This window comes from Anomalospiza imberbis, chromosome 19, assembly GCF_031753505.1.
Source record: "Anomalospiza imberbis isolate Cuckoo-Finch-1a 21T00152 chromosome 19, ASM3175350v1, whole genome shotgun sequence".
In the NCBI taxonomy this organism is placed as follows: domain Eukaryota; kingdom Metazoa; phylum Chordata; class Aves; order Passeriformes; family Viduidae; genus Anomalospiza; species Anomalospiza imberbis.
The window spans coordinates 488015-701533 of record NC_089699.1 but is presented as its reverse complement, the minus strand read 5'-3'; the positions used below and the strand labels follow the sequence as shown (position 1 = coordinate 701533).

Here is a 213519-nt window from a genome sequence, read left to right as displayed (position 1 = left end):
GCTCCCCGAGCGGCCCCGCCGCCGTGCGCGGCTTCCGGCGCCGGGCGGGGAAAGCGCCGCCACCTGCCCCGGGCCCGGGCCCGCTGCAGCCACCGCTGGCCGTCCCCGGGCCGGGCGCCCCACGGCCGCAGGGACCCGCCGGGCAGCGGGGTCAGGGCTTCCCCGGCAGGGCCGGGCTCCACGGGCGGCGGCGGCGGCTCGGGCCGTGCCGGGGGTGGGCGCCGCCGCCCCCCCCGGCCCGGGGCACCGCGCGACGTGGCGCAGCGTGGAGCCCTCCCGAGCGCTCGTCCTCCCGCGCATCCTCCGGTCGGACCCTCTGCCCGACCGCTCTCCCCCCGGGACGCGGGTCGCGCACCTGCCCCGCGGGCTGTGCCGCCCCCCGCCAGCCCCGTGGGGCCGTGCTGAGTCACGCGTGGGGCGGGAGCCGGACTGCCCGCGCCCCCCTCCCCGCGCCGCCGTGCCCGGCCCCCGCCCGCCCCCTCCCCGCCTCGCTCCCCGGCAGGGCTGCGCCAATCCCCCGGCCCCGCCGCTGACGGGCAGCCGGGCCCGGGAGGCGCCGCCTCCCTGACGTCTCGCTCCGGGATTTGCACGGTTGCGGTGCCGCCGCTCAGTGTCTGTCGGGCCGGCGGCGGGAGCTGCCGGAGCCCGAGCCCAGCTCGGCTGCAGCGCGGCCCGGCCCGGCCCCTCCCGGCTGCGGGATGGAGCTGCCGGCGGTGGGCGAGCACGTCTTCGCGGTGGAGAGCATCGAGAAGAAGCGGATCCGAAAGGTGCGGGGGGCGGCGGCGGCGGGGGGCGGCGGGGCCCGGGGGCGCCGGGGGTGGCGGTTCCCGCTGACGCCGTGTCTTTGCCTCCCGCGCCGCTCAGGGCAGAGTCGAGTACCTGGTGAAATGGAGGGGATGGTCGCCCAAGTGAGTACCGGCACCGGGCGGCGATGGGGCCGGGGATGGGGCTCTGGGAAGGGCCCCGGCCGGGGCGGCGAGAGGCGGCGGCGGGGCCCGGCGGTGACGGCGGCGGGAGCCGAGCGGGCGGCGGCTGATGTGCACCAGAAAATGGCTCCTTCCCCCTTTCCCTCCTCGGGAGTCGGGCTCCATATTGCAGAACCGAGCGGGGAGGGGGGGCAGGAAGGGGGGAGAAAGGGGGAATAACCGCAAAAATCGTCCGCGTCGCCCCGCAGCTCCGAGAGCCGCTGCCGAGGCGGGGGCAGCACCGGCACCGGAGCGAGCGCGGCCGCTGCGGAGCGTTCGGGGTTTGCATGACAGTGCGGGCGGGGGGGCGCGGGGGGTCCGGGACGCGGCGGCCGGGTCCCTCCTCCGCCCCGCGGCCGCTTTCCTGGGTCCGGGAAAGGGGATTTGGAAAATTTCATCATGACATGCCTGGAATTCCTCCGGAATAATAACTGCGCTAAATAAACAGTACCGTCCCCGCGGCCCCCCCCGCCCATCCCCCTCCCCGGGACCCCAGCCCCACACCCTGCTCCCATCGGGCCCGGTGTTGCGGGGTAGCTCTGCCCGGGACCCCGGCCCCGCCGGCAGGGCCCCGCGGTGACGGCCGCTCTCCTCCCCTCTCCAAGATATAACACGTGGGAGCCGGAGGAGAACATCCTGGACCCCCGGCTGCTCATCGCCTTCCAGAACAGGTGAGCGGCGAAGGTTGGGGGATGCGGGAGGGGCGGCGGGACCCCGCTCCGCGCCGCTCCCGCAATTGCAGATGCGTCACGGAGCCGGGGGCCGCGGCGGGGGCGGGCGCGGGCCGGCCCCGGGCCGGGCCGGGGGGCGCGGCCCCGGCGGGGCGGGCGGTGCGGGGCCACCGGGCGACGCCTCCGGGTCAAGGTCCCCCACGCCGCGCCCCCCCCACGCCGCGCCTCGCGCTCCTTCTTCCCGGGATTCGATGCCGCGAGTCGAGGAGGCGGCGCTGCTGCTGCTGCGCTTGGACGGGCTTCGGCTTTTTTTTTTTTTTTTTGCTTTTTGCCTTTTTTTTTTTTTTAAAGCCTTTTTAATTTTTTTTTTCTCTTTCCGCGCATTTATTTCCTGGAGTGTTTTGGCGCAAAATGTGAACTTCAGCCCCTCCCCGCAGCGGGGAGGCAACAGCGGGGAAGGCGCCTGCTGCTTCCACAGGATGACCCGGCCCGCTGCCACCTGCGGGTCCCGGTCCCCTCCCGCTGCCCCCTCCCTTCGCCCACGTAGGGTCACTGCTACCACGGGCGCTGCCGTGCGGGGCAGGTGGCGCCGGGGGTCCATGTGCCGCCCTCGGGCTCACCGTGACGCTGTGTTCCCGCAGGGAGCGGCAGGAGCAGCTGATGGGATACCGCAAGCGGGGGCCCAAGCCGAAGCCGCTGGTCGTGCAGGTAACGCGCGGGCGCCCAGCCCCGCACCCCTGCGCTCTTTGCCGCGGGCCGTCCCCGGGGAGCCGCTTGCATTGGGTTTCATCATGCTGAGGAGCCTGAGTGCAGCCCAGGCGCCTCGCAAAGCCCCGGGGACCCTCAGCGCTGAGCTCAGCGGGTGCCCCAGCCCCCCTTCCCTCCCCTCTGGGCCGCGCCGCAGACGCGCTGTGCCCGTGCCCGGCTGGCATTAGCAGGCTGCTCGCGGGCTCGGCAGCGGCGGTCCCGCTCGGCCCCCGTTCCCAGACAGCTGATTGAAGGGGGCTTTTCTTCTTTTCATTGCTTCATTAATCTGGAGCAATGCACAGCCTCTAAGTTGGAGTGGGCTGGGGCCGCCTGCCTGAGGACGCGGTGCCCCAGGATGCAGCGTCCTGTAAGGAGAGCTGCCGGAGGGGCGGGGGGTCTGCCGGAGCCTTCGGCACCTGCCGCAGCTCTGGCACCTGGCTCTCCAGCCCTGTCTGACCGCAGCTCTTGCTTTTGCCCTGCAGCTTCCGTCCTTCGCCCGCCGCTCGAACATCCTGACGGGGCTGCAGGACCCGGCTGTGGACACCAGGCCCAAGCTGGACCTCAGCTCCTCTGGCAAGAGCCAGCAGCACCAGTATGAACTCAACAGCAAGAAGCACCACCAGTACCAGCCCAATGGCAAGGAGAGCAGCATGAAGCACCAGTCCCACAGCAAAGGGAAGTATTACTACCAGCTGAACAGCAAGAAGCACCACCACTACCAGCCCGACCCCAAGATGTACGAGCCCCATTACCAGCCCGGCAGCAAAGAGCCGCAGGGCCAGGCCTGCTTGGACAATAACAAGGCCCCCCTGGTCACCCACCCAGACAAGTGGGCTCACAGCCCAGCCAAAAACTTGCTGGGCCCAGTCAAGAACATCACAGCAGAGAGTAAAAATGGAGCTGAGAAGAACCTGTCCAATAGTACTGGGCCACCCCCCCGGGACAGGGTGACCAGCAATGGCCTTGGGGGAAAGATGAAGATCGTCAAGAACAAAAACAAGAATGGGCGCATTGTGATTGTGATGAGCAAGTACATGGAGAACGGCATGCAGGCGGTGAAGATCAAGTCTGGGGAGCCTCCCCGGAAGCGGGCTGCGGAGGAGAGGACTCCTAAGAAGGGTGGGGAGGAGAAGGTAGAGGCTTGGAGGAAGCCAGGGGAGGAGAGGGTGGTGGGCAGCAATGCCCTGAGTAAAGCAGAGGGCGAGAGCCGGCAGCCCCCTGCAGAGCTGGAGGAAGGTCCCCAAAAGACTCCCTTGGCCAAGGAGCTGCCCCTTCCTCCAGCAGAGCAGCCCTTGCAGCTCACTACCAAGCCGGACCTTGTGCCCTGGTCCCTGAGTCCCGTCTGCGAGCACAGCCCTTCCTCCATGGGACTGAACCTCTCCAGTGCCAGCTCGCGGAAGCGCTGCCTGTCAGAGCCGCACGCCGAGCGGGAGCCGGGCAAGAAGCGCCTGACCTCCCGCAGCATCAGTGCCCCCACCTGCCTCAGCCCCCCGGCCCCCGAGCGGCCGGAGCCGCCCGCCCAGCCGGAGGTCATCCTGCTGGACTCGGACCTGGACGAGCCCATAGACTTGCGTTGCGTGAAGCCGCGGGCGGAGGGCGAGCTGGCCCTGGCGCAGGTGAAGCCGGAGCTGCCGCCACCACCACCGGCTGAGAAACCGGCCCCGGAGCCTCCGCAGCCCCAGGAGGCCGCAGAGGAGGAGGAAGAGGAGGAGGCCGAGGCCCTGCAGGAATTCAAGCCCTTCTTTGGGAATATAATTATCACAGATGTGACCGCAAACTGCCTGACTGTGACCTTCAAGGAGTACGTGACGGTGTGAGGTGGGATGGCAGCCGCTCCCCGTGGGAGCTGCCCACCCATCCCGGGGCCGCCGGCCCCACAGCCTCCCTCCAAGGTACTGGTGCCCCTTCCCTGGAGCCCACGTGCCCCTGCCCGCGCCGCGGCGGCCAAGCCCGCCGTCTCCACCGAGGGGACGCCGGGACAGGGCCAGGCACGGTGGCCATCCCTGCCACGTGGGGTGACCTCGCCGCTGCTCCCGCCCCACAGCTGGGGGCTGCTCCAGGACCTGCAGGCAATGGGACACGCAAGGATGGGACCCGCCAGTTACTCAGAGTTATAGTATTATATTTTAACAGTGCTAACTTGTCAAGTGATTCTTGCTCCCGTTTGTACGTGGTGTTATTGAAATGTATTGTTTGAGCTGAAAGCTGGTCGCTCCCTGGCCACGCTAATATATTTATTTGTAGGTATTTATATAATGAAATATAAAGCCTAGATTTATGGAGTCCCTAGATCACCTTATAAACTATATCAAACGACTATTTTCTGTTCTCCTTTTTAACCATTGAGCATTTGTTAGTCTTGGTCCCTTGCCCTCCCCATGACCCGCAGGACCATCCCGTATATATTTTTTGATACTGTACACATGTGGTGTTTCTATGTGCAAAAAAAAAATCGTTATCTAAAGCTAAATGAGCTATTATAGAAATTGCTGCTATTAGAAATGTCTAAACTATAAGCTTCCAATTATTAATTGCTTGAATGTAAATATTAAATGGAGATGTTGAAAGTGCATTTGATGTTCTGCAGCTAGTGTAGATCGGAGTGCAAAGCCCAGCTGCTGCGAGCTGCCAGCGGCGCATCCTGGTCTGAGGGCTGTGTCACAGGGGAAGAAATGTATCATGCAATCATGGCAAAGGACTATAAACCTTTACAAAAACTACCGGGATTTGGAGTGCATTTGTTACAGCATTACGGATGGCAGGTCCCTGTGTGGGCCTGCTGCCCCAGAGCCGGTGCCTGCAGGTTAAAAAACTTGCTCTGAGGTGCAGCGTTTTGAATATAATTCAGTTTTCACCCCCAGAGTGTTGTGCCCACAGTGCTGAGGGCACCCTGTGTCGTGGGTGGGCAGCGAGGCCGCAGGAGCCCGAGGTGTGGTGCTTCCCTCCAGCAGGGCCAGGGCAGGGCTGGCCTCCTCCAGCGGGCTGGGGGGGTCTGTGATGGGAACCTGAGAAAGCTGTGGAAGCGCAGGCTGGGAAGGTGGCACAGTGGTGGGTGATGGTTGCAATCCCAGCAGTGTTGGGGAGGGTCACATATAAGAAGCTGAATGTCTCCAGAAAGGAAGATGGTCCAAATTCCACCAAGAAAGCTGCAACTGTCTCTGAACAAGATTAATAATTTGCTGGAATCTACTGGAAATACAGTGCAGGGCTAATTATTTGTGAGAGGGCTTACAGAGTGGTGGCCGAGATACAGTGCTCAGCGACCCCCTGTCACCTCCCCAAACAGAGTTGAGTGCCTGGGCAGTGCCACCCTCCCAAACCTGGTGCTGGCAAAACTGTCTCTGCTGCCAGCCCGTCTCCTCTTGGGCTTTTGGTCAAAGTCGAGGTCTCCTCCAGCAAAGGTCTTGGTTGCAATATTGTTGCTGTGTGTGGACCAGAGCCATGAGCTTGTGAGAAGCAAATTGAATTGGTGTGGGTAAGGTGGAGCCTGCAGTGATACCTGAGCCATGGGGTGAGGGACAGCCCCGTGTCCTGCTGTCACAGTGTCTCTCTGTCCAGGCATGGGGCAGTGCTGTTCCCACAGCACAAATCACCCCCCATCTTGTGTTGCCCACTTCTGGGCCACCTGGGCTTCCCAGGTGCCATTTCATTTACACAAATTCCAAACTCATCCTGGTAATTGTTCCTTTTTAAATCTGAGGGTGGTGTGGTGTCTGTGGGGAGGTGGGACAGCATCCAGCCAGGTGTGGGTCACAGTAGGAACCCCTGCGTGTGCCATTCAACCCAGGCCTTGCCTACAGCAGTTATGCCAGAGCTGGAGCACTTTACCAACGCAGTTTGGGTTGAATTGGTGGAAAAGTAACCACTGGGTGTGTGGATGCCGTTTTCCCAGCTGGAGCAGCCGAAGAGGCTTGTACCCAAGTGGGACAGTCGCCTGTAGACACATTGCTGCAGGTGCAGGCTTTGCTCTGGGGTAGCTCAGGTTGAGGTGGGAATGGCTTCATGGGAAGGGTCAGTGCTGACAGCTCGGTTCTGCCCTGGTTTTGGTTGGTGATCCAAAGCCAAAGGACACTTGGGTGATGTTCATCTGCCTGCACAGAGGCCCCAAAGCTAGTGGTTTGTGCACCCAGGGCAAGTGGAAATGGTGAACTCTGATTGAAATCAACATTTGCCTGATAGCTGTGCTGAGTGTTAAGAGGTTTTAATCAACGCTACGTGTCACCAGAGCTCTGTGGGTGACGTGCTGAGGGTGCTGGAGAAGTGGTGTCGGGGCAGGTGCTGGTGAACCCCATTCTGCGCCGGGGGTGCCCAGGGATGGGTTGGTGGGGAGTGTTTCCTTGCCATCCCAGGCTTCAGGATCAGAACATACGATCAGAAATGATGCTTTTCCCTTGATTAATTAAGCTAATGGTTATCTGAAAACAAAAATGGCATGGAAGAGGAGACGCATGCTCAGAATGCAAAATGTGATTTATGAAAGGGGAAGTGCGGCTCAACAGACAGCCACGGGAGCCAGTGCAGGAGCAGGGCTGGGCCACGGCTTCGGGGCAGGGCGGCTGCCAGGGCACAACTTGCTCTTTAGCCAGACAAAGGTGGATGAAACCAGCGGGGTTTCTCACAAACAGCAGGTTGTGTCTTTGAACGTGGGCTTGCAGGCTCCGGGCCAGAGCCTGGGCATCGCTGCCACGGCGAGCTGGCTCAGCAGCTCCCTTCCCTGGGCTGTAGGTGTGCGAGGCTCTGGGCAATTAATAACTGCTGCAGGTTTGCAGTTAGCTCAGCTCATTAGCATTTCTGAAAATGGAGGGTGTTGTGTTGCCAGTTTTTAAGGGAACACTGTCCCTCTGAGCGCGTGTTTCTGAGCTGCCTCCCTGCACCCAGCACCTCCAGGGCTGCAGAAGCCCCTGAAGCACCGTCTGTGCCGGCAGCAGCCGTGGTTGGTTTGAGGCACCATTTCCCGGAAACCACACGGCCAGATATTTCTTGCTTTAATAGTTTGATCATGTTTATCACAACTCCAGCAGCTTCCTGTGCTGTGAAAGGTGAGATAAGTAGTTACTGGTTTAAAAGCTGCGCCCTTCCCTCGCTGGGCCGGTTGGCTGGGAGAGATGAAATGTTTGGATATGAATTACTTATTCCTGCCACTCTCTTTCCCCAGTAAATGCATCAAACCTAAATGCCTGTTACTGAGCAAATTAATGTGGAGTCCACGGTGACTTGCAATGGTTATCAGAGTGATCCAGGGCGAGATGCAGCGTCACCACGCTCCATTAGGAAGACTGGTGTGCGCTACATTTAATGTGTTTCCCAGGAATGTGTTAACCTCTGCTTGGTTTGGATTCATTCCAGACAAACATTTGCTGATGTAAAAGGAGAATTTGTGTTCGTCTTTGAGCCCTTCTGAAAGGGCCTGATGGATCCACGGCCGTGCACAGGGAGGGGCTGCAGCTCTGTGCTGATCCTTTCAGGTTCTCCCCTCCCCACAGTGGTACCAGCGTCAGCAGCAGCACCAGGCTGGAATCCAGCTCCATCTCCAGCAGCTGCCGTGGCCCTGTGTGGTTTCAGGAGGTGTCAGTGGGATCCCTGCTCCACGGAAAGTGATGGAAACACCATCCCCAGGCAACGACCTGGCACAGTGGCAATGTGGGCCCCAGGGCTGGGTGGAAGGGCTCCCTCCATGGCGTGAGGATGCTGTAATGAAGAAGGATGTTCAATAAACATAAAACAGAGCTGATGTGTTTTAATCAGAGTGAGAATCAGTCTTGTGGGAACTGGGAGGTCCAGTCTGAGAATGAATCCAGACTTCAGCTCCAGACTGGGAATGGGACAGGAGCTTCTCCTCAAGAAGGGCAGAAGGTGGGGGTGGGTGTATACAGTGGGAAGTAGAAGATTTCCCTGGCATTTGGGGCACTCAGTGCTTTTGATCATGTATGGGATGGGGGCAGCTCCTCCACGCATCCATTGTGTGCATTTTGTGGGATTTTTCCTTTATTTTCCCATTCTTCTCTGGTTTTGCTGTGCAGTGTCAGGAGGTGTGGGTGTGACTTTGCTGAATGTGGTGATCTCAGCAGCCATCCCCTGTTGGAGAAGTCAGCCACAAGGTAAAACATTCATGGCCACATTTTGGGAGGTAAGGCCACTGCTTAGGTTGTGTTTTTCTCTGACTGTCCCTTTGAGCACAGCCATACACAGCTGCTAGAAACAATTTTACCTAAAACTGGATCTGTGGGGCTGATCCAGCAGCCACTGAGGGGGTTTACTGGCTTTTGCTGGGCTTGGTGTCCCTGTGTGTGGGAGAGTGGCTGTGGGAGGTGCAGCCCTCTCACCAAACTGGGACTACTGGCAAGGGGATGGAGAGGGGGATCCCCCACTTCAGCCCAGCCCTAAACTTCATCATCTCCCCCATCCCACAGAGCTGCCTCTGGTTTGAGCAGTCAAAAAAGCCTGGTAGTGGGAAATTCTCAGTCTCTCCACAGCTAAGATCATTTGGACTCAGCCCAGATTCATGTGAGATCTGTCAGAGACAGCCACAAGGACACAGCTCTGTTTACGTTTGCACCAGAAGAGGAAGGCAGCTGCACAGAGGCAGCACAGCCCAGACCATCTCCAGGTGCTTCCAGAGCCTTGTGGAGTGGCTCTTGATGATCCCCTGTGCCTGGGAAAGCTCCTGCTGCACCCTGAGCTGGGGAGGATCCCATTGCAGGCAAATTGAAGCATCTCACCCACTCAGGATGTGGCTGGGGCAGCACTGTCTGACCTAGCCAAGGTCTGTGGCATGGCCCAGCCTCAGGCAGCAGGATGGAGACCGGGGCTGAGTTCCCAGGGCGCCCTCACTGCACTCCTCAGTAGGGACCCCCTTGGTTGCTGCAGGGAGTGACAGGAGAGGGGGACAAGATGGGGGACTTGAGAGAGGGGCAGAGGTGGCTGTGGTCAGGTGTGTGCAGCCTGCCAGGGAGGGGAGAGAGGTTGGTGGTGGGTTGGAAGAGGGATCGGAAAGGGAGGAGGAAAGGGAGGTGCAGCTGCTCATGGGAGCCATCCCTGGATCTGTGCCAGCGTGCGGAGACTGGAGGAGACTGAAGGGGTGTCACTGCAGGACAGACCTTTGGGTGCAAGCGGGAGAGAAATGAGGGTCTCTGCAATGATGGAAGTTTGGGCCAGGCCCTGGCAGGGCTGAGGGTGGCCGGGGTCTCCTCCCCGCGGGCTGAGAGCCGCTGGTGCCTCCCGTGTCAGGGCGAAGTCCCAGGCTCACCCCAGAGCCATTTGCCAGCACTTCCTGAGGTCGTTTCTCAGAGGAGCCGTCAGTTCAGCTGACACCTTGATGTAGTTTAAAGCAAACTGCAAACACGAAGATTTATTTTTATCGAAGGAGCAGGCATATAAAACATGCTGTGTGACACAGCAGGAAGCACCCTGGGTCCCGGGAGCCAGGACTGGGGCAGCCGGGCTGTGCCGTCCCTGGGCCGCCCTGCTGGCAGCAGGCCCTGCTCTTCCAGGGTGGGGAGAGAGGAAATTTGATCACCAACTGCCAAACCCTCCAGGATTTCCAAACCCTCCGGGGTCCCCAAACCCTCCAAGAGCCCTGCCAAACAGCAGCACCCAAACGGCGCTGGCACCAGGTGAGGGGACAGGAACTGACCCAGCCAAGTCAGCGAGGCTGACCCAGCCAGTGCTGCAGGCTCTGTCCCAGGAAGCTCCTGAGAAGTGGGGTGCATGGCCACATTCCCGTTTTCCAGGGAGTTCATGCATTGCCGTGGCCTGCATGTGGACACAGCTTCCACAGGATAGAAGGAATAGCTGCTTCACTCAGAAGGTTTTAGTTGGAGGTGAGAAAGGGGATACCTTTCTAAACCTTTCAGAGGTGTTGCTGCTCTGCTGTAGCAGCCAGGGTGAGGACTTGGATTATTATTAGAAAATGCATTAACAGAAGCCTGGATGGAGGGTCTGAGCTGATGGAAGCTTTAACAAACATGTATTTAATTTTGATATTAAGACTATGCTGAGCAAGGAATTCTGGTCGGGAATTTTTTGTGTTTGAGAATTGGGAAGCCCCTGGGTGCTTCGTCATGGTCTTCAGCACGGAAGAATCTGGGATGTCCAGGACAAGGGATGGTGGTGTTCGGTAATGGCTGTGAAATGAGCCACGGAGGGAACAACCTGCTCCAGGAAAGGGCTCAGGGATTCCGGGTTTGCCCCCTTCCCCGATGCCCAGCAGGGGAAGGTGTCACTTCGTTTATGAAACACAAGAATAGGAAAATCAGGATGACTCAAATGTCACACGCACACCCCAGCAGCGCCGGGGCAGCTCCCAGAGCTGCGAACAGCAATTTAGGGCTCAATGTTTCCCTGGTGCCGCCGCTGGCGGTGCCGCCGCTGGCGGGGGGAGAGCGCTCAGCCCGGGGGCAGCCGGTGGGACCGGGCTGCTCCGGGGGATGTTCCGCGGAACCGTGTCACGCCAGCCCCAGGGCGGGACCTGTCCGCAGCCGCTGGAGAGAGCGAGGAAGCGGCGGGGGGCGGCGAGCGGGGCTGCAGCAGCGGCGAGGGCGAATGCGGGCTAAAATGGCCACGCCGGGCGTGGGCTGTGCCATGCGGAAAGGGCTCATCCCCGGGCGGCACGCCGGGAAAGGGGCGGCAAACCGCGCCGGGGAACGCGGGGAGCGGCAGAGGGCCGGGCAGCCCTCGGCCTCGGCGTTGGGGAGAGCGGTCCCGACCCCCTGAAAATGTCCTTTGTGATCGACTGGGCATGGTGTTTCAGAAGATGAGGGTTAGGAGGGTTCCCCCTCTGAATTTCTGGGTCCCCGACCTGGTGCCACCCCATCTCCTGCACCCCGGAGGCGGATGCCCCTTCCCACTGCCGGTGTCTCTGAGGGGATCGGGCTCCTCAAGTTCGGGGAGTTGCTTGGGAAGAAATATTTTATATTTTGTCTGAAATTAAAAAACAATGGAGCGTCACATTCTTATTAATACCAAATACAAGGTCAAGGAAGGGAAAGTTTGCTCGGTATCAAGGAGCCACCGAAGCATCTCAAAACACAAAATAAATTGCAATATTCACATATGTTGGAAACGTTAATTTCCACACGTTAGTATTTCCACACCGCTGAAAAATGAAGGCTGAAGCGTTGTCTACACCCACCCATTCACCGTGCGGTGCAAGCCAGGCTGTCATTTTAGCATCAGGAATGTGCACTGGATCCAGCCGTGACATTGTCCTCCTTCCGCCTGCGTTCTTCTGGCACATGCAGTCACCAGCAATAGACAAACCAGGGGATTCGCGGTGGGTTGTGCAGAGAAGAGGCTGCGGTGGTCGGACACCAGCGGTGCCACCCCTCTCCCCGGCGGCTGGTGGAACGATGCCTTATCTCGAGTTTAAGGGCTCAACCTGACCCTGAGCCATTTTTAACCCGAGGTGGGAAGAGCCCTCCCTGGGTGTCTCTCTCTCTGCTTTGAAAAATCTTTCACTGGCTCCACGGTAGCGATTTCCTGATGGTTTTCCTTTTGTAGCTCCGCCACCTGAAGCAGACCCACTTTCTAAGGGTTTGATGCTCTGCTGCTTGAAGATGCTTTAACTCTCCGGACTTAGAAATAACTCCTAGAGCAGAGCCCCAACAAGAAGGCGTCTAATCTGATATATTCTATTTCCATATTTTGTGCTGCAAGCAGCAATTTGTGGTTCAGCAGCAGCGGCTGAGCAGGGACGAGCATTATCACAGGAATGAATTCCTTCCATCTCATGCCTGAGTATGTGACATTGTGTCTCTGCTCTCGGGCTGTCAAATTTAACTTTGCTTTCTTTCCTCCTGCCTTTGCCCCGTGCCGCCCCCCCCTCGCCGCCCACGGTCCCCGTGACCGAGAATGGCCGCTGGTGCCACGTCCCAAGTGCTGGGACATGAGGACGCAGAGCCGGGGGCCGGCACAGGGGCCGTGAACAGCAGCACCCCCGTGGCCGTGGGCTACGAGCGGCCGGCCGGGGGCTCAGCACAGCCCGCTGAGAGCTGGACTTCCACGGGGCGGGGAACCTGCGTGGGGGTGCCTGGGACCGCGTCCTGCGAGGGGCTCGGTCACAGAAGGGGCTGCGATGAGCGGAGGTTGTTGCAGAGAACCAGCCCGGCAGCCGCTCGGTGCGGGGCTGAAGGACTCAGCCGCCTCTGGGGGGTCCCGGGACGCTCCCCCGCCGTGGCAGGGCGAGCTCTCAAAGGGCTCTCGAAGCGTCCTCGTTTCCCTGCTCCCGGAGAGGAGCCATGGCAGGAGAAGTCGAGGAGCCAGAGCTGAAGCTGCCCGGGGGACGGGGGTCCCCAGCCAGCACCCGGTTTGCGGTCAGGGGTCTCTCTGCACCCGGACGCATTCAGCACTGGCCGAGGAGTTCCCAACAAAGCTCCGCGGCGGGCACCGCCGCGTACCGCCGCTCTCTCGGTGCCAGCGGGAGCTGTGGCACTGGAGAGGGACAGGGACAGGCACAGGGGAGGGGCGGCTCCGCCGCCGGTGAAGGCACCTCGCGTGTGCAGGGGACCGAAGGCAGAGCGGGGCGGCGGTACTGCTCGGTGTGTGGCACTGGTGAGCCCGCTTTCGCGTGGAACAGCCTCCGGTAGCTGAGAAGAGACATTGAAATATTGGAGAGGAGTCGGGGAGAAACGGAGGGATGGCGGGGGCGCGGGGACCCCCAGAGTGAGCCGCGGGGATGCCCGGCCTCCCGAAGGGAAGGTTAAGGACATCTTGATCAGCCCGTGAAGTTCTCCCAGGGAAGAAATTCAGGGGCTCGGCTGAGTTTTCATCCAGTAAATGCAGACATGGCAGGATCCAGCGGCTGAGTCCGCACCAGCAGGAGCTGGAGCTGGAATGCGGTGCCATTTTCACCGCGTCAGAAAAAAAACATCCAGGTGGGAGGGCAGAACCCTGTTTGCCTGGCATGGCTGGGAGATAATTCCTGGATCCAGCCTCAAGTTGCTGCGGCAAAAGTCGAACAGAGAGGGGGGTGATCCAGAGCCTGTGGGACAGGGGTGGGCAGTGGGGGGCTGTAGTGGCCCCCCAGTCTTAAGCCCCGATATTTTATGCACCTCATGGTCCGCCGTGCCCTGCTGGGTTTGTGCCTTTATCAGTGGCTTTTACAAGCTGAATAATCCCTTCTCACCAGGGCGCTGCCCGCACATCACCACACACGGGCAGCTCGGGAAGGGGGGAGAGGCGGCTGCGGCGTGGGGCTCCCTCTCACCGGGTGCTCCCACGAGCGGCCGCGGTGCTGCGATTCCGAGGTGGGACCCCCACCCCGCGTGGGGCCCCGCAGCGCTGATTGCTGCTGGACTGAGCAGAGGGGTCAGCGGGGACAAGGAGAAGGAGACGGGGACACAGAGACCGTGGGGGGCCCGAAGGATAGGTAGGGAGGAGGGAGATTCTCCCGGGAGAAGCTGGAACGGAGCAGGGCAGAGACCAGGGATCCGCCCCGAGTAGGTGCAGCACCGCGGGCTTTGCAGGTCCCGGCGTCGAGGGGAGACGCAGAGAGAAGCCGGGGTGCTGGAGGGGGCCCCCAGGGTGGCTGCTGGCGGCGTCCGCCGGCGTTCCGCACCGGAGGCAGGATGAGGGTCCCTCCGAGCCCCCATACACAGGGCCAGCGGGCGATCCTGGGGACACAAGCCGGCTGCGTCCCGCCGCGGGAGGAAACGTCCCGCGGCCCCGGCAGGGGCAGGAGGAAAACGAAACGGGGCCGAGGAAGCGGGGGAGAGCGGCAGCCCGGCGCGTCTGGTGCAGGGTGCGGCCCGACCAGGCAGGGGATGCCCGGACCGGTTCGGCCCAGCCCGGGCGGGGCTTCCATCCGCATTGCCGCAGTGACGGGCGGCGGAGCGCGGCCGGGCCGGCGGGCTCGGCGCGGCGCTGCATTGCAGCACTGCAGGAGCCCCCTCCTTCCCCGCTCCTTCTCCGCCCTCCGCCGCCGCTCGGCTCCGGAGGCCCAGCCCGGGGCACGCACCGGCCCCGCCGCGCTCCGCTCCCAATTGCACGGGGCATCCGTCGCCGCCGCGCCGGGGTCCCCCGCGTAGTGTCACATCCGACCGCCTCCCCCGAGCCGGGAATACAGCCGTGGGAGAGGGGCGTGCACCCACCGGCGGGGTTCTGTGGTTGGTGTCAAGCCGGCGCTCATCAACCCCGCGCGGGTGGAGGGACCGGCCGCCCCCGTCGGGGCATTCGCTGTTCCGCCCGCCCGTCCCCGCGCCGCCAGTGCTGTCCCGCGGTTCGTCCCGACCACCTCCCTCTGTTCCCCTGCCACCTTCCTCGGCGGTCTGGCCATGCCGTAAGCCCCGACGGGGTGCCCGGCCTCGCGTGGACCAACCACTCTCCTCACGGTTTCCCGCGAGGGAGCCTGGGTTGGTCCCGCGGAGAGCCGGGACCGCCACCGAGACCGGGCAAGGCTGAAGGGTGCTCTGCCGGGCGGTACGGCCCCGCGACGGACCCTCCCCGATGGGACTGTCCCCTCGGCCGTCAGGGCACTTGCGCTGTCCATGGGGTGGGCGGAAGGCGGTGACCAGCCCCGCGTCCCCGGTCCATCGGAAAGGGTAGACGGGGACCGCGCTCCGGCATCCTCCTCTTGGGGCCAGCGGCCCGGGACTCGGCGCCAGCCCCGCGTGACAGGGTCCTGCACGGATCCGGGCAGTCACGACCCTCGGGTGCCGCGGGCGCGGGGCGCGAAGGGGAGCGAGGTGATCCCGGTGGGAAGGTGCCGGCGGTGGCCGCGCGTCCCGGGACCAGCCCCGCTGCCAGGTGCGGCGCGGCGGGGGTGGGAGGGAACGGGGACACGGATCGCGGGGGGCGTCCGCCCCGGCACAACGGGGGCCCGTTCCCAAGGCTCCCGCTCAGTCTCTGCTTTGGGAAAACGCCAGCACAGTAACAAAATGGCGGGGAAAGGGTGGGATTGTCACGGCGAGCCCTGCGGCGTAGCCCGGCCACCCCCGGCCCCGCCCGCCCGGGCTCGGGGCGCCCGTCCCGGCGGAGGGCAGCGGGGCGGGGGTCCCCTGGGCTGTGCCGCCGCCCGGTCCCGCCGCCCGGCTGAGCTCTGGTAGAGAAGCAGCTGCAGAAAATGGCTGCTCGGCGGAGCCCGCTGAATCCTGCCATGGTGGGGGGGACGGCGAGGAAGCGGCGCAGCCCTCCCCGTCGCCCCCCCCCCTCCCAGGGGAGCCCCGGGGCAGGCGGCGCGGGGCACGGTCGGAGGTTCCGCAGGGCGGCGGGGGCGGAGCAGAGCCCGTGGTGCCCGGTGTGTGGCCTCACCTGCGGCTCGCTGGGGGCGCGGGGCAACTTGCCCCGAGCGCGCCCGGCCCGTACCGCCGTGCACGTGCCCGCAGCCCCCGCCCGGTGCCCGCCGAAGCAGCGGCGAGTCCGAGCCCCGGGGGGCGCGGCGGAGGGGCGGCCGGTCATCTCCCGCAGCTCGACACGCCGGAGGAGCATCAGCCCCGAAGCCGCTCTCGCAGCGCCCGGTTTTGCTTTCGGTTTTAAATAAAATAAAAATAAAATATAGAAAAATAATCGGGCCGCGGGCACGCGGTACCGTGCGGCCGCGACTTGGCAACGCATCGGCTCCGCCGCGAAGCCGCAACGAAAACTCGACCCGGTGTCGCTGCACCGTGTTGCCGCCCCCCGCCTGTCACGGTAGCTTCCTCCCGGAGCCTGCCCGCAGGGCAAGAGCCCACACGCGTGGGTGCGCGGCTGTTGCCTGCGCTACTGGAGGTTCCCTCCCCGCCGGTGGTTTTCGCGGGTGTCCGTGGGGTGAGGGGATGTCCCGAGAACGGGACTGTGGGAGCCGAGATGGGGTAGTCCTTTCCCCATCGGAGAGCGGGAGAACCTTCCCCTGCGGCCGGTCCGCACCGTGGCGGCTGGACACTGAAGGCGCTTTTCCGCGCCGTGGGTGCGCGCATCACGGGTGGCGCCCGCGTGCGCGGAAGCCGCCGTCCGCGCCGTGCCCGGTGCAAAGGGCGCCGCTGCCTTCTGCGAATACCTCGCCCAGCGCTGTCCCCCCGGCCGCCCTCCTCCGTAAAGTCACCCGATCTTTGTGCTTCAGACCGGGGTCACCCCAGTCCGTGCAGCGCCGGGACCCGTTTCCCCCTTGCCTACGCAAGGTCCCGCTCCGCGGAGCGACGGGACCGCCCCGTCCCGCCGGCTGTCCTAGCCCGCGGTCCCTCCAGGTGCTCTGCCGCAAGTGGGACAGGCACGGTCGGGTTCCTCCGTGCCCCGCGTTGCGGAGACAGGGGACTGGTGGTCCCGCTGCACTTCGGGAGCGCCGTAGGCTCCCAAGTGCCGTCGGTGTCCACGGAAGACCCGTGGCGAGATGGCGGGTCGGGAGCCCGGGGTCGGGAAGGGGCAGCGAGGCGGGAGCAGCACCGGGCGGGGTGGGGGGCGCACGGTAGGCGGGGTCCCGGTGGGAGCGGGGCGTCCCCGCTCGGTGCCCGCGGGGGTCGCGGCCGGGGGCGGGGGGGCGCGGGGCCGCTCCCCCCGCCAGAGCCGTTGCTGCGATACGGGCGGGCCAATCAGCGCTCACCAGCTCACCCGGGCCCCGGCTCCGCTTCCTTATATGGTGCGCGCCGTCCGCGGGGCGCCGCGCGCATCACCATATAAGGGCATGAACCTAAATACAGCGCCTACCTTGGCCCGGTGGGCGGGGCCTCGGCGCGGGCGGGGCCGGGCCGCGCCCCCCGCCCCACCGGGCCCGGGCCCGCCGCCGCCGCCGCCGGACCCCGCCCGCCCCGCGGAAGCCGCCGCCGGTCATTAAGCGGAATGCAAATGAGCAGCGTTTTACCTCTAATTGCTTTTGTTAAAAGCGGAGTCGCGGGGCTGCGCGCGCGCGGGCGGGGACGGTGGGAACGGGCGGGGACAGGCAGGGACGGAGCCGGGACAGAAATGGACTGGGTGAAAGACGGGGTTAGCGGTAGCCCCGGGCGGCTCGAGTCGCACTTCGTCTCATTTGTCACATCCCAGCTCAGTTCCCCCCGCGATGGGGCCGTGGCCACCGGAGCCGTTGGGCCGCGCACCGCGTTCTGTCCCGCCCTGGCGGGGCCCTCGCGTGGCCATTGCCCACACGTGACACTCCCGTGGCCGCTGCAGGGACAGATCCGTCCTTCTGCCGTCCTTGCGCGATCAGCAGCCGGCAGCACGGAGGCGCCGACTAGACGGAGTGCAGGAACACCCCGAACATTCCCGTTTCCTCGCCCCATGCCGTATTCGAGCCGGTTCCTCCCTCTCCCCATCCGCAAACAGCTCGTGTTTATGTTCCTACAAATAATGAGCAAATTCAGAACCCCCGGGAACAAAAGATCTTTTGTGCGGAGCGCTCGGAGCCTGGAGCGGGCGATAAACGACGCCCCCCGGCCCGTCGCCCCCGGGAGCGGCACTTCCCCCGCCCAGGCGGTTCGAGGCGACCCGGGGAGCTGCCGCGCCGTGGGTGACGAGGGGCTCCGGGTATGTGACGGCACGCCTGGAGAACGGACGCTTTGCCGTCGGGGCGCTCCGTGGGCGCTCCCTGCAGGGAACCGCGCGGGGATTCCGCCGTTCAGTCTCGCCGGAGCGGGGGCTCAGGGCACGCCGCCCCCAAGAACCGGTGGCTGCAGGACACGCGTGGGCCTCTCCCACGAGCTAGGCCGATGCGGGAGACACGCCAGCGTTCGTGGGTCTGTGCTCCTGGAAAGAACAGCGGCTTCTCTCCGCCGTAGGGACCGCAGAGGGAAAAAGCCCCGCGCTTTGCCCCGGGGCTTGGCACAGCTCCCGGGGGCTCCTGCGGGCGCTCCGCCTCGCTGAACCGGCGGTGCGGGGGGGCGGCAGTGCCCCCCTGGGGTGGCAGGAACGCCGCCGGTTGCGCTGAGGCCGCAGCCGCCATTTCCAGGAGGACGGTGCCACCTATGGAAAGCACCTGGAATTCACCGGGCCGGCGGGGACGCGCCGGGAAGTGCAGCGTTTCCGTGCGGCACTGTCGGGACGCGGCCGGGCTGTGTCCGCCGCTTCCCGGGCGGGCCGTGGAACATCAGAGGAGCTTGGCCGCCACGGTCCTCAGTACCGACTGCCCCGGGGATGATGTGCGGCTCGGTTCCGGGGCGGCGGCGAGACCCGACCGGGACGGGCGCTGAACTGCATCTCATCGGGGCGGTCGTTTCGCTGAGTGGCCAAAGCCTCCGTAACCGGGCAATAACGATCGAAGGGCCAGAGAGTAGTTTCTCTGCCCAGGTGATCGGTGGAGTCCCCGAAGCCGGGAACCTCTCGCTCCCTCTGTGTCCATCCACGCCGAGATCCCTCCGCGGCTCCGCCAGCCCCCTTCGGTCCCGGGAGAAAGGGCAGCAACCGTAGCCGATGTCCTTCCAGACGTCGGCCGGACCTGAGCAGTGTCCAGGGGGGCACGCTGCCTGCCGTCGCCACGTCGCCTCCGGAGTCGCCGGGGAAGCCCTGCTCAGTCGTGAATTCGATGTCAAATATCTCGACACGAAAACTTACTCGCACGAGAATTTCTGGAGTCTTATAGACCGTCGGCGTCGCCGCTGCATGGGCACACCCGAGATCTCCTCTCCTCGGACCGGATACTCCCCGCGCTACACGGCAGCAACGCCGGCGGCACTGTGGGGTACCGGTGCCGCAGGTCGGAGCCGGTCGCTGTCTCCCCAGTTGTCCCCGAGCTGCTCGGAAACGAAAAGGCAGCGTCTCGGGGGCCGGGCTGAGACCCCAGTCTCGGACAGGACCGTGAACCGGCGGTGCCGGCGATGCCGAGAGGTCCCGGGTCCTCTCCCCACCGTCAGCACAGCCCGGTACCCGTCCGTGGGGCAGTGAAGTGCCGATGCTGCTCCCGGCTCCGTTCAGCTACCGGGGGAGAGAATAGTTTTCCTACATGGTTCGGGCACGGAACCGAACAGGGATAAACCCACAGCCGAACCGGGTGGCCGGGCTGACCGGGAATCCGGAGCTGGCCTCCACGAGTGTGCAGGGGAATGTCCACGCAAGCAGGGAGCTCGCGTGGAAAGTGGCTCCGGGGCGTGCTCTGCCCTGCGCGGCGGTACCCGGGCTGTAGGATGCCTCTCGCGGGACCCCAGGGTCAGCCCGGTCGGAGGATCGCTTCGAGAGCGGGCAAGCTTTGGGGTTCTGCCGGGGTCCACTTGCTCTTCCCCCGCTCCCCTCCGCGGTCCTAGAGCCGTGCTGGGATCGCCCAGGAGATGGGGACGCGCTGGGACGTGACCGTGCATAAAGGGGTCTCTGAGGAACACCGGCATCCTCGGCCACCCGGGGAACCGGGCCGAGTCGGGTTGGGAGTTGTGGTGGATCCTGTCGTCCTCGACGCGGGTGGCCGCGGGACGGAGCAGCTTCTGAAGTACGGCCACCAGAGCGCACGGGAGTCGCGGGGAACTGCCCCGCTGCGATGCGGGGATCGACGGTGCCGGCGGTTGGGTTGGAGCCAAGTCCGCCTCGCCGCCCCGTTCTCCCGGCTCAGCTGCACTCGGACACGCGCACTCGCCCCGCCGCCGCCACGCGCGACTCCGAGAAGGGCTCCAGCCCCCCGGTTTCGTTGCAGAATTCGCTGCCGTGGTATCCTTCGCACAGAGAGAACCGAGGGGGGAGCCGGGCACTCTGCTCCCCAGCAGCCCTCTGAGCCCCGAGGAGTTCATCGCACGCGTGTGGGCTGGAGGAGCGTAGACCCCGCAGCCGAGAGGATGCTTTGGAGTCAAATGGGCGGAAACAGGGTTTGCCGCGGCAGCACACGCTCTCGCCGGTCCGGAGCTGTCCCCTTGTCGGCTCCGAGTCCCGGGATCGCAGAACGGGGCCCCGGGCTTGTGTGGGTGACGGGAGCCGCAGGAATAAGCGGTCCCACCCGGCCGAGAGCCCGTGGGGCGCCCAAGCAGCTCCTGCTGTTGACCCTGGGAACGTGAAAGACTGCCCGTGCCCCGGCTCAGTTCCTGTTCCCGGTGGCCTGGTTGTGCGGGAGGGGCCCCGCAGTGCCGCCGGCTCCGGGCGCGGAGATCTCCGGACACCCTTCGGCAGCGGTAGGAACTGCCCGGGTACCGTCCTGCCCGCCGCTGCCTCGTCCCGCACGGCTGGAGCAGCTCTGTCCCACTTCTCCTTCCGGGCCAAGACCCCCACGAGTGGCCGCAGCCCCGGCCCCGGCTCACCCACGAGCGGGGGCTTCGGGCGGTTCCCCCGCGGCGGCGGTCGCTCCGCGCTGCTTTCCCCGCTCAGTTCTCGTTTGCATCCCGCCTTCTCCCTGCCCCCCCCTGCACCTCAGCCGGGGCGCAGCTCCGGCCCCGCTCGGGTTCCGCGTGGGTTCCGGCGGGAGGACGGACCTATTTCTCCGCTGATGCCCTCGTGGGAGGCAGCCGGAACCTCAGCTTCTCCCCTCTGCGCCTCTGCGCGTGGCCTTGGGGCTCTTCCGCGGCTCCGCGGAGCTCCGCGCAAGCGACGGGGCAAAGGCATTTGCACAGTCGGGAGCTACGCGGCCCCTCAGGGCTCGCGTGTGGCGTTGGTACCGGGCGGCACGGCCTCGGATCCGCGGTTTCAACGTGCACCGAGGACACCGACAGCCAGGGTGCCGGGCAGACACCGACTTGCTCGGGGCAGCGGCAGCCCCACGGCCACGGGAATGGGCGCCGCTGCGCCAGCACCGGTCGTGCCGGGGGGACACGATCAGCTTCCGACCCACAGCCTCGCGCCCCCCGCCGGGCCGTGTGCCCGGTGCCGCCGGCTCTGTCTTCTTCAAAGCACCTTCCCAGGAACGGGGTTCAGTGAGCCGCGTCCACGCCAATTCACGAGTAGCCCCGTGACCAGCCCTAATTAACAACGATTAATTCGACATTAACGAAAAACTTCCCAGGAAGCAGCTCGCCGGGGGCCGGGAGACCGCGGAGGTTGTGCTTCCCACCGGCCCGGCCACGCCACGCAGAACTCGCGTGTCGCGACCTCTCCCGTGGCCGCGGGGATTCAAGCGTGGTGTGGGAGTACACGGGAGCCGCAGAGTGGGAATCTTTCGCCTCCTCCTGGGAGCGCGATTTCATTTCGGCCGGGGGCGGCGGGAGGAGAGATCTGCCCACGGAGACCCGACACACGACCCCCGCGTCCCGCGTGGAGCCGTGCGGGTCCAGTTGTCGGCGCTCCCTGAGGGGTCCCAAGGCCCCACTCGTGTCCGCCGTTGGAGGTCCCTGCCCGCCCGGGTGGCGCGGCGGCAGGCAGGATCCCCGGGAAACAACGGAGTGGAACAACGCCGGTGACCTCCGGTGCCTGCGCCCCCCGGGCGGCTTCCCCAGCCGGGGAAAGGGAAGGGCCTCGTAGCCCCAGCCCCAGGTCGGCGCGGCTGTGGTCTCATTCACCGGAGGGCAGGCGCGGCCGGAGCCCCGCGGCAACTCCCGCCGTGGGTTTCCCACGCGTGAGCGTGGCGGCTGCCGAGGCCCGCAGCTGGTCTGCTTCGAGCTCCTTAGCGGAGGGGAAACCGAGGTGGGGACAGGAGGGGAAGATCCACGAGAGGCTTCGTCGGGTCTCGTCCGTCGTGAACGGCGCCGTAGGAGCCCGCTCAGCACCCCGCTGTGCGTCCCACTCTCGGGGCAGCGCCCAGCGGCGGCGCTGCCCACGGACACGGAAACCGCTTCACTCCGCGTGACCGGGCTGAAGGGCTGCCCGGTCCTCCCGGAGCCTCCCACCGACGGCGTGGGGGGCGGGTTCGGTCCCTGCCCACTTGCGAGAACCGGTCGCGTGGAACCTCCTGTCTCCCAGAGGCTGCACCGGTTTTCCGCGACTCGCGCGTGTCTCGTTTTTCCGTGGCCGCCTCGGGGAGAAGGTGATGTGTCCCGACGCCACGCCGCGGGGCGAGAGGCAGAGCCGGAGCGGGGATGGGGTGCGGGTACCGGCTGGCAACCTCCCCGGTACCGGCTGGCAACCTCACAGCGCAGCCACGTTCATTCGCCAGTTTGCTGACAGATAATGCAAGAGATGGATCAAATCCCGCGTGGGGCCGCCCCGCTGGCCCCGGGTCACCTCTCCCCCCCCCGGGACTGCAGCCGGGGGCTGCCGGCACAACGAAACCGGCGGCCGCGGTGCCCAATTCTGCCGGTCGTGTCCGCATCGCCGGGCAGGATTCGCGTACCCACAGCGGCGGCGCCGAGCGGCACGCGCGAACACGTCTGTCCGTGGACAGCTCCGCGGCACCGCGAGCTCCGCCGGTACGGCGACTGGCGGTTCGCGCGGGAGCGCTCCCACCCCTGACACCGCTCTCTTTGTCCGACCACCGGTAGGCGGGCCAGGCCGCGGAAACCCCATTCCGCACCGTCCGGGCGCCGCGGAACGACCCGGCCCGTCCCGGGGGCCGCGGAACCCCATCCCGCCCCTTGCCGGTTCCACAAACCCCCTTTGTGCTCCGCGCCCCCTCCCGCCCTCCCGGGGCCGTCCCCCCGAGCGGGGCGTGGCCCGGGGGGAGGGCGTGTCGCGGAGGGCGTGGCGGAGGGCGCGTCCCGAGGCCCCGCCCCGGTCCATCGGGACGCGGCGCACGTCGGCGGGCGGGGCGCGGCGGGGCCAATGCGGCGCGGGCGGAATATTCCACCCGGCTCCGGCGCGGCGCGCGCGGGGGGGGCGCGGTGACGTCAGCGGGCGGAGTATTATGGTCTGGGCTGCGCCGGGGCCGCCCCTGCGCTGCGAGCGGCCGCGTAAACATGGAGCTCTCGGCCGTCGGGGAGCGCGTCTTCGCGGCCGAGGCCCTGCTCAAGCGCCGCATCCGCAAAGTAGGTGCCCCCCGCCGCGCCCCCGGCGCCCCGCACCCCGGCCCCGGCCCGCTGGGGGCGGCTCTGCCTCCCCCCCCGCCGCGGGGCGGGCTCCGCTCCGCCGCTCCCGCCCTCCGCGCCCCGCGCCTGGGGGGGGCGGTGTTAAATCCGCGCCTGGGGTGTGTGTGTGTGTGTGTGTGTGTGTGTGTGAGTGTGAGTGTGAGTGTGAGTGAGAGTGTGAGTGTGTGAAATCCGCGTTATTTTTCATTGTTGCATATCCCCCCCACCCTCCTCGCTGCACCCCCGCCCCGTGTTCCGCTCCCTGCCCGGGGCGTTGCGGGGGCACCTTTGTTGCGGGGCGGTTTGTCGCGGTTCGGCGCGGGTTTCGCTCCACGCATATTTATTTCCCTCGCTTCCCATCCGCAGGGCCGCATGGAATATCTGGTCAAATGGAAGGGCTGGTCGCAGAAGTAAGTCGCCCGTGGGGCCGCGGGGGGCTGCAGCAGGGGCCGGGGGGATGCTGGCTGCACCCCCTGCTCTCCCTTTGTGCCACAACGAGAGCCTTTATGCCTCTGGTTTTTATTTTATTTGTCATGCTCCCTCCTGGCTCCTTATTCTGTTCCCTCTCTCCGTCCCGCCTTCCCCCCCAGGTACAGCACTTGGGAACCTGAGGAGAACATCCTGGATGCCCGGCTGCTCGCAGCCTTCGAGGAGAGGTACAAGGCCTTTACTAGCTGTAGCAGTTGCGCTTGTAAATATGTTGCTGTCTTGTAGCTATGCTGAATTGAAGCTTTGGTTCTTTTAACACCTCTAGGGAGCGAGAAATGGAGCTTTACGGGCCCAAAAAGCGAGGCCCCAAGCCCAAAACCTTCCTGCTAAAGGTAAGGAGGCCAGACCCCGCACGTGAGGGCTGCGGGCCAGAGCAGGGGTCCCGCCCCGGCCCCCTCCGAGGATGCTCCCCTCAAAGGTGGCCTCTTGTAAGTTGCAATTACACAGCCGGATGGCAGGATAATAAAGTCACCGGGTGATTTATCTTCTTTGCAGGCCCAGGCAAAAGCCAAAGCCAAAACCTATGAATTCCGCAGTGACTCTTCCAGGGGGATCCGGGTGCCGTATCCTGGCAGGTCCCCCCAGGAGCTGGGCTCCACGTCCCGGGCTAGGGAAGGACTGAGAAACATAGCCCTGGCCCCCCAGGGCAGCTCCAGCAGCAGCACCCCCAAGGCAGACGGCATCCGGGACCGGGTGATCCGCGTGGAAGAGAAACCCGGAGAGACCCCCAAAAAGAGAGGCCCAAAGCCCAGGAAGGAGCTTTACAAGGACCTTGCGGAGACTCTGGATGCCTCCAAGAGGAAACTGGGGGACCCGGGGGACAAGGTGGGGGACTACCTGAAGGCCAGGAAGATGGAGGAGGCGGCGGCGGGGGCCGCCAAGTTTGGCTCTGGACACAGCGTGATCCAGCTGGCCCGGCGGCAGGAGCCCGACCTGCCTGGCGCCCTGCCCGGCCCCAACCGCGCCGAGCCAGGGGCCGAGACCTTCCCCCCGCGCCTGGCCAAGCACCGTGCGGACTTTCTGGACCCCAAGGGGCAGGGGGGGCTGGACCCCGGCGGGCCCAAGCTCCTGCACGGCGCCGTGAGCCCGGGGGCCGTGGGCAGCCTGTACCGCGACGGCGTGGGGGGCCCGGCGGGGCGGCCCTCGCTCATCGCCAGGATCCCCGTCTCCAGGATCCTGGGGGACCCCGAGGAGGAGTCCTGGAGCCCCTCTCTCAACAACCTGGAGAAGGTGGTGGTAACTGATGTGACCTCTAACTTTTTGACCGTCACCATCAAGGAGAGCAGCACGGACCAAGGATTCTTTAAGGAGAAGCGATGAGTTTGGTGGAGGTGGTGCTGGGGTTTTCTTCAGTCAGATCCAGACAAAAGCTTGGTAGAGCTTGGTGGGCCTCTCTTTTTTTTTTTTTTTTTTTTTTTTTTTTTAAATCCTCCTTTTTTTTTTCTTTAAATTTTTTTCTTTTGTTTTTGGTCCTGGAGAGAATTTAGAAACTGTCCTAAATTCATTAACTCATTCTTTTGTTTTTGTTTTTTTTTTTCACGTCTTACATTTCGTTGGAAAGATTATCTCTAGAGTTATATTTTCTATTAGATGTAAATATGTTATTTAAGAAAAAATGCTTATATATATATCTATATATATATATTTCAACTCTGAGTTGTTTTATTTAAATGGAGACAACAGTGACTGCTCAGTTGCTCCTAGAAAGGACAATAAAACTGAGAACTAACGAGTTCATGCATCTGCCACAGGAGCCGGTGTACATAACAGTGTTCATAGCTAAGTATGTGCTGGGTTTTTTTAACTATTATTTTTCATATGATGCTATGGATGGTGGAGGGGGACATGTTGCTCCCTCGGAGGGCGAAGTGCCCGGATTTCTTGATTGTGATTTAAGGTGTTGCTTGTACAATCAAGTGTGCTGTGTCCAGGACTGTTGCCCTTGACAGTTGACGTGAGCACTTGAATTCACAGTGTTGTTGGGGATGGGGTGTTTCCAGTCTAACAAAAAAAGTCATGTTGCTACAAAGTCGGGGTGGGGAAAAGCAGAAACCCATAAAAAAGGCTAAAAGTGTTGGAGTATTAACTTGAATTCCCTTTTCTTGCAGAGGAGAGGAGTTTGTGTGTGTAAGGTTCCTGAGGGGTGATACTGAAATGCACTTTAATAGAGTTGTCGTAGCAGCTGTGGGAGATGGGACTGAGCTGAGTATATCTGTTTTCATTTTGTCTGGTCGCTTGATTCTGTTCCCCCACCCACTAAAAACAAAAAACCCCAACAAAATCCCCCTCTGTTTACATTCCTGAAATGCCAGAGAGGTTGGGGAGGGAACATCTCACTGCCCATATTTAGTTACTTTATTCTGCTACAGAAAGTGGATTATTATTATTTTTATTTCCAATCAGTTTACTTCAGACTGTTGGAAGACTCTTGATAAAATGTTTTGTAATATCCACATCCCTGACAAATCCCAGGGTCACCTTTATGCATTCAGAGACAATAAATATTTCCCTTTCCTTACGGTGGTTAAACAATAGCCAAGAGGCGAAATATTCCCGTGTGGGGCAGCCCCACCGCCTCGGGTGGATTTTATGCTGGATTTGCCCGTGGGATTCCTCCCGGGGCTGGGATCCGGAGCTGGGATTCCTCCCTGGCTGGGGTAGGGAGGGTCTCGGGGCTCTGGGCGAGCTGCAGCAGTCTGGCCGCTGGCTGGGGGGCTGGGGGTGCCCCGGCTCCGCTGCTCCCCTGGCTCGGCCACCGCCTGACAGGGGAGGGAGCCCGGGCCCGGCTGTGGCTTGGCTGAGGGGGAGCAGGTGGCCCTGTCCTCGCGCCTTGCTCTGGGCATCAGTCGGATGGGACGCACAAGCCCGGCAGTGCCTGAGGGCTGGGACTGCGCCAGGGCCCCTTGTCCCCGAGCTGCTGAAGGCCCCTGGCCCAGGGAGCTCACATGGGCTCAGGGCAGGGGCTGGGCAAGGGCCATCTCTGCTGCAGGGCCCCTCGGCAGCTTCACCTTGCCCGGTTCCCTTCCCCATCCTTCTTTTGGGACCCATGAGGTGCCTGGCAGGATGCTGGATTGGCTGTGCAAAGGGAGCCATCGTGTCTGACAGTTCCCAGTTTGTTTTTCCTTTCTTCTTTATCTTTTTTTTTTTTTTTTTTTTTTAAGACATATTTTGTAAAATTGAGATTTTTAACTTGGTTTGTACGAAGAGCTGATGCGTTGGTTCCGGTGCTGACACGGGACGCGGGTGTTGTTGGAGGATGAGGAGGGGGTTGAGCTGTTTGTTCTCCTGCTGCTACCAAGGCCGGAGGATCCTTCCCTTTACAAAGAGCCCAGAGCCGCTCCTGCCCCGCTGGGGCTTCGCTCCGGCGCCGTGTCCGTGTGTCCGACACACCTGGAGCAAACCGTACCTGTGGGCGTATCTGTGTGTCTGTACATAGCGACGTGTACCCTGCGTGTGTGCGTGTGCGGGCGTGTGCGTGTGAATTATTTAAATCTAAGACTTGTACAAAAACGATTTGGCTAAATCTCAGTCTCAGAAGTGAAGCTTAACTACGTGTCTTCTGCCAGCCGTGAATGTCCATATGAGACCTGCTTTTTATGTCAGTTTAAATATATACTTTGTAAATAGAAACGTGTGTGGCTTCCCTTTGTGGCCCTGGGGTGCCTGGGAGTACCGTGGGGTGCGCTGGGGCCCCGACGGGGAGGGTGGCCCTGCAGCCCCTTCCCTCCCGGGAGACAGCCGCGGCCGTGGGGGCTGGGGCCGGGAGCCGACGGGGCTGGGGGGCAGGCGGAGGGTCTCCGGCCGCAGATGTCGCCTGCGGGCTGGGCGCCCCCCCGGGGGTCCCGCCGTGCCCTGAGGCGGCGGTGGCGGCCGCTGTGAGCGGCTCCGGTCCGAGGAACGGCGCCGGGGCCGCCGCTACGCCACTGCCCGGTACCGGGCCGGGGCCCGCGGCGCTCCGCCCTTCCGACGGGGCGGGCGGGGGCGCGGGTCGGGCCGCGGCGGCCCCTGCCCGTCGAGCCCGGCCTTTGTGTGCGAACGCGCCCGGGGAGCCCAGGCGGGGGTGGGGGGCTTCATGGGTTTTTGAAACCGTGTCCTCATTAACCTCCTTTTTCTGCTCGGGCGGGTGGGGCGCGGACCCCGCGCCGCGGGAGCTGCCAGCGCCGGGAGGAGCGGGAGGAAGGGCCGCACAATGGCGCCTTTCTCCGCCGGCCCGGCGGGGGGGCCCGTTCACACGGGCCGCGGGGCCCCGCGGGCGGCCGGGGGTGGGGCCGGGCCGGGGGCGTTCGGCTGGCGGGGCTCAGCTCCCGCCCGACGGCCGCACCGACGGCAGCGCCCGGGGGCCGCGGCCCGCGCCCCGCCGCGGCCGCGCAGCGCCCTCCGCAGGCCAGGCCGGCGCGGCCCCCGGCCGGTCCCTGTCCCGGTCCCGCAGGTGCGGGCGGAGGCACCTGAGCTCCGCTCACGGTGCAGGGGCAGCTCCAGCCGCAGCGGAGCCCGCGGCCGGGAGGGGCTGCGTCCGGCACGCAGCTCCGCAGGGAAAGCGGTGGGGTTTTCCCCGCTCCCGTTCCCCGGCTCCGTTTGCAGCCTTTCATCCCCAGCCCGCTGCATCCCGGGCGGGGAACGCGGTGCCGCGGAGAGGGCCCGGCCCCAGGCGGTGCCGGGGGTAGGGAGGGGACGGGAGCTCTCCCGGAGCAGTGACCACACGAGGCTGAAAAGTTTAAAAAAATATTTATTGATATGCTAGAAAAGAAGTGTGGAAAAGCCATACAAAACCCCCCACCCGACGTAACCATTTCCTAGTGTTTTCCTGCAAATAAATTAAAAGCAGCCTAGAGCTGGGGGGCTACACTAGCGTTAGTGTCAGGAACACTGGAAAACTGCACAATGAACGCAGGTGAGGGGCCGGGAGGGACCGGGAGGGACCTGGGTGCTGCGTGGGGAGCTGGTCCTGCTGCCACAGCACTCATACTTTCCCAGGGCAATAACATCCCCAACTTTTGTTCTCAGAAAATAAAAGCAAACAAACAGCTGCAGTTTAAAGCAATTATAAGTGTCATACAGGACCGATTTGGCTCTGTCTTTAATTAAAACGTACAAATCAGAGCACTGACTGGCACAAGTTACAAGAACAATTGTTTGTTTTCACCTATCTCAAATTTCTGTCAGTAAAACCTTTCTCCTGGCTCTGGAGCCCATCACACACAGCTCAGAAACTCAATACAAACCAAACCCCTAAACTATCTCCATCCCTCTGTGTACTCCTGGGTTTTTTTGGTTTTTTTTGGTACAAAATATATATATATAAAAATAGACTCAGTTTCTTGGGATGATGGCTGAATCGGCCACCTCTTCCAGTCCAATGGAAAAAAACAAGGATGCTTAACCAGATTACGCCTGGGGAAAATATCCATTCACCATACAAATACCACAGGACTTTCCACATCGGAAACCCCTTAGAAAATGACAAGTGACAAACCTTTAATTGCCTGTCTGACACCCGGCTGAACATGCCAACCCATAGCAGCAAACTCAACAACAACAACAAAAAAAGGCATAAAAAAGGTAGAACTTGAATCCTAATGGCACATAACCAGGGTCTGCACCAACCAGGGGTCTTCCAACCCCTGTCCGCCAAAGATTCCAGTAAATTACTCACAGGATGTGTCTTTGGGAAGCAAACCCCAGTGGGAGCCATGTACTCAACCCCCCCAGCTGCTGGGAGAGCCAAGATCCTAGAACACCAAGTGAGAAAGGGGCTGGGGAAGAAATGTAGAGTGAGACGGCCAGAAAAAAACCCTGGATTATCATTTTCACCATCGTTACACCTTTGGAATTGAACCAGCTGGTGAGCAAAAGGCACAATAGCAAGTGGTGACAGCAGAGTCCTGTGCTGCTAGAGGGGACATGCCTGGGAAGGCTGGGGGATGGAGGGGGCTGCCCGGCGTTGGGACACGTGTCCCCCTTGCCTGAGCAGGAGGCAGGAGCCAGGCCCTGCAGGGAGAAACCCGTGGGAGCTGAGACAGCTGGCTCAGAGCTGCTGTGCAGCCAGCGCTTCACTGCTGTCACAGCTCATCTCCTGCCCCGCCCATGGGGCCTGGCCCCTCCTTGGAGCATCTTCAGACGATTTTCTCCCAGTTGGAGAAACCAATCCACACATCCTATTGCTGCAGGCAAGAGCATCCCTGCCAGGCCAGCTTCCCCTCTCGGGGCATTGCTCAGCAGGGCTCTGCATGACAGCTGGTGTCCCACTGGGGACCAGGACACCTCTCCCCACTGGTGTCACCGTGTCCCCAGGACCCTGCGACCACCCTGCTTTGCATAGGCACAAACCTGTCGTGGGACCGGTGCCACAGACAAGGCTGAGATAAGGACGGTCCGAAAGGCACATTGTTATCAGTTTGGATTCGCAAAGACCAAGTAGCAAACGTTTGGTGTGAGGGTGAGAGCTTCACCCCCATGCTCCCAGAGTCCTGGATTCTCCTCCCAGAGCACTGGCACCCCCGGAAAAGCACAGCACACACCGTGCCCAGGGCACTGCTTTCTGCTGACACAGGCCAATGCTTCCTTGGAGCTCGTTTGGCAAAGTTACAGTAGAAGGTAAACTGCACAGCCTGTGACATTTTGGCATCACCTGAGAACGACCCCACTGCCAGCCAGCCGCAGCAGCCATGACCATGGGAGGGCTGCTGCTTCAGGGGGCCACAAGTACCTGCACCCCCAGTTTGGTCCAAGCACCCACACTCCTATGCATGAAGATGCTGAGTGGCCCTGCCTGGGGCAAAGGCAAACGCCTGCCCTGGTGCCAGGTCAGTCACCTGGGGACCCCCTCAGCAGTGACCTGCTGGTCAGGTGGAGGGACGGCAGAACCACGCAGGGGAGTGGGCAGCTGCCAACTGTTCATCGCCTCCGAGAAAAAGACTCGGCATCAAAAGAACGAAAATGACCTCAAATGCTACTAAACTCTGCCTGAACTGCTGCTAATTTTGCCTTCTAGGAGCAATCTGCAGTAGGGAAAACACTGCAGCGGAAAAGCCGTTACTGGGTGCCGTTGCAAGCCAAAAGGAGCACCACCGCTGCTGGGATGGCCAGGGGAAGGTGAATGGCTGCTCAGGGGCTCTGGTTCCTTGGGCAACAGCAGCTTGAGGTACCCACTGGCCTTAGCCCTTCTCCCTCTCCTCTCCTTTCCCACCACTCCAGACCACCTATGCAGGTGGCCTTGACCAACTTCTGAGCATTCTGGAGAAAACCATGGATGATCAGCGTGACTCTAACCCAGGGAGCAGCAGTCCCGGGAATCCTGGCAGTCCCAGCACCAACCTATGTGCTGCTGGAAGGGTTCAGACGTTCTGCAAGACTTACAAAGTATTCCCCAGCTCAGTCCCTGCGAGTGCCTGGAACCTGCTGAGCAGGAGGTGGAGATGCTGGCAATGCCAGGATGAGGCAGAGGAGTGGTGTGGGGGTTCCCTGGGCTGCCCAGAAATTCACGTTCTTCTGGAAGTCAAGTCACTGCAGAGAAGCTGGTGGATCTTGCTGGCTCTCAAGGCAGGACTTTGCTCCAGCAAAAAGGAAACACCCTCCAAAAAAAGCACCTCTGCCACCTGTTCTGTTAGTGGCATCCAGGACTTAACCTGTCTTAGACTGGGGTTATTTCCCTCCCTCATGAAAAAAACAAAATTCCTTAAGAAAAAATGTAAACAATATTTCCCTATCAGCTGGAAACCCCAACAGAAATGCTGTCGGTTTCCCATCATTGGAAATGACCTCACCCAGGGGGGCGGCTGGGCTGAGTGTACCCTGAAAAACCCCCAAATGCAGCTGCCCCCCACAGCCTCGAGGGCTGGGAGCAGCAGCTGCCTCATTTGGATTGACTTGCAGTTCCCCATGGCCTACAGAGAGATCCACAGGAAGCCCAGAGGAGAATCTCCCAGTCCTCTCCCGGGTGTAAGGCTGTCCCGTGGCAGCTCCACACCCCACCGTGGCCAGTGGGCTGCAGACCTTGGCATCTGCTGTTTCAAAGCAAAGAGACCTGCGTGCAGTGAAGCCTGGCTCGAAACTGGCCAGCCTGACACCCCGGCAGCACCGGTGCCCCGCTCCCAGAGAATGGCATCGACCACCCCGACATGGGGCACGGCTCCAGAAGAGGACGGAGAGAAGCCAGGGAGGAAATCCAGGACCTGCTGGCAGTTTGGAGTGGGTTTCACTGCGTTATTGGTCCAGCCTTTCCAGACACGAGTTCCAGCAGGTCTCACGAGGGCTCCACGTTTGCTTGAAGAAAAAAACACCCGATGGAAGAGCTGGGCAAAGGTGAGGGTGAGGCTGAAGGACCTCTCCCTCCTGTTACGCTCCTGGGCTCAGTATTGCCGCAGGTTGAAAAACCCGACGCTGGTGGGGGACTCCTTGACCGTCACTGTGATCAGGTTAGCGGTGACATCAGTGACAAAGACGTGCTCAATCAGGCTGCGGGTGGGTTTCCAGTCCTGGCTGGTCTGGATGGAGACAGACATGTTCTGACCCACACCTGGGAGGGAAGCTGAATCCCGATCCGAATCCGAGCTGGTGTCCTCGCCTGTGCTCACTTCGGACAGGGCGGAGGCTTTGCGGCTCTCTGTGGCCGCGTGTCCCTCTGGAGCGCCAGCTGAGCCACCTTTGGCCGAGTCCCTGTCACCTGCCCGGTGTGTCTGCTTCTTGCTCTTGCCTCCGTCCCCCCCTGGGAGCGCAGCAGCACTGGCAGCGTTCAGCCCAGCCCCTGCTGTGCCGCCCTTGGCACCGCCGCCGCCCTTGGCACCGCTGCCAGCCGTGCTGCCACCGGAGCCCTTGGCCAGGGAGCCGCAGAGATGCCGGGGGAGGCTGCTCCCGCTGGCCGCGCTAGGCCCGTTTTTGACACTCTGCAGGTTCAGAGCCTGGAGGTTCAGCTCCTGGCTGGAGGCTACCTGGATGCTGGCCCCAGATGAGCTCGACGGTGTCTTGCTGCCGTTGGGCAGCATCTGGCCTCCAGAAGCAAACCCCGATTTCTGGTCCCCTCCGGCGCCGCTGCCGGAAGCCTTTGCAGTTTTGGGTCCCTGCGCGTTCAGCCCCAGCTCCCCAGAGCCTTTCTGGCTCCTCATTTTCAAGTCCAGCCCTAAGCTGCCCTTACTGGCTGCCTGTGCCTTCAGTGCCAGCCTGCCCAGGGCCGAGCTCTCGGCCGCGGTCTGGCTTTGGGACATCCTGTTCATGTAGTGCACGATGGAGCTCTGCCAGCTGATGGCCTGGCTGGGGCTCGCCGAGCCGCTCTTCATCATGTTGGGCAGATTTTCCACTGATGACCCCCCTGAGCTGAGCCCAGCCAAGGTGCCCGGTGGATCCTTCAGCATAGCCATGCTTGAGCCCTGCGTGCTGTGCTGGGGCTGCAGCTTCCCCACCAGCTTGGCACTGCCCCCCACCTCCTTCCGGGACGTTTTCAGCACCTTTGTCAGGTTCACAGTCCTTCGAGCCGCTTTCTGCTCTGGGGGAAGAGGTTTCCGGCCACGCTTCTTCCTGGAAGCATCTTTCATGTCGGGCTTGGCCACCAGGATCTGAGCTTTCTTCTGCGGCACCGGGTGCGTCTCTCTGCTGCGGGGACCTCTCTTTGCTTCCAGATCACTTTCATCCTCTTCCTCAGAGGAGGAGGAAGAGGAGGATGTGGAGGAAGAGGAGCTACTTGACTTAGCTTTCGCAGGCATCTCTGGTTCCTGCAAAGCAACAGAGACAGCAAGAGTTAGCAGCAATGACCAAGGAATTGTTATGGGCACTACAAATCCTCCAGGGAGGCCTGGCCAGGGACCTCAGACATGCCCAGGCTCTCTCTCTGTGTAGCTGATCTTCAGGGATCCATCAGTTGATGAGTTGTGTGCTTGAGGCCACCCCCAAACCCTGGTGCCCTCCAAGGCCAGAGTGCCTCCAGAACTGCCCCACCACTGCTGGGACTCACCACGTTCTTCCTGGGCCTGCCCCGGGGCCGCTTGCCCCTCTTCCGATTCTGCACTTCTTTGTCGTGTTCCCTGGAGGAAACAAGGATTAAGGATGATGTTTACAGGGAAGAAAAAAACATCTAGGGGAACTGAGGCAGCCAGATAGTGACCGGAGAGCATCCCTGTCTGCACCAGAAACATCTCTGCAGCTTCCAGCAGTCAGTGATGGACCACGCGGTGTTACCCTTCCCAAACCTGTGCCTTTTCCAGCTCCCGGTGAGATTTGCCATTTTTCTGGCACAAGGGGATCAGGCAAAGGGAAGGATCTGCCCCCAGCCCTGTTAAGCCTTGCTTTGGTTATGCTCCTGCTGTGCTGAGCTTCCATGCTGAGTGTGGGAGAAGCAAATGCATTCCCTGGAAGCTCAGCTCCTTTGCTGGACTCCTTCCACCTCTCCTGCACCTCCTGCTCCGGCCATGGTGGCCCAGGCTGGGATGTTTCAGGTCACTATTCACAGTTTCCTAGTTCTGCTTAAATGGGATGGTGTTTAGATGTAACACATCCAGCTGATTAAACACCATCCTGTCTGCACTCAACACCAAATCCTATTCTTGAAAAAAATGGATCCAGAAACCAGACATAACTGAATCCTATCGTAAACTTTAATGATTTTTATTATTACTATGTCAAAGTACTTGGCAGCACTATGTCTGCCATAGCCGGCTGGCTACCCCTCTGCTCCGTGAGTGACTCCTGGGGTGCAGTGGCTGTGGAACCACTGCTGTTCTCAGCCTGGCTCCAGTCAGGAGCATGGACCTGACAGGACAGACACCATTTTGTTCTGTCTCCTGGAAAAGGCTCTAGGAAGACTTCAGAGCATCTTCCAGTACTTAAAGAGGCTCCAAGAGAGCTGGAGAGGGACTTTGGACAAGGGCCTAGAGTGACAGGACACAGGGAATGGCTTCCAACTGACTGAGGGCAGGGTCAGATGGGGTATTAAGAAAAAATTCTTCCCTGCAAGGGTGGTGAGGCTCTGGCACAGGCTGCCCAAAGCAGCTGTGGCTGCCCCATCCATGGTAATGTCTAAGGCCAGGTTGGACAGGACTTGGAGCAACCTGGGATAGTGGAAATGATGGAGTGGATCGGGAAGAACTTTAAGATCCTTCTAATCCAAACCATTCTCTACAGTTTTCTCACAGATATTATTTCCCTCACCCTCCCAGAGCTCCACCCTCCACAAGTTTGCTTTAATGCCTCATAAGCCCAGGCACCATCTTCCCCCAGGGGTCTGCGGCCACCCCCCAAGCACAGCCAAGGTCCCTGAGCCCTGGATGGGGACAGGGAGCCCCAGGTCTGTGCCAGGCACTGCCCCATTCCCCTGGTGCACCCAGACCTCTGCTGGGCCATAAACCTTCGGAGTCTGTCTGGCCAGGGCAGAGCCGTTCTAGGTAGACCTGGACCGACCGTGACTCCGGGGACAAACAAAAGGGCCTGGCCACAAAGGGCCCCGCCAGCTCCAGGCTGTTGTTTCCAACGGCTTCCACCACACGTGCAGCCAATTAGAAGTTAATTGACTTTACAGTTTGCTTAGAAACATTTAGAGTTTGCTCACTTCTTTTGGAAAGCCAGGAGCAGCCGGGGGTCCAGGATGTTCTCCTCAGGCTCCCAGCTGTTGTGCCTGCAACAGAGGACACGAACCGGGTGAGAGCAGGGGGCCGGACCCCCCCGCGCTGTTCCGGCACCGGGAGCTTCACCCAGAGACACCCGGGGCGGGCACGGACCGGGGCATGCCGGTACCGGGGGCCGGCACAGCCGGGGGGCGGGCAGGGGAGAGGGGCCGGGGGAGGGAGATCGGGAAGGGGGCGGCCACGCCGCCGCGGGGCGAGGCGAGCCCCGCGCATCCCGGGGGAGCTCCGGTTTCAGCAGAGCGGGCGAGGGGCGCGGGGCCGCTACAGCCGGGGGGGTGCAGCGACTCCCGGGGGGCTGCACCGGCCCGGGGGGGGGGAGCGGAGCCCCACGCGGTGGCGGGGAGGGCCCAGCCGCGCTTATTTGTAAACAAAAGGAGAGACACGACCCAAACAAAAGCGGCCGGCCGGGCGGTACCCGCGCCCCGCACGGCGCCCCGCTCCGCACCGCATGGTTCCGCGATCCGCGCAGCCCCGCACCGCGCCCCGCACCGCTCCACGCCCCGCACCGCCCCGCTCACTTGGAGGACCAGCCTCGCCACTTGACCAGGTACTCCAGCTTGCCCTGCGGAGAGAGACGGGAGAGGGGCGTTAGCGGCGGCCAGGGGTGCGGGGAGAGCAGGGGGTGCGGGGTGCGGGGGCGGCGGGTCCCACCTTGCGGAGCCGCTTGCTGAGGATGCACTCGGCGGCGAAGACCTGCTCTCCCACGCTGCTCAGCTCCTCCATGGCCCCGGCCCCGCGCACACCCCCGCGCACTCACACACAAGGGGAGCCCCCGGGCGCGCCCCCGACGGCGGCCGCGCGCGCTCCGACCCCCCCAGATCCACGCGCGCCCCCGGCACAATACGGCGGAGGGGCGGGCGGGGGGTCCCCAAATTCCCCGCCGGCCAATGGGGAACAGGGGGCGGGGCGATCCGGCGTGGGGGGTGGGGGGAGGCATTGTCTGTGTGCGACCCCTCCTCTTCCTCCCGCGCGGGGGCGGCCGCAGCCCGGCCGGAGCGGGGACAATGGGGTGGCCCGGCCCGGGGCTTTGTTTGCCCAGGCAGCGCAGGGGGCTTCCCCGGCCGGTCCGCGGGGGATCCCCCCGGTCCGACCCCGCGAGGGGTTCTTGCTGCGAGGACCCGGGCTCCGAGTCCCCCGCCCGGGGTCCTTCATGGGGACAAAGCACCCCGGGGCTGGGGCAGCCAGCGCCGGTCCCCGCCGGTCCGGAACAGGCGGCAGCAGCACCAGCACGTTTTAGTCCTAAAATAGTTGATTATGATAGAATAAAAGATCTCCCGGGGGGGTGAGCCGGCTGTGACCCTCGCGCGGTGCCGGCTCGCAGCTCGGTACCGCCCGGCCCACGATCCCTCCCGAGCCGCACTACCGGGGGTGCGGCGGCACCGACCGCGCCGGCACCGCACGCACCGAGGCGTGCAGGGCTGCGTGAGGAGCTGCTGCACGGCGGTTGTGCGCTGTGGGCGTGGAAGGATGAAATATGGTGCTTTACAGGCATGGAAGAAGATGAGTCAGCACCTCAGGGAGTTCTCCTCCGCGGGCCCGGAGCCTGCCGTTAACCGTGCGGGAGCCGCAGGGATATGAATTGCCGTCGCCCCGGCGCCTGGGTGCCCGCGGCGCGCAGGGACTGAGCAGGAGCCGGACGGGCCATGGGGTGTCCTGCGTGGGGCCTCGCCCGCACCCCGGGCACTGCCGTCTCCGGTAAGCGATGCCGGGTTTAGCGATGCCGGGTTTAGGGATGCCGGGTTTAGAAAAGCATTTGCAGCGGCAGCGAGTGCGTTGGGCTGTCCCCCCTGCGGGGGGAATGTCACCACGGGGGACCCTCTGTACGAGGCAATGAGACTGGACGCTTCAGCGGGACCGACTCGGGCGCTGCGGGATGTGGACGTGCCTGGGGTGCTGGGTCGATGCCAGGGGGCTGTCCTGGGTCGGGCGCTGTCACCTTTCATTGTTTTCTTTGACAATTACCGTGGCCGTTCGCTGATGAGAAGAGCTGTAGGAGCATTTTTTTAGCCGAAGGTGACACAGGATTGTAACAGCGCCGCACTTTTTGTTTGAGTTCATTTACCTTTTGCCAGCTCGGCTCTTTGTGTGCGACTCCTCCGAGATTTTAGAAAAAGCCCTGTGTGACCTCCCTGAGCCGTGTGCCTGAGCCGTGCACAGCCATCCCGGCGCTCTGGGTGCAGCCCAAGGGACGAGGAGCCGTGGGGCTCTCCTGGCTGCAGGGATTCGCCTCTGAGAGAAGGCTCCTGTTGGGAATGAGCCCTGATTTTGGGGATGCTGGGTGAGCTCCTCTCCCAGCTGCCCCTCAGTGCTGTTGTTCCTGTGCTCCCCATGTGGATGCAGGGCTAGGGTCCCTGTTCTCTCCCTCCCCGGGGCCAAGAAGGGGAGGCCGTGTGAGTGGAGAGGCTCCGTCCGCTGTCTGCTGGGCTGGTGAGGGGCTGGGGCTCAGAAGTGGGAGCAGCCCTTGACATTTGTGCCTCTTTAGGGACCACAGTGTTTGTGGGGCTGTGCCATCAGCACTGTCCCTGGTCCCTTGTGGGGACTCTGAAGGATCCCTAATGCTGCTCAGCCCCCATGCCACACGTCCTGTTCCTGCTGAGGGTGGAAAGGACCGTGCTGCTCCCTGGGCTGGAAATCTCCTTTCTCCTCACAGAGCTTTACTGAAAACTGGCCCTGGGCAGTCCCTGGGCTGCTGTGGGCTCCATGCCTTTTACCCCTGGCAGAACGGGGTCCCCAGGGCTTCTGGGATGTCCTGTTCCCTCTTGGTCAGCCAGAGGAGAACATCCCAGCCCTGGAGCTTCCCTGGGCACTGCTGGTCAGAGCCGCCACAGGGGCTGCCCCGCTGGGGCTGCTGACTGGGGAAGGACAAGATGCCCCCCTGCTGCTGCCGAAGCTGTGGCTCCACCTGCGAGTGCCTTTTTGATGAATTCCGTGTTTCCCATCCCCGACAGGGACTTCACCTTCCTGGAGAAACTCAGGAACACACGCTGAATAACTTGGCCCCATGCTCCCACCAGGCAAAGTGACAGCGGGGCCAATAAATTCACCTATCACCGTGAAAACCATCGTCATCTTAAAAATGAGAGTCAGACCCCCGAACTAATCTGATGGACCATGATTTTGTAGCTTTTCCCAAGTACGCCAGGCATCCCAGGAATGCTGTACATCCTGTGTTGTGTCTGTAGCAGGGGCTGGCAGGCTGAAGAGGGGGTTTGGTGGTGAAGGAAGGGATGGGGATGATCCCAGTCCCCTTTGCGTGTTGGGGGAAAAGGGCTGTGCTGCTCCCCGGACTGGAAATCTGTGTTCTGGACCCAGGGGTTTACGGGGAATAGTTAGGTCACCCCTGAGCTGCTGTGGGCTCCGTCTCTCTGCCCATCCTGCCAGGCTGAGGGAGGGACACGGCCGCTTCCCGGGGCCTTGCGCAGCAGGGAGCCCTGGCCTGGTAGGTGCAGGGTGGGGGTCAAGGTGCGGGGGGATCCAGGCCGTGGGTGTTCCCACAGGGACCCTGGCCTCTGTGTTGGTGCTGGACCCCCCAAATCAGGTGTATTGCAGGGGTGCCCCGTTCCCTCCAGCACCGCGGGGCCCCCATGGCAGTGGTGACGGGGGTGCCTGAGGGGGTGCGGGATGTCCCTGACTCCAGAGGGTGAGGCTGGGGCCAGCCCAGGGAACAGCCGGGCCATGGTGGCCATGTTTATTGTGGGCAAATGGTGGCCGTTTTTCCCAAGGCGTCAGCCAATCAAAGCACAGAGATCTGCATCTCATTTGGGTACTGCAGCCGGGTGTGGAGCTGTACAGCTTCCAGGATGGAGTGGCCAGGGTCTGCGTCCTGTCTGGGTCCTGTGCGGGAGTCAGAGGGGCACGTGCCACCCCCAGACCAGGCATTTTGGGAGGCAGCAGTGTCCCCACACACTGTGTGCCATAAATAAATACGTGTGCTTGTATGTTTGTTGTTATGTTCCCATCCCGGAGTGGCTGGGACCCCTGGGCAGCAAGCAGCTTCCCAGTGCAGGAAAAAGAAAAGGAAGCAAATGGTGTGGAAATGCATGGCAAATTGGGATGCAATACACAGCGGGGCTCTCCCTGCTGCCTGACCCCCAGCCCGGGGAGGGGGGCGGTGGGGAATGAATTACGTGGGGATGGCAGGACGGGAGGAGACATGGGGATCCGGCAGCCACCGTGTCCGGGCAAGGCCAGGCTGGGCTTTGGCCTTTGTCATCGGGAAATGTTTGGTGAAAATGTCCCACACTGCCAATGCACAAGGTGTGAGGAGCAACTGGAAGGGCCGGGAAAGGCTCCAAGGAGATGCAAAATGCGACAGTTCTGGGTTTTCCCTGCTGAGCTAGAGATGGCTCCCGGGTTGGGGAGCAGGGAGCAGGAGCCGGTTTAGGTTCTGTGTGTCTGAGGGGTTAAAACCCGCACTCAGAGCAGGGAGGATCCGTTTCGTCTCTCTGGCCTGGGGCATGGAAGCATCCCTCAGCTCGGGACATGCAGTCGGGGCAGGAGGGGATCGTGACGTTCCGGCGTGTGTCGTGGATCTCCAGGGCATCCCTTGAAGCGCCCCTGTGAGTGGTGGTGCAGCCAGAGCCGCAGTGGGTGCTGGCGAGCGCCCCGGCCCGGCGGCAGCCGCGGGTGGCTCCCCGGCTTTGTCCCTCAGGCCGAGGAGCGGATCCCTCTCCCGGGAGCCACCGGGGCACTGGATGGCCCCGGGGCAGCGGCCGGCGCTGGGCCAGGGGCTGGTGCCTGCGGGCGCCGCGGGTTCGGGGAGATGCTCCGGGCCGGGCTTTTACCGGGAGCCGCTTCCTCCGCCCGTGCCGGGAGCTCGGGGGCGCTGAGCGCGGCTCGGGAGCCCTCGGCCGCCGGCTGCCGGTACTGCACCGGGACACCGGGACACCGGGACACCGGCAGGGCAGGGGCCAGCGGGAGATGGGTACGGGGGTGTGGAGGAACAGGACCAGCTCTTGGGCCAGCCAGGGGGATCCCCCAGCTCCCGCGTGCTCAGAATCCCGGGGCTCGGCGGATGGTCCGTGCTGGAAATGCGGCTGCATCAAGTACCGCGACCAGTGTGCTACATTCGGCCGTCCCGAGTGGGAGCAGCCCCACCGAGGTGTGTCTCGTGACAATCCCTGTGTTTGGAGGGCAGTGGAAACCTTCCTGCAGGGATGTGTCAGGGTTCAGCCTTTCTCCAGGATGGTCCCTCCCTCACCATGGATTTTTCTGGCAGAGCTCCGTCTCACCCAAATGCTGCTGGTTGAATGAGGACTTCAATTCCTGCTCCCAGCTGAGGGAAAGACAGCTCTCAGATGAGGATTTGTGTCAGGAGGTTGGTCACTACAAACTCCATGTTCCCTATGTGGGTCTGGGAACAGACTGGGACCAGCCCTATGAGCACTTTGGCTTTTCAGTACTTAAAAGGTTATAAAAAAGAGGGAGAGTGGCATTTTACTTGGGCAGAGAGACTGATAGGACAGGGAAGTGGTTTTAAACTTCAGAGAGGAGAGATTTAGGTTAAATGTTAGGAGGAAATTCTTCCCTGTGAGGTGCTGAGGCCCTGGCACAGGGTGCCCAGAGCAGCTGTGGCTGCCCCTGGATCCCTGGCAGTGCCCAAGGCCAGGCTGGACAGGGTTGGGAGCACCCTGGGACAGTGGAAGGTGTCCCTGCCATGGCAGGGGTGGCACTGGATGGGCTTTAAGGTCCCTTCCAACATAAACCATTCCATGGGTTTGTGATCCTGCTCTGTACCTGCTGGGTACCCTGGGCACGAGGACAGAGCCTGGGACCAGTGGGTTCTGAGCTCTGCAGGCTCTGCCAGGCTCTCCAGGATGCCAGCAGAGCCGGCTGCCCCTGCCGTAGGATGTGCGCGGCTGTGCTGACCTGCAGGGCAAGCCCCAAGGTCACCAGCAGGAGAACTGGGAAGGTTTCTGTGCACACTCTTATCATCAATACCATTTTCAACGGCGTGCACAGCGCTGGCCACGCTCCCCTTTCAGAGCCTCCCTGCTGCTGCTGCTGCCCTGACCCCCACCCCAGCACAGTTTCAAGCCAAACATTTTCTTCCTGTTTTTCTGAGGGTGCGGCTCTTGTTTCATCTCGTTGGGTGAAGCCGATGCAGCGAGCGAGTCTCTATGGCAACAGATGTTTATCGAGCCCCTGAGATGAGGCACAGGGTTGGGGAAAGGCACCACAGCATCTGGGAGGGGTCTGGGGGTGCTGGAATGCCGCGCTGGAAGGGCTGGAGTGGGGGCTGCCGGACGGGAGGGGTCTTGCTCCCTCTTCCCTAAGCCCCAGCCTGGCTGAGGGACCCTGGGCTGCTTCCTGCAGAGGGAGGTTTGGATTTGTACAGGGGATTTTGCCTCAGCCCTGCTGGGGTGAGGTCCCGGGAGCCTGGCACAACCGGCCCAGGCTCTGCCAGCTCCTGCTCAGGGATCACAGGGCTGTTTGCTGTGAGCTGGGGGGTGCTGGCCCTGGCACTGCCACGTTCCCTGTCACCAAAATACATCAACGCCCCTCCCAGAGCTCCCAGGAGCTGACTCGGCTGCCCTCGGGGCAGGTCTCAGCAGCTCTGCCGTGGAGCAGTGCAGCCAGGCCCATCCTGCCTGCAGGTTTGCTGCTCAGGGGTGCATAGGTGGCGTTTCCCAGTTTTGTCCACAGCCACAAAGCACAGAAAGACAAGCAGGATGCTGCTGGAAGGTCTCTTGGGGCAGGAGCTGGGGGTGCTGAGGGACTTTGGGACACTTTGAGGCTTGAGGGCTGGGGGTGCCTCGGCCAGCCCTGCACTGTGGCCAGGAGGGACCAACGGGGCCTGTGTCCTCGGCAGGTCCAGGCTCAGCAAGTCCATCCTGGGTGGGGCCTGGCGCCTTTCAGGGGAGGCTCCCAGCTCACAACACAGTTGTAATTAGTTTGGCTACTCAATATGTATCGGCTGTCTCTGCTCCAAACCCACCCTGGAGCTGTTCTGCCTCCGCTTTTGGGGTGATTGAAACACGGGGTGACCGAGTCAGGCTGGACGTCAGTGCCACCTTCCACAGCAGTGCATCCTGGTGTCGCCCCAGAGCCTGGGAGAGGCTTCTCCTCCGGGGACTCAGCATGCTGGGGGAGCGTGGGTCAGTAATTTAGAGAGGCTTTGGGAATTCTGTCCAGTTCCCTGAGCCTGGGACTGGTTGTCTTTGTGAGCCATGTCCTTCCCCATCTTGCCATGTGTTCTAGTAGAGTTGCCTGGAGCTTGGGGGCTGCCAGGACAGGAGAGCATGGTGCTGCTGGTGCTTGTTTCGGGTCTCTGCAGCCTGTAGGTGTCAGCTGGAGGTGTCAGCGTCGTGCCAGGGAATTGGATCACGACTTACTTGTTCTGGTGGGTCTCTGGACAAATTTGCACTGTAAAGGCAAGTGACAAACTCTGGTCTGGCAGCCACACACAGCCACGTGCAGAGCCACGAACAGCGAAGGGTTCACCCTTCATGGTTGCTCATGCCACGGTCCAGACCTGGTTGCACACAGAGGACAGGAGGCAGTGGCAGGGTCCAAGAGGGTGCCCACCCCTTCTCTTCAGCCCATCCCATGCCCTGGGTGGTGCCAATGCTGACCCGGGGAAGGAAAAACTCAAGAGTGCTGTCTGAGGTGCGAATCCCCTGCTGTGTCCCGTAGGGAGCGGTTTCGGGGGGCTCCACAGACAGAGCAAACCCGGGGGAACCACGCCTAAATGGGGCACGTGTTTGCCTGGGTGTTTGCCCGCTTCTGGGGGTCCTTGGGGTCGGTACCTGATGGCGGTTAGAAAACTCCTCCCCAGCATCCCAGAACGGCAGCGAGTCCCAGCATCAGCGGCAGCTTCTTGGCGGGATGGAGAGAAGGACCCGAACCTGCCGTGCCGAGAGGGGGGTGAGCGCCAGCCCCGCCCCGGGGCCGGCACCCGCCGGTGTCGGGTGACTGTGACCTCCTGCCACCCATTCTGCTCCCTCCACCCGGCCGGGAGCAGCTCGCCCCGGTGCCGGGGACACGGTGACCTCCGCCCGGTTACCGAGCGCGGCGGGGCAAGCGGCGGCGGGGGTGGGGGAGCACGGCCCGGTGCCCCGGAGCCGCCGGGCGGGGGCGGGAGCGGCGGCGGCCGCCAGGTGTCGCTGTTCTCGCGGGAATCCCGGCGGAGCGGAGCGCTCCCGGTGTCCGGTGCCGCTCCCGGTGCCCGGTGCCGCTCCCGGTGCCCATTGCCGCCCCCGATGCCGCTGCCGGTGCTGCTCCCGGTGCCGCCCCCGATGTGCTACCCGTGCCCATTGCCACTTCTGGTGCCTGTTGCTGTTCCTGGTGCCCACTGTCACCGCCGGTGCCTTCTGCCACTCCCGCTGCCACCCATGACTCCTGCTACTCACCATTGCTGTCATCGCCATTGTCATCGTCATTGCCCGTGGGTTCACTCAGCATGGGCTTGGTGACCTCCAGGGAGCCGTCGTGGGGCTCGGGGGTGATGCCCAGCAGCTCGCAGAGGAGGGCGTAGACATTGACGCTTTCAAAGGGCTCCACCACCAGCCCCTTCTTGAAGGCCGGTCCCACGGCACGGAAGATGGTTTTCATGTTTGTGGCCTCGTTGTCAAAACCGTGTTCCCCTTTATTGAACTGGACCTTGTACCTCTGGAGGGGAGAGCAGAGGTGATCACCCCAGCCCCGCTGCCCCCTGCATGTACCCACCTCTCCCGCATTCTGCAGCTCTGGGGTTTGGTGGTCTGGTCGGTTCCTTGCAGTTTTGGGAGTTGATCTGTTGGTGTTAAACTCTGCAGAAGGTGGAGGTGCCTCCAGACACCGCTCTCAAGCAATTACATCCTGCAATTTCCCTCCCTAAACACCAGCACAGCCAAATTTTGTTGCGCTAAGGAGCTTACAGTGAGAAGCTGCCTGCTGGCCTTGATGCTGGGCCTTCCCTTACATCAGGCTAGGAGAGGATCCTGCAGTGGATATTCTGCATTCATGCAACTCCTACTCCAAGGTTTCTGGATACTTTCTCTTCTCAACAGCAGAGAAGATCTTTACACAAAGAGCTGAAATTTATGTCTGTATGTATGGAGACCAATTAGCACAAAGGCCTAAAGCTGGGTGGGTGCTGGGGTGCTGTGGGAGGGGGAGGAGTGAGAGGCACATCCCAAAGAGCAGTAGGATGTGCCTGAGCATACACCTTACCCCGTGGATCACGTAGCCCGGGTCGCTGTACAACAAAAGCGGGGTGATCCGGGAATGGTTGGCGTAGTGGAACCTCTTTGGAAACTCTTCCTTCTTGTAAACGTGCAGTTTTGGGTGGGCGTTTTTCAGGACTGAGTACACATGCTCTAATTTCCCTTCTTTTGGCACCAGGAGTCCATTTGGTCCATAATCTAGGAGTTCGAAGTCGAGGTCTTTGAACGTGAAGTTGCTCACGGTCCGGATGTGAATCTCGTTGGTTTTCAGGACGGTCTCCATGCCATGGTCAGATGTGATGATGAGGTTGAGGTTTGATTCCAGGCCGCTTTCCCGGATACGCTGCCTCAAGTAACCGATGGTTCTGTCCACCTGCTTGATCATGTTTTTCCTCTGTGTGGATTCAGGGCCAAACTTGTGTCCTGAGGAGTCTGGCTCCCCAAAGTAGAGCGTGATGAAGTCGAGGTTGTCCACTGTGAACCATTGCATGACGGTGTCGATGCTCTGCCTCCAGTTGGTTTCGTTGCTGTAGTTGAACAATGCGGGTTCCACCAACTTCTTGTACACTTCTTCCCCTCGGTATTTCGCTTTGGTTCCAGGGAAGTGGATAGAGCCTGTCTTCAAGCCCTGTGAGTGGAGGCATTCCAGAAACTCAGCTGAACTCTCTTGGCAGCATCCTTCCATCTGTCAGTGTAGCCACCTCCTAGCATGATTAGTTCATTCAGTCCCCAATGTCTACCTCTGCCTCTAATGAGGTTTTCTTGCTCATTGCCAATTAAAAGTGATTAATTGAAAGCACTGCCTTTGCACCTGGTTCTTCACTGAGTTTTAACACCAGTTAAAACTTTGGAACCCGTGACCCATTTGCACCTTGCATGGGCCCTCTGGCTCTTGACCATCAAGACATTAAGGTGTATTTTATTGAAGTCAGAGGAGCCAATTTGGCAGGTAAATATGGGCAAAGGTCTCGGGCTGAGTTTCATGTCCTGCCTCAAAGCCAGATTCAAAGCCTGCTAGGTTTGCTGCAGTTCCCAGGGGAGCGGCCCCTATTGCTGCCACCACCCAGCTGCCCTGGATGTGCCCCAGGCTGTGTGGGGCTCCCAGGCTCAGGATGTTCCCTGAGGAAGTGGCTGAGGCTTCTTTAAACAGGAACATTTATTAATGTCTTAATAAAGCTGAAATGCATCCATTATTTTTTGCTATTTTTAGTAGAATGATCGTAATTATTCCTGCCAGAGTCTGGGGATTTCAGTTTTTTGCTGGTCTAATTAGCCTGACGTTCACAGGGAGGCTGGGATCTCACGACCACTAGGGATCGTGGCTTGCCTGTAGCTTTTCCTGGGGGATGGCAGGTTGGATGGGTCTGTGCAGGGTCTGTGTGGGTGTGGAGGGGCCACACTTGCCTGTCTCTGGGCAGTGATCCAGATGGGGAGGCTGCCGTTGTCCCACCAGCTGCTTATGCCTTGTGTGGTGTAATAGGGCAGTTTCACGCCTGTTTTGGTGTCGAACCACATGTTATGGATCACCCCGTGGTTCTCCAGGTACCGCCCTGCGGGAGAGATGAGAGGAGGGGGTGAGCCAGGCTTTACTGGGGGGTCTCACCCCCACACTGAGTGTAGGGCTGGCTTTGGGCAGAGGGGACCTTTGGCCTCCCCTTCCTACCCTTGCCCTCTACCAAGTGGGGTCCCGGGGCAGGGAGGGAGATGCTGGGGGAGTGCTGCTTCGCGTGTGGGTTTGTTGATGTCTGGTGGGTCACCTGGACCCAGCCAGGCACTGGTACCACCTGCAGTTGTTGCTGCCCTCTGGGCACGGGCAGGTTCCCATTATCCTGGGTTTATCTAATTACATGGTGTTTCACTTTCGCTGTTGCTCACGGTCTGCGAGGTCAGTCAGCAGAAGTTTCCATTAGAAGGGAGAGGTGCACTTTGACTCTTACATTTTGTGCTATTCTTATTATTCTGGTCCCGAAGACTGCGCAGTCCCTTCTGCACAATATCCCCATCCTCCCTCGTATTGACGCTGCCTCCCTGCTTTTGCCCATCAGCAGATTTCATTAGCATGGTCCACTCTTTTATGCCAAGGTTATTAATTATAATCTTAAATAAGATTGGCTCCAAAATCGATTCTTTAGGAATTCCCCTGGTGCCCTCCCTCCAGCTTGACAATCTCCTCTCAGCATCCACTCTGTCCTCTTCCCGTAGCCTCTCACTTCCCCACATTACAGATTTTGTACTAATCTTCATCTTCTTCATCTTAACTAATGATTTCCCATGTGGCACTGTATCAAATGCACTACTGAAGTCCAGAAAGATTAAATTTAGAGCATCTTCCTTGTTTAAAAAATAATTTATCTTATCAAAGGAGGCTATCGAGTTGGTCTGGTGCTATTTACTTTTGATAAATACAGGTTCAGTTCATGGAATCCCAGAATGGTTTGAGTTGGTAGGGGACCTTAAAAACTGTCCCATTCCACCTCTCTGCCATGGGCAGGGACACCTTCCACCAGACCAGGCTGACTCCAAGCCCCATCCAGCCTGGCCTTGGACATTTCCAGGGATGGGGAAATCTGTGCCTCACCTCCCTCCCAGGGAATAATTTATTTGTATCTAGTTTAAATCTACCATTTCTGCATCTCCTGCCTTGTCTGCTCTAAAGCTCTGTGTGCGGCCGGCTCTGGATGGTCTGGATGCCTCCTGACCCCATGTCCTTCACTGGCCCATAAGCCTTGACCCTGCCCTTGCCCAGCCCCGTGCGGCTCCCGTGGCCCGTGGCCGGGGCACTCACCAGTCAGCAGTGTGAAGTGGCACGGGCTGGTGAGGGTGATGAAGGGAGGAGTCATGTACTTGGCCTTCACCCCGTCTGCAGCCATGGCATCCAGGTTGGGGGTGTCCACGTCCTGGTCGTAGTTCCACCGAAAACCGTCAAAGGACACCAGGAGCAGTTTGCTGCGGTTGGGCGCCTGCTGCAGGGGGATGCATCTTCCTAAGGACAGGGCAGCAAAGAGGAGCCCCAGTGGCAGCAGCATCTTCATGCCCTTGAACTGGAACAGCCCAGGTGTCCAGAGAGCTTGCACTAATACGTGCAGGATGGGACAAAGTTCGGTCCTTATCTAATCTTGCAGTTGCTGATCGGGTGTGTGGCTTCAGCCAGCATTTGCTATCAGGACAAGTGTCTCTTGTTTGTCTCTCTACAATAGATTATTTTAAAGCTCCTTCTAGTCAAACACCAAATCTGCGTCTTCCCTCAGCGGTGGTGGTGCTGTTTTGGTGTGTGTGGAACAGGGAGGTTGCTGGTGTGGTGGGAGGCTGGGACCCTGCCTCTGCAGCCCCCCGTCCCTCTCAGCCCACCATGGTGTCCTGTCCCCACTGCTGGCTCTCGGTGCCCTGCTCTGTGGTCAGCAGTTCAGCCTCAGAAGGGAGCTCACGCCCCAGGACTGCTTGTCCACCTTGAGATGGAGGCTCAGAGGCTTGGGGAGGGGCTTGGGTTTACCCACGGTTTTCCAGTGTGGCTTTGTTGAGCTGCTCGCTGGAGAAGGAGGCTCTTCCTTGGATCCTGACCATGCTCCTGAGGGTGAGCCCAGCTCTGAAGCCCCCGTGTCCCACTGCGCTCTGCTGCTCTCCACAGGTGACCCTCATCCGCTCGTGCACTGCTGAGCTTTGCTGTATCAGCATCCCATCTTATCAATATCTGCTGGTTTATGGCTTCTCTGGGGTTTAATCATTGCTGATGACTTGTTTCTCAGAAAAACTGAGTTTAAGGCTTTTGTAGAGTTATGTAACAGAGGTTGCCTTGGTTCCCTGGGCTTTGAACTCACTACCTTTATGTCTTTGCTGATCTTCCTCTGCTCAGGTTGCAGATTTATTCCTCGGTGCTTTGCTTCCTAACTGCCTGCCACCCTCTCCTCACCAAGCAGAGCTGTCTCCACCTGGTTTTCCCAGCCTTGTCTGGGGTCATTCTTTGATGTTTCTCCCCAAGACTGAGCTGGATAGATGAGTCCTAGGCACATGGGTTTGTTCTTCCTGGATGGAATGACAGCCTCTTCGTAGTCCTGAGCATCTCAAGTGTTCCCATCTGGACTGATTTGTCAGGGGCATTGGTGTTCAGGGTGGCTGTTTCCCCGGTGTGACATGGGATAACCTTGCAAGGATGCTCTGAGAGGTCCAAGGGTTCCCACCAGGGACCTCAGGGGCTGACACCAGCTGGGAGTGCAGCCTTAGGCATTTGCAGGCAGTGGGAATGCTGGGGTGGATCCTGCCGTGAGGCCCCAGCCCTGGGATCCGAGCCCTGAGCCAACCCTCCTGCTGAGGGAGGGCATGGAGTGGGTGCTGGACTAACGGCACCCCAGCACTTGTGTCTGCCACCCCACACTCCACTCTCTCAGCTCAGTGGGCCTCTCTGCCAGCCCAGCGCCTTCTCTGCCAGCCCAGCTCCCTCCTCTTCCAGCCCAACGCTGATGTTTACTCAAGGAACTATTTTTTATCGGCATGTGTTGCCCTGAGTTCGATATTGTCCTTCAGTGAGGACAGAGCCTCCTGGCAGCACTGGGGGTTTAAAGGACTCATGATAAAGAAATTATCGCTTGCCAAGTGATAGGACTTTCTCTAAATATTCAGCTTACTCTTCTGAGGTGGGTCACCAAGTCCCTGTGCTGCTGCTAACAGCGTGGGGAAGGTCCTGATAACGTATCATGTTCATCAGCTCCTCTGGGAGGGAAGAGATGAGCGAGAAGGAAGCACTGCACCAATCTCCGAGGAATATTTGATGTCAGGAGTGTTTCAAGGCACATTTTGATATCGGTATCTGAGGAGCACGAGGCACAGATAAAGAACATCACCTTTGGCCACCCTGCCTGGGGACAGTGCAAGCTCCAGCTAAAGGGCTGATTTTGCACTAACAACGCCCCAGGTGCTGCTTCTGTGTGCGGATGTGCCCAAGGGGCCGTGGCTGCTCTGGGCCCACCATGTCCTCCTGCTCAGCATCCTCTGGAGCACCAGCTTGCTGGCACCAATCCTGCATCCTTGGAAATGCTGCTGAGCATAGGCAGGGAGCTCCAAGCTGTCAGCCCTGTCCCTGCAAAGGCCTGCTGGGGCTGACACTGTCCATCCTGCACTTGTGCACCAGTTAGCCCTGTGAAGATTGATGAAAGGGCTAAAATAGAGAACATGAGCCCAGAGAAATCTGCCAGTGGAACTGTCCTGCGTGGTGTCCCAGCCTGTTTCCAGTCTTTGGAAGAAGTGATGTGCTGAGCACCCCATGGGCAAACCTGCAGCTCCCTAAGGCACGCGGACGCACGGCAGTGCTGGGGCAAGCGGCTGCTGAGCACCAAGGACTGGATAAGCTAAGGACCAGTGTCACTGAAACCTCTGTTACAGCCTAATGCTGCCCCATGAGCAGAGCCAGGGATGCTGCGGCTGCGGGGGTCTGGGGTGACTGTGGGGGAGGTGAGTGGAGCTGTTGGGGATGGGATGCACCTGGGCAGGTGCGTGGCGTGATGGGTGTGCACCAAGGAGCAGGGCAGCACTGCCAGGGTGTTGGATGGAACCGGGAGCAGCCCTGTACTTGGCCCGAGCCCTGAAGCAGATGGAGGGAGGAAGGTGCTCCAGCCAAGCTGCTTGGAAGGGCTGGAAAAGAGGAAGGAGGTGGGAGAAGAAGCTTTGAGTGCTCTGGGGGGCTCTTCTGGCAGGAGCTGGCTGCCGGTACCAGCAGGCAGGAGTTTGACTCTTACCCCTGAGCTGCTGCCTTGGTGCCCACGGGAGCCGATGTGGGAGCTGTGGGGTGTCCAGGCAGGTCCGTCCGCGGAGCTGGACTCACTCTCCAGCGTGGGAGTGACTGAAGAGACCCCCGAAATGACCCCTTACTCTCAGCCCCTGCAGTGAAAGATCAGGCAGCGCCCACGGGACCGCGGCACTCGGTGAGGAATCTCCTACGGGCCGGAGCCGCGGAGCCGCCGGGGGGGCTCGGAGGGACCCCGGCAGGGACCCCGGGAGGGACCCCGGGAGGGACCCCGGCAGGGACCCCCGACCCCCCCCAGCGCGGCCGGGCCGGGCCGGCAGGGGGCGCTGCGCGGCCGCGGCCGGGGCGAGCGAGGCCGGTGGGTCCCGGGAGCGGCGGGGCTGGGATGGAGCGGGAGTGGAGAGGGGATGGAGCCGGGATGGAGCGGGACTGGAGAGGGGATGGAGCCGGGATGGAGCGGGACTGGAGAGGGGATGGAGCGGGAGTGGAGAGGGGATGGAGCCGGGATGGAGCGGGAGTGGAGAGGGGATGGAGCCGGGATGGAGCGGGACTGGAGAGGGGATGGAGCGGGAGTGGAGAGGGGATGGAGCCGGGATGGAGCGGGAGTGGAGAGGGGATGGAGCCGGGATGGAGCGGGAGTGGAGAGGGGATGGAGCCGGGATGGAGCAGGAGTGGAGAGGGGATGGAGCGGGACTGGGGAGGGGATGGAGCGGGAATGGAGCCGGGATGGAGAGGGGATGGAGTCGGGATGGAGCGGGGATGGCGGGGGGATGAAGAGGGGATGGACTGGGGATAGAGCCGGGATGGAGCCCGTGTCCAGAGCAACAGGAAGGCCGGGAACACCTCCCCGGATCAGGGGTGAGATTTCACCCTACTGGGAGAAGGGCGCCCACCCCGGCAGGGATCTCGGGGCACAGCTGCTTTCTTTCCCCTCCTCAAGCACTGCCCCGCGCTGGAACGCTCTGAGTCAGCTCTGCTCCCGTGCCTGCTCTGCCCTCCCCGAGGACTCTCATGCTGTTCCTCCCTGCTGGCTCGGGGTGATCGGGCTGTGGCCATCAAGCTTCGGCGAGTGTGGGAAGGGAGTAGCAGGGGTCAGGATTGAGGGCGACAGCCTTGGAGCACGGCGCGGGTGTGCAGCACTGGGTCGGGCTGGCTGGAGGAGGCGGGGGTCTGATGGAGCCCGGGGAGGGCTGGGGCGCTGGCAGCGTTGTCAGAACCCCAGGAGTTGTGCCCACTTGCCGTCTGCCTTTGCTAGCACTAATTTTGCTCATGGGTTGAAAATCAAGACTCCCTCTTGAGGAAGCCCTGAGCGGGGACTCAGCCGGGTGGCTCCAGCCGGGGGAACACTGGGGCACCGCTCAAGGCTGGGCAAGCCCTGACTCAGCAGCAGCTCTGCTTACCTGGGCTGGTGCAGCCCCTTCCTTCTCGGGATGGTGAGCTGTTCCACGCTGAGAGTGGAGAGCTCCTCCCATGCTGGGCTCCTCGGGGAGTGATCTGGCCGGCACTTAAGGTGAGGAGAGAGACAAAAGGATGAGAGCAGGGAAGAAGACTCTGTCTCTTGCTCTCTGCAGCCAAGCGACGTCCCTGGGTGATGATGAGGGGGTCCGGTCCCATTCCCTGCTCACTGCTACTGAATACTCGTGATGTTTGCAGGGCTCAACCTGGGCTCCTCAATCTGCTCCTTGAGGGGTCTGGGTCAGCCAGATGGAGCTGGGTCAGCCTTGTGGCTGCAGCCTGGCTCCACTCTCCACCTGGGACCCTTCCTCTGCAGCTTGGTTAATCCCGGCATCGACCGCTCCATCTGGGCCTGCGGCTCCTGCTCAGCTTTCTTAGCTAATGGCTGTGTCTGCCTCCCATTGATCCTCAGCTGCAGAGCTCATTGATTAAGTACATTTCTTATTACACTTAATGGTATTTTACTCCTCTCTGTGCCTCCCTCGTGCCAGCTGCTCACCCTGCGCCTGCCGGTGGAGAATTCCTCTGCCCAGAGAAACCCTCCTCCATGCTGGCCCCGCTCTCCTCCCCCCAGCCACCCCCCTGGCTTGCCCTTTCTCCTGCTCTCCCTGCTGCCTCTTCCTCCTGGGCCAGGGCAGTGCCTCTGCCTGCTCTCTGCCCGTTCTTTGCTCCCTGGTCCCTGCTCCCATGCAGGGCTGATTTTCTCCCAGTGGTTCCCGCAAGTGGCACAGCCCTGCCAGGGTGAGAGGCACTGCCCAAGGCACTGTGTTCTTCCCTCCCTGACACCTCCACGCTCATCACATGCTCCTTGCTCCGTGCCTGACCTCCTTTCAACTTTCTTGCATGCATCATTCAAAAGCCATAACATTATTTGGCATAAAATATTTACTTAACTGAGCTTTTTGCAAATATTCCCCTCCATTATTTTCCCTCCTTTTGGGAGCAGACACTGCTTCTCCTGTGCTCTCAAATGGCTTCTCTTAAATAATACAACAAGAACCTATGAACACCTAGTAGCCTTTTCCTTTCTCCTGAAATGCCCATAAATGTAACAGTGTCACCAATCCATTAGGGCCACCCCAGGACTGTGCTCACCCCAGCAACCCTGCCTGTGGAATCACCTCACTCTGGGCGTGGGACAGGCAGGGAAGGTGCTCCGGGAGAGAGCAGAAATGCAGGAGAAGGTCTTACACGACACAGAGTATTAATATTAATGAAAGAATGTTCCTTTCAGAAGGGACGGGTGAAGCTTGGCAGAGAGAGTGCAGGAATGAGCATTCCCATCTCACAAGATGCTGGGACAAATGGTCTAAACAGAATTCCCTCCAGCAGGGAATTGGCTGGTTCTGGGGAGGCCAGCCTGGGACACAGGGTGCCTAGAGACATGTCCTCTTGTGGGCAGCAGGATGGGCAGGTCCTAAAGAAGGGGATGTGGAATTGTAGGTGCCCCCGGAGCCGTCCCATCTGGAGAGGCTCAGCGGGTCGCTGCTGTCCTGGGCAAAGGCTTGTGGTGTGCTTGGGCTATTGCTTCTGTTTTCTTCTGACAAGGGGGAGCGTTTTTGAGCTGAAAGAGAGCAGGTTTGGGTTAGGAGTTGGACAAAACTTCCCTGTGAGGGTGGTGAGGCTGCTGGGGGCGAGGAGCTGGGAGGCAGGGATGGAGCCCGGGAGCCCTGACCTGCAGCCAGGGCCCGGCTGAGCACACACAGCGCTGCTGCTCCCTCATTCCCTGTCCCGCGGGACCCGGCTCTGAGCATCCCCGGCTCTGCCTGGGGCTGGGCTGGCCGTGGAACCCGCTCATCCCGGCTTGGGACCTGCCTCTGTGTCACGAGCACCGTTTCAGCGTTTCGTGTTCCAGCCAAGCAAACAGCCTTTTCCCTCTCATGCCGGCAAATCCCTGCTCCTGCGGAGCCGTTAATTGATTTCCCTTCCCGGCGCTCCCGCCCGTGGCTGTGCTGACACTCGCCTGCCCGCGCTCCCGTCAGCGCCTGCGACAGCCAGATCCTGAAATTATTGATAAACACTCATCGGGGCTGGAGCCTGGGAAATTGCCAGCAACCCCAGCGGGTTTCTCTCTTGCCAGCATCATTTTTCTTGATGACAGCATGTTCCGAACTTTGGCAGGGAGGGGACAGGGCTTCCTGGTAACTTTTTTTTTTGTTGTTGTTGTTTTATGCATTGGTAGTTGTGAAAGATTCCTGCGACGAGCAGAGTGGAGACGCTGGGGAGCAAATGCCTGGGATGATCTCTGTCCTCCACCCAGCCCCACGGAGAGCTGCGCTGGGCTGGATTCTGCTCAGAGCTCTGCTCTCACAGGTCAGCCCTGCTCCTCCATCCCGCTCAGTTCCTCTCCAGGCTCAGGAGTTCTTCATTCCAACCTCAAGGACCCCTGTTTCTTCCTCAAGTCCTCCGCTCCCGCAGGCTGTTACCCTGTGCCATGGCATCCCCCTGGGCAGGGACATCAGGCCGGCTGGTGTGGGCAGGAGCAGGACATCCCTGTCCTGAGCCAGGACAGTCCTCATCATCATGGAGCTTGACTGCTCTGCCAGAGGGCAAAATCCGCCTCTCCCAGCTCCCTGAGCTGGCCCAATCCCCATTCCGATACCGCCCAGCCCCTGGAGCTGTGCCGGGGTGGTGTTGGTGCTGTCCCAGCTCACACAGCACACACGATGTGTGTGGCACCTTTGGTCTCTCGCTGGGGCTCGTTCTGGAGCTTGGAGCATTTTTCTCTCTGCGAGCTCTGCTAATTAGTGGGAGGTTGTGGATCAGGAGCAGAGGGAAGTGTCCTTCTGTGGTTCTGGCAGTAGGAATAATTGAGCCATTTTTCACCTATGGCCAATCAAATTCTGTCCACATCTTGATTTTTCTCTTAATCTCTTGGAGATGCCGTTGGATTCACAGCCATGTCCAGAGCTTTTCTGTGATCGCCTGGATTTTGTGCTCTCTTGCTAAGTGGTTGCCGGTTTCTTGGTTTGCGCTTCAGCTCCTCCGGGCCGGAGCTCGTTTTAGCCCGGCTGTGTTTGCCCCTGTGGCGATATTGCCCAGCCCCACTGGGCAGCCGGGCCCGGGGCGGTGCCTGCAGGACCGGGCACTGCCGGGGCGGCTCGGGCCGAGCGGCTGCTCACAGGAGTGCCTCGGGAGCACATCCAGCACAGCCCTGCGCTCCCGAGCCAGCACGCCACTTGCCAGGGAATTGGGGAGCCCAGGGCTCCGTACAGCAGGGAAGGGATGGGAGCGGCTCTCGGGAGGTGGCCGGGCTCCGGGGGTACCCGCTGTCCCCCGTGCCAGGGCCGTGCCAGTGCCGTGCCAGGGCCGTGCTCTGCAGTGTGAGCGGCCGGCCAGGCTGGGGAAGTGAAGATGTTCACGGCAAGCTGAAAGGTGTGATTTATCAGTGCTGGTCCCCAGAGGCTCAGGGCCTGTCAGGCACCAAAAAATCCCATCCATCACAGTGGGGGGGTGAGCTGCCTCTTTTTGTTTTTTTTTTAGTGTGTTTTTTGGCCGTTTGTTCTCTGTGAGTGCCGGAGCTGCGAGGGGGAGCAGTGTGAAAGGCAACCCTGGGCATGGGGTCTGGGGAGCCCTAGGGATGGATGGATGGATGGTGCCTCTCTCCTTCCCGTGCCTTATGGAAATCTCTCCCTTCTGCTGTGCTTTTTGGGGGCTGCAGCCTGTGTGAGGTCTCCAGACTGTGCACAAAGCAGGGGCTCAAGCCGTCCCCCCCAGCTCCTCCCAGTGTCCCCCGTTTGTCCCCGTCTGTCTGCATGTGTGTGTACATCTGTGTGCACATCTGATTGTTTGCTTCTTCATAACGTTTTCTTTTCCCAGTGTTTATGGGCCATGGGATTGGAAGTGAAGCATCTACTTAATTGCTGTCAGGCAAGGAGACGGGTTATAAAGTTGCCAAGGGAGAAAATAGCTCACTCTGGGGTAGATGCAGGGGAGCAGGGCTGATGAGAAGAGGAGGGGGCGGAAGGCTGGGGGTGGAGGAGATGAGGAGAGAGAAAGAAAAGGAAGGGATCAGCAGGCAGTGAAGGAGCTGGCTCAGGAAAGGAGCTGCTGGAGAGGAGGAGAAAGGCCAGACAGAGGTGTGCTGGGCAAGAGTCAGCTCCACTTAGGGAGCCTTCTGTGTCCCCCAGGATGGTGGCATTTGCCTTCTTGTGTCATGAGTGTGGCTCCTACAGAGGGAAAATAAGAAGGAAGCCCTCCCTGTCCTCCCCATCCTCCCCGCTGCCAGAGCCTCCTGCCTGCCACGGCTCCAGTTCCAGGTTCTTTGCTTGCAGCCCTCTTCATCTGCATCTCTTTCTTGTTTGCTTCATTATCTCCCAGTCTAACCCTGCACCATGTCATCCTCATTGCACGGCTCCTCCCTCTCCCTGGTTGCCACATTACTCCAGCAAGGACTCCCTTTCCCATCTTTTAGTCTCAGCGCCGCACATAAAAGTGCTCTGATGGCCATGGCGTGATAGCAAAGACAGAACTTAATTTCACAGCATTTTCATATAATACTCCATAAAACTGAACAAATTTGCTGGAGTCCAAATCCATCTCATTATGCAGAGTCATTGGAAGGGAGCTTTTACATTTGGGGCCTCAGTGCTCGGTGAGGGGATGGTACAGAAGAAGGGAAAAATAATTAATTAGGTGCTGCTCTGGATCAAAGATACTGCATTGCAAGGCACATTAAATAAAAGCCTAGCTCATGAATAAAAGCTGCACCAAGCCCCGTTTGCCTGGCCCCACACAGAAAGTCTTCAGTGAAGCTGAAGGTATGTGTGGGGAGATCTTTGGCCTGAGACCATGCCCTAGGAGGAGGAGATGGAGGAGGGCAGGAAAGGGGAGATGGCTCTGGGCATGGAGGGGATGGATCACGGACTGCTCAGCCAGCCAGGGCAGCAGGAAGCCTTGAGGAAGCATGAAGTGTGGCTTTATTCCTTGGCATTCCCCCAGTGTCCTGGTGTGGGAAGCAGTGCTGGCCAGAGCTCCCCTGCCCCGATCGATGGCAGCGCTGCTTCCCACGGCAGGATGGGGCAGGGCAGGTGGATTAAAACTGCAGCAGCCACGGGAGAGGAGAGAGAGAGGAGAGGAGAGGAGAGGAGAGGAGAGGAGAGGAGAGGAGAGGAGAGGAGAGGAGAGGAGAGGAGAGGAGAGGAGAGGAGAGGAGAGGAGAGGAGAGGAGAGGAGAGGAGAGGAGAGGAGAGGAGAGGAGAGGAGAGGAGAGGAGAGGAGAGGAGAGGAGAGGAGAGGAGAGGAGAGGAGAGGGCTCGCTTCACTTTACACTGTTAATTAATCTCTGAGCCAATGAGGATGCTCTCATCTGGTCTTTACTTAATCCATAACCCAGAAATCCTCAAATTATGTCATTTGTTCAATACAGATGAAATTAATTACTCTGGGAAATAGGCAACAAGTTGCATTTCTGATGTTCCCTATCGCGTAATCAGATCTACAGCGAGCTCGGTGCAGCCGCAGTGGCAGCGGTGGGATCGCCTGCAGCCGGCGGGAGAGCTGAGCAGCATCGGCTGTAATCCTGCCACCGGCAGCCAGAGGCTGGCTCCTGCCGGGAGCCGGGGGGCTGGGGAGGCTCTAGGATCGCCGGGGATGCAGAGCCTGGGCAGTGATGCAGGTGAGGAGCCCCACCCCAGCCCCCTGCTCCTTCCCTTTCTATTGCCTCTTACTGGGGTGTCAGACACGGCTTGCAGGGCTTCCTGGGGCACCCAGAGGGAAGGACTCCGCTGCAGCCCTCCCAGGGCCCACTTCCCTGGGGCTCTGTGCCTGCAGGATGTGTGCCCACACCCCTGACTTTGAGGCCCGAGGGGCAGGTGCCCATCAGGAGGGGTCAGAAGAGCTGGGCACAGAATTGCAGCCAGTTACTGATTGATGCAGTCATTGTGGGGACTGGGGACGTGCTGCTTGAGGCTCAGCACAGCCAGGGGTCCTGTGGGGAGCACTAAAGGTGCTTCCCAAAGGTGTTAGAGCCACACTCACGGTGCAGGGGTGCTCCCTCCTCTCAGTGCTCTGCTGTGCCCGTGGCCAGGGTCTCCGAGCATCCCATGGCACATCCCAGAAGGGCTCCGACGACAGGATGAGTCTCTGGGCTGGGCTGCCTGCACGGGGGGACCCCTCACCCCCTCTCCCTGCTCAGCTGGGGGGGTTCTGGGGATCCCTGACCCCTTTCTGGGGGGAAAGCTTTACTCTAAGTGGTTAAGGCAGGTACCAGCTCACACACAACTAACACAGAAAGAGCTGTTGTAACAAAAAATCCATAGTGGTTGTTTGCTAAAATGGCTGTAATGAATTGAAAAATATGACAAGCTGATATAGGCAGCTATTGGGAGGTGTCAGGGCCCTCAGCTCAGCTCTGCAGCTCACCTGGGTCACCCAACACAGCAGAATCCTTTGAGAGGAGAGAAAAACCAAGTTTCTCTCTGTGCTATCAGTTTAAATAAATTACCTATTACATTAGCTGCACTTAAAGCAAGGCAAGAAATCAATCCCTTGCCTCGGCTGTTCTAAAATCCTTGGTTTGCACCATGAAAGCTGTAATTGCCAGAGGTCCCCGTGCCAGGAGTGTCTGGCGGTGAGGGGCTGCGTGCGTTGGGCAGTGCTGGGGGCACGGCCCAGCTGCCCCCAGCGCTGCTGCCCCGGCCACGGCAGTGCAGGTACCCGAGGTAGCTGCCAGGTGAGTGGCAGTCCCGTGCCAGGCTGACAGCAGTGCAGAGGCTGGGCTGGCTGCCGGGAGCTCCCCACGCGTCCCTGGGCACTGGCACCTCAGAGCACCCGAGCCCCAGGGCAGCTGCGTGGGTTGATCCTGGATCCCACCACCCCCAGCTCGCTTCTCTGAGTGGGTGAGCAGAGGCAGAGCCCTGCCCAGCGGGCAGAGGTGGATGGAGATGGGGAGGGGCACAAGGGGCAGGGATGGATGCAGGAAGCAGCAGGAGGCAGAGATGCAGGCAGGGATGCAGGGATGGATGTAGGGAGCAGGGATGTGGGCAGGGACCCCCGTGGGAGCTGGGCAGGGCAGGATCCCAGAAGGCAGGGCAGATTTCAGGAGCAGCCTTTCAGACATGGCTGTTTCCTTTGTTTTTTTCCTGCTGAAACTGCTGCCTTGTGCAAAGCCGCTCAAGCTCCTCAGATAAATTAGCATCCAGGGGATTGTTTTCCTCTACATTTTGTGCAGTTGCATAAGAGGGAGGAACAGAGGAGCCCAAGGAGCAGATTGCTTTGTAGAAGCATGAAACAGCCGCAGCCGGAGCCGCTGCCCCTCCTGCTGCCAGAGCCCAGCGCCTGCAGCTGGATGAGGCTGCGGGGCAGGGGCTGGTGGAGCTGGCTCCTCGGGGCAGCCTGGGCAGGACAGGGAGACCAGAGGCTCTTCCCAGCGAGGCTGGACATCTCCTGGCTGTTCCCAGTGTCCCGGTCCGCAGCCTGGCCGTGCCCAGCAGCGGCAGCAGGGCCTGCAGACAGCCCAGCCCTGGCCCTTGTGCCCGAGCAGGGCCCTGCCCGCTGCTGCTGGGCTCTGCCTCCAGCTCCGCGGGCACCGGGCGGCCCCTGTGCAGGGAGAGCTAAGGAAGCTCTGGTATAGGAGCTCTGGGGGCCATTCCCAGCACGAGGAGGAGGAGGAGGGGGAGGAAGGTGTCAGTATCCACTCAGCTGCCTCCCCCTGGCCCGACCCCATTGATCGCACCGATCCCAGCGTGAGGAGATTTGGAGGCGATCCATGTCCCTCAGCCCTGCCAGCGGGGCACGGCCTGAGGGTTTGGCTTAACCCTTCTTGCACCCCAGTGCGGGTCCCTGCGCTCCCCCGGGACTCAGGGGCTCCTGCCCTGGTCCCGCTGGCCAGGCTGGGCTGCAGGTGCGTGGCTTCTGGACTGTGAGCCTGGCCCACCTCACCCTGCCCAGCCTCTGCCTTCGGGTGACCTCCCAGGGGGATTTTCCTGTGCCTGAGCAGGGGCAGAGATGCCGATGCGCTTCTCAGGCAGCACCTCTGAGCCATGGCCTCCCCGGCCCTTCCCGGATGGGTCCAGTCCGGTGTGGGCTTGGCTCAACAACCCAGCATTACTGCTTCACCTTCCCGAAAAACTCCCGAGGAGCTGGAAATGAGCAGGGGCAGGATGAAAGACTCGACAAGGCTCAGACTTGCAGGAGGGCGAAGACACTTGGAAAAGAGGGAGGGAGGGAGGGAGGGAGGGAGGGAAGGAGGGATGGAGGGAAGGGGCTGCCGGGGATGCTGTGGAGAGGAGCCGGCGGGGAGGAGGGAGGTGCGGAGCGCCGGGGGAGCGTGGCTGGGAGTGCTTTCATAACCTTCAGTCAGAGTGATTTTCTGAGGCATAAGTGATGGAGGTAAATAGGATTATCTCACAGAAGGGACCAGTGAAATAATAAACATCTCATCCAGCACTGTCCCGGTGAATGAGCGGGGGTGCGGGGAGCAGCCCCGCCGCCCGCCCCGAGCGGAGCCACGGCCGCGTGGGAGCCCGGGCGGAGCGGGAGCGGCACCGGCACCGGCACCGCGGGGCCCGTTCCGGGGCACGGGGCTGAACACGAGCCCTCGGTGCGCGACTTCGCTGCTTTTGGAGACCTGGCCCGGCTCTCCGGCTCCTGTAAGTGCAGAGCCGCGTCCGCGCCGGGCTGAGTGCCGTGAGGGCTGTTTTGGGGTGACAGGAGCTGATGTCCTACGGAGGGCTCGGTGGGGTGCCGCTCGCAGCCTGCAGGACCTGCGGGTCCCCAGCCCGGATCCCTCGAGGGGAGGGAGCCGAGAGGGCTGTGCCGTGCCCTGCCGGCTGCCACCGAGGGCTCTGCCCCGCCCTGGCACTCTGTTCCTCGGTCCCAGAGCCCGGGGGTGCTCGGCCCCACTGGGCAGAGCCCTGCACGTCGTGTGGCAGTGGCAGTTCTGCGGGGAGGGGGAGCGCAGTGCTGGGAGCCCCTCCAGGGGCAGGGGACAGCAGCCTGGGTGTGACCCCTCAGGAGAGGCAGTGCTGGCAGGGTCTGAGGGGTGTCCCCACTGGCAGGGGATGTGGTGCTGGGCCCAGGGGCTTCTGCATTCCACAGGGATCTCCTCGGGACACTGCAGCACTGAAGGCACAAAAGTCTCCCTTGACTTTGTTACAGTGACAGTCTCAGTCTCCTCGGGCTGAGAGAGGCTCTTTAGCTATATTAACAATCTGAGATCTGATGAGAAAGATGAAATAACTCAGTCTCCTCCCCACCACTCACTTGAGATTCTGACAGAATTGCCACAATTAGAAAAATTCACCTTGAAGCTTCATCTGTGAGGGACCAAACCATGAGGAAATGTTTGCCCCAGAGGGGAGCAGAGGAGGAATTTCAGCTGCCTCTCATCTTTCATCATTTGCCTTCTCCGGCTCCTATCTTGGCAGCCCCAGTATTTTGCTTTGTCTCCTTCAGGTGACTAATCATTAGACTAATTAGTTGCTAATCAATGTTTAATTAAAATGTAGTGGTTAATTACTGGAGGTGGTACCACAGGTCGACTCTGAAAAGTGATGGAAATATTTTTAAGGGCAGTTCCCAGGGAGCTGGTCCCTGTTCCTCGGCTCAGGGGTGCTCCAGGCTCCCCTTCCCTGGGAGCTGCGGGTGTAACACACCTGGAGCCGGTTCCATTGCCTGGGACCAGCTCCTGGTGTGGGTGACTCTGGAGCATCCCTGACACTTTCCCATGTAGCAGCTGGGGATGGAGGTGCCTGGGCAGCTCTAAGCAGGTTGTGGAGGATGTCACTGGGATGGAATGGGAAGCAGCCAAAGCAGGATCCCAGTGCCCTGCCCAGGGCTGCGAGCCCCTCGCTTTGGGAGCTGGGTGAGCATTTGGGATGCTGCTGAGTGCAGGCGTGTAGCTCCTGCTCTCTCTGCTCAGCCTCTGCCTGTTCCCATAAACCCCTTGGAGAGCCGAGGCTGGGAGTGGGGGAGGCAGAGGCTTCATGACATGCCAGAGTTTCTCCATGCTCAAGCCGTTGGAAAGCCGTTCAGTGTTCCATCAGCGGTGGTATGTAGGTCAGCCAGGTGCGCTGCCTCCAGGTACCGCCTCCATCCAGCCCTCGGTAGGGAGCCTGTTCATTAACTCAGCAGCTCTGGGGCTTTGTGCCAGCTGGGGGTACCGTGTCTTGTTCAGGGCTCTGAGTCCCTTACAGCTCCGTAGGGTGGGCACCTGAGGGAGGGGCAGGGACCCCCAGGATGGCCATGCACAAGCTGTGTCCCCTCCTGGGTGCTGAGCGGTGGGGACCGGCGCTCGGCGGGTGCTGTGCTAATGCCAGTGCCACCATTTACATTCTCCCTGCTACTTACATCCCTTATTGCACTTCACTTGTCATTTTATGGCTCATTTTAATGTCTTGAGAGCAGACCCACAGCATAACAAGGTCTGATGCTGCAGAGGGTCCTGCGGCAGACACGGTGTCTCCATCCAGCTGGAGACACTGGAGCACAGTGAATTGCCTCCGTCTGGGTCAGGCAGTGGGGTGTCTGTCACCTGGGGAGGAGCAGGGATATGTTTTTGGGGAAAAACATTCTCTTTTTTCCCCCCCGCTAGTTAGAGGAAGATGCTAACAATGGCCCAGGGCTTGGGTGGTTCAGGTGGTGACAATGCAAGGAACAAGCTATGTTTAGAAATAATTGCTTTGTCTTTCACAGAGGTATTAGTGCCTCCATGCTGGCAGCTACAGGAATTAGCTGGAAGTTTTGGTGACACAAATACAGAAGCAAAATTATTGCTACTTATCATCGCTTCTGCGTGTGTGAGGGGAAAGAGACGTTACCAGGGCAGAGAGAGGGAAACAGGGAAGCTGAGGGGCTGGAGCTGGGGGTCTCCAGCACAAGGCTGGCACATCCTTGGGGGAGCCCAGCCCTGGTGGCTCTTGCTCCACCAAAGAGATGCTGGTTTTATGCCAAGGGTGTGTGACCTGCAGCACCAGCGCTGGGGAATGGCACACCCTGCAGCCACTGTGGGAGCACTCAGTGCTGGGATCCTTGTGCAGTGCAGATCCTTGTGCTGATCCAGGTGAGCAGCACCACAGGCATGCACAGCCAAGGTGAAGGTTCCCTGTGGTAAAATTCTGCTCTCTCTGGATCCTGGTGTGCCCAATCCAGGCTCCTCTTTGGATGGGGGAGCAAAGTGAGGGGCTCAGAAGTGGCACCATTTTGGCTGTTCCCATGGCACCGGGAGGCAGTGCCAGGTCACCAGCCGAGGGCCCCGCGGGATGTGGGCGCTCAGCAGAGGAGCAGCAGCTCCGTGTGGAAGCACCGGTGGATGGTAATGGGAGGATCCTCCCTCAGAGGAGGCAGCAGAGCCCCTCGGGAGGCTGCTCTCCCTGGATGGCAGAGCTGCTGCTCCATCGGGAGCACCCGTGGCTCTGGCGCTCGGCTCTCCGCTGTTTGTTTCTGCCTGGCTCTGGGAGCGCGGTTCCCGCTGGCAGCGTCCTGCCCCGTCCCTGCCTGTCCCTGGTGGCCCACTGCCTCTGAAAAGTAAAGTTGAGTGTTTGGGAGGAACAGATCTCTGATGAAACGGGGCCGTTCATGCTTTCAGATATTAAATTCCATGCAGAATATTAAATAATTTCCTCTTCAATGATCCCAGTAAATTTAATTAGCTCTTGTTCCCCCGATAGAGTTGTCGCTGCCATCGTGACGTGTGGATGAGGGCTGGAGTGAACGGGAATGCCGCTGTCTTCTGGGCCTTTCCCGTTCTGTCCCCAGCATCACCTCCCTGCTCCTCCTTTGGAGCGAGATCCCAGCTCCAGCCGCTGCTGTGGGGAAGAGGGAGCTGGGTGTGGAAATCCCATTCTCTCTGCTCTGCCTGGAGGGAGCAGGGGCTGGGAAGGAACCTGGGGGAAAATCAGGGGTATTTTGAGTGGTTGTCCAGGGCCTCTTCTGTAGCTTGAGAGCTGGGTCCAGGAGGGAAAATGGGAGTCACACAAGTAGTTTGCTTTCAGGAGACATGTTTGCTGTGGTGATTTTGGTGTTGCTGGTGATTGGGGGTTTTTTCTGTGTATGTGATGTTTGGTTTGTCTTTACAAGTTTTAGAACATCAGAGCAAAGAGGAAAAAAAAAAAAATCTCTTTGCGATGGAAGCAGCTAATAGTGGGTTATAAATGTGTCTCTGGCACGGTTCATTAGCTGCCATGACATATTGAGGGCTGGGAGCGGTGTGATACCAGCAAATCAATTCCAAATTTCATCTGAGAAGGAATGTGGGGAGGCCAGATCATGCAACATGTTACCAAACATTCTTTCCCAGCCAGAATGGAGCTGCTCCTCTCTCCGGGTGCTGCTCCTGCTGGGCTGCGGCGCAGAACGCAAAATAAATAAATAACCAAGGATCTAATTTACTGATGATTAATTTGCATAATTAGTGTTGTGTCAAATCACTTCACCGAGGTGCAAGGCACACTCTGCTGAGGTGTTTGCATGGACATCTTCTCAGGTTTCCCCAAGCTCACCTTATTTCACATTAACAATCTCCTGAGGATGTCACATTGGTGTTGATGGGATTTCACAGGGTCGAGGGGGATATGAGAGCAGGGGGTCTGCAGGGCCAAAGCCCTGCCAGCCTTCTCATGCCCCATCCTGGTGCTGGAGCAGTGCCCTGCCCTGGAAATCTGTGTGGCAGTGGGTGGCTGTAGATCTGGAGCCAGGGATGAGGTCAGCCCAAGCTCTGTTGTGGGCACAGAGCTGCTGGCTCTGGCTGATGCCAGCTCCCTGGAGAGGGGCAGCGAGGTGGCGGCTGAACCCCGGCCATTCCCTATTCCCTGCTGCTCCCTTGATGCTCCAGGGATGCTTTGGGAAGGGGCTCAGGGTGGGCGGCCGGGGATGAGGCTTTGGCTGGGGGATCAGCACAGTGATGGGGCCCGAGGCGGTGCCTGGGAGGGGACAGCGGTGTCCGAGTGCTGGGCAGCACCCGCTGCCAGATGTCCCTCACTTTTCCAAGGGCTTTGTCTCTTTGCAGGGTGATTTCTGTCCCCAGTGCGGCTGATGCCGCAGCCCCCAACGCTTGGCATCAGGGCAATCCCAGCAGTGGGACCAGCGGTGCTTCCCCCACGCTCCTCCTGCTCTCAGCAGGGACCTGGGGTGTGAGCACAGGGCTGGCTCTGGGCTCCTTCCCTCCCTGGAGCAGGGGAAGCAGCTGCGGAACGCCGGCAGGTGAGTTGTCCATCGATGCCATAAATCCGTGGAACGCTCTGAAGCACGCAGCGCTGCGGGCAGCCCCGGTCACATCCCTGCTCCTGCTCCCTGTAATGGATATCAGATTGTTCTCCCAATCTTGGCATTGTTTCAATAATTGACTGATGCAGCGCAATGTTCACTGATTTAATAAGTTTGTTAGTGTAATAGAGGCTCAGGATTTCGCTGTTAATGTGCAGTGACAATCGCATTGTAGATTTGCTCATTATGTTACATAACTTAGCTATAAAATCTATTGGAAATTATATTTTAAAAAGCATTATTGCAGAACCCATCAGCATGGCTCTCCCTGCTCCTCCCACGGTGCTTTGCAGTCTGAGTGTGTCTGTTCAGTGCCTCGTTGGGATTGCACGTTCCGCTTTGGGTTTTTTGGGTCAGGGCATCTGACTCTTGCCAAATAAACAACCCCGGGTCTTGCCATGTCATCCCACCTTCTCCACTGTGGCCAAGGGTGGTGCAGGTACCCGCTGTTCTGGCAGCTCTCTGGGGAGAGCTCCAGCTTGGCACCGTGTTCCCTGGCCCTCTGGTGGGACAGGCACTGGCAGGTGAAGCTCTTGGCAGGTCCAGGCTTGAGCTGCTGGGGCTGAACACGCTGCAAAGCTCCCCTTTCTGGGCAGAGTTGTGAGGAGGGGCTGGGCATCCTTTGGGCACCTCAAAGTCGAGGGTCCCTGAGAGCCATGGGGGAGATTTGGGGGCTGTTGCCTCATTGTCTTGTGTCTCTCCACTCAGAGGTACTGAGTGGCCTCTGTTGCCTTGTGGAGGAGATTCCAGGACTGGCTGCCTGGCAGTGCCCTGACTGGGGCATGATGCTCAGCCCTGGGGAATGAGGGGAACCCCAGAGCTGGGGCTGTGGGACTCCACATTCCAGCAGTTGTGTTCAGGGAAAAACCCAGATGGGGCCACACTGGGTCTTGTCATCTCTGTACTCCAGCCATAGCTCTGAGGAAAACCTCATCTTCCTTAAAGATAAAACAAATCCCAGCAGCAGTAATTTAAACAACTCTGACTGCCTCCAAATGAAGGCCCTGATCGCAAATAGGCTGTGAAATCGGCTAAGAAAAAAGGAAAAACATATTTTTCCCAGAGTAATACTTGTTCTCGCGGTTCACAAACAGCCTTGCAGGGGTTTGTTGCCTTGTGCTGTTTCCAACTGCTGCTCTTCGCTGCCGCTCCGTGCATCCTCAGCCATTATCCCCCGCCTGCTCCTCCTCCTCCTCCTCTCCCACGGCCGGGGAGGACACTCCTTCCCTTGGCCTCCTGGAGATCCTCGGGCAGGCTCCCCCGGAGGGTTCCTCCCGGGTGGTTCCCCGCCGGCTGTGCCGGTGCCGGTGCGCGGGCCTGTTCCGTTCCCGCGGGTTGCTCAGCAGGGCCGGCACACCGAGCCCGCTCCGCGCGCCCCTGCCGCTCGCCGGGCCGCTCCTCCGAAGGGGGAGCCGGTCTGCGATTCCAGGAACCGATGGGTGCCAGTCAGCCGGGAGGCTCGGGATGCGGGGAAGGTTTCGCAGAGCTGAGCTCTCCCGCATTCCCAGCTCCTCGTTCTCCAAATCTGCTGCCTAAAGCATCTTCAGCCTCAGTGAAGCGTGAGGAAGCGGCACAGCGGGGCAGAGCCGAGAGCGAGCCTGCCTGCCTTTGTCGGGAGAACAAGGGCTGCCGCGGCCCCGAGGGCTAAAAATACACCCGTGGATCATCCAAAATAGATGTGGAGATGGGTGAGGCGCAGTCCGTGTGTTCATGGTCCTCACTCACGTGGTGGCTCCTCATAACCCTGATGGTTTTCTCCAGAGTGGTCTTCAGAACCCTCGGGAGGGAAGGGGAGCTGTGAGGGGAGGGGGTGCACTGCCTGCAGGGGGTGGGCTCTGCAGGAGCCTGAGAAAATCTCAGGGATGATCCTGTGCTAAAGTCATAGGAGATAAATTCCTGCTCAAGCAGGCTGTGGATATTCCAGCTATTTCTCAGGAAACAGAGCTTGGGGAGCTCCACCACAGTCTTAACTATTGGGAGCCACAAACAAATCGTTTGAGCTGGGAAAAAGTGCTGAGCTCCATCCAGGAACACCAGCAGGAGCAGGTCACTGTCACAGCACTGTGACATCCCCTAGGCCAGTGGGGTTGGGGGGGCTTGGCTGCCCACTGTGAGGGACGGCTAACGGCTCTTTCCGGGATGGAAGCTCCCGGCAGCGAGCCCAGGAAAGGGCAGAGCAGGACCGCTGACAGGCGGGCTCTGCTCGGTCCGATAGCGCAGGTCTGCGCCGCTCCGCTGGCTTCCCAGGGGAGGAGATGAGCAGCCGGAGAACGAGAGAGCCGTGAATGCCAGAGGTCTGCTCTTGCATAACACCCCAGGAAGCTTCCAGCTGCGGTGGGAATGCCCGCATCGCTGCCCAGAGATCCTTAAATGTGATTGAAAGGGAAGAAAGGGTAAGGGGCTGAGACACGAACGGAGCTTTAGAGAGTCTGGGGGATGCTACAGACCCACATCCTGTGGGCTCCCGGCATCTCCTCGCGTTCCCCAGTATTTTCAGCGAGGGTTGGAAATCCCCTTTCCCGCTCCCGCTGCCGCCCTGCCAGGGGCTGACGTGAGCCTGGGCATCCCACTCAGTGCCCGGGTATCCCACCCAGCTTCCAGGTGGATGCACAGCGATGGAACGATGGAATCGGTGTCCCTGATCCGGGTTGTTCAGGGGTCTTTGCTCCTCATCACCCGCGGGGCCGCACTGCCCGGTGCTGCTGAGGACGGGGAAGGATTGGGAGAAACCCCCGGGACAGCCCGCTCCGTGCCGGGGCCGCTGCTGGAGGCTCGTTTTTGGGGGAGAAACAGACAAAACCGGGCTCTTTTCCTGGCGCAGCGGCGGGAGCCTGTGGGGAGCGGCCGCCGGGCACGGTGCGGGGGGGGCAGGGGGTCCCGAACCCCCATCCCGCTCGGGTCTCCCCGCAGAGGGAGGGAGGGGACCCCGGGCGGGGGGCGGCAGCCGCGGGGCGGGGCCGGGGGCGGGCGGGCGCGCGCGCTCGGTGGCTCCGGTGGCGCGGGCGCAGCCGCGTGCGAGGCGGCCCGGTGAGCGCACCCGGAGAGCCGGACCCAGCCCGGAGAGCCCGACCCGCCGCCGGGCTGCCCCGGTCGCCGCTGCTCGGGAGATGCCGCTCGGCGGGCGGGGACCCGCGGCCGCCCTGCGCCGCCGCGGCGGGGACGTCTGAGCGCGTGAGTTACCGGGGGCGGCGGCACCGGGGAGGGGAGCGGGGGGGCGGCGGGGGCGAAGTTCCGCCGGGGCGGCTCTGGGGAGGGATGTCCACCGAGAGCCGCACCGGGAGCCGCAGCGGCAGCCCCGGCGCGGCGCTGCCGGAGCGCATCCCGGGGGAAGGCTGGCGGCTCCCGGCGGAGCGGGGGAGGCCCGGGTGGCAGCGTCCACCCCGGCACCAGGCAGTCCCCGCTGCGCTTCGGGATTCGGTTCCGCAGCGGCGGTGCACGGAGCCCGTGAGGGCTCGTGGCTTAATCCGGCCCGGTCAAGGGGGCAACGCGCGATGGGCGAGGGGCCCCATTAAGTTTGTGTTAAGGATTCGTAATGCCCCTTAATTAGGGACAGCTACTAACAATAACCTGGCGCTAGTTGTCATCACAGCCTCCAGGTGAAGGTAATTTGTAGGAAAAAGTTGGGTGAGGTGGAGTCTGGATAAAGGAGGAGACAGAGAGGCTCCTGGATCAGTTGTGGGGCAGAATCAGGCAAGCGAAGCAGCTTTTCCTGGGCTTTTCTTCTTCGGAATTCCTCTCTGTCTCCAGGAATTTCATTGCAAGACGGGCTCCCTGTGCAGGTATGTGCAGGGCTCACTTGCCGGGAGGGGCGGGTGCATGGTGGAGGCCTTTTGGGGGTCACCTGGGGTATGCGTGTGGTGTGTGTGACCGCTCAGCGCCGTTCTCCGGCCCTTTTCCTGGTCCTTGGAGGTGTGCGTGCCAGGAGCTGCTCGGTGCTGGCAGCATCGCTTGCAGCCTCGCCTCCGAAGGCGTCGGGCACACCTGAAGCGAACAGCCGCGGTGTGGGGCAGGCCCTGCACGGGCAGTGTGAGCCCGGAGCTGGGGGCACCCGTTTGGGGGGAGCAGCCTGGCAAGGCGTTGGCAGCGCTCGTGTGTGCAGGCGGAGGGATGGGGGGAACAGGGATTTCTCAGCTTCGCACTCCAGCGAGCGTGACATTAACAATCCCAGCTATTTTCGGCTGCTTTTGGTGAAGGTTTGGCACTTGCTCACTGCCTCCAGAGATGCCTGGCACTGGGGCAAGGCAGCTCTGGCTGCTGTGTTGTGTCCGGGGGGACACAGCCCAGGGTGGGCATAGATCACCATTGGTGAGTGCCCTGTTCATTTTCCCTTCGAATGTGCCCATCATTCTCTGGGATGTCCAGGGCTTGTGGTTCAGCTCTCAGTGTTTTGGGGGGTGCATCCTGCTGCCCGGTGCTGTTTGCAATCTGGTCATACCCCAAGCTGGAGGCCTGGCCATGCTGGGTACAGTGCAGAGATGAAGGCACTCTGCTTTCCATACAGCTTCCTGTTTTCAGGCTAAAATGGTTGAGGCTTGATAAAGCCTCACAAAGCAAGAAATTAAGGCTGTTTTTTCTGGGTAACAGATGGAGAAAGAGCCTGGAGTTGATAATTTTCAGGGAGGGCTGATTGCAGTGGCTGGGGCTGGCAGGGCTGCCTGGACCTGGCTGTTGGTTGTAGTTCATTCCTGGCTGTGGGGAGAGGTGCTGAGGCTCTGTTTGTCATTTCACAGAAAATACTGAAGAATTTTATTTCCCCCTAGCTTCTCTGGAGTGATCTGTGTGATTGTTTGGCACTGCAGAGAGCCCTGGCACAGAACACACAACCGCAGCAGCATGTGAACCTCTGCCGGTTGCTTTTGGGGATGGAGGGGCTGGGAAGCCCCAGCCTGGCAGCCATGCTCCTCCCTGACAGTCTGGGCACCGTGTGGGGACAGGTATTGCTGGACTGAGGTGCTGGAGGAGCTGTCGCTGACAGCCCCATGGCATGGCGTGAGGCTGGAGTCTCTTGTGGGCACCCTGTGCTCGGTGACAGGGCTGTGGCAGTGCCTCTCCTGTCCTTTTCTGCTGCTCCTGAACAGCCTGGGAGGTTTTAGGATGTTGTAGGATAGTGACCATTGCTCTGTGTGATGGTCCCTTTGGAAAACCACCTCTTGCAGCCTTCCTCCCCCAGCCTCGGCCGGTGGTATGTGCTCCATATGCTCCACGCTCCTGCAGCCCCTCTGTGACAAGGGCTGGGGATTTTCCCTTTCCCAGTTTCACTGTTTCTCCATCTCCTGTTGCTAGAACATGTCGTTCTGAAGTACCAGGATAACATTCCAGGCACTGGTATGGCTGGGCAGCATGTGCTGGTGGCAGAGCCTGTCCCTCCACGCAGCTGCTGCTGCTTTGCCACCCTGCCCAGCAGGATTCCTCGTTGCCTCCCAGGATGGGACAGTTGAGTTCTTCTGCCACTGTGGCTGAGGGAAATCTCCCCAGCTGGAAGGGGGAGTGCGTTAGTGGGGCTTGAGCCAGATGTGTTCAGGCACTGGGGGGTGAGGGTCCCCTCACTGCCCTCTCCAGCAGCTTGGGCCAAATTCCTCCTTCGGTGCATAAAGGTTTTCAGCTGTGCATTTCTTGAATTAGTTTGTCGGCACAGCTCTCAGCTGCTCAGCTGACGGTGGATAAATCCCCCTGAAGGTTATTGAGATAATAAAAGGCATGAGGGAAGTTCTGTAATTTATTTGAGTTCTCTTTTAATTTACAGCCTTATGGGGTGAGAGCTCAGTGGATAATGAGTCCTTATGGCAGATCTGCTCCTTTCCAAGGGCCGTGGCAGAGAAAGAGGCGCTGGGGGAGAGGTTTGAGCCAGGGCAAGGTGGAGGGGGTTGTGCTGGAGGTGCTGCAGTCGTGGAGCTGCGGCTGTGCGGTGCCTGGAGCTCCTTGGGCATCACCACGGAGCTGCTGCCAGTTGAGAGCTCTTCCATGGGGCTGCTCCATCCCTGGCTGGGATGGGATGCTCGGTGCTGCTGACAGCAGCTTCTCCTTCCTCCCTCCTCTGCTTGTGAGGCAGCGGCTGCTGTTGGTGCTGTTCCAGTGCTTTCTGCTGGAATTGTCTGAGGTATTTTGGGATGTATGTCCCTGCAAATTAATTGACAGGCTGGGATACCAGATGAGGAAGCGAATTCTGTCATTTTGTTAGTTACTGAGATTGCAGTTGTTTTGAACCTCTGATAAACCAGTCTGAAGGCAGCTCTCCCCTTTGCTCCACTTGCACGCAGATGCTCCAGGCATCCTTGTCTCTTCCCAACGAGACAAGATTGAATTTCTAACGGGTAAAAACATGCACAGGAGTGCAGGATCCCTTTTCCTGTTCCATTATCCACTGTGGCTGTGTCCCCCCCACCTCCGGCACCCTTGTCACCTGGGATGTTCAGGGGCTGAGAGGACAGATCCTGAGTGGGAGGCAGGGGATCCAGAGGGTTTCCTTGATGAGAAAAGTTGATTTCTCACAGAGTTTTGCTGTTGGTTTTCCCAAAGGTGGAAGGAAGTGCATGCTCCCATGGGCCCTGCCAGATTGCCTGCATTTCCCCTTTAGGATGCTTTTTCTACCTGGGGGAGGAGGGGGGGAGTTTAAAAAGGCTCTTCTGGAATCTGGGCTGCTGCTGCTGTGGGAGGTGTGAGATGCTGGGGATGAGGATGGGGGTTTCCAAGCCCCAGCAGGTTCCCTCCTCTCCTGCCTGGGCCACTGTACCCCTCTGGCACTCACCACTGCCCAGGCGGGGGGGTTAAAATGGGATTTACATAAGCAAGAGGACCTGGACTAGTGGATTTTCAATGGAGCCACTGCTGCTCCCTCTGGGCAGTCTGATGGATTTGGGGGTTCCTGAAAGTGAGAATCTGGGCAGTAGCCTGGGAGCTGTAATCTGCCAAAGTTACCGGAGGGATCTGTGAGTGTGTCTGGAGAAAGAGAGATTGAAGCTGAGGAAGTCACCACAGCTGGAATTTATGGAAGTGATAAAACAGCTTTTGACAACAGGCTCAGCTCCAGGCAGCTCCTCTGCAGCAAGAGAGAATATTTTCCTCCTGTTGGATCAATAAACAATTAATTCTAAAGCAGGAGCTGGAGCAAAAGGGAGAGTTTTCCAGGCTTCTAAACTCTTAATCAAGCTCTGGGTGAAACACAGATGTGAGAATCTGAGACCTGCTGATAAAATCTTGACCTTGATAATGGGTTCCTCAGTTCCCGGGCCATGGATGATACTTCCTTAGCTGAATAAATCCTCTTGTAAATATAGAACTTGTTCCACAATATTTATGCTTCCAACATGTTTAATGTAGCTTTGCTTAATAATCTGCTTCAAAACGCTGACTTTCCCCCCACATTTTAATTGGATTCTAATTTCTATTCAGAATCAGCTTAAATTAAATGAGTTAAAAAAACATAGTAAATAATACTTATAATTCACTTACTCTTACCATAAGCTGTGAAAATAAAGACTCAAATAACCCTTTAAAGCTGCTCATGGTGCAGCCCTCTCCTTAGCAGAGAACCCTGCATCCTTTGGCTAAGTGTGGTAGTTTAGGGATTTGTGCCCAGCTGGGCTCAGGGAGCTCTTGGTGCCGGGTTCTCTGGGGCTCAGGCTGTGTGGGGGCTGGGGGTGATGGCACTGCTGTCCTGTGCCTGTGGGTTTGGGAGGTCCCCAATCACTGCTGACAAACCTTTGGCTCTGGAAGGTCCTCCAGCAGCCTTTGCTGCTGTGACTGATGGAAGTGGGGTTTTACTGGAGCTTTCCCAAACAGTGCTGGGGCCCAGCCACTGATGGGTGTGTGCTGTTGGGTTGTGGGTGCGCTCCAGCACAGTCTGTTTGTGGGCTGGCAGGGTCTGTTCACCCTCCAGGGCTTACTGGGCTTGTTCAAGAGTCTGTTTTGCAGGAAAAAGGGTTTAGGGAGCACTCAGAATCTGTGCTTCGGCTTGTGGGCAGTGATGGCAGCTCTGTGCCGTGGGGATGGGAGCTGCTGGGGGTGGACACTGGTTTGGCTGCTTTCTGGCCCTGGGATGGTGATCTTGAGGCCAGGGTGTCACTGCCCTGGTGCCTGAGTCCCTCCCTGGCAGGCTCAGGGCTGCAGGGCTCCGTGGGCAGGTGTTTAGCATGCAGGGGTGGTGGATGATGCCGGAGAACGTCCCCTGTGCTGAGGGGGCCGTGGGCAGCCCGGGGCATCTGCTGCAGCCCCCCAGATCCAGGATACAGCCCCAGGCGGGTGCACGGGATGCTCCTGTGGGCAGTGCTGTGCTGGCAGGCAGTGTGCTGACATGGCAGGATGTGGCAGCAGCAGTGGTGGGGCTCTCCCTGTGTTCCCTCCACAAGAACAGGGCTTGGGGAGCAGCCACCAGAGCCCCCTGAGCCACGGGCAGGCGGGGGCTGTCTGGGAAGGCTCTCAGCAGCAGATCCACCTGGGAGGGTGCTTCATGAACTATGCAAATCCCGGCGTGGAGAGAGGCTGAAATTGTTCTGTGCATAGCCAGATTTTTTTTTTTTTTTTTAATAAAGCTCTCTTCAGTATATTGCAGGAGTAATTAGGAATCCTGAGCTGGCTGGATCTCGATCTTTATAGCAACACAGCTGATAAAGCATGATTCAGGGACCTCGTTAGCTTTTTTTAAAGAAGTTTTTATTTAACTTCCGTGAAGTTGCCATGGTTACCCCTGTGCATGGCTTCCCTGCCTCTCCTGCCTTGAGAGCAGCTGCCAGTGTTGAGAATTAAACATCTACATTTGGAGCAGCCGTGGCCTTCCCCCACCGCCTCCTGGGCTTTGGAGCCTTGTCCCTTTGCCCACCCTGGACAAGGCTCCTGTTTGAGCTGTTTGATGCAGTAAAGCTCAGGATGGGCTGTCCAGCAGCTTTTTTTTCTGGTGCAGGTGGGGAAGGAGGCTGCTCTGTCGGTGTCACTGGTGACATGACATGTGCCACGGTCACACACTGCTGTGCACCAGCACAGCCTGGCTGCTCCCACTGTGTGACACAAAGCTGCCGTGGGGCACGGGAGGCACTGGGGATGGTGGGAGGCACTGGGAGCAGGGGCCAGTGCCTTGAGTCCCATCTCACTGTGGTTTGGCTGACAGGGCCTCAGTGTCCAGGAGCCAGTGAAGACAGGGGGTTTAATGAGTCCCAAATGAGTTACGTGCCAATCCAGTGCTGGGAGGTGACAGATGTGGGCACAGGGGAGCCCAGGTGGGGTGTGAGATCAGCCTGTTTCTGTGAGGATGGTCGTGATGTAAGATACTGACAGAGGTGGTTTGTGATTATGTGCCTTGAGCCAGGCAAGCCCCAGGGGCTGGGGAACAGGGAGAGGCAGCAGCCGCCGCTCCGCTCAGTGCTGGGGGGATGCTGGGGCCTCCAGAAGGGACAGCGGACACTTGAGCAGGTGTTGGATGGCAAGGTGAAGCTGTGCTGCATCCTGCCAGTGCAGGGCTGTGATCTCTGCTGGCAGGGGCACCGGGGCTGGCGGTGCCTGGTGCTGCTGCTGCGCCGCTTCCCCACGGCCGGCCAGGTAACGGGGACCTTGCGCTGGGCTGGCAGTGCCGGCCATCTGTCCGGGCAGGGCTGGACTCTGTCCTCATTCTGTCAAAGTTTTGTCAAGCTTCCCCCCCTGCTCCTCTTGGCGTTTTCAGCAGTGGAGGGTGGGAGGGTGCGTGGGAAGTGAAGCCGCACCAGAAATAATCCTGCGCGTCCGGGTGCGAGCAGCGCTGCGGGGAGGCTCTGCACCCCCTGCCCGCCGACTCCTCCCTGGGGTCAGAAAGTCCCCAGGCTGAGGGGAGCAGCTTTTATTTATTTGTCTCCCTGTCTTCCTCCTCCTCCCTTCCTTTATTTCTCTTTTCCCTTCTCCATTTTCCTTCCCGATGAAAGATTTTCTCGCAGTGTCAAGGCAATGTGACCTGGTTCTGTAATAAAGAGGAGGCTTATTAGAATTAAAGCCCAACAGTGTTAAAAAAGCAATCTTTGCAAGATTGAGGCCATGAGGGAATTGTAAATTCTCAGCAAAGACCTCATTTAAAGACTGGGATGGAAACACATGCGCATGCATGCACCGAGGCCTGGCACTGAGGGCACATCTGGTTCAAGAAGAATTTTGGGGAGGATGAGGGATTGGAGCAGCACTTGGGTCCTCGTGGCTTTGCTCAGGATCCTCCTGCTGGCTGGGCACGTTGGTGGCTGTGCTGGCTCTGTGAATATCGCTTGAGTTTGGGTTTGTTTTCCTCGTTCCCCGGGAATACCCTCCCCGTAGCCCCCCCTCTCCTGCATCCCCGCTCAGCCCCTCCCGGCGCAGCCGCCCACCTGCCGCGGGGTGGGAGCGATGGCAGCCGGTGAGTCAGGCTGCCCGGGCTCCCCCGGCTCGGCGCAGCCCTCTTCCAGCTGCTCATACAGACATTTCCCTCGGGGTGAGGTGGGTGCTGGGTCGGTGCCGGAGCCGGGATGGGTGTCCCTCCCTGGGGGGAGGTGTGCCGGCTCTGTGGACGCCCTGCCCTGTTGCTGGCTGTGGGTGCTGTGTGCCCAGGGTGTCCCTGCACGTGAAGGTGAGGGCTCGCAGGGGCTGCCGGTGCCCCCCAGGGCAGATGGTGCCATGGCTTTGGCCTCATCCTGCCCAGGGCACTTCTCCCTCCCGCCCATCTCGATGGATAGGATCTCCCGTGAGTGTGCAGGGAGCAGCCGAGTGCGGTGCCGGGGAGAAAGAAGGGCTGCAGTGGGCAGCAGGTGAAGAGACCCCACTCCCCTCCTTCTCCTGTTTTTTTTCTCCGCGGCCGCATCCCCACGGCTGCGGGGAGCGAGCGACAGAGCTGTCGGAGGCCCGGAGCCCCCGCTGCGGGAGCGGCAGCGGCCCCCGCCGGTCCCCACGGTGGTCTGTTGTCATGATTTGCTGTTATCTGTGTAATTAGAGAGCCGGCTCTCCTGGCGGGGCTCCGAGCGCCGCGCACACCTGCGGTGCCGCAGGATGAGGAGATCGGAGCAGCAAAGGCAGGGCAGACACGCGTGCCGGCGGCTCCCGGCCTGAGGCCGGGCTGCGGGAGCCCTCGCTGCCCAGCCGGGACAGGGGCCAGCCGGGGGCCCCCGGGCTCCTGCTCAGGGATGCCCAAGGTCGGCGGAGGCTCTCAGTGAAGTGGATCCTCAGAGCCGGTGGAGCCGAGCCTGGAGCTCCAGGGACACAGCTGCCATCCCCAGGGGTTCGTGTTGTGGGCCCGTGGCTGAGGCTCCCCCATTACCTGTCCTGCTGCTGGGGCACCTGCAGAGCCAGCTGTGCCAGGGGGACGAACACACGTGTGCCAGGATCCTGCCCACGGACGGGACTTCAAAGGTTGTTTCCCCCCAGGTCCCCCTCAGGTGTGGGGACAGACAGGGCCGCTCCCTGGGTGGCTGTGCTGCGCTGCTGGCATGGACGGTGCTGGCTCAGCTGCTGCCTTTGTTGTCAGTCCTGCTGCAGGATATTTATAGCGAGCCGGAGCTGTGCCCAGCTCCACGCTGCTCCTCGGCACCTCCACACCTCGCAGAGGGGTCCCTTACAGGGCTTCCTTCCTGAGGGCTTTGGAGCCGATCCCTGCCCGGCTGCCTGTGGCCTGGAGGAGCAAGGCTGGCACTGCCGCCTCTCCCTAACGTGCTGTTAATGTAATGTCTTGTCCAGGAGCCTTTCCTGCACGATAAATGGCCTTTCCATCCGGAGCCTGCGTGAATTACGCTGACGTTTTGCTCCTGAGTAGATGTGTGTAGGGGAGCTGGGTATTGGATTGGTGAGAGGCAAGAGAAGCAATCTCTGGGAGGCCATCAATTTGGATTAGGCTTTGTGGACTGGGATGGAGGGTAATCACCATCCTTCATTTCAGAGAGGTAAGAAACAAGTCAGCTTCTTTATGGATCATTATAGCTGCAGCAGGAATTGCTTCCACCTCGGCCATGGCACGGATCCCCCGCTGGGCACAGGGGGTGGAGGAGGGTGTAAAGCCAAAGGAGGGAGCTGGCTGCGGCTTTGGAAGGATGAGCCAGACTCCAGCCTTGCTGGGTGCTGCCGCCACATTCCTTCCTGGATGAGATGGCCCTGCTCGGGGCGCTTATCTCTGCCTGCTGCCGCAGCTGGAGTCAGGTGAGGTGAGTGGTGGGAGTCAGTGAGGGAGCAAGTGCTCCACAGGGAGCGGGTCTGGATCTGTCTGGGGGTGGGATCGCATCCATTCTCCTTGCAGTGCCTCTGGCCTCAGCTGAGCTTCCACCAGCAGCGTCTGCCAGTGCAGACTCTGATGGGTGTGGACCTCAGCATCGTCCCCTGGCACATCAGGGTGACAGGGGGAGCGGCCACTGCCCGGCTCCCTGAGCGCCGCATCCCCCATCCCAGCTGTGGCACGGGGAGTGTTGGCATCTGCAGTCCCGGCCCCGGGGAGGGGCCCAGGCGGTGCCCGGCTCTGTTGGTGCCGTGTCCCTCGTCCCAGCCTGCCGTGGCAGGAGTTGCAGCGCGTTCCCGGCCCGCTGACAGCAGCGCTCCCAGGCATCCTCCTCCCGCCGCCCGCGCACGCCCACGCGCAGCGGCGATGAAAGGCACAGCCCGTAAACAGGGGAGAGGAGGAGGGATGGGATGGGATGGAAATGGGGCAGCAGCCGACGTGGGGGAGCGCGTGTGTGGAGCTGAACCAGCCGAGCCGAGCTGCTGGGGTCGGTGCTGTGTCGCCGGCTGGGGTGGGAACTGCTTGGGGCCAGCAGGGAGGAGAGATCTGTTTTGGCCTCGCAGAGCCAAAGCCTCCCCTCCCTCCCTTTTGTTTGTACTTTTCTTTTCTTTTTTTTTTTTTTTTTTTTATATCTGAGTGCTTCATTTTCCAGAAGCTGTCATTTTACATAAACCTCTCAGCGAGGTACATCCATTCCCACTGCCAAAATCTCCATATCAAACACTTGTAACACACCGCTGAACTGACAGCCCTGCCTGTACACGCTCCGTGCCTTTACAGAGGGATGCTGCGTCGGGGAAGGATACAAATACTTGCCTTGCAATGACACGCAGCTCGTGCTGCCCTGCTCTCTTGCTGCCCGGTTCAGATGCATCTGAAGCCTTGGCACAGGCACCCACAGGCCCCTGGTGGCACCGCAGCACCGGGCTGGGTGGCAGGATGCCCGTGGGCAGCTGTGGGACTGGGGCGTTGTGTGTGCTGAGATGTGGGCTTGGGGGTAGCAGCCCCCCAGCAGTGATTCCTGCTGTGATTCCTGCAGCCCCTGTGCGTGGGAAGCCTTTGCTGGTGCAGTCTTGGGGCTGAGTGCTGGCTGTGGTGGGGTTCCTGTGCCCAGGATCCCCCTCCTGTCAGGCTGAGGTGCTGGTGGGCCCCAGGGTGACCCACATGCTGTGATGCAGCAGGAGCAGGGCTGCTTGGCCTGAAACTCTCTCTGTGCTTCAAATCCTGTTTCAATGGGAGTAGGGACAGAGCGTGTTAAGCAATCCAACTGCTTCCTTTTCAAACAAAATTATTTTCTTCTGGATGAAGTTCAAATCCAACCCCAAATCCCTGTTCCTTTGCAAAGGAGAAGGAAGGAAATGCAAAACATGCTCCCCACCCCCCAAGTCTCTCAGTCTTGCGGCTGATGAGCAGAACCATTCCTGCTCATCCTGGGATTCCCTCCCTCCTCGTACAAGGACGTCGCTGCCGTCAGCGATGGCGCCGTAGCCGTGTTGTGTCACACTGGCTGTGAGCCTCAGCTGCTCCCCAGGACAGACCTGGCTATCTGGGCAGGCAGTGGAGTGCTGGAGCAGGTCCCAGGGGAGCCCTGACAGCTCCTGTGGTCCCTTACCTCCCCTGGGGCCACCACGGTCCATGGGCACCTGGCCCTGCTGGGGTGCACTGGTGATGTGGCTGTCACTGGCAGGGCTGTACCTGTCACCTGTAGTGCTGTGCTTGGTGGTTTCTGCTGCTCTTCCAGGTGGGGACCTTGATGTGGGAAAGATGAGACTTTTTTTTTTTAATGTAATAGCATTAAAAATGTTTTTTAATTGAGTACTTTTGGCAAGTTTGATAATTTTTTTCAGCACCTCAGCTGGGAGAGATTAGTCTGTGCTCAGCTCTTCTGCTTTCCACACCAGGGAAGCTCCAGGACTTGTGATGTTTCTGGGCTGAGCTGTTTCCATGCTCAGGAATCCTCTGAGATCTCTGGCCCTGGCTAAGGCAGTGGTGGCACGTGTGTGGGGGAGTGTGTTGTCTGGGTCCCCAAAGCCCCCGTTCCCCCAACTCTGCTGCTGGGGTGTGGTGATGCTCTAGGTCAGGTCTCTGGAGACCCCAGCCTGGCTGGAGCTGCCAGCAGAGGGTTTGGTTTGCTGTGCTCCAGCTGGGAAGGTGCCTGGGGGCTGTGATGCAGTTGTGTTGCCCCAGCTGTGTGTGGGGAGGGCACAGTTGCAGCCGGAGGTGTCACGGTGCCCAGGCCAAGGGATGGCTGGGTGGGTGAGCTGCCTCTGCTCTGCCTTGTGCTGCAGCTCCTTCCAGCCAGGATGAATCAGCCTTTCCCCAGGACTTGGGAGCACTCTGCCACTGTGGCCTTGGGTCCCCGGGGAGTCACAGCCCTCCCTGGGCAGGGAGCCATGAGGTGAGTGCAGCGGCAGTGCCAGCTGTGATGGCATCTGCTGCTCTTGCTGGCAGAAGGCACAGACCTCGATGTTTGTGTCCCCAAACTGCTCTTAGCAGAAAGAAGGGCGCCGTGCTGGTGATGCTCCTGGCACCGAAGTGCAGCCGGCAGCTGCTGGGGGCTGTGCCATCCCTGAGGGGCTGCTGCTCCCTTGGGGAGCCTCTGTAGGCTTGGGCAGTCCCCAAGGGCTGGGATTCTCTTTTCCCAGGATGGAGGGAACTATCCCGGCTGGGCCCTGGTGCATGGCTCAGCCCAGAGTGCCGTGGTTGCCCTGAGGGGAGGCGAAGGTCCCTCCCGGTGCTGGAGCCAGGCCCTGCTCCTGGGTCCCTGCCTGCTCTCCTGCTGCCAGCGGCAGCTGCTGCTGCAGAACCCAGCCGGGACCAGCCCCCAGTGCCAGCTGCCTCCGGGCCACCTTCCCTCTTCCCTGCTCAGGCCAGAGGCTTTTCCCTTCCTCCCACCTGCGAGTGCTCCTGGGGGATGCTGGCATGGGAGGGCAGCAGGGCTCAGGAAGGGGGGTTTGGAGGGAGCTGGGCAGGGGCTCAGTTGGGCTGTGAGCAATGGAGGGAAGTTGGGCTCTGCTGGCAAAGTTTCCACCCGTTCATCATGGGCGAAGGGATGTTTTGGTGCGTGCTGATTAACTGCCTCCTCCCGATGTGCCATGGTGAGATAAAATATGAACAACTGCATTCTTTGACTTAAAATTTAATTAAAACTATATATCAAAAACGTGAGACCCCAGGCTTAATAAAACCTGATAAAATTATACTAATACACTTCAATTTCAATCCAAGGCTTCCTGATGGAAGAGTGTGAGAGGCTGAGCCTGTAACTAGATTAGAAACACCTCCTATGCAATATTTATGGTGCTGTCCTGCTTGAGATGCATGGCTGCCGAGGAAGGCTCTGACACCGTGATGAAGAGGAGTTGTCAGCCTGGCTTATGCGTAAATAGGAGAGAGGGCGAGATCGTACGGGCTGTTCCTGATGGGAGAGAGTGACTTGGGCAGTGGATGAGCTCATGGAGGGAGGAAAAAAGGGAAGAAGGAGGGATGCTGCTCCCCCCGTGCTGCTGTGCCCTGGGGATGATCCCTGTCTGTGGCACCAGTGGCCCAGCGGCCATGGGCTGGGGTGAATTGAGGGGTGGCCCCTGCCCGCGGGGCTCCTGGCAGCTGCCAGTGGCTGTGGCCACTTCACCTTTGCAGGTGATTTATTGAGTGAGGATTAGCAGCTCGGAGCCATTGCCCGTCAGCTGGGGAATGGCTGCTTGTTCTGTGTGCGGGAGTGTGGCTGTGCCAGCAGGAGTGGTGGCCACCAAGCTGCTGGGGGCACCCCGTGGTGAGGTGCCTCTGCTCCAGGCAGAAATCAGCGGGAGCACTCAGTTCCCCACCTGGTCCTCTCAGGCAGGTTCCCTCTGGCACAACCCAGGGTATCGTTGCTGTTGGAGCCTTTCCACGCTGTCCTATATCCCCAGAATTTCACTTTTGGCTGGAAGTGCCCCGGGTGTGTGCCTGCAGAGGCGTTGGTGATTGTGGGGTGTCACCCCACGCTGTTCAGAGGGCTCTGGGGTCGCCAGCAGGGCTCGGTGTGGCACGGGCGGCTGCGGTGGCAGCTCGGCCCCGCGGGAGGCAGCTCGGGCGGGTTGTTAATGTGCACCATAAATCCTGGTGAGACAGGGGAGGTCAGAGCAGGGAGGCAGGAGCAGTAAAGCACTGCGGGCAGAGCGGCTCCGTCCTTAGAGGAGAGCCCAGGGCTCCTTCCTGCGCACAGGGAAATGGGTGCTGATGTTCCAGCGCCGGGTGCCCGTGGGAGCACAGCAGGTTTTGGGGGTGGGGAGCTGTGCTGCTCGGTCTGTGGTGGTGCAGCCAGGGGGACAGGGACCTTTCTGCCACCTTCCATGCCTTGATTCCTGCCTGAACCCCTCCTAGACTGGTTCCATCTCCAGTGTGCAGCCTGGGCTTGGAGAGGATGCTGAGCATGGGGTACCAGAGTCCTCTCTTGGGGATGGGGGTGCAGCCAGGGTCTGGGGGTGCTGAGACCTGGCACTGCCCCAGTGCTCTGTGCCCATCTCCTGCAGCTGCCCCCCATTCCCCACTCTGCTCTCCCTTCCAGGTGAGTGGGCATGCATCCCCCTGGAGCGCTGACGTGTGCTGGTGCTGCTCCAAGGCCGTGGCAGCAATTCCAGCAGCAGCGGCCTGGCATGACCCCAGGAGCTGGAGGAAGGGGGTGAGGTGGGCAATCAGCTGGCAGGGAGCCCCTCCCCGGGCGGGAGGGGACCTGATAGGCAGCAGTATCAGCCCTGCCAGCCACAAGTTCCCTGCCCCCTTGCCCCTTCTCCAAATCCCTGGGGAACTGGAAGTGAGGGCAGAGCAGAAGGGGAAGGGATGGGGTTTGTGTGCTGGTGCCCATCCATGCCACCTTCCCACATCCCTCCTTGGCCAGGCTGTGGCGGGGTTCATCCCTGACGCTGCCCCTCTCCCAGCCCCGCGGGGCCGGCGCTGCTCCCGGCTCTGTGGAGCTGTATTTTCAGAGACTGTGGGGGATGTCGTGTGTGTAAAATTAGCGCTGCCTTGTTAGTGCTTCTCAGGCTAATTCGGAGTGAAATGCTTTAGCAGCGGTGGGCTGATTCTATCAGGAGAACAAGAACTAATTAAATTCACTCTGACCATCAAGCAGTAAATTATTTATACCCAGACAGATGCAATCTAATCTGTGGTCCAGCCCCACTGAACCTGCAGCCTCCTGGCTTCGGGGTGAGGAGCAGATCAGGCAACAGAGTGGGAGCTGGGAAGGGCAGAGCAAGGGCTGCCTGAGAAGGCAAATTTATTTTCCCCTGTGGTGCCACTGCTGCAGTGGGACCCCTCCACAGGCACTGCAGCCCCTGAGCCTGCCTGAGGAGCTCTGGAGCATGGGGACCTTTGGGGCTGGGAGCTGGAAAGAGATGGGGTGTCCTCCAGCAGCTGCCCCTGCTGCTCCATCCTGGAGGGCTGGCACAGACCCACACTGCTGGATGGGGAGGTGGTTTGCCAGTGTCAGCAGGGACATGTGGGAGTCTTCCTCCTCCCAGGAGGAAGGCCAGGCACAGTCAGAGGTCCTCCCCTGTGGTTTTGCACCAGAGTGCTGTGGTCCCTGTGCTGCTGTGTGATCTCCATCACCCCTCTCCCTGTGCTTCCCCAGGCCCAGTGCCCACAGCCAGCTCAGCTGGGGCAGGTATGAGCCGTTATCATCTCTGCAGGGGTTTGTTTTTTGGTGATCTGACCCCGTGGCTGATTAGATCATTCCTGTCACACAGTGGAACCGCAGCTTTCTCTGCCTGCAAGCCGCAGTTCACTCTAATTGTGATTGAGCCAAGATCCTTTTTCTCTCCAGACCAAAGAGAAGAGTGAAAAATCATTTGCTGATCCTCTGGGGGTTGTAAAGGATTCCGGCAGCCTGGGAAACAGCTCTGCTCGGGGCTGGGAAAATGGTGTTGTGAAAATGATCTGGTTGTTATGTATGTTAGAAGGACAGAAAGAAGGAATTCCAGAGCAGCCAGAACAGAGCATCACAGAGATGGTCCTTGTCCCCTTGGGAATGAAGATTTCCATTCTGTCCTCGGGCAGCTATAGTGTTGGGAGGGCCGGTTTGACTGGGAAGAGCTTGGCTCAGTTCAGGGCAAGAGCCTCTGGAAGCAGGTTAGGGTCACTGGTGGGTGCCCCTGGGGCCAGGCAGGGTGGGCAGTGCTGGGCTCGGGTATTCTCCAGCTGCAGCTCCCAGCAGGCAGGAGCACCTCTGGTGGGAAGCCCGGGAGCTGCCCCACAGAGAGGGGGATGGATCCTTGCTGCAGGCTTTGGGCTCTCGCTGCGTTTAACGAGGTGTTTAAGGATAAATTGGCTGTAACCAGTCTGTGCCCATGCGGGCTGAGCTCCTCCGGGCTGGAGCAGAGCCGGTGCTGCCCCGTAATTCCTCCCGGGAGGAGGCAGCGCCGGCAGGCTCCTGGGCTGGTGCCGTGTTTGCACGGAGCGCGCAGGCACTCGGAACCGATCCTTTGCACAATGAATTTGTTTTCCGTAAGGCTGGAGGTGCAGGCTCCGCCGCCAGACGCGGCAGCGGCGCAGCGGAGCCGGCAGCGCGCTCGGCTCCGCTCCGCTCCAGCTGTGCCGCGGTTTGGGGACGGCTGAGCCCAGCCCGTTTGCATTTGCACCGGTGATTAATCTCTGTAGCAGGGGAGGGAACTCCTGTTATGAATCAGGCTCGTAACTCCCGGCACACGCATTTCCAAAGCCCCGCCGAACTATTAATCCACCCGGCTCCCTGGGGCAGGGAGGATGGAGGGGGAAATGTCACCTTGTGGCAGGAGAGCTGTGATAGGCAGCCAAGCCAGCAGCTCTGTCTTGGAGACGGCTCCTGGTCTCCAGATCCCACCGATGGACCATGTGGCCCCGCGATTGATTTAAAAAGGAGAGGAAAAAAAAAAGGCAACTGCTTCACTCTGGCTTTGCTGCTGATGCTGAGGGGACAGATTTGCCTGCTGGCAGCTCTGCCATTAACTGGATGAGCTATTCAAGTGTGGGTTATGGATTTGGGATCAGCCTGACTGTGCTAGAGAATGCACACGGTGCTCAGCCCAGATGGATGTGTGGCCCAGGATGGGGCCTGGGGAGAGCTGACATGCTCTTTTCAGGAGCAGCAGAAGGTGGGATGATGGGGCCTGGGGAGAGCTGACATGCTCTTTTCAGGAGCAGCAGAAGGTGGGATGGAGGAGCCTTCCCTGGGAGCAGATAACCTTGGAAGGCTGAGAAGCTCTTCCAAGCTGTGGCCAGGTCCCTCCTGGCTGCGTGCGACACATTGATGGGTGGGGGGAACACGTGCTGCAGCCCCCAGCAGCAGAGGGGCTGCAAGTGGAGCAAGGGAAGGGCGATGGGAGCTGGGTAACAGGAGGTTCCTTCCACTGGCAGGGAGGAACTGGGAATATCCCAGCAGCGCTGGGAGAAGAGCCATGCTTTCAGAGTCTGGGAACGACTTCCAGGCTGCAAATATTCCTTTACAGCCCCAAAGCTGCCACAAGAATCTTCCCTGCTCCTGCAGGCAGCTGGCACTCATTGCCCTGGCATCCCTGGGCCGCTGAGGCAGTGTGAGAGTGAGCTGGACCCACTGGCTGCCAGCGAGGAGGGTCTGGGATTTTGGTTTTGGCTCTTAAGCATCACTTGGACACTGAGCACCAGAAGGAGAAGCACTCAGGAGTTGCTCCCAACTGCTTCATTTGGGCGGGATACGAATGCTCACAGCCTGGGATGCTCCCACAGTCCCAGCACTGCCATCTCCTCCCTCCTGGGTGGATCTGACCCGGCAGTGCCCGTGCAGTGCAGGAAACACGAGCATTTTGATATTTTTTATTTTCCATTTTTGCCACAGTTCCGCAGCCCCTCTGTCGCACTCCTTGTTAAGCTGTTAAATCACTCCATTTATTTAGCACGAGCATTGCTGAGAGCTCATTTTTATCTTGGTGAAAACCAGACTTGCTCATGGGCACATAATGAAATTGTATAAATATACCCTTAGCTGGGAATCTAATTTATTTTTCCTGTTCATTATGGGGTAGAAGGCCATTATGAGATGTAGAACTTTTTTTTTCTCCAGTGCTGGAATTGAAGGGCTGGTGTGGGCACTTCTTATGCTTATGATTTTGCCCTGACTCAATTTGAAGCTGGTTAGACCTCAAATACTGAAGCATAATTGACAGAGACTGGTGTGGGTTGCCATGCTAATGTCCTGGCTGGGGCTCTGTGGCCGGGTGGACCCCGCAGCCGGGCGCCGTGTGCCCGAGATGGTCACGGGATGGCGATTCCCTGGAGCTGGGATCGTGGGGAGCAGGGATGGCCCAGCCTTGGGGCAGCAGGAGCCGAGCCTGTCCCTTTGTCCATCAGCGGGATTGATTTTGGACGGTATTGATACCGCTATAAAGTCCTGTTTATGGAGCTGTAATTAAGCGGGGCCATTTAGCCGGCAGTGTTAAGTGCTGCGCAGATTTATGGCACGGCCCAGCCTTCGGCAGGGTAATATTTCAGCACGAAGCACACCAGGTTTTTATGTGTTCTGCGATTGTGTTCGTGTGACAGTGATTAGTATAATGGGGGCTTCCGGGGTCGTGTTGCCAAGCTGAGGAAACAGCAATTATGGGCGGCCGCAGTATCAACTTAATTGCATCCATTTGCAAGCGGCTCGGGCCGGGTGTGCGGGAGCAGCTGGTGGGGCGAGCCCTGGCACCCCGCAGCCGCTGCCCTGGCCGGCCCCCGGCTCCCCGGGCCGTGGGGTCTGCTGGGGCTCTGAGGGTCCATCACCGGGCGGAGCAAAGGGCAGCTCCTGTCCGGGCACTGAATCGCCTGAACCAAAGCCCGCGCCGCTGGGTTCGGGGTCCCTGCTGCTGGGGCAGAGCCTGGGAGAGCCGGGGGGATTGCGCTTCCCCAGGGGCTGGCGGTGCTTCAGTGGCATCGCCCGGGGCTGTGGGATCTCCCTGTGTTTCAGCCTCGGCCCATTGGCCATTTGCCACGGGCGAGCAGCGGTGTAGCCATGCAGCTCCAGCGCCCTGGGTGCTCCCGTGGCTTGTCCCCTGTCTGGGGGACGGGCGGGCCAAGCTCTGCAGCAGAGGGGAGCAGGGGACAAAGCGATCCAAGGGCGAAAGGGCCAGCAGTGGATTTGCAGCGGTGCAATTAGAGCTCACCTTGATGTGCACTTGGCAGCCTTTCCTTTGAACTCTCTCCCCAGAGGGCTTTCCTGAGATCTGGAGATTTACCAGCTCAGCCCCTCACCACCCTGATCAGGTGCGGGGAGGTTCTGCAGAGCAGTTACAGATACCCAGGGAAGGCTGGGAGTGAGTTCTCCTGAGCATCAGGAACTCCTGTGCCCTCCCTCGGGCAGGCCCTGTCCTTCAGCAGGACTTGGGGATGCTGGGGCTGGCACGGGCAGGGCCTGTGGGTGCCTGGGCTGGCCAGCACCCTGTGCAATTGTGCCACAAGCACCCTGCAGCTGGGGAGAGGAAGCTCCCTGGGAGCTGGGCAGGGTGTGGATGTGCATCCTGCTGCAGGACACAGTCCCTGAGCTGCTGACCTGGAGGCAGTGGAGCATCACATGGGTTCATGGATGCACTGCCACAAGTGCATCAAGGACTGCAAGGTCTCTTTCCCAGGTGGAACCAGGTCTGAGAGGGCATCTTCCTTGCTCTTGCCCTTGCAATGTGCACTCTCAATTCGCTGCAGGAATTAGATGGGCTTTTGCCGACTAAGAGGTGTTAAACGGCTCTAAATACTCTTCACACTGCAATATCTCCACCACAACATTTAATCGAGTGTCACAGAAATGCCTATAAATAAACGTAATGCGCCTGTGCCAGCTCCCTCCCACGGCATCTCGGAGCTCGCAAGAAAGTCGGCAAGTGGCTTGTGCCTGGGCTGCAGCTCTGCCCTCCCCTCCCGTTCCTGCCCTCCTGTCCCCTCTCTGCCCCTGCCCTTCATTCCCTATTCCTTCCCTTTTCTTTTTTCCCCTTTTCCCCCATCTGAGCGTGAGGGGGCCCAGCCTGGGGATGTGGAACTACTGGCCATCCCGCTGGAATGCAGCTGCAGGGGTGAGCACGGGAGGTCTGGCAGCAGCAGCCCAGTCCTGGGCCACAAGGCCCATAGAGACAGGACTGGGATGCTCCTTGCAGTTGTCCCCCCATTGTCCCTGGGGGCCCAGCGGGTGCTCAGGCTGGCACTGTGCCCATGGGCACCCTGGCATCAGCCAGCACAGTCAGGAGCAGGTATAGAGAATGAGCAGGGGGAAGGGCATGGTGCATTTCAAGGCTGTTTGTGCTGCTCTTGCACCTGTGAGTCCAGACTCCTTTGTGACTGGAGATCTGCATGCACCAAACCAGTTGGCTTTCCTACCAGGCTGCCTTAAATCTCCAGCACCTCGGCCCTTGAGTCCAAGCAGGCAAAATGTGTGTGTGGGGTTTTAGCTGCTGCGAAAGTCACTTTATCTGCTGCTCTGGGGCTGCTGCTGCACGGCAGCGCCTCCTGGGAAACGCTGCGAAATTCCTTCCACATTCCCTTTCCCGAGCCTTTATTACAGAAAAGAAACACTCTTAAGGAAAGGGAGGAGTGGGCAGCGGGCACTCCTTGGCTGTTGTGGTGCTCCTTGGCTGTGGCAGGTGCTCCTTGGTGTCCCTGTGGCTGCAGGGCAGGGGACAGAGCTGGCTGCGTGTGCAGGGCTGTCCCTTTTGGCACTCCCTGACAGGGCTGCTCTGTGTCCCCAGGCGGGCACTGGGGGGGCTGTGGGGTGCCTGGGGCACCCCTGTGCCGGCACCCTCTCTCCGAGGGAGCCCTGGGGCCTCGCTGAGAATCCTCAGCCAAAAAGGATCCCTAAATAGGCTCCTCAGCCTGTCAGTTGACTGCCTCTTCAGCGCTGATGAGCCACTCTGGTGTTACTATTTAAAATCCTAATTGCTTTAATCAGCTCGCCTTTAGCCACCGCAGCCAGCGAGCGAGTCCAGGGGCTGAGAGCGCTCCCGCTCCCTCCAGCACAGCTGCGGCCGGGCACAGCACGAGCACCAGCGTCCATGTGGGCACCCAGCACCAGCCCTGCAGGTGCCAGGCGTCCCTGTGGGCACCCAGCATCCCTGTGGCTCTGCACTGGCACATGCTGGTGGCACAGCTGGTAGGACAGCAGTGGGACGGTGGTGGGGCGACTGCAGAGCTGAGCACAAGTCCCCTGGGCAGGGGGAGGACAAGAACTTAGATGGATGAGGAGAAGAGGAGCTGCTGTTACCATGGGCTGACAGATGCCAGCACTTTAATGAGCTGGGAATTCCCATGTCCTCTCTCTTTCTCACCGAGAATTCTCTTCCAGGATAAAAGCAGCTTCCTCCCTGGGTTTCAGGGCCCACCAGCCCACTCCTGCCTCCCTCCAAGCACAGCCTCGGGGTGTTCCTCGGGGTGCAGGGCACGGGACAGAGCTCTCCCGGGGCTGCACTCGCAGCCATCCTCGCTGGGATGGTGGGAGATGCCGGATTAAAATAGCGCGGCGCTTCCCTGGCGAGGGAGCCTTGCGGCAAAGGCACCCACGCGGCTGCGCCGGGGAGGAGGAGGAGGAGGAGGATGCTGATCGGCGCCTGACACCGGCTGGGGCAGGGGCAGGAGATGCAGAGACCCAAATCTGTGGGTGCGGAGTTGCCGCTGAGGAACCCCTCCTGGCCGTCATTGCCCCTCCCGGTTCCCCTCACAGGTGTGTGGCACAAGGGCATCCCCAGGGCTGGTTCCCTTCCTCAGAGGAGGCTTTGCGCTGGCAGGGAGCTGGGCTGGGCCGGAGGGAGCTGGCAGAGGAGGGGCAGCGCTGCCGGGGTGCTGAGCGCTGGCAGGGCCCGCAGCCGGGAGGAAATGAGCAGGAGCTGCCCGCGGTGGCCGCCGGGGCTGGCGGGCTCTCGGCTGTGGCTCCTCCGCTCCTGCCCAGCCTGGCAGCGGGGAAGGCATTGCCAGGGGCCGGTGCTGGCACCCCGGCTGTGGCTGCCAGCTCTTGGGGACCGGCTGCCCCTGCCTTCTGTTGTGCTGTAACTTGGCTTCTCCGGGGCACCGTGTCCCTTCTGCAGCCGCTCTGCTGTGCCAAGGGAGCCCTGCTCCCCTTCCCACCGGGTGCAGGGCTGCTCCACCTCGTGCCCCCCACCTCCCCCTGTGCTGAGTTTGGGGGCAGAGTGGTGTCTCCAGCCTTGGGAGCACCTCTCCCTTGGGCCCTGGAGCCCCCCACAGCCGTCCTTGTTCCACGGCAGCTTGCCCACCGCTGGCATTCCCGGTGATGGATGGGTGACATGCGGCAGCGGCCCCGGGGCTGTGTTGTCCCAGAATATTCCGCGGAAAACCTCATTCAGGGGATTGTTCAACTCGCGGCAGCCTTCCTGGGGAGTGAGGACATCTCTGCATTTATTCAAGGACATCCCTTCTCAATTAAATCCCTGCATGGGCTAAGCAAGCGGGCTGCTGAGATCAAAGGGGTTTTTTTCCCACTCTTTTTTTCCCCCAAAATCGTTTAAATGATGCAGTGGAGGGAGTGTGGTGCGTTGCCTTCCACACACCTGGTGGGGAGGAGAAACTGCCGTTAAATTCCCATAAAGGTGTTTCCGTGTGCTGATGTGGGACTGGGGGAGTTTGTAAGTGGTAGCCATGGGCTGATGGCACCGGGTGTTTGTAGGGGCCGTGGGCGAGCCCAGAGATGCGGGATCGTTGGGCTGGGATCGCCCGCCTGGAGCTGTGTGGCCAGTCTCCAATTTGCCGCAGCCTCGGCCCCGGGCTGCAGCCCCCGCCGGCAGCGGAGGGTCTGGGGGCTCAGCCCCTGCCCGGCCACGTGCCGGGGCTGCAGCCCGGGTGTCCCCCGCCCCTCCTCGGGCTCCTCAGGGATTGATGGTGTCGTTAAAGCGTCAGGCTGGCCCGGGGCCGGCCCCGCTGCCGCTGGGATTTATGGTGGAATGGGCCTTGGTGAAGGTTTTATCACCGCTGTTAAAGAGCCGAGCGTGTGCCCGGGGCCGGGCAGGGGGGGTCTGCTCTGCCATCCTTGCTGGGGATAGGGTCACTTCGCTGGGCACCCTCAGAAGGATGCGGTGGGATGCTGCAGCTGCCTGGGGCGGCCGTTCCTGCGGGACTGTGCTCGGTGGGAGCCCCGCGGGGCCAGCCCTCCCTGCAGCGGGACGTGTGACGAGGTTTTCGGGCGTGCGGCGCTGTCCGGCCGTGCGCAGCCCTGCGGCCATCCCGCTCTGCCCGCTGCCCACCCCGCGGTGCGACCTCCTCCCGCTCCCTCTGCCGTGGATCCGTCAGTTAAGAAATCGATCCCTTTGCCACCAGCCCGGTCTCCTTTTTCCTTTTAAATGGTGTCACTCTGCTATTTCCTGGCCTCTCTAATAGATTTTTATATAATCACTACAGTGCACTTTTAAAGAGCGATAGATCACGTTCATTGCTTTTCCCCGTGATTAATTTCCCATAATAGTCCTCTGTAACACCAAGGCAAAGAGAGGAGAGCAAAGAAAACCCCCGCATTATCCACTTTGTGCTCCGAGTATAAATGAATTAGATTTAATTTTTGTTTAATTGTTTCCATAGCTCAGCCTCTGCTAACTTTGCAGGATAATTTATTTTGCAGTCTCGGGGAAAAGAAGGAAAAAAGGTCCCTGTGCCGTGCTTTGCCCGCAGCAGCCGTTAATTACAGCTGATTGCCTTCCCTGCCTGATGAAGCCGTGGATTGGAGGGTCCTGTCACACCCCAGGGCCACGGCTGGTGGGCAGAGAAGAGCCCAGCTGGGCTTGTGGGATGTTCCCTGTGTTTTCACATCCAAGGAGTGTCATGTCTGAGTGGTGCGTTCCTCTCCCTGCAAGGGACCTTGGCTTCTGGGAATCGTATCCTCTATCCCCTGCCTGCTGTGTGGACAGCAGGGAGAGGGGGCTCTGGGAATCGCTTCTCAGCATCCAGCATCCTCCACTCAGCCAGCCCAGGGCCACTGGAAGCGGCTCCGCGGTGGGCCAGCAGAGCACGAGAGGAGCAGTGGGACGGAGCCCGTTAATCGCTGCCTGCGGGGCATCGGGCCCTGCTTGGAATGCTTCGGCAGTGCCGAGGTGAGAGCAGGAGCTCCGGAGAGCCGCGCCTAATCTGCTCCCTCGGAGACGGGCTACCTTCGGCCTGTTAATCAGTCGCAGTAATTACAATCCCAACTTTACATGTGGAATGTTAATTAAAGGACGGGACATGGGGATCTGCAGCCTGGCAGCGAGTGCTGTGCCTGGTGCTGAGGGCCTGCGGGGACTGGGGGTCATGGGGCACCCCCTGCACCTCTGGGTCACTGCTGCTCCCTTCACTGAGCATGGAGGGGGGGACAGGGGCTGGGGCCATGCCAGGCAGGGGGCAGGCAGGCTGTGGTTGTTGGCACTTGGCACTGCCTCTGCTTTGTGGTTCTGTGGCAGCTGCTGCTTGCCTCTAAAATTGCTTTGCTGACATGGATGGATGGATGGATGGATGGATGGATGGATGGATGGATGGATTTGTTGGGAAACAGGATAATGCAGCTGGAGCTCCACTGCCCTCCCTGCTTCCTGCCTTGGCCCTGATTTCCCTGTAACCTCCCCGGTGCCCCTGATCCTCTCCTCTGGGCTGAGCACCCGCCTCCCTCCCACTGTGTCTCTGTCCTGTGCTCCAGCCTCTGAGCATCACCGTGAGCTTCTGCAAGATTCCCTCCTGTGTATGAGTCCTATCTGCACTGGGGAGCCCAAAGCTGGGTACAGGATCCAGACATGGCCCTGTGGGGGAAGATGACAGGGCTGGCTGGGGTCACACTGCTGGCCTGTCCCTTGCTCCCAGAAGTGCATTAGTCTGTCCTGCCCTGGGCAGCTCTGCTCTGGGAATGGGACTCAGCAATTCACCTCCTGAACTTCAGGCTCCCCCTGAGCAGCAGCTTCTCTCTCAGTCATAGTCATCCTCCTCACTGGGGAGGAGACCCTGGCAGGTCCTGCCTGGCTTGTGCCCTCGCAGGTGCTGCCTGGGGTGCTGTGTGGATCCTGCAGGCAGAGCCCCAGTTCCTGTCGAGTCCCTGTCCTGTCCCTGCCTCTGCAGAGCCCCGTGCCACGAGGCTCTGAGCAGCATCGTCTGAGCGACAGAGCCGCACTTGTCCCTTCCCTGTCCCCAGGGAATATGTGCCATGCTGGCAGCCTGCAGCCCCTCTGGCTGCTGCATTGGTGCTCTTGGCTGCACTCGCCTGGCCTGGGGAGCCCTGGGAGGCCAGGGCTGCCACGAGAACCCTGTGGGTCCTTGGAGGGGCTGAGAGCCTGGGTGCAAGATGAGCAGATCCCAGCTGAGCCCCCACGGAGCTGGTGGTGGCCGGTGCTCCTCACCTATCCCTGCGGATGGTGCAGGTGTTTTTTGAAGGAGGGATGTTGGGGAGGACCCGGCAGCCGGTGGAGGTAGGGACCAGCCCCAGCACGGCCGGGGGAGTCATTAAAACCCTGGTCAGCAGCGGGGAGCGGCGCTGAGCAATCTGCTGGGGCGTCAGTGCCCTGGATTATTGCTGTGAGCAGCTGAAGGAGAGCAGAGAAGAGGCGTGAGCTGAGAGGAATGACAAAGAGGGGAAGGAGAGGAAGAGGCCCTGGAGGAGGAGGAGGAGGTGGGGGAGGCTGGATCAGTGCCACAGGCAGTGCAGGGTGCTCCAGCAGTGATGTTCTGCTGTCCCAGCAGCTGCCTGGTCCCTGCTCCCTGGGCAGGGTGTGGTGTCCTGTTGGCCCTGTCCCTTGGCAGCCCTCTCCCCGCAGCCCTGGGGCTGCCAGGCTCCTCTCTTGTGTCACTTTTGTTTTCCTGACAGAGAGGTGGAGCTCTCAGGTCACTCAGGTCCTGCTGTCACTTTCCCATGAGGCCTTAACCAGGTTCACTAAAGCTCCTCTGTCTCTTCAGCTGTGCTGGCTGTAAATCTGGGGAAGTCTCACCGGGCACTGGGATTGTGCCAGTCTTTAGATGATCTGCCTTCCTGAAATAAGGAATGCTTTCCCTGGCATTTCTAGCTCCCTGCCATCACTGGAAGTGTTGGAAAGGGCAGGGAGGACGTGTGCTGGGAGCTGCGGCTGTGTGGTGGCCAGGAGGGCTGGCAGGTGCAGAGCTCTGCGTGGGGCCAGCTTGGGGGCTGGGCTGAATCCTGGGGGTGCCATCGTCCTGCCCGCCCGCCCATCCCAGAGCCTTCCCTGCTGAGGAGCCTCGGCAGCACAGGTGAGGGGACAAGGGACCGGCTCTTCCCAGAGCAAAGCACCGTGCCAGGCGGGCACTGCCACGGCAGAGCTGGGCACCACAGCTGGTGATGGCATGTTTTGCCAGCGCTCCTGACCAGTGCTGGCCCGGGGAGGAGCTGTGCTCGGTGTTTCTCCAAGAGGAGCCACGTTGTGCATTTGTTCTCTAGGCTTGGGATGAAGGGCGATCCCTCAGGACCTGGCCTGGAGGGGAGCAGGGTGTGAATGTGGCTGGAGCCGCCGGGGTGCTGGGGCTGAGCGTGGCAGCTGTCGTGGGGAAGCCAGGGAGCTGCTCGGAGCAGCAGCTGCTTGTGGGGAGACCTGGAAGAGCCCAGTCTGCATCCACTGCTGTCCCCTTCAACTGTGTGAATCTGCTGTTGTCTCTTGTTGACCCCCAGGCCCTTTCCTCCATCTTGGAGCTCTTTGAATCTGCTCTGTGGTCTTGCTCTCTCTCCCTTGGTCCTCAGGTACTGTTCACAGCCACATTTTGGTCACAGGAGATGGCACCTGGAGGCCAGAGCACTGGTTCCAGAGCTGCCAACACAGATCCCACCTTGGGATCTTCATCCATCCTTCTGTGCTAGAAAGTGCTGGCATTTCTCCATGCAGCAACTTCCTCCTGGCAAAGCCCCAGCTGGATCACCGTGAGAGGCGCACTGAGGCTCTCGGGATGTTTCCCCCGTGTGCTCCCTGGCTGGTGGCAGGGTCCCTCCTGCAGGAGGTGAAGCCCCCTGTGCCCTGGTCCCCATCCCCTGTCAGGACGGGCTGCTCCTGAGGATCCTGGGGATGCTCCTCCTTCAGCTGGGGATGGAGCCAGGGGCTGCAGCAGCTCACCAGGGGCGAGCCAGTGGGGTGTTCCTAGCTCCTGGCTCTGGCACGTGGGACTGGCGCACGGCAGGCTGCCCTCCCCGGGTGCTCTGGGTGTGTTGTGGCTCTCCCAGCGGTGGCTGGTGCCGTGGGGTGCCCGGTGTGGGAGCCGATGGCTCCGGTGTTACACAGCAGAGCACAGCCCCTTCCTGCAGCAGCACCAGATGCTTTCCCTGCAGTTCGAGTTTTCCCATCTCATTCATTTTAGAGATTAATTAAAGTGTTTCCCCTCCCTCTCTCCCAACCAACCTCCCTCCCTCTCTTTTCCCTGTTCCATACAGCTGCACATGGATTTTAGGGTCATGCTTGTTTACATCCGTTATATTTATGTTAATGGGTGTTTGTTTTAGGAAAAACAGCAGAAATCCCATAAAAACAAATACTATTTGTGTCCCACAACTGGTCCTGCAGCCCCACTGGGGCCTCCCTGGGCAGCCCATTCTGCACCCTGCCAGCAGGTCCGCATGGAGAGCTCTGCCACGGGCACGCAGCTTCTTTTGGGGGCTGCTGTGAAGTGACCTCCAGTGCTTATGGGGTGGTAGGGTAGGTTTTCCACACTCCCCTGGGTCCCGTGCCGTGCCGGGTGGTGGCAGCCAGGTCAGCTGCATGTGTTTGCCAGGGATAATCCCCCATCCTGGTGTAGGGATACTGCTAAACAGCCTTTGATGGGGCAGGCGGTGGGCTCATTATTTCATCATGAGTTTGGAGGAGGGAGAGTGTTAAGAATAAGAAAGAGAGAGGGGAGGAGGAACGATAATTATTTTTTCCAGTGGCTCTGAGCTGCTGGATGCCTTTAAAGTTGCCTTTGTGTTCCTGTGGGTCAGGCCGGGCAGAGCCTGGCCTGGAGCCGCGTGGCGCGGCCGCCTTTGTCGGTGGGGCCGCGGTCTCGGTTGTTAATAGGGATATGGAGACCCAGAACCTCAGATCTTCTGTGTGGCTGGTGGGAGGGATGTGCAGGGCTGCCTTATCATGCTCATTTAACTGGTTAATACATCTTCAGTGCAAATAATGCAGGCTGGGGGTGAACTGCTTAACCAACCTCATTACTATTGTGCATTTAGCAGCTTGGAGAAAGATAATACCTTTCAGGTTTGACCCAATTTTAGTTTTTGTTGTCATAACCATGGAAAATCGACCTTCAGAGACCCTCAGCAGTGAGCCTGAATAGGAAGTGATTTACAGCAAAAGTGCTGTGTGGAATGCTTAATGCACTTGTGCAGGAAAACAGACTGTGACCAGCTGCTGGCATCCCTCCGCCACAGCGAGGGCTGCCCCGGCTGCTGGCTGGCACCCTGTCCCTGCTGCGGGGGCTGCTGGCACTGCCCTGTCCATGGGCACACGCTCCGTGTGGGATGAGGCCCGGGCTGGCACAGCTGCCCTGGGGCTGTGCTCACCTGCACAGTGCTGTGTGCCCTCACTGCAGTGCCTGTGCTCCTCGGGTCAGCTGGAGCGGGGCTGGCCTGGGCGCCACTGCGGCCACGGCCGGAGCTGCCCACTGCAGTGGTCAGGGACCCCGTGGTCAGTGTGTACCCTGCGGGTCAGTGACAGGACCCTGTGGTCAGTATGGTCCCCGTGGTCTGTATAGGACCCCGTGGTCAGTATGGGACCCCGTGGTCAGTGTGCACCCCGTGGTCAGTGTGGGACCCCGTGGTCAGTGTGGGACCCCGTGGTCAGTGTGGGACCCCGTGGTCAGTGTGTACCCTGCGGTCAGTATGGTCCCCGTGGTCAGTATAGGACCCCGTGGTCTGTATGGGACCCCGTGGTCAGTATGGTCCCTGTGGTCAGTGTGCACCCTGTGGTCAGTGTGGGACCCCGTGGTCTGTATGGGACCCCGTGGTCAGTGTGTACCCTGCGGTCAGTATGGTCCCTGTGGTCAGTATGGTCCCTGTGGTCAGTATAGGACCCCGTGGTCAGTATGGTCCCTGTGGTCAGTGTGCACCCTGCGGTCAGTATAGGACCCCGTGGTCTGTATGGGACCCCGTGGTCAGTGTGCACCCCACAATCCCCTGAGCACCTCTTGGCCCAGGTGTGCTCAGCCTGGCCCAGCGCGCCAGGGCCCAGCCGTGACGTGCTGGTCTTGGCCTCGGCCAGCCTCTCCCACCACCGCCAGCCTGTGGCTTTTCTGCTGGTGCCCTTCGCCACGCGGGCTGTGCCGTGGGAGCAGTGGCAGGCCTGGCACCACGGTGACAGCCCTGGCACCACGGTGACAGCCCTGCCGTCGCGCCGGCAGTGTTCCCACGGGTGAGATGTCACCCGCACCCGTGGGGGTGGTTCCCAGAGCTCTGGTTTTGTCTGTGGCAGGCAGAGACTTTCCCAGCTCCAGCACTGGGGGTGCGTGGGACCTTCCTCTTGCTCCTGTGGGGAGGAGGGTGGCAGGGAGGTGACAAGCCTTCCTCCCCTTTCCCTGAGGCAGCTGCAAGTGTGACTCTGCCACCCAAGCCTGTTTCTGGGCTGCTGCTGCTGTGGCATGTGGGTGGTCCCTGTGGCACTCACTGGATTGTAGCTGACAGCAGTGCCTGGGGCTGGGGGAGTGCTGGGAGCGGCTGATGCCCACGGGAGTGGGTGATGCCCATGGGCTACAGGTGATGCCTGTGGGTTTCAGGCTCTCCCAGCACACCCCTGGGGCCCGAGGAGCGCAGGGAGCAGATGGTGCCCATGGGATGCAGGCTTCCCCAGCCCCCCGCTCAGCCCCAGCAGCAAGGGGCTCTGCTCACTCCCATGGGAGCTGTGTGAGGAGCAGGGTCCGTCCAGCCAGGGGGGCAGTGGGGCTGCTGCAGTGGGGGTGTGCTCTCCTCCCTCCCCTCCCCAGGGCTGTGTTGGGGTGGGGGCACGACGAGGGCAGGCAATGCTAGATCACTGTAATTCTGCTGTTTAGTAGCTGAAGGAGAAGCTGCTCCCTCAGCGCAGGAGTTGAAACTCTTTAGCCCTCCTCAGTGTCACCTCCATGGCCATGGATACCTCCAGGTGTGACGTAAGTGAGACCTGGGGAAAAACATCTTCTGTTTAGCATCAAAATCCTATTACTGAGCGCCGTGTTCTGCTGCACAGATATCAGCTGTGGCGCAGATAAGTGGGTAATAGCTCCAGGTCGGGCTGGAGCAGGAGCTGTATCTGGGGCTGCGCAGGTGCCGAGTGCTGCTTCAGCGAGTTTGCTGCTGAAAGAAAATTCCTTTCCCCACTCCTCTGCAGTCCAGGGAAAAGCACTGCGGGCACCTGCCCCCCAAGCTCCTGCTGCCCCCCAGCCCTGCCTGCTGAGAGGCATTTCTGTGGCATCCCTCTGTCACAGTGTGGTCTGACAGGAGACACCGGGCTGGGACCAAGACCAGCGTCCTGGGAGCATGAGGCAGCGGCAGAGGCTCAGCCTCCTGAAAATGAGCCGGTACAGCCTTGGTCCTGTGCTCTGCAGCAGCCGCCAGGCTGGCCCGGGGATTGCAGATGCTGTGGGCAGCTGCATCATCTTCCCATCTCCTCCCTGAGGTGCTGCTGGCTTTGATAAAACCTCTCAGCCTTGCAGGGGTTGGCTTGTTGATCTGATCGCTGTGGTTTAGTGTGCAGTAAAAGCCTGGTGGCTCCTGGGGAAGATGCCCCGTAGGGATCTGCAATTCACTTTCCCATCCCTCCTGGAGAAGGAACACTTTCCCAGTGGTGGGGTGCTGCAGGGGTGCTGCAGATGCTGAGGGATGCTGCTGGGCCCCCAACACCAGTGGGGAACGTGCCAGCCCCTGTCGTGCACTCACACGGGTTTGCTTTTGAAAATTGAAGGTGCTGAAAAAATCCTGCTGTGTTCAGTTTGTTTCAGCGATGCAATTGGGTTTTCCCAGTGTTTGTCTTATCCTGCACGTGCTGCACATGATCGGAGGGGTTCAGTGTGGGGAAAACCCCGCAGCGTGAGTCCCCTCTGAGCCCCCAGCTCCACCGTGGCTCCTGGTCACTCACAGAGCACAGCAGGGAGGGAAGAGGGACTGGTGGCAGAGCCTGTGGGAGGGGACAGCCAAGGGATGTTTAGGGGACACCAAGGGGGGTTAGGGGACCGGCTATGACAGACCAGCAGTAGAGAGGCTGGGATGGAAGGGCTGGGGAGCAATGCTGTTGAGTTCTAGCTGTGCCTGCTGATCAGGAGCAGAGCCTAATAATGAGCAGGACTAATGAAGCAGGAGGGGAATTCCAGCAGGTCTGGGGAGTGCCTGCGATGTTCACTGTCTCTCTGTGGGTTCTCTGTGGTCTGTCCCCAGATCAGTGATGGTGCCCACTCCCAGCAGCATGCTTGGTGTGCTGGGTGACTGTAGGTGCCAGTCCCAGAGTGGGTGCCTCCAGTCTACTCCTGGGGCCAGCATCCAAGTGCCTCTGTAGGCTGCCTCTTGGATTTTTACTGGCTCTGCACTGCTGGGAAGCCCATCCTTGTCTGCTGGGGTTATTGGAATGCGCTGGGATGGTGTTTGGGAGACACTGGTGGCTTCACACAGCCCTGGCCAGCGGCCTGTCCCAGGGATTGCTGCAGAGCCAGCCTGGGGGGCCTAGCTCTGTCCCCACCTCCCTCCTGGCCATGGCTGGTTCAGCGTCAGGAGGGGATTCGCAGCCACAGCAGCAGGCAGGTCTTGTCTTCCTCTTCTCCTGGGTTTTTAATGAGCCAACCTTGGAGGACCTTGAGCACCACTCCTGCAGCTCTGCTGTGACTTATCTCCTGGCTTCTGCCCCTGTTCCACCGAGGGGATAAATCTCAGCTCCTGGTGTGGAGCCTGTGCTCTGAGCCCGTCCCACAGCACGGTGCAGGCGTCATAACTCATGGCACAAGGGAGGGCTGCCTGGCCAAGGTGCCAGGGGGACGTCACTGCTCTGTGCTGTGATGGATGGGCTGCCCGGGGGAACAGGGAAAAAGTCCCATTACAATGGGGGACAAGCTGTTAAATTATCTCCTGTTCAGCCTGGGTTGGGGAAAATCAAACACGGAGCTGCCGGTGGCCTCCAGAGAGCCTATGGGGGAGCAGGTGGGTTGGGGACTTTATTCCTTTAGGAGGAAGTCTTTGCCTTTCCTTGCCTCCATCGCATGCACTCTTCAGAGGCCAGGGCTGGTGCTCTCAGGGAGGCAGGACCAGCCTCAGCATTTTGTGTCAGTGCAGAGACTGGGACATGTCCCCCTGGGGACGGTAAGCTGGGACCTGCTGCGTGCCCCGTGCAGCCAAACGCTGTTCCCTGGGCCGAGCACGCTTCCCTCTCCTCAGGGGCTTTGCCACTGGGCAGGGTCCTGCCTCTGCACATGTCAGGGGCTGCTCCAGAGCTGATCCCAGCCGTGAGACAATTGTGCTGCTGAAGGAGTGGGCCAAGCGCGTGCGAGTCCCCGGAGCCATGGCGTTCTGAGCGCCGAGCTCCGCCACGTCCTCCTCCGTTATTAGCGGCGGTGCCTACACAGGGACGGGACTGGAGCCTCTCCCTCTCTCTTTCAGGCTGAGAAACTGCTGCTCTGAGACCCCAGCGGCTCTTCCTGACAGCTTGGAGGGGTGAACACGAGTGTGAGCTCCCACCTGCCACCACACCTGAGGCACCTGCTCTTGGTCTTCAGGTATGTTGTTTCCACCCAGCAGTCCCAGTAGGGGAAGGCATGGAGGTATTTTTTGGTTGAGGATGAAGATGCTGCTTCCCATGGCTGTGCCTGGGGCAGCAGCTCACAATCAGCCCACCAGGAACTTTGCACCAGCCCTGGGTACAGATCCTGTGTGTCCTGACTCTTGTGTGCTGCCCTGGCAAAGGGGAACGTTGCTGGGACAAGCCACGTCTGCTCTAATCCTCATGGGATATGGCATGGAGGGGGTCTGGGATGCGTTGATCAGTCCCAGCTGTCTCCCTCCTGCTCGCTGCAGGAGTGTGGAGGTCCCGGAGCATGCGGGACCTTGGTGGTGCCCCTGCAGGGGAAGGGGGTGCATGCCCATGGTGCACATGCAGCCCTGCACGTCGCAGCCCGGCTGGACCCGCCAAGACCCCGCTCCTGGTGCCGACCGTGCCGCAAACTCCCCTCAGGGCTGCGTGCAGCTCCGTGTAGTCTGGGCTGAACCCATCGCCGTCAGTTCACGTTACACGGACTGAAACCCCCCTCGTGCTGACACCAGTCTGCACTGGGAGCTTGCACCAGCTTGAGGAGGAGTTAAAATTTAAAACTCTCGCAGGCAGTGGGACTCTCTCCTCCAGACGAGGCGTTTTCCCTGTTTGTTCCCAGCACTGCAAGCACCCACAGGTTCAGCAGGTGCTCAGAGAGTCATGGCCACGCTGTGGCAGCCATGATGAGCAGGGACTGGGCTCTGCCTGGGGCTGTTCTGCCACAGAATTTGTCTTCCAGTGCCCTCTCCACCAACCGCTGTGCTGGGGGGACCCCCAGAGTTGGGACTGTTCTTCTCCCAGCTGGCAGTAGCCAAGGGGAGTGCCTGGGCAGGAGGAGTGCCCTGGGACTGTGCAGCACCAGCAGGGCTCCCAGTGTGGGGGCTGTGTGTGCCCACCTCGCAGCGCTGCCCACTGCACACTGGCTCCTCTGCTCTGCCCCAGCCCCAGGTACCTGCTCAGGAATCATGAAATGGGAGCTTGAGGCTTCTCATCTTTTGCTGGGGTACAGGTTGTCCAGAACATAGGATTAGAGTGGCCATGCAGATGGATTCCCCAGCTGCATTAATCAGTTTAGAGGCAGCAAAGGCAGCTGAGCTCTGTGCATCACCTTGAAGGTCTTTTTTTTGTCTTTAGAAAACTTTGGGTGGATGTTATTGCTCATGAAAGCAAGGGGCTGATCATGCTGGGAAGGAGCAGGCGTAGTGTGGGCTGGCACTATTATGCAAGCTTCCCACATGCCGCTCTGCCAGTGCACTCCGTTCCAGAACAACAGCACGCGTCCGCGTGCCAGCCCCGAGCCACCCCCGGGTCTGCCGCAGCACCGTGGTCCCGCTGTGCCCACGTCGCCCTCGCCGTGGGCCCTGCCTGCGCCGTGCTCCTGCCTCCTGTGCCTGCTCTGCCTCGAGCCAGAGCAGAGCAGAGCAGCCCCACGGGTGGGCAGTGTTGGGGTGAAGGGGTGCCTGGTCCTGCCCAGCCCCGCAGCACTGTGGAGCCAGCTGCCAGATGTTGTGAGCATCCTGGCCAAAGTGGGAGCACCAGGGGTTTCTCCCAGGACCTTGCACAGCACTGGGGCATGTCCGGCTCTGGGGCTGGGACTGTGCTGCTTTTCGGGGGATGGCAGACAGGCTGTCACCCTGGCCATAATGCCCGTCATGCCCCTGCATCGGGAGGGCCGTGCCTTGTCTGCGAGGTTGGTGCAGCCGTTGCTGCCAGCACCTGCTCTGGTCGCCAGGGCAGAAGTGGGCTCACTGGAGCTCAGGCTACCAAGCCTCTTCCCTGTCCAGCTTTTCTCCCTGCTGCTTTCCTCCTCCTCTCCTGGAGCCTGGCTGGGCCCTGCGTGAGGCTCAGGGCTGCCGGCCGTGGGGCGTGTGGGTGCTGGTGCCAAGCTTGGGGCTCACTGGGCTGGTGGGGAGCAGCCTGGAGGCAGTGCAGAGCCCCTGCGGCGACTCTCCCCATCATCCCCAAGCCTGCTGGAGCACCCCTGGGAGGAGAGCGCTCCTTCAAGGAAGACCTGGAGATGAGCAATGGAAAATATCTGACAGGGGAGCCCTTGAGGCGCTTTTGTTCCCGCGAGTGGGAGTGTGAGATCCGCTCAGACATGAAAGGCTGTGCAGCTCCGTCCCCAAAGTCACGGTGGAGAGGAGGATGGGGGGTGTGCGGCTGCACCGGGAGGTCATCCCGGGAACGACTGGCACCGGGATCCCCTCTCCCTCCCTCCCTCCCTTTCCAGCAACTAAATTAGGTCACACTTGAAAGTCAGTTTCTTGGCTGTGGATTTAATTTAGCTTTTCCAGGCTAGTTATCATATAATAAATTCCAGGAGATTTATAGAAAACATGCCCAGGGAGGCTTAGCCAGTGTGTAACAAGATTTGTGTCTCTTTCCTGCTGTTGAGCAGCTCTGGCGAGCACAGTGCTGCCAGCAGATGTGCAGGCAGGGCTGGCAACCCCGTGGGAGCTCCCAGGGAGACAGGGCAGCCTCAGAAATGGGGTGGGGACATCATCCCACAGCTCTCTGGGGCGCGGGGAGGGTCCCAAATGCAGCTGCCCTCTGCCCTGGCTCCCCAGCAGCCATAAATCACCCGGAGCAGGTGCATTCCCGTGGCCGTTCATCACTTGTCTTCTCGCCCTGGCTCAGCATGGGCAATGCCAAGCAATGCCCATCCCAGCGGTGCCGGTGCGTGCCCAGAGGCACCGTCCTGGTGGGCAGTCAGAGGGGAGCTATTGGGGTCTCCAGGTGCCTTTCTGCTCGAGGGGTGACGGTGTGTGGGATGTCCCTGCTGGGGGGGCACCTTGTGCCCTCCCTGCCCTGGCTCCTGGAGCACAGGGACCATTCGGCAGAGCTGAAATCGGTGTCTCTTGGCTCTCCTGACTGCTGAGGCATGTTTTCCAGCACGCTGGGAGAGGCTGAGCAGGGAAAGGCGCTGGAATCCAGCGGGATTTGTGGTGACGGCAGCATGCAGCAGCACAGCGCTGGGAGCCGGCGGCGCGGCGCGGAGGGCACTGCCAGCGCTCCGGCTCCGCTCCCTGCTAACGCCGCCCAATTAGTGTCTTATTAGTCACTCCCTGTGTTAAGGCATTAGAAACAATTAAGGCTGAGAAGAGTTTCCAGATGTAGCGGCAAGTGCTGGAGCTGGGAGCTGGCAGCTCCGCTGGCTGCTCCCATATGGAAGGGATCTTACACACAGTGGGACGCACTGCGGGGCCATGGGGCCAGCGTGGTGCAGGGTCCCGGGGCCATTGGGATGCAGGGGACTCCTGCTGGGCAGCCCTGGGGGCAGTGCCCCCTCTGCTTCAGCACTGCAGCCGGGGCCACGCAGAGCTGGGATGGAGCCACAACGGGGGCTGGTGGATGGAGGAAGTAGCTGCCATGGATGAGGGGCACAGCCAGGCATGCTTCCTGGGATAGGGTTTGCTCAAAGCAAATATCTATTTACTGCTGCAGCTGGGTGTGAGCCAGTCCCCCCATGCACCCAGCCGGTGCTGGCAGCCCCACGCTGTCCTGACGGGAGCCCGGGGCTGGGGAAGCGCCTGGCTGTGAGCAGCAGCACAGGAGCATCTGGGACGTGGCATGTGGGGGACAACTGCCGCGACAGAGACAGCGCTGCTTTGTGACACTTTTAGGTGCGGGAGAAGTAGCACAAGCAGAGACGAGTGTGACTTCAGAGCCCAAATGCAAGTGACTTCAGCTCCCCAGAAATAGTCCCTGGGCAGTGCAGGGGGAGGGGACCTGGAGCCGCAGTTCCTGGGGATGTTGGGGTGCTCCTGTGACTTTTTCCCCTCATGCAAGGTGGGCTACACTCCCACCATTGCCCCCCACCCCATGGAGCTGGTGAGGCCACCAGCCAGGGGTCACGGAGGTGGCGGTGGCTCTGGCCAGCACAGGCAGTCTCCCCAGCACCAAACATCTCACCCTGCGACGAGCACTCTGGGAGGGTTCCCTGTCAACTCCTGGAGCCCTTGGGTGCCCTCGTGGTGTGGAGGGTGTGGGAGGCATCAGTGGACATTGATGCTGTGCTCCCCCCTCGCTGAACCGAGGCTGAATGAGCACCGTGAGATGCTGGCGTGTAGCAGGGCAGTGGAGAGGGGCATGGTGGCCTTCAGTGCATTGAAATAATTTCTCTGCTGCTCTCCCCAGGGCGAGGAGCAGTGCGTGGACAGATGGTGTTTTTGAGTGACCTTGCAGCTCTGAGCCGTTCCCTCGGCTGCTGAGTAACGGTGGGAGCCGTGGGAAGCGGCAGCGGTGCCACAACCTGCTCATGCTGGCGGGAGCCTGTCAGGGAGCCAGGGCTGGGAGGGATGTGGGGTGAGCCAGGGGATGGAGCCAGAGCCCGACAGCCCTAACGTGAGGGCTGTGGAGAAATTCAACATGCACTGCGATCCCCACTCCCCGAGGCTGTGGGAAGTGAGGCTGTTTGGGCTCCGGCCGCTCCTCCAGCCCACGTCCCTGGCTCTTCACCTCGGCAGCGGGATCACTCCTCCAGGCTCCTTGTGCTCTTCCTTGGGAAGGGCCTGAGTTTTCTCCAGGAGCTGAGGCAGCAGTGCCTGCAGCTGGCATCGTGGGGCCACAGCCGTGGTGGGCGGGGACACACCGGGGAGTCTGTGTTGTGCCCAGGAGGGCAGCAGGTAGAAAGGCTTCTGCCACGTGAAGTTTCTTTCAGAGCTGCAATCCAGGACTGTGGTCCTGAGGGAACAGATCCAAGGGAAGGGAAAATTGCACTGCAAGGTGCTGCTTTGCTGTCGAAGAGTCACCCTGGGCAGGCTCAGCTCCTCTGGCACCCTTGCAGCCTCCTACGAACTTCGTGCGGGCTGCAGCACCGAGAGGTGTCCTAAATTGGGGAAGGAACAAGGAGCTCTTGGCACTCGCCTGGAGCATCATTTGCATTCCGGCGCAGCTCCCCGCGGCGAGGGAGGCGGGGGCCCGGCAGCCGCGGGGTGAGGAGCGGGGCCGCTCGCCAGCTCCGGCTGTCGGAGCATCCCGCGGGACCGCTGCGGAGGGGGCTGTGACTTGGGGATCACCTTGGGGATCATCTTGTTTTCCTTCTTCTCTGACTGAACTTTGTGTCCAAGTTCTCTGTCCGAGATCTGTGCTTTTGCTTATTCCAAACGGGAGTGGCCATCTCGCTTTGGGGCCCTGTGATGTGGCCTCTGGTGACCCACGGTGCAGCTGGCTGTGCTCCCACCTGTTTGGTGCTCTCCGGGGATGGAGAAGCTGCATGGACTGTGAGGGGCAGCCGGGGCCGGGCAGTGCCCACGGATGGCTTCAGGCAGCGTGTGGCAGCGTCCCGTGGGGCGGGATGCTGGCCCCTGCCCTGGGGCTGCCGGGAACCGATCCGGCCGGGCTCCTCCGAGCCGGGATGTGCGGAGGACAGGGCGAGGCGAGCAGCGGGGCGTGCGGGGCTCTCGTGGCCGCCGAGCGCAGCAGCTCAGGGCGCAGGACCCCAAACTGTTGTGGAGTCATTGGAGGGAGCGAGCTGGGCGCGAAGGGCTCCCGCCGTGTCTGTCGTGTCGGGGTGCGCGTTGTGCAGAGGAGCAGGACGCGGGTGCCCTGCAGCGCCCGGGGCACGGGGGACTGTCCTCCCGAGGGGTCCCGCGCTCCCGGGCAGGGCGGGGAGCTCTGTGCGGGGATGGGGCAGGGTGGGATGAGCCCCGGGGCTCTGCCCCGTGTGCCGCGGGCGCTGCCGGTGCTCAGCTGCGGCGCATCATCCACCGCGCCGGTGCCAGGCTGCCGCGCAGCATCTGAGCAGCTCCGGTTACTTAACATGCAGCAAGTGTTGTACTCGGAGAAATTTAGACGTAATTTTTTTGTGCTTGCATGTAAATGTGGGTAGGTGCTGTCCTGATTGATGGCAATTAGCATTTTCTAACGGTAACAGATGTTCGGATTGCCAGGAGGCTGGTACCTAACGCCCACACTGCCATCTGTTCTGCTGGGCACTGCCTGGGGAAGCGGCACCAGCGCTGCGGACCTGCGGGGCCGTGCTGGGGTGTGTTTAACAGCACTGTGCAGGGGGGGTTTATTATGGTTTTTTTTCTGGGGGAAAATAATAATAATAATAAAGACGTTTTCAGGTTTATAAATAGTACACTGTTTATTATGGGATGGAGACTTTCCATCTGAACAGCAGCCTGGATTGCTGCACAGTTAGCAAAACAGTCTGGACAGCGCGGGGAGCAGCTTTCCAGGGGCTGCTTTCCAGTGGGAAGGGGTCTGGTGGAGTGGCCAGTGGGTGTTTGTCTCACCCCATCCTCTGCTGGCTCTCCATGGCAGGTGGTTGCTGCTTGTGGGGACGAGGGCTGCTCTGCTGTGGGCATCTCTTGTCAGCTGTGGGGTGGAAGCAGTGAGACATCTGTATGGTGCTTGAAGGTGTTTGAAGGTGTGTCTTAGGAAGACACCCAGAGCCTTGAGCCCAGTCTCACTGTCCAGGCAGTCCCACCGCAGCCCCTTTCCTCACGCAGTGCCTGTCCCTCCTCATTTCCTCCTGCCTCCCTTTATCTGCAGCCTTTTACACCCATTTTTCTTGTGCCAACCTTGTCCTTTCGCATGACCAGCTCCTCCCAGTGCCCGTTCCCTATGTATTTATAGAGAGGCTTTGATTTGGCTCAGACCAGCTCCTCTGTCCTGTTCCTTCCGTGTACTCCTGGAGCAGCTCTCCATCCCCTGGCAGCCCTCCCTGCTCCCCCAGCCTGACCCTCCCAGACAGGGTCATTCCGTGGCATGGATCCAGCTCCCCCAGAGCTCCCAGCGCCAGGCAGCCCGGGAGCACACTCACAGTCACACGCACACACTCACATACTCACACGCTCACACTCACTCTCCTCCCAGATGCTGGAGCCGGTGACTCAGAGTCAGCCCGTGGCTGAGTAATGCGCTGAGATGTGTCTCCATGTGGCTCCCAGGTTGCAGCAGATGCTTCCATGTTCAGTGCTTTGGACTTTGTGCTGCTCAGTCTCAGGGCCTGCCAGCCCCCTCCGGGCTGACACCCTCCTCCTGCCCCCCCATCCCACTGGCTTGCTGCTGCTGGCCCAGCCACTCACATTCCCAACTTATTGTGGCATGAGCTGCATTAGGTACAGGCAGATCTTAGATACAGATCCTTAGGTACATTAGATCTTACCTGTTTGTCATGAATTTCCACCCTGGTTCTCACTGAGCTCCTGTTCTGCACGATGGGGGCTCGGGGGTCTTTCCCTGCCCTGACTCCTCTCGTCTCCGTGCTGTGCTTTCCAGCACTGTGGCCCAGTGCAGCTTGACGTGATGTCTTGGGCCATTTCTGGGGGTTTCTGGGATGGAGGACATGCTGTCCTGGTACGTGACCTGGTGGGGGCACGAGAGTCACCACATTGGGCAGTGGAGCAGATTTGGAATGAGCCAAAGTCTCGTGCTCGTGTGAAGGGTTTAGCCCTTGCTGCAGTGCTGGCACCAAGGCACCTGGTGATGCCTGGGAGGTGTTTGTGGGGAAATGTGAGCTGGGGGACAGGGGTTTGGGCTGGGGATGGGGTGAGGGGCTCGAGTGCAGACAGGCTTCTCCCCAGCAATTTCTTTTTTTCTGTTGGAAAACAAGTCTGCTTCGTCTTTGTTTCTTCACCTCGCTTTTCAAATTCATCTGGGAAAACTTCCCTGGGTGCTCACAGAGGTGTCACCAGCCTGGCAGCTTGTGCTGCTCTAATAAAATGGCTCCGTAGCAGAGGGTTTGATCTATTTTTAAAGCGAGCTCCGCGCTCTCCTCCCGCCCTCCCACTGGCAGCGAAACAGAGCCCGAAGGCTCCTGGGAGCACGGCAGCGGCGGCCGGAGCCCGGGCCCGTGCCACAGCCGTGCCAGCAGCGGTGCCCATGCCTGGCCTGCCTGTCCCCATCCCCGCTCTCCCTGCCTGGGAAATGCTCAGGACGGGGCTCCCTCCGCTGCTGTGTCAGGGAGAGGAGCTCTCTGCATGGTTTTATTCCTCCAAGCGGTGGTTGTGCTGTATAAATTAACATAGGGAAACTTCGCTCCACTTGGAAGTTGGGTATTTTCTGCTTGTTTGATGCCCCGTTATTAAAACTCGATTTCTACGAATAACATCCTTTAAATAGAATTCGTCTTCCAGCAATGACTCATCGCAGAGCAGCAGCTCCTCGCAGGAGAAGGCAGCACGAGGGCAGATCTGGCACTTGCAGCCTTGGGAATCCTCAGATCAGTGCCCGGGGCTTTGCTGTGTGCCGAGGAAGCCACTCCAGTGTCTCTGCTGCCCATTCTGCTGCCTCCACCTGCTGCAGCTGCCGCCAGTGCCCGCAGGCTCGGCCCCGAGGCATCCCCGGTGCCTCCTGGGGTGTCCCTGGAGCCTTCAGAGCCGCAGCGGCAGGAGGGACTGTGCTGCCCCGGTGGTGGCACCGATGGTGTCACCGTGCTGCTGTCTCCTGCCTGTGCTGTCCCCTGGCACTGGCTGGGGATGCGGTGAGCTCCCAGAGCAGGAGGCTGCAGGGGCCGAGGGCGTGATGGATCTCTGCACAGGCTGGCTGTGCCAAGCCCTGCCGGGCAGCGGCCGGGGCAGTCCAGCAGCAGGATGTGGGGCATGGTAAGATCTGCCCACACGTGTGTGCCCATTCTACTGGCACTGGCTCTGCCTGGGCTGGTTCCCTTGATGGAGCTTCTTACAACGGTGTCAGGGACAGGAACAGGAGTGGGAATTGTGTCGGGAAAAGGAGGTGGATTTCAGGTGTTCTCTAGGTAGGGGGTCGGATGGAGTCCAGATGGAGCCAGCTGGAGCTGAGGGGCTCCTCCCCAGAGCTGTTTCACCAGCACGGCAGCACATCTGCACAGGGCAGGTTTCCCCCAGGGAGGAAGAGGAGGACACAAACCAATCTCCCAGCCCAGGCAGTGTCAGGCTGGGGCAACTCCAAGTGCTCCTGAGCTGCTGCAAAAATGAGTTTTCTCCGTGCTCTTGCCTCCTCCCTGGGATGCCGCTCGCTCTGGTTCAAGGGTTCCTGCCAGGATTATTATTCTTTCAGGTCTGACATCTGTTAAGGTGACAGCAGCCGGGGAGAGGGAAGGGATTGGAACAAAATTCTCATAAAAAAGTAGCTAAGTTGATGAAACCATTACGGTGCCTGCATCCGGCACTCCATCACCGTGACACACCGGGGACAGGGACAGGGACGGGCGCTCCGTGGGCTGAGCTTTGCCCGGGAGAGCGGGGCCAGCCCTCTGCCCTGCCGATCCCTGTCCCTCAGCTCTGTCCCCTCTCTGTCCCGCAGCCTGAGCACCCCACGTTTGACCATTTCTCCGTGCTGGTGCTGCTGTGACCAGCGATCCCCTGCCCTGTGGCAGAGCCACCGGGGGGAGTGAGCCGGGGCTGGGGCAGGCGGGGAGAAATCAGTGCTGAGGGCTGGACTCCCAGAGCATTTCCCTGCTGTGGAGCATCCAGGAGTGCAGGCAGGGCTGGGATTAGCCCAGCGAGGCTGGGGGCGGTTTGCCACCACAGTGATGGTGTTGGTGGTCAGGATGGATCACCCACGGTTCTTGAGCATAGCATCTGCCAGGCTAAACATGGTGAGACTGTTTGCTGGCCCTGGTCCGTGTCCAGCCAGGCTCCCTGGGCCTTAAATCCTGCCAGTGCCTTTTCCTGCAGAGGTGCTGCTCCAGTTACCATGAAGAGCCAAGAGAACTTCAGAAAAGGCAGCTAATCTCCAGACCATGCCTCAGAAATGGTTTTAATCCCTTTTCCACCCCCAGAGCCTCCTTCATTCTCAGCTAGAAGTGGTCACCCCTGTTAAGTGCTCGCTCCTGGGCTGACTACTGAGCTGGTGGAGGAGGTGCTGGGATGTGGAAGGAAAACCCTTTTTCCTGGAGGCGTTGAGCTATTCCTTACCGTGACCTAGATGTCAGTTTAATTCTCTGACAAGTCCCAAGACTCACATATGAAGTTGCCCAGGGGAAGAGGATATTTCAGGAACACAGAAGCTGCTCAGCAGTGGTAAAGTGCACGAGCTTTCCCTGGCAGGAGCCGTGCTGAGCTTCCGTCTGCTCGTGCCCACCGTGCCAGCCATGGAGCGGTGCCCCCTCTCCTCAGGGTGTGAGCACAGTGCCCGGGCACCGGGAGGGTCGATGGTGCTCTGGCACACGATGGCAGTGCCCCACGGAGCCCGTGGTGCTCCGGGGCCGGATTTGGGAGCGGGAGCTGCTGGTGCTGCCTGCCCGGTGTGCAGGAGCAGCCCCTGCTCCATCCCGTGGCTCCACAGCAGAGCTGGCCATGGGCTGCCAGAGGAGCATGGTGCAGGTGGAGACGTCCAGTGCCGTGCTGGGTAAATCTGGGTTTGCACACTCACCTGTCGCTGTCTCCCTGCCCATACCCAGGTGGTTGTGTTCCCCCTTTCTCCCTCACTCCCCGTGCTGCTCTGTGCCTGCTGGACCTGGGTGCATTCCTGGGGCTCTGCCAGGGGTGGTCCTGCTGGGTCCCCCCTCTCCATGCGACTGCCTTTGTGGCACAAAGCACAATCACAAAGTTGATGCTTCCATCTTGTGTTCCCCCGCACCTGTGAGTTCCCCTGTGGATGATTTAGAGCTGAAAGCCTGGGCTCTGGCACTGGGAGAGGGTTCCGAGATAAAATAATCTCTGCCAGCAGCTGAAGTGACAGAAGCCCCATTAACAGCAGCATATGCCTGGGAACACCCGTGCTGCGCGGGAGGACGGTGGGAGTGGGGGAGCAGGGGAGCAGCAGCCCACAGGAAGGGGGGACGTGGGGGCTGGGAATTACTCTGCTGCACTGGGATGCGCCTTGCTAATTTACAGCCTTAGTGGAATCAGGATGTGATTCTTCCTCCTGAGCCTGGGCAGGGCTGTCCCCTGGTGCAGGCAGCCGTAATTATCCACGTTTAACTGAGGGCTTCTAATATGTATTTGTCTTGCAGCATGTGAGTGTAATTGGTGAGAATTAAATAGGAATGCAGTTGTAGCTGGAGCAGGACCTCATCTGACAGGGAGCACATGGAGCTGGGGCTCCCCGGGCTGCTCCCTGGCCCTCCATGCCTGGGCAGGGAGGGACATTGCTGCCAGGTGGAGCCGGGGGGATTTGAGGGGTTTCACCACGACCTGCCCTCCCTTGCCCTCCTGACTGGAAGTTTTGCTGACGAGATGGATGTGCTGACAGTAGGAGCCAGGCAGCCCGTGAGTATTCCTGGGGATCTGCTGGTGTGGCCCCTCTTCCAGCACTGGGGCTGGGGCTGCGGGGTTGGTTTGCCTTGACGTGTGTGTTTGTGGACACCAGAGCCGCAGGGCCAGCGCTGGGCCGTTCCTCAGGTACAGGGCTCTCTGCTGAGGGGTCTGCCCTGGCATCCTGCTGTCCTGCTGCCACAGACCCAGCTCACCTCCACACTGCAGCCCATGGCTGGGGGCCTGGGGCAGCAGAGCTCTGGGGCAGGTGGGGAGCAGAGCCTGGGCACTGCTGGGGACCTTTTGGGCTTACCAGGTGCCTCTGGGTTTGGGGTGCTCCCTGGAACACCTGCTCTGGTTGCTGCCCCCCCCTCCGGAAGGCAAGATCCCAGGTGGGTTTTAAGGCATCTTGGCTGCCTGAGGGGGCCCTTTCCTTGCCTGGAGTGGTGGTGACAAACACACGACTTGGACCCGCTGAGCCTGGAGGAAGCGGCGCTGGGGTGACAGTGGTGTCAGCTCTCCCCTTGGCCCAGGCACAGCTTGCTGGCTGTCACAGGGGTTTGGGGACCATCCTGTTTCGGGGGGAGCTGGCCACTCTCCATGGTGTCACCCCCAGCCCCAGGGCAGGATGCCCCCCTTCTCCGTTAGGCTGACTGTGGCTGCACCCCTGTTGTGGTCAGGGTGAAAGGCTGTCCATGGGCAGTGAAGGGCAAATGTGTGCTGGCACCACGCTTGGACCTGTGCTGGGAAAAACACTGGTGGCATGGGAAATGTGCAGGAAAGAGCTACAGAAATGGTTCATGGGCTGGAAAAGCTGTTCTGCTGTGGGAGACAAAGCCTAAGTAGGTTGAACTTTTCATCCAAGAGAAGTTTAAGAGGTGGCTTGATGATGTGGGTTGTTTTAGCTTGTGATCAAGAGATGTCTGTGGGTACAGAGCGCGATGTCTGTGGGTACAGAGCGCTCTAATTTCGAAGATCCAGGCTCTGAAAGCTCCGTAAGACAAACTCTGACTGGAAACAAAGTGAGTATTTTTATCAGGGAAGGTAATTAACCACTGGAATGGCTTAAGCCTGTGGGGGTTTCTCTCTTGCTTGCTATCTGTGGATCAAACAGGGATATCTGTCGGGGAGGAAAGCAGTCAGTGGGATGAACACAGGACTGGAGCCTTTGGCCTGTGTTCCAGGAATGCACTTGCCAGGTCTAAGGGCCCTTCTTGGCCCTGGGCTGTGTCATTCCGTGTTGGTACTTGAGGGCACTTTGAAATCTGGGTTGTACGGGAGAGATGAGCACTAAAGCACTTGAAATGAGATTTGGGAGAGCTTGTCTCTGTGGAGAAGGGGTCTTGTTTTCTCTAGGGATTTTTAGAAAGAGGTAGCACTAAGTTGCCCTCAAGTCAGGCACCTGCCCTCTCCCCTCGGTTCTGGCCCTGTCCCAGTTTAGTATCAGCAGAAAACCAAAGAAAACTTTCTGTTCTTAACTGTGAAAGTCCCACAGTCCGAAGCCAGGCCTGTTTGGGGTTTTCCAGCCTGGTTTTTGTACCCATGCTGTAATGCCTCTGGCCCGTTGGCACTGCTCAGCGTTACCTACCCACACTGTGATGGGGCAGCAGAAACTTTCCCAAAGTCAAAGCAAGCCGTGTTCCTCCTGTGCTGGAGACTGGGCCCTCAGGGGGAATGAAGTGGGATGGGGGTGTCTGTGACAAGGTTGGCTCGTGCAGCTCGTAACCCTGAGCTGGGGCACCGTGGACAGACGGATCCGTGTGTCCCGCAGCTCTGGGTGCCACAGGCACGGGCAGCACGGTGCCAGAGCAGGTAGGACACGGGCTCAGTGTGCGCTGGAGGGTTCCCAGCCCCGTCCATCTGCTCCTCTGTGGCAATGGGAAGCTTGTGGCCATTGGCCAGGGCCAGCCTACTCGGGAACCTTCCGCCCGGTGCCACGGGCCGGGCCGTGGGCAGGAGCTGCCTGTGCCATGCGGCTGCCAGGGCTGCAGCTGGCACCCGGCGTGGGTCCGGGGGCTGGCCACGGGGCAGGAGCGTCCTCCCCCGCGGACCAGGGCTGCAAATAGCCACTGAGTCAGACTCTGGAATGGGACCATCTTCCCAGGTACCATCGTTGTCCAAATAATTCTGGATCTTTCCTCCGCCCAGAGACTGACTCCTGCCAGTGCAGTGCCACAGGACAGGGGTGTGTTGAGTGGCATTTCTGCCACTCCCGTCCCGTGGGGCAGCGTGTCCCCTCTCCATGCTCCCAGTGCTCACCCAGCACTTGTGGGCTCCGTGCCAGTCTGAGGCACCACAGGCTGTGCTGATCTTGGTGTTTCTGAGCCTGGAGAACTCCTGTGAAGGCAGAGCTGGCCCCTGCCACAGAGTAGCCCTGTCACATGGGATTTGAGGAGTGTGGGCAGTGTGGCAGGGCTGGCAGGGCAGCACGATGCCTGGCTTGCTGAGCTGTTGCCCTACTTATCTGTGCTGCTGCCCGTCCCCTTCATCCTGGATCCAGCTGCTGGCAGGATTGTGGGCACTGGATTTCCTGCGTGGGGAAAGGGGAGGAAATGGGGAATGTGGCATGGGAAGGGTTAATCCAGGAAGATTTTCACCCCGTGGCATAAACAGCACTGAATGCATGTTTGCCTTCATTTGCATATTGAAACATATCCTAAAGGCCCCTTGTTTCGAAAGTTCTGTTTTTTACTCCATCTTCCTATAGAAGGGAGGAAATTATTCATAATTAAAAAGCAATAATAATGCAGAATGAAGGAACCCAGCTGTATAATACCCAGCACAAAAGGGGAAGCATGGGGAATCTATTTTTAATGGTTTCCACAGCAACTGCGATTTTGTTTACAGTGATTTTCCTCCTGTGCTGTGAGGCTGTTCCCAATTTACATTTTTAAGGAGCTCCTGCATGGGAGGCCATCACTGGAGGGTGCTCTGGCGCTTGGGGAGGATGCTGAGGAGAGGAGATGTGGCTGTGGAGAGGCTGCTGGGCTGGGCACGATGAGCCAGCGCTGCCCAGGCATCGCGCCCTGGCTGCCGCCATCCCGCGGGGGCTGCGGGCCACAAAGGGCTGGCAGTGCCAGCTGGGGACACTCCGAGCTGCCGCTGGGAGTGACCCCGCACGGCTCAGGGACACCCGCCTGCCTCTGGGCACGGCCAGCAGCGCGCGTCCCTTGGGAAGGCTGTGGCTGTGCTGGTGCTGGAGGGGCTGGGAGGGCACACCCGGGCTGTGCCACCCAGCTGTGCCAGGCCAGGGGTCCCAGAACAACCTGGGGGTCAGTTCTCCTGCTGCACAGGGGTCTGGGCACTGGGGACAGGAGGGCAGTGCTCCCTGCTCCGCCCGTGCTGCCTCCACCTGCCCTGGCCAGGCCATGGAGGAGCCCCGTGCTGGGCTGGGAGTGCAGCTGGGATTTTCCCAGGGCTGTGGGCTCTGCGGCGAGCCCAGGCATCAGTGCTGTGAGTGATGGAGCAGCGGGGAGGCTGATACTGAAGAGCTTTCTGGCTGACGCGGGCACAAGATCCAGGAGCTGGAAATTGAACCTCGCCTGAGAGGTGCTGGTTTTCAATGAGGGCTAATGAGCAATGGAGCAATTTGCTGGGAGCTCCTTGCATTTCCTGGGCTGCTCTGGGGCTCCCGAAAGCAGACATGGAGCTCCCTGCAAGTGTTGCAGTTGCTGTGGAAATAGCCTGGGATGGAGAATGAAGGGGGTTTGTCTGTGACTCTTCCTGGAGTCTGTGCAGGATGCTCTTCCTCTGGGAGGATGAAAAGGCTCTCCTGATAAAGGTGCTCCTGATTTTTAAATTTGTAAATTTTTTTTAGCTTCCCTGCTCTTTTTCCTCTGGGAGTGGATGTGAAGGTTCTCTCCTTGTGCCCATTGCTCGATGTGTGTCCCCAGCGATTGTGGCCCAGCACTGCCCCAGGACAGGGCAGCACGGCAGCCCTGGGGACCCTGGCAGGGACAGGCTTTAGCTCTGCTCTCGCCCTGTGCTGGGCAGTGTCCTGGTGTCCCCTGGGACCAGAGCTCTGCCCCTGCCTTGGCTTTAGCTCTGCTCTCGCCCTGTGCTGGGCAGTGTCCTGGTGTCCCTGGGACCAGAGCTCTGCCCCTGCCTTGGCTCCCCCCAGGCCTCCAGGTGGAGTTTGCTTTAATTTCAGCCTCATTCTCAGAGATAGAACAGGCTGGCTCTCAGCACCAGGTCTGAGGTGTTGATTCTGGGCTTGAGCACCCAAAGGAAAGCGCACCTGGAGTCATGGCTCACCAGGGGTGATCCCAGCCAGGCTGCTCAGGGGGTACTGCCCCTTCCATCTGCCTGATGGGAAGCTGCTGCCTGGAGATCAGCTCCTTTCATGAACCAATAAAAGAAGGGTTTTATCACCTGTTCCAGCTAATTTCTGTGGTTTGTAATGGCTTTGGGAAGCAGGCAATTGCAGCGATTGGATTCCATGTGTAGCATTAAAGGGAATGAGGGGACTGTTTGTTAATTAGCTGTACTTGTGTGGAACCTGAAACATATTAACCTTCACAGAATCCCAAACTATTAGGGATGAAGAAGGGATTTAATGATGGGAGAAGCAGAAAAACAAAAAGCAATTAGGGCTCTTTTTCCCAGCATTGCAGGCGTGTTGGAGGGGGAGGACCGGCAGAGCAGCCCAGCGGGCTCAGAGTCGGGGGAGGTGGGAGGGACCCTCAGGGGCTGAGGGAGAGCTCTGTGCAGCAGCAACCTCCTCAGGCGGCAGGAGGATGAGCAGGGAGCCGGGACACCCATTTAACCTCCCGATGCCGCCGATCTCCCCCATTTTCATCTTTGCATCATCTGAGTCGGGACTCAAGTGCTCGTTCCATTTTAAAAATCCGGGAGGTGCTCTGGAGCAGCCCTGGGGTGCAGCTGCGGGCTCAGCACCCTGAGGGCGTTGCGGAGGGTAAAGTTGGAGGTAGGGGGTGATGGTGCTCCCGGCCTGGGCAGCCGGACTGAGCGGTGGGCAGGCTGGGAGAGCGGGATCTGGAGCTGCTGGAAAGCATAAATAGTGTTTCCGTGGTAACCGTTCAACATAAACTCGTTCTTCCCTGGTTGTGGAGCCCTGGCTGCTCCCCCCGTGGCAAAACCCTTCAGGTTTTGGTTATTTTTCATCCCCCGGTGCAGGAGCTGGCGGTGGTGGCAGCCTGTGCATGGCCAGAGCAGGGCTGCAGGGGCCTGGGCTGGAGCTCCAGAGGCTGGCAGCTCCTGCAGGGACATGTAACCGGGCCTTGCTCTGGCTGCACCGGGATGGCACAGGCTTCTTGCCCATTCCCACTGCCCAGCGGTGCTGGTGGCTCAGTGACTGGGTGTCCTGTGGCCCTTGAGAGATGTGAAGCCTGGAGGAGCTTGGGGAGCCCCAGTGCTACCCTTCTGGCTGGTAGCCTCCAATGCCACCTCCTCCAGTCAGCACCTGCAGATCCCTCTCCCTGGGACAGCCCTGGTTTTTCCCATCCTTGGATTTCTCTCCCTGGGGACAGCCCTGGTTTTTCCCATCCTTGGATTTCTCTCCCTGAGGACAGCCCTGGTTTTTCCCATCCTTGGATTTCTCTCCTGAGGACAGCCCTGGTTTTTCCATCCTTGGATTCCTCTCCCTGGGGACAGCCCTGGTTTTTCTGGCCCTTGGACTCCTCTCCCTGAGGACAGCCCTGGTTTTTCCCATCCTTGGATTCCCTTCCCTGGGGACAGCCCTGGTCTTGCCATCTGTGTGCATTAGTAGCACATGCCGTGACCACCATGGCACCTCGTGTCAAAGCCTGTGTGTGTCAAAGCCTGTCTGGGCACACGGAGCCCTGGAGACAGCCCCGGTTTCCTGCTGGGAGCCCTGGTGGCTTTCCCAGTTATCGTTAATACCCATCAGCACCATGCAAACAAACTCCCTGCTCCATTTATTCCACCCAGCTCCCGATTTAATTAGGTTTTCCAGTTTTCTGCTTGTCCTGGCCGATCACTCCTTAAAACAGTGGAGAATTAATTTGCACCTGCTGTCAGAAAACGTCTCTCCCCAGTTAGAAAAATAATTAAGCCATCATCACACATCAGGGGTAATGAATCACTGCGCTCAGTTCCCTTCACAGTCGTTTGTTTCCTTCCACACTGGCAAAGAAGGTGCAAACTAAATGTGAGCAGCTGCCAAGTTACCCCCCCCCATCCCCTTCCTGTCCAGTTCCATTTGAGCTCCATGGATCTTCCAGCTAAGCTGGGCCTTTTGGAGAGGTCCTGAGCAGGGGCTGAGTGGTTTCCCAGTAGCCCCAGGGGTGAGAGCACCTGGGTTTGCTCCTTCACACTGCCTGGGGGCCCGTGCCCGCTGGCGTGGCCATGGAAGGTCTGGAAGGGAACAGGGTGATGTGGCAGGGGCTGGGTCAGTGTCATCCCCAGCCCGTGGGTCCCTGTGTGGGGTCAGCACTGGGAGCTCAGCTTTGATAAATATGTTTTAGTGCTTGAGTCTGGACACCAGGGAGGGACTGATCCAGTGTGGAACCGCCGCGTGTTTGCATGATGTGACATGAGTAATGTCACATCAGTGTATTCACTAATTGGTGATTCATGGCTTGGGTGTAAATGTGCCCCCAGGTTTGGGCTTGGGAAGAATTTGCCCCCGGATCAGCTTGGCCAAGGGCAGCTGGAGGCTTTGTCCTTTCACCCAGTGCAGGAGGGCTCTGCTCACAGTGGTCAAATGGGACTTCAGTGATTGATTTCAAGGACCCCTGCCATGTCCCCCTCCTGGGCCATGTTGCACTTGGGCCATTTCCCTTCAGCTCCTGGCAGGGGCTCATGTGCCAGGTGTGTGGGGCTGCTGTGGTCAGATGCTTCTGGACATCCTCTACAGCTTGTGAGAGAGGCAACAAGGAGCCACCACACCGCTTGGAGAGATCCCAGATCTCTGCAGATGTCTGAGCAGTGGCCAGCTGCATTTGCCTCCTCTCTTTGGACAGACGTGGGTTTATTTCTCCTCGGGGTTCCCGTGGGCACCAGGATGTCTGAGCCAGGAGCCACTGGCACGGCAGGCTGCCTCGCCTTGGGGTGAGGAGAGATTTCCGAGATGCAGCACAGGCGGCACCTTTCCTCCCTGTCCCCTTTTCCCAGAGCCAGGCTGGCGCTTCCCCCTCTTTGCAGTAAATCAAGCTGTCACTTGGCACGTGAGAAGTGTTTGGGGGAGCCCGAGTGGACGATGGCCCAGGTGAGCTCCATGCAGCTGCTCGGGGTGACGCTGCCCGCGTGCCTGGGCATGGCTCCTGCTGCCCTTTCCCTCCCAAGAGCCCCGGGCCCAGGTCCCCAGGGACACCGCAGGGTGACTGTGCCTGCGAGCAGGGCCAGCAGGTTCCTGCTGGTAACCCATGGCCCATCTGCTCTGCCTGAATCTTCCTCCATGCCGCGGTTCCGGAGTGCTGGGGCTACTCGAGGAGCTTTCCCGAGGGGAGATGTCCTGGCTCAGCCGAGGCTGGGGCACGTGGTGCCTTTGTGCTGGTGCCAAGTGCCGGTGGGCTCACAGCACCCGGGAGCTCCTGTTCCTGGTGTGGTGAGCGGGGCTGGAGCTCTCACCTCTGCTGGTCCGGCTCGCACCTGCTCCCATGATTGCCCGGTGCCCACTTCAGAGCCAGCTGATTAAATTAAAGTCCTAGCGAGTTTGAATAATTTTCCCTGTGAAATGTGGCAGATGGCCTCCATTAGGCGTCTGCTCCCAGCATCTGCCAGGATGTGATCAACCCCTCTTTGGAAAAGGCACAAAAGGGATTGGAAGTGGAGAGACCTGGGAATGGCAGCCTATCCCTTCATCCGTGAAGAGAGAATCAAATGCTCCTGTGGAAGCAGTCGGTGCTGTGGAGGAGCAGCATCCACGCATTCCTCCAGCCCCTCGGCCCCACGCGGTGGGGGGAGGAGGGAGGGGGCTGCTGCCCCTGCCCCACCAGCCCAGCTCACCCTGGAGCCAAACTGGGCTGTGTTGGCCTGGCGTGGGTCGTGCTGTGTCCCTGTGCTGCAGAGCCAGTGGGCTCACAGGGCGCCGCTCCTCAGCTGGGCAGTCGGAGCAGCTCTCAGAGAGCATCCCAGCCGTGGGGACCCCGGGTTGTTTGCACTACTCCAGGCCAGGCTCTGAAACCGTACTCAGCCTTCCTGTGCGTCCTGGCACCTGTCCTGGGTGTGCGTATCCAACGTGCGGCTGTCCCCGCGCCGGGACCCCGTGACGGGCGGCGGGCAGGGGGGCTCGGCCCGGGGGGCTCGGCCCGGGGGGCTCGGCTGCGGGCAGCGCCGGGGCCGGCAGCGGGCGGTGCGTGCCCGCGCCGGGGGCTGCGGGAAACCCACCCCCCCCAAACCCCGAGTGTGAGTGTGACCCCCCAGAGTGTGACCTGGGTGTGACCCCGAGTGTGACCCCTCGAGTGTGACCTGGGTGTGACCCCGAGTGTGACCCCAGGTGTGACCCAGGTGTGACTCTGAGTGTGATCCCAGGTAAGACCCGAGTGTGACCCCCCGAGTGTGACCCCAGGTGTGACCAGGTGTGACCCTGAGTGTGACCCCCAAGTGTGATCCCAGGTAAGACCTGAGTGTGACCCTGGGTGTGACACCTGAGTGTGACCTGGATGTGACCCTGAGTGTGACCTGAGTGTGACCCCCAAGTGTGACCCCATGTATGACCCTGGGGAACTGCAGGGGGACCCCAAAGTGTGACCTCTGTCTGTGACCCTGGGGAGGTGCGAAGGGACCCCCGAGTGTGACCTCTGTGTGTGCCACCGGGGTGGGACCCCGTGTGTGACTCCCGTGGTTTGGGGGCACAATGGGGACCCCACAGGGACCCCCTGGCAGGAGAGAAGAGGAGGCTGCACTGGGAATTTGCCAGCTCCAGGCAGGCAGGACACTGCTCCACCCCAGATCGGTATGGATGAAGGTTTCCCTCCAAAACAACTGAATAAAGCAGAAAAGGTGCCAGAGCTGCACTGGAGCCACTTGCAGGACAGCTCTGGGGTGCAGAGCTGTGCTGTGGAGGGGACCCCAGTGTCCCCCTGCCTGCAGGCTGGGCAGGGAGGGGAGGCTGAGCTCAGCTCCGTTCCATTGTAGCCGCAGGTACCAGAAAGGCTCGGCTCCGTCCCCAGGGGCTGCAGCGGGATGGGATCCTGCAGACTGTGTTTGGGAACGCGAACACGGGGAGGAGGAGGAGGTGCTGTTGGCTGTGAGCTGGCAGATAATCCCGGGGAGAGCCGTGGGTGGGTGTGCTGCGCACCCAGAGAGGGACGAGGAGGTGAGAGAATCCCTGGAACCTGTCCTGGTGCAGAAGGGAGCTCAGAGCTCAGTCTGTGCTTCTGCTGTGGGCCCCACTGCATCCCCCGTGCTGGTATGTGTACCCTGCTTACAGAGGGGTTCTCCTTCTTGCTCATTTAGCTGTTGTTCTGTTCTTTTAATTAAATTAGCATCTTTTAATACATTTTGTCCTGCCATCACAGCTTAATGTCTCTGCAGCTGCAGGAAGCTCGGAGCAGCTCCAGGGCCTGTGGTGGGTGCACAGCCCATCTGGGGGGTGCTGGGATGAGCCAACTGTTCTGGGGTTCCTGGGTCCCATCTGTCATCTCCTGCAGTTTCCTGGGGCCTGTCAGGAGTGGGAGCACAGGGAGATCCATCCTCACCAGGTGCTTGGTAACCACTGGAAGCAGGGGAAGGGGATGAGGTGTCCCTGGAGGGGACTGGGCAGCTCGGTGCTTGTCTGCTGCCTGCAGACTGTCAGGACCTGCCCATCACGGTGGTCAGGCAGGCTCAGGCATCTCCTGTCCTCCTCATCCTCCAGACACAATGTCCTGGTGCTCAGCACCAGTGGTCTGCAGTGCAGCCCCCCGGCAGGGCAGGGCCCTGTGCCCTGTGACAGATTCTCCAGCCTCTCTGATGCTTTCGCTCAAATCAGTTCTCTTCCTTAAGTGACCTTTGAGTGTGACAGCTGAGTGACAGCTGGCCAGCTGGGAATGGGGGCCCTGGCAGGGCCAGGCTTCATCCTGCTGGTCTCCCCTCAGTGAGCTGCAGCCCTGCCTCGAGACCAGCACACTCTGGGGAGCAGGGGAGCACTGCGGCTCCAGGCAGCCCTGGGCAGGTGGGCAGGGATGGGTCACCTGGAGAGGCGATGGGTGCTTTAGTCTGCAGTTTTTTCTCCTCAGGAAGGTGCTGAGTGGGCTCCCTGGGCTAACCTCTCCCTGCTGCCGCTGTCAGGGCACGGTGGGGTGGGACTGGCCTCGCTGCTGGCTGTCCCCTCATCTCCAGGCTCCGGTGGGGTGGTGGAAGTGTTGCGGCAGCGCTCGTGTGGGTGCTGAGCGTGGATGGTCCCACCCAGCCCAGCGAGGAGAGGAGCTGGCCCGTGCCCAGCTGTGCCGCAGTGAGGGGCTGCCGTTGTCACTTTGTCCTGAGTGTTTGCTGCAGTTGTCTCCCGGCTCGGCTCGGGGGGGCCTGCGAGAGGCCCCCGCGGTCACCCTGCCTCGCTGAAGTGCGGCAAAACACCTCAATTGTTAGTCGGGGCTTGTCGGCTGCATCGCAGGAGCAGCGGATAAAGTGTTCTAGCGAAGAAGATAATTGAAAATCAAAAAAGACTTTGTTAATTTGATTAGGCAGAGCCATAGTTGAATTGTTCTTCATCAAAAGAGATTTAATTTTGACATGCAATTAAATCCTTCTGCTGTGCCGGTGCCCTGCACGTTCCCAGCAATGGAGTGGCCGGGCAGGGGGTCTGCAAGACAAGCTGGGGCTGAGCTGGGAGCAGCAGGGCAGGGGACAAAGGAGCGTGGGTGCCTGGCAGGCGTGAGGGGAGCGCCAGGATGAGAAGGGTCTGGTGTGGCCAGTGCTGCGCGTTTGTCACTGACTTGGAGTCGTCATTTAACTGCTTTAACTAATTGCATTAGTGCAGAGACTGCTCTGTGCCCGCTCCCTCTGGGGCTGTCCCCTTGCCCTGCCAGCCCTCATCTCCCAGTGCTGAAGTCCCTCCGTTGGTGGGAAAAGGGTCTTTGCTGGCCGCTGGGTTTGGTGCAGCAGAAGAGGAGCTGTGCCGCAGGATCGGCACCTGGCGCCAGGCAGGAGCTCCCTCCCACTCAGGCAGCGCTGCCACGGGGTCCCTGTGAGCTCCAGCGCCCTTCTCGCCCGCTGCCCCCCGCGCTGATAAAGCAGAGGATTATCGGTGTTGCCGGCTGAGGTGCCCTAATCCATCCCCACTGCGCTGGCAGGGACGGTGGCCAGCTGGAAATCCCACATTCGGGCTTGTGGATTTAGATCTGTTAGTGAGAGCTGGGGCTCAGTGGGATGTGACAGAGCTTTAAAACCTGTGAAAAAAATGTCTGAGTGGCTCCTCGGGCAGGAGCGGAGAGAGGCCTTGCTGTGAGGAGGAGCTTTAGGAGCCTGCGGAGCTCTGTGTGCTGCAGCCATGATCCATGGATCGCGGCCGCTCTGCCCGGCAGCCGGAGCCCGGCGGAGGTGGCGGCGTGGGTGAGGAGCCCAGGACTCGCTGCTGCTGCAGCTCACTGGGGCTGGGCTCTCTCTGAGGCCCCTCTGCCTTTTCAGTGCTGCTAGCAGGGCTGGTCCCGGTCTGCTCAGAGCTGTGGGCTGGTTCGACACGGGGCTCCCGCCGAGCTGAGCCCTGTCCTTCCCTTCCCCGGCTTCCATCAGCCTTGCAGGGTGATGCAGGCTCAGTGCTGCCCTTGGCAGCGCAGGTCTCTGGAGTTTTGGTGTTGGTAAATCCTTGATGCCATGAGCTGCCCCCACACCCTGCCTGCGCCTCTCCTCGGCTCAGCACCGCCAGCGAGGCTGGCAGCTCTTGGCACCGGGGGCTTCGGGCTGCACTGATCTAATGCTGCTTAGACTGGATGGAGCCACAGGGAGATTTGCTATTACAGCCCTGCTCTTCCACTTGCCAGCCCAGGGAGCCCAGCTCGGAGGTGATGCAGGAGTGTTTTTAATCCCTGTGCTAATGGGCTGTTGGAGGTGCTTGGCACAAGCTCTGCACTGATGCCCCAGACTGGCAGAGGCCCTTTGCTGGTCACTCCTGGGCAGGGAAGGTCTCAGGCCCTGGGGGGCTGTCAAAGCTGTGCAGCCCTTGCCCTTCCCTTGAGGAGATGGGCCAGGAATGAGCCACAGGGCTGGTGTGTATCAGGTTCTCTGCTCTGGGGCACGAGATGCCCAGTTCTGCCCGTGGCTGCTCTCCTCTCCACTTGTTGCCATCCCTTTTGCCTTGTTCTTGGGTCTCCATCCCAACTCCTGCATTGCCATCTGCCTGGCTCCCCCAGCCTGCTGGAGCTTCTGCTGCATGTACCCATATTTCCCTGTTTTCCATGTTGACTGGCCCAGCTCCATGAAATTGACCATGCACCAAGCTCTTCTGCTTGTGGTCATCTCTCTCTCCTACTCGCCCTTCCTGGGAGAGGGAGTTTTCCTTTGTGTTCTTCCATCCCATGCTCTGAATGGCAGCACTCAGTGCCAGCTCCGACAGGGACCCACTGGGGGCTGCTCGGTGTCAGCATGGGAGGTGGCAGGGCTGATCCCTCCGCCAGCAGCTCCAGGGTGCTCAGGGCAGGGTGAGAGCTGGGGGGTCCCTGGGGACCTTCCTGGAGGGGCTGGGCACTTGGCCAGCATGTGCTGCTGCAGCCTGGGCAGGCGAGGCTGCGGGATGTTTCCAGCTGTGGGTTGTGTGCCCGGCCTGTCTCCCGAGGGCTGCGCAAGGGAATTGGGTATTGATCTGCCTCATCCCTCTCGTGGTTCCCTGGGGCTCCCTGACGGCCCCATGCCGAGGTGGGTGACGTGGGCACTGGCAGATGTGACACATGACCCTCCCGCGCTGCCCAGCTGCTCCAGGCGCAGCTGACAAATCTTGGGCTTTTCTAATTGCCTTTGAAAGTGTGAACCGAGAGCCAGAGGCACCACACGAGGGCCAGAACCCCCCAATGCCTGCAGCAGCCGGGAGCCTCTGCCTGCTGGAGCTGTTGGGAGGATCAGAGCGATGGGGGGATGTGGTGAGCCCGTGAGCAGGGCAGCCCCGAGGGGAGCCAGGGGCTGGGAACAGCAGTGAGCTCTGGCACAGGGAGTGCAGCACTGATGGCTTGTGCACAAACAGGACTTGTGTGTTCCTGGGAGGGATGGCAGCACGGCTCTGTGCTGTGTTTGCGTGGACTTTGATCCCTGTCCCTGTGAGTGCTGGCCCCACATCCACATCCTCACTAGTGGTGGTCCCCATTCTGCAAGGGGCAGGTCGTGGAGCTGCTGCCACGCCTGGATGATGGGCTGTGGCTTTGCCCTTGCCCTGAGCTGTGGGGTCCCTTGGTGGCTGCAGTTTCAGCTTGGATGGATGCTCGTTCCCACAGCATTGGGACAGGCAAACGAAGGGGAGCGGGGTGGGCATCCCCCATCCCAGCTCTGGGCAGGGACCGGTCTGGAGCAGCCCGTGGCTGCCCATGGAGTGGGCACAGGAGCCCTGCACTGTGCTTACCACTTCCATCTTGGCTTGTTGCCTTATTTGTTCTCCTCTAATTGAGCAAATGCGCTGTCGGCAGCGCGGCTCAGCCAGCATCGACTTGATTAGGGGAAGGCATCGATACCACGCTGCATGGCAGGAGGCTCAGGCTGACACTGTCAGGCTACCCGAGCCTTAAAGTTGCACTTTATTCATGATGTTTTGATTTCTCTTGCTCTGGGGACTCTGAATTTGATAGATATGATGTGGTACCAGAACAATCTGATCCACTGGAGCATCTTCCTTCCATTTGCCACCAGAGCCCAGCATTTTCTTGATTTTTTTAGAGTGAAAAATGATGGCATGAAGAAATCTTGAGCTTTGCACAGTTCAGTCATCCAGAATTAGCAACTAGAAGGTTGGTTTTCGTGCTGATGGGGGGTGTTGGAGGCAGTTTACACCAAGCTGATTCCTGGGTGCGTTCTGCTCCTGCGGCAGTGCTGGCAGGAGCTGTTTGCACTCTACAAGTTGGAGTTTCTGCTTGCCGGTTCCCAAATCCTTCTGTTCCAAGTGAGCGCCCACTCCAGTGCTGCATGGTGCTGCTGTTCCCTCCTGGGGTCTCTTCGTGCCCCCTGCTCTCCCGGTCCTCCTGGCACTTGGGAGTTTTGCAGGTGGAAGTGCAGGCGTAGTCCCCTGGCTATCCGCACTGCCAGGACACCAGAGGATCTGGTTCCTGAGAACACGTTATCCAACGTGCCAGTGATTCACAGCACAGGATACATTTTCTTGTGTGTGACCGTGCCAGGGCTGCTGGGTGCTCAGCACTAAGTATAACCCCGTGGAAGGACTGGTGGGCCTGGGCTGTCTCACTGCCTTCTCTGGGACTTTTGCCGGTGCTTTGCAGCTTCAGCCTTCTCTTGGCTTGTCCGTGAACTCTGTGGGGAGAGGGAGAAGTGCTGGACACTGTGTGTGGCTGCCACGGTGGGCAGGGGCTCAGTGGGGGAGTGGGGACCAGGGACACCCACAGCCTCCCGCCCTGCTCTGGCTCCTTACTGACCACAGGAGCTGTGAAGCCTCCTGAGCATCAGGGCTGTAGAACACCATTTTTTTCCCCCCCAGTGTGTCAAAACAGCATTTTTCCTCTGCCTTGTTCTCGGAAATGTTTGAACTGTTTTTGCTAAAACTTCCCTCAAAATTTCAGCCCGAGGCAGATGCTCAATGTGGGAAACATCAGAGCGAAAAGCCTTGCACTGCAGAAAGACAGAGGCGAGGGATAATGGGGCTGTGGCTGGACCCGCAGCCGGCAGCGCTGGGCAGCCGTGGTGTTTACAGAGCTTGGGGAGTCTCTGAGGAGAGCCAGCACTGCTCGCATATTAAACCAGGAACTGCAATTACCAACAGAAAAGGGCATTTTTATAACACTTTTATTGGAGTCTTAATGAACAAATAAAGAAGTGGAGAAATCTGCGCATGCATTTGTGAGATATAAAACTGACTGAATCGAGATGAAGCAGCAAGAAGTGTTGGCTGCTGTCCTTTCTGCTGGGTGGGGAAAACAAAACTGCAAGGAAGGGAAAGGAGAGGTACAGAAGAGTGGGAAGAATGCTGAAGTACATGATGCAGGAACAGGGGTGCCCCAGTAAGTGGTTGTAAGTGGTTCCTGTGACCCCCGTGAGAGGTATAAGGTGGCTCAGCAGAGCTGTCTGTTGTCCTCACCCTGCACTCCGCTGGGGAAATTTGCAGGGATTTCAGAAGGTATATTGGGAAAGAAATTGGAAGCTGGAGAAAGGTAGAAAAGAGTGGATTTTGCCTCAGAACTGGTAGAGGCAGGAAGTGCTGCGCTGCCAGCATTTGGGCACCAAGCACTGGCTTTGTGCCACACCGAGCTTCAGGATCCCCTGCACAGAGCTTGGGGGTGCTGAAGGGAGAGGTGGAGTCTGGAAAGCTAGTGGGATATTCCCAAATACTCTGGGCTAAAAACACACTTGTTAGAAGCAGCTTATGTGGTGCCCAGGGCGGAGCGCAGCAGTGCAGGAGAGCCGCCGGGACCGGCCGGGAGGGCAGAGCCGCAGCCAGCGCTCTGTGGATGGAGCTGCTGTGCTCGTCCCCTTCCTGCTCCTGCTCTGTCCAGGGGCTGGAGAGCACAGAGCTTTGGAACCTGCTCCAGAGCCTTTCTGTGTCTCAGGGGCGTTAGGTGCCGCTGGTCCCCGCCGAGATTCCTGGGGCAAGGCAGACCCTCTCTTCCTTGGCAGCTCGAGTGGCTCCAGTGGGGCTCCTGCCAAACACTTCTCGGGATGATTTATGATGCTCCTTCGGCTCACTTCGAACTCTGGCTTCTCCTTCTCTTCAGTAGAATTTAACTTGTTTGCCTGGAATATTAATAATTAAACATCAAGGAGTTGCATCCCAAGCAGCCTCCTCAGAAGCGTGTTTGTGATTGTTTTCAAGTGCCCAGCACTGAAATGGGGCAGCTCTTTGATGGGATTTTGCTGCTTTCAAACTGCTGACACCAGTAACCCCATAAATTAGCAGCTGATGGAGGGAAATCTCCTGGCTGCAGCTGTGGGTTTTTATGGTTTGATTTGTTAATAGGAGTTTTGGGTCACAGCCAGAATTACTTACCCAGCTCAGGGAAGGGTTTGCCCCACGGTGCGGTGGCGAGGCTGGGCTGGGCCGTGCGAGGTTGCGCTGGTGGGAGCTGGCACTGCTCTGGGAACTGCTGCTGTGGGTGCCGGGAGCTGGGGGGCTCCGTGTGCCCACCCCTGTGCCCGTGGGTCTGGCCGGGCAGGGTGTAAGGGCAGAGTGGAGCGGGCTGGGCAGTGGGACGGGGCTGGAGTGTGAGTGGGACATCCCGCAGGGTTGTCTTGCTGCAGGCGGAGGCTGCAGCCTGTGAGTGGTGTTTGCTGTGATGGTCTCAGCTGGAAAAGGGGATTCTGCCTTCTTTCCCTTCCCTCACATGCTCCTGGTGCGAGGGCAGCTTCTCGGGTGTCCTTTTCCCTCTGGTTACCTTCAGAGCAGTGAAGCACTGCCAGCAGGGAGCATGCAGGCTGGCGTTCACAGCCTGGTCTGAGGAAGGGGCAGGACCCAGCCCTGTCCCTCCTGCCAGGACACACAGCGTCGTGAGCTCGAGGAGATCGTGGTGCCCGGCGTGGAGGGGTTTACCTCCTCCACAGGTGTGTGCCTGTGCTCCCTGCCTGCAGCAAAAGCAGCTGCTGTCCAGGGAATCGTCTTTTCTAACACCAAATGTGTTTCTGAGAGCATGGCTGAGGCAGGAGCCTTCTTCCTTGTGTCCTCGCTGGGCTGCTGCAGCACCAGGGATGTGGAGCTCCTGCCTGGTGTGTGCTGGTGTCCAGAGAGCCCCAGGCCCTTCTGGGGTCTCTCTCCTGCGCTGTCCCCGGGACCGAGGGTCTGTACCCACTCATCACTCTCCCACCGCTTGCCGTGGAGCTGAAGCCTCATTTATTCTGAGGGGAAAAGAATTCACATCTCACCGACCAACGGGAACCCAAATACAAATAAATTTCTCTCAAAGTGCAGTCGTTGGAGAAAACTAAAGGCCGTTAGTCAGGCTGATATCAGAGGAGCCGCATTCCCTCTGACAACCCGCACAGCCTTATGTTTTATTCACCAGGCCTGAAAAATACCTTCCCGAAGAGGGGGCCCATAAATAAATCAGTGTGATGAATATTACACAGGATAAAAACTGATAAAGCTGGGCTCCAACCAGGAGCTGCACGATGAGGTTAAAAAAGCACAGGGGTTCATTACATCCGATCCAGCGTGACGGGCCAGGGGTGGGTGTTGGGACGGGAAGGGGAAGCATTTGTGGGGATTCTTCTGGGTCCGGGGAGAGAGGGGAGTTAGAATGGGCCAGGCCAGCCTGCTCCTGGCCACTGGAAGAGACAGCACGAGCAGGCTGGGAGCACTGCAGGGTTGGGGGTGTCTCGGCAGCATCTACAAACCTCCTTTGAAAAGTTCCTCTGCTCTTCCTTGGAAACACCAGGCTGGACCCTGTAGGGAGCAGAGCAGCCCCCTGCCCTGCTCCTCCCCACTGTGCAGGAGGCAGGAACCTTGAAATACGAGCACTTAGCTTTTTATTACCCCATTTAATTGCTGCCTGACAGCCTAATCCAGCATTAAAAACACCAGAGCTCAGGGGAATTCACCATTGTTATTCAACATGTATCTCTCTCTGTGCTCAGAGGTCCCATCTGCTGCTTCCTTCCACCCACTTGCTCCTGGGACATGCTGGTCAATCCTTGGTCCTGCTGGTAGGGATTTCTTCCTGGTGGAAGTGGTGGGTGAAAGGAAGGGGGATCAAGGAGGGGGAACGAGGAAGGAGCTGCTGCTGAAAGGGGCCTGTGGGCAGCAGGGGGAGAGGGCTGGGGCTGTTGGAGTAAACCTGGGCTGCTGTCAGGGAGCCGTAGTGCTAACAAGCAGTGCAGCTGGGATAGAAACACCCATGGCTCTCCCTGGCTCTGCAGATGTGAAAAACAGTTCGGGAAATCACTTTTCCTTCCTGCCAGCACTTAACCCAAACTTCCCCGCAGCAGAGGCGGAGGGGCGGATCAGCACAACTGTGGAGAAGCTAGAGAGTTATAGTAATGGACACTCTGCAAATTGTCTGTGCTGCCCATAAATCCATACCCTCCTGGAAGTGCAGATGGTCCATAATCGTCCATCATCCCAAGTGAGCGCGGCCGTGCCAGGGTGGGTTTCTCCTCAGAGGCTGCTGTTTCTGCAAGCTCCACGGAACTGCGGCGGGAGCTGTTTCCATAGTGGAGCGCGAGCGGCCCCGTGCCCCCCTGGGTTAGGGGAGGACAAACAGTGGCTGTGCCCGAGGCTGAGGCTGGTGCAGGCACAGAGGGGAAGGTGGCGGGACCGGGGGTGAGCCCTGCCCGCTCTGGTTCACCCATATTCCGTGGGGCGATTCAGCCCCGTGGCAGCAGTCCTGCAGGTGGGCAGGAGAGAAGCAGGGTGCCGAGCTCAGAGCTGCTTTGGTGCTGCTGGGGGCTGAGCACGAGCAGCTGCCCCTGCCTTGCCCAGAGGGCCAGAATGCCCTGGCACAGCCTTCAAGCGCCTCCATCGACATTTCTGCACCTTGCTTATGGCACCAGGGCCCACCGAGCCTGGCACGTGGCAGGCAGCTGGTGGAAGCACTGGGCACGCTGTAACTGGGTTGGAGCTCTTGCTGCCAGTGTGGGGGGGTCTCTTTCCTTGAGGAATGACCTGGAATTCAATCACGCGGCTTTTATTAGATTGTGAGACTGGAAGCATAGCTGTGCAGGATCAAAGAGAAGCCGGCACTGCCGCGAACCAGGACCTGCAGGGCTGAGGGAGAGGAGCCACCCTGGGAGATGAAAATACCCCCAGCAGGCTGCTGAGGGATTCCAGCTTCTAATGACGGAGCCACTCTCATGCAGGCCTGATGTCTCAAAGGCTGCTGAAGGACAACAGGCTCCTCTGCTGAGCTGCCACCAGCTCTGGAGCCACTCTCCCCTGTGCCATCAGCCAGGACCTCAGTACCAGGACTCCGACCCGCTGGAGCTTAGTCATCGAGAGGGAAGGTCTCGGACACAGCCAGTCCCAGCATGTCCTGGGGGCTGCAGGGGGTCCTGGCAGGGCTGGTGCTGGCAGCAGCCCGAGGTGCCACAGCAGCCCCACTCACGCAGGCGCTGGGGCTGCTCAGGGCAGTGCTGGGACCGGGCAGGACGGGCAGGTAAAGCAATTGCGGCAGTGACTAATGGCACACGGGCAGAGCTGACAGCTCGGGGTGCCCACGAGGGCAGGGAGCAGCTGCATCCTCCACTCCCAAAAGGCTGCTCTGGGCTGCTCTGGGCCCCCTGGCCAAGGGCTCTGCGTGCCGGCCGGGCTGCGGGAGCCGTGCTGCTGCTCCTGCCAGGGCCGTTCTCCCTGGTCCAGCCGCTCCTGCAGAGGGGAGGGCCCGTTCGGACATTCTGGCAGCATCGCTGGGTTTATTAAGCTAATAAAGCAACGTTAAGTAGCTGCACAGTGGAGCCCCCTGAGGTCTCCTTACGTGCAGAGAGGAGCCGGGGGATCCCGGAGCCGCGGCGCCGATGATTGCTCTGTCACGCTAATAGATGGAGAGGAGCAGGTAGCGCTGCGCCAGGCTGCTGCGGCACCGGCCGCGCCGGGCTACAGCTGCCTCTTCTCGTGAGCCCTCTCTGCCCTGCCCCTTTGGGTCCTTCTGCTCTCTCCTGGGGGCCTCTGGCCCTCAAGGTGCTGCACAGTCAGGGGATACTGGTGGCATCTCCCCCAAGCATCCCTGGTGCCTGTGGCTGCCCAGTGCTGGAGTCGAGCAGGGAGAGCGTTGTCTCACCCTCTGCCTGGGGTTCCACTGCCTTCCCAGCCCTGGGGAGCTTCTGTTTTTGAAAACCAAGCGGGTTTTAAAAACCCGGCCACAGGTTGGTAGAGAAACACCTGATCCTGAGTACCTCAGGCTCCCACAGGGTTTGTGAGGGGTGCAAAGCACCCCAGGATCACCCTGGGATGGTGATGACTCGCAGCCCTCCCAGTGCTGGGCATTCTTGTGGGTGCTGGTGGCAGGCAGTGCTCCAGCAGCATGCAAAGCAGGCCCTGTGTAATAGATAATAATTAATAGACTGCTCTGGTGGCAAGCTAGGTAAGTAGATAAATAATTTTAATTATCCTTGGGGAGGCTGTAAAATTCGCACACAGCCCTTTATTAAACTCTCTGTTTACAACAGTCATTTATATTGTGTGTCATTTTGCATAAAACCCCCTTGGGGCCGAATAGCACCGTGCAGCACTGTCCCTGGCACTGCCAGCACCGCTGCTCCTCAGGAGTGCAGGGAGCAGGGAACCCGGGGACATGGACACCCCGGCCAGAGGGCAGCTCCGGGTCTCCCAGGACCCCTTGATGCACTCACCTGAAGCTGGTGCTGCACCCCAGCCCTGCTGAGTTCTGCTTGCCTGGGGATCCCTGGGGGGTCCCCCGGACCCCAGCTCTTTCCCAGCACAGTTGATGTGTTTGTGCTGATGGCAGGGTATTTTTTCCTCCTTTTTTGCGCATGTCTCTCAAAAGAACCATAAATTCCAAGCTGTGAAATCCCGCTGCGTCAGCAGTCTGCAAAATGAAGTGATATTAAACGTGACAAAAGTCTCTCTAATTCACCCTAGCCAGTTCCTGCTTCCCTCCCCGAAGCTGTAATTGAGAAGTGGAAGAATGGAGATTGCCATTGTCCCTGCCTGGGATCCACTGAGCCATCCAGGCCTGCGAATCGTATTAATTAAGGAATATTTACAAATTACTCTGCTCTGGCTGTGCCGCCCACACTGCCCTGTGCACACGTGTGTTCTCCCTCCTGTCACATGTGTGTTCACCTGTGCTCCCCAAGCCCCTCAGCTCCTGAGCATCTGCTCATTGCTCCAGCTCCCGGAGGGCTCCAGGGATGGTTTTGCTGGGGCAGGGGTCGCAGGAGTGAGCTGTTACCCTCACTGTGACCCACGGTGTGACGCCCACGTGCCCCTCACTGTGGCAGCAGAGCCACTGCTGCCTTGCCGCAGTGCCCTCACTTGCAGAGCACTGCACTCCACGTACTGATCCTGCTTCCAGTGGCAGATTCCAGCAGAGTCCCTGCCGGCATCAGGATGAGTCTTTGGGGATTTGAAGTCACTTTTACAGGAACAGTGTGTGTTTCTCTGCTCATGGATGGGTTCTGTGAGGGTGTTTTCAGTGCTGGAGGGGCCAAGTGATGCTGCTGGGCCACCAGAGCTGGCCAGGCTTTGCCCGATGCCCTTTGCTCACCAGGCCAAGGGGACAGGAGACCAGGATGCCCTGTAGCCCCACCTGTGCCGGGAAGGCTGCAAGGACAGCTCCTTGTGTTCTCAGGAGCAGCAGCTTCCCTGGTGAGCACTGGCAGGTGGCTGGGTGGGCACTGCCCCAGGAGCAGCTGCCTGGCACAGCACATGCAGAGGCTCAGCGGAGCATCCCGGCAGTGAGGAGGGGAGGCTGTGCTGGGTGGGCTGTCACCAGCCCCAGGGAGCTGCTGGCGACCTCTCCCACACTGTAGCAGGTGCTGCCATCCCCGTGCTGTCCCTGCGCCAGGCATGAAACTCTATGGAAGGTCGTCAAATAATTGTAGAGTTTAATATCCCCACAACGGGGCTGACATTTATGTTGTTAATTTTAAAACACTTTATTTCTTCTCTGTTAAGTCAGACTCATTTTCAACAAGCTGATTAACTCTTTCTCCCTAACTATAGACTTGTGTTTGATTGTTTCTTTCCCCATGTGGGTTTTGTTCCTGTCCTGGGAAGGTCAGTAAGACAGCAGGACAGAGCGCTGTGCTGTGCTGGTGTTACCTGTCCAGGTGATCCTGCTGTATCCCCACAGACAGGCAGCTCTCACTTTCTCTCCTCTGGAGTACACAAAGAGCTGTGCTGCCCATGGGCGAGGTACAGGGAGTGGTGTGGGGACTCAGTGCCCAGGGGGTCTGGGGACCTGGAGCAGTTTGTTTGGGGTCTCAGAGTGGGAAGGAGCATTCCCCCCAGCATGCTGGGCCAGGGCTATCAGTTATTTTTAGCAATCGATGGTATTGACGCCATGGTAGCTGAGGAGGCCACTGGAGGGCTGTTCTTCCAAATCATTACATTCAGAGCTGAACTATCCCTTTTTCATATAAATCCTGACAAATAAAGATAAAGCAGGACCTTTCCTGTAGAGCTGCAGCCCCGAATCAGGATTGGCACTGTTTGAGGCACCTGTGCTCGGGATGAGCAGGGCCTGGAGCAGACGTGCCAGAGACAGGAAAACTGCTCTAGAAGGACTGTCACTTTTGGGTCCCCTCTGCTGCATCTCTCAGTTGGATAGGAGACCTCCCAGGGGTCTCTCTGTGCTTAAAGTCCAGAGGGCGCAGGACACAGTGTGGGGATAGACCCTGATTGTGAGCATCCCGATGGCAGCAGTGGCAGCAGGAGCACCCCAGGGCGTCTGGGGAGCAGGACGTGCCTGTTTCCCTGGGGCTGCTATCCCAGGGATACTGCTGCTCTTGGGGTGCACGCTGTGTCCTTTGGAGCTGGCACGCAGAGCTGCTCCTGCCCGGGCACAGAGCTGAGGGCACCCAAGGGCCCAGCACTGTGCCTGCAGCCAGGCTCACCGCAGAGGGGGCTCATTCCATTTGCTTTTTGTCGTTTTTCGTTTCAAGATGAAATTAGGCTACACAAAGAAAACCCTAACCTTTTTTTACAGCACTGCATCAGTACATCCCTCGGGGGGAAAACACTCACATGGAGGTTTTCCTGCACTTTACTTGTCCTCGTGTCTCCACTCAGTGCATTCAGAACGCTCACCCCTGGCCAATTCCCCGTGCACTGGGTTTGATGCTTTGGGGTTTGTTTCCTTTTTTGCTATTGTTTTCAATCAATTTCACAGTAGGTTTGTGGTTGGGATAAAAGCATTCCCTGCTCTCTGCTTGCCTGGCAGCATTTTGTGTCTCTGTGTCCCTGCTGATGCCACCCCGGGGTGAGCAGGGTGGGTGTCCATGGCTCACCTACCTCTGCTCCAGGCTCGCTCTGTGCCCAGGTGTCCACAGCCAAGGATGCCCCAAAATCCATGATCTTCTCTCACGGTCGTGTCCTGCTCAGCTGCTCCGTGTTCCTGCTGGCTCTTCCAGCCACTCTGGTCGCCCCATTCCCGCTGGCTTCATCCCAGGCATTCTCCTAGCTCCACATCCTGGTGTCATCCCAGGGTGGATCCGTCTCCTTGTGCTGTGTCCCACCAGGTTCTCAGGTTGAGCCACAGGTTAATTTACAGCATGTGGGGAGTACGGAGGGGAAGAGCGTCTGCCCACTAAATAAGTCATGAAGCCGGATCCCAACAGCACAATTAGAATACTCTGTTAATGATTATTTATGGAGCTGGGAATGCTTATTTAACCTGACTATATTAATTATTAAACCAAATTATAATATTTATACCGGTATTTACAACAAAAGGTGGCGGTGGGTGGCTGGGGCAGCGGCAGGTGAGTGAGTGAGGTGTGTCCAGTGCCAGAGGGCTTGTGGGCAGCACTCAGGGGTCGTGGAGACCAGAGGAGCAGTCATGGCTCTGTCCCTTTCCCAGCCCAGCCGTAGCCTTTAACCTAAGTGGCAGGGATGCTGCTGGAGGAAAGGGAAGGACTTTTGGGTGGGAGATGGTGTCTCCTAAGGAAGAGAAATATCAGTCATCAACTGGGGCAGCAGAAGCCAAAGGAGCCCCCCAGCTGGTGTGGGGTCAGAGGGATGTGCTGTGCCCAGAGCAGTGCTTTGCTGCTTTTGTCACCTTGGAGTTGGAGGTGACAGCTGGGCCCTGGGGTCTCTGCTTGGGGCTCTCACTGTCCCCACTCAGGGCTCCCAGCTGCCTGTGCCCGGTGGCTGCTGCATGCTGGAATGCCAATCCTTATGGCAGAGCTATGGCTCCGGTGCCGCCTGCCCTCGAAGCTGCAGGAGTTCAGTGCAGATCCCTGTGTGCTCCTGAGCTGCTGGGATTGCAGGTTCTGCAGCCCATTGCAGATAAAATGATGATTAAGGGGTCCCACCCTATAAGCAGACAACCATGTTGACCTTATTTAGGCTCCTAATCAATTTGCCCCTGGTGTGATTAATTGAGATGCTTGCCATCGATTTTCTGTGAGACAGGAGTGGCTGAGGTGGGATTCAGTGGGATGCCTGCAGGGAGATCTCTGTGGCAGCTGTGCAAGGCTGAGCTGTGGAGTTCTCAGCCAGGCAGGATTATCCCAGCTCTCCTCGGCCCTGGCTCCCAGGGCAGCCTCCTGCTGCTGCCCACGGGAGGTGTGAGGGCTGGTCATGGAGCTGCAGGTGGGGTTTGCACTCCCTGGGAACCCTTCTGCATCCTGCAAATGGTGCCGTGGATACGGCAGCTGGGAAGGACGATGTGCTCTTCTGAGTGAGCTATTTCCCAATAGCTTGGGAAAGAGTCCCCACCGTGGATGCCACTGTCAAACCCTCTGCAAGGGGTGGTGTGACCCCTCCCCGAGGTGTGGCCGTCCCCGAGGTGTGGCCCCTTCCCGAGTGTCCCTGATGGAGGTGTTCTGGGATCACCAAGCACCATGAACCCCATGTGAGCTGCCAGAGGGGGAAAGGCCCTGACCAGAGCCACCAGCTGGGGACGAAGGACCTACAGCACGGATGACTGGAAAGGATTTTCTAGCTAAATTGCTGAGCAGATGGATTTACCCTGGACTGGTCCTTGTGGACTCTGGAACATTTTCTCTTCTGTCACAGTTCCTTTTTATGACCTGCCATTTGCTCCAGCAAGCGAGAAGTGAGCCCTTGGCACGCGGCTCCTGCTCCGGCTGCGGTTCAGGAACGCAGCGGCTTTGCTGCCGGGAGCCATGGCTCCTTTTCAGGAAAGTGCTGGGGCCTGGCAGGACGCCCCTGCCCACTTTGGCTCCCCGGGTACGTGGGGGCTGGCAGGGGCCGGAGGGGTGGGAAGGGGCAGCACCGGCTGAGGCAGAGGAGCTGGCAGCGCCGGCACGGGGGCACACTGTGCCAGAGATGCAGCCACGGGTTTATAACAGATCATTACAGTGACCACCTGCAGTGGGGGCATGTCCAGCAGGGCTCCAGGCGGGAGGCTGTGGTGCAGGAGAAGCGTGAAGCCACATCCCAGCTTGGGAGATCGCTCTGTGGTGGCACCATGGGCAGAGGGACAGTGTTGCCTCCGGGGGGGGGACTGGGTTTTCCCCTTGCTCCGCCATCAGTGCTCCCATGCAGTGATTCAGTCATCTGCACTTCCACACAGTGATTCCACCGGCTCTTTGGGCTTCTATGCCCCAGCTGGCGACTGATATTTCTCTTTCTTAGAAGAAGGGGAAGGACAACACAATCTTCCACCCAAAGCCCTTCCCCTTCCTCCAGCAGCGTTCCTGCCATTTACATTAAAGGCTATAATGGGTTGGAGTAAATGGAGCAGGTTTGCAATTAGTTTTCCAAGTACTTATCTCATTAAAGTAAATGAATTATTGATTTAGTGACACTCATGCTTTTAGTGAGCAGCACAGTGCCATCCCTGCTCCGTTGCTGGCTCCCCGCAGCCGGCCCCTGCACGCCTGCTCCCGTGAGCACACGTGTGTGGGCGCGTGGGCAGTGAGCGACCACTCTGGGTCCTCCTTGGCTTTGGAGCCAGCACCGCCACGCCGGGCAGGACAACCATGCCCGTGGGAGCCAGAACGTGCCTTTGAGAGGGACCCTGCTGGGCTGTGGGTGGGAGCAGAGCCCGGAGGGAGGGATGAGCTTGGGGGCCTGCTGCCTGAGGGCTACGTCCTGGAATGCTGCTGTGGACATGGCAGCTGTGCCAGGACACCTCCTGCCAGCCCATCTGTGCTGTGCAGAGGATGACAAGGGAGGGAGGAAGGCAGCTCACCCATGCCACTGGTGCTTGGCTTGCTCTGGGTCTGTTAGTGCAGCACAGGGCTGGCATGGGGCTGGCAGGCAGCGTGAGGAGCTGCATGTGGCTCCTCCGGCCATCCCGGCTCTTGCAAGGGCAGGGAACAGGGTGTGGGGGGTGTCAGTGCTGGCAGTGTCTGGCAGAGTGTGGATGCAGGAGGATGAAGCACTGACAGGCTGTGCTGGAGCCAAATGCTCATGGCTGAACCTGCCACCCCCAGATAGCTGCTGATTCAGCGCTTTTGCGCTCCTCTGTACAGAGATTTAATCTCTCCTGTAAGATAGAGCACTCCATTAATGGAAACCTGCCTGCTCGGAGCTGCCCCTCGCCGCTGTCCAGGCAGGGAGGGCTGCGCTGTCCTGCTGAGGCTGTCCATGCTGGCAGCACAGCCGGACACGCTCCCCTGCAGCTCCTGTGCCCGTGTCTGAGGGTGCCATGAGGGCCTGGGCCAGGGATGCCAGTGGGATGCCAGGAGTGCCAGACTCCTCTGGCGGTGCCTGCTGTGCCAGCGGGTGCCCCGTGGCTCACGGCGGGTTCCAGGAACGGCACTGGAAGCACTTAGATCTCCTCTCCAGCAGGAAGGAGGTGGTGATGCCACAGGAGCCGCAGTCACCGGGCAGGAGGAAGTGCCAGTGGCCAGCAGAAATTGCAGGAAGGATTTTGGCTGGGAGGTTCACGGCTGTTACTCAGGTGGGGTTTGGTGGCCAGCAATGTTGGCGTGGGCTGTGCCAGGTGTGGCAGTGCCGCACTCTCACCTCTGCCTGCCGAGAGACCTGCACAGGAGCTGGTGCTCAGCCCCGTGCCAGGAGCCTCCCAGCAGGGAGAGGCTTCCCAAAGTGGGGGCAGCACCATGTGTTGTTCCTGTCCCAGGATGGGACTGCTCTTCCCAGACCTGAGCTGCTGCGTGGAGGGCTTTCCTGAGCAGTCCTAGAGCTGTCCTGCTGAAGGCCCCTTATCTGCCCCACCAGGTTCCTCTGGGCACTGCCCGAGCCTCTCGTGTCTCAGCTCCTGCCCAGCAGTGTGGAACGGCCCTGGCTCGGCCCCAGGCAGAGCAGGATCGTGGGGAAACATGTCCTGAGAGCTGCTGTGCAGGAGCCAGCCTCTGCCCCAGCCCCTGCCCCTCCTGCCCCTGCCTCCAACACTGCTGGGAACGGGATGTTTTATATTCCTTAGCTGGAAAAAAAAATCCCTTCTCATTTAATTAAAAATGTTGACATTGTGCCTGGCCATCCCACCCGCCGGAGAAGGTGGTTATAAATTAAACATTAAACCTTTAATGGCCCATAAAGAAATTTTCGCTGCTGTTCTGTATATGGGGATATAAATAGAGAGGGCTGTGGGGGCAGGGCTGGGACATTATTGTTCCTCAGCCAGATAATCTTTGCTAATGAATTTAATTAAAAGCAAAATTAATTTAGGATTTTTGGTGGAGGGAACGGGGGTTAAAATGTACTTTGAGAAACTACCAAGAAGTTTCCCAGCAGATCAGAGCCAGGCCTGCCTCGGTTGCAGCGTGGGGATAGGGGGTGATGAGGTGCAGCTTTCATGGGATCCGTGCAGCTGGGTGACACAGGTTGCATTTCTTGTGCAGACCCCCTGATTCTCATCCAGGTTTAGCTGGGCTGGGATCACCTCTTCTGGCAGTGGGTCCCTTTGAGGCTTTGCGAGGTTCCAGGTAGAGTCAGTCAGCCCAGACTGCTGCCAGAAAAGCAGAGACTGGACCAAGATCCCCCCCAGATCCTGCCAGAGCTGCTTCTGCCTCTCTCCCATCAACGCTGTGCCATATTTCCCTCTCCTACTCTGGCCTTTGTGGACAGGGAGGCTCTGGCTGAGCATCCTGCTCCCTGTGTGCCGGGACAACCAGAGGTTTCTGCCTGGGCTGGAGCTGGCCTTGGTGAGTCCCTGTCTGTGCCAGCAAGCGTGGCACGTCCCAGCTGAGGCACATCCTCGCTGCGGGGCCCCACGGTGCTGTGGGGAGCTTCTCAGAAGGCGCCTTTCTTGGGAAATGTGTTTGGGAAATGCGGCGTTACCCATTGCTGAGCCTCCCCCAGGAGCATGCGGCGTCAATTATTCATTGCAGAGCAGGCAGGCTGGGCTCCCAGCACTCCCAGCCCTGCTGCTGGAGTGCTCTGGGTCTGCTGTGCCATCTCCTGCTCCCAGCCGGGATCCTGGTGGGCGCTTCCTTGGCGAAGCCGTGGCAGAGCTCAGGGTGGTGGCTGGGGGCAGGAGGGTCTGCCAGGCCTGCAGGGGCAGGGCTGTCAGCATGCTGCTGGGAACCAGGGAGTTCCCAACCATCTTTTTTAGGACACCCACGTCCCACAGCTGGGTCTGCCCTGGCCTGGGGGTAGGGGAGACCCCCAGCCTGGTGAGCGCATTGTGCTGGGTGAGAGTGTTCGGAGGGCTTTTATCATAAGAGTGCTAATGGAAGTCAGCACCAGCCTAATGAGCTGTACTCCTCCATGAATCTGATTCATTGAGGCAGGAATTACCATAATTGATTATCCTGCTGCGCGGCTGAGAACCGTGTTTGCTAACACGAGTGCCTGGGAACAGTCTCTGTGCTTCCTGAGCCGCCACTGGTGCGGCCTCCGGGCTGTCCGTGGGCTGTGAACTCACCGGGACCAGCCGTGTGCTCACTGTGACTGGCCATGTGCTCACCAGGACCGGCCGTGTGCTCACCAGGACCGGCCGTGTGCTCACCAGGACTGGCCGTGAGCTCACCGGGACTGACCGTGAGCTCACCGGGACCGACCGTGAGCTCACCGGGACCGGCCGTGAGCTCACCGGGACCGACCGTGAGCTCACCGGGACCGGCTGTGAGCTCACCGGGACTGGCCGTGCGCTCACCGGGACTGGCTGTGTGCTCACCGGGACTGGCCGTGCATTTACCGGGACCGGCCATGAGCTCGGAGCAGCATTCCAGGCACGGGGTCCCTGCACCCGCACTTGGGACCCTCATCTTGGGGTGCTGTCCCTGCAGTGGAGGCTGAGCAGCTCCAGAGCTGCTGGGCAGGTGGGACTCAGCCCTTGCCGGCCTCCAAAACAGCAGGTACAGACACACAGACCCTCCTCATCCTTTAGCTACTCCGGGGATGTATCAGCCGTTCTCATCATTTCTGAGGGTCTAACATGATTGATGAATGTTTGCGTTGGCCATGCTGCAAAAGCCAATTAGTTGAAGTGCAGCTTTCAGGAAGTTTTCTTTGAAATTTGGCTTAATTTCCAAGAAGTGCCCAGAGCCAGGAGAGCAGCGGAGCCGCGTGCCGCAGGGATTGCTCCTCGCAGGAGGAGCAGTGTCACTGCTGCTGTGGGCAGAAGGCTTGGGGTGCACCAACCCAGATGTGCAGGCAGCACTTGGATGACACCTGTGCCCTGTCCCACCCCGTGGGGGTGTGTGGGGCTGTGCTTGTAGGGTTCTGGGGGAGCCCAGGAAGGGGCCTGTGGTCTGTGGGAGCTGGGTTGGGTTCGAGGTGCACTGGTGGAGCTGAAGGGGGGGTTCCTGCAGCCATCACCCTGGGCATGGTACTGGTGGGTGCTGATGCTGCCCTGGGCTCTTGACCAGCACAGGCTTCCCAGTGCCCAGGGAGTAACACTCATGTCCGTGCTCATATCCCAACACTGTGCAGTCGATGAGCAGACAGCATTGACTGTAACAGGTTAGTGATGATGATCATTGATTTTAATTCTTCCTCCTCTTCCCTGTCTTTTCTAGAGAGCCCAGTGCGAGCGCCGCGGGAGGAGCTGGGCTGAATAAAAGGTACGGAGGGTTCGGATCCCAGCGGCTGCGTTGGGCTCTGCCTTGGCTGCTCCCGGGGTCCCTCCTGCACGCTAAACTGCATGTGTGGGGCTGGCAGTGGGGGCTTGGCACAGGACCGGCCAGGGCAGGGCAGCACCTTCAGCCTGTGGCTCAGGGATCGGGCAGGGGCTGGTGGGCACAGAGCGGTGCTCGGGGCAGGGATGGGAGGGAGGCTGCCCCCTCCCCTCTGCCAGCAGCCCCCGGCTCCTCCCACAGAGGTGTGACATGAATCCTGCATGAGGAGAGCTGAGACTGACGTGCCTGTGAGTGTCCGTGTGTGCTGACTTGCTGTCTGTCCATACTCTGCGGCTCCCAGGAGCCATCCCTGGAGGAGCCGGGGTCCCTGTCCTTACTGGGGGCAAAGAGCAGCCCACAGCCCCATTCTGACCCTGACCTGGCAGTTGTCCACGGCAGGAGATGTTTGTCCCTAGGGTTCTGGGAGGTGTCACAGCAGCTCACAGTGTCCCCGGGCTGAAGCAGGTCATGGCTGATGTGTGTGAAAGGTGGACAAGAGCAGGTGCCCTCTGCCAGCCTGGTGCCTGCTGGTCAGGTGTGCGTGGCTCCTTCCTGTCCCACCCTCACATTACTGGACTTTGCAGCAGTAGGAGGATCCCATCACAGAGAGGACACTGCATCCGCCCAAGGTCCGTCCCACTGAGTACAGTGCTCCCCCGTCAAAGCCAGGGAAGCAGAGGAGCAAAGAAAGCCGAGGGGCTGGAGAGGATGAGTGTGGTGCATCCATAGCTCTGGGCCCTGGCATGGGCTGGGGGTGCCAGTGGGACCAGGGGGTGATGGGGGCCAGGGCAGTGGCACTGTGCTACAGGAGCTGCCCACATGCAAAGCGTTGAAGAGGTGTCTGGCAGGGGAACACTCCCATCCTTGGCACATACAGGACAAGGAGGGAGGCGACCTGCTGGGAGGGGATTGTGGTCTGGAAGGGTCCTGAGATGCCGTGGGAAATGTGGGAAAAAAAGCTGCTAGAAGGAGCAGGAAGGCTGGGTGGGAGCAGGGCTTGCAGGGAGCCAGGATGAGCAGGAGGGAGGAAGGCTGGGCTGTGGCTGTGGGCCCGGGGGACGTGTGCTGGCCAGCCGCAGGGGGAGGGCTCTGGGGCCGGGCTGCCCCCACCCGTGTGCCTGCTGGTGTCTCGGTGGTTCTTGCTGTGCTGAGGAGGGGCTTTGCTCCCTCCCCGTGCCCTGCTGTGTGTGGGGTCGGAGGGCACAGGTCAGCCCTGGGGCTGCGGGGGGCTGTGGCCACTGGTTGTGTCTAGAGGAGGGGAGGGCAGCGGGGTGGGTGTCATGCAGCTCGGCTGCCCCGGGCCCACTCTGGGTGAGAGGTTTGGGATCTGGCACAGGGCTCTGTTTGTGCGGGTGTGGGGGGCTGCAGTGGGAGCAGGTGGAGTGGTGCTGGGAAGAGAGTTGGGGAGGTGCTCCTGCTGCTGCCCCTGCCCAGTGACCCCCCAGGTTTTGTCTGCTGGTGATGGAGGGGTTTCAATCTGCTGCACTGGGACCCTCTGTCTGTCCCATACAGTAGGGTTGGGGGTCTGGCAGGCTGGGGGGGGACCCCAAGTTCACAGCTGGGGCTGCATTTACAGGGCGCAGAGAGAGAGGAAAGGGTTTGGATCACTGAGATATAAGAGGGAGCAGGGAGCCCCCCACCCCAGCTGCCTGCAGTGGTGCCTCTGCTGCTTTATCACCCTCTCCTGGTGCTGAATTATTGAGAGTGTTGCTCTCGTTTATTGCCGTGCTGGAGGAGAGCTGCTTCCAGCCTGGTGCTGCTCTGAATATGATTATGGGGCTGTAGATGTCAGAACCAGCTGGGCTCTGGAGACCAATATGCTGCCCCCCTCACTCCTCTGCTTCCCTTATCCTTATTTATTCCCTCACTACCATCCCTGCTTCAGTGCTCATGGTCCCCTTGCTCTTTCCACTGTGTGCCCCTGGAGGACAGAGATTTAGTGCCTGAGGAGCAGCACTGCCTGGCTGCCAAGCCTGCACTGTGCCAGGGGCAGCTGGGGCTTGTGTGCAGGACCCCCTGACTTATCCGCAGGGGCCACGCCGTGTCCAGCCCTTTGCTGTGTCCCCTGTCCCGTCCTGCTGCTCTGTCCCAGGGTCTGGCGGGGGGGGGGGGGGGCAGTGCTGGGGCTCAAGGAGGGAGTGGCTGCCCTGGTGCTGGTTGGGATTTCTGGGTGCCCTCTCGTGCAGTCCATGGTGGCCACATCCCGGGCTCCAAGGACTGTCCCCATGGCTCCCCACTGCACATGGGGGCTGGGGGCTGCTGGCTCCGCCCCCCTCGGGCCGCTGCTCGGCTTCTCCAAAAAACGAGGGGTGCTGGGCCTCCCGGGACAGATCCTCCCAGGTGGAGCACGGCTGAGCATCCGTGCCGGCCAGGCCCAGCGATGGCATCAGGGGGTTCTGGCATCCGCGGCGGGCGGGAGCCGGCTGGCACCTCGCAGGTTAACTGTGAGCGGCGGATTCCCTTATTGACAGGGTAGCTTGAAAAACGCTGAGGCAGGACGTCGGCTCCTCGGAGTGTCAGCGGGAGCCCACGCTGCGCCAGCGAGCGCCCACACTGCCGCTGCCGTGGCCCCCAGCGCCCAGCCCGGTCCCGGAGCCTCTCCCCAGCATCCCGCTCGCCCCTGGGGCTGGCGTCCCCTCACACGCTCGCCCTTCCCTTTGGTCCTCGAAGACACCGGAGAGGATTTAATTTTTTTCTTCCTCTCCCGTTTTTCCCCGGGGTGGATAAGGCACTGCCCAGCGGGGCTGCCCGGCGGCCGCCCGGCCCCTGCCCTCCCCCGGCATGCCGGGGGCCGGACGCCGGCTCTGAGCCGCGCCGAGCGCTCACTCGCGCCGCGAGGGAGGGAGGCGAGCGCGCAGGGCTCCGGGACCACCGGCCCACGGCGCTGCAGCCGGACAGCCGAAGGGGACAGAGCCACCCAGGAGGAGCGGTGGCTGCGTCGGGAGCAGCCCATCGCCCTCCCAGCGACCCCCGCAGAGCGCCTCAGCCCCCGCCGCTGACATGATGATGTATTTTTGGGTAGGTACCTCTGCCAAGGGTGGGCACTTCCCTCCCTGCCTGCTGAGGTTTTGCTCAAGATTGGGGTGGTTTCGCCCTCCCCGGCTGTGCCACCGTCCAGGGAGAGCTTGTCCCAGTGGTCAGCCACGCACTGCCCAGCGCTGGCAGCGGCAGGCAGGGGCTGGGCTGCGCTGCTGGGGACACGCCTGGTGTTGGGAAGGCCAGGGCAGCGGGCAGGGGTCCCTGCCTGGGCACCCCCAGCTGCCCCCCTGCTTCTGCACTGCCCTGTCCAAGCTCCGTGTGGTGCTGGCCGTGGGCAGAAGCTGCCTCCCCTGCCCAGCACCAAACCCCTGCCCCAGCTGTACTTTGGTGATCACTTGTGGCTCTGGCACCTGCCCGGCGTCTGTCCTGGGAGGGGGCACGGTCTGTGCTGAGAGTGAGACATTCAGGTGACAAGTCTGTGTGGAGCAGCAGCCTCCTCTCACCGTGCCCACCCAGGATCTTGAAGATGCTTGTGGGGCAGCCCCCACATTTTATCCCAGGCCTGAAATTCCTGAGACTACTGAGGGAAACCTGCCATGGGGACCCTGAGATCCCCTTGTGGACCCCAAAGTCCCTCCACAGCAATCCCTGCTCAGGGCTTGGGGGGATGCATACCCTACCAAGCCCAGAGCGAGGGGCATAGCTGGGGAGTGGGCTGGGCAGGGGGCTCAGCTCTCCCTGCTTTAGCAGAGCACAAGGCCATGGCTGGAGGGGGGACAGGCTGAGACCTACCCAAACATCTCAGAGCTTGGTGCAGGGATGGAGAGGAGGGGACGTGGCAGGGTCTGTCCAGGCCCTTTGCTTGGGTGTGAGCCCCAGTCTGGGTGTGGCTGGGTCAGTGAGCAGAGGGCAAGGAGCTGGAGCCAGCAGTGCCCCATGGAGCTCCACTCCTTACCCAGAGCTGCAGGAGCTGGGCTGTATCAGGCTCTGCACCACCCGAGGGTCTTTGTATGGCATCCCAGCCTACCAGCTGGGGCTGCAAGCCAGTGGCACCTGCTCCTTCCACCTGCTCCCTCCCGCTCCCTCAGAGGTGGCGAGGGGCCGGGGGCAGCAGCAATCTGGTGGGGCTTACATGCTCCAGGGAGTTGTGCTCCCCTGGACTGGGGAGCAGGGAACAGAGTGGGCAGAGGCAGGCAAAGGGGGATGTGGGGAAAGGAGCTTGTGGGGAGGAGGAAGAGGATACTGCGAATTCATTGTTTCTCAGGAAGCAGCTTTCAGGTGTAAGGTGCTATGTCATGAGGGACATCGGCGCTGCCATGGCTCCAGCGCCTGTCAGGGCTGGCACAGCCTCCTGCCTTGGTGCTAATTCTGCCCAGGGACTGAACGACCCATCACAGCTGCGAGAGCAAAGCAGAGCTGTGTGGCTTTGCAGAGCTGGGCCAAGCAGGCACGGGCAGCGTGGAGTGCCCGTTCCCATGGAGCTCCAGGCACAGCGTCCCACACCACACTGGCTGTGGGGCAGCGGCACTCCAGGGTTTCCGTTCCCTGTCCCGTGCAGTGCACAGAGCCAGGCAGCCCAGGACAGCCGGTCCCAGCACTGCGTGGTGGCATCCCCAGCTCTGCTGGGAAGGGCAGGGCAAGGGCTGTGCTCCCGGCAGAGCAGTGAGCGTCATTTCTTGGCATCGTGGGCGTCTCTCTGTCGCGGCGTGGGAGGAAGCAGAGGGTCTGGTATCCCTGCGTGACAGGAGCGCTGTGGTGGCTCGGTCGTCAACACCTCAAGGGGCTGAGATGCCAAAGCAAACTGTCTTCAAATGAACAGGACTTCCAGAGAAATTAGGTGTGTGGGGTCTGTAAATACTACGATTTATAAAGTGTGCCCTGGGCCGCAGCACCTGTTTAACACTAGCATCCTCTCTGTGCATTTAAAAAGTCTTATTATGAGGATGGAGTGTTTGCTTCTGGAGTACCTCCAGCCTGGTGTTCCCCCGTGCCCACCTCACCTGTCTGCTGCTCAGGTGGGTCCCAGTCCAGTGCCACTGCCCACCCTAGCAGTGCCACCCGCACCCCTGCTAGGGGTGGCTTGGACCCCTCCTGTTGTATGCCATGTGCTGGCACCCTGGGGGCTGCTGCTAAAGCCCCCCAGCAGCCTGTGAGGCACAGGACTGCCAGTTCAGAGGGTGCTTTTTCTTGGGAACCCTTTGCCAGGCAGTGGAGCTGGTCTCAGGGAAGAGGGGGACCCTGGGAATGCGGCATTTCAGGTTCCTGGTCTGCAGTTGCTCCTTCCTTGCATCATCCTCTATCAGTCCTTCCTCCTCGATCTGTGCTGGGCTTGGTGGTGGTGGTGGTGGCCCCAGTCTTGGTGGTGGCCCTGGTCCCAGTGGTGGTGGCCATGGTCCTGGCCCTGGTGGCCCTGCCAGCACGGTACAGCTGTTTCCCCTGCTGTGGCCCCCAGCACTGCCCACCTGGCCTGTAGGCTCAAGGTGCTCGGCAGCAGCTACTCTGCCACGGTGCTGTTGCTGCAGGTTAATTCTCATTAAGTCCAGGGAGCCTAATTGCCATTTCATGTAAATATTTTGTCAAGTGAAAGGGCTCCAGGAAGGGCGGCACGGGCAGAGGCAAGGAGCCAGGCACAGTGACAGGCTCCGGCTCGTGCTGCCCAGCCAGGGGTGTGAGCTGTGTCCCTGTGTCCCTTGTGTCTCCTGCTGGGAGCCAGGGCGCAGATGGGACTGGCTGCTGGAGGTCCCTGTGTCGGTTTGTGGTGCTGGATGATGGGGACAGGGGACGGCTGCAAGGAGGTGCCATTACATGGAGAGCACCAGGGCTCCTGTCCCTGCCCATGTGGCTCGAGGGCAAAGGAGGAGGGGTGACGCAGGAGGCTGTGGAACATCCCCAGGTGCTGGCCCAGCTGCTGTCCTGTTCTGCACGGTGCTGGCAGCTCTGGCCGGAGGCTGGCAGATCCCCAGGCCCCATCCTGTTCCCCCCACAGTGGGTCAGGAACATCTTAAAGGGGTGGTTTCTTCCCTGGATCCCATTACACTTGCATGTGCTTTCCCTCCATTCCTGCTCCCCTCCTGCTGCCACAGCTGCTGTCTCAGATACTGGCTGTGGTTCGGTCACAGTCCCGTCCTCACCTGCTGAGGTCATACCTGGGTGCTTCATCTTTGGGAATTCAGAGCAGCCACTCAGAGAGTCTCCAGTGACCTCTGAGAGCTGCTGGAGGAGGAGGAGGAGGGAGCAGGGAAAGATGGAGAGGTTTAACAGGGTGCCAAGGAGGCTTGTCAGTCCCTTCTCGCTGTCCTGGTCTGTGCCCTAAGTTGGGGCCATCCCCATGGCCAAGGTAGTGGGGACATGGGACCTTCCTTGCTGCACAGATGTTCCTTGTCACACAGCAGCTCAGATCTGTCAGTGCCTTCATCTAATTGCTTGATGCCTTTGAATAACTACTAATGAGCTTTTAATTAATGAACGCCTCAGCTTGGGGGCATTTTGGAGTGGGTGGGAGGAGAGGATTAGGTTGGTACCGTTGTCCCTGGCTGCTGGTGGGCTGCCAGCACTGCGCTCACAGGATGACCCCAGGGAGGCTGGAGCACCTGCTCTCCCCAGTCCAGCCTCGACGGCCCTCGTGGCAGAGGTGGTGTCTGCCTGATCTGCAGCCCTCCTTGGCAGCTCTCACGAGCGTCGGCATCCAGCTTTGCCCGGTGGGAGAGTGCTGCAGGGACCACGGGGTCCTACTAAACACTGGAGGCCCCCCGGGACACGCAGTGCCCCCATGGCTGTGCACTGTACCCCCACGGCAGGTCCCAGGCATCGCACCGTCCTCTCTTCTGGGAGAGGATCCGCGGGGCTCCCAGGAAGGACCGTGCTGCCAGGCGCTGGATTTTCCACTGCATCCTGTGGGTCGGAATCTGGGCATGGAGCTGGGCCAGCTCTGGGCTGGCAGCAGCTCTGACAGGTGCTCAGGGCTTGGTGCAGCCAGTGCAGGGCCCTTGGCACCTGGATGTGCCGCAGCCGTGCCACCGCGTGCTCAGCGGGTCTGGGGCACGGGGCTCCAGGCAGACCCCTGGGTCTCGTTCCTCGTGGATAAAGTTCCCAGATGGTGGCGTGTCCCTTGGAGGAGGCCTGAGCTTTTCTGGCATTTCCCAAGGAGAGGATGGCACCGCACTGGCTGTCTCGGGCACCTCCCAGCAGCTCTCCACTGTGCGGCAGGTCCATCCCAGTGCCTGGAGCAGCCAGATGAGCTGCGCTGTCCCTGGCAAGTTCCCTCAGTGCTTTGGGGATGCATGCCCACCAGTGCTCCCAGTGCAGGCTCTGTCCCTTGGCTCCAGCACCCGAACAGTGGCCAAGACCATTCCTGTCCCGGTGCCATGTTGTTCTCCCTTTTCCAGAAAACAAAACCAAGGAGCCCTGAAGGGTTCATTTAAAATAAATAAAAAACTGGGAATTGTGCTGATTTGAAGGAAAGGCAGCCCCATCCTGAGCGGGGGAGCGCAGCGCCAGCCCAGCCCCGAAGGGCAGAGAGAGATGTGCTGAGAACTGCAGCCCTGTGCAACTTCAGCCTTTGATCGTATATCTCACACGTGCCCTTTGCTTTCCCTCTGCTGATATTTATTAGGTTTAATTTTACTGGGACATGGCTGTAAGTGAGACAGATGGAATGGGGTCTGTGCGCCTGGCGAACACATCTTAATTAAACAGATAAATAAACTTTCATTCCAGGAGGCTTCAGTTTTGGAGGTGCTCCTCCAGGGCTGCGGCTCTATGGGGCTGGGCACAGTCCTGATGCCACCACCGGTGCTGTTGGCTGGGACTGTGGCACAGTGTCACTGGGAGCAGCAGGGTGAGGGAAAGCAGCCAGTGGTGCCAGCAAGGTGTTCCCACCAGAGCTGACCCGGGGCTTGGTGTCACCCTGCCCGGCCAGTGTCCCCCGGGGCTCCCCACTGCAGAGGGACATCTCTGCAGCCAGGCACGCATTGGTGATGCCAGGAGAAGGGAGAGAGGAGACTCCAGCACTACTCAGCTCCCAGAGCTGTGCCCATTTCGCTGCTGGCTCAGGGCAGTGCCAGCACTTGTGGTGCTGCCACCGGCCAGGAATGCCTTTGAGTCACCCTGGCCGGAGCGGCGCGGGGGAGGATGGGCAGATTACCTCATCCTGGAGCCAGTTCCTGCCTCACGTGGCTTGCTTAGTTGGGCACCGCAAGGCCAGTGTGCCAGGCAGTGCACTGCCGTTGTCACCTCCAGGAGCTGCAGTGGAGCCAGACCAGCCCAGGGCCTTTGGAGCTGCCTGGTGGCCAGCTCGGGGTGCCCTCGCCCTGCACCAGGCTCTGTGTGGTGCTTGGGTGTGTGCGGGTTCTGGGGGAGCCCCTCTCCCCTCAACTGCCTGAAGGGCTGTGAGGGGACGCACTTGTCCTTTCAGAGCTGTCCCACATCCTTCCCCAGGTGCTGGGGTGCACGGGAGGGCATGGCACCCGGGGCATGGGGGTCTCTGGGAAGGGAAGCTGGAGACCAGCAGGAGAGTGGGGTCTGAGCACCACGGTGTGCTGAAGGGGCCGCTGCATCTCTTGAGATCCTTGGAGCTGGAAGGGGAGTGGCTGTGGTGGGCACCCACAGGCAGCAGTGCCTGGGGATGCTGTTGGCAGCAGATGTCACTGCTGGACCTTTTTGGTGCCCGGTACCACAAGGTGGTGGTGGTGACAAAGACTCCCCCGGGCCTGGCATCCCCTCCCTAATCTGGGTCCCTTTGGAGTATATTCCCCCTAGTCTCAGGACCCCCTGCGAGGGGCTGGCACCCCCTTGGCCCCACACAGCGCTTTTTCAGGATGGCTCCTCCAGAGCTGTGTGCAGCAGGCTTTCCCTGTGGCTCTGGGCCGGCCATGGCACACACTGCTGCTCTGGAGTGTCTGCAGCAGAAGCGGTAACTGCTGCGAGTGTACCAGGACACTGCAGCATGTCACTCTGCCTGGGGATACTGTGGAAAATCCCAGCTCCAAACGGCTGGTCGTGTGCTGGAGGCTCCGGCAGAGACGGAGCATCAGCAGCTGCTGGCACAGCCCTGCCTTTGTGCATCACGTTTGGCCAAGATGGAAACTGAGCCGAGCCCAGGTTTTGTTTCCTACATGCCCCAGCACAATGCCAGCCTGGCAGCCTCGGCACTGCCATGGCTCCGGAGCTGGGCACGATGCTGCACCGAGGTGTGGGCACCAGGGAGGGACCCCGCGGCAGTGCAGGGGCTGCTACGGGGCCCGGATGGGTGGAGGTGCAGGGTGGAGGTGGGACGGGACCCGAGCGAACACACACGGCTGTCCCTGGCAGGCACTGGCACGGAGGCTATTGCCATGGCAGCTGTGACAGCGGCGAGTGTGGTGTGGATGCGTCAGGGCTGCTGGCAGCACCGCAGGGCCCTCGGAAACGCCAAAACACCTCTGGAGCTCCGCCGGGCCTGACCTCTGCCCGCCAGCGGGCGGTTCTTGGGGCAGAGGGTCCCCATCGCTCTGGGGAGCGCAGGGAAGCCAGTGCCAGTGGGCAGGGCCCCTCATGTCACCCCAAGGGGCAGGGGTCCCCGCAGCCCTCCGTGCCTGGGGGATTGGCAGGCGGGTGGGGGGCTCACAGGGCCCTGCCTGGGGCTCCCACATCTTGGCAGGGTCGAGCAGTGGTGCCCGGGGCATGCGGGCAGCAGTGAGGTGCGGCTGGTCCGGCAGGGAAGGCTGCGGGCTGCCCGCGGGTGCGGGGCCGTGCGGGGCCGCGGGCCGGTGGCTCCGGGGAGGCGGAGCTGGGGCTGCTGCATGGCTCCCGCGGCCCGGCAGCGCCGGCGTCTCGCAGCGAGAGCGTGGCGGTGTGCACGTGTGCGGCGGAGTGTGCACGGGGGAGTCCCCGGCAGCCCTGCCACCGCGGGGGCTGCGCGCTGCCACCGCCGCTGCCCGCACGGCTTCCCGCGGCACCGCGCTGCAGCGCCGGAACTCCCGGTAACAGCCTTCCTCCCCTGGGAGCCAGCGCCGGGAAGGGAGACGGCTCTGCCCGCCCGGCCCCATCCTGCCCGGCTGCTTCCCCAGCGTGTGGCCGGGGTGGCGAGGGCGGCGGGGAAGCCATCTGCAAAGCGGCGGCGGTGGAGGGGTTAAGTGCGGGATCAGCTGTTCTCATGTCATTACGGATTCTCTTCATTTTATACAGAGCTCTGTTTGATGTCTGAATGCACAGGGGACTCCCCCTCCTCCTCCAACTCCCACCCCTTTTATTTCGCTCCCGAGCCCTCTCTCCTTCCTCCTCCCCTTCCTTTCTCTCCCGCTCCGCTCTGGCTCACGCACACCCTTTGCAGACCGTGCGCTCAGTGCCAGTGTCTAATGGCCCCGAAGTGAAGAGCCAAGCGCTGCTCCGGCGGCGGCGCGGCCGGCCTGCCGCAGATGAACCCTCCTAACTAGCGCCGAGGGGTCGGGAGGGACGGCGAGGAGGGGAGAGCCCGAGGGGCCAGCCGGGAAGACGAGGATAGCGGTGGATAGCAGTGTGCGGAAGAGGACGGACCCGCGAACAGCTCCACGGCTACCTGTCGACACATGCTGTGCTCCATGGCTAACTCGGGCTGCCTCCTTGTCTCCAACTCAGGCATGCTTCCTCACTCTCTCCCCTGTCCTCCAGCCTTCCTCTACCTCCAACAGGTAAGCCACCCTCTCCAGGGGATTTTTTTGCTTTCCGGTTCGCACGTGTTTCTGGCTGGTTCCCTCTCGGCAGAGGGTAAGAGCTCGACAGCTTCCTGCCAGCCTCCCCGCTCCAGCCCCACGGCAGGTCTGCCGCTGGGGTGGCTCGGGTCCTCGGCTCAGCTTTTGGGGTTTCTCCGGTTTCCCCGCCGTGGTGGCCGGGCCAGAGGCGCGGGCAGTGCGGCAGGCAGAGCCGCCGGCGTGGGTCCAGCGCCTCCCCGCCTCGGCGCTGCTGCTGCTTGGTGATGATGGATGCTCGGGTGAAGGAATGAGGCTCCTGCGTGGCCTGAGCAGAACGGAAGGTGATGAGCTAGTGCATGCACACGTGTGTGCACGCATGTGTGCGTCTGCTGACGCTGCGCGTGTCCGCAGCCGGGCCGCGCGGTCGGGTGGGCGCAGGTCTGTCCCGCTGTCACTGGAAGGTGCTGCAGAGGGACTGGGGGCACGTGGTGCCAGGCAGGTGCTGGGCTTGGGCAGCCCAGATGGAGGCTACTGAGGTCGTCAGTTTGGTCCTTCACTTGGGCCAAGGTTTTGCTGTCCCACAGAGCTGCCCTGATTCCTGTGCTGGACCCTGAGTGCTGGGTTTCTGGGCCCATCATCCCAGGGGAAGTGCAGCTTGGGAGAGGCAGCATCTTCCTCAAATGTCCCTGTGCTGCGTCGGAAATCCCGTCTCCCAGCCAGGCAAACCACTCCATTTGTGCTTTCAGGAGTTTAAAAATTCATGGCATCCTCCCTGCACTTGGCGTGGCCGGCGCGGTTCACCCAGCGGCGAGGACAGGCACACAGGTGCCAACCCTCCACCCCAGCGAGAAAGGCTGTGGAGTGTTTGGTCCCTTGGGATGTCTGTGGCCGGTGTCCGAGTGGGGTCGTGGCCAGAGTGTGGCCGGCGGTGGTGGGGATGGCGAGGCCCAGGTTGCTGTCCCACGCTGGCTATGGGCTGGGAGGCCGGTGTGGCTGCACAAGCGCGGGCACGGGGCATGTGGGGGCTGCGGCAGGGCTGCCGAGGCGGGCGCGGGATTTATTGCGCCCTCCTGCGCGCAGAGCCCGGGGACAGACAGGGCTGTGCTGGATTTCACTCTTCCCAAAGCTGCACTGAGGTCCCTGCGGCTGCTGCACCTCTGACACTGAGCAAGAACTGTCCCTGAACCCCCAGCCGTCCAGGGGATGGTTTCTGTCCCTGTGAAGGATGCTTTGGACTGGCAGCCAGTGCAAGGCCCAGAGCCCGTCTTGCAGTGTGGGAGATGTCCCTCTCCAGCTGGCATCCCCCTGTCCCTGGCCGCACGAGGGGCTCAGCTGTTCTGCTCTCTTGCCCTGCGGAGCACTCTGGCGTGGATTGTCCTGGGTCTGGCAGCAGCAGCAGTGACAGCACAGCCAGACGGGTGCTCCCAGCGCCGGCAGGGCTGGGCAAAGCAGAGCTGAGGGTCCCTGGGAAGCAGCAACTTTCCTGGGTGTGCGGCTCTGCACCTGGAAACTCCCAGTTCCCCCATCACCCTGCCTGGCTGGATTTGACCGTTGTGTTCGCATCTCTTCCTCCCTGCTCTCCCAGAAGCCTCCTGCTCCTTGGCAGCAGCTCTGGACTTGCAAGCCAGGAGGAGGGTTTTATTACAGGATTTGGAGTTGGATTTTCATCCGGCTGATGAGCACGATGGAGGTGAAAATCTCCGTCCTCTTCCTGGGGTTTATCCTGTGCTGAGGTTCTGCACCCAGCACTTGGGGACAGGTGTTCCCAGTGCGTGTCACAGCAAGGTGTCAGGGACAGGGACATCACTGGCGGCAACCATGTGGGGCAGGGGCATGGGCCATGCATGGCTGATGGGCCCCTCAACGGGTGTGCCTGGCACCTGCTTTAGCTCTGGGTTTTAGACTGTCCACCTGTGCCACCTGCACCCTAGGAGCATGCAGGGAGCAATGCTGCTTCTGCCTGTGGGCACGTGTCCACCCCAGAGCTGGCTCTGGCCAGCTGGCCTGGCTCACCTCTGTGTAGCAGGGACACCTGAGAGGGTTCAACTCTCTCTGAGCTGGTGATGCCATGGCGTCTGGGGGGACTTGGTTGTGATGCCCTGGGTTACAGGTCCGTGTCCAAACCCTTTATGGGTTTGTAAAGAGGTGTACTATGAAAAAGTGCCTGAGCCATTGACCTGGACTGAGTCTGCTGGGCTGGCCAATCGGTCAAGAGCTGGGACATGCCAGGGTCTGCAGGCAGTAACTGCCCTCATCCCCTTCAGTTCAGACAGTGCTCTCCCTACCAGGAGCCTGTGGCTGGATTGGTTCCCGAGGATGCTGCTGCTGTTCCGTAGCTCCCAGCCCCAGCGTTTTCAGCTGTGTTGGGATTTGAAGGAATGACCAAGTAATGAAACCCTCAGAAAAACTTCAGTTCTTCCAGCACCAGGGAGGGCTCAGCAGTGCCAGTGGTTCTTTCCAGGTGCTGTGGGTGCCTCTCAGCTCACTCTGCTCCGCTTCCCCTATGTGGCCACCCTGGCCCGGCCGCAGGAGCCGTGGTCTGTGGCATTCTGGGTTGTGCAGTCACACCGTGCCCAGGAACTCCCCCTGGCACTGCCGTGCTCCAAGAGCAGGACTTCTGGAGGGTAGGGACCATGGGAGGGTGGGTGCCTGTCTGCAGCAGAGCAGCCTGGGCCAGCGGGAACACCCCCCATCTTTGGTGGGGCTTGGCAGGGACATTTGGCTCTTGCTCAGTGAGGGTCTGGGTGTGGAAGGACTTTTTGGTGGCTTCATTTGTTAACAGAGGATTCAGTCACTGCTTGAAACACATCTCTGCTGTTAGAAGTAAGCAAGTGATGGCTGCAGGACAGGGCTCGGTGCTGACCCAGAGCAGACCCGGGCTCTGAGGCTCAGCATCAGTTCTGTACCCTGGCATGGCCCTGGTGCAGCCCCAGCCACGTGCAGGTCTGACCCCAGTCCAGGCTGATGTGCAGGTGTGCTGAAGCCCACTGCAGTGCTGCCCCTGCGATGCTCCTTGCCAGGAACATCCCCGCTGCTCACAGTCACACCACGGCACAGGAGACTCGGCTGAGCAGCGCCTGCCCCGCCGGGAAACAGCCTCTGCAAATCCTGCTTGGAAAATTCCTTTCCAAAAGGGCTGCTGCCAAGTTTAGCGTGTTATATTTTTAGGGAGCAGGTCTATTCCGAGCGGCGTTGCCGCGTGTTGCAGCAGCGGGTTCATTTCAAACCGGGTTTCTCCCCCTGCCCGGGCGTCGCACGGCTGCGAGACCTGGCACGGCAGCTCCCGGCTCTGGCCATGCTGTGGCAGCTGCCCCGCTCCTGAGGACAGGCCTTAAAGCCCCCAAAACATGTTTTCTGGTTTGGGTTCTTTTGTATTGAAAACACTGACATTAATTTTAGCTTTGCAAAGCTGCTTTTCCCACAATAGCTGTGATTTTGGCCCACACTGCCTGGCAATGCTCTTTTTATAGGTATATTCCTATTTTTATGCTATAGTGATGGGTGAATGAGTATATTAAATTAGATTTAGTATCTGTCATTCTTTAAACCATCACATGCAGTTGGAGGGGGGAGTGTAACAAAGAAAGGCTAATTAGAAGAGCGGGTGCAGGCCACCCCCACCAGTTCCACCAGCTGCACCACCCCTGGCCCTGGGGCTGCCCCCGCTCAGGGGCCACCATTCACATAGGAAGATGCTTTTGAAACATGGTTTTCTGTGCAGCCCCGGGCCAGGCCAGCTCCATGGTCTGCAGCCAGGGCTGGGCTGGGTAGGGTGCTGCAGCTGGGCACCCCGGGCACCTCCAGGAGCTTCAGGGTCACTTGGCTGCCTGGCTGCTCTCCCCACGGGGATGGGGGCTCCTGTGTCTGTGGGATAGTGGGCTTCCATGGAGGGGCACCAAGGGGCACTGTAGCCCCTCCAGGAAGGGCGTTAGTCACTTCAGTGCCACTGGTTTTTGTAGGCAGTTGTGGAGCTGGGTGCTGGGAGGGCATGGGGAGCTGTGCCAGTGTTGGAAGGCTGGGAAGGATGTCTGACACAGAAGAACTTGATGTCCAAGGAAGGAGTTGGATCTTCCAGTGCTGGTGTGAGCCTAGCAGCGTGTGGTCAGGGGCTCTGCAGTCCTGGCCATGCTGTGGCTACTGACCCAGTGACATGCCATTGCCACTGAGCAGGCTGGGAGCTGTGGGCTGCTGCAGGGTTCACCCCTCCACTGGCCATGGGCAACCCGGGCAGGGCTTTAAGCTGCACCACCTCCCATGGCATTCCACGGGCCAGGAGGGAGCAGTGTGCCCCCTCACTGCCTGGGGCATCTCAGCCACCGAAGTGCTGGGCATTGCCTGCCAGGGGTCAGGTGCTGTTCTCAAACTCCATACAAGCCCTGCTGTGCCCAGCCAGGATCCACACCCGGGTTCTCACACAGCCTTCAAAAACAGCTCCTGTGGAAAATCAAAACTGGGGAGAAAAGAGTGGGAGCAGGCGACAGTGGCAGCTTATTTGTGATCTGCATTGTGTGGGGAGCCCTTAATTAGAGGTAATTAGACTAATTAACTTGCAAATGAGAAACTCGTCTTTTTCTTCTTTTCTTTTATAAGAAAAAATAGAAACGACGAACAACAAGATAAATATTGAGGCTAATTACGTTGTACCTGCCGCAGACCCCTCCAGCCCACGGGATGCCTCTCTCCCCACCAGCCTGGCGCTGTGTGCCATCCCTGTCTGGGTGTCCTGCAGTGGCTGTCCCCACTCAGGGCGGGTGACACTGCCAGGCTTGTCCCTGCGGTCCCCGCTGGCAGAAAGGGACTGGGCACACCAAGCAGGGACACGGCGTGTGTCCAGGAGCCGCTGGGGACCGTGGCCTCCACGGTATCAGCCATTGCCAGGACCCAGTGGCCAGGCCCTGGTAGTGGCCAGTGCCACAGAGGGCATGGCTCCAGCATCGTACCTGGCACGGTCCCTGCCAAAGCCATCCCATCCCACCCTAGAGCGGAGCAGGGAGGTCCCCTCTGTGACACCACCAGGTGCCCGGCTGTTTTCCAGCCCTTCCCTCGGGACATCTCTGTTTTCCCCTCACTCTGCCGCACACCCCAGGGGTTTTGTTAGCACAGCCCGGTTCAAATGTCTGATTAGTCTTTAGGAGATCGAGGGGTCAATTTTCCACAGCTCCTTCCTCTCCATTTAACTAATTTAACTGCACGATTGTTACAAATTTCATTTTATTATAGCACTGCTTCTCAGTCCAATTGAATTACCAAAATCTCATTTTCTCAGAAGTGCTGAATATGTAATTAGAGGAAAAATTATGCTCCTGGCTGCCTATTAGAGAGGGCTGCGTGCAAGCACTGTCCAGGCACACGCATGGGTCCGTGGTGCTGCGAGTGCCCACACCGTCTGGGCGAGCAAGTGCCACATGCAGCTGTGCCAGAGCCCCAGCATGGAGACAGTGGTGTGACAGTGACAGGGTCTGTGGGTGGGTGAGGGGCTCTGTAGGTGCAGGACCCAGGGTTCAGCTGGGTTACTGGAGCCCTGTGAGCTGTGGGGCTGGCAGTGGAGCTGGTGTGGGTCTTGTGGGAGGTACGAGGCCAGTGGATGTGGCCACTGATCCCACTGCTCGCAGGTCTGGAGCTGTCTGCGTGCAGCTGGGCTCTGGCAGCTCCACGTGAGCATTCTAGAGCCCCAGCCCTTTCCAGCAGGGGGAACACAGCAGCTGCCCCCAGGCCCACTGGAGCAGCAGTCTGGTCACCACTGAGCCATGCCATGTGTGGGTATCTGCATCTGACACTCTGCTGCCTGCAGAGCTCAGGAGGATGCTGGTGAGGACTCAGGTTACCTCCAGCCCACCCCTGGGCTCTGCAGCCTAGTTTGTACCTCATGTGCCACCTGTCATAACCTTTTGGTGGCCATTGGGGACCAAACACTGCTGGGAATCCCAGCCAGCGCTGCCTACACCAGGTCTGACTCGCCCCGGTGTGCCTGGAGGCAGAGCCGTGTCAGGGATGCCACCAAGGACTCCTACAGGTGTGCCCTGGCACCGCTGGCAGTTCCGGGAGCTGCCATGGGTGAGCCCGGGCCCCGGTGGCGATGTCGGGCTGTGTTCAGGAGGGAGCCAGAGGGCTGTGCATCCCGGAGCTCTGTTCCTCCCACCGCTGTGCCCGATCCCGCCGTGTCCCCGGCGGTGACACAGCCGTCAGTCCCTCCCGGTGCAGTGGCACCGGTATATGGCGAGCTGGGAGCTGTCGGCCGTGCAGGCGGGGGTGGCCGGGAGCCCCCCCAAGCACCCCCGTCTCGCCTTGGTTACACAACATTATCATTTCATAATACTCTGAAATATACATGAAGTTGGCTGAATGCAGATGAAATTGCACCATTTACTTCATGAATATTTCATGAAGCCTCAGCTCCGAAGTTTCCAGCTGGCAGAGCCAGGAGCAGGGGCCGGACCGTGGCCTCTTCTGCCCGTGCCGGAGGTGACAGGGACACACGTGCTGGTGTGTGCCCGGGCCAGCGTCCCCACTCACCCCCACTCCTGGATGTCACATCCTCCACCAGGCTGCCATGGGCAGAGGGGCAGCGGCGTCCCTGCCTCTGTGAGCTGGAGCCCAGGGAGGCCAGGGGCAGGAGCAGGGCAGGGGCATGCAGAGTGCCGGGACAGTGTGTGGCAGCCCAGAAAAACGGTGTTTCCCGTGCCAACAGGCTGCTCTGCTTCCCCCCGCTGCTCCTCCTCCTCCTCCCCCTCAGGCCCTGCCTGCTCAGAGGAGCACTCCTTTCCCAGCACAGCATCCCTGGCAGATGCCATTACCAACCTCTCACCCCTCCCTGCGCTCCGCTGATGAAGACATTCAGTGCAGCAGCTGCTGCCACTGGTGCCTGCAGCTCCTCACTCCTTCCCTGCTTCCTCCACAGGCTCCATCCCCATCATGCCCCCCAGCTCTCTGTGGGATCACTGTGGCCCCACTTTGGGGGTAAGCGACCCACCACCACCTCCTGACGTCCCCACTGTGGGCAGGGCTGGTCCCTGCTGGGGCTCCCTGACCCCACTGCCTGCAGCCAGGAGCTCTGCGGCCGGTGCCTGCGTAGCGCTGGGCACTGCTTGGTATGGATGGCACAGCCTTTGGGGTAATGAAATATTTACAGGTCAGTGGTTTTGTGAGAAATGACAGGGATCAGTCAATTCCTTTTCAGGGAGTAATTTTCTTCCCCTTCATGGCCTCTGTTCTGTGTTGACAGTCATTAGCATGAGCGAGGGCCAGGTCCAAGGGGGAACACTGCATCTGTCACACAGATGAGCCATGCTGGGCACGGTGATGCCTGCATGGGCCCAGGATGCCTGGGGACTACCTTGGGCCATGCCACGACCCTTCTGCCTCCCCTGGGCCATTTCTTGAGTCTATCTCTGCTGCTCAGCACAGTGCCACACCGCCCTGCTCCTGGGCAGTGGGCATAGGGACAGATGGCCCCCTCAGTCTCCCTGGCTGCTGCTGCTCCAGTTTCCGGCTGGTGGGCACAGCGGGTCCCCCACAGGAGGCGTTTGGAATTGCTGAGCACCCTTCCCTGTGCTCAGCAGTGACCTCAGGCTCCCTCATGATGTAGCAAGGGTGTGCCCTGGCATTAGCAAGCAGGTAGGAGCCATTCCAGGTCAAAGCAAAGTGTTTTCTGCCTGCCCTGCCCTGCCTGCACTCCTTGCCTGCCTTGCCTGCAGAATATGCTTACTGAGGCTCTGCAGCTGGCAGGGACACCTGGGGGGCTCTGTGGATGCTGTGGTGCTGTGGGCCCCTCTTCCCCCGCCGCAGCAGGTGTCTGGTTCCCAGGGGAGGAGCAGGACAGCCGCAGGCAGTGGGGACTGCTGTCAGGGTGGGGAGGTGTGTAGTGACAGGGCTGTCTTCCCTCTCCAGTTGCTCTGGCACTCCACATGTGGCTTCACCCAGCTGTGCATGTGCCATGACCAATCGTGCTGTGACCAAGCAAGGTCAGCTGTGACTGGGCAGTGCCACGCCATGACCAGCAGTGCCATGCCATGACTGAGCAGTGCCATACCTTGACCAGCAATGCCATGCCATGACTGGGCAGTGCCATGCTGTGACCAGCAGTGCCATGCCATGACTGGGCAGTGCCACACCGTGACCAGACAGTGCCGTGCCATGACCAGCAGTGCCATGCCATGACTGGGCAGTGCCATGCCATGACTGGGCAGTGCCATGCCATCACCAGGCAGCGTTGTGCTGTGCTACCCCTGCACCATTAGCACTGCGCAGCTCAGGTGGGGCACAGCCGCGGGCAGAGTCGGCTGGCGGGAGTTGCCCCGGGCTGGAGATGGGACTGGGGTCAGGCCAAGGCAGCAGGATGGCCATGAGGCTTGGAGGAAACTGGCACGTCCGTGGCAGCTGTGGTGGCAGCAGGGGACAGGTGCTGGTGAGCAGCCCATAACCCCAGGCCCTGCTGCGTGGCACTGTCACGCTGTGCTGGCAGGACGCCTGCCACGGCTGAGGTTTGGTGGCCCTTTGCAAGTGCTCATGGCTGGCAGCTGCCTTGTCCTTAGTGCAGGGCTCTGCACTCGGGTGATTGCTCCGACCCGTCCTCTGCATCTGGGGGCTCCTGGCACGTTATTTTCTTAAAAAGGAACAAATGTGGGAAACGGCGTCGTCAGCCCCGAGCTGACAGGCACAATCACCAAAATGCGGTGTCGGCAGGAACTGGCCCCACGCGCTAAATGACTTGAAAGGAAATGGCCTGGATTGTGCTGAGGAGGCAGAGTGTGGGGGGAGGAAGCAAGTGGAGCAAACAAAAAAACTTCATTAATTAAAGAAACTCATTAATGAGGGACGTTTAATCAGCTAAAGATGATATCTACCCCTTGCCTGCTGCGGCAGCCACTGCGCAGGGCTGGTGGTGCAAGACTGAGCCGTGGGCAGGGCACAGGACACTGCACAGGGGACAGCTGGCAGGGGACACGGGGCAGAGGACTCCACAGGGGGGATGCTGCAAAGGGGAAACCAGGCAGGGGAACTTGGGCTCCCTGTCCCAGCCTCTGCGCTGCCATCCCTGGGGCAGCGGTGTGTCAGCACAGGGTCGTGCCACAGTCCTGCTGGTACCTGCCTGAGCAGGTGGGCAGCAGAGGTGCCAGGGTACTGCTCGTGCCCCCTGTGCTGCCAGCTTTGCTCCAGGCTGAGGCACTGAACTGATCTGTCTCATTTTGAACGAGGCCAAGGGCTGTTAAGGACCAGAATTTCTTTTACTGCAAGTGTTGAAAGCACCGTGTGGGAGCGTCCCTGTGCCCCAGGAGGGCTGGGTGCTGGCAGAGCAAGGGGTGTCTATCAGAGCCCTGTCCCTGGCACCCACAGGCCAGCACTGTGCCACGGGCTCCCTGCATGGCCAGCACCCCAAGCTGGGGTTCTTGTGGGCTGCAGAGGTGGGTCTCCAGCGACCCCCTGGGTGCTCAGTGCAGGGAGACACCCCAGAAGGGGCTCCAGCCACCTTCTGGGAGGAACAGAGGGACCCTGACTGCTCGGGGCTGCCCTGGGATGGGGCAGCATGGGGTGTGGAGCTGGGCAGGGTGATGTCCACGGGCAGCGCACAGCCAAACCTGTTAGTGTTCCCTTCCCCATGGGACCCTCCCCTGCAGCAGCCCCGGTTGAGCAGCTCTGTCCCCAGTGGGGTGGCCAGGCCCTGGGAGTGGACGGGAGGAGCTGGAAGCCATGGATCTGTGGCTCTGTGTCTCTGCAGCTCCAGTGCCATGAGCAGCAACCAGGGGAACCTAATGGTCCCTGAATGAAATCCTGCCCGGGCTGACAGGCACTGCGACAGCCCTAATTAATAACTGATACAAACGTGGCTGTTGGGACAGCCTGGGAGGGCCCAAGACCTGGGCAGGTGGGGACAGTCCCTGCTGACATCCTGGGCCCTGCGTGTTGGTGGCTGATCCCGGCTGTCGTGACAGCAAGGGTGTATCCAGAGCAGGCAGGAGGGGTGTGGGCTGCTCCTGGTTCTGCGCAAGCAGGCAGGGAGGGACGGGCACAGGGTGCCAGGGATCAGGCAGGGAGAGATGGGCACCAGGCCCTGGGGAGGCAGGCAGGCAGGCGCTGGGAGAGTGACACGGTGGCTGTCGGTGTGTGCCAGCTCCCTGGAGAAGAGTTGGGTGCCGAGGCCCAGGCGAGCGCGGGATGGAGCCCTCTGGCCTGCCAGGTGGAATTAGCACCTGGGCTGTGGGCAGGAGTGGCGTGGGCAGTTCCCGGCTGCCCGTCCCGGGGCAGGGCCGTCGATGGGCTGGCTTCCTGCAGCTCCCGGGCCACACGGGCAGGTGCATCAGGCTGGCGCATCCCCGAGCAGCTGAGTCAGCGCGGGCAGGCGCTGCTGGTGCTGCCGATGACTTGCAGATCTGCAGCGGGGCTATTCCCGCTGGGTTTCCGTGTGTGTGTCCCCGGCGCGGCTCTGCTGCCGCCCTCACAGGCGCGACAGCCCTGCGGGCTGGGGATGGCAGCTGCCAGCGCATCCTCTGCCACCCCCACCCTCCCTCCCCAACATAAACTGGCGACACACACAATTAAGGAGCTTGTCTCTGCGGGCTGAGCCACAGATGGATTTCACAGGCCAGAGGCTGCTGCAGCACGTTGTAAAGCATCCAAGGGGCTGCAGGCGCTGCCCCCGCGGCCCTGGCTCTGCCTCTGGGGGCTGCAGCTGTGCCGGCCGCAGGTGCAGCGCACACCTGTGCGAGGGGGACACGGGCCATGGGTGTGTGTGAAGATAGGCAGCAGGCAGAGGGGTGGGTGTGCAGACCAGGCACTACCTGGGAGCCCCACACTGCACTCCCAGCCCCTTGCAAACCCCAGCAGCCCTTGGCCCTTGGTGTGGGTGCAGCTCACCCCGTTTGACCAAGGCAGCCAAGCCAGCTGTGTTAGAGCAAAGGGCCTAATTAAATATTTAGCAGTTAATTGATCCCTCTCTGGTGTTTGCCAAGGGGCCATCAGCATCCCTCCCTGACGCCCCTCCCAGCCTGCCCAGCTGGTGCTGTGCAGCTCCCAGCATGATGCTGCTGGCCGGGCTCTGCTTTGCCCTGTGCTGGGCTCCAAAATGGGACCTGCCCAGGTCTCCCTTCCCAAGGAGAGGGGTACACCAGCTTCAGGAGTTAAACTCTACAAGGAGACCTCCGTCCTCCTTCCCAAGCCCAGCACAATGGGCAGGCAGGGCAAGGGGGCGGGAGAGGATGGGGCTCAACTGCTGGCAACGTGACCCCAAAGCCACCACAGCACAGAGACAGCCCAGGACTGAGGGAGACACCAAAGCTGGGGTGTAGTGGACTGGGTGGTGCTGGGTCTGGCTCTGGAGATCAGAACCCCATCCTGGGGCAAGTGGCAGCCCAGGTATGGCAGCAGCTGAGGGGGACGGTGCCGCTCTCTTGGCAGGGTAACCAGGACGCCACGGCCCCGCCGGACGCGATGGCTCAGCCCTACCCCCCAGCCCAGTACCCCCCACCCCCCCAGAACGGGATCCCCGCAGAGTACCCGCCGCCGCACCCCCACCCCACGCAGGACTACTCGGGGCAGAGCACGGTACCGGAGCACGCCATGACCCTCTACACACCAGCACAGAGCCACCCCGAGCAGCCAGGCACCGACGCCAGCACACAGTCCATAGCAGGGACACAGACGGTACCGGTAAGGCAGTGCCTCGGGGCTGAGCGTGGGCTCGGGGCAGTGCCCCAGGCACGGGGGGGTGCTGGGGCAGTCCTCCTGCGGGGGTCCAGGGCAGCGCCAGAGCTGCCAGAAGGGTCCTGGGGCAGTGGTGCTGCCTGGCCAAAGTCCCACAGGGTAACAGGCTGGGTGTTCTTGCCATCACTCCCCCTCACAGCCCCCCATCATTTCTCATCACTCGTCATCCACTTGCTTGGCTCTGGTCTACAAGATCGTGGCAATTACAGCGCTGGAATGCAGCACCAGGGAGGTGCTGAGTTCTGCACTTTCCAGTCCTTCCACATGGTCCCTAGTGCAGCGTCTGCACCCCCACCCCGAGCATCCCCATAGCCCCATCAGCATCCCCCTGGCTCACCAGGAGGGAGGGGCACCCGTGGGGTACTGCCCAGAACCTGGGGACCGCAGGGTCCAGGGTGTCCCTGAGGGCAGGCAGGGGGACATTCCCTCTGGGGATAGGGGGCTGGCATGGCCAGGGGCTGATGGCAGCAGTGCCTCCCCCAGCAGACAGACGAGGCGGCACAGACAGACAGCCAGCAGCTACACTCTTCAGACAACACAGACAAGCAGCAGCCCAAGAGGTTACACGTCTCCAACATTCCCTTTCGATTCCGGGACCCCGACCTGCGGCAAATGTTTGGGGTGAGTACAGCTCCATCCACCCATCACATCCCTGCTCCCTGCTCAGTGCTGCCCTGTGGCACCATCGGGACCTTGGCACTGTCACCTCCTGCCCCCCCCTGTGTGTGGAGCAGGGAGTGACACAGAGTCTTTGTCCCCCTCCACTGTCCCCTTCCCAGCCCTCATTAGGACTCAGAGCAGTTTTAGTTAATGAAATTTTAGATGACACCCCCCAAGTCCTGTCAGAGTAGGAGCCAGGGGAGGGACAAGGGCTTTCCCTTGCATGACCCTGGGGGTCCCCCAAGGCAGCCCTCTGCCCATCCCTGGCACAGATCCCCATGCCAGCAGTTCTGGGTGCAGGGACAGGGGCTTTGCAGGCACTCACCCCTCTGTTCTCTCCACTTGCAGCAATTCGGGAAAATTCTGGACGTGGAGATCATTTTCAATGAGCGGGGCTCCAAGGTGGGTGATGCCCATGGCCAGCACCATACAGCGAGTCCTGGGGAGGGTGTCAGTGGAGCCAGGTTGTCCAGCAGTGCTGTAACCTGCTCTCCCCTCCTCTCCTGTCCCATGGGACCCTGGCATGCAGTGCCCTGTCAGGGCAGCCCTGACACCAAACCGGGAGGTTGTGCAGGTCCCTGCACCCGGCACTGGAGGGAGGAGAGGGCTTGCTGTGTCCCACCACGGGCAGCTCATGTCCCTCTGTGTCTGGATGTCTCTGTTGTATCTTCCCCGCTTTCTGTGCCCCTCTCCCAGACTCTTCTCCCAGCTCGTGGGCGATTCTGGGGCCTCAGCCGGGACCCCCAGCCCCCGCAGGGACCCCAGTCTGGGCTCTTCATCTCTGCACTGTGGCAGCCTCACCTCCTGCGCCAGCTCTCCTGATTCACCCCCTCTCTCTCTCTGTCCCCACACCCTCTCTCTGTCTCTCTGTCTCTTTCTTTCTCCTTTTCTCCTCTGCTCACAGGGTTTTGGGTTTGTAACTTTTGAAACTAGCACAGATGCCGACCGGGCACGGGAGAAGCTGAATGGCACCATCGTAGAGGGCCGGAAGATTGAGGTGCTCAGATAAGTGTGCTAGTGCCGTGCCATGCCTGCGTGTGCGTGTCCCCTGCCCGGGCTACGGGACGCCTGGGGGCAGCTCCGGGTCCCGGGTGCCCTAGGGAGCTGTGCCCGGCGTGTGCATGTGTCCCTGAATGTGGCACGGGAGCATGTGTGTCGGCTGCGGGAAGGTCATCGCTTGGCACAAGGAGTGTCTGGCCCAGAGGAACCTCCCGGGTGCACGGAGAGCTGGGGTGTCAGCTGGGGCTGCATTCTGCCTGGTACAGACGAGTCTGGCAGGGCCCCGTGCCCACAGCAGCCACGCCAAGGTCTGCAGGGAGCTTTGGGGCTCTGCCCCGCATGCCACCTTCCCCTGCTCTGTGCTGGGAGGGAGGATCCACCTGCAGTGCCACACCTGCAGTGCCAGCAGCTGCCCAGCCCCAGAGGCTTTGATTTCTCCAAGCTTAACACAGGGATCAGGCTCTGCCCATTTGCCAGCAGCTCCCTGCTGGTGGCTGGCGAGTGGTGGGAAGCAGGGTGGCACGTGGCAGAGGGAGTGGGACAAAATGTCCCCAGCAGTGTTGACGGCAGAGAGGGAGCCTGGCAGGGCACGGCAATGCCCCATGGACGAGGAAAACATCATCCAACAAAATTGGGCAGGAGCTCACAGGCAGCATGTGGGGGCTCAGCCTGAGCATGGCACCACAGCTCTCGGGGCACCAGCCAGCAGCCTGAGCCACGCTCACAGCTGGAGCATGGAGGCCTGGGCTGGCTGGAGGCACGGGCAGGTCTGTGTACAGCAGGGTGCTGCAGGCACAGCCTTGTCTCGTGTCTCTGGTGCAGCTGGCATCCTTTGCTCCAGCATCCGAAGCAGCAGCAGCGGGCGCTGGGCGCAGCCAAGCGGGCCCTGGACCACAGCCTTGCCAGCTCCACGTCCCTCAGGCACTGAGCCCCCATCCCTCTCTCTCCAGGTGAACAACGCCACGGCCCGTGTCATGACCAACAAGAAGGTGGCCAACCCCTACACCAACGGTAAGGGCCAGTGTCTAGAGAGCAGGGGCTGCAGCAGGCAGGGGCACCTCCTGGCACCGGCACTGTCTGGCTGCTGTGGAGCTCTGGCAGTGAACGCCCTCCGCACCTGCAGGCAAATGGGAGAGCAACTGCTCCTGCCCAGTGCAGGAGTGCAGCCCCCATGCCCTCCTCCTGCCTGGGATGGGGCTGTTGCCCCTCAGAGCACCATGGAAAGTGCCCTGGCCTCACCGGCTCTCCCTGCCCACAGGCTGGAAGCTAAACCCAGTGGTGGGAGCAGTCTACGGCCCCGAATTCTACGCAGGTAATGTCGGGCTGTAGCAGTACCTGCTGTGGGTTCCCCCCACACATCAGCTCTGCCCTGTGTCTGCTGCTGCTCTGTGCAGTGAGCAGCCCCAGGCTCTTCTCCCTGTCCTTCACACCTGCCTAGACAGTTCCTCCTATCCTATCCTATCCTATCCTATCCTATCCTATCCTATCCTATCCTATCCTATCCTATCCTATCCTGTTGCCCAGCATCCCCTCGGGGCCATGTCCCTGCCAGGCTGAGGGTACAGGGATGGGCTGTGCTACAGATGCCCCGTGGGGGCTGCGTGGACCTGCTGTGGAAAGCCCACAGGTGTCCCCTGCCTCCTGCAGTAACGGGGTTCCCATACCCCGCCACGGGAACGGCCGTGGCCTACCGAGGGGCACACCTACGGGGCCGAGGACGCGCCGTGTACAACACCTTCCGGGCCGCGCCGCCGCCGCCGCCCATCCCCACCTACGGCGCGTGAGTACCCCCGGGGCTGTCGGGGCGGGGAGCGTGTGCTGCCACACCACTCCGGGTCTGCGCTGGCATCGCCAGGCTCCCGCCCGTCAGGAACGGGCTGCAGCTCCTGCAGCACCTGCCTGCCCACAAGCTCTGTCCCAGCCCCACCCTGCTGCCCTCGGATGACCCACACACTCACCAGCCTCCTGCCCACCAAGGCACAGGACGTTATTCCAGCCAGGATGGTTGGTTTAATGGAAACTCTCTCCCAGCACATGCGGCTGTGATGGCGTTGGTCACAGACACAGCCTTGGCCATCTGTGGCTGCTTGGCTGCTCCCAGCAGAAATCCTGCCCTGGGATCCTCCTCTGGCATGCCCTGCCCTTGGCTGTGCCCTCTGCGTGTGCCCCAGTCCCTGCCAGAATCCAAGCCCAGACGTGCCTTTGGGGCCTGGACAGCCACTCCTTGCCATGAGCCGTGGGCAAGGAGTGGGGTGGGGGTGGCTTCCCCCACCCACTGCCCTCACCCCGCTCCCCTCGTCCGGGGGCGCTTGCTGGGCTCTGATGCCTCTGCCTCATTTCCAGGGTCGTCTACCAGGATGGGTTCTACGGAGCTGAGATCTACGTAAGTGGCACCGTGCCCAGGGCTGGGCTGTGACAGGGACCACATGCCAGCACAGGGGGCAAACAGCGTCACACGGGTCCCTGGTGGGCTCTGCGCCCCAACCCCTTCCCCTGGGCAGCAGCAAGAGCATGAACACAGCACAGCTTCTCCAGAGCAGTCTGGGTGGCACCCACCACACTGGATCCTGTACCCAGTCCTGTGCCCCTGCCAGCCCCCTGGCAGGGCTGGTACCACACAGGATTTACAGCCTCAGTTCCTTACACCCGTGTTTAACCTCCATGTCTGAGGAGCCAGCGGCAATATTTCAGGCGGGCACTGAAGGATTTATCTAACGTGACACCTCATTAAAGCGAGCGGGGAGGTGACAGTCTCTTCTCTGGAAATTTAATTTTTTAAGGTTAATGTTTGTGAAAGCCCCTGGGGAATGGTAATGAGGCTGCTGCGTGCCCAGTGGCACTGGCACCAGCCTCCTGTGGGCCCCACACTACTCCGTGCAGTGCCATGGGGCACCCAGCTGCCCCCAGCCCCACGCCCCCAGTGGGTGCAGCCCCTTGACCGGTCTCTCCTCCCTGCAGGGGGGCTATGCTGCCTACAGGTACGCCCAGCCCACAGCAGCAGCGGCCGCATACAGCGACAGGTAAGCACCGGGCGCCTGGGAGAGCCCCGTGTCACCCCTGCACGGCCCACTCTGACACCCCCAGCTTTGGAGTGCTGTGGGACAGGACAGAGTCAGGCATAGGGAGGATGTCCTGCAAACAGCGACCCCTTGCTCCCCTCAGGGCTAGGCTGGAAAGGGTTGGCACCACTGTAGGGGGAGCAGGGAGATCCCGGGGGGCTCCCAGGTGCAGCTGGGAGGAAGGGAGGGCTCTGAGGGGACACAGGACCCCAGCTGTTGGCACTAACACCTGCCGCTGTTTGCTCCTAGCTATGGCAGAGTGTACGCAGCGGCAGACCCCTACCACCACACCATCGGCCCCGCCGCCACGTACAGCATTGGCACCATGGTAAGAGCAGCCCCTCGGCCTTCCTCTGCTTCCCGGGGGGCTGCAGACAGCCCAGGGAGGGTCTGGGGCAGCGGCCGTGGGGCCAGTGGGGCACAGGGCAGATGCGGGGGCCGTGGGAGGGGAGTAGGAATGGCGCAGCCCTGCCTGGCTCTGTCTGCAGGAGAGGAAACCCCCACCCCGCACTCTGCCCCACCTTCCCCTCACACCCCGCACAGTCCTGCCCACGCACGCCACTTCCCAGGGGCCTGGCTGTCCCCCACCAGCTGCCTGGTCAGGCTGCAGGACCACTCTCGCATCCCAGTGCAGGACAGCGTCCCCAGGGCCCTGCGTGCAGCCACACACGGGGGGCACTGCAGCCCCTCACGTGCCACAGCTCTTGGCCAGCTCTGACAGCATCAAAGATGAAAAATTGCACTCACATCTGGGATTGCAAAGCCAACCTGCCTTTTTCTGCCTTTTTTGACTCCCTGGGCAGCTGCTAGTGAGGGGCCACGGGCACAACATCCTAGGGGTTTTCAGCTCACAGCAGAGATGGGGGCAGCTCCTTGGCAGGCATGGCACGGCAGTGCCACACTGGAGGCATATGGCAGCCCCTGCCCCCAGGGCGGTGCCCATGGCCACCACAGAGCGTGGACAGCACTGGGCACTCTGGCCGTGCCTACCCCTCACATCCCAAGGACAGCAGCGATTTGGTGTCATTTGAAAGAGGAGGAGAAAAAAAAAAGAAAAGAAAAACAAAAAAGAGAAAAAAGGGAAGATCTAGGCTTTGGCTATCACTGAATACTGATTGGCTTTTTTTTCATCTTTGATGTTGCAGGCTAGTCTATACCGAGGAGGGTACAGCCGCTTCACTCCCTACTAGCAAGACAGACCCAGGCCCCCACCACTGCCCCCGATGCTCACTAGCACCAAACCAAACCAGGCAGACAGAGCCGAGGCCAAGCCTGCGGAGGAGCCGCGGGTGCTGCCCGGGTGGCCAGGCTCTGTGGGGCCACAGCACCCCACACCCATAGGGTTACCTCAGCCGCTCCGTCCTGCCGCCCGCCCGCCTCTCCTGCACCATCTGCCCGCCCCGGGGACCGCGGGCAGCGGGGCCAGCCCCGAGCCCCAGCAGCGCCCCGTTCCCACAGCCGGGCTGTGGGGTCCCCCCGCTGCCTTGGCCGGGGTGCAGAGGCTTATCCCCTGCCAGGCAGGCGGGGGTGCTCAGCCTGCAGGGATGCTCGCTCCACAGGCGCTGGGGCTCGGGGTGACAGCAGCCCCCCCGAGCAGCCCCTCTGCCCCCATAGGAGAGAGAGGAGCCAGCTGGGGTTGCTGCCAGCTATGGGGCCTGACGAGGCTGGGGTGGGTTTGGGATCCTGGGGCAGCCCGCCGGGCAGGAGCGCTGCTCTGCGGAGCCGAGTGTGATGTGCTGGGCTGGGACGGTGCCTGCGTGCCCCCGGCCAGCAGCTTGGCCTGAGTGCGCCACCGAAAGACCTGCCTCTCTTGTTTCTGTTGTAGTGAACCCGTGGCTGTTTCCTTCTGGGACCAGGAAGGGCAAAAATATCCACACACACACATGAAAAAAAAAAAAAAAAAAAAGAACCCCAAAATATAAAAATTAAAAGGGAAGCAACAAAAAAAAAAAAAAAAAAGAAAAACTAAACAAAAAAGAGAAACCAAGCCAAGCGGCAGCAGCCAAGTGAGTCCCAACTGTCCACACACATCGAATGAGCGAGTCCCAGAGGAGCCGCGGCAAGCACCGGCGGTCGGATGTGCCGGAGGGACCCCCAGCGCCCCGGCCCCATAGCCCAGCAGGGAGGGAGCCGGTGCAGGCAGGCGTGAGGGTCCGCGGGGGTCCGTGGGGTCCTCCCCCGCCCAGGTGCAGGGCCTGGGCGCCACGTCTTCCTTTCCCTGGTGCAGCAGCGCTGGGGGTGCCGGCAGAGCGCTGCGCCCTGTGCGGCTCGTGGGGCCGGGTGACGGGGTGGGGACCTGGCTTGGTGCCACCCGAGCCCTGGCGCTGGCGGCCATCAGCGTGTTAAGTGTGCAAGGCCTCAGCTCCAGCGCGGAACTGGGGCGGCGGCGCGGATGCGGTGCTGAGGTATAGCAGGGGGCGACCCTCTGCCTTTTAAAGGGAATTTTTGTTAAGAGGAGCTTGCAACTCGCTTGTGACCCCTTCCCCTTCTTCCTCCCTCCTTCCGACACCCGCGCTCCCACCCTGCCTGGACCAGCCCTGACCAAAGCTGGGCCAGGCGCTGCCCCAGTCCCACTCCCACTCACTGTGCGGCACGGGACGCTCTCATGGCCACCCGTTCCTGCCTGAGGCAGCAGGATGCCCCCAGCCCTGGGTGCGGGCTCTCGGCCACTGCATCACCCACAAGGGACCCACCCAAGCCACGAGGATGGGCTGCAGCCGCAGGCACACTGGGTGCGGTGCCCAGTGGCATGGGGCACTGCAGAGCCCATCCCGGGGTGCAGTGCCATCCTGCACCCTTCTGGCTCTGCCACTCCTCAAACCTCACTTTATAGTCTGCAGACGCCCCCGATGCCCCAGCGATGAGCTCCCCCTTTTCTATTCCCAGTGTACATAGCCCCGGCCCCGCTCCCCTGTACAAAGCTCCATCCATCGCTGTACTGGCTTCTCCCTTACAGCACCCCTGCGCCACCCCGGCGTGCGGGCTGGCGCTGGCCCATCCTGTATGCTTAAAAGTGTGACCATTCTAATAAACAGTATTATTATTATTATTATTATTATTATTACAAGAATTATTATTATTATTATTATTATTATTATTATTATTATTATTATTGAAATTATTAATAAAGATTTCTTTCTTCAACCAGGGCGACTCAGGTTTTGACTAGTTGCACAGGGCTGTGGCTGCTACAGTGGATCTGGCTGGGCAGGGGGCCGCAGCCTGTGGGCAGGTGGGGAGCCCTTGGGGCCCCCAGCCTCGCCATGGTGAGGGAGCAGGGTGCTGCTTGAAGAGCCCTCTCCTGGCTGGGCCTAGCCCTTCATTCTTCAAGCCATCAGGTAATACATTCCTGAGCGCGTTCCCCGCCTCGGGAGCAGCAGCTCCACTGCTGGCATTGGTGTCCCTGGCAGAGCCTACATTGTCTGGGGACAGGGCTTGGGACCCCACTGCAGGAGTGCTTAATTGCTTGCTCACCAGACTGTGAGAAAATAATTGCTGCTATAAATTTTCTTTCCTCCTCACAATATACTCAGGGGAGGCAGCGTAGGCTGGTGGCACTGGGCTGGGTCCACGTTAATGAGCACAGCGGTCACCCAGGCTGGGCTGCTCCTTGGGGCTGCTGCAGAGCCTGTGCTGGCAGCTCCCCACCAGGCTGAGCCCTGAGGGGCTGTGCACCTTGGGGTCTTAGGGCCAGTATCCCCAGCCTGTGGGCACACAGCTTGAGGCAGTGAGCGCTGCAGGAGCTGGTGGAGTTCTCAGGGCAGGTGCCCCAGTCTGGGGTCTCACGTGTTGGGGGGCCCCTGCCAGTGGTTGGTCAGCACCCAGCGGGCCCCCCCAGTGATGGTGGAGCACAACCACAAGGGTGGGAGGAAAGGGACTCACCAGCCTAAGGTGATGAAATGCAGCCTCCCTCTGTGTCCCCCACCCACAGCCCACCTGCCACATGGAGGAGACACGGCACGGGCTGCACCACAGTTGCTTTAATGCCCATCTGAGCTGGTGCCACTGCCTGGTGCAGAATAGACCAGCACGAGGCGGCCCCAGCGCTCGGGGTCCACAGGCAGCTCATCCCGCAGAACCGGCTCCACCAGCAGCTCCAGCCGGCAGGACTGTCCGGGCGCCGGCCGCGGCACCGACAGCCCCACGGCACGGAACAGACAGCCCTGCGCCAGCCCCAGCACCTGCGGCGCCGTCTGGCCCAGGCGGCACCGGGCGCCCTGGCTCAGGACACGGAACCATCTGGCACGGCCAGGCGGGAAGGACCAGCGCAGGGTGAGGCTGAGCGAGAGCTGCTCGGGCTCAGGGCCCTCCTGCCACCAGAGCTGCGAGGCCATCACACTGTGCACCTGCGGTGGGGAGGCTGCCACGCTGGCCGTGTCCAGCACCTGCGAGGGAACCACAGCACTGTCAGGGTCAGGGCAGGCACCCCCCACCTTCCCAGAACAAGGAGGGCACGGGGCAGGTATCTCCACCAAGCAGCAGCAGGCACTCACCCGGACCTCCCCGAGGAGGCAGGTGAAGGATGTCTCCTGCAGGCTGGGCTGCTGGCGGGACACAATCAGGGAGAGGTCTCGCAGGCTGCAGTCCTGCAGCTCCAGCTCATAGCACCTGAGAGGGAAGAGACAGAGCAGCAGTGGTCCCAGGGAGCCCTGGCGTCCCCTGCCTGCCTGTGGACACAGGATGCAGGCAGGGCACTCACCGGCTGGTCCAGCCATAGGAGCCACGGTGGCAGGCGGCGAGCAGCTTGGCGAGGCCAGGTGGTGGTGCCGGGAGGAACCGGGGGTGGTACCGGCCGTTGGGCTCTGCCAGAGGGGTCAGGGGGTGAGGGAGTGCAGCAGGTGCTCACTGCAGAGAGCATGGGGGGGCAGGGTCCTCACCAGGCAGGGAGGTGGGGTTGCCCTCGAAGCACATCCCTGAGTCCCAGGTGGTGACCTCCAGTGCCACTGTGAAGTCATCGGGCTGTGGCCCCTCCAGCTTGTAGAGCAGGGTCAGGAAGAGCTTGGGGGGGGCCGGCATCTGCAAAGAGAAGAGGCTGATGACCCCAAATCCACCCAGAGAGAGACAGAGACAGAGACAGAGACAGAGACAGAGAGACAAAGAGAAGGTGCATCGTGTTAGGTGTGCTGCTGGGCAGTGTGGGCAGAGCCTGGGCACACTCGCCACCAGGCCCGGGGCCACACAGCTTGGGCCATGCAGGCCATGTCAGGCTGACATGGTGCCAGCCCGGCGCTGAGGAGGGGTAAAGGGCTTCGCCCCAACTCACCGGACAGCCACGCGCTCCTCGCCGGGGGGAATGGTCCCCTGCAGCTGCAGGGAGCTGCCCCCACACCAGGCATCCTGCAGGCAGCAGCTGGTGCTCAGCATGCCCTGGTGCTCCGGGTACAGTGGCTGGATGTCCTGCGCGCTCAGGTCGTACCAGGGCCCAGACTCTTCATCCTACAGCACAGGAAGAGCTGAGCTGGGGGAGCCAAGAGCAGGGACCTCCATGCCCAGCCCAGCCCAGTCTGACCAGAGCAGAGCTGTCACCCTGCACCCACCTTCCCATCCAGAAATGTGCTGGTGCCCATGCCCAGGCTGAAGGAGGTGGTGAGGGGCAGTGTGCAAATGCTGTGCGTGGGCAGGTACTCTGCCAGCGAGCCCCAGAACCTGGAGGCAAAGGTGGGTGTCAGGGCAGAGACTCCTGTTACGGTCACTGCCCTGCACGGCCTCGGGTATCACCTCAGCTGAGGCAGAAAGGGGCCAGCTGCTCCTGGTCAGCAGCCATGGTGTTCTGACAGCCACAGTGCCCCTGTAGCTGTGTCCCGCCACCCCACAGCCTTCCTGAGCCAGGGCACTCCTAGCCCTGTTCCTCCCCCAGCACCCGCCCTGCTGAGCTGCCCTCACCTGTTCTCGTTCTGCAGGAAATTTTCCTTCCCCAGGTGCTCATAGACCCAGCCAGGAGCAAAGATGGCTGCAGAGAGGCCATACTGGCGGATCAGGCGCAGGGACTGCAGAAACGAGCGGTGAGCAGCATGGGCCAGGCCAGGTAGTCACCTTGTCCCCTGTGTTGTCCCCACTCTCCCCATGTTCCACTGGCCCCATGGTGGGGCAGGACACCACAGGGATATGCTGCAGCATCTCCCTCTCCAGGGATGGCAGCACTGGGACCCTCCAACTCCCTCTTCATGCATGGCCAGCACTCTGGGATCCCTCACTCCTCACCAGTTCATCCCCAGGTTAGCAGCCCAACACAGCACAGCCCAGCAGGGCCATCAGTGGGAGCTCAGAGCCCTGTGCCGGGGAAGTCCAGGGTCGCACTCTGGCCCAGCCCTGTCACACCCACCTTGTCAGTGTCAAAGCCACCACCAATCACATCTCCACGGCCAAAGACATCAACACCAACATAGACGTCGTTTAGGCGCGGACCAGCCAGACTCTGCGTGCGCTCCAGCTGCTCCTCCTTCCAGTTGTAGTTGGTGAACAACCCGTCACAGGCATCAAAGAACATCCTGGGGACAAGGGTCAGAGTGGCAGATGCTCTGGTCACACACAGCCTCACCAAGGGCCGTGCAGGTTGTACCTGACCACCACCATGCTGGGTTTGGGGTGGGCTCATGCCCCCCACCCGGGGACAGTTTTGCCAGCCTCACCTATTCTCATCGTTCAGCTCGTTCTGCCACCTCAGTGTGCCATCCTTCAGGACACTGTCATACCAGATCACCAGCCCTCCTGGCACGGCACTGTGCACCCGTGCCGTCAGGTCCTGCAGGAAGAGGGGCAGGTTCCCCACGGCCGCCGCCTGCCAGGAGAGAGAGACACAGGTGGGTGAGGGCACAGGGCAGGGGGCTCCCCATGGGAACAGCACAAGGGCAGGGCAGTGAGCAGGGTCGGCAGGACTCACGCTCAGCGTGTTCTCTATGTTGATCAGCCAGCCGTCGAAGCGGTAGTGCTGGGCAATGCAGGCCAACTGCTCGGCCACGGCGCCGTACGCCTCCTGCCCGCCGGCCAGGAACGCCTCGCACAGCTTCTCCCCATCTGTCCACTCCGTGATGAATGTGCCTGCGGAGGCAGCCAGGGCAGCGTCAGCCGCACATCCTGGTGAATCCAGCTCACTGCTGGGGCTGCCCTAGGCTCAGCCCTGCCCCTACCCAGCACAGGGACGCTGTTGCGGTGAGCTGCATTGGTCCAGACCACGGGCGGAATGGTGACAGTGTGGTGGCTGAAGTAGACAAAGATGTCGATGTAGCGCCAGTGGTAGAAGACATAGGGGTTGCGTGTGGCTGAGCCCTGGATGAACCTGCAGAGGGAAAAGGGTTGGGCAGGGCAGGAAGGACGCTGTCAGGTGCTGTGGAGCTGGGTAGAAGCCTGACTCATAGCCGGGAGCTGGGGAGAGCTGTGGCACTGAGCCACCTCTGAACATCCCAGCCTGAGCAAGGCTCCCCACGCAGTATGCCAAATGCCCCATCCCTGCTCACCTGTGGCTGAGCCGGCGGGAGACATGTCAGGCAGAAACAGAACTGCCTTGGGGTTTGAGATGTTGAAGGTCCCTTTCACCTTCCACCTAGCACGTACCTGTCCTCCAAGTACCCGCCACGCATGTCGTGGCACACCAGTGTCCGGGGCCTGCTGCTCTGGAGAGGGGGCTGGCGCTTGGCCAGAGGCACGGCTGACACATTGAAGTCATCGTTGCTGTTGGGCTGCCAGGCCAGCAGCTCCTCCAGGCCGGTCAAGAAGAAGCTGATGGGCTCCGTGGTCTTCGTGTCAAAGTACCTTGCTGGGAACGATGGGGAGGCAGGACAGGGTCAGCAGTGAGCACTGCCTATGCAGCTCGGTCCGGCACCGACACCGTCCCCATCCCGGCGGGGCCCAGGGGTGGGCCGGCCCCTCTCCCAGTGCCTCACCTGGCAGGGGCTGCGGGCGGTCGCTGATGGTGTCGTGCAGGACAGTGGTTCCCTGCATGTCCGCCGCCGGCTGCAAGCTGCCCGGGAGGTGGGTGAGGGCCGGGCTGGGCCAGCACCGCGGCCAGCGCCGACCTCCCCATCACGGTCCCGGTCCCGGACCCCATCCCCATCACCGTCCCCGTCCCCGTCCTGGTCCCGGACACGATCGCGGCCTCGGCCCGGCCCCCGCCATCCACCTCCGCCGCCGCCGCGCGGCCCGCTCCGCCTCCGCCGGCTGCTCCGCCGCGGCCCCGGGCTCGGCTCCCGTTCTCTTCCCGCGCCGCGCGGGCCCCTCCGCCGCCTCCGCCATGCCGCTGCCGCCGCCGCCGCCGCCGCTGCCGCACTGACGGCGGCGCCGCCGCCACCGAGCCCGGCTCTCCCGGGGGCGCGGCCCCGGAGCTCCGCCCGCCCGGCCCCGCTCCGCCCCGGGCACCGCCCGCCCCCGTGTCCCGGGGCGGGGTGTCCTGGGATGGACCGCGTGCCCTGGGACGGGCCGCGTCCTGGGAAGAAACCACATGCCTCTGAAAGGATTGCGTGTCCTGGGGTAGAACACTGTGCCGGGATGGGAATCTGTGTGCTGGGATGCCGCCTGTGTCCGTAACTGCTGTGCAGTCCGGGATGAAGATGTTGCCTGGTCCCCTGGGGCCAGTGTGGCCAAGGAGCTTTGCCCATGCCATGGGACAGAGCTGGGGCCCTGAGCTGATGCCCCCACCCCACAGGCACAGCAGTGAACGGCCTGACCTGCCTCACTTGGCCCCCACCGACAACCCACTCCCCACATGTGGGGCCAGGGCTCTATTTAAGGTCATCCTGAGTCCCCCCCAGCCCGGTCCCCTTCCTCCTGTGCTTGGGGTGCTGCTTTCCAGCTGCAGCATTGCTCAGCCCAGCATGGAGCTGCCAATCCAGACCCTGACACCCGGCTTCACCTCAGACCTACCTCCTTTCCGTGGATGTGCTGGATAACCTGCACTCCTGACAACCTGGCCACGCTTCCCAGCCTGTCCTGTTCCCAGGCTGACAGTTCTGTCATGCACGCAGCTCCTTGGGGCACAGCTGGCCCACGCAGTGCCTGGCACAGGTCTCCTGGTTCTCCAGGGACAGTTTGCTCTTCCCTTTCTACCCCCAGCTCAGCAGCACCATGCCAGCCCTCAGCTCTCGGGGAGCCCCTGCACCCCAGGAGCAGAGCCTTGCCCTGAGTCCCTCGGAGCCTCTCCACACACAAAGCAAGAGGACACTGAGGGTGCGAGCAAGGCTGGAAATGTGAGGTGTTTAATGTGGCACAAGCTGAATGAGGGGTCAGCATGCTGGCCCATGCTGCTGCTGCATCTACACAAACACAAGCCCTAGCCAGCAGATAACCTAAGGGAAGAGGAAGTGGCTGAGGCCAGAGGCCCCACACCCAGGGCTGCTGGTGGGGAGAGAGCCCTTCCTGAGCAGAGGCTGCGGCAAGCAGCGACGAAACCTGCAGAGGGAACTGACACAATTCACTCCCCACGGGGGGACCCAGCCCCCCACTGCAACACCTGCACCGGGGAAGGAAGGAGGCCCTTAGTGGTTTATTGCCTTTCTGGATGGTGCTGAGCACCTTCTACCCCTTCCAGCCGGGGAGCACAGCCTGGTGCCAGGAGGTGAGCGTGGCACAGTGCAGGTGTCTGCGCTGCCTCGCACCAGGGCACCAGCGGTCACACTGTCCCGCTGTGCCAGCTCAGCCAGAGCCATGACAAGCTGAACCTGGCAAACCCAGCTCTGGAGCAGGGAGAAGGGGTGAGCTCCCTGCCCACCCCAGGTGAGCAGCTGCTTCCTGGTCACTAACGTAGCAGGGGCTTACAATTGCTCCAACTCTTCCAGGTGTGTGTGGTTAGCCTTGAGGTACTGGAGTGAGGGAAATCACACACTGGTGCAGCTGCTGGGGGTAGTGGCACTAGGGTGACTAACAGCATAATGGGGGTGGCACTCCTGGGAAGAGAGGGACAGGGGCTCCTTGGCCACCTGGCCTGGCACTGGAGGAGTGGGAGGGCCCGGTGCTCAAGGGTCCCCGCTGTACTTGATGAGGTGGCCACTGAAGGTGATGTAGGTGTCGTACTCATCGCTGAAGACGGCATTCTCACGCTCACCCTTGTAGAGCCGCACCCAGACCTCATCTTGCTCCTTCAGCTCCAGCATGACGCTCTGGCTCTGCATGATGCTGCGGTCGCTCACCTGGGCGTAGAGGATCACCACCTCCGCCCCGTTGCGCATGATGTGCAGGTACGTCTCCTTCTGGTTCCAGGTGTGCACGTTGAGGCTGAAGTAGTAGATCCCAGGGATGTAGCAGTAAAACTTGCCCGTGAACATGTTGAAGTGGTCGTAGAGGTTGACAAACTCCGTGTCAAAGATGAGGGTCTGGTAGTAGTCGTTACTGTGCAGGGGTTTCTTGCGGCCCACGGAGAAGGCGGCGTAGTGGCTCTTGCAGCGCTCCCCGGGGGCACCCATGCTGCCCTTCTGTCCCTTGGGCCCTGCGTGGCCCCTGCTGCCAGCCACCCCCGTCTTGCCGAACTTGCCCTGCATGCCACGCTCACCGCGGTCCCCTTTCTCTCCTGGGCACAGCAGGAGGGAGAGTTGGGCTGTCAGGCAGGGACCAGAGCTGAACCCAGCACCCGGAAAGCCCCTTCCCCAGAGGTGGATTGAGGGAGCAGGGACCCACCAGTCCTGCCCCTGCCCCTCCTCGGGCTCTGATGCTGCTGCCCAGAAGCCACCAGAGCAGGGGCTGCTCACACCCCAGTGTGGCTCCTGCCCTCTGTCTGTGCAGGGCACAGGACCACTGGTGCCACCCCAGTTTCTCATTCCCAGTCTGTGCAGGAGCTGGCACTGTGAGCCCAGCTCAGTGCTGGACCTGGGGCAATGCTGGCAACACAGAGTGGGGTCCTGCCAGCCCTCACCTTTCAGGATGGTCATGTTGATCTGAGGCATGGGCTGGTACTGGGGGTAGAAGCGCTTTTCGGATGGGGGGCAGCAGCGGACACAGCGGGGCTGTGGGGGCAGCCCCTCCTGGGCATCATCAGCCTTCTGCTCCTGTGTGGCCCTGGCAAGGCAGAAAGCAAAGCGCAACAGGCAGCTACGGGGGGTGGGGGCCCTCTGCGGTGGCAGGGCTGCCCTGGCCCCCGCTGCAGAGCACCCTGGCTCTGGGGTCCCCTCACCTGGCAGCTTGGTGCTGGGATGGGGCCTCATTGGGGTCTGTCCACCATCGCTGGTCAGGGATGGAGCTGGTCTGGCTCCCCACAGGGCAGGGCAGCAGGAAGATCAGCAGGACACCGTGCACCCACAGCCCCTCCATGCCTTGGCAGTGCCCTGTGAGGTGCCAGGGACAGCTGATGGGAACAGGAATGAGGAGACTCCCAGCCCAGCCATGCCCCGAGCTGTCCCGGGACAGGACCTGTGCACTGCACAGCCCCTGGGCTCTGGCTGGGCTATGGAACAGTGTCACCCCAGTGAGCACCTGTGGAGACCCACAATGGGGCAGTTAGGGGGCTCTGGGCTCACCAACATGTGCAGCCCCTGAGTCCTGGCACATACGGCAGATGGGATTACCTCAGGAGCTGAGAGTGGAGCAGAGCAGCAGCCTCTGAGCGGGCCAAGTCCTGGACCAAGTGCTGCTGCTCCTGCTCAGCCTGGCTTCAGCTGCCTCCCATGGACGCCCAAGAGCAGCAATTTAGGATGTCAGCACCTGAAAAATTACAGAGAGCTCCAGATGCCATGTGGCAAATGTCAGGGTGCAGCCCTGCCTGTGTGTGGGACCCCAGCCGGGCCCAGAGAGGGCATCTGCACCCCACTCCTGTGAGGGGCTCGTGTGCCCTGGGGGCTGCCAGCCCAAGGTTTTGCAAGGGGACAACACCTACTCCTCCAGAAAGAGGGATGTGGGCTGGCAGCCCTATCTGGGAGCTGGCTGAAACCTTTCCAAGAGCCCACACCCTCTATGGGGCCAAAACTAATATTTGCAGTGGTGGTGGCACTGTGGCCCAGCCCGGGCGCTTCGGGGCCCCTCCCTCTATTATCAGGACCGTATCTGCTGGAGACGTGGGGCCGGGCACGCAGCAGCTCGCCCTTCGGCCCGGTGGCACCAGGACAGCCTTGGCCAAACAGGGGTGTAGCACTGGCCAGCGCTGGGCATCCCGCGGCCGCAGGCTCCGGGCGGGGATGGGGATGGCTGCTGCCCAGGCTCCTATCTCAGCCAGGTGCCTCCCTGGGTTGGGACATGGGTGTGGCCTTGGCCGTTGTCCCCTCCCGCCCGGCTGTGCTCCGCGGGCTCCGCCGCGATCCCGCAGCGCCGGTGCCAGGGCGCAAAGCGCCCTCTCAGCCCTGTCCTGTGTCCTGCGGCTGAGCCAGGCCATGACGGATTTTGGGGCAGAATCCCGCGGTTTTGGTGAGCGCCTGCTCTCAGAGCACCGGGGTCTCCAGTGGTCGGTGGCTGTTACACGGTCCCCAGGTGCGGGGTCCACGGGACCACAGCAGCGGGTGCGGAGGGCGTCTGAGGCCGGGCTGGATGCCTGAAGTATGAGTCACTGGAGCTGGGAAGGGGCGGAGGGATTGGGAAAGGCTCCAAAGGGCTTTTCCTGCTGCTCAAACCCTCCGCCAAGGGCCTGGCCCCGGCATACGCTTCCCGGTGCCTCTGTCGCTCACCCCGTTGCCTCGGTGCTGCCAGGTGTGGAGGGAGGCAGGGGAGGAGCGGATCCACGGATAGAGCGTGGAGGAGGCCAGCAGGGCCTTGTGGGCAGCTGTCACCCCGGGCAGCCTCGGCCCTGGCTCTGCTCAGCCTGCCGGGCAGCACTGAGCATGGCACGGGGCTGCCTCTGGCTTTCTCTGGCTTTCTCTGGCTCTGGCTTTCTCTGGCTGCCTCTGGCTTTCCCTCAGCTCTGGGACCATCACGCCAGGCATTCCTCTGAGACCTGGAGCAGGCTCGGCCCTGGGGAAAACGCAGTGTCACCGGGAGCTGCTCCACGAGGAGAAACCCATCACCAGGAAGTTCCCATGGTGGAAGCAGCGCTTCCCAGGCTGTCGGGAGCAGAGGCGAGTGTGCGGTGCACGCAGGCTGCTGTCAGCAGCACACGGGGTTCGCTGGGCCCCCAGCGTGCCCCCCCTGCACCTGCAGGTGTGCTGGGCAGGAGGTGCCCACCTGCACACATAGCCCTGCCAGGAACACGCGTTTTCTCTCAGGGTTGCCTGCTCTCCAGGAGCAGTCAGAGATTTAAACTCAGTGGCTGCAGAAGCCTTGGGACTGCAAATCAAAACATCCCAAAATACTTTCCAGATGGAGATGAAGACTAGGATGAAACGGAACAAACCCTAAGAGAGGGATGAGGGGCTTGTGGCAGTGTGGAGGCAGCAGGACCTGCACTCGTCTTTGTTTAGGGTGGTGGACACAAACTTCCCTGCACCACAGCAGCCAGAACCACTGTGCCTCTGGGGTCATGCTGGTGGCCAGGTCCCCCGTGTGCTGCAGCTGCCACTGGAACGGTTGCAGAGCCCTTTTTCCCCTGGAACAGGGCAGAGCCAGCAGGCAGCAGGGTGGGGGCTGCATGGGGCAGATGTGAGGAAGGATCCTGGGGTAGTTACAGCCCTCCAGCTTCTGTAGCACCAGCAAGATGTTGTGCTGGGTACTCCAACAGCCACTGTGACCCCCAAAGAGATGCCGAAGGTGGCCCAGCGCGGGCTTGATGTGTTCGTAGCCATGGGTTTTTTGGCAACGCAGCTGGGGCAGGGCTGGGGGGGATCTGTGTCCTCCCAGAGCCGCGGTGGGTCGGGCTGTGTGCCCCAGACTACTGTGAGGCTCAGCAGTGTGGTCCCCAGTGCTCCTTCGCAGGCAGGGCAAGGGCCTGGCTCGGCTGGGGGCGCTCAGGGACCGACCCGCCTGGCTGGGCGTGTGCCAGGACACCCGAGCGCTCCCGGTACCTCGGCACCGCCCGCAGACGGGAGCACGGCCCCTGCAGCTCCGGGAGCGATCGTCAGGCCTCCCAAAGCTGCCCCGCACCTACCTCTGGGGCACGGCTTCTCCCTCGCGGCGCTGCCTTTGCTGCCCTAGATCATCGCCCGGGCCAGCGCAGAGCCTGCCCACGGCCGAGCGCTGCCTCCCGCTCCGGAGCCGCCTCTCCCCGCTCAGGCCCGGCGGAAATACACTCTTTGGAAGCGCAGGAGGCAGCAAGGCGCGGGACGAGGCTCGCAGCCCTCCCCCGCCAGATGTGCGCCCGCGGCTGCCTTAACCATGCGCGCTCCCGGGACCGGCCGCCTCAGCCATTCGTGCTCCGGCGCCGCCGCACCGGGAGCGGAGGCGGCACGTGCCAGCGGCTCCCCGGCGCTGCCGCGGGGCCCGCGATCCCGGACGGTGCAGCTGGCCCCGGCGCAGGACCCTGCCCCGTGCCGGCGGCGCCGAGGCCTTTCCCAGCCCCGTGGGCACCGCGGCCTGCACAGCCCCACCGGGCTCCAGCCTTTGACAGCCGGACACGCACACGGCTCCCAGGGCGCGGGGCTGGGTCTACCCCGCTCCCCACCCCGAGTGGCGGCGGGACATAGGGGGCAACCAGGACAAGGGCAAAGTGTGTTGCGGGCAGGAGCAGGGCAGCGCGGGGCTCATGCCCGCCGGGCAGCCGGGCTGTGCCCACCCCGCAGAGCCAGCTCTGGTCCCCGCACTGCCCCCGCCGCTGGGCTCCAGCCGCCCGTGCGGAGTGCCCGGCCGGGGCGGGCCCTTCACAGCACGGACCACAGCTCCCGGCAGGCCCCGCGGTGCAGCGGGCGGGGCGGTGGGAGGCGGTGACTCTCGGGGATCTCCTGGGAGTTGTAGTTTCTGCGCCAGATGGGGCGGTCTGACCGCTGCCGGGCGCGGCGGCGGCGCGCGGGGCCGCCGGGAGCTGTAGGCGGCGGCGGCGGCGGCGGCTGCGCGCGGGGGAGGTGGCGCCGCGGTGAGCGGGGACACGGGCGGGGGGCGCGGGGCGCCGGGCCGGCAGGCGGGGGTCCGCACCGGACGGGGGCACCGCGGACCTCGAGCACCCTGCCCGGGCGGCAGCGGTGGGCTCCTCGGGGCTGTGCCCCGCGCGGAGGTCCCGGGGGCGCGGGGGACCTCAGGGGCCCGCTCAGTACGGGCGGTGCCCCGGCTGCCCGTCAGCTCGGCCGGGGAGGGGGCGCGGGGGTCCCCAAGGGCGCGCCCGGCGGACGCTGGGAGTCCCCGTGTCCTTAGAGGGGCGTCCCGTGTCCATGCCTGGGGCTGCTGGAGGGTCACCGTGTCCCTGCCCGGGGGTCCTCCGTGACCGTGCCCCGGCGTTCTGAGGGTTCCCCGTGGCCGTGCTCAGAGCGGTGGGGGTCAGTGCACCGAGAGGGGTCCCCGGGGCTCTGCCGAGGCCCACGCTCCAGGACCCCGGCAGGACGAGAAGCGCTCCCGTGCCCCCACCGCGGGCTCCGTGCCGGTGCCGCGCCGCAGCTCTCCTGTCCGGGGCCGGCCCCCCACGCTCAATGCCGCCTCTGTTTGCCACTCTGGCTGCTGAAAGGCACATTGAGACCCTGCGGGATGGGCCCTTTGTGGAAAGCTCTGGGATGGCAGCTGGGGATCTCTGCCCCGGGATGGGGATCTCTGCCCCGGGCTGCATGGCACGGGCTGAGCACGGGTCCAGTGGTGGCTGCTTGACGCCGGGGCAGCCCGGAGTGCCCGTCTGCGAGAGCTCGGGGCGCCGCCACGTCCTCTGTGCTGCAGGGAGGGAGGTGGCACCGAGGGGCACTGCTGGCACCCCGGACCCGCGGGTGGGCACAGCCCGGGGTGGGCTCACGATGCTCACACGTGGAGGACACGCTGTGAGCCAGAGCAGGGATGAGGGGGTCCCGTGTCTGTGAGGCTGGGCAGGTCAGGATGTGTGTCCCTTGAGCACTGTGCTTCCTGCTCAGGTGTTGGCATCCTGCTTGGGCGGAGCTGCCACGTGTCTCCCAAGTGTCCCTGCGTGGCTTGGGGACAAGCTGACGGCTCATCAATGGGGTCGGTGCTCAGGGCCATGGGAGCTGGGCCAGGCTGCTCAACCACTCTGGAGGCAGCAAGGGTCATCCTTGCCCGAGGGGAACCCACTTCCTCCCAGGACCCTGTGGGGACGTGGACACTGCGACACGGGGCTCGCCTTGAGCCGGGTGCCTCAGCTCGCTGCCTGAGCTGCAGTGACCATGGCACACACAGAGATGCCGAGCAGGTCGTGCAGTCCTGGTCTGGTCAGGGGGCACAGAGGGAGCCAGGTGAGAGGGGCTGAGGGTGGTTCCAGCAGCAAACAGCCCCTGGGCATGGTGGCTCGTACCTGCATGAGGTAGGAGCACCTTCTGCTGCAGGAGAGGGGATGGGGCCCCTCGTGGCTGTGTTCTGCTCTCCCCCGAGCTCAGTCAGCACCAAATCAGCTCTTTGACCGTCTTCTCCCCTCTTTCCAGCAGGTTCTTCTCGCTCCCTGTCTGATGCCAGTCCCGCCCTGCCATGAGTCTATGAGCCCCCTCCGGATCAGTGTGGGTGGTCTGCCTGTCCTCGCGTCCATGACCAAGGGTGCTGACCCCCGCTTCCGACTGCGCTGGAAGGCCATCGTGCTGTCCTCAGCCTGCGTGGGGCTTGTGCTGTTGCTCCTCTGCCTGCACCGTCCCTCCCCAGCACGGCATGGCCCCCCCAGCCCTCGCACCTGGCAGCTTGGCCTGCAGGCAGGGGAGCGCTACAATGACACCTACCCGCTGTCCCCGCCACAGAGAAACCCCGAGGGCGTGCGCTACCGCATCGGCGTCATTGCGGACCTGGACACGCAGTCCCGGGGCTCCCAGGAGCACACCTGGTTCAGTTACCTGAAGAAGGGCTACCTGGTGCTGTCAGACAGTGGGGACAGAGTGACTGTAGAGTGGGACAAGGATGAGAGCATGCTGCAGTCCCACCTGGCTGAGAAGGGCCGGGGCATGGAGCTCTCAGAGCTGGTGGTTTTCAATGGGAAGCTGTACGCGGTGGACGACCGGACAGGTGTGGTCTACCAGATCGAGGGCAACAAGGTGGTGCCTTGGGTGATCCTCCCAGATGGGGACGGCACTGTGGGCAAAGGTGAGCTCCCGTCCTGTCCTGTGAAGCCCTTGGCTATTTTCACCTCGCTGGGGTGGGGCACACCTTTCCTGTGGCCTCTGAGCCTGGCCAAGAGAGGGCATTTCCTGCCGAGAGACCAATTGGCTGCGTGGGGGACACTGTGCCCAGCACCTGGCTCAGGGGCGTGGGATTTGGGGCATGTGGGACAGGCTGATGGCCACGTGCTGACTGAGCCCCCCTCATGCCATTCTTTCCACCACAGGCTTCAAGGCGGAGTGGCTGGCAGTGAAGGATGAGCACCTGTATGTGGGAGGACTGGGCAAGGAGTGGACCACCACCACAGGGGAAGTGGTGAACGAGAACCCCCAGTGGGTGAAGGTCATTGGCTACAAGGGTGATGTGAGCCACGAGAACTGGGTGACAAACTACAACACGCTGAGGGCTGCAGCGGGGATCCGACCCCCAGGTATGGAGAAGGGCAACCTCCTGCCACCCCATATCCCACACTCTTGATGGCTCCAGAGCCATACAGTCACCCTGCGCAGGGATACTGGCACTGGGTGAGACTTAAAGGCTGCCGGAGGCCAGAGATCTCCCCTTGTCCTGGTCATTTTCCTCTGCTGCCTGTGTCAGGAGCAGCTGAAGGGTGGCTCAGCTGTCATTGGGCCTGGCAGCTGGGCCCCCAGGCAGACTGGGGTGTGCTGGGTGCCCCTGCCTGGCTCTGGGAGGAATTGAGGGGCTGCTGCCCAGCAGTGGGGCAGGAGCAGGCAGAAAAGTTCATAAGGGATACCTGTGTCGGTCTGCGGGGTGTTTTGGAGGGGGAGGGGGAGAGGAGGGGGAGGGTCCCGCCCCAGCGTGGCTGTGCCCCTGTGGCCTGGGTGGTCACACTGTACTTCCTGCCGCAGGGTACCTGATCCACGAGTCGGCCTCCTGGAGCGACACGTTGCAGCGCTGGTTCTTCCTGCCGCGCCGCGCCAGCCACGAGCGCTACAGCGAGAAGGCGGACGAGCAGCGAGGCACCAACCTGCTGCTCAGCTCCACCCAGGACTTTGGGGATGTGACAGTGGGGCGCGTGGGCGACGTGGTTCCCACCCATGGCTTCTCCTCCTTCAAGTTCATCCCGGACACGGACGACCAGATCATCGTGGCGCTAAAATCAGAAGAGGACAATGGCAAGATCTCCAGCTACATCATGGCCTTCACGCTGGACGGGCGCTTCCTCCTGCCCGAGACCAGGATTGGGAGTGTGAAGTACGAGGGCATTGAGTTTATTTAACATTCATCTGGAGCGAGTGGAGGCATGTGGGCAGCCTAGGGACATGAGCAGGCCCTGCTAGCCTGCTCCTAGCCCGCGGTCCATGAGGGATGTCAGGCAGCGCTCCCAGCTGTGTCCTTGGCCATGGGCTCTCCTGTAAAGTGTTGACTGAGCTGCAGCAGGTGTGGTGCAAGTGTTTCGGCAGTGGCACCTGGTGGCAAGGGACCGCCACCACAGTGTGCTCCCGGCCCCGGGACAGTGTCCAGGTCCTGGAGTGCTGGTGCCTAGTCAGGCCCCACTGCAGCCCTTAGTGCCCTGAATTGCAACAGAATCATCTGCAGTGGGTCGTTGGCTCTGGTGATGTCCCTGCTCCGGGGTTGCAGCTGAGCCCCAGCTCTACAGCTCTGCCTTGTGTGTCATGGGGCTCCCTGGGTGGAGGGGGATGTACAGCCTCAGCGGGTCAAACTGGGGGGGATTTCATCAGGCTTTTTCTTCAGAAGCTGGACTTCCTTCCCTTTTCCCATAAGCTGGATGAGGTGATGGCTGGGGTGATGGGTGGCCTGTTTCAGAGAAAAGTCTCACATGGGAGGGGACAGTGTCTGTGGTCCTTTGCTCCTGGGACCACAGGGGATGCAGCAGTTCCCTCACTACTGTGGCTGTGCCTATTGGGCAGGGGGTGTGGGTGATGGGGCAGGGGGTGATGTAAAGTGGGCCCATCCCGGTGCCATTCCCAGACCACACCCTCAGGGGTAGGGGTGTGTGTGTGTGCTGGCTGGCTGTCTTCTCCAAGCCCTGGCCACACGTGGCTCTAGCTCCAGAAATGCTTCCAGCGCCAGGACTGTCAGCTCTGGGAAGAGCTGAGCCTTGGGCAGAAACTGCTGGGAGCTGGCAACAGTGCAGCCATGCAGTCCAAGGGCTGCTGTGCTCGGTGCAGGAGCAGAGCCAGGAGCTGCAGTTCTGCTTCCCAGAGCCAGCAGCAGCTGAGAAGCGCTTGCAGCAGCCCAGGGCTTTGGCCCGGGAGCCCTCCCCACACCCGCCAGCATGTTGTGAAATTGCTGCCGCAGCCTGTGGCCCCCAGGAGGAACTTGTGTGGTTTCAGAAGCCACAAGTGTCAAAGGAGCATCTGCTGGCCCCGGGGCCCTCCTGAACCCTCTGACCAAGGGGGCTGTGGCTCCTGGCCTGCCCACACTGACCTGGCCCTGCCCCTGCTCACAGGGCAGCATATCCTCACACCAGGACCAGTGTTTGGCTCTGTGGTGTCCCCACTTTGGTCCCCTTTAACACTGCCCCTAGGACAGGTCTGCCAGCAAGTAGGGCTTCAGAGAACTGGCCACTGTGGTTTGGGGGGCCCTTGTGCCCCCTGTATCCCTCTGCCATGCCCTGACACCACTCTGCTGTGGGGTCCAGCCATGAGCAGGGAGGGAGAGGTGCTGTTGGTGCAGCAGTCAGGCCGTGGTTGGGTGGAAGGATCCACAGAGAGGTTGGGGCCCTCCCAAGAACCCAGCCAGGCTGCTCCCCCCAGCCCTGTTTACAGTGTCAGCACCTCTGTGAGCCATGCGGAGCCCTACAGGCCAGACATGTGTTTTCATTTAGCCCAGACGATGACTCGCTGGGCTGCGCTCATCCCTAGGCAGGACCTGTCCCCAGTGCTGCAGACAGGCCTGGCTTTGGCCCCTGCACGTGGCCTGGGGATCGTGCAGCACCTGGCCCAGGGCACCCAGGATGCCTTTGCAGCCCACACTGGGTGCCAGCTGGCCACAGTCCATGATGGCCACTCAACCGTCACTGGCACTTGGCTTGGCAATCTCTCCTGGCCTCACTCACCCTCCTGGCCTCACTCACCCTCCCAGCCCAGCACCGGCAGCTCCACAGCACCTGCTGTGGTCCCAGGGCTGTGCCAGTGGCTGTCCCTGCTACCTGGTCCCTTCTTGTCCCCTGGGCCCCTGCCCTGAGCACTGTGCTGCCCTCAGAGCAGCGGCACCAATGCCTCAGGCAGCTGGGCCAGCAGAAGTCCTGCTGCTGCTGGAGCCTCTGTGAGCCCCACAGAGGAGTTGGCAGCCTGGGGCCCCATCTCCTGGTGTCATCCAGCACCCCAGCACTGCCAGTGCTGTCACATCCCATGTGTTCCCTGCAGGCTCAGGCAGGGTTTGGGACAGGTCCAGCTGCCCAGTTCTGCTGTTTCTTCTCATCCTGGAGGCTGAGCACCTCTATTACCTCCCTCTACTGCGTCTATCCATGGCAGTGCTGTGGCAAGAGGCTGGCTCAGGAGCATATTTTGTGGCCATGGTGGTGGCTGTCCTGCCAACACATGCCCATGACAGTTGTCCCAGCTGTGCTCGAAAGCTTGTGCCCCTGCCTGCTCCACTGGGCCAAAGGCACTGCTGGGGAGATGGAGCACGCTCAGCAGCCAGCCAGGCACAGAGTACAGCTACAATGACAGCACTGACACCTCTGCAGTGACACAGTGAGTGGGTTTGGACGGGGATAGAGTCTGTTTTTCCATATTAGATGTGTAATGTGGTGTAGGGCAGTGTTTTGGATGTGTGCTGGGAACAGGGTTGTTTTCATTACTGCTGAGCAGCATTTTCACAGCTTGAGGCCTTGTTCTGCTCTTCATCCCAGCAGTGAGGGGCTGGGGGTGGGGAGACACAAGGAGTCGGGAGGGGACACAGAACAGCTGACCCAAGGGATATTCCACACTGTATGGAATCATACTCAGCATATAGAGCTGGGGGAAGAAGGAGGGAGAGGAGGACATTCAGAGTGATGGTGTTTGTCTTCCCGAATCGCCATCACGTGCTGGAGCCCAGCTGCCCTGGGGATGGCTCAGCACCTGCCTGCCCTGGGGAGGGGTGAAAGAATTCTCTGCTTTGCTTTGTTTATGTGTGGCTTTTGCTTCACCTTTATCTCAGCCAGCAGTTTTCTCACTTTCCCCTTCCCAGTTCTCACCACCTCGCTGGAAAGAATGAGCCAAAAGCAGCTGGGGGCTGAGCTGCCCGCCGGGGTTAAACCCCATCATGCATCCAGGATAGAGACAAGGTGGGTTTTTGGAGCTGCTCCAGGGCAGGAGCTGCTGCCATGGGGAGAGGCCCGAGGCCTGGGGCAGGTCGCTGTGGCACAGGACCCCCAGTGGGAGCAGGAAGCAGGCAGGGGAACTCGGGTGTGAGACAAGCTGGGGTGGAGAGGCCGAAGGTGGGGAGGAATTCTCGGGCACAGCCAGAACTGCTGCCTGTCCGACCATCCACTGCTCTACTACGGCGCGGGGGTTTCGGCTCCGTGGGCGGGGGTCCGGGGCGGCGGGGCCGGGGGGCGGGCGGGATGCGCCGGGGCGGGGGCGGCCGGTGCCCGCGGCGGGGGCCGTGCCGGGGCGGGGGCAGCGGTCGCGGCGGAGCCGCATCCCGCGGAGGGCGGGCGCAGCCGGGCTGGCCCCGCGCCACGCGGAGGAGGAGCAGCAGATCCCCGGAGCACGTTAAAGAGCGAGGCCGAGCGCGGCGGGGAGGAAGCGAACGGCTCCGTGAAGGCAACGGAGCGGCGGCCGCAGAGCGCCCGCCCCGGCCGGACCCAAGTTCCCGGCGGCGGCTCGGCCGGGCCCGGCGGTGGGTGCGGGATCGGGGCCGGGTGGCCGCGCCCGCAGCCCCGCACCATGCCCGCCGCGCTGCCCAGCCTGCTGGCCTGGCTGGCGGTGCTGCTGCTCGGCAGGGCCCGCCCGGCCGACGCCTGCAGCTGCTCGCCCATCCACCCGCAACAGGCCTTCTGCAACGCCGACGTAGGTGAGCGCCGCGGGGAACCCCGCCCCAGCCCCCCGAGCCCCCGCCCGGCCCCGCCCGCGCCAACTTCCCGGCGGGGGAAGAACCGGAAAGTTGGCGCGGGGCGGGCGGGGAGCGGGCAGAGCCCCCCGACCCCCGGCACCTGCCCGCAGCGCCCGCCCGGCCCGGGGGTGTGTCGGCGGGTGCAGATGCGCGGCCGGGCGCGGTCCCTCCGTGCGGGCTGTGTCCGTCCCACCCTGCACCGCCTCCCGCCGTCTCGGGGGGGGCTCCCGCGCCCAGCCTTGATCCCGGGGGCGCCTCCGCCGCTGCGAGGGGCGACCGGAGCGCGGCTACGCCGGGGCCGGGTCCCCACCGGCCGCCCCCCGGTGAATGACACGGGTGGGCCCGGCCTCCCCCGACTCTGATGACCCGGCGAGGTACGTGGCAACGCGAGGCTGGGGCCCGGGGGCGACCGGGACCCTCCAAGTGTGGCCACGGCACCGGCCCGGGGCCCGGAGGAGCCCCTGTCCCCGGCAGCTGCTGCCACGGCTCGGTCACCCCTGTCTGCGCCTTATTTCCAGGCATTTCCTTTCCCCCGTCCCACTTTGTTCGGCTTGGATGCTGCTGAAAGGGAGGGCTTGGCAGCGCCGGGATCTGGATTCCTCTTTCTATGAATAATGCCCTTATTAAATTTTAGCATATGAACCGAACAGGCCGGCCCCAGTTCCCGGCGCTTTCCTTTGCGGGCCCGTTCCCAGGCTCAGCTGGAGAGGTAACATTCCCAAACACTGAGGCAGCCCCAACCTCTGGATGGCCCTGCCCTGTCTCCTGCTCCAGATCCAGGATGTTCCTCACAGGCGTCCTTTCCAGACCCCACTCCCAGCGGCTTTCCTCCGTGAGGGCAACTCCCACAGCACTTGGCTGCTGCCTCGGGTGCCCTGCCTCGCCACGAGGCGTGCTGGGGACAGGAAGGTTTTGAAACAAAATGGAGCACTGGGTTTTTGTAGCTGCTGCTGGAGCTGGTGTCTCTGGCCCACAGGATGCCCCGTGCCTGCTCGGGCAGTGCGGCTGTGGCTTCCCATCACGCTCCTGTCAGGATCAGCTTTCGGGGCACTCGTGACTCACTGCCCGTCGTGGGGTGCCGGCTCAGCCCTGACTCAGCTGCTGAGTCACTGTCTGTCTTGGCGGCCCTGGCTGTCTGCACCGTCCCCTGGGAGGGCACTGCCTCGCTGAGCTTTGGTCTCCAGCCGCCGCGCTGCCCTCAGCAGGTGCCTGTCCTGCAGGCACCCGGAGCCTGTCCTGCCGAGGCAGCGTCCTCCCAGGCATGCTGCCGGCAGCGCTGGCACCTTCTGGCTCCCAGCCCAGCTTGTGCAGTTCGTCTGTATCAAATGTGCTTCGTGTGGGCCTGAGTGAAAACAGTGCTGGGCTTGGGGACAGAGCGGGGATGGTCCTGTGTGCCCTGGCCTTTTGCTGCTGCTTATCTTCCCCCTGGATGCTCTCTGGAGATAGGATGTTCCTCAGCCAGTTCCATCCCAGCAGGTGTGTGGAGCCCAGGGAGAACCAGCTGCTGTGGCTGGACGGACCTGTGTCCAGGCTGGCCCTTGTTAGAAGTGTGGTGGTGTGGGGATGGCTGATGTCCTGCAGTGCTGGGTGGGTGCACCCAAGGTGAACGGGCCCCAAGGCTCATGCTCAACCCTCAGTATGGGGTATCAGGCTGAGCACAGTGTGGTGTCCTGGCCCTGGGGCCTGGGATCTCCTCTCCATGGTGTGGGCAGCGCCTGCCACGTCCCCGAGACCCCTCTGGCCTTGCACCTGCCCCTGCACTTGCTCTGCTGTGCAGGCACTGGAGCAGCCACAGCCCAGGGCTGCACTTCCAGGTGGTGCAAGGGGAGGCAGATGCAGCTCTGCATTGGGTGGGGGGCGCCTGAGGGGGCTGGGGGTCATAGAGGGGCTGGGATTGTGTCACTGGGGCTGGTGACTTAGAACCTGCCAGCCTGCACTTGCATGTCCTGGCTCATGAGATGAGCGGGGCTTTTCTGCAGGGCCCAAGGGCTTGGGGCTGTCCCATTCACCGTCCCTCACTGGGGCTGTGCCCAGGCTCTGCTGGGTTCTGCTCGGCTGCTCTGCTGCAGGAGATGCTCAGCTGCCCAGTGGTGCCACAGCAGGAAACCCGGCTCCTGCTCCATCTCCTCTGGAGCAGCATGGGGATCTGGGGTGTGAGGGGGTGATGCCGAGCCCTTCTAGGCAAAGCCGTGGCTTTGCCCCTGCGAAGCAGCAGGTAGTGGATGGGGCTGGGGAGAGCAGGGCTCGGTGCAGCCTGGGCCGGTGGCAGCTGGATTGTGCTCATCCCAGTCGTCCCAGTGCTCGGTTCCACGGGACGGGCACGGTGAGTGTGGGGGCTGCCATCAGCCAGCAGGGACCGGGCAGAGGAGGGGATTTGCGGGGGCGTGGTGGGAGCTGTCCCCGCGGGGGTGCAGCTGCCTGCAAACCCCGCCGAGCCTGGCGGGGCCGGGCCGGGCCGGTGCCGGTGCCCGGTGCCGCCCTGCCGAGCGCGGCAGCCGAGCCCTCCGTGCGGCTGGCGCAGAGGGGCCGTGGGCTGACGCGGGGGCTGCCGCTGATTGGGCTCCATCCCGCTCCCGTCAGCGGCCGGAATGACGCACGCGGCCACGGCAGCGCTCAGCCCGTGGCTCCCGCGCAGGCCGGCGGGCGAGCGGGACCTGCTGCCCGCGCTGCCTCTCGCCGCCCCGCGGGCACTGCTGGGCACCAGGGAGTCTCCACGCCCTCCTCTTCCTCCTCGCTGCCGGGCTGCGCTGCTCAGCCCTGCACGCCTCCAGCCTCAGCATCCTCACACCACTGTGCCGGGGCGGGGTGCCTGCAGCAGCGGCCGCTGCCGTGCGGGCGGGCACTGGGATGCCAGCAAGCATCTAGCAGGTGGCTGTTGCCCTTGCGCCGGGCAGGGCTGGGTGCAAGAATCCCTCCCAAGGTGGTTAGCTATCTCCCCAGATCCGCTGGCCTCAAGCAGGGCTGGAGTGACTGCAGGGCTGCCCTCGCCAAGGGGTCAGGTGCCTGGGCCGGCAGTGCCAGGCAGGCAGTGGGCAGTGCTGGCACTGGCAGCCAGCCCCTTTGCTGCCAGCAGCCCTGGAGAAGGGAGCTTTGTTCTCTGGGCATCCAGCCCAACAGTGGCCCCTGCTGTCTGTGGGCACTGGCGCTTCGCGGGCAGCTGTGGGTGCGTGTGGGCAGAGTGGCTTGGTGAGGTTTGGGGTGGCAGAGCAGAGCAGAGGAAGGGGCAGCCATTCTGCAAGTCCTGGGCCAGAAGGGGGTTCCTATGGCCAAGGGTCCTTGTGGTGCCCTTCTTCCCGTGGGGCACAGGCAAGCACAGTGGTGCCCTGAGGTGGGGTAGCCCCACATGGGGCCAGGGAGCACAAATCCCAACACTGGCAAGCCCAGAGAGACAGCCTGATGGTGTTGTGGCACTGGATGTGCCACAACTGATCTATGTGTCCCCAAATGATGCTGGTGGCAGAGGGCAGCAAGGGATATGCTTACCTTGCAGGGTCTCTCTGTCCCTGCAAGGTCCAGAGTCCTCACTATGGGGAGGCCATAGTGGCAGCCCTGGGGACCTGCACAGGAGATGTCACCAGTGGGGATCCCACTCTGCCAGGGGACCCTCTGCTCCCATGGAGCACCTTCCTGCTTGGCATGCCTGGGGCAGGAGCATTTCCAGCATCTCCCTGGTCCAACTTAGTAAGGCAGTGCCAACTATGTGCTGTGCCTGCCATGCGCCCCAGGAGCCAGAGAGCCTTGGCTCAACTTCACAGAGGGTCTGGGCTCCCTGGCTGGTGGTTGCCCACGTCGGCAGCAGGAGTGGTGGGTGACAAGGCCAGTGGGGGCATGGGTGTTTGGGGAGGTCTGACTACTGGTTCTTGGGCACCCAGGGGTTTCCTCCATCCCTTGCCCTGCCTCCTCGTCCCAGGCTCTCCTCAGGACTCCCTCCGCTGCCCTGGTTCCTGGCGGGCGTGGAGCAGCTTGGCTGTGCTGCGGGGTCTTGGCGGGGAAAGCACAGCGCAGTCGTCCCCTCCACAAAGCCGCACTGTTCAGAACAAATCCACCCAGAATCGGGCTGCATTTTTGTCAAGTGATTCATCAGCACGTGAATGGAAAAGGCTGGAGCCCACTGAAGCAGCAACCATTCCCCGCATGGGAGCCGGCACTGGCTGCACCCAAGTTACACTGGTGGCGCACAGGGCTTGGCTCACGGGAGACAAGGTGGCCGCGGGGGCAAGGGGTGGCCTGTGCCTGCAGTGATCCCAGCACACTGCTGACAGAGGAGTGGGCACTGTCCCCAGGCATGGCTGAGGTGCTGCCACTGTGGCTGGACGGCCCAGCCCTTCCCAAGGGATGGGAGCAGTTGGGAAAGCCCCCAGTGCAGCCATTGCTTCCCCCAGCCCCACACAGAATGAGTGCTGCCGGTGACTGGGGATGGCCATTTTGGGAAACCTCTTCCCTGGTCCCTGCTCATGTTGGTGCCACTCTCAGCTTTCCAGAGTAAACTCTGCTGGCACTTGCTGGTGCCCACATAGGGCCGTGCCCCTCTGACCTTCAGCTTAAATAGCCTGCCTGCGTGCCCCCACAGCCCGCGGTATTTATAGAGTGCGGTCAGATTCCCTCTCCTGCCCGTGCCAGGTGGGAGAAGCTCCTCTGTGCCAGGCAGTGGGTGACCTCTGCATGTCCCTGGCTGCTGCCAGCCCAGCACCCTTCAGTGGGGACATGAACCAGGATGAACTCTGTGAGAGTGCCTAGCTCCTTGTTCCTTGCCCCACAGTGCTTGGGGGGCTGGCAGCAGGGCAGGGGGAGCCCTGCAGGGTGGGGGGCTGCCCTTCCCTTGGATGGGGGTACCCCTGGCAGAGCAGGGAGCCCTGCCAGCCACTGCCCTGCAGCCAGGCCCCCTCCATACTCTGAGTGCTGAGCAGGAGCTCTAGCTTTGGCACTGCCACTGTCCCCTTCACCATCAGTGTCCCTGGTGCTGCCTGGGAGCTTCAGTCCCTGCACTGGTGGAGGGAGCTGGGCACAACTGGGGGCTGCAGTTCCCAGTGCAGGGACCCAGGCATCCTGCCCAGCACGAGCCAGCCCGATGTCCCAGCCGGTGAGCAAGGTTGAGCTGGCTGCCCGCCCTGCCCGCCTGGCCCCTGCAGGTCACTGCCACGTGCTGAGCGCTCACATGCCGGACCACTCATCCTGGGCTGTGGCAGCGGCATGACTGCAGGGACCCTGCCACAGCAGAGCTGTCCCCTGGCTCACGAGCCCTGGGGCCAGGTGATCGTGTTGTGAACTTTCCTTATCACCGCCTTGAAGCTGCTGCTGCAATGCTGCTGGTCACTGTCCTGCACGTGCCAGAGCCCCATCCCTTTGGGGACAGCGGGTGACAGTTGGCTCTGGGGGCAGCCAGGCAGGCAGTGGGGTCTGCTGTGGGCAGTAGTCCCCTGTGAAGGTGGGAGACCCTGTGAGATGCAGGGACTGGTCACCCCCTTACCTCACCTCTCCCTTCCAGTGATCCGAGCCAAGGCTGTCTCTGCAAAAGAGGTGGATTCGGGGAACGATATATATGGGAATCCAATCAAACGCATCCAGTATGAAATCAAGCAGATCAAGGTAAGGGGGCACATCGGGTCAGGAGGCTGGGGGCATGGGGTGGCCCCTTCACCAGCCACTCACGCCTGCCTCTGCTCCCCAGATGTTCAAGGGCCCTGACCAGGACATAGAGTTCATCTACACGGCTCCATCCACTGCCGTGTGCGGCCGGCTGCTGGACACCGGCGGGAAGAAGGAATATCTCATCGCAGGTGAGCACTGTGGGGAGGGCTCTTGGGACAGTGCTGGCCCGGATGCCCCATGTGCCCCGCAAGATGCCTGACGTGTGCCTGCTCCCTGGGCACATTCTTCCCGGGCACATTCTCCCCTTGCCCCTCCTGCTCCTGCCACCAGCCCTCGGGGAACCCCCTGGCTGTGTCCTGGCTGTGCTCGGCAGCCCCGAGCCATGGTGGGGGCAGCTGGGGACAAGCCTCTGCTCCCCAGAGTCACCAGGGATAGGGCACAGTGAGGGGCCCCAGGCACCACGACCCGGCACGAGCTCTCCTTGAGTGGTCTGTCTGGCCTCTCCCCAGGCAAGTCAGAGGGCAATGGCAAGATGCACATCACGCTCTGTGACTTGGTGTCCACCTGGGACTCGCTGACCCCAACCCAGAAGAAGAGCCTAAACCAGCGGTACCAGATGGGCTGTGAGTGCAAGGTGAGCAACCAGGCTGCCTCCCACATGCCCCCTGCCCCACACCAGGGAGGGTCTGCAGCCCCCAGGCAGGGGCGGGCTCCACAGTGAGATGCTCTTCCCTGTCCTGGACACAGCACATGGCTGGGCAGACAGGAAGGGCTGCCCTGTCTCTGTCTTCCTCCAGCTGGGAACCAAGGCCAGCCCTGGGACTGGCAACCAGGGGTTCCCCAGTTCCCTGCATTGGGGTAGCATCCCCACCGTGCCCCATAGGGCAGGGTCAGCCTGGCATCCCTGTCCAGAGCTGGGGGCTGAATGAAGCAGAGCATGCTGCCTCCCCCTGGCCCAGCGCCCCCTCGGGCTGGTGGGTGACAGTCTCTGTTATGCACAGATCTCGCGCTGCCTCTCCATCCCCTGCTTGGTCTCCTCCTCGGATGAGTGTCTGTGGACAGACTGGGCCATGGAGAAGAACAACGTGGATGGGCGGCAGGCGAAGCACTACGCCTGCATCAAGAGGAGCGACGGTTCATGCGCCTGGTACCGCGGCATGGCCCCCCCCAAGCAAGAGTTTCTCGACATCGAGGACCCCTAAGCCAAACGAGCGCATTCCAGTAGCCAGTAGAAAAAAACCTGCGAGATGTTAGACTGGTCCACGCTGATATCAAATCCTGGAGACAGCATGAAAATCCACTCGGCTGCAGGGGGCCCCGGTGGCTGCCACACATGTGTGGGGGCCAGGGACCCGCTCTGTTGCAGGCTCCTGGCAGCCCGCAGCTGCACTGGGCATCCTTTGCTCGTGGCAGGGCTGTGCAGGGTGTGGGGACCTCCCTGCCAGGGTCACAATCCCCCAGCCATGCTTGGCTCTGGCAGCTGTGAAGGAATCAAGCCCTTGTGAGTGGTGGGAGCTGCCCTGGCTGCGTAGCAGGTCTACCAGTGCCCCGCTGCGGGAGCCTCCCCCACAGCTCCAGATACACAGCCCTCCCCACCGCAGCACCTGGCAACCCTGCTGTACCCCTACCCCCACCACCTACCTCTCCCTTCGGGGTGCCAGAAGGGCACCCCTCTGGGCAGGGGCTCTGGGGGGCTTTACCATGTGGCACAACCCCCAGCAAGGGGCTCCGGGCCTTTCGCCGGGCCAGATGACTCCTGCACAGGTGCCTTGTACCAGAACGTTGGAGGGGCATGCTAGCATATCTGGGGTGACCCCTGACATGCACCCGTGCACTGCTGCCTCTCTCTCCACATGGTCCTCTCTCCAGGGGTCTTCGTTCCCCTGCAACCTCCTACAGATCCTTCTGCAGATGCCACCATTGGACAGGTTTGACCTGGAACCCTTGGCAGGGCACCAGGGGCCGGAGCACTGGCTGCATGGGCACAGGGTGTCCATCATCACCTCGTGCAGATCTGGGCCATGCCATGGCCCTCAGCACCACTGCAGCCAGGCAAGCTCCCTTCTCTGTGGTGTCGGGAGTGGAGCCTGGAACTGGCAGCAGGGCAGCTGCAGGAAAACCTCTCCCCTCCGGTGACCCCCCTCACACCCCTCGGCCCCGAGTTGTCTGAGCCATCCCCATGCCACAGCAATGCTGGCATGTGCCGCGGAGCTGTCGTGGCACTGGCACGTGCACCCATGGCTTTGGGAGCGTGCCGGGAATGCTCCCTGCAGCCCTGTGCCGGTGGGGTTTTCATGCTGTGCTTTGAGATGTCGTACTGGACCAGTCTGGGCAATTTCAACATATTAAAGATAAAAATTAAAAAGAAAGAAAAAGAAAAAAAACCCCAACCTTTACTCAGTCCCGACCGCGCATCCCGGGCGCTCTGTATGGCTGTACCCGTTGTGCTCCTGTCGCTGCTGCTCCTCTGTCTTTGACTTCAATATCGCCACTTGTTTTGCCGCCGGCTCTGTCGTCCCTGTGCCGTGATTTCCGTCTCCTCGTGCGGCGCTGGAGCCGCCCCGGTACCCGCAGAGGGTCCGTGCCGGGAGCTCCAGGGCAAGGGGGAAGAGGGGCGGGGACCGGTGCTCCGGTTCGGCCCTGCGGCGGCTCGGCCGGGATTCCACCCGAGCCCCGCCGGACCCAACCGGAGCCCCCCGCCCCTCCTCAGCAGCGGAGAGAAGCGAACCCCGCGGGGCCGGAGGGAAGGGAGCGAGACAGGGAGGAGAAAGAGCTGCTGCGGGCCCACCCTCGGATGCGGGCGGCAGCGCCGAGGGCGGGATCCGACGGGACCGGGGCGGGGCCATGACTCAGGGGGCGAGGCCGGGGCCGGGGTACCGCATGGTGGCCGGTCCCGCGTGGAAACGTCCCCTCGTGGGACCGTCCGCTGTGGGCGCGGCGTTACCGGCCGCCTTTGCCTCGGCAGCCGCGTCCTGCCTCCGTCCGCGCCGGGACCCGCAGCGGGCGGGCGGAGCTCGTGTCTCCGTTGGCTCTTCCGAACGAGGGGCGGAGCGCCCGCGGCTCCGCTCTGCGCCGAGCGAGCCGCCGCGGCCGCGCGCAGGCGGAGCCGCCCCGCAGGGCCGGCGCGGAAGGAGTTTGTGCCGGCGGCGGGCGAGTGGCGGTGTGGCGACACGTGCGTGCGGCGGGACCCGGATGGTGAGCGCTGCCGGGACCGCGCGGGACGGGCCCGGGACGCCGGGGCCTGCGCCCCCGTCCCGCCGCGCTCCTCTGCCCTGCCGGCCGGGCCGCCCGTGGGGAGCGGAGCGCCGGGACCGGCCGGGCCTCATGTGGCGGCGGCGGGGCCGAGACCGCGCGGCCGCGGCGCTCGGGGTCGCGGGCGGCGGCGGGGGGTTTTCGGTGCCCGCGGCGGCCGAGGGACCCGCCGAGAGGGCCGTGGCGGCGGCCGGTTGCTCTGAGAGCCGGAGCGCAGCGGGAGAGGCCTTGCCGGGCCGTTGCCCCCCGCTCAGCCGCCCCTTTCCGCCCTCTGTGCAGCCGCGGCCGCCGGGCCCGCCGAGCCGGCCGCCCACGGCGATGATCGCGGAGAAGCTGCGGGAGGCGCTGGAGCCGGGGCGGCGGGAGGCGGCGGCGGAGCTGGGCCGGCCGCTGGCCGCCGCCGCCCGCTCCGTGCTGCTGCAGCGCATCGAGTTCGCGCCCGCCCGCCGCGGCCTGGCCGGGCAGCTGGAGCACCTGCGGGACAAGTACGAGCACATCGGGGCCCAGGCGGTCGGCCGCCCCCTCGGCGTCACCGGCAGCCTTCCGGAGCGGCCGCAGAACCCCCCGGGTAAGTGGAGAGGGTGAAGGGACACCCCCCCGTGCTCCTGCCCCCGGCTGACTCTCTGCTCCCCACAGGACACAGCCATGCCCTGCCGAGGGCCGCGGGGGACGGGATCCCCGCGCCGCAGAAGGTGCTCTTCCCAGCCCAGAGCCTCTCCATGAAGTGGGAGCGGGTTCACCGTGTGGGCGCCGGCCTGAGTAACCTGGGGAACACCTGCTTCCTGAACTCGGCGCTGCAGTGCCTGACCTACACGCCGCCACTCACCAACTACCTGCTCTCTCGGGAGCATGGACGCACCTGTGAGTGGGAACCCCGGTTCAGGGGGCCAGGAGGGACGAGCAGCATCTGCCTGTCCTGCTCACAGTGCTGTGCTCAGCACCTCTGTGCCTGGCTCTGGTGAGGGAGTGCAGATATTAGGATGCACCTTCCCTGCCCTCCTCCTTTCTTGACTGTTTCTCTGTCAAGAGGCTGGTCCTGGGTCCTACTCACTTTTCCAGGCCATAGCAATGTTCCCAAGCTTGGCATCTTTCTTTCTGCTGGGTGTAGCCAGGACTAAGATGGGCCCAGTGGGGCCTGCCGGCTTCTTGGGGGCTCAGCTGGGGGGTCCTGAATAGCCTCTGACTGTGGGGAATGCAAAAGAGCAGCAGGCGCTGCTGTGAGCTGTCACCACAGGGAGCACACAGGCCTTGCAGCCCCATCCATAGGACTGCCGGCGGGATCTGCCCCTCAGGGCCAAGCTATGGGTTTGTCCAGTGCATACCTGGGACCCGTTTTCTATCAGTGTGAACACTGTCTCATCTGGGGAGCTGCCCTGGCTGGTCCTGTGATGGGCTCTGCTAGTTGGGATGGCATGGGCTGGTCCCCATGTCCTGCAGCATCGAGCTCAGAGGGAAAACTGAATGTGGCTGTATTGGACCTGAGATCCCCATCCCGCCTCCATCTCTCCTGGATTTGTCCCCAACGTCGTGTCGTCTCTCCCGCTCCAGGTGCCCACGGAAGCTTCTGTATGATGTGCACTATGCAGAACCACACGATTCAGGCTTTTGCCAACAGCGGCAATGCAATAAAGCCACTCTCCATCATCCGAGACCTCAAGAGTAAGGAGGGCTGCCCCCCCACCCCCATGACTAATTTGGGAGCAGAACTATTGGGATTGGGGCATGTTTTGGCAAACAGCTCCACTGAGATGACTCATGGAGCCTCAAAGTGCCTGGAGACTTCTTGGGCTGCCAGGGGCTTCCTCTGTGACATGAGTCTGTTGTCTGGTTTGGGTTGAGGGGACTCACACCTGAGAGTCCTTGCCCCAGGGAAGGCAGGGAGCGATGGCATCTGTTACAGCACGTGCTGAGTCCTCCCTCTCTTGCAGAGATTTCCCATAACTTGCGCTTCGGCAGGCAGGAGGATGCACACGAGTTCCTGCGTTACACCATCGATGCCATGCAGAAGGCCTGCCTGAATGGCTACACCAAGTATGTGGGGCCTGATGGCCCATCACTGCTCTTTGCTGTTCCCTTGCTGGTCCCCTGCACTCACGGGAGTGGACTGGAGTGAACATGTGCCCCAGGTCAGCCTTATTGTGGGGAGGTTCTGACTCTAGGGGCCTCGGGTGTGGGGTCCAGCTCCCTGCCCCTCAGGGACAGGGCTCTGGGCTGTTGTTCCACCTTCTGCTGACTCCTCCACCTCAGCAGTAGTCCTCAGTAGTCCTGCCCCCAAATCCTGAGGCTGCTACAGGCTGGGATCGCATCCCAGTTGCTGAGGGATACAGGCCTACTTGCTAGTTCAGCCCCAACTCTGTGGCTGTGGGAGGGCAGCTTTCCCCAGGCCCTTTGTCCTGGGAAGCGCTGCCTCTGCTCTGAGCTCCAACCAGGAGCTTCTGCTTCCTGCAGAGGAAGGTGTGTGTTGGAGCCTGGTGTCACCTCTCAGCTGCAACACAGGGAGAGCAGCCTGGCAGGGACTGTGACTTCCCACTGCACCTGGGGCTCCACAGCCCGGCCACTGGCCAGAAGGCAGAGGGGTGCTGTCCTGAGGGGTCCGACAGGGCTGGCTGCTGCAGTGTGAGATCTGGTGCTGCTTTCTCTCTGTAGGTTGGATCGCCAGACCCAGGCCACAACTCTGGTTCACCAGATCTTCGGAGGTTACCTGCGGTCCCGTGGTGAGTACTGGCAGCCTGGGCCTGGACATTAAAACCCTTTGGGAAAATGGCTTACACGTTTAACTTACTCAGAGCTGCAGTCAGTCAGTCCTGCAGCACTTGTGGGTCATGACCCCTGGTGTGGCAATGGGAAAAGCCATTGACTGTGGGGCCCAAGCTGTGGGTCCCCAGCTCGCTGCCATCAGCAAAAGGAGCCATGTTCCCAGCTGTCTGGCAACACCTGCTTCCCCAGCACATAGTGGATGTGCCAGCCCTCCTCGCTGCAAGGCTGTCAGTCCTGGTGCTTACATCCCAGAGCCCAGACCTGGACTGGGGGGACACTGCAGCTGTCTGTGCTGTGCTGGGGTGTGGCACGTGCTGGTGTCGTGCCAGGGTGTGCCCACAGCTCTTCCTTTTGCAGTGAAATGCTTGGAGTGCCAGACTGTCTCGGATACCTATGACCCTTACTTGGACGTGACCCTGGAGGTCGAGGTACTGCTGCAGGGTTGGGGATGGGGGTCTTTGCTCTTGAGGGGGGATGTTCCTGCTCTGAGGCCCCTTAACCTGCAGACACAGTGCTGGCAGGAGGGAAGCAGCCTCCTGCCTGTCTCACGGAGCCGTGCCTGTTGCCTGAACGTGAGCTGTGACCCCTCCGTGCAGGCTGGGCAGTGCAGTGGGGCAGAGCAGCCACCACGCCGTGCCAGGGGCAGGCTCAGGACTTTGGGGCAGCCTGCAGCCCTGTGCTGTGTGCTCTCTCCTGGGGCCAGCACCTCTGCAGGGAGCGGGGCTGTGCTGTGGGCAGGCCCATGTGCCCTGACCTCCACCCTGTCCTTGCAGAGAGCCGCAAACATCGTGCGGGCCTTGGAGCTGTTTGTGAAGCCAGAGCAGCTGGGTGGGGACAACGCTTACAGATGCAGCATGTGAGTGTGGGGTGCTGGGGGCATAACAGGGTTCACGGGTGTGCTGTGGGAGGGCCTCTGTGCCTGCTGCGTGGCTAAGGCATGAGGTGCAGGGCCATGGAAGCTTGTGATGAAGCCTGCTGCTCCTCAGCTCCCTTGTCTTCAAAGGAGGACCTGGGCCAGTGAGCATGGCCATGGGGAAGTGTCTGGAGCAGTGCCTGGTGCCAGCAGCACCATTCCCATCGGGTTTGCCATTGCTGTGTGGCCAGGGCAGGCAGCCATCTGATGTTGGAACAGCTGGAATAGCTTGAGCTTTCCTGGGCAGGTGCAGGAAGAAAGTGTCGGCCAGCAAACGTTTCACCATCCACCGAGCCTCCAACGTTCTCACGATTTCACTGAAACGCTTTGGCAGTTGCAGCTCCTCAGGTGGAAGGAAAATCACCAAGGTGAGTGCTCAGTGATTCACAGCCAGGGCTGTGTCCTGGCCCAAGGTCCTGCCCCCGAGCAGGATGGGAGGTGGTCCTGGTGCAGTCCTGCAGCCACTCCCCACTGCTCCCAGTGGGGGAAGTTGGGTTCATCCTGGAAGTTGGGTTCATCCTGGCTTCTTCCTCACTACAGTCTCTGCCTGGGGAGAGCATGTCCCCTCCCTCGAGAGATGGGACTCGTAGCATAGCAGAGCTGCTCTTGCTCTGGCAAGAAAGCCATGCCAGCGCCTGAGGCACCTTCTTTCCACAGGATGTGGGATACCCGGAGTTCTTGGACATCCGGCCTTTCATGTCCGAGCCCAAGGGCGATCCCATCATGTATGGACTCTATGCAGTGCTGGTGCACTCTGGGTACAGCTGCAACGCAGGGCACTACTTCTGCTACGTGAAGGTGAGCCCGGGATGCTCCCTTGGGACCCTGTCTGGGCTGGGGCCTGGTAGGTGCTTGTGGGTCCCTTCAGGGTGCAGAAAGGAGGCTGCTTGGCAGGGTGGCTGGTGTGGAGCACTGGACATGGGGCACAGACTGTGGTCTGCTGCAGGAAACATGAAGGTCTGCTCTGACAGGGCTCCCTGGCCTGCCCCTGGGGCATCTGTGGGTTTTGGGGAGAGGAGCTCTGATGATGGGTGCTGTTCCTGCCGCTCTGCAGGCCAGGAGGGTCCCTGGCCAGAGCCTGACCCCGTTCTTGGACACAGCCTGACCATGCTCCATGTTCTCTTTCCCCAGGCCAGCAATGGGCAGTGGTATCGAATGAACGACCATGAGGTCCACCCCAGCAACATCAAGGTGGTTCTCAACCAGCAGGCCTATGTGCTGTTCTACCTGAGGTAAGAGAGCACCCAGTGCCTCCTGGCCCCCTACCCTCGCCAAGCAGCCCCACGGCCCCTGTGCATGTGTTGGCTCAGGGTGGGGAGTAGCAGGGGGTGGTCCAGCCCCTTGTCATGGTTTGCTGTAGCACCTCACCTCCTCGGAGCCTCCTGCTCCCCTTCCTCACGTGTGTCTGCTGCTCACCCGCGTCCCCAAGGCTGACGCCTGCGCTTTGCCTTCCCCAGGCTGGGCAGCCCCAGGAAGAGCTCAGCAGGGCCCATGACCACGGCTGCCTTCAGCCCGCCCAGCTGCACTGCCAGTGACTCCAAGCCGATGAAGAAACCTGAGATTAACGGGACCCTGTGTGTGCCACCGATGGGCCCGGTGAGTCCTGAAGGTTGGTGCTCGCAGAACCTGCTGCTGCTCCATGGGCACTGGGGGCTGCAGCCGTGCTGGGAGGTGGATGAGTGGGAGAGTGTTGTGCAGGAGAGTTCCTGATCCTGCTGAAGCCAGGGATCCTGGCTGGGCATGGGGAGGGCAGTATCACTGTGTCTGTGGCTCCTTGACTCTCCTCACTGAACTTCTCTCTTTCTCCTTGTCTAGAAACAAGACAAGCTGCTGGGGAAGGGGCTGCCAGAACCAGGAGATGTTGGAGTCCCTGTCGCCCGCAGCTCTCCTGGGATGGGGTCAAAGCTGACAAACGGAATTGCACTGTCAAAGCTACCCTTTCAGACCCCATCATCCAAACTGCCCCACAAAGCCACCCATGAGGCCACACTGCTGGGCTGTAACACAGTCCAGAGGGCCAAGAAGCCACAGACACCTGGCATGCCTAGAGCAGGCTTCCATGCCACCAGCACCATGTGCAGTGCCAAAGCAGGGCTCCCACAGGTCTTAGACAGTGAGAAGCCACCTACCTCATCCAAGCTGCTGAAGTCCAGCCAGGAGCCCAGTGGCTGTGGGGTGATGGCCAGGACCCTGAAGAAGAATTCCTGGGGCAACACAGTAGGGCAGCTGGCCAAGGAGACTCACAGGGCCAAGAGCAATTCCAGCAGCTTCTACACCTCTCAGGGAAGGGACTCTGGCACCCACCTCCCTGCTGGACCTGGCACCAAGCCGGCTGTCCCTGAAGACTCTGACCTGGCTGCCCCCAAAAGCTCCGGGACAGCCCCTGTGAAACCCTCCCCGCTGCAGTGGGGCAGCACCACAGCACCACTGCTGGCCAGGAAAACAGTGCTCTCAGCCAAAAAGGTGAGTTTGAGCTTCTGCCCAGAGACTCTGGCTGACAACCTGTGACTTCTAAACAGGTTGTGTAGGGCTCCTGCCTGGCACCTGTTGACCAGGGGTGGGTGGGGAGAGCCCCCCAGCTCCTAACCCAGGGCTGTGGTGGCTGCTCTGCCCCCTTTCTGGGTTGGGGTGTGAGAGCAGGCCTTGCTGTTGTCCACATCCCTGAGTGATGCAGGGGGTGGCTCCTGCCCCCTTGCCTGGGACAGAGGGGTGACTGTGCCAGTCCCTGCAGTGGGGGGGCCTTGGCACCTTCTTGGTGTCACCTGTCCCCTGGGGCCAGTGGCTGGGGGTGATGCCAGAGCAGGAGGGTGTAGGGGTGCCTCTTCCACAGGCAGTGAGTGGGCTCAGGAGGGTGTACTGGGGTTCCAGGTCTTTAAATTTCTCTCCTTCCTTTTTTCCTTTGTTCTAACTGAACATACTTCTGATTCTCCCACCCCCCTCCCCCCCCCCCCCCCACTTCTCTGCCCCTGTCTGTGTCTGTTCTCCTCCCCTTTCTCTGGGCTCCCCTTTTTCTCTTGGCTCATGGAAACCTTGGTGTTAGACAGCCAAGTTTTTATTTATGTCAATAACTGCAGGGCAAACCCTCTCAGAAGGTGAGCTTGAGTGACCACCAAGCACCGTCCCAGCCCTCAGCCACCACCCATCCTGACTCCACTCCTAGGCCTCTGGGCAAGTCCAGGTAAGCACTGCCATTGCTCCCAGGCTCCCACGTGGCAGGAAGGCCAGTGACAGCCTTGGGTGCTCCACGGGGTATCTGTGTGGCCTTGCAGCCAGCTTATCTGTTCTCCAGGGCTGGCAGGGCTTGCTCCAGATCTGAGAAGAGCTGAGTTCAGCACAGAGTGGGAGGGAGCTTTTGCAGGCCCTGACCCTGTACTAATGTCTCATGGGATCCGGAGGCACCAGCCTGGTCTAGATCTTGCTCCTTGTAGCCTTCACCACCAGCATGTGCTGCAGCAGTACCCACTCTTTCCCGGTCTCCTGTGGGACCTGTGAGTGCTTGCAGAGCAGCATCTGATTCCCATTTTGTGGACAAGATGGCAGCAGTTGGGTGCTGTGCTTCTGCACCTCAGGGGAAGGAGGAAGAGAGGGTCTTCCAGGCTTTAGGATCAGCCTCTTTTCCTGTCCTTCAGCCTGTCCTCATCTGCTCTTGAACTTCCCAATCCTGAAAAGTCTGCCTTCAGCTTCGTGCTCAACTTGCCCGCTCAGCACCCGGCCTCCCTGCTGACCCACGGTTCCACTGCCCACACTTCACACCACCTTCTTTGTGGCAGCAGGGAGACGGGATCTGGCCCGGAGGAACCAGAGGGTGCCTTCAAAAAGAAGCGTCGGAAGAGGAAGCATCGTAGCGCAGACAGGAGCCCTTGTGCTGTGGCTGTGAAGGATGTGGATGAAGTCTCCAGTCCTCCCAAGAAGGAGAGAGTTATTTCTCCAGAGGGCTTCAAGGACAAAGACTCCAGGCTCCCCAAGAGGGAGAGCACTGGCTCACAGAAGGACTTTACTGATAAAGACTCCAGGCCCCCCAAGAAGAAAATTGCCTCTCCAGGGGACTTTGTGTCTGTCGTGGGGAAGGAGGTGGCAGACGAGGGTCTCGGCCATGGCCTGGTCTGTCAGGACATGAAGAGTGGGCCCAAGCAACATGTGCCAGAGCCCAGTATTGGCCTGGGCATGGAGCCAACTTTACCCCTCAAGAGGAAGAAGAAGAAAAAGAAGAATAGGAGCAAAGACAGGCCTTTGAAGACAGAAGAGTGCAGCTCTGGGATACTGTCTTCAGACAGGTGAGGGACGAGGGGCATGTGAGAGCCTGAGGTCAGGCTCCCTGAGTGGGGGGCTTCTCATCTTTCTGCAGGTGGGAGGCACCTCAGCATGCATCCAGCTGAAGCACCTGATTGCTGTGGGTGGGATCACTTCTCCCTGGTTGCAGCGTGGGTGTCTCTGTGCCCTGTTGCTCTGTGGGAAGCTCAGACTCTCCTGCTGTGGTCTGGCTGGTGTGAGCTGACCCTGCTGCCTTCCCCAGCTCCAGGACAAGTGAGCCAGAGCCCTGTAAGACACATCAGAGCGTGGAGGCTGGAGAGCACAAGCACCGCAAACGCAAGTGGATGGAAAGCCTCAGCAGCCTGGCTGTCAACACTGTCCCTGCCACCACTGCCACTACCCCAGGTGTGACCCTGTGCCGTCTGGTGCCTGGCAGGGTCAAGCCAGCGGTTTGTCTGCCCAGGAGCCCCCTTGGAGCACTGCTGTGCCATCCCCAGTGCTTGCTGGTCCCACAGCTGCCTGGCGGTGCCGGTGTCCTGCCCCCTGGCCTGGGCTGCCCTGTCCCAGGCCTGCCTGCTGCTCCTGGGGGACAGCCCCAGAGCCCTTGCCTGTGCCCTGGAGGAGGAGGTGGGGACAGGCCCCTTGATTGACCCCCAGGACAGGCACTTGTGTGCCCAGACACCCTCAGCCATCAGGACCTAGTCTGTCCAAATGGTGTTTCCTGGGATGAGATCTGCTTTGGAGAGGGAGGGACATGGTGGCTGCCCTTGCCCCCCTGGCTCATCCTCACCCTGCCTCTCTCCACAGTGGCAGCACGTGCCAGTGACAACCAGAGTGGGGATGAGAGGCGCTCCCTGGCTGCCCTGAGCCCTGTGGCCAGCAGTTGGGCTGGCACAGCCCCTGAGAGCCAGGAGTCCAGCGTGGTGGGCAAGCTGCTGCAGAATTCCTTGGACAGGGCTTATGGCAAACAAGGTAAACTAGGGTCGCCTGGGTGGGCAAACAGCCATGCAGCCCCCCTGCCCTAAGCCCTGGATGGGTCAGAGCCCCCCCAGCTCTGCAGGGCCTGAGCTCCCCCTGCCCCAGTGCAGGCAGGAGGTGCTCCTGGAAGCAGGCAGGTGCATCCGGCCACGGGGCTGGCACAGGGTGGGCAGCAAGGGGCTCCAGCCTCGGGCCCGGGTGCAGTGGGGCACAGCCTGGTCCTTCTGACTTCACCGCTCTGCAGTCTTGACCTGGCAGGGTGAGATTTCGGCCGTGAGCCAGGATGCCATTCGGGACACAGCACTGGCCCAAAGCAAGACCGTCATCGATGAGTGGGACCAGGAGTTTGACAAAGGAAAGGTGGGTGCTGGGCTGGGCCAGGTGGGAGGAGGCTGGGGCCTCTGCACTCTGACCTGAGCTCTCTCCTCCTTGCACAGGTAAAGAAAATGAAAAAGATGAAGCAGGAGCGGAGGAGAGACTCAAATCCGTTCCAGAAGTTGCAGAACAAGCGCAACTTCTGGTTGATGTCACATCCTGCCAAGATGGCCAGCCTGGGCCACCGGCTCTCAGGTGAGTGAGCCTGGGGGCTGGGGGGGTGGCAGCCTGGTGGGGGCTGACACGGCTCTTTGCCTCGCAGGTTGAGATCTGCATCCCCGGACCGAGGGCAGCGCTGTCCTGGGAGCTGTTGGTGGAGCACGCTCAGAGGGGAGGGATTACAGCCGCAGCCCTGGCGGTTGTGCCTTCTCCTTCGGGGAGGTGCTTTCCAGCTGCAGAGGAGCCCGCCCACTCTGCCTTGCCTCCAACCTGCCTCGGCCAGGCTCCTCGTCAGCTTCTCCGTGCCTCTTCCCCTCTGGCCCCAGCCCGCACCTGCGGGGGCTCCTGGCAAGTGCCTCAAGCCTGTCCGTGTGGCTCCGTGCTGCTGTGCCTCCCCTTCCAGCGTAACCGACCGTCACCTTCCCCTGCTCCCCTCTCTCCATGACCCCCATCTCCTGCACGAGCTGCATGGAAAGGCTCCCCCGGCCCCCTGTCGGCCCGGCCCCGCGCTGGCGCGGGGGCACCGGGGGATCCCTGCGGGGCCGGAGCGCTGCCGCCGGGGCTACGGGCATTGAAGGATGGAATTGAATAAATCCCGGTCTTTGCCACTCGGTCGTGATCGGCGGCGATCGCGAGGGGCGAGCCGGCGGGAGGGATCACCGGGACGAAGGGGTGGAGGTTGGAATCACCGGGACGGGGCCGGAGGGATCACAGGGACGGGGGGGGTGTGGGTTGGAATCACCGGGACGGGGCCGGAGGGATCACAGGGACGGGGGAGTGTGGGTTGGAATCACCGGGACGAAGGGGTGGAGGTTGGAATCACCGGGACGGGGCCGGAGGGATCACAGGGACGGGGGGGGGTGTGGGTTGGAATCACCGGGACGGGGCCGGAGGGATCACAGGGACGGGGGAGTGTGGGTTGGAATCACCGGGACGGGGCCGGAGGGATCACCGGGACGGGGGGGTGGGGGTTGGAATCACCGGGACGGGGCCGGAGGGATCACCGGGACGGGGGGGTGGGGGTTGGAATCACCGGGACGGGGCCGGAGGGATCACCGGGACGGGGGGGTGGGGGTTGGAATCACCGGGACGGGGCCGGAGGGATCACCGGGACGGGGGGGTGGGGGTTGGAATCACCGGGACGGGGCCGGAGGGATCACCGGGACGGCCGGCAGGGGGCGGGGCCAGCGAGGCTCCGCCCCGCCGGGGTCACGTGGTGCCGGCCGTGGCGGCTGCGGCGCGCTCGTCACGCGGGCGGGGCCGGAGCGGCGGCGGCGGGATGGAGGAGGAGGAGGGCGGCGGCTGCGGTCAGTGCGGGCCGGGGGCGGGCGGGGGGCTCTGGGACACCAGCCGGGCCCGGGACGAGGTGCCGGGGTAGTCCCCAGTCCCCACTGGGCGGCGACGACTCTCCCAGGCGGGGCGCGTTTGGGCCGGGCCGCTCCCAGGTGCAGGACCGGGGGCGGTGGCTCCGGGACGGGCGGGGATTTGGCGGCGGCGGGACCTGCGCCCGCAAGTGACAGAACGGCCTTGGCGGCATCGTGCGGGGGCGGCGGAGGAAGCGCCGGGCGGAACTGGCACCTGGTGCCCGCCGGCGGCGCGGGGGGCGGGCGCGGCGTGGGGCCGCCCTCCCCGGGCCCGCGGAGCGCCGGCTCTGCCGCGGGAGCTCCGCGGCCCGCTGCCCGCACGCCTTCCGTCGGCCGCTCGCACTTTGCTCCGGTGCTCCCACGCCACTGCCGAGTCCCGGCCCCGCAGAGCTCAGGGCAGCTTGGCCTCGATGGCGCCGGCTGAATGTCACAACCCCCTGGTTCGGGAGCTCCCGGTGTGTGCCCTGCAGCCGCTCCCAGGGCGGGCCGCGGTGGCTCAGGGCTTGCAAGGTCTCCCCTCTCATGTCCGTGCATTCTCCTCCCGCTTCCTTCTGCCCTCCGTGCCCGCAGAGCGTTCCTTCCCTCCCGGTGTTGAGGACCGGGGCTGGGCAGGGAGACCCTGCCTGTGCCTGGTGTCTCCCAGGCAGGTTCCCGTCTGTCGGCAGGTGGTTTTCCTTAAGCAGGGCCTTTGCTGAGGGGAGACTGGAGTCTGGGTGAGATGTGGGGCCATGGCCCCAGTGCTGGAGCCGTACTGGTGACCGTTCTTCCTGGGAGCAGCTGATGCCAGCGAAGTGCCACTGCCGGCAGTGCTGGTTCGCGGGCCAGTTTCCTGCCCAGCTGTGCGGCCGATTAGGAGCTGCTGTTCCACCCCAGAAGTGACAGTGCTGGGCTGCGAGGACTTCACTGTGTAAGATAAGGAAGGTGCCGGCGGCTGCGGCCTGGCTCGGGTGTTGTCAGATACAACCCATTAGTGGGAGAGCGCTGTGGGGATCCGTTCTGCCAGCAGCCTCTCAGTGCTTCCTGGAAGCACCTGGAAGACATTCCGGGTCATGTCTCAGCATTAGAAATGTCCCACTCACCCTGCGGCGGGGGACGCAGGGAGCACGCAGCCGCCTCCAGCCCCCGCCACTGTTCCTGTGCTGGGGGCAGCACAACCCACAGCTGCCCTGAAGCCCTTAAGCTGAGTTGGTTTAGCCAAGGACATTCTGCCGAGGCTGTAGCGTGGTGGGAGCCGACGGGGAGTCTCTTTCTGGTGGGATTGTGCTGACGCCAGTGTCTGCCCCACGGCTCACGGCCTCTCTTCAGCCGTCTGCCTCGTCAGAGAGCAAATCCCAGGGCGAGCAGCTGGCAGCACAGATGTGTGCTCCCCCTGCTCCTGCCAGGGCGTGGGGCTGCATTCCCACCCCCTTCCCAGCATATTCCCGTGGGGACAGCAGCAAAACTGAACCCATCCCAGAGCAGAACTGACCGAGAGCAGTGGTGTGGCTCAAACGCCTCTGGACCGTGGGGAAGAGGTGGCAGTGAACGATCCTGGCTGCTCCTGCCTTGCCAAGCTGTGGCACCGGTGAGGATGTGGGGAGCACAGTCCTGTCCTGGCACCGTGTCCGGAGCTGGGCCCCATCACCACTCAGGCTGGCCCCAGGGAGACGGGGATTGGGCAGTGCTGGTAATCCCGCTGCACCCAAGAGATTACCGCTCACTCTAGCCTGGGGATTAAGGGATTTCTCTAAGCGGGGTTGATGCAGCCTCCAGCAAAGCAGCTTGTGCCTGGGGGGCCTTGTTGTCTGGGGTAGGATGGGTGTGTGATGGTAGGGTGGCCTGTGCAAGGTGTGGGGGATCCCCAAGGAGGGTGGGCTGCCAGGTCTGCAGAAGGCTCCTGAGGGGCTCCTCACCCAGGTAGTCACTGCCCTCCTCGCCACCAGCCTGTAAAGTCCTCTTTTGCCAGTGGGTGCTGGCAGCCCTTTGGTACAGGTTTGGCTGTCCCATCCTGGGATCACGGCATGTCCCTGGGTACCAGGGAACACTGCTGGAGGAGCTGCTGCTGATGCCCTAGCCCTTCCTTTGCACAGTGTGGGGTCAGCCTGGGCAAGTTGCTGGGCCCAGCTTCAGGAGCAACTCTTCCACAGAGCTCAGGGATGGACTCTCAGGTCAGAAGCAGAGAGATAGTGCTGGGGTAGCACCAGGCTAGGAGAGCAGAGCCAGGGACTTGGGTAGAGGCAGTTGTCCAGTTTCTCTCCTGAGGTGTTTGGAGCAGAGAACAATGAGCCCTGCTGCTGACACTTGCAGTCATGTCAGGGCTGTAGCTATGGTTTGTAAACACCCCAGCTTACCTGGACAGGGTGCAAGGACCCAGCCAGGCATCCAGGTCACTCTGTGTGGGAGATGCCACCTGGCCCTGCCTCATCGCAGTCACAGCACCCACGTGCCTGGGTCACACTGGGGTTTCTTCAGTGCCAGTCCAGGCCCAGGCAGGTGCCTGTACAGCACATGCCCAGCTAGCCTCCCCTGTGCCCACGGCTCCCTTCACTTGCCCTTTTGCCTCCTGGTGATGTGGCAACCGCTGCTCTGGCCCCTGGGAAAGGGGAAGTGGTGTTGAAAGCAGAAGGTCAGTCACATCAGCAGTGAGTGCCCGGCTGCCCTCGCAGCCCTGTCAGCTGCCCTTCTCTACTCTCTCCTCCTCTCTGCAGTCACACTGCTCTGGGATCAGGGACTGCTCCTGCCTGCCAGGGTGCCCTTCCCCACTGCCTGCCCCGTCTGGGCTTCTGCCTGCCCCGCTCAAGTTACTCCTGGCTCAGCGATCCCAGTGGATGCAGGGGTGGGTGAGCAGAGCTGTCGGGCTGCTCCTGCCCTGACAGGCCCTTGGGTTTGTTACTCACGGCTGTGCCCTGTGCTCAAGATCGCTCCTGCTTTGAGGAAAGGAGCTGTCAGTCCGGTTTGGGGTTTGCTCAGTGCCTGTGGGGTGGGAGGGTTGTGCATTTCCCCAGCTCCAGAGCTGTCCCCCAGCCTGGTATCTTAGGGCATGACCCCCGGTTCCTGCTGCAGGAGCCCCCCACACAGCAGGGCTGCAGCAGAGTGGGCAGTACCTCTGGGGCATGACCGGGGCTTGCTGTCTGCTTGTGCTGGCACACAGGGTTGGCTGAGCCTGTGGGGCTGGGTCAGGGCTGGGGCTCGGGCCCTGCACCCCGGGAGCGGGGGCCGTGGTGGCACCCCCACGCTCGCACCGCCGCGCTTCTCTGGGTGCACCTTCCTTCATGCGGCGCTCGTTGCTATGCGACCGCCGGCTCCTGATGCTTAATGCTCTAATACGGAGGGATAAAACCACTCTAAAAATACCCCGCTGCCGGCCCCCCCTGGGAGCAAGGGGGCTGCCGGGGGGCAGGCAGCCTGGGCAGGGGGGCTGCTGGGAAGTTCCGAAACTCTCCGTCCTCCAAGTGGCTTTGAGCCGCCCGCTGTGGCTCTGGCGGTGGCACGGACTGGTGTGCCGGTGCGGCGGGGATTGGCTGGGGCTGGCGCGTGGGCTCCTGCGGCTGGAGCTCCCCTACCAGAGCCAGCTCCAGACAGAACCGGGACTGCTCCGGCTCCCCTGCTTGCACCCTGCCCCAAGCACTGGGGAGCTGCCCTAGGTACTGGCTACCTGCCTAGTACTGGGTAGCCCACTGCTCGGCCACACGCACCTGGCTGGCCTCTGTGCTACTGCCTGACCTCTGCCCGTCCCTGCCTTGACCTCCCGGAGCTGGTGGCATCCTGCGTGGGACCCCCACAGCATGGGGACAGTCAGCGAGCTTTGTGCCTCCAGTTTCCAGGCATTCCTCTGCCCCTCGGTGGCTGCCAAGGCAGGTAGGCACTGCGTGCCCCCTCCCCTCTGTGCCGCGGGGTTCCCATCCCCCAGCAGACACGGTGGTGCCGATGGCTCCGTCTCCGTATGGCTCTGGCTCCATATGGCTCCCGCTGAGAGCAGCACAGAGTGTCCTCGCCGTCTCACTGCCTCCTTCCTCTGCCGGCCTTCCCATGCTCGGGCCTCTGCAAGCACCGAGCCCCTGCAGGATGCACAGGCACTGGGCCCCTCGCCTGGCATTGCCCTGCGCTGGAGCTGGTGCCGTGTTGGGACGGGGGTGTTTTGGGAGCAAGCAGTGGCGGCTGGGAGGTCACAGGCAGCATAGCATGGCCATGGCAGGTCCTGCCACAGCCCCTCTATCCTGCCCCGCCCCAGAGGATGTGTGAGCACTCAGTCGCCCTCATCACAACAAGTGCCTGTGGCTACAGAGGGCAGGGTGGCACTCTCCAAAGGGAATTCTGTGTGGGAAAGCCCAGCTCCTGCCATGCTGTGGGTGTGCTGAAGGTCAGCCTCCTGTGTGACCTGCTGCTGTCTGCTGGCTCCTGCCCTGCTGTGGGACTGGAGAGCTGCGCAGTGGGGCAGAGGGTTGCGGGACCTCCTCGGCCAGCC

At 61.3% G+C, this 213519-nt stretch overlaps 10 protein-coding genes and 1 long non-coding RNA gene across 21 annotated transcripts; 7 read left to right on the top strand and 4 right to left on the bottom strand.

The window, feature by feature from the left end:
• The first annotated feature begins 545 nt into the window (after window positions 1-545).
• Window positions 546-5103, top strand: CBX4 (chromobox 4). The gene is made up of 5 exons (XM_068209906.1): window positions 546-767; window positions 865-908; window positions 1571-1636; window positions 2278-2344; window positions 2866-5103. Exons 1-5 carry the CDS (start codon window positions 699-701, stop codon window positions 4198-4200), a joined length of 1581 nt encoding a protein of 526 aa, XP_068066007.1. The 5' UTR covers window positions 546-698; the 3' UTR covers window positions 4201-5103.
• A 17826-nt stretch (window positions 5104-22929) lies between these two features.
• CBX8 (chromobox 8) lies at window positions 22930-27243 on the top strand. Of its 3 annotated transcripts, XR_011005305.1 has the most exons (6): window positions 22930-23085; window positions 23491-23534; window positions 23715-23780; window positions 23855-23945; window positions 24109-24997; window positions 26775-27243. XR_011005305.1 is itself a non-coding variant. In XM_068209922.1 (5 exons), exons 1-5 carry the CDS (start codon window positions 23017-23019, stop codon window positions 24931-24933), a joined length of 1095 nt encoding a protein of 364 aa, XP_068066023.1. In that variant the 5' UTR covers window positions 22930-23016; the 3' UTR covers window positions 24934-26012. The 3 variants fall into 3 exon arrangements, 2 of the variants coding, with proteins under 2 accessions (XP_068066023.1, XP_068066024.1); XM_068209922.1 differs by lacking the exon at window positions 26775-27243 and having other exon boundaries at window positions 24109-26012; XM_068209923.1 differs by lacking the exon at window positions 26775-27243 and having other exon boundaries at window positions 22932-23085; window positions 23879-23945; window positions 24109-26012.
• A 3261-nt stretch (window positions 27244-30504) lies between these two features.
• CBX2 (chromobox 2) lies at window positions 30505-36502 on the bottom strand. The gene is made up of 5 exons (XM_068209904.1): window positions 35874-36502; window positions 35741-35784; window positions 35147-35212; window positions 33557-33626; window positions 30505-33317 (listed from the first exon to the last, which is right to left on the bottom strand). Exons 1-5 carry the CDS (start codon window positions 35943-35945, stop codon window positions 31962-31964), a joined length of 1608 nt encoding a protein of 535 aa, XP_068066005.1. The 5' UTR covers window positions 35946-36502; the 3' UTR covers window positions 30505-31961.
• A 217-nt stretch (window positions 36503-36719) lies between these two features.
• RBFOX3 (RNA binding fox-1 homolog 3) lies at window positions 36720-169317 on the top strand. Of its 8 annotated transcripts, none has more exons than XM_068209915.1 (15): window positions 36720-36917; window positions 99440-99555; window positions 140270-140314; window positions 150657-150993; window positions 162385-162636; window positions 163174-163311; window positions 163699-163752; window positions 164255-164347; window positions 165300-165360; window positions 165608-165661; window positions 165997-166129; window positions 166693-166732; window positions 167308-167369; window positions 167658-167736; window positions 168554-168794. In XM_068209915.1, exons 4-15 carry the CDS (start codon window positions 150892-150894, stop codon window positions 168596-168598), a joined length of 1113 nt encoding a protein of 370 aa, XP_068066016.1. In that variant the 5' UTR covers window positions 36720-36917; window positions 99440-99555; window positions 140270-140314; window positions 150657-150891; the 3' UTR covers window positions 168599-168794. The 8 variants fall into 8 exon arrangements, with proteins under 8 accessions (XP_068066016.1, XP_068066017.1, XP_068066018.1 ...); XM_068209916.1 differs by lacking the exon at window positions 36720-36917 and adding an exon at window positions 67035-67153; XM_068209917.1 differs by lacking the exon at window positions 36720-36917 and adding an exon at window positions 67790-67931 and having other exon boundaries at window positions 163177-163311.
• ENPP7 (ectonucleotide pyrophosphatase/phosphodiesterase 7) lies at window positions 43566-47620 on the bottom strand. The gene is made up of 4 exons (XM_068209966.1): window positions 47154-47620; window positions 45773-45918; window positions 44376-44996; window positions 43566-43832 (listed from the first exon to the last, which is right to left on the bottom strand). Exons 1-4 carry the CDS (start codon window positions 47398-47400, stop codon window positions 43566-43568), a joined length of 1281 nt encoding a protein of 426 aa, XP_068066067.1. The 5' UTR covers window positions 47401-47620.
• A 2056-nt stretch (window positions 169318-171373) lies between the features above and the next one.
• ENGASE (endo-beta-N-acetylglucosaminidase) lies at window positions 171374-175712 on the bottom strand. Its single transcript, XM_068209845.1, has 14 exons — window positions 175525-175712; window positions 175289-175365; window positions 174960-175161; window positions 174536-174684; window positions 174289-174446; window positions 174038-174186; window positions 173731-173896; window positions 173292-173395; window positions 172946-173054; window positions 172672-172844; window positions 172286-172440; window positions 172108-172210; window positions 171902-172016; window positions 171374-171793 (listed from the first exon to the last, which is right to left on the bottom strand). Exons 1-14 carry the CDS (start codon window positions 175635-175637, stop codon window positions 171389-171391), a joined length of 2178 nt encoding a protein of 725 aa, XP_068065946.1. The 5' UTR covers window positions 175638-175712; the 3' UTR covers window positions 171374-171388.
• An 856-nt stretch (window positions 175713-176568) lies between these two features.
• Window positions 176569-181968, bottom strand: C1QTNF1 (C1q and TNF related 1). Of its 2 annotated transcripts, none has more exons than XM_068209855.1 (5): window positions 181336-181968; window positions 178895-179030; window positions 178504-178674; window positions 178246-178388; window positions 176569-177903 (listed from the first exon to the last, which is right to left on the bottom strand). In XM_068209855.1, exons 3-5 carry the CDS (start codon window positions 178638-178640, stop codon window positions 177353-177355), a joined length of 831 nt encoding a protein of 276 aa, XP_068065956.1. In that variant the 5' UTR covers window positions 178641-178674; window positions 178895-179030; window positions 181336-181968; the 3' UTR covers window positions 176569-177352. The 2 variants fall into 2 exon arrangements, with proteins under 2 accessions (XP_068065956.1, XP_068065955.1); XM_068209854.1 differs by having other exon boundaries at window positions 178504-178654; window positions 181336-181965.
• A 1596-nt stretch (window positions 181969-183564) lies between these two features.
• On the top strand, window positions 183565-185806 carry CANT1 (calcium activated nucleotidase 1). Its single transcript, XM_068209836.1, is given in 4 exon segments — window positions 183565-183722; window positions 183724-184394; window positions 184636-184839; window positions 185279-185806. Coding segments are annotated over 4 exon segments (1305 nt in total). The 5' UTR covers window positions 183565-183663; the 3' UTR covers window positions 185650-185806.
• A 3246-nt stretch (window positions 185807-189052) lies between these two features.
• Window positions 189053-196279, top strand: TIMP2 (TIMP metallopeptidase inhibitor 2). The gene is made up of 5 exons (XM_068209835.1): window positions 189053-189398; window positions 194923-195023; window positions 195106-195214; window positions 195536-195660; window positions 196028-196279. The coding sequence occupies exons 1-5, from the start codon at window positions 189272-189274 to the stop codon at window positions 196226-196228; spliced, it is 663 nt and encodes a 220-aa protein (XP_068065936.1). The 5' UTR covers window positions 189053-189271; the 3' UTR covers window positions 196229-196279.
• On the top strand, window positions 189665-190084 carry LOC137485366 (uncharacterized). The gene is made up of 2 exons (XR_011005292.1): window positions 189665-189811; window positions 189956-190084. It is a non-coding gene; the product is annotated as an uncharacterized lncRNA (long non-coding RNA).
• A 1591-nt stretch (window positions 196280-197870) lies between the features above and the next one.
• Window positions 197871-208319, top strand: USP36 (ubiquitin specific peptidase 36). The gene is made up of 20 exons (XM_068209964.1): window positions 197871-198221; window positions 198558-198846; window positions 198915-199139; window positions 199827-199937; window positions 200207-200309; window positions 200925-200992; window positions 201393-201463; window positions 201809-201891; window positions 202196-202316; window positions 202606-202746; window positions 203080-203180; window positions 203406-203544; window positions 203764-204411; window positions 205023-205126; window positions 205578-206222; window positions 206462-206604; window positions 207013-207171; window positions 207422-207537; window positions 207615-207747; window positions 207815-208319. Exons 1-20 carry the CDS (start codon window positions 197871-197873, stop codon window positions 207817-207819), a joined length of 3756 nt encoding a protein of 1251 aa, XP_068066065.1. The 3' UTR covers window positions 207820-208319.
• The last annotated feature ends 5200 nt before the right edge of the window (window positions 208320-213519 follow it).

Excerpts from the sequence above, each read along its gene's own strand:
- C1QTNF1 (XM_068209855.1), bottom strand. The coding sequence starts at position 178,640 with ATGGAGGGGCTGTGGGTGCACGGTGTCCTGCTGATCTTCCTGCTGCCC. Across the intron at positions 178,389-178,503 it reads TCCCAGCACCAAGCTGCCAG|GGCCACACAGGAGCAGAAGG; the intron begins GTGAGGGGACCC and ends CTGCCTTGCCAG. Across the intron at positions 177,904-178,245 it reads CAACATGACCATCCTGAAAG|GAGAGAAAGGGGACCGCGGT; the intron begins GTGAGGGCTGGC and ends TGCTGTGCCCAG.
- ENGASE (XM_068209845.1), bottom strand. The coding sequence starts at position 175,637 with ATGGCGGAGGCGGCGGAGGGGCCCGCGCGGCGCGGGAAGAGAACGGGA. Across the intron at positions 174,447-174,535 it reads CAACAGCGTCCCTGTGCTGG|GCACATTCATCACGGAGTGG; the intron begins GTAGGGGCAGGG and ends CTGCCTCCGCAG. Across the intron at positions 173,396-173,730 it reads GTGGCTTTGACACTGACAAG|TCCCTGCGCCTGATCCGCCA; the intron begins GTGGGTGTGACA and ends TCGTTTCTGCAG.
- USP36 (XM_068209964.1), top strand. The coding sequence starts at position 197,871 with ATGACTCAGGGGGCGAGGCCGGGGCCGGGGTACCGCATGGTGGCCGGT. Across the intron at positions 204,412-205,022 it reads CAGTGCTCTCAGCCAAAAAG|GGCAAACCCTCTCAGAAGGT; the intron begins GTGAGTTTGAGC and ends CAATAACTGCAG. Across the intron at positions 207,538-207,614 it reads AGGAGTTTGACAAAGGAAAG|GTAAAGAAAATGAAAAAGAT; the intron begins GTGGGTGCTGGG and ends CTCCTTGCACAG.
- CBX4 (XM_068209906.1), top strand. The coding sequence starts at position 699 with ATGGAGCTGCCGGCGGTGGGCGAGCACGTCTTCGCGGTGGAGAGCATC. Across the intron at positions 768-864 it reads AGAAGAAGCGGATCCGAAAG|GGCAGAGTCGAGTACCTGGT; the intron begins GTGCGGGGGGCG and ends CGCGCCGCTCAG. Across the intron at positions 2,345-2,865 it reads CGAAGCCGCTGGTCGTGCAG|CTTCCGTCCTTCGCCCGCCG; the intron begins GTAACGCGCGGG and ends TTTGCCCTGCAG.
- CBX2 (XM_068209904.1), bottom strand. The coding sequence starts at position 35,945 with ATGGAGGAGCTGAGCAGCGTGGGAGAGCAGGTCTTCGCCGCCGAGTGC. Across the intron at positions 33,627-35,146 it reads CTCCTGGCTTTCCAAAAGAA|GGAACACGACAAAGAAGTGC; the intron begins GTGAGCAAACTC and ends TGTTTCCTCCAG. Across the intron at positions 33,318-33,556 it reads GCAGGCCCAGGAAGAACGTG|GAACCAGAGATGCCTGCGAA; the intron begins GTGAGTCCCAGC and ends GTTGCTTTGCAG.
- RBFOX3 (XM_068209915.1), top strand. The coding sequence starts at position 150,892 with ATGCTGTGCTCCATGGCTAACTCGGGCTGCCTCCTTGTCTCCAACTCA. Across the intron at positions 163,753-164,254 it reads TCAATGAGCGGGGCTCCAAG|GGTTTTGGGTTTGTAACTTT; the intron begins GTGGGTGATGCC and ends CTCTGCTCACAG. Across the intron at positions 167,370-167,657 it reads GCGGCCGCATACAGCGACAG|CTATGGCAGAGTGTACGCAG; the intron begins GTAAGCACCGGG and ends GTTTGCTCCTAG.
- TIMP2 (XM_068209835.1), top strand. The coding sequence starts at position 189,272 with ATGCCCGCCGCGCTGCCCAGCCTGCTGGCCTGGCTGGCGGTGCTGCTG. Across the intron at positions 189,399-194,922 it reads CTTCTGCAACGCCGACGTAG|TGATCCGAGCCAAGGCTGTC; the intron begins GTGAGCGCCGCG and ends TCTCCCTTCCAG. Across the intron at positions 195,215-195,535 it reads GAAGGAATATCTCATCGCAG|GCAAGTCAGAGGGCAATGGC; the intron begins GTGAGCACTGTG and ends GCCTCTCCCCAG.
- ENPP7 (XM_068209966.1), bottom strand. The coding sequence starts at position 47,400 with ATGAAGATGCTGCTGCCACTGGGGCTCCTCTTTGCTGCCCTGTCCTTA. Across the intron at positions 44,997-45,772 it reads GGATCACTGCCCAGAGACAG|GGCTTGAAGACAGGCTCTAT; the intron begins GCAAGTGTGGCC and ends CTCCACTCACAG. Across the intron at positions 43,833-44,375 it reads CGGGCTACGTGATCCACGGG|AGGTACAAGGTCCAGTTCAA; the intron begins GTAAGGTGTATG and ends TCTCCCCTCCAG.
- CBX8 (XM_068209922.1), top strand. The coding sequence starts at position 23,017 with ATGGAGCTCTCGGCCGTCGGGGAGCGCGTCTTCGCGGCCGAGGCCCTG. Across the intron at positions 23,086-23,490 it reads TCAAGCGCCGCATCCGCAAA|GGCCGCATGGAATATCTGGT; the intron begins GTAGGTGCCCCC and ends TCCCATCCGCAG. Across the intron at positions 23,535-23,714 it reads TGGAAGGGCTGGTCGCAGAA|GTACAGCACTTGGGAACCTG; the intron begins GTAAGTCGCCCG and ends CTTCCCCCCCAG.